Source organism: Syngnathus typhle, linkage group LG13 (assembly GCF_033458585.1).
Source record: "Syngnathus typhle isolate RoL2023-S1 ecotype Sweden linkage group LG13, RoL_Styp_1.0, whole genome shotgun sequence".
NCBI lineage: Eukaryota > Metazoa > Chordata > Actinopteri > Syngnathiformes > Syngnathidae > Syngnathus > Syngnathus typhle.
The window spans coordinates 2,714,932-3,001,868 of record NC_083750.1 but is presented as its reverse complement, the minus strand read 5'-3'; the positions used below and the strand labels follow the sequence as shown (position 1 = coordinate 3,001,868).

The 286,937-nt window shown below is 44.1% G+C and overlaps 12 protein-coding genes and 1 long non-coding RNA gene across 27 annotated transcripts in view; 7 read left to right on the top strand and 6 right to left on the bottom strand.

Moving 5' to 3' along the window:
• Positions 1-6,122, bottom strand: part of ednrba (endothelin receptor Ba) — an 8,737-nt gene extending 2,615 nt beyond the window's left edge. Inside the window, exons 1-6 of the mRNA XM_061295566.1 lie at positions 5,986-6,122; positions 5,536-5,810; positions 2,593-3,046; positions 1,927-2,039; positions 647-851; positions 1-119 (exon numbers count right to left, since the gene is read on the bottom strand). The exon at positions 1-119 is cut by the window's left edge and continues 31 nt beyond it. Coding sequence (XP_061151550.1) covers positions 1-119; positions 647-851; positions 1,927-2,039; positions 2,593-3,003 — 848 coding nt within the window. The 5' untranslated portion in view covers positions 3,004-3,046; positions 5,536-5,810; positions 5,986-6,122. The remainder of the gene's footprint in view (positions 120-646; positions 852-1,926; positions 2,040-2,592; positions 3,047-5,535; positions 5,811-5,985) is intronic.
• A 14,531-nt stretch (positions 6,123-20,653) lies between these two features.
• On the bottom strand, positions 20,654-32,403 carry LOC133165869 (kidney mitochondrial carrier protein 1-like). Of its 2 annotated transcripts, XM_061295761.1 has the most exons (9): positions 32,208-32,403; positions 31,953-32,100; positions 31,656-31,750; positions 31,452-31,537; positions 28,592-28,687; positions 27,295-27,419; positions 26,443-26,566; positions 22,503-22,583; positions 20,654-21,568 (listed from the first exon to the last, which is right to left on the bottom strand). In XM_061295761.1, the coding sequence occupies exons 1-9, from the start codon at positions 32,293-32,295 to the stop codon at positions 21,527-21,529; spliced, it is 885 nt and encodes a 294-aa protein (XP_061151745.1). In that variant the 5' UTR covers positions 32,296-32,403; the 3' UTR covers positions 20,654-21,526. The 2 variants fall into 2 exon arrangements, with proteins under 2 accessions (XP_061151745.1, XP_061151746.1); XM_061295762.1 differs by lacking the exon at positions 28,592-28,687.
• Positions 32,404-76,562: 44,159 nt separating this feature from the next.
• On the top strand, positions 76,563-83,152 carry LOC133165698 (uncharacterized). 2 transcript variants are annotated; one of them, XM_061295542.1, is made up of 2 exons: positions 76,563-82,688; positions 83,062-83,152. In XM_061295542.1, the coding sequence occupies exon 1, from the start codon at positions 76,563-76,565 to the stop codon at positions 82,407-82,409; it is 5,847 nt and encodes a 1,948-aa protein (XP_061151526.1). In that variant the 3' UTR covers positions 82,410-82,688; positions 83,062-83,152. The 2 variants fall into 2 exon arrangements, with proteins under 2 accessions (XP_061151526.1, XP_061151525.1); XM_061295541.1 differs by having other exon boundaries at positions 76,563-82,936.
• Positions 83,153-86,076: 2,924 nt separating this feature from the next.
• Positions 86,077-88,794, top strand: erich2 (glutamate-rich 2). The gene is made up of 6 exons (XM_061295797.1): positions 86,077-86,209; positions 87,048-87,122; positions 87,197-87,306; positions 87,382-87,439; positions 87,511-87,582; positions 87,643-88,794. Exons 2-6 carry the CDS (start codon positions 87,080-87,082, stop codon positions 87,771-87,773), a joined length of 414 nt encoding a protein of 137 aa, XP_061151781.1. The 5' UTR covers positions 86,077-86,209; positions 87,048-87,079; the 3' UTR covers positions 87,774-88,794.
• A 4,468-nt stretch (positions 88,795-93,262) lies between these two features.
• On the top strand, positions 93,263-118,093 carry LOC133166129 (glutamate decarboxylase 1-like). The gene is made up of 17 exons (XM_061296150.1): positions 93,263-93,400; positions 94,107-94,223; positions 95,690-95,746; positions 97,154-97,288; positions 97,880-98,122; positions 98,979-99,069; positions 110,923-111,035; positions 112,317-112,432; positions 112,999-113,078; positions 113,532-113,586; positions 113,685-113,801; positions 113,884-113,948; positions 114,024-114,102; positions 114,210-114,359; positions 114,472-114,579; positions 114,661-114,750; positions 116,592-118,093. Exons 2-17 carry the CDS (start codon positions 94,148-94,150, stop codon positions 116,763-116,765), a joined length of 1,749 nt encoding a protein of 582 aa, XP_061152134.1. The 5' UTR covers positions 93,263-93,400; positions 94,107-94,147; the 3' UTR covers positions 116,766-118,093.
• A 989-nt stretch (positions 118,094-119,082) lies between these two features.
• LOC133166048 (Golgi reassembly-stacking protein 2-like) lies at positions 119,083-132,180 on the top strand. Its single transcript, XM_061296030.1, has 10 exons — positions 119,083-119,245; positions 119,817-119,897; positions 120,030-120,233; positions 120,293-120,379; positions 120,455-120,585; positions 121,328-121,460; positions 121,532-121,655; positions 130,561-130,665; positions 130,781-130,906; positions 131,452-132,180. Exons 1-10 carry the CDS (start codon positions 119,183-119,185, stop codon positions 131,691-131,693), a joined length of 1,296 nt encoding a protein of 431 aa, XP_061152014.1. The 5' UTR covers positions 119,083-119,182; the 3' UTR covers positions 131,694-132,180.
• On the bottom strand, positions 124,562-130,354 carry LOC133166050 (uncharacterized). Its single transcript, XR_009717687.1, has 2 exons — positions 130,255-130,354; positions 124,562-125,541 (listed from the first exon to the last, which is right to left on the bottom strand). It is a non-coding gene; the product is annotated as an uncharacterized LOC133166050 (long non-coding RNA).
• Positions 132,181-133,840: 1,660 nt separating the features above from the next.
• On the bottom strand, positions 133,841-139,607 carry LOC133166049 (annexin A13-like). Of its 2 annotated transcripts, none has more exons than XM_061296032.1 (11): positions 139,430-139,607; positions 138,623-138,698; positions 138,152-138,246; positions 137,908-138,075; positions 137,421-137,454; positions 137,126-137,205; positions 136,645-136,713; positions 135,526-135,627; positions 135,370-135,445; positions 135,159-135,271; positions 133,841-134,960 (listed from the first exon to the last, which is right to left on the bottom strand). In XM_061296032.1, exons 1-11 carry the CDS (start codon positions 139,442-139,444, stop codon positions 134,841-134,843), a joined length of 948 nt encoding a protein of 315 aa, XP_061152016.1. In that variant the 5' UTR covers positions 139,445-139,607; the 3' UTR covers positions 133,841-134,840. The 2 variants fall into 2 exon arrangements, with proteins under 2 accessions (XP_061152016.1, XP_061152015.1); XM_061296031.1 differs by having other exon boundaries at positions 137,908-138,078; positions 139,430-139,605.
• Positions 139,608-139,739: 132 nt separating this feature from the next.
• LOC133166045 (metabotropic glycine receptor-like) lies at positions 139,740-193,226 on the bottom strand. The gene is made up of 13 exons (XM_061296025.1): positions 191,930-193,226; positions 188,339-188,444; positions 182,132-182,234; positions 180,240-180,451; positions 179,724-179,792; positions 177,828-177,937; positions 177,391-177,629; positions 158,856-158,994; positions 145,348-145,453; positions 143,140-143,286; positions 142,753-142,996; positions 142,080-142,636; positions 139,740-142,013 (listed from the first exon to the last, which is right to left on the bottom strand). The coding sequence occupies exons 1-13, from the start codon at positions 192,754-192,756 to the stop codon at positions 141,069-141,071; spliced, it is 3,804 nt and encodes a 1,267-aa protein (XP_061152009.1). The 5' UTR covers positions 192,757-193,226; the 3' UTR covers positions 139,740-141,068.
• Positions 193,227-194,978: 1,752 nt separating this feature from the next.
• On the top strand, positions 194,979-204,302 carry dis3l2 (DIS3 like 3'-5' exoribonuclease 2). 4 transcript variants are annotated; one of them, XM_061296029.1, is made up of 21 exons: positions 194,979-195,070; positions 195,437-196,147; positions 196,300-196,406; positions 196,989-197,042; positions 197,128-197,229; positions 197,368-197,458; positions 197,846-197,907; positions 197,995-198,224; positions 198,300-198,473; positions 198,604-198,683; positions 198,750-198,862; positions 198,994-199,101; positions 199,220-199,453; positions 199,557-199,636; positions 199,757-199,940; positions 200,052-200,138; positions 200,284-200,431; positions 200,523-200,653; positions 202,754-202,858; positions 203,168-203,272; positions 203,358-204,302. In XM_061296029.1, exons 2-21 carry the CDS (start codon positions 195,448-195,450, stop codon positions 203,457-203,459), a joined length of 2,997 nt encoding a protein of 998 aa, XP_061152013.1. In that variant the 5' UTR covers positions 194,979-195,070; positions 195,437-195,447; the 3' UTR covers positions 203,460-204,302. The 4 variants fall into 4 exon arrangements, with proteins under 4 accessions (XP_061152013.1, XP_061152012.1, XP_061152011.1 ...); XM_061296028.1 differs by having other exon boundaries at positions 196,276-196,406; XM_061296027.1 differs by having other exon boundaries at positions 195,437-196,186.
• A 1,981-nt stretch (positions 204,303-206,283) lies between these two features.
• LOC133165954 (unconventional myosin-VIIa-like) lies at positions 206,284-225,436 on the top strand. 3 transcript variants are annotated; one of them, XM_061295885.1, is made up of 52 exons: positions 207,835-209,027; positions 209,214-209,243; positions 209,372-209,473; positions 209,877-210,029; positions 210,551-210,619; positions 210,697-210,812; positions 210,882-211,009; positions 211,134-211,276; positions 211,440-211,553; positions 211,734-211,887; positions 212,121-212,197; positions 212,294-212,413; positions 212,682-212,824; positions 212,906-213,116; positions 213,188-213,323; positions 213,480-213,646; positions 213,718-213,858; positions 214,013-214,171; positions 214,624-214,716; positions 214,952-215,046; positions 215,231-215,315; positions 215,399-215,500; positions 215,586-215,702; positions 215,786-215,896; positions 215,964-216,074; positions 216,136-216,372; positions 216,453-216,674; positions 216,746-216,901; positions 217,137-217,199; positions 217,274-217,398; positions 217,582-217,708; positions 218,175-218,294; positions 218,412-218,585; positions 218,699-218,926; positions 219,089-219,256; positions 219,431-219,548; positions 221,197-221,323; positions 221,400-221,551; positions 221,630-221,808; positions 221,952-222,061; positions 222,730-222,845; positions 222,961-223,114; positions 223,180-223,335; positions 223,432-223,537; positions 223,652-223,765; positions 223,854-223,941; positions 224,014-224,114; positions 224,198-224,383; positions 224,510-224,626; positions 224,745-224,828; positions 224,970-225,089; positions 225,165-225,436. In XM_061295885.1, exons 2-52 carry the CDS (start codon positions 209,232-209,234, stop codon positions 225,255-225,257), a joined length of 6,600 nt encoding a protein of 2,199 aa, XP_061151869.1. In that variant the 5' UTR covers positions 207,835-209,027; positions 209,214-209,231; the 3' UTR covers positions 225,258-225,436. The 3 variants fall into 3 exon arrangements, 1 of the variants encoding a protein (XP_061151869.1); XR_009717679.1 differs by lacking the exons at positions 207,835-209,027; positions 223,432-223,537; positions 223,652-223,765; ... (5 more) ...; positions 224,970-225,089; positions 225,165-225,436 and adding an exon at positions 206,284-206,397 and having other exon boundaries at positions 222,730-223,114; positions 223,180-223,318; XR_009717678.1 differs by lacking the exons at positions 207,835-209,027; positions 209,214-209,243; positions 223,432-223,537; ... (6 more) ...; positions 224,970-225,089; positions 225,165-225,436 and adding an exon at positions 206,298-206,397 and having other exon boundaries at positions 222,730-223,114; positions 223,180-223,318.
• Positions 225,437-227,357: 1,921 nt separating this feature from the next.
• Positions 227,358-240,705, top strand: LOC133165531 (serine/threonine-protein kinase tousled-like 1-B). 7 transcript variants are annotated; one of them, XM_061295273.1, is made up of 22 exons: positions 227,358-227,783; positions 228,938-229,059; positions 229,222-229,290; positions 229,808-229,846; positions 229,950-230,025; positions 230,112-230,155; positions 230,658-230,741; positions 230,814-230,888; positions 231,097-231,189; positions 231,530-231,640; positions 231,853-231,989; positions 232,077-232,268; positions 232,357-232,423; positions 232,532-232,629; positions 232,705-232,804; positions 232,880-232,971; positions 233,049-233,138; positions 233,698-233,867; positions 236,382-236,517; positions 236,586-236,697; positions 238,437-238,544; positions 238,637-240,705. In XM_061295273.1, exons 1-22 carry the CDS (start codon positions 227,657-227,659, stop codon positions 238,784-238,786), a joined length of 2,292 nt encoding a protein of 763 aa, XP_061151257.1. In that variant the 5' UTR covers positions 227,358-227,656; the 3' UTR covers positions 238,787-240,705. The 7 variants fall into 7 exon arrangements, with proteins under 7 accessions (XP_061151257.1, XP_061151259.1, XP_061151256.1 ...); XM_061295275.1 differs by having other exon boundaries at positions 230,652-230,741; positions 232,723-232,804; XM_061295272.1 differs by having other exon boundaries at positions 230,652-230,741.
• A 2,977-nt stretch (positions 240,706-243,682) lies between these two features.
• LOC133166153 (uncharacterized) lies at positions 243,683-250,077 on the bottom strand. The gene is made up of 6 exons (XM_061296185.1): positions 248,803-250,077; positions 247,090-247,295; positions 246,859-247,020; positions 246,628-246,780; positions 246,444-246,510; positions 243,683-245,564 (listed from the first exon to the last, which is right to left on the bottom strand). The coding sequence occupies exons 1-6, from the start codon at positions 249,413-249,415 to the stop codon at positions 243,994-243,996; spliced, it is 2,772 nt and encodes a 923-aa protein (XP_061152169.1). The 5' UTR covers positions 249,416-250,077; the 3' UTR covers positions 243,683-243,993.
• Positions 250,078-286,937: the final 36,860 nt, after the last annotated feature.

Genomic DNA, 286,937 nt, shown 5'->3' with positions numbered 1-286,937 from the left:
ACTCCATTCTTCTTCCTCAGCATCTCACAGGTCATCAGAGTATAAAAAATGGCAGTGCAGGCCAATGGCAGACAGAAATATGCACTGAACAGCCACCAGTCCTTCACTGATTTGTAAAACTAGGAAGAATCAAATGAATAGTCAGAAATGCATTCTAAAACAGGACTGTCAAACTCATCTTTGTCACGGGCCGCATTGTAGTCATAGTCTCCTTCAGAAGCCTATTATAACTGTCAACGCAGTTAATGAAATCCGAGAGGAGTAAAAACTGTTCAAATATTTTAAAAAAATAATGGTAATAAAAATTGCTTGTAATATCTGTATTATTTAAAAGAGTTCAATTATTAATTCAGTCTTGACACAAAGTCACAATTTGTCTTCTCGGGCCACATAAAATGATGTGGTGGGCCGTATCTGGCCACCGGGCCTTGAGTTTGACACCTACGTTCAAAAAGAATAACTTGAACACGTGAACCTAAATTTGCATAGGAGAATATTTTGTGCCAGAAATCAGCGATACACGCTTCAGTAAACTCTTTTTGACCTCGTGCTAACCTAGAAGCTGTCACAGCGCTCTTGACTTAGGTGACATCAGACATATCTCCAGATCATGCACTGGTTGACTTCTCTGTGTGTATCAGCTTACCCTCATAAGGTCTGTTTTCTGCATGGGGTGCAATAAACAGATTCTCAAACGTTCGCCTTTGTAGTCCATAGTGATCATGTCAAAAGCAACTGCCTCGGGCACAGCCAGGATGATGGATAATATCCAGATGAGTGCAATCTCAATGGCCATCCACTTCGGAACACCGATCCCTTTGATTCGGCTCCATGAAGTCACAGCGCGATATCTGAAGGATCAATCACATGAGTTCACCAAAACAACTTGTGTAAGTGATGTTTGGATAAAGTCTCTAGACTCGCAATATATGCCATTACAGAGATCAGACGTGGCCCAGCGACAGCCCTGAAACCTGAAGGCTCTGGGGGAGATCTGTATGGAGGAGTGGGCCAAAATCCCTGCTGCAGTGTGTGCAAACTTGGTCAAGAACTACAGGAAACGTCTGATCTCTGTAATTGCAAACAAAGGTTTCTGCACCAAATATTATTAAGTTCTGTTTTCATACTTATTTCAGGCAATAAAATGGAAATTATTTATTTAAAAATCCTACAACGTGATTTTCTGGATTTTTGTTTTAGATTCCATCACTCACAGTTGAAGAGTACCTATGACAGAAATTACAAACTTCTACATGCTTTGCAAGTGGGAAAACCCGAAAAATCAGCAATCAAATACTTGTTCTTCCCACTGTAGATCTAGAGATTTGATGTTTATAAGCTTTAGTAGAACAAATATGCATGATTTTGGGCTCTCCTGAAAAGTGACTAGGCAGCACGAAATCTATATATCTACATCTATATCACTGTATCAATATCTATATGGATATATATCTTCTTTATCATTTGACCAGCTCAGTGGGCTAGTGGTAGAGTGTCCGCCCTGAGACTGGAAGGTTGTGGATTCAAGCCCCGGCCGGGTCATACCAAAGAGTATAAAAATGGGACCCGTTGCCTCCCTGCTTGGCACTTAGCATTAAGGGTTGGAATTGGTGGGTTAGATCACCAAATAATTCCCGAGCGCGGCACCGCTGCTGCTCACTACTCCCCTCTCCCCCAGGGGATGGATTAAAATCACACGGGGATGGGTTAAATGCAGAGGACAAATTTCACCACACCCAGATGTGTGTGTGATGATCATTGGGACTCTAATTAATATATTAATATGTATTATTCTGTAGCAGGTATCGTTCAAAAAATAAGCTAATCATTCAGTTCATCCACCTTATAATAACACAGAACACATGAGGAAATAAAAATATAGGCTTAGATGAGAAACAGGAGGCAGGGGCTAACAATAAAACTTGCCTGTCTATACTCAGCGCACACAGACTCAGCACTGTGATCCCCACCGAGGCTTTCTGGACAAATGGCACCACCTTACACAGAGCCACCCCAAAAGGCCAATCCTCTGCTAGGAGCTGGAGGGAGGGAGGGAGGGAGAGAGTTCAGCAGTCACAATCCAACCATGAAGCAAATTCTCTTTTGGTTTTTTTCCCAGCTTCAGGCATGCAGTTTACAATAGACATGCGTGAAGCTCAGTTTATTGGTTTCAGTGGACATGAAAGTAATAATCTCTTTATCCTGGTCAGGGTTAATGGCTTTAGAAAAATAAAACTCAGTCATGTTTTTGTCAGACAGCAAAGCCCTTCTGGCTGTAAAGGTACAGTAACCCTGTGACACGACTTGAGGTCAATTGGAGTCATATGGACCCGTCCCACCCGACATTGTTTTGACAACCTTTTCCCCCTCTCATTTCAATCATTTTTCGCTTGCATAATACACACGTTAAAAAATATTCCAAATATTCACATATTAACATGCCAAAGATAATGGGAACTCAAGGGGCTCAGGAACCAGTGGAAATAATAACATTAATAAAGTATGTACCTTTTGGGTAAGGGTGGGCTTGTCATGTGAGTCCAAAACTCAGCCAAAATATTAGTTTGAATTTCAGATGACCTTTAAACTGACCTTGTAAACGTTAATGGGAATGCCGATGATGATGTGTAGCAGGTCTCCGAGAGCCAGACTGGCTATTAGGATATTTGGCCCGTTCCGCATGCATTTGTTCTTATAGATGATCCTTAAGAGCGTGGAGTTTCCGATGATGCCCACAACAAACACCAAGCAGGACACCACCGTGTTGATGTACTTGAATGTGTCACGGATTTCTGTGGGCGCACTACACATGGGGGGCATTCGACGGCGCGGCATTGTATTGTTGGGCCTCACCGGACCCTGCACGTCCCGCTCAACGAGCCCACTTCTTTGAGTAGCAGTAAGAGGGTCAGGGGGCATTTGGTTTTTGGGTTCCAGCTGCCCGCTGACAGTCAGGAAATGAAGGCCCAGCAGGAGTAAGCCCAAATTGTAAAGAGGCTTCATCCTGGCGTTTGATGAATTTTGACCTGATCCTTTTTGCCTAAAACTGAGAAAGAACAAATGGTGCAGACTTTAGTTGCTAGTTTTATTTGACAGATTCACATAAAACGAACATTTCACCTTGTATACACAAACTGACAAACTGCAGTGCTGCAGTGGCTGTTCATAGACTATGTAAAAGGTGAAGTGGTATTTTTTCCCCCAAACAATCAACAGAGAAAGAGAGAAACAGTGGGCCCAGAAGACCACATCCATTGAGCCCTGTTAAAACAATGACAGTCAACAAATTCCCTGCAAATCAGACCAGCACCATATGGAAGTTTTGTTCCACAGCTGTACTAAATTACCATAATGGACAATTGCTAAAATAGTAGCATTTGTTTGTCAGGAAAGCAGTATGTGGAAGCTATTTAACAAAAATGTTTTTTATGGTAACGTTATTGAAACGTGATTTTTCAAAAATAATATATATATATATATTTTCTTTTTAAAGAAAACAGGTGAAAAATATACCGTTTTTTTCCGTGTATAGTGCGCCCCCATGTACAATACGCACCCTAAAAATGGCATGGTGATGCTGGAAAAAAGCCTGTACCCATGTATAATACGCACCCAATTTTTATGAATTTTTCTTTATGAATTTTTTTTTTTTTTTTTTTTTAAGTCCCAATGATCGTCACACACGCAGGGAGGCAATGGGTACCATTTTTATAGTCTTTGGTATGGTCTTAACTAGGCTGGATGTAATTTTTTTTGTTGGCGTTGATTTCTCCGACTGCCCATAAACGCACCACCGCGCTCCGTGCGCGCACGGGAAAGAGGCGTGCGGACGTGAAAAAGGCGGCTGAGAGACGTTGAAGAGGAATAAAAACACCCTTGGAAACCAAAACTTGGTGATTTCAAGTTTCATTTCGAGGGACATTTGTCACGTCTCGTCCCCAGTTTTGCTATGTGTCTAGGTTGCCATAGTTTCTGTTCGCGTCGCCCCTCTCTTCCTGTGTCACCTCAATCGATGTAACGTGTTTTGTATTTAAGTCCTGTCTGCCCCTCGCTCACCGTCGGATCATTGCATGTGTTACTGTCATGATGTCTGTTTGCTTTCTGTTCGTGTCTTTGGTAATGTCACCCTGTCTTTTTGTTCCACGACTTTGTCGGTCAGTCCTGTTGTTGGTTTTGTTTTCTAAAAAAAAAAAAAAAAAGTTAAAAATTTTTTGTACCCATGTATAATGCGCACCCCAGATTTTAGGACAATAAATTCGTTAAATTTTGCGCACTATACACGGAAAAAAACGGTACGATTAATTCTGATTTCAGTATAGTTATGTGATTACATTTCAACACAAAAAAGTTGTAGTCAACCGACTGAAATTTGGGTATAAGTCTAAATTTACTTTGAAACTTTCCACTCCTTTTCAAATTGATATTGTTGACAACTCTTAATAAAGAACAAGGCTGAATGACATGACACAGTGTAAACAAATAAAATACAAATTAAGCATTATGAATCACTCTAAACAATTGGACAGCATAGTAGTCAATTAATTGTCAGTTAGGCACATTATCTTTACAAGGCAGTCACAAGACGAATCCTAACTTCCACCCAAGCTCCTTAAGTAATCAATTTAGAGTCTCGCTCTCCTACAGCGGTGGGCTGGTGGAGCAGCTGGTTGGCAACATTTTTCTGGGCTCTGATTATTATTATTATTTATTGTTTGTGCCTTCTTGTTTTTTATATTGCGTCGTTTACTTGTATGTCTATCGTGTAATGTCTTGTCACCGTGGGATAGGGAAAACGTAATTTCGATCTCTTTGTGTGTCTCGGCATGTGAAGATGTTGACAATAAAGCAGACTTTGACTTTGACTTTGATTGGGAATCCTTCCCTCTCATACACCAGAACACTTCCACGCATGAGTCATGTGATCCGGTATGTAAACTGCCTGGACTGTCCTCTCATTTGTATTCAAGGTTCCCTATCCAAAAGTCTTGTAGCACCGCCTGGTTCACTCCACTGTCCTGTCCTGTCCCATCATATCCAATCCTGTCCTGTCCTGTCTTATCCCGTCATATCCAATCCTATCTTGTCCTATCCTATCCTGTCCTATCCTATATCCTATCCTATATTCTATATCCTATATCCTATATCCTATATCCTATATCCTATCCTATATCCTATATCCTATATCCTATATCTTATCCTATCCTATCCTATCCTATCCTATCCTATCCTATCCTATCCTATCCTATCCTATCCTAACCTAACCTAACCTAACCTAACCTAACCTAACCTAACCTAACCTAACCTATATCCTGTCCTGTCTTGGTTGCTACTAGTTCTGTTTATTGTATTAATCTACTTAATCTACCGTTGCTCTGTTTTATTTTTGCTCCATTCTCTCCATTCTCTCTGTCTGTCCACTCACAAACCTTGCACTGTTCAACTGGATCTTTAATGTCACAAACTATCCAATCCTCAATACAATAAGGAAGTATGTAAGATGTTCTAACCCTGCCCGTGATCAAAACTCTGACTTACTTGCTCTTTATTGAAGTAGAAATGATCCAGAATATGTAGTTCTTAGATCAGATGTCCCCTTGAGAGCCTCTCACAACAGAGATAAATTCCCAAATTGAAGGGAAGCTGTTCCTGAAGTGACAGTGTAGTCATCTCCCATGGCGTTTTGCCTCTTTGGGAATACGGTCCAGGTCAACCTCCACATCTGCTCCTGAGTCATCTCATCCTCTTCTGTCCAGTACTGGCTGCGTCTCTGTGAGTTCAGTCAGCTGCCCCTCGACCACTCCTTGTTTTATCTAGAGGCGTGGAGGAAGACAGAGGAAGGCCAACAGGATGTTCACAAGTTATTTTTTTCAAAGAAAAAGTCACAATTCACGTTTTCTACATTTCAACAGATAGATATTAAAAGGGCAAAAAAATACGGTATGGAATAATCTAGATAATCTAGCATTGTATTTGTAAGTAAGGTACCTTTCGACTTAATTTTCTTCCTGTTTCTTTGGCAGTTTGTGAGGGATTCTGTTGTTCTCAGTTTTCTTCAGAACACCCTGCAGAGATTTAATTGGAGCTTGCTCTGACCGGAAAACCCTTCTTTTGTACTTTTGAGTGTTTGTTATGCTGAAGGCGGTGCTGAAATGTAAACTTCCGTTTATTTTCAACTTCATAGCTAAATAGCTAATGTTTTTTTTTTTTTACCAAAATTGACTGCTATTTGGTCCAATTCACAAATCCCTATATTTTTTTTATAAAAGCACACGTTCCAGCTTCACTGTGGGTGGAGAATACTTAACATTCCAATGTGTGTGAAAACTCGGATTGGAAGCCAAATAAAGTTAATCCAAAAATATTCACTCTGTGTGATTTGAGGGTGCTTTGTTCCGTCTGCTGAATGTCAGAACCATTACAGATGATTCACATTACCTGTTAAAAGCCTTCAGTGAAATACGCATCACCATTCCAGCGTGAGGTCTAATGTTTCAGTTGATGAGCCTTGTGAGCTGGCCTTCAGCCCACCAGCCATTAGACACCCTCCAATAATTGAGACCTTTGTTCAATATAGTAAGTAGATTACTTTATTTCTCTGAGTGTCATTAAACAAAATAGAAGTCTAACATGCAAAAAACCCAATGTTGCTCAATCTCTTCTGTTGAGAAATTTCGAGGGCACATTGAGACGCCCAAAAATCTCACACTAATTTTCTATTTGTAAAGGGTGATTCCCTTATAATCCATGTTGGACAATTACCTTTATAATGTGCATTTATGTCCTGAAAGACATTTTACGGATTCCCACGTTACAAAGTTTGCTGTTGTTTTGGCTTTATTGCCGTCAGCGGCAAGACAACAACCTTAAATTAAATTACCCCCCCCAGCACTAATATGCAATACATGGAAGCAGTGTGTCTTCAAAGGGTCACAAGTGGGCAGTTGACCTTTGCCCTGCAGGAATAATGACTTGACACTTTATTACATCCATAAATGAAGCTTCATTGGGCGAGTGTCTCCATCCATTGATTTTAGTGCATTGATTAATCCAAGTCTATTTGACCTTTCATTTCGACAAGGTTGAAAAGGTGGACTATTTACACTTTGAAAAAATCAAAAGCTCTCATTATATTGAGTAAAAAAATAAAAGCATATAAATAAGTAAATATTTCATTATATTGAGTAAAAAAAAGTAAATAAATAAATAATTAGACAAATAAAATTAAAAAAAAATCCTGAGTCTTATATGATGTATTTTTCTTTGAGTGCACAAATTCCTTACACGTTTGCATTGAGAATGTTTTTGATAAAACACAAATGGAAGATTTTAAAGCAATTATCTATAAACAGCCTTTTTAATGATTCATAGGGATTGAGATCATTCTATCACTTGTTAAAAATGTATCATTCCACCTATGGAATGATTTTATTTGGTTGTTTCGCAGCATAATCAGCCAGGTTGAGCACGTTGAGTTGCTTTAAAACGCTTTTCACATCACTGCATTCTGCTTTCATTTAGACATTCCACAGCATCGGAACCTTTTCACAATCAGGGTATGTGTGTGATGCATATGTTCTCCAATTCTGTCTGGCCCTTATTATATCTCTTCCGTCCCTTAACCATCTCCATGTCTCTTTCTTTTTCTCATTTTCTGAGACAATAAGGACACCATTTGCCCCTACAGACTGCAGTCTAGAGACTAAATGCGCTTGTAGTATAAGTGATACAAATTGCTGCCTTTCGTGTATTTCACAGCCACAGCTGGTCCCAAGTCATGATACAAATCGGGTGAGGTGCATCAGGAAGGACATCTGGCGTCAAAACATTGGCAAGCAAATCATGCAAGTGACTCGCTGTGGGGATGGGACAACAACTCTCTATGCACTCCTGTTGGAATGCTAGATTATTCTCATGTGAAAACTGATGAGGATAAAAAACATGAACAATTAGATATGGATATTAGCTATTTGGTAAACAAACAAAAATGAACAGGAGAATGGAAAACTACAAACTCCGTCTATCTCACAAGTAGCCATGCGTCACTAAATAACAAAATAATTGGCACAGAGAATTTTCACAACAGTATTAGCTTTTACACAAACGTAATCATGTGCTTGTGTTTGATTCATTGAATAGAGAGGGATTCAAGACCCTGTGACGGGACCACAAAAAAGACTTGGACACAACACAAAGGCGATTATGGCTGCCAAATTTGAATGAATGAAAAAATAAATCACCAAGTAGATCAAATAAACAATGAAAACTAGAGCCTGCCTTCCAGCTGAAGGCATGGGAACACGCCCTGCTCCATCTGCTCTATCTTCACCTGCTTCCAAATTAGTTCATTTGGACACTATGTGCAAAAATGTCTGTAATCAACTGCAGCCTAAAAAACATGCGTGTCTGTTTAAAAAAAGTTACCGGTTTTTTTCCATGTATAATACGCCCCCATGTATAATACGCACCCTAAAAATGGCATGTCGATGCTGGAAAAAAGCCTGTACCCATGTATAATACGCACCCAAATTTTTACTCTTACTTAAGTCCGTAAATGTGATATTAATTCAGAAAAAAGATCATCTTTGGGAACAACCGGATGTTATTCTGCCGGTCAGTATCACTGCGCATGCAGTAGCAAACTCGATAGCGAAGAAATATATGAGACTCTCAACGGGATCACCAATATTTGAGTGGTGTTCCAGTTATTTATCACAATTACTTATTATTATAATAATAATATATATAATATATATAATAATTATTTATTTATTATTCACAATTGTCATGGTGATCTTCCTGGTGATTTCTTAACTAGGCTGGATGCATTTCTTTTGTTGGCGTTGATTTCTCCGACTGCCCAGAAAGGGACCACCGCGATCAGTTAGGTTAAAATGAAAAGAGAGGAAAGTGACATGCGGACATGTGAAAAAGAAGTGGGAGAGAAGTTGAAGAGGAATAAAAACACCCTTGGAAACCAAAACTTGCCCTTCGTCGTGACTCGGAGCCGCAACAAATGTTTCGGATTTGTGTAGGGTACATTGTGACAGCAAACGAGCAGGTGATCGAGCAAGCGTCTGATACAAGAGCATTGTGTTCGTATGGAGCGTGTTTGAAGTGAACAGCAGAGAAGAAAGGAACAAGGCAAAGTGTTGTGAAATAAAATATTACCTGTAATACGCATTTTGTTATTTGCTGATTGAAACTGCTAATTAATTCTGCGCATCTGTAATGGCGGCCTCCGTATGATATCCGGTTTGCGATGGAGATTAAAAAACAAACAATATTTGACAATAACACACCATCAAAGATTGCACCATCGCATCAAACGATGTGTCGTCAATTATGAATTTTACTGACTAAGTGTGTTGGGCAGGATGGCTGAATGTGATGCGCGATTGACAACAAACATAGGTAGAGAACTGAACTCTCGTTCTTTATATAGCTGATGTGTCTTGCGCATCCGTTCTGCGCATACTGTCATGGCGTCCTCCGTATGATATCCGGTCTGCGATGGAGATTAAAAAACAAACAATATTTGACAATAACACACCAAGGATTGCACCATCACATCAAACGACGTGTCGTCAATTATGAAACAAACAAGAAGAAACGTGATTTCAAGTTTTATTTTGAGGAAGCATAATGCGCACCCCAGAATTTAAGACAATTAGTTAAATTTTGCGCATTATACTGGAAAAAAACGGTAACTTTCCCTTTAGTGTCTGTTAGTCTGTTAGTGTCTGTACTCATCATTCTTCTTCCTCCAAACACGATGAAACCAAAAAGTTATATTTTTGTCTCATCAGACAACATGACCTTCTCCCATTCCTCTTCTGGATCGTCCAGAGGGTCATTTGCAAACTTCAGACGGGCCTACACATGCCTTGACTTGAGCAAGGGCACTTTGCGTGCACTGCAGGATTTTAATCCTTGACGGCCTCGTCTGTTACTGATGGTTTTCTTTGAGACTGTGGTCCCAGCTCTACTCAGGTCATTGACCAGGTCCTGCTGTGTAGTTCTGGGCTCATTCCTCACCTTCCTCATGATCATTGATGCCCCACGAGGTGAGATCTTGCATGGTGCCCCAGACCGAGGGAGACCGAGGGTCGTGGCTGGGTCTTCCAGCATGACAACGACCCAAAACACACAGCCATGGCAACTAAGGAGTGGCTCCGTAGGAAACATCTCAAGGTCCTGGAGTGGCCTAGCCAGTCTCCAGACCTGAATCCAATAGAGAATCTTTGGAGGGAGCTTAAAGTCCGTGTGGCCCAGCGACAGCCCCGAAACCTGAAGGCTCTGGAGATCTGTATGTAGGAGTGGGCCAAAATCCCTGCTGCAGTGTGTACAAACCTGGTCAAGAACTACAGGAAACGTCTGATCTCTGTAATTGAAAACAAAGGTCTCTGCACCAAATATTTAGTTATGTTTTTCTGATATATCAAATACTTATTTCCTGCAATAAAATGGAAATTAATTAATTATTTAAAAATCATACAATGCGATTTTCTGGATCTTTGTTTTAGATTCCATCACTCACAGTTGAAGAGTACCTATGATAGAAATTACAGACTTCTACATGCTTTTCAAGTGGGAAAACCTGAAAAATCAGCAGTGTATCAAATACTTGTTCTCCCCACTGTAGGGCATTTAGTGGGTGAATGAAATTTTGTTTGACTCCAAAACAGCATGTGATTGAATGTCAATTTTGCATTTACCTCATCAGACAGCTCAAATTTAAAATTTCAAGCAATATTTTTACTCTTCTTAATATATACATATGAAAAAACCCCAGATGACTTTGAACGCAGCATATCCCTTACTTCAGTGGTCCCCAATAGGGGTGTAACGATATATCGATACACATCGATTAATCGATATAATGCTCTACGATTTATTGGCATCGATGCTTAACGTAAACATCGATTTATATCGCCGTGTTTGACCTCGGACATTAGAGGCGACTTTATTTTGAAATCCAGTTCATTGTTGCTTGCTTCCTCTTTCCGGGAGCAGGGAGCAGTGCGCGGCGTTGTGTTGTGAGCAGAGCAGGCACGTGAAAGGGGAGTCGACAGCTAGTACGCGGCTCCTGGGCTGGTGCTATGGCTAGTGTCCAAAAAGACGAAGAAATTTGCTCCCCTTTAGGCTTCAAGTCATTCGTTTGGAAGCACTTTGGATTCCAAAGAAAATATGGCTCAACGGACAAGACACGTGCAGTTTGTAAATCCTGCCATGCGGTGATCAAATATTCAGGGAGCACAAATCTCGCCGCATATTTAAAGAAAAACACGACATCAAAGTTCAGTGTTAAAATAAGCACTTTGTATACTGCAATACTCTTGTAATTTCCTAAATAAAGAGTTTGCAGTACCTTGTTGATTTTGCGTATGAATTGTTATAAATCAGGATATTGTTTTTTTATTAAAAAAAAAAAAGATCGATCGTAGAGCACTATATCGCGATATATCGTGAATGAATCGCAGCAGGCTTTAAGATAACGGCAAATATCGTATCGTAGTTCTTTGTATCGATATTATATCGTCTCGTGACAAAACCCGCGATTTACACCCCTAGTCCCCAACCTTTTTTGCGCCACGAACCGGTTACATGTCAGAAATATTTTCGCGGACCGGCATTTAATAAATACAATTATAATAAATATATAAATACGATGAAATAAAATGATACGACTGACATAAAAACAAGTACAAATGACAAAAATAAAACTCACCATTACGTTGAATTAGTGGGAGCACTGAGTTTGTTTCTCAGAAACGAGCCGGTCCCATCCAGACGTAATCGGAGACAATGACACCCGTAGTAATTAAGGTTTGTCTTTTATTGCAGGATGCTTGGTCTCCATGTGTTGAAGCAGTTTTGAATGCTTCATTGCCTGGTTAGTTAGCCTGTCGCCACATATTAGCTTTGCGGGCTCGACTGGGGAAACATGTCACGTGACCGGGACGAGTGTCTTGACCTGAATTAATTGATCGTCGCTAATTTTTTTTTTTTTCTGTGCGGCTTGGCGGCCCGGTACCAAGTGACCCACGGACCGGTACCGGTGCGCGGCCCGGTGGTTGGGGACCACTGCCTTACTTAATTTTGCATTTCCCACATGATCGTCTTTCAAAACTTTTTCAAGTTAAGTGAATTGCTTCCAACATGCAGTTGCTGCTGAAATGTACCACAGATGACAAGCGATATTTATCACCTGTCATGTGAGCAGACAAAGTACAAGTGAAGATACTGCCAAGAGAGCGCGTGTTTGTCTGCAACGAGCCCTAGGGCTGTTTGTTCCACTTAAAAAGATTCAATTTTTGTCACGGCTGGGCAGGAAACCTGATACAGCATAAACTATATGCATCCACATTTTATATGTGCAATTTCAGCTGCACATCTTTTCTGGCTATGCTAAATAAATGCTTTGGCCAGAAGGTGAACCTTTGCCCAAGTTTGAGGTCCAGAGCACGATAGATGATTGGTCTATATTTATAAGGATCTGTTTACTACATTTGCAGCTTTTAAATCGTGGCTAGTCTCCTTGTTATTGTCGATGAAAAACATCCCGTGACGCTGCGGCTACTGTGCCACTATTTCCCTTCATACTGTGGTATCTGTGTGCTTCGCCAAATCACATGTCAATGTGTAGAAATATTGGGAGGGGAAATTTTGGCCTCAATGTTCATAATGTATTTGATTTAATTAATAATAATATTACAATAAATACTCATTATATAATGAAATAATATTTAATTATAATTTAATAATTTCATGAAGTTATTTTAGCGATATATCTACTGTGTTTCTTGGATGTTTTTGAGAGATGAAACTGGCTACGGCTGTATTAAATGGAAACCAAATGTGGATTCATGTTTTCCTGTTTCAAATAGCAAATTCCCGGAGCAGCGCCGCATCTCCGTCCAACAATTTCCTTAGGGCAAAACATCATGTCAGTTCTTTTAAAAAGGAGTAGTTCGCTTTGGAAGCTGTCTGGTTTTCAACACAGGAATTTCAAAAGATCTTTGCTATTTCTTTTATGTTGGTATAATCAAGTTTGTGTGTGTGACCCAGAAAATATTTTGTAAAGCAGAAAAATAAGACGCATACAACATGTTGGAGCTGAATGCATCTTGTACAAAGTATAGTTTAGACTGGACTTGTTTTTAGCACCTGTCACTAAGAAATAAAGCTGTACTGAGATATGATCGTGCTGATGACATAGAGACAGATGGGAGGGGATGGAAAAATAACAGTGGAAGAAGAATAAGCACTGGAATTGGGCCTTGGAACTTCTATTGGCAATCCATGCTTCTCATTACAAATTATCTCCTTAAGGACAAAAGTCCTCAAATGCCAGTACCGTAATTTCCCATGTATAATACGCCCCCATGTATAATACGCACCCTAAAAATGTTATTTCAATGCTGGAAAAAAGCCTGTACCCATGTATAATATGCACCCAAATTTTGACTCTTAAGTTCGTAAACGTAAAATTATTTCAGAAAAAAGATCATCTTTGGGAACAACCGAATGTTATTCTGCCGGTCAGTATCACTGCGCATGCACTAGCAAACTCGATAGCGAAGAAATGTTTTGGATTTGTGTAGGGTACACTGTGACAGCAAACGAGCAGGTGATCGAGCAAGCGTCTGATACGAGAGCATTGTGTTCGTATGGAGCGTGTTTGAAGTGAACAGCAGGGAAGAAAGGAACAAGGCAAAGTGTTGTGAAATAAAATATTACCTGTAATACGCATTTAGGTAGGGAACTGAACTCTCGCTCTTTATATAGCTGACGTGTCTTGCGCATCCATTCTGCGCATCTGTAATGGCGGCCTCCGTATGATATCCGGTTTGCGATGGAGATTAAAAAACAAACAATATTTGACAATAACACACCATCAAGGATTGCACCATCGCATCAAACGATGTATCGTCAATTATGAATTTTACTGACTAAGTGTGTTGGGCAGGATGGCTGAATGCGATGCGCGATTGACAACTAACATAGGTAGAGAACTGAACTCTCGCTCTTTATATAGCTGACGTGTCTTGCGCATCCGTTCTGCGCATACTGTCATGGCGGCCTCCGTAGGATATCCGGTCTGCGATGGAGATTAAAAAACAAACAATATTTGACAATAACACACCATCAAGGATTGCACCATCACATCAAACGATGTGTCGTCAATTATGAAGCTTACTGACTAAGTGTGTTGGGCAGGATGGCTGAATGTGTTGCGCGATTGACAACAAACATAGGTAGAGAACTGAACTGTCGCTCTTTATATAGCTGACGTGTCTTGCGCATCCGTTCTGCGCATACTGTCATGGCGTCCTCCGTATGATATCCGGTCTGCGATGGAGATTAAAAAACAAACAATATTTGACAATAACACACCATCAAGGATTGCACCATCACATCAAACGACGTGTCGTCAATTATGAATTTTACTGACTAAGTAAGTTAGGCAGGATGGCTGAATGCAATGCGCGATTGACAACAAACAAGAAGAAAGGTGATTGCAAGTTTTATTTCGAGGGAGATTTTGTTCAAAAATTGTTGTACCCATCCATGCATAATGCGCACCCCAGATTTTAGGACAATAAATTACCGTTTTTTCCCGTGTATAATGCGCCCCCATGTATAATACGCACCCTAAAAATGGCATGTTGATGCTGGAAAAAAGCCTGTACCCATGTATAATACGCACCCATTTTTTTTTAAATTTTATTTATTTTATTTTATTTCTTTTTTAAGACCCAATGATCGTCACACACGCAGGGAGGCAATGGGTCCCATTTTTATAGTCTTTGGTATGGTCTTAACTAGGCTGGATGTAATTTTTTTTGTTGGCGTTGATTTCTCCGACTGCCCGTAAAGGCACCACTGCGATCAGATGAAAAGAGAGGAAAGTGGCGTGCAGACATGTGAAAAAGGCGGCTCTGTATGGGAGAGACGTTGAAGAGGAATAAAACCACCCTTGGAAACCAAAACATGCCCCTCGTCGTGACTTGGAGCCGCAACAAATGTTTCGGATTTGTGTAGGGTACATTGTGACAGACAGCAAACGAGCAGGTGATCGAGCAAGCGTCTGATACGAGAGCATTGCGGTCGTATGGAGCGTGTTTGAAGTGAACAGCAGAGACGAAAGGAACAAGGCAAAGTGTTGTAAAATAAAATATTACCTGTAATACGCATTTTGTTATTTGCTGATTGAAACTGCTAATTACCGTTTTTTTCCGTGTATTGTGCGCCCCCATGTATAGTACGCACCCTAAAAATGGCATGCTGATGCTGGAAAAAAGCTTGTACCCATGTATAATACGCACCCAATTTTTATGAATTTTTTTTGATTTTTTTTTTAAGTCCCAAAGATCGTCACACACGCAGGGAGGCAATGGGTCCCATTTGTATAGTCTTTGGTATGGTCTTAACTAGGCTGGATGTCATTTTTTTTGTTGGCGTTGATTTCTCCGACTGCCCCTAAACGCACCACCGCGCTCCGTGCGCACACGGGAAAGAGGCGGCTCTGTATGGGAGAGACGTTGAAGAGGAATAAAAACACCCTTGGAAACCAAAACTTGCCCCTCGTCGTGACTCGGAGCCGCAACAAATGTTTCGGATTTGTGTAGGGTACATTGTGACAGACGGCAAACTAGCAGGTGATCGAGCGAGCGTCTGATACAAGAGCATTGCAGTCGTATGGAGCCTGTTTAAAATGAACAGCAGAGACGAAAGGAACAAGGCAAAGTGTTGTGAAATAAAATATTACCTGTAATACGCATTTTGTCATTTGCTGATTGAAACTGCTAATTAAACTGTGAATTGAAACTAATAGGTGGAGAACTGAACTCTCGCTCTTTATATAGCTGACGTGTCTTGCGCAACCGTTCTGCGCATCTGTAATGGCGGCCTCCGTATGACGTCCGGTCCGCGATGGAGATTAAAAAACAAACAATATTTGACAATAACACACCATCGAGGATTGCACCATCGCATCAAACGATGTGTCGTCAATTATGAATTTTACTAAGTGTGTTGGGCAGGATGGCTGAATGCGATGCGCGATTGACAACAAACAAGAAGAAAGGTGAGTTTTATTTCGGGGGAGATTTGTCATGTCTCGTCCCCAGTTTTGCTATGTGTCTAGGTTGCCATAGTTTCTGTTCGCGTCACCCCGCTCTTCCTGTGTCACCTCAATCGATGTAACGTGTTTTGTATTTAAGTCCTGTCTGCCCCTCGCTCACCGTTGGATCATTGCATGTGTTACTGTCATTCTGTTCCTGTCTTTGGTAATGTCACCCTGTCTTTTTGTTCCACGACTTTGTCGGTCAGTCCTGTTGTTGGTTTTGTTGTACCATGACTTTCTTTAAAAAAATAAAATAAAATAAAAGAAAATTAAAAAATTTTTTTTGTACCCATGTATAATACGCACCCCAGATTTTAGGACAATAAATTAGTTAAATATTGCGCACTATACACGGAAAAAAAACGGTAAACTGTGAATTGAAACTAATAGGAAGAAAACAACTCTCGCTCTTTATATAGCTGACGTGTCTTGCGCATCCGTTCTGCGCATCGGATCCATAGTGCGCATGCGCAGTCATACTGCCTCCGTATGACGTCTGGTCCGCGATGGAGATTTAAAAACAATATTTGACAATAACACACCATAAAGGATTGCACCATCGCATCAAACGATGTGTCGTCAATTATGAATTTTACTGACTAAGTGTGTTGGGCAGGATGGCTGAATGCAATGTGCGATTGACAACAAACAAGAACAAAGGTGATTTCAAGTTTTATTTCGAGGGAGATTTGTCATGTCTCGTCCCCAGTTTTGCTATGTGTCTAGGTTGCTATAGTTTCTGTTCGCGTCGCCCTTCCCTTCCTGTGTCACCTCAATCAATGTAACGGGTTTTGTATTTAAGTCCTGTCTGCCCCTCGCTCACCGTCGGATCATTGCATGTGTTACTGTCATGATGTCTGTTTGGTTTCTGTCGCCCTGTCTTTTTGTTCCACGTCTTTGTCGGTCAGTCCTGTTGTTTTGTTGCACCATGACTTTCTTAAAAAAAAAAAAAAAAAAAAAATTCTTTTTTAAATAATTAAAAAAAATTTGTACCCATGTATAATGCGCACCCCAGATTTTAGGACAATAAATTAGTTAAATTTTGCGCATTATACAAGGAAAAAAACAGTAGTTAAATTTTGCGCATTATACATGGAAAATCACGGTATGTATGTATGTTTCTAACAAAATGTAAATCAAAAGCAGCTCAGGCTAAAGATGTGTTTGCGGCACATCACTTTATTTGAAGCGCCTTTGATGGAAGACAAATAATTCAAAAATGACAGTTTAAATATCACGAACTTGTGACCAGCTGCTGGTGCATGTGTTTCAACATAGGCATCAAACAGCTCGGCTCTTTGTCAAATTGTGTGATCTGTTTGGAAAAAGTAAACAAGTCCATCACTCTCAAGAGTTTGTATGGGAATAAGCGGATTTTACGAGGAAGGCAGAGAGGAGGCTCTGTCATTTGTATCCTTGTAGTACACTTTTAGAAGATGCCCCCCTCCAACTTGTGTAAGATGGCACATGTAGGGAATAAAACAGCATGGGCAAACTACGGCCCGCGGGCCACATCCGGCCCACGGGGCCGTTTAATCCGGCCCGCCAAACCTGAATAAATTGTGTTGTTAATTTTTTTGGGGGTCATTTTCCCTGCAATTACTATGTTTCCCCAGTAGACGGGGAAGCGCCCGCCCGCGCATTTACTCCCGGGAGCCGTGTCAGAAAGCTCGGTGCACACTCACAAGTGCGTGTGCGTACTCAGTAGTACGTAGTAATTTCATCTATCAGTACCGAACTTCGAGAGTAGGCTGTGACGTCAATATTCTCGTAATTCGCGCGCTGAGTTTTCAGATACAGTTTTACGCCAATGCCACCCACAAACCTTCCCCTGGAATCCTTCCATTAAAATGAGTGGCCCGAATAAAGGAAAGGTGGACACTGAGTGCCGAATGTTAAAAAAGAGTAGACAATTTGGCTCGACCTACGTGTGTGAGAAGACATTCAGCCACATGAACGTCAACAAAGCCCGTCACAGATCTAGGTTAACGGACAGACACCTCGGCTCTATCCTAAGAATTACCACAACAAATTTTACTCCAGACTTTGATGCACTAGCAAAAAAGGGAAACCAACAATACTATTGATTTATTTATTACTTTATTTAGATGTATTCTTTCACGTATTCTTCAAAATGATGTATTTGGTCAGAATGTTTGCTTTTTTTAATATCCATGCTTTAGTATCTACTAAAAGTAAAAACCTTTTATGCAATGACCTTTACATGTCATTTATATAACGTCACACAAACACTACATCCATCTGCTCCTGGTTCGGCCCCCCGGTCAAAATTTAGAACCCAATTCAGCCCGCAAGTCAAAAGGTTTGCCCACCCCTGGAATAGAATATGGTTATTATTTCAAATAAAAACAGCGGCCTCTCACCTTTGCAGCTACAAGGCAAGAATTGTTCCCTCAGCAGTTTACTGTGACATTTGGAAGTCATACTTCCAGAAGACATGTGACTCTTATTTGGCTGAGGAAGAAGAGTTATATTGTGTGTCTTACCACTTGTTGTTTATACATACATGGACAAACATGGTGGCCCTCTGTATAGTGAAAGGAAAACCCACAGTGGTCATAGAAATAATTGAGTGTCAAAAAGTACATTTTGTGAAAATTAATAAATGAAAATCAGGCATTGTTTTTGAATTGTGGTTCAACAGGAAAAAAAATCATGCAGCAACGAAGCAACTTTCTTCGTTCAAAGTACCGTAATCTTCGGACTATAAATCGCACCGGAGTATAAGTCGCACCAGCCATAAAATGCCCAAAAAAGTGAAAAAAAACATATATATGTATATAAGTCGCTCCTGAGTATAAGTCGCCAAACTATGAAAAAGAACGCGACTTATAGTCCGAAAATTACGGTACAAAGCAAAAAAGTGATCCATTGGAAAGCAGCATGTGGCGTGAATCTCTTCTTACATGATCTCATTTAACATTCATTGTGTTGGCCCGTTTCCATCTTGATAGAACAATCGGAGCAGAATTACTAACGGCTCATCCTTGTGCTTGTGATCCTGCCTCCCGGGGGTCCACCTCTTTTTCTAGTTCTCTGTAAATGTAGGTCGACCACGAGTTAGTAGGCCACTTGTTTGTTTTTACCAAGACGAACTGTCGACTAGGGCACTAAAAGAACATGTGGTGTAAAAGTGCCAAAATGACATCGCTTTAACATATGCACACGCATGTTAGAATAATCTGTAATATTGGTGTACCACCTCTTCTTTTGGGATATTGTTGTTCCTAGGTTTCACTTTTTTTTTTTTTCCATATTTGTTCTGCTTGTACGTTATAGCACCAATTAGAGCTGTCAAAATGAATCAATTAATTGATGGAATAATTGATTTTAAAAGTATTTAATAGTGACAGCCCTGGTATAAATTGATTTGAAGAAAAAAAAAATTAACATTGTGTAATCATTGTGAATATTTTAAAAACTTGAATTTACTGGTTTAGTCTCAAGGTTTGGGCATCGGTCAGCTGTGATTTTTTTTGTTTGAGGAGCAGGCTGTGTTGAATAGTAATTTGCATTAATAATGAGTAGGAAAATTTTCCAGCTTGAAACGCTGCAGTGGTTCCAAATGGAGCAACAGAGCCCAGTCTGTCTCGTTGTGTAAACTCCCCCATTTGTTTGGCCGTATATTCCTGCGTGTGTTGGAGTGTGCTGTATTTTCATGTGAGCAACGGCTGAAAAAACAACAACAACAAAAAGGGTGTCAAGGGGTTGGAGTATAACGTTAGCCTCATGCCTCTGACAAAAGCTCACTCTGATCCTTGGAACACAATAGCGCCAACTCCCTCCACCCTTGGGCCAGGCAGCAAATAATACCCCATAATGCAAACATGTCTGGGGCTACCGAAATCCCTCACGGCCAAACTTGTTCAGCTTCTGCAAGTCTGTGTCTGCGCCTTGATGCCAAGCCATAGTGCCAAAATGTTGAAGGGACCAAATCTTGGCCACGGCACCGTACTTGTGTTCCATTGTTTTGTTCTAGCCTTTTTGGCGTGTGCTTATTTTGCTCCCTGATTGAATAAAGATGTGAGCTTGTTTTTTGGACTGCTACGGCTACAATTGGAAAAGAAAAAAGAGCTCTCTTTAAGTGAGGCAAACTAAGGAATCCAGAATACAGAAGTGCAACTTGTAGTGGCTTACTTGAAGTTTTCACAATAAGTCCCATGGTGACTCTCTCAAAATAAAGAAGCAAGGCACACAACACATCGTTCACTGCAATGTTTCCCACTGCGCTCCCTTGAGCTGTCAGCATCTAAACAGCTCTGATGGCGAGAAAACTGGGAATTTACCCAGAGAAACAAGAACAATTACATGTTCGGCTGTCCTGAATAATTCATGGGCTGATGTTTTGTGGTATGCCGCGTGTTTGATAGAAGCCGGGCAATCCCTCAGAAACATCTGAGGGCTTGAACAAGGTTCCGTAGAGGCTGCAATCATCTGGGTCAGAAGATGAATGTAGCTCCACAGCTCTACACTGTGGTGAAAGCATAGCAAACGACAGCTTGGTCTTTTTTTTTTCTTTTCATTTTATTTCACATTTATAGCAATACTAAAAAGATACACAATGGCATTTGTCAGTAACTTGGCTGTTTAGACAGAGAGCCAGGAAGTATAAAATATTCCCTCAATGGATGCATCGTGCACAGAAAGTTCAACTTAACTAACAGGCATCACGTGCAGCAGTCGTAGTGCAAATAAGCAGTAAACCGATGACATAATCCAAGCCAAGATGTCAAATGAAAATTTACAAGGTCCTCTTAGCTGCCTGATCGACTCATTCACATCTACAGATGGACGCTTAGTGCTTCAGGTTGCTTTTAAATAACTTCTTACCATACAAACCAATTTTTGGCTCTCAATTTAGACTATTTTCCCCCCAAGTACACAGAAGACCATTTGTGAACTCCGTTGACAAACTGCAACACTCTATTTAAGAAAGGAATGACTGCAGTGATTGTCAGCTGCTCTTCAACTTGTGCAACATTTTCTATTGGCAAACTTGAAGGCACTCGTTTTTGAAGTAGAAGAGGCCTGGAAATCAAGCCTCATACAATTATGAATGAACACAGAGGCCACTGTTACATAAATCTCTCAATCGAGTCAGAATGAAACGTTTGGCTTGACGAAGCATTTGGATGAGCTAAAATATCAGATTCAAGTACGTGCAAACGTCGCAGCAGTCTCCACAGGAGCAGGCCCGATACCCCCTAACCCACACAAACTCACACACACGTTCATAAATCTTTCCTACAGCAAACGAGGGTCTCCATGGAGCCCTGTTTACTCCTTCGGTCTTTCTATCATGGATCCATTCCAATCCTGACAGTCGAGACCCTTCCGCCCGTCTGTCTCAAGTAGTGCTCGCTCTGGTTCCGCCGCTCAAACGTTGATCTTCTTGAGCTGCTCGTATGTGAGGAAGAACTGGATGTGGAGTAAAGGAAATAGGCAAGTCTTTTTTTTTTCTTCTCCTAGTTGAGCACAAAGCCTCCCTTTTGTCACCGCTTGTGTAATCTCATTTCAGTTTAGGTTGGAGCTCAATGAGAAGAGGGGGATGTCTGTTCTTTTCTAGTGACTTTCAGACACAACCCTTGGTGGTCTTGAACAAAACTAACATTTGCACAAAGGATTTGAAAGAGATTATCAACTTTTTCCTTTTTCTATTTTGCCCACTTGCATCAGGCAGTCAGGTGCTGAGGTGATAGTCCAACAGGGTTTATGTGAACAGCCGGAGAATTAAATGCGACCACATGGCTGGGAATTAGCGCGTTACACCACAAGAGACAGTGGAACCTTCAAGTGTAAAAACAACCAAAAAAAACATTTGAGTCCCTTCCGTGTGTAGTGTTAGATAAAAAGGAAAGGATGTAGTACTGTTGTGCTAAATTAGACTGCCTCCTGATGGCCAAGGTGGGTACACCAAAAGGAGCAGCACAATGAACTAAATTGCAGCATAAAATGATGCATAAGCTATTTTTCCTTATTAAAAGTACACACAAAAATGTTTTTTGTAGGTTGCGGCCGGAACAGATTAATGGCATTTCCGATTATTTCAACAGGGATGGGTAATTTGAGTTATGAGGGTGGTCAAATTAAACTTGTCTTAAATCACAACGTACTTTAAAGGCAATTCCAGTACAGTTAATGGGAGTTTGGCCTTTGGACCAAATGATCCCAGACATAGATGGTCTCAATGCAAAATACATTGGGGAGGGGGGGGGGTAATGTTAGAAGAGAAAAATGAACGATTTAGTTTGAACTTCGAGAGCTTTTTCCAGACAATTTCTTCATCTCCAAAAGACATTGCATCACATACATAGTGTGCAAGTGCAGCACTAATGAGATGTTTAAAGGATACAATGATGTTCCACGGACCCAGACGAAGCCAGTTTGGGAAGAAGCCCTTGTAGAGTGCCATGAAACCCTCCGAGCGCCACGTCTGGAAAAACAGGTTTAATACACAAATGGGCTTGTTATCTCTTCATTATTATTCAACATTCCTCTGGGTGCTTTTTGAGACCCAAAATGGTGTCACAAAGGTTTGAGCTAAATATTAAAGATCACTGCAAGATATTTATCTTCACTCAGTACTGGAGGGAAAAAAAGTTTGGCTCGAAAGAGACATACTATCTTTTACAGTGGAGCCTCGGTTTTTTAACGTCCCGGTTCTCGAACAAATCGGTATTCGAACAAAAAATTAGAGAGTTGTTTGCTTGGGATGTCGGACAAAATTTGGTTGTCGAACCTCGCGAGATGAACCGAGAGGACCCGCATGCCAACTGACTCCGTTCGTTATTACATTCTCGTTACTCTGAGGATTGCCTCAACTCTAATCATGCCTCCAAAGGAAGCAAGTGGGAGCAGTAAAGCCATCCTAAAACACAAAGACGCTCCTAAAGCAATGCGACAGTGAGCGCCCGGCGCGCGGCGGTTTCGCGATCGGACCAAATTAAGCTCCCTGCGCACTGAGATCCACTTAAATTTTGGAAAGTCCATTAGGACTATTTTCTAAATATTTAAATTTTCTAAATTTTAGCGACCGCTCTGTCACAATAATGCGACCAGCGCGGTGCAGTTGCGCGGTCGGCGGCGCACTATGGTTGTGCGATCGGCGGTGTGAAAAAATGCTTAAAAAAAGTTTTTTTGCTTGGAACGAATTATAATTTTTTTCCATTATTTGTAATGGGAAAGCGTGATTCGGAATTCGAACGATTCACTTCTTGAACAACCTTCTGGAACGGATTGCGGCCGAAAACCAAGGCTCCACTGTATTACTAGTATTGATTTAACTCTAAAATGGCCAATTTCATGTGGTTGTATTCTTTTGTCACACTTCGCTTATTAGTGGACCATTGCTTTTTGAGCCAAATTGGGTGAGTAATAAAAAAAAAAAAAAGTACAGTTTTTTTCCGTGTATAATGCGCCCCCATGTATAATACGCACCCTAAAAATGGCATGCTGATGCTGGAAAAAAGCCTGTACCCATGTATAATACGCACCCAATTTTTATGATTTTTTTTTTTTTTTTTAAGTCCCAATGATCGTCACACACGCAGGGAGGCAATGGGTCCCATTTTTATAGTCTTTGGTATGGTCTTAACTAGGCTGGATGTAATTTTTTTTGTTGGCGTTGATTTCTCCGACTGCCCATAAACGCACCACCGCGCTCCGTGCGCGCATGTGAAAAAGGCGTGCGGACGTGAAAAAGGCGGCTCTGTATGGGAGAGACGTTGAAGAGGAATAAAAACACCCTTGGAAACCAAAACTTGCCCCTCGTCGTGACTCGGAGCCGCAACAAATGTTTCGGATTTGTGTAGGGTACATTGTGACAGACAGCAAACGAGCAGGTGATCGAGCAAGCGTCTGATACGAGAGCATTGCGATCGTATGGAGCGTGTTTGAAGTGAACAGCGGAGACGAAAGAAACAAGGCAAAGTGTTGTGAAATAAAATATTACATGTAATACGCATTTTGTTATTTGCTGATTGAAACTGCTAATTAAACAGTGAATTGAAACTAATAGGAAGAAAACAACTCTCGCTCTTTATATAGCTGACGTGTCTTGCGCATCCGTTCTGCGCATCTGTAATGGCGGCCTCCGTATGACGTACGGTCCGCGATGGAGATTAAAAAACAAACAATATTTGACAATAACACACGATCAAGGATTGCACCATCGCATCAAACGATGTGTCGTCAATTATGAATTTTACTAAGTGTGTTGGGCAGGATGGCTGAATGCGATGCGCGATTGACAACAAACAAGAAGAAAGGTGATTTCAAGTTTTATTTCGGGGGAGATTTGTCATGTCTCGTCCCCAGTTTTGCTATGTGTCTAGGTTGCCATAGTTTCTGTTCGCGTCGCCCCTCTCTTCCTGTGTCACCTCAATCGATGTAACGTGTTTTGTATTTAAGTCCTGTCTGCCCCTCGCTCACCGTCGGATCATTGCATGTGTTACAGTCATGATGTGGTTTCTGTTCCTGTCTTTGGTAATGTCATCCTGTCTTTTTGTTCCACGACTTTGTCGGTCAGTCCTGTTGTTGGTTTTGTTGTACCATGACTTTCTTTAAAAAAATAAAATAAAATAAAAAATAAAATTTAAATTAAAAAAAAATTGTACCCTTGTATAATGCGCACCCCAGATTTTAGGACAATAAATTAGTTAAATTTTGCGCACTATACACGGGAAAAACGGTAGTAATCCCTCATTTATCACGGTTAATTGGTTCCACGCCCACCCGCAATAGGTGAAAATCCGCAAAATAGAGAACATACATTATTCCAATATCCACACAAGGATTTTATTAACTTTTATTTCATTTTAAACACTTTTATGTACTTTTAAACGTTTTTCTTTTTTATTTTAAACACTTTTGTAAACATTTTAAAGTCAAATCGACTTTTACAAATATTCTTATTCATTTAAATGAAGAAAATAAAAGTAAATATATTGTTACAATATATCCACACAAGACTTAATCTTTATTGTAGTTTTAAACACTATTGTTTATTAATGACTTTTTTTTGCATTTTTAAACCCTTTTGCAAACATTTTAAAGGCAAGAAACATTCTTGTTTACCAACTATTTAGTAAACACTTTTGTGAACATCCTAAAGACAAGCTGACTCTTAGAGACACTTATTGAGTAACTACTTAAACACTTTTGTAAACATTCTCACAAAAGTCTCGAAGTAAAATAACTTCCGTGATGAAGGGCAAGTCTGGCATGTTGACATAGACAGTGCGGGAGGCTGAAATAAATCGTACTTAGAACTGCTAAGCGAATCAGTTGCAAGGACACAGCTCAACATGTTCCTATTGGCCATTAGGGTCATATGGTCAGACAAAGCCGTGACACCGCAAAAAGGTACGACGCATCGGGGAGCCCCTGATAGTGTAGGAGTGCACTCGTGTGCTTCGATTCGATAGAGCGATGCTGCGATAAGTGAAGCACAAAGTAGCAAGGGATTACTGTATGTGGTTAGCACACATCTTAATAATTGAGAGGTTCTGAGTTCAAATCTCCACTCAGGCCCTCCTGTCACAAGTCCACCCCCCATGCTTGTGTGTGGTTTTATTTCAGCTTCTTCCCTCATTACAAAAACTTGTAAGTCTTAAGTCGAGTCCGGGACAGCCTCCAGCTATCCATCGGTCCTAATGAGAACAAATGTTACAAACCACGAATAGATGGCTAGCTTTTATTCAATCCTTGTCAAAAGCACAGTCTATCAAGGTTCCATGTGCACTTCAATTTATCTATCTATCTTTCGCTTGTCGTAGTCGCCCTCACGTGCTGTAAAAGCACTCAGATAACAGAATATTGTCAGAATGTTGCACAGAAGAGGGGATTTGCACCAAATACTCATTCATCTTATGTGCAGCATATGATGTTAACACAATCCCTACGCATTCTTCCAAATCTAATTCTTAGACTTCTTGGCAAAAAATTCAAATAATAGATGTGTATTATTCTGAGTCTTTATATGGCATTAAGTCACCTATTTTTTTTGTAGAATTCAGGGTTAAATTACCAACAAGGTGTACAATCATCAGGGATTAATGGACGACTTGGAGGCATGACCCGGTACGCAGCGGAGGACAGTAGAAAGTAAAGTCCATTAATCACAGACAATTGCACACTTGGAAGGGCATTGGCATGCTTATGACGTCACTTGTTAGTGATGGGCAACTGTTGGACCCTGCTCTGGCCCACCAATATTCAACAACTTTAAATAGGCCCTTTGTGTACAAAAACAAAGTCTTGGACAGAAAGTTTATATTTTTGCTTAGACCTACCTGCAGTATACAGTCGAGTGTTCCCTGGTACAAAGCTCCTCCTTTCTGATTCATCATCCGCGTCCGGACAACATCTACCGGGTTGGAGGCCAACGCCCCTGCCAGGCCACATACGAAACTGGACCTGCATGCCACAAAGCCATATCGTATATTAAAATATAACACTTGCAAAAGAAGTCTATAAAGTGTTTTGCCACTATTCCCTGCAATTGCCCAAATGTGCCACAAAATGGCAACAAAGCCACTTTTCTATTGTACATGGCTTTGCCCTGACAAGAACAGTAATCATGCAAGCAAACATCAGTGGACAGATTGAGATAAATCTCACAATATGCGAACTCATGAGTGGCAAATCACATACATAGAGGAACACTGAACATATTGCTTTAAAAATGAACATTTTAAATGAAAGGAATTGTATTAAAATCTGTTCAAATAGTTGGCTTTGAAAAAAACGACTTACAGTAAAACATTTTCTATTGTCAATGGTAAGAACAATGATGACTCCGCTTTATTTCATTTGTAAATAACAGCTCCCATTGGCTTCTTTTACCATTCAAACAGCCCAATCATAAAACAGCATTTACTGGTCTAACTAGAATGTTAAGCAATGACACGCGTATGGAACGGGTGGGGGTGGGTCAAATAAGCACATCAAATAAAAACCACAAAGTTAGCTTTACAGTGCTTTACGCTGATGCAACAGCCACGAGACACATCTGCTCTTTATCTCGGTGCACCTTAAAAGAACCCGAGTATAAAGCTGCGCTTTCCAATTGTCTATTAGGAATAATATCAAGAGTGAGGCAGATGCATACTTTGTTGGGGGATCGATTTCAACTTTTCACTCACAAGAAATGCGTGTACACATTGTCGCCCATGTGACCAGACAGGATCAGATGCTTCTTGGTGATGTCATAGACTGGAAGCTCCACTCCGACCACAATGGCTGCTCGCTGAGCGGTTAGAGAGACACCCTGATAAACAGAGAGGCCAAGAGTGAAGATGACACCCAGAATATTGACAACGAAAACACAGACTAGCTCAGACATGGGCAAACTACGGCCCGCGGGCCACATCCGGCCCACGGGGCCGTTTAATCCGGCCCGCCAAACCTGAATAAATTGTATTATTAATTCTTTTGGGGGTCATTTTCCCTGCAATTACTATGTTTCCTCAGTAGATGGGGAAGCGCCCGCCCGCCCGCGCAGTTACTCCCGGGAGCCGTGTCAGAAAGCTCGGTGCACACTCACAAGTGTGTGTGCGTACTCAGTAGTACGTAGTCATTTCATCTATCAGTACCAAATTTTGAGTGTAGGCTGTGACGTCAATATTCTCGTAATTCGCGCGCTGAGTTTTCAGATACAGTTTTACGCTAATGCCACCCACAAACCTTCCCCTGGAATCCTTCCATTAAAATGAGTGGCCCGAAGAAAAGAAAGGTGGACACTGAGTGCCGAATGTTAAAAAAGAGTGGACGATTTGGCTCGATCTACGTGTGTGAGAAGACGTTCAGCCACATGAACGTCAACAAAGCCCGTAATAGATCTAGATTAACGGACCGACACCTCGGCTTTATTCTAAGAATTACCACAACAGATTTTACTCCAGACTATGATGAACTAGCAAAAAAGGGAAACCAACAATACTATTGATTTCTTTATTACTTTATTTAGATGTATTCTTTCACTGATTCTTCTAAATGATGTATTTGGTCAGAATGTTTGCCGTTGGATGTGATTTTGCCTCATTAGATAAACATAGTATTTCATAAATCTGACCTGCAGGCGCTGAAGTGATGGAAAATGTTATTCATCATAACAGTGTCGTATTTAAGAAGAATCACTGATAATAGTTTTTTGGTGAAATATTTTTTTAATGATGTTAATAAATGCATTTGTTTTCAAAAAGCTTTTTTTAATATCCATGCTTTAATATCTACTAAAAGTAAAAACCTTTTATGCAATGACCTTTACATGTCATTTATATTACTTCACACAAACACTACATCCATCTGCTCCTGGTTCGGCCCCCCGATCAAAATTTATAACCCAATTCGGCCCGCCCGCAAGTCAAAACGTTTGCCCACCCCTAGACTAGCTCAAAGGGAGGAATCATTCCGAACTAAGCCATTTGAAGTATGTTGTACCTTCCAAAGTCCCCTGGTCCCTTCCTGCTGATAGATGTTGATGAAGTTGCCCATCATACTTCCCTGGATCACCCTTCCTTGGGCTTGCATGCGGATCTGAGAAGTAATTGGAGTTCCTCATTATATTTTGGCTTTGAGGAAGCCGACTTAAGAGGAAAGCCTAAGCTTGGCTTGCTTTTTCTTGGTGCTGATTACGTACTTGCCTCCCGTCGCTCTCATGATCACTTAGCTCAATGTGCTGTGATGAAAAACTGTTGCTATGTGTAGCAACAATTAACCCATACTAAAGACATTCTGTGATAGTTTAGCGAGAGTATGCTAATCATTCATGCACCCGTATCATTTACAGGACACTAAATTAAGCCTTGGGAGGCCACAGTCTATTAATAAGACAGCCGTGAGGTCCCAGTGGGACTATGACACTCGTTACAGCAACGGAATAAGTCACACACAGGACATTTTCTAAGGCACATTTAGACACGAGATACAGTGCCTTGCGAAAGTATTCGCCCCCCTTGAACCTTTCAACATTTTGCGACATTTCAGGCTTCAAACATAAAGATATAAAAGTTTAATTTTTTGTCAAGAATCAACAAGTGGGACACAATCGTGAAGTGGAACAAAATTTATTGGATAATTTAAACTTTTTTAACAACTAAAAAACTGAAAAGTGGGGCATGCAATATTCTTCGGCCCCCTTGCGCTAATACTTTGTAGCGCCACCTTTTGCTGCAATTACAGCTGCAAGTCGCTTGGGGTATGTATCAGTTTTGCACATCGAGAGACTGGAATTCTTCCCCATTCTTCCTTGCAAAACAGCTCGAGCTCAGTGAGGTTGGATGTTAGAGCGTTTGTGCACAGCAGTTTTCAGCTCTTTCCACAGATCCTCGATTGGATTCAGGTCTGGACTTTGACTTGGCCATTCTAACACCTGGATATGTCTATTTGTGAACCATTCCATTGTAGATTTGGCTTTATGTTTTGGATCATTGTCCTGTTGGAAGATAAATCTCCGTCCCAGTCTCAGGTCTTTTGCAGACTCCAACAGGTTTTCTTTCAGAATGGTCCTGTATTTGGCTTTATCCATCTTCCCATCAATTTTAGCCATCTTCCCTGTCCCTGCTGAAGAAAAGCAGGCCCAAACCATGATGCTGCCACCATCATGTTTGACAGTGGGGATGGTGCTCGATTTGGGTTAGGGAGTAGGGGTGTTTATTCGCGGGTTTTGTCATGATACGATATAATATCGATACAAAGAACTACGATACGATATCTTAAAGCCTGCTGCAATGCATTCACGATATATCGCGATATAGTGCTCTACGATCGATTTTTTTTTTAATAAAAAATATAGAACAATATCCTGATTTATAACAATTCAAAATCAACAAGGTACTGCAAACTCTTTATTTAGGAAATTACAAGAGTATTGCAGTATACAAAGTGCTTATTTTAACACTGAACTTTGATGTCGTGTTTTTTCTTTAAATGTGCGGCGAGATTTGTGCTCCCTGAATATTTGATCACCGCATGGCAGGATTTACAAACTGCACGTGTCTTGTCGGTTGAGCCATCTTTTCTTTGGAATCCAAAGTACTTCCAAACGAATGACTTGAAGCCTAAAAGTGAGCAAATTTCCTCGTCTTTTTAGACACTAGCCATAGCACCAGCCCAGGAGCTGCGTACTAGCTGTCGACTCCCCTTTCACATGCCTGCTCTGCTCACAACACAACAACGCCGGGCGCACTGCTCCCGGAAAGAGGAAGCAAGCAACAATGAATTGGATTTCAAAATAACGTCGCGTCTAATGTCCGAGGTCAAACACGGCGATATAAATCGATGTTTACGTTTAGCATCGATGCCAATAAATCGTAGAGCATTATATCGATTAATCAATGTGTATCGATGTATTGTTACACCCGTATTAGGGAGCACCTTCTTCCACATGTTTGGTGTGTCTCCCAGGTGGCTTGTGGCAAACTTTAAACGAGACTTTTTATGGATATCTTTGAGAAATGGCTTTCTTCTTTCCACTCTCCCATAAAGGCCAGATTTGTGCAGTGCACGACTGATTGTTGTCCTATGGACAGACTCTCGCACCTCAGCTGTAGTTAGCATCTGCAGTTCATCCAGAGTGATCATGGGCCTCTTGGCTGCATCTCTGATCAGTCTTCTCCTTGTTTGAGATGAAAGTTTGGAGGGACGGCCGGGTCTTGGTAGATTTGCAGTGGTCTGATACTCCTTCCATTTCAATATAATTGCTTGCACAGTGCTCCTTGAGATGTTTAAAGCTTGGGAAATCTTTTTGTATCCAAATCCGGCTTTAAACTTCTCCACAACAGTATCTTGGACCTGCCTGGTGTGTTCCTTTGTCTTCATGGTTCTCTCTGCGCTTTAAACAGAACCCTGAGACTATCAAAGAGCAGGTGCATTTATACGGAGACTTGATTACACACAGGTGCATTCTATTTATCATCAGTCATTTAGGACAACATTGGCTCATTCAAAGATCCTCACTGAACTTCTGGAGTGACTTTGCTGCACTGAAAGTAAAGGGGCCGAATAATATTGCACGCCCCACTTTTCAGTTTTTTATTTGTTAAAAAGGTTTAAATTATCCAATAAATTTCATTCCACTTCACGATTGTGATTGTTGATTCTTGACAAAAAATTACAATTTTATCTTTATGTTTGAAGCCTGAAATGTGGCAAAATGTTGAAAGGTTCCAGGGGGCCGAATACTTTCGCAAGGCACTGTATGTACCAAAAAAAAAGAGGACTTAAACTGCGACCCTCCAAATGCAAAACCGAAGTCCTTCACAGATGATCGATTGCTGCTGCATATTCAGACTTTAGTTACCTTCAGCACATCAGTGGGGTTGGCGATGGATGAAGAGATGACTCCAGCAAGTATGCCACACAGTACGTTCGTCAGCATTGTCTCATCTGAATGAGAAGAGAGAAAGTAAATAGTCTGAGCAGGCTCTGGTAGTTCTTAGTAGTTCAACAATACAGCATGCATGTTTAAGTCAAGTGTGTACATGACAGACGAACCCAGCCTCACCCTCAGGCCTATCCACAAGTAATCTCTTTAAGCTCTGGTATGTGCCGATTTTGATGGTCCCATAGGATGCCTGGCGCAGGATGGCGGGGGCTATTCTATAAAAGTCACATGTGCATGAAGGTCTCATTGATACGAAAAGGGAACACGTGACCACAACGAATTTGACAGATGCATGCAGAGGAGAGGAAAGCGGTGCTCAGGGAAGTGCACATTAAGAGGAAGTGAGAACATTTACCGCAAACACGTTTCACAAAGAAAGATGGAAGAAATACGAACACGAAAGTAAAACGCACGTACCCTGAATACAGTGACCGTATCCCTTCCTCTCTTGCTATCCTGACAATAGCGTGCAACATGCCTCGGTACCGGATCTCTCGGTATTTACTGTCCCCCACCTGACCCTGAACCTGGAGACGCGTCTTGGCTAGATCGATTGGGAATGTTCCTGGAAAAGAGAGCGTGTCGCTCTAGTTATATTGTCCAAACATCACCAAACCCGGTGAGCCCCGCATCAGGGCCTCCGCGCGGCTTCCTCACACGTCACTCACTCACCACATTCCGCCGTCATAGAAGCCAGTCCCCCGTAAACAAAAGGCTTCCAGTTGACGCTGGACATCTTTTCCGATTCCCGGTTGAACATGAAGCAACAAGCTAAAGGACGGATTTGAGCGTTTGTTGGATTTTGTAGCGTGCTGCGCCTCCTACCCAGCGTCAGACACGCCTGCTTGTGTGCTCGAGTAATCGCATTGCCTCCTACTGGCAGATGTCTGTATAACAGGCCAAGTGTCTCCCCCCACTTGCGCTCCTACTTGCAACCGAACCTTTTTGTCGAGCGAAGATAAGTTCTATAAATCAAAACCAATATCATTCTACGTTTGCAAGAATATGCTTTTACTTCCAGATGCAAAATTAATCTCCTAAACATGAAGATACTAAACAAGATAAAGAAGAAGCCTTTAATAATAATAATAATAATAATAATAATAATAATTAGGGGTGTAAATCGCGGGTTTTGTCACGATGCGATATAATATCGATACAAAGAACTACGATACGAAATTTGCCGATATCTTAAAGCCTGCTGCGATTCATTCACGATATATCGCGATATAGTGCTCTACGATCGATTTTTTATTTTTTTTTAATAAAAAATATAGAACAATATCCTGATTTATAACAATTCATACGCAAAATCAACAAGGTACTGCAAACTCTTTATTTAGGAAATTACAAGAGTATTGTAGTATACAAAGTGCTTATTGTAACACTGAACTTTGATGTCGTGTTTTTTCTTTAAATGTGCGGCGAGATTTGTGCTCCCTGAATATTTGATCACCGCATGGCAGGATTTACAAACTGCACGTGTCTTGTCCGTTGAGCCATCTTTGGAATCCAAAGTGCTTCCAAACGAATGACTTGAAGCAGAGGCGTAGCCAGGAATCTTTCCAGTAGGGGCGCACGCCCACAGGAAAAAAAATCGAACATCACTAAAACAACATCCGGGTCCGGGAGGCAAACGGTGAATGGATAACATCGCGCACATAGAATAGCGCAAGCACATTCACGCAAGACCGAAAGAAAAAAACGGCATGAAAATGAAGAATCGAAAAAGCTCGATTTTTTTCAACCGGGGCGCAGGGAGTCCTAGCCGGGGCGCCGCCCCGGCTCGCCCCGGCTTGGCTACGCCTCTGACTTGAAGCCTAAAGGGGAGCAAATTTCCTCGTCTTTTTGGACACTAGCCATAGCACCAGCCCAGGAGCCGCGTACTAGTTGTCGACTCCCCTTTCACGTGCCTGCTCTGCTCACAACGCAACAACGCCGCGCACTGCTCCCGGAAAGAGGAAGCAAGCAACAAAGAACTGGATTTCAAAATAAAGTCGCGTCTAATGTCCGAGGTCAAACACGGCGATATAAATCAATGTTTACGTTTAGCATCGATGCCAATAAATCGTAGAGCATTATATCGTTTAATCAAAGTCAAAAGTCAAAGTCAAAGTCAGCTTTATTGTCAATCTCTCCACGTCACAACACACAAAGAGACCGAAATTACGTTTTTCTCTATCCCACGGTGACGAGACACATAACACGATAGACATACAAGTACGCGACACAATATAAAAACAAGAAGGCAAAAATTCAAACAATCAATAGTAAGAGTGATGAATAAATAATAAATAAACAGATAACACAATAAATAAGAGGAGCAAAACGGAGCCAGCAAGCATAGCGCAAAAGTAAAAAACATCATAAACAAAAAGGCACAAACAATAAATAATAAGAGTAATAATAAATAATACATAAACAGATAACACAACAAATAAGAGCCACTGTGCATACAGACAGTACAGACAGTAAAAGTACAGGACGCTACGCAGAACGGGGGAGCGAGTTCAGGATCCTAACAGCCTGGAGTATGAAGCTGTTTGAGAGTCTGGTGGTGCGGGAGCACAGGCTTCTGTACCTCTTACCAGAGGGCAGAAGCTCGAACAAAGAGTGAGCGGGGTGACTCACATCACTCACAATCGTGGTCGCCTTGCGGGTGAGATGGGAGGTGTAAATGTCCTTCAAGGAGGGGAGCGAAGCACCAGCAATCTTACCAGCCGTGTTCACTATGCGCTGCAGGGCCTTCAAGTTGTAGTCAGTGCAGCCGCCACCCCAAACAGCAATACAGCTGGAGAGGACGCTCTCAATGGTGCCGCGGTAAAATGCAGTCATGACGGTCGGAGGAGCGCTCGCTCGCCTGAGTTTCCGCAGGAAGTACAGGCGGCGCTGGGCTTTCTTTGCCAGTGATGCGGTGTTGGTGGACCAGGAGAGATCCTCACTGATGTGCACCCCCAGGAACTTGGCGCAGCTCACTCTCTCCACCACAGCACCGTCGATGGTCAGCGGCAGGTGTTGGGTGTGACCCTTCCGGAAGTCCACAACAATCTCCTTGGTCTTGTCGACGTTCAGCAGGAGGTTGTTGTCCCTGCACCACGTGGTCAGAAGGCCAACCTCCAGCCTGTATTGAGTCTCGTCTCCCTTGGTGATGAGACCCACCAGAGTCGTGTCGTCAGCAAACTTCACTATACGGTTGTCGCTGTAGGTTGCAGTGCAGTCATGCATCAGGAGGGTGAAGAGCAGCGGACTGAGCACGCAGCCTTGGGGGGCCCCCGTGCTCAGCGTGATGCTGGCGGAGATTTTGTCGCCAACACGTACTACCTGTGGCCTCTGACAGAGGAAGTCCAGTAGCCAGTTGCAGAGGTAGGTACTGAGGCCCAGCGCGTCAAGTTTGCTGATGAGGCGTTGTGGCACAATGGTGTTGAAGGTAGAACTGAAGTCCACAAACAGCAATCTCACATACGAGTCCCTCCTCTCCAGGTGGGTGAGGGCCGAGTGGAGGGCAGAGCAGATGGCATCCTCAGAAGACCGTTTGGCTCGGTACGCAAACTGGAAGGGGTCAATGGCGGGGGGGAGAACGGATCGGATGTGCTCCATGACAAGCCGCTCAAAGCACTTCATGATGATGGGCGTAAGTGCCACGGGGCGGTAGTCATTGAAGCAGGACGGAGCGGGTTTCTTCGGCACAGGTACGATGGTGGCAGCTTTGAAACACGACGGGACGATGGCCTGCTGCAGGGAAGTGTTAAAGATGTCCGTGAAGACATCCGTCAGCTCACCAGCGCAGTCCTTCAGCGCCCGACCCGGGATGTTGTCAGGGCCCGCCGCCTTACGGATGTTGATAGCGGCAAACGCCCTCCTCACGCTGTCGGCGGAGAGGCACAGGGGCAGCTCGTGTGAAGGGGGAGTGGCCTTCAGCAGGCAAGTGCTGTTCTGAGCGTCGAAGCGAGCAAAGAAGCGGTTGAGGTCATTGAGCAGACGGACGTCGCCTTCACAGCTCTGCAGCGCGGGCTTGTAATCCGTGATGGTCTGAATGCCCTGCCAAAGGCTCCGTGCGTCCCTGCTGTCCTTGAAGTGGGCGGTAATTTTGCACGAGAACGCCCTCTTTGCTTCTTTGATGCCCCGGGACAGGTCGGCCCTCGCAGTCCTCAAGCCAGCCTCATCCCCTGCTCTAAAGGCTTTGTCCCTGGCCCTCAGCAGCCTGAAGACAGCCCCTGTCAGCCATGGCTTCCGGTTAGCCCGAGTGACGATGGATTTTGAGAGAGTCACATCATCAATGCACTTCCTGATGTAGGAGGAAACAGAGTCAGTATACTCCTCAATGTCTGTCCGATCGTCGCAAGTGGCAGCCCTCCTAAACATGTCCCAGTCAGTAGAGCCAAAGCAGTCACGCAGTGCATCAGAGGCACCCTCAGGCAACACCCGTACTTGCTTGCGAACCGGCCTGGACGCTCTCACCATTTGTCTGTATGCGGGCAAAAGCATAACAGTGATATGGTCAGAAAGTCCAAGATGGGGGAGGGGGGCGGCTTTGAAAGCTCCTTTATGCGAAGAGTGTATTAATTAATCGATGTGTATCGATGAATCGTTACACCCCTAGTTGGTTCCGATGGTGGGGGAAGATGCCGGTCCGACCTGGCAGACCCAAACTGTGAGGGTCTGCTGGGAACGTCTGGCGGAATCCCCTGTCAGGAAGAGCTTTAACTCCCACCTCCGGCAGAGCTTTTCCCACGTCCCGGGGGAGGCGGGGGACATTGAGTCCGAGTGGACCTTGTTCCACGCCTCCATTGTTGAGGCGGCCGACCGGAGCTGTGGCCGTAAGGTCATTGGTGCCTGTCGTGGCGGCAATCCCCGAACCCGCTGGTGGACACCGGCGGAAAGGGATGCCGTCAAGCTGAAGAAGGAGTCCTATCGGGCCGTTTTGGCCTGCAGGACTCCGGCGGCAGCTGACAAGTACCAGATGGCCAAGCGGAACGCGTCTTCTACGGTTGCTGAGGCAAAAACCCGGACGTGGGAGGAGTTTGGCGAGGCCATGGAGAATGACTTCCGGACGGCTTCGAGGAAATTCTGGTCCACCATGCGGCGTCTCAGGAGGGGGAAGCAGTGCAACGTCAATACTGTTTACTAGGGGTGTAACGATACATCGATACACATCGATTAATCGATATAATGCTCTACGATTTATTGGCATCGATGCTAAACGTAAACATCGATTTATATCGCCGTGTTTGACCTCGGACATTAGACGCAACTTTATTTTGAAATCCAGTTCATTGTTGCTTGCTTCCTCTTTCCGGGAGCAGGGAGCAGTGGGCGGCATTGTGTTGTGAGCAGAGCAGGCACGTGAAAGGGGAGTCGACAACTAGTACGCGGCTCCTGGGCTGGTGCTATGGCTAGTGTCCAAAAAGAAGAAGAAATTTGCTCCCCTTTAGGCTTCAAGTCATTCGTTTGGAAGCACTTTGGATTCCAAAGAAAATATGGCTCAACGGACAAGACACGTGCAGTTTGTAAATCCTGCCATGCGGTGATCAAATATTCAGGGAGCACAAATCTCGCCGCATATTTAAATAAAAAACACGACATCAAAGTTCAGTGTTAAAATAAGCACTTTGTATACTGCAATACTCTTGTAATTTCCTAAATAAAGAGTTTGCAGTACCTTGTTGATTTTGCGTATGAATTGTTATAAATCAGGATATTGTTCTATATTTTTTTATAAATAAAAAAAAATCGATCGTAGAGCACTATATCGCGATATATCGCGATATATCGTGAATGAATCGCAGCAGGCTTTAAGATATCGGCAAATATCGTATCGTAGTTCTTTGTATCGATATTATATCGTATCGTGACAAAACCCGCGATTTACACCCCTACTGTTTACAGTGGAGATGGCGTGCTGCTGACCTCGACTCGGGACGTCGTGTGTCGGTGGGGAGAATACTTCGAAGACCTCCTCAATTCCACCGACACGCCTTCCATTGTGGAAGCAGGGCCTGGGGACTCTGAGGCGGACTCTCCAATCTCTGGGGTCGAAGTCACTGAGGTAGTTAAAAAACTCCTCGGTGGCAAGGCCCCGGGGGTGGATGAGATCCGCCCGGATTTCTTAAGGGCTCTGGATGTTGTGGGGCTGTCATGGCTGACATGTCTCTACAACATCGCGTGGACATCGAGGACACTGCCTCTGGATTGGCAGACTGGGGTGGTGGTTCCCCTCTTTAAGAAGGGGGACCGGAGGGTGTGTTCCAATTACAGGGGAATTACACTCCTCAGCCTCCCTGGTAAGGTCTATTCAGGGGTGCTGGAGAGGAGGGTCCGTCGGGAGGTCGAACCTCGGATTCAGGAGGAACAGTGTGGCTTTCGTCCTGGCCGTGGAACAGTGGACCAGCTCTTCACCCTCAGCAGGATCCTCGAGGGTGCATGGGAGTTTGCCCAACCAGTCCACATGTGTTTTGTGGACTTGGAGAAGGCGTTCGACCGTGTCCTTCGGGAGGTTCTGTGGGGGGTGCTTTGGGAGTACGGGGTACCGAGCCAACTGATAAGGGCGGTTTGGTCCCTGTATCACCGATGCCAGAGTTTGGTCCGCATTTCCGGCAGTGAGTCGGATTCGTTCCCAGTGAGGGTTGGACTCCGCCAAGGCTGCCCTTTGTCACCGATTCTGTTCATCATTTTTATGGACAGAATTTCTAGGCACAGCCGAGGCGTTGAGGGTGTCCGGTTTGGGGACCTCAGCATCGCGTCTCTGCTTTTTGCAGACGACGTGGTGTTGTTGGCTTCTTCAGGGCGTGATCTCCAGCGCTCACTGAAGGGGTTCGCAGCCGAGTGTGAAGCGGTCGGGATGAGGGTCAGCACCTCCAAATCCGAGTCCATGGTCCTCGATCGGAAAAGGGTGGAATGCCCTCTTCGGATCGGGGATGAGATCCTGCTCCAAGTGGAGGAGTTTAAGTATCTTGGGGTCTTGTTCACGAGTGAGGGGAGGATGGAGCGCGAGATCGACAGGCGGATCGGTGCAGCGTCGGCAGTAATGCGGACTCTGTACCGGTCTGTCGTGGTAAAGAGAGAGCTGAGCCAAAAGGCAAAGCTCTCAATTTACCGGTCGATTTACGCTCCTACCCTCACCTATGGTCACGAGCTATGGGTCGTGACCGAAAGAACGAGATCCCGGATACAAGCGGCCGAAATGAGTTTTCTTCTGAGGTAAATCTTGGATTCTATGCGTCACTGTATGTCACCTTAAATGGCGACCTTGCAGCAGTGAGAAGACCCTAAGCTATTTTTGCGGTGCAGAGAAGCACTAGTTTCAGTAATGTGTAGGTACTTAGAATATGGAAGGGCCATTCGTCCGTGACCAGGAAGACCTTTGTCCATGCCCTTTTACGGGCATCGGAAGTAACCAGTAGAGTGAGACTCGGACCGCAGCTGTTGTCTTAGGAGGTACAAATGATGGGGGAGAAGAGATAGAACAAGAGCGCGAAGAGCAAGGAGCGCGGAAGGCGCGCAGAGGCGCAAAGGACAAGAGCAGGTGCGCAAAGGCGCAAGGGGCAAGAGCAAGAAGCGCGAGGGCCTTTTTGGGGCGAACATCTGTGCTGTCAAGAGCTGAAACATCTTTGCTCTTGGGGCCACTCTAACTTTTGGAGAGACATCACTTTGACATCGGTTGAATAAATCTTTTCACAATCAGCCGTGTGTCACCGAAGTGCTTCCTTACCCGGACCAGCCATCGTCCACTGAGTGTTTTTTTCGAGACCAGCGAAACAACAAAGACCATTCACCACATTTTTGGCGTCACGAACAGGATTCGTGTTACCCCGGGGAATTCCTGCCCGCTTCCTGAGCGAGAATCCAGCGGTCGGCCAGCGGCTGTCATTAAGGTGAGATGCTTCGCCCACAGTCGCCGCGATATGCTGGATTCTTGGAAAGGTGGGGGGTTGGCCCCTTGAGGGGGGCAGTTACAACCGAATCTGATGTGGCCATGAGCTCTCCCGAGAGTAAGTTGTCTCTCCTAGTCAAAAGTCGTCAAAATTCGACTTTTGAAGGGGGAGTGGCCCCCAAATAGAAACAGCAAAGGAAAAATAAAATAAAAATAGAAAAATAAATAGAAAATAAAAAATAAAAAGTGAACAGTAACTTAAAACTTAATGGGGAATGTGCACAGCGGAGTGAGTGACATGTCTGGTGAGAATGATGAATGATGAAAAAGAAAGAAGCCCGAAGTAGTGTGGCTCGTGACGGGACAGGTTGTCAGGGACATCGCTGTTGACCGTCACAATAAAAGAATAGTAGAAAGTCCCATAAAACGTGGACTTGAGTTTGGCAACAGATCCGATGGAGGATAGAAATTTTAGCTGTGTGAATGAGGCGAAAACACAGATACGATTGAACACTATTGCGACAGGAAACGACCCGCCCCAGATGTAGTTCCTGGAAAAGCCGAGACACTGCAGTCGCACTCAGTGGCCGTACGGGCCAAGTGTGCACCTGTTGAGATTTTCGGTGGCCAGGTTAGTCTCCGTCAAAAGTCGAACAAAAAAGGGAGGCTTGCGCTGACCGCGTTTGGCAAATAGGAAAAGTGCGCAGCCTTGGCATCCCTTTTTTTTAAGGGTGCCGAAGTGGTCCGGCCAGACCCAGTTATGGGTGCCGAGATCCGGTCAGATTTTTAAGGGTACCGAGGAAGATAAAGCGCGCGTAAGCCACGTCGTTTGGAAACTGATCGAATTAGAAGTGTTTGTGGGTTACAAGGCTCCTCGATTTAAACGCTGGTGCAAGGAAATGATAGGTAAACCCGGTGGGCTGTCATTTTTGAATACCGAGGCAGCTGGTGCATTTTCGCGGCAACGGTCCGATCCCGATTTGTCGAGGCGTACTGTAATAGCATGCACGTCTGTCAAAGTTTGATAAATTTGAGCCTGCGACAAAACCGCTATTGGACGAAGGTTTTGTGCGGCTGCTGTGTGAAAATGGAAAACGTGGGAAAAAGGCCTCTGGGGGGTTTAACATTGATATAATTGGGAGAAAAGTAATTTGTGTGCACACTTAAGTTAAATTCTGCAGAAGAAAGGGGAAATATACAGCGCTATTAGGAACGAAACGAAACGACACAAAAGTTAAGTAAGACGTGCGTATTTGTCAGTGCATCTGCCCTGATGACAGTTAAAATGACCAAACTGCTAAGCAGCAGTTGGAAAGAAGCAAAATGTGGAATGGATTTGAATCCCGTTGTATGTCTTCTGTGTCCGTGTGTAATCTTTGTGAACTCTGTCAGCTTAATGTTGTCTGTTTGAGCTTGCGCGCGATGGGACGCTTGAAGTGTATGTGGGGGCCCCGTAAGTAAGTGTGTGTGTGTGCGTGCGTAAATGGGTGTGTGTGCGTGCGTGCTTGTGCGTGCGTGTGTGTGGTTATGCTCATGAGCGCGCATGGGTGTGAGCGCGTGCTTGTAGAAGCAGCAAAAGGAACGGATAAGGATGGTGTGCTCTCGTTGCTTCGGGCGCGTGCCCATCTGCGCTGCACGCGCAGGGAGGGGGATCCGGCCCCCTGGGCGGCAGGGCGGCCAACCTGTACCTGCCCACTGTGTTTCAGGCTGCCCCCTCCCCGCGCGGGTGACGTCGGGGCGGTGCGAACGGCTGGAGTTGTGCCCATGTTAGGGGCATGCGCGGCCAGCAGCGAAAGGAACTATGACAAAACGATGGAAGACGGAATGCTGAAGGAGCAAAAGAATGCCTGACCAACTGGAGAAATAGGAGCATGGGTGTGTTAACCAATACGACACCAATATAGATGTAGAAAAACATGCTGGGACGACAGCAAGCGGTGGCAGAAGAGTGTGGCCCCCTCGTAAATAATGGGGGACCCCTCTAAGGCCAGCTGAAGCTCCTTTTAGCACTCTGAGAGGAATAGGAAATTGGATCTGAAGAAAAGCTCAACTTATTAATTTAAATTGCTGAAAGGATGACAAGATTGAAAACAAATTATTGATATTCATTTCTTTGGGGCTCTCCTCAATACTTCTGATTTTCTCGTTACATAAAAAACCTGAGACGGCGGATACATCCGTTGTCTCCAGGAGGACATAGAGACACAGCATGAATTTAGAATTAATGTTTAACAGCCGTCTAACAGGTGGAGTAGGAGCATGCGAGGGCTAACCACTACAACACAAATATAGGTGAATTGAGTGTCTAAAGAAAACTCAACCGGTCAACACTAATTTATGAGAGCAAGAGCGGTATCAAGTCCTCACTTGCACAGCAGCAGCTGGAATTAAAGGAATTTTCTGGATTTAGACATAGGACTGAATTGTATGCATGGAGAGCCTGCTCGTAAATTGCGTTGGCCCGACAAGGCTGACCAGTGCCCACTGTAACAAGACGCACAGGTCAAAAGCAGCAAGTTCAAAATAGAGGAGGAGATGCCAACGAGGAGAGATTGGATTTGGTAGTAATCTGTTGGTTCTTTTAATACTCTTGTAAAAGTATGCTCGGTACAAATAAATTACCGTTTTTTTCCGTGTATAGTGCGCAATATTTTACTAATTTATTGTCCTAAAATCTGGGGTGCGTATTATACATGGGTACAAAGAAAAAAAGTTTTTAATTTTTTTTTTTTTTTTTTTTTTTTTTTTTTTAAATAAAGTCATGGTACAACAAAACCAACAACAGGACTGACCGACAAAGTCGTGGAACAAAAAGACAGGGTGACATTACCAAAGACAGGAACAGAATGACAGTAACACATGCAATGATCCAACGGTGAGCGAGGGGCAGACAGGACTTAAATACAAAACACGTTACATCGATTGAGGTGACACAGGAAGAGCGGGGTGACACGAACAGAAACTATGGCAACCTAGACACATAGCAAAACTGGGGACGAGACATGACAAATCTCCCCCGAAATAAAACTCACCTTTCTTCTTGTTTGTTGTCAATCGCGCATCGCATTCAGCCATCCTGCCCAACACACTTAGTAAAATTCATAATTGACGACACATCGTTTGATGCGATGGTGCAATCGATGGTGTGTTATTGTCAAATATTGTTTGTTTTTTAATCTCCATCGCGGACCGGACGTCATACGGAGGCCGCCATTACAGATGCGCAGAACGGTTGCGCAAGACACGTCAGCTATATAAAGAGCGAGAGTTCAGTTCTCCACCTATTAGTTTCAATTCACAGTTTAATTAGCAGTTTCAATCAGCAAATAACAAAATGCGTATTACAGGTAATATTTTATTTCACAACACTTTGCCTTGTTCCTTTCGTCTCTGCTGTTCATTTCAAACACGCTCCATACGACCGCAATGCTCTTGTATCAGACGCTCGCTCGATCACCTGCTAGTTTGCCGTCTGTCACAATGTACCCTACACAAATCCGAAACATTTGTTGCGGCTCCGAGTCACGACGAGGGGCAAGTTTTGGTTTCCAAGGGTGTTTTTATTCCTCTTCAACGTCTCTCCCATACAGAGCCGCCGTGTGCGCACGGAGCGCGGTGGTGCGTTTAGGGGCAGTCGGAGAAATCAACGCCAACAAAAAAATGACATCCAGCCTAGTTAAGACCATACCAAAGACTTTAAAAATGGGACCCATTGCCTCCCTGCGTGTGTGACGATCTTTGGGACTTAAAAAAAAAAAAAAAAAAATTAAAAAAAATTTTTTAAAAAATTCATAAAAATTGGGTGCGTATTATACATGGGTACAAGCTTTTTTCCAGCATCAGCATGCCATTGTTAGGGGTGCGTACTATACATGGGGGCGCACTATACATGGAAAAAAACGGTAGCGATAGGAGCATTTTAGAAGTCCAAAAGCAAGAAACTCAAATGAAAATCACATTCTAGATTTTAGTAATGGAGCCTAACTGGAGCATGGGAAAAGTGAACAGCTGAGAAATGGCCTTCGATGTAGTGGCGGAGAATTAAAAATTCAAGATAGTCCAGTAATATCGGTAAGTGAGCATAACACCAATAATACTGAGGTCAAACCAGAGATGATGCTATGTTTGGAACAGGACTTAATTATGAATAATGTACATTTTGTACGCAAAATTGGGAAACTTTATCTGAAATTGAAGGCTCAAATCAGCAAAGGTGAAAAGATGATAGAGAGGATTGCATAAAATCAAAGGCAGGAAAACAAACAATAGAATGTAGCCTGAAATTAGGATGAGCTTCTGGAAATCACAGTATAATTGAGAGAAATCACAGTTAAGACTTGAAATTTTAAGTTTGGGGTAATCTGCCACTTTAAAATTGTTCAAATAAGGTCCATCACAATACAGCCGAGAGCTCATGAAGGACAGGCAACGTTTTTCTCAAATATATTACTAAATTGTTGTTAATAGGAGGATTGGAAGTTTGATTAACAAAAGGTACTAGGTAATTAATGGCTAATTGGAAGACGATATTTAAGTTTGGTTTCCCAGTCTGTCTTTTCCAGTATCCAGCAGTGGCCCTGAAACTCGATCCCGAGACTCCACCGACAGCTGAGAACAACAAGAAAACGGTGCATGGCTCTGAGGCACCTTTGACCTTTTGGAAGAGCAAAGAAGGACTATATTTGTGCTTGGGGGGAGCACAACGCTCCGGAGGAAAACGACATCCTCTGAGGCGAGAGTGAAGAAACTTACAAGATGTGAATGGACTCAGTTGAAAATGGACTCATCCGAGAGTGAGGAATGAGTTGGCTCTGAGGCTACAACTAAAGACAACAACTTGAAAATGAGGTGCGGCGAAAGACCCAGGAGACCTGAAATGTGCAACAAGCAAACTGGACTCCTTGCTGAGGCGTAACCAAATTTGGTGGGCTTGGGTCAAAGTGAATGGAAGCTTGCTTGGGCACCGAACTTGACACAACCGAGGAGTCTTGATAAAAGATAAATAAATAAATCAGGAACAAAAGGTGTAGTGTTACAGAAAAAGTAAAAGCATCATAATCAGAGGATAAATTTGGATAAAACAGATAGGCTAAATTGTACGAAATAAAGAGTAGGATCACATTTAGTCCATCCAGCTTAACAATTAGACATAGAGTCATTGACAAATTGGAGATGAAAACAGGACATTAGGACCCAATAGGATGCAGTCAAGAGGTGGCTAGATTGTACAATGGACCTGATTATTATTAATTAATAAAATTAGAAGTTAATTACACCTCACGGGGAATTCTGGTGTCAGAAAGTCCGATAAGTTCAAGGAATAACAGCCATGGAAACTTTTGACAGTTAAGAATAATGCGGCATAAGAGTCACACAAAATGACAGTTAACGAGATGACAAACGTGATAGGACTCAAATAACAAATTCATTGACAAGGCAAAGTGAAAACACCATAGGGGAGTAGACTGTCGGAGGGACCCTTTTGAGTATCTTTACCCAGCGGTTCGATCAGAATGATTGATTAGGATGAAATTATTTAAGGACCATCTGAGGCTGCTTCTTTCCCCATGCTCACCCTTGGACAGGCTCAGTAGTAGAAATAACAGAATTTTTTAGGAATTTAATTGACAGTTTTACGGTAAAAGTGAGGTACGATTGTATGAAATATTTAATCGAGAAGAACATGTCATGCCTTGTTCCCAGTTTTGGTTATGTGTCTGTGTGCTCGCCCCTCCCTACCTGTGTGCCCTTGATTAATGTATCCACACGCACCTGCCTCTCGTTACCTGTGATGTATTTAAGTTCTGTTTGCGGGTCACTCCCTGTCGGAGCATTGTGCGTAAGATGTGGACAATCATGTCTCACGGTCACGGTTTGGTTGGTTCCTGTCTTTTGTTTCACGCTTTGGTCTGTTAGTCACGTCAGTTTGCCGAGTCTTTTGAGTTTGCTGCAATAAACCCTGGTCCAAGCTGCACTTGGTCGCCCTGCTCCATTTCTCTACTCCGCACCGTGACAGAACATCCAGAAATGAAGTGTTACCTTCAATATTCACTGATTGCCTACTCACTTACACATACTAAATTTGTTTGGTGTGGAATGAGAGCTGAGCGATGAAGGTGACTGAATTGGCACTTGTGTGGTTAAGAATGTGTATGTGTGTCTGGGACAGGGTGAAAGGCCAAAGTATTTTGGAGTTGGGTGAAAGGGTCACAGTTGAAGGTAAGATTCCTCTCACATGATACTGGAACACCCAAGTTTGATGAGTGATGAGTTGTAACCTTAACCAACAGCTGATGGTTAATCAGAGGCACCATGAACAACAAAATAGTTCATGGAGAAGGCTCATTTCAGCAACACGAATGGACAAGACAGGACTAATATCAAACACTAGGACAATGGACGATATGACATGACAGACTTGGACTCACCCGACGGGATGACTGACTATGTGGATGACAACCAAACATTTGAAACTTAAGCTTGCTTGTGGCAGGTGCAAGATTTGCTTTGTTTCTGTGCGTCACTTGACTTATTGCAGCATCAACCACCAGCCAAGGAGCAGATGGCTGACTGTTTTATAACGTGTGATAATTTTGCAGGTTGGCGATTGCAGTCTTGGAGAGTTTATATTGAATTCACGCTAAAATGTTAACCCTAACCCGTTTGATTTTTGTGATGATTGATGATTTTCAGGACAGAATCCCCGGGCGCCATGATTCGTTGTGTGTCTTTTTTTTATTTTGATACTCGATGCCTGTGTACTTTTTGTGAGCACAAGGGGTCCGCTGTCAGCAGGGCTGTATGCTCACTGGCAGGAGTGCGATGATTTTTGTTTGTGTTGCCGAGTGTGAGGTGAACAGTCAATTTTCAGGAACTTGGGGATGACGGTTCTGGATGAGTGAAAGGTTCAACAAACTGGCTGCAAGGCACATGATGATGCGGTAGGACGTTTTGCCGGTTCCTTTTTGAATGCCTGATGACACATTGAGTGAATGTGTCAGAGGGGGGGAGTTACATTTAAATGGGTAAGTAGATATAAAAGCTATTTGCGACATTCAATGTTTTTTCGGATTCAATTATTTTTGAGGCTTTAACAGGATGTGCCAGAATTCAACAGGCAGTGATGGAAGGAGCGGGAGAAGCAGCTCGAAAGGAAAGGAGTTACTGGGAGACAACAATCTGGAATGGATGCAAAGGGTGGTAACAATCTAGCGACAGTAACGGTTAAAGTGTTTCAACGGAAAAGCACGAATGATGACAACTCATACAGCTAATAGGGATTAGACTGCAGCGCAATAGACAACAAATGTTTGGAAGGTAATTAAATGAAATAGAAAACTGGACCAGAAACAAGGAATAGGGAAAAATTCTTAACATATGAATGCATTAAAGCTGCTAATGAAGGGAAAGTATTTAAGAACACATTTTAAGAGGGTTAATTTGCATAACAAATGTTGAAAAGAGTTGAATAGTTAAATCATTTTGGGAAGATTACAGGTTCATTCAAAAGGGCGACTGATTTGAACAGTAAGATGACTTGAAGGGGAGACAAAGATAATGTACATAAACAAATTGGGTGAACAAAACTGACAGGACTGATGCCCATTTGAGAATACTGAGAAAAATTGGAATCAAAGAGGAAAATTTGGAGTAAAAATTAAGATTTGGACTGGGAAAAAGCAATTGCAAAGACTGATTGACAGGACTTCAGACAGTGACAGCTGCAGCAGGAAAGACTAATTTGAACAGGCAGAAGTTACTCTGCTACAGGACGGATCTTGCGAGACTGACAACACGACGAGAAATAAGGGGGATTATTCATAACTCCTAGGGGGAGTGTTTGTTTGTTTGTTTGTTTGTTTGTTTGTTTTTCAGGGATCACGTGGGCCTCTGGGTCATAGGAGTAGATGCCGAGAACGCTCGGAGGTTCTACTGAGCACTTCGATGAGACGACGACCACCAGTCGTCCCCGTGCCCCAATCAACCCCAAAAGAGAAAATTTAGTTTGCAGACGACTGGTTATGGAGATGTCGTCCACTAGGGGTGACCAAAGGGGGCCGGGAGGACTTCCGGCCTACGCTGGGCATAGCTGCTTTTTTCATTGCAACTCAAGGTTTTGTGCTGTTGTCATCGTTAAATACTGGCAGTGGCTCCCGATTATTGCAGACCCCGTGGACGCTGACCTGGGCCTGGAAAGAGACTCTGAGGACGGGGAAGTGGACAAAGATTTTGGATGGACGGCAGGCCCTGAGCAAGGATCCCGGCGCAAATTCACTACTGAGCATTCAGTGGACTGGACTTTGCATCGACAGGCACTTACATATGCAAGGGGGGCAACACTGAGGGCGCTTCAACGTTTCAGTATGCTGTGATATTGCGTCAATATTTTATCAATCAGTACTTTATCTGATGACTACATGCTGCAATTACTTTATCTTATTCATTTAACTTTTCACATGTTAACATTGACAATGCAGTTTGACTGTTTACCGGTCGGTGAACTTGTCATTTCTTTTCTTTCTGTTTTGTGAGCTCATACTGTTTTGTGGATTGTGATATGTGCCAAGACTCCTTGTACCTGGCTGACGCCAGGTGGAAGGAATCACTGAGGATGTTAGAAAGGGCCTCCCTCTTTTTCCGTGTCATTAGACTGGCAGGGTTTTTTCTCGAGGGAGGGCCGGCAACTTTTCGAGGTTTCTAACGGACCACACCAAATTCATTGCTTCATTAATTATCGACGGTATTGAGATATTACCTAAGGGGGGTGGTTATTGTTATTTGAATAATGTGGACTTCAATTTTCTTTATTTGTGGTTCCTGAGAGGCCTCAGATTGCTGTCAGGGAGCAATTGAATACCAAAGTAGTTTGAGCTTTCCTAGTTAAAATAACCTTACGTAGCATGCCTCGAGCGTGATATAGGCTGTGCAGGTATAGGCCAAATTGTAGACGTGATCAGAAAATTTGGTTGGGTGGAGATTTTTGGATGTTTACCGATGTCATCTCTTTTTGGACTGTTTTCGGGACATTTATAAAGTCCCGGAGGGGGGAAATGAGGTAAATTTTGGATTCTATGCGTCACTGTATGTCACCTTAAATGGCGACCTTGCAGCAGTGAGAAGACCCTAAGCTATTTTTGCGGTACAGAGAAGCTCTAGTTTCAGTAATGTGTAGGTACTTAGAATATGGAAGGGCCATTTGTCCGTGACCAGGAAGACCTTTGTCCATGCCCTTTTACGGGCATCGGAAGTAACCAGTAGAGTGAGACTCGGACCGCAGCTGTTGTCTTAGGAGGTATAAATGATGGGGGAGAAGAGATAGAACAAGAGCGCGAAGAGCAAGGAGCGCGGAAGGCGCGCAGAGGCGCGAAGGACAAGAACAGGCGCGCAAGGGCGCAAGGGGCAAGAGCAAGAAGCGCGAGGGCCTTTTTGGGGCGAACATCTGTGCTGTCAAGAGCTGAAACATCTTTGCTCTTGGGGCCACTCTAACTTTTGGAGAGACATCACTTTGACATCGGTTGAATAAATCTTTTCACAATCAGCCGTGTGTCACCGAAGTGCTTCCTTACCCGGACCAGCCATCGTCCACTGAGTGTTTTTTTGGAGACCAGCGAAACAACAAAGACCATTCACAACACTCCGCAGGATGTCCGGGCACTCCCTTAGAGATAGGGTGAAAAGTTCGGTCATCCGGGAGAGACTCGGAGTAGAGTCGCTGCTCCTCCACGTTGAGAGGAGCAAGATGAGTTGGCTCGGGCATCTCATCAGGATACCTCCTGGACGCCTCCCTGGGGAGGTGTTCCGGGCATGTCCCACCGGTAGGAGACCCCCGGGACGACCCAGGACGCGCTGGAGAGACTATGTCTCTCAGCTGGCCTGGGAACGCCTTGGGATCCCCCGGGATGAGCTAGATGAAGTGGCTGGGGAGAAGGAAGTCTGGGAGTCCCTCCTGAAGCTGCTGATTCCCTGACCCGACCCCGGATAAGCGGAAGAAGATGGATGTATGGATGGATGGATGGATTGATGGATTGATGGATGGATGGATAATAATAATTAGGGGTGTAAATCGCGGGTTTTGTCACGATACGATATAATATCGATATGAAGAACTACGATACGATATTTGCCGATATCTTAAAGCCTGCTGCGATTCATTCACGATATATCGCGATATAGTGCTCTCCGATCGATTCTTTTTTTTTAATAAAAAATATAGAACAATATCCTGATTTATAACAATTCATACGCAAAATCAACAAGGTACTGCAAACTCTCTATTTAGGAAATTACAAGAGTATTGTAGTATACAAAGTGCTTATTTTAACACTGAACTTTGATGTCGTGTTTTTTCTTTAAATGTGCGGCGAGATTTGTGCTCCCTGAATATTTGATCACCGCATGGCAGGATTTACAAACTGCACGTGTCTTGTCCGTTGAGCCATCTTTTCTTTGGAATCCAAAGTGCTTCCAAACGAATGACTTGAAGCCTAAAGGGGAGCAAATTTCCTCGTCTTTTTGGACACTAGCCATAGCACCAGCCCAGGAGCCGCGTACTAGTTGTCGACTCCCCTTTCACGTTCCTGCTCTGCTCACAACTAGGGATGGGCGGATCGATATATCGATCCAGGCTGCTCATTTTTGAGTATTGATCTCCCTCGCTAAAATATCGATACTTACAATTATTTAATTATATTTTTCCTCATTTTTTTCTGCTCCAATTTGACGACTTGCACTCATGCTAGCACTACTTTTCTTTCCGCCTGCTGCACCGGCGTGTCCTGCTCTGCTCTGCTGCCGCGGCCTTTTCTCACAAGCCAAGCCCTCCTCCTCCGCCCCCCCCCCCCCCCCGTTCCAATCCAAACAAACACAAACAAGCATGGCCACGGCGGCGGCCCAGTCCGAACGCAAGAGAAGTCTGGTTTGGGGATATTATATTTTACTTAATAACAACGAGGCAAAATGTGAAATATGTCACAAAACAATTAAATATTGTGGCAACACCACAAACTTGACAAAACATTTAAGCAAAATTCACCCCACGGTTCATGAAGAGCTGCAGTTGAAACGTGCCGCAGACACTAAGGCAGCGACGGAAAACCCTGCAGCTACACCGAGGCTAAGGTACCAAAGTACCTTAGAAGCAGCGTTTCAGAAAGGCAAGACATATCCAGGTATCAGGTGCTAACCAAAAATCGTAAGCATTTGTGGTTGATGTGCTATTTGAAGCAATAATTACTACGCTTTAGTCAGTCATTTATAAATAAAGTTTTCCCCTTTTCAATTTGTGGTCGAACGCCATACGTTTTATTTGTAACTCCACTTCCTATAAACAACACTAAAGTATTACAATATTAAATGTAAGTATCCAGTGGCTTTACAAATTGATAGTTTTGCTGCTCATGACGATTAAGCGCTGCATCTCTGTTGGTACCATGTTTCTTTTTGGATTATACTAAAAGACAAAACTTTTTCCCAACAACAGAGAGAGAGAGAGAGAGAGAGAGAGAGAGAGAGAGAGAGAGAGAGAGAGAGAGAGAAAAGTAAAGAATAGCTCCTTTTTATTAAAGTTATACTATTAATATGCATCTTCCACTAATCCACTAATGTCTAAAAAGGTTAATAATTCATGTACATGACGTAATACTTTTTTCTACAAAATTCAATAGATGACTCTCCAAGAGCAAGAATGCCACTGCATTTAAATTGGTTTTTTGGCGGGAAATTACACTTCCGGTATCGATATCGGATCGAATATCGGGTATTTTGGGTAGGAAATACTTGGTATCGGATCGATTCCAAAATCATTGGTATCGCCCATCCCTACTCCCAACACAACGCCGCGCACTACTCCCTGCTCCCGGAAAGAGGAAGCAAGCAACAATGAACTGGATTTCAAAATAAAGTCGCTTCTAATGTCCGAGGTCAAACACGGCGATATAAATCGATGTTTACGTTTAGCATCGATGCCAATAAATTGTAGAGCGTTATATCGACTAATCGATGTGTATCGATGAATCGTTACACCCCTAGGTGTGAGTGTGTGTGTGTTCCATCAGCGCACAGGGCGTGTGATGCGTCAGTGCAGTAGTGTTGGAGTAGTAGTGCCTGTAGTTTGTGCATGCTGCATGCTGCCTCTGCTTGCCACTTTTCTGCTTTCAGCTACCGCCACCGGCTAGCCCTCTGTTTCCGGGGGTGAAAAGAGGAGCCGAGTGTGTAAGTCTCCTCAGCCGGTACACAGCCTCTCCATTGCCAAGACTTGCACACGCCTCCTCGTGGCCACACACGGTAACTGGCACCTTGCGGTCCCAGGCTAAGTTGTGCAGGATCTCGGAGCAGCAGTGGGCCCCAGAGATGTGGCATGTAGGCCCACCGGTGTGTGGACACGCCCTACTGCCCATCAACCACTGTCCCGGCTGTGGGTAAACAGCTCCAGCTATGGGTAAATAGTGAAGACCTCAACGGTGGACCAGGCGGAGTATGATGGCTGACCTGAGGGGTGGCGTCACAACGGCTGGGAAGGCGGATGAAGGCTGCAGCAGAAAAGGGTCACCAGTCGTCTTGGTCTCCTTGCCACTGGACTCTGACCCCGATCTGTCAAGGACAGTGTGGTGACTGTCTGTGCACCAGTCTCCCCACTTTAAACAAAGTCACGCACAGGCGTCTTTTTCAGGGAATCCACCTTACATCCCGGATTAAAGTCCTGTGGCGACCAGTAAGTGGCAACGGGGGCAGGATTGTGAAGTCTGGAAGCCCCTAGTCACAAGCTGGCACATCAGGCGGTGGATGTTAGATGATCGTTGGGCTCCTGGACCGAGGCAGATAGAGCTCTTCGGTAGCTGCATCCACGACTGAGCAGCCCTTTTTAGGATCCACTCTGCTCACCCCTGATGGGGAAGGGGCTAGAAAAGGTGCCCTAAACATAGCCTGCCTCAAACCTCCCGACTGGATTACCGCGTTCAGAGGGATCACCAATATGCGGTCGAAACCACAAAAACATGAATTTTGGAGCATGGAATGTGCGCACACTAATGGACAGTGTAACCAGTGATAGGCCGGAGAGGAGAACCGCCATCATTGCCAGGGAACTGAGAAGATGCCGGATTGACATAGCTGCTCTTTCAGAAACCCGGCGGGCAGAGGAAGGTCATCTGAAGGAGGAAAAGGGTGGATACACTTTCTTTTGGAAAGGAAAGGCCACAGATGAGCCTAGGATCCATGGGGTTGGTTTTGCCATCAAGAACCAACTGATCAGTCAGCTCTCTGAACTCCCTGTGGGAATCAGTGAGCGCCTGATGACCCTCCGTCTGGTGCTGGTCAACAACCAGACGGCAACAGTTCTTAGTGCTTATGCACCTACCCTTGCTTCCGATGAGGACAAAAAAGAGGCCTTCTATGCCTGTCTGGATGATGTATTGTCAAAAATCCCCAAAGAGGACAAGATTATTATACTGGGAGATTTCAATGCCAGAGTGGGCCGGGACCACCACCTCTGGAAGGGCACCATTGGAAAGGAAGGCATTGGAAACATCAACTCCAACGGGGTTTTGCTTCTTAGCAAATGTGCTCAATATGACCTTACCATCACGAATACCATCTTTCGCCAGAAGAACAAACTCAAGGGTTCATGGAGACACCCTCGCTCTAAACAATGGCATCTTATTGACTATGTCATTGTCAGAGCCAGGGATCAGCGCGACGTGACCATCACAAAAGCCATGATGGATTCAGAGGCCTGCTGGACAGATCACCGCCTGATACGATCCACGATGTCCATCAGACTCAAGAGGAAGAGGAGACTCCAAAAGAAGCTGAGCCGGCAGAGACTAAACCTCGAGGCCCTGAACAACACTGCCACCCTGCAGCTGTTTCAGGCCTCTCTTGGAGAAAGCCTCATTCAGGAATACCCTGAGGACATCGAAAAACACTGGAGCCTGCTCAAGTCTTCCATCCTCGACACCTGCCGTGCCACTCTCGGGTACAAGGCCAGAAAGCATCAGGACTGGTTTGATGAGAACGACACAGAGATAGAACAGCTCATCTCCAAGAAAAGGGAAACCTTTCGTGTCTGGCAAAAGGACATCACCTGCACAGCAAAGAGACAGGCCCACTCCAAAGCCAAGGCTGACGTCCAGAGCCGGGTGAGACAGATTAAAAACTCCTGGTGGACAGAAAGGGCACTGGAAATCCAGAGTTTGGCAGACTCTGGTGACACCAGAGGCTTTTTCAGCGCTACTAAGGCTGTCTACGGCCCAAGCCATCGCGGCCAAAACCCCCTACGCTCTAAAGACGGGCAGGAGCTGTTGAAGGACAATGAGTCCATAAACAACCGGTGGAGAGAGCACTTTCAGGAACTCCTCAACCGTGACAGCACAACTCAGTCAGATTTCCTCAGTCACATCCCTCAGAGTCCCATCAGGGAAGACATGGGTGAACCTCCCACTTTAGTAGAGGTCCAAGATGCCATCAGGAGCCTGAAGAACAACAAGGCCTCTGGGCCAGATGGGATCCCAGCTGAGGTCCTAAAGGAAGGTGGACTAGAGCTCCAGCGCCACCTCCATTCCCTCTTTCTGAAGGTCTGGGAAAAAGAAGTACTCCCCTCGGAGCACAGGGATGCTCTGATAGTGACCATTTTCAAGAAAGGGGACAAAGCGGATTGCGGAAACTATAGGGGCATCTCGCTCCTTTCAACAGTTGGCAAAGTACTTGCTCGTGTTCTTGCCAATCGCCTACTGCCACTGTCTGAGGAAATTCTCCCAGAATCGCAGTGCGGTTTTCGCCCATCTAGAGGCACTGCAGACATGATTTTTACAGCACGCCAACTCCAGGAGAAATGCCGTGAGCATAAACAGCCTTTGTTCATGGCTTTCATAGACCTTACAAAAGCCTTTGACACGGTGGATCGCCAGGCCCTATGGAGCATCCTTCTGAGGTATGGTTGCTCGGACAAATACGTCAGAATACTGCGTTTATTACATGACGGAATGACAGCCACAGTGCTCAATAACAGCTCCTTGACTGAGCCTTTCACTGTAGAGACAGGGGTCAAACAGGGATGCATTATTGCACCCACCCTGTTCTCTGTCTTCATTGCCGCCATACTCCACCTCATCAACAAAGAACTACCACACGGAATCCCAATATGGTACAGGACTGATGGCAGGCTCTTCAACCTTAACAGGTTCAAAGCCAAAACCAAGATCAGAACCACCACGGTCGTGGAGCTCCAGTATACAGACGATAATGTCATAGCAGCACACTCTGCAGAAGACCTCCAGGGCATCCTGAACTCCTTTGCTAAGGCATACAGAGCCCTGGGTCTGACCGTGAACATCAAGAAGACCCAGGTGCTACATCAACCCCCACCCAACCAGCCATCTACTCCGCCCATCATAAATGTGGACAACACTGCACTTGATTATGTTCACCATTTCCCCTACCTCGGCTGTTTTCTCTCCTCCAAAGCGGACATTGACTCCGAGGTCAACCATCGCCTGAGCTGTGCCAGTGGAGCGTATGCCAGACTCCGGAAAAGAGTCTTCGAAGACCGAGACCTCCGGGTTGACACCAAGCTCCTGGTTTACAAAGCTGTGGTTCTCCCCACCTTACTTTACGGGGCAGAGTCATGGACAACCTACAGCAGGCACCTAAGAGCTCTTGAACAACACCACCAGAGAACCTTGAGGAAAATACTCCGGATCAAATGGGAGGACAGACGCACAAACATCAGCGTTCTGGAGGAAGCCAGGATACCGAGCATCACCACCTTAATAATGCAGCACCAACTCCGATGGACAGGACATCTCATCCGCATGGCTGACACCCGCCTCCCCAAACAGATGTTATACTCCCAGCTGGAGAGAGGTCCGCGAGCCCCGGGCGGGCAAAAGAAACGTTTTAAGGACAACCTCAAGACCAATCTCAAGAAATTCCAAATAACATCTCGGGACTGGGAGCGCATCGCCTTGAACAGGAACTGCTGGAGGGCAGCGGTGCAAGAAGGTGCAGCACATCACGAAAAGGAACTCCGCCGTGTCGCAGAAACCAAACGACAACTCCGAAAGGAAAGACAAAAACTGGCTCCAGCACGACCACAACCCACCACCACTTTCCCCTGCCCACACTGCACAAAAATATGTGGATCCCGGATCGGCCTCTACGCCCACCTGCGGACCCACAAGTAGACGACCCTGAAAAGAAGACCGTCATACTCGTTCCGAGTGACCGCCGATGATGATGATGATGATGAGGTGTGAGTGCGAGTGCAAATGGTTGTTTGTCTCTGTGTGCCCTGCGATCGGCTGGCGACCGGTTCAGGGTGTCCCCCGCCTACTACCCGATGACCGCTGGGATAGGCTCCAGCACTCCCGCGACCCGCGTGGGGACTAAGCAGTTCAGAAAATGAATGAATGGATAATATAATATCGTCATCATTTCTATGGAGGCAAGGATTGTAATTGTATCTTTTAGCCACTAGAGAGCAGTATCACACTACTACAATAGACCGACTACAGCCTGTTATTAAAACTAAAACAAAAGCAACAAAAAAGGTCGATTTCGTGACCTTAATTTGACATTTATCTATACGCGCACATAGGAGGAGGTGTATATCCATCCAATTATAAATTATGTAATGTATGTACTATGGGGTATGTCGTATATCAGCTTTGTAGGTTTTGATGAGTTGCTTGACAGAATGTGTGTCCAATGCTTGGCTGCATAGATTTTCACAGAGAATATATTGGTGCTTTTATTACCACAATTCCATCTTATCTATTTTCCATCACATTCGTCCTCCCACTTTCAGCCTTTGGAAAGGAAAGTTTCCATTTCCATGACTAGGAGGTGTTTGTCTACAGCACAATTATTAATTTCATATGCTTGTTGTATGGTTTGATTAATGGTTTTGCAATGGGTCAGTAACCTCAGCATTGCTATCAGTACCATTATTAATGGCCAAGGAGAACCAGGAGGTTTGTATATCACTGTGCACTTCAATGTGATTGTGTGTGCCATGAGCACGAAAGACTGCATCATAGCACATCGACAAAACACAAAGAGATGGATGGAGATATAGCAGATTTATCTGAAACAATAAGCAGGGGTAGGTAGAGTGCTCACCAAATTGCCCACATTTCATGTGACAATTTGTCAACATCAGCCTGAGAACTGACTAGGAGGGGATATGTCTGTTTCCAGCAAAATAAAGAGAGGATTTTGTTGTTTTTAGCAGGTACAACGTTAATCTTTAAGGGCTGATTTGAGGCTATCTGAAAAGAAAAAACGATTTTTTCTTTTGTTCACAGTAATGATTGCTATGGAAATAAAATCAAGCCACAAGGTGATGAGTTTATCTCGGTTTTGTAAGGTTAGCTGGCTTCATTTATGAGCTTTGGAGTTGATGGTCAATAAATTGAAGATAGCCATCTCACCTGCGCATGATTTCTTGTTAACGGATGGATTATTAAGGTGTGACCAAAATGTGGAACTATTTCTTTAAGCGTACAAAGTGAGAGTGCTCAGTGTGATGGTTCTTATGGAAGCCATGGGTGTGCGTATTAATGCAGGCAGTGGCTTTTCATGCTGAAGGGTTTAACCACCTACTCATGTCCTAGTTAGGGTACATCACGACTCGTGCTTTGATTTTCTTCCTCCTTCTCCTGGATAATCAACTGTACAATACATTTTCCAATATTAGAATATATTGGAAATCCGCATTTAAAATGATTAATTATGCATGGCAAACAGATTACGTGAATAAATTAGGCAGCAGTTATGGGCAATATTTGTCGCTGCTCTTATTCTCCCCCTCCACCTCGTTTCATTTGGTGCCATACACATCGATGTTGTGTTGGCTCCCCTCTTTGCGGTGGAGTATTTTTACCCCATCCTCAGGGCAACAATGAACTTGATGGAAAGTGAAGGCTTGTCCACAATTGTTAAAGTGTGTCTTAGTGTGTGCCTGTCCTAGTTGTTTACCATGCTCACTCTGCTCTGCTCTGCCCTCACCCCCAACCTCTCAGCCCTTCCACAACTCTGAGAACATAGACTCATTGCTGTTGATGCAACATGCTGCATTCTCATTGGCTGCCTGTAAATGGTTGCCTGCTAGTTTTGCCTGTATTTGGACTGGATGATGATCATGACGTTGCTAAGGCACAGTTACACAAACACTGACAAACAGGTTTTTTTGCTTTGTGAGAAAGAATTAATTCTATCCCAAGAAGAAATTCTCATAAGATGTCAAAACATAGTCATGCGCCACTGGTGCACTTAAGCAGATCATTACTTTACTCAGAAAGACAAAAACACATGCTCGTGTGTGTGTGTGTGTGTGCGTGTGTGTGTGTTACTTTGAGAATTGGTCTTGTCCACTCAGCATCCAGCCCCTCAAGGTTGCTTTACTGTCAGCAACATTTTAAAATCAAGGAACTCTGCTGAATGTCTGAGAAAATGGTCTACATAAAGAAAATGTAAGACATCATAAACTTCACTCTAACAGAAGCTGACATGCTCCATTTCCTGTTTTTTTACCTTTATATATTATTGAATATTTTCATGATGATGATCTTTCTTATCAAATTATGAAAAATAGGTCATGTCAAATTGTATGAAATTCCTGTCTGACATGACACTTGATTAATGGGCAATCAAATGCGCACATCAAGCATTAAAAGACCAATTGCAGTTGTAAAATTCAAAATATTCTACATAATAATTAATATTGCCATTGTTGCCATTTTGGGCTAGGTCATCTTTTATTTATTTATTTATTTATTTATTTATTTATTTATTTATTTATTTATTTATTTATTTATTTATTTATTTATTTATTTATTTATTTATTTATTTATTTATTAGATAATAATAATAATATATTATATTATAATAATAATTATTATTTAATAAATGAATAAACAATATATTATTCTTATTATTATTGTATTATATTATTATTATTATTATTATTATTATTATTGTTATTATTATTATCATTATCATTATCATTATCATTATTATTATTATTATTATTATTATTATTATTATTATTATTATTATTGCTGTCAAATGGCTGAAATTTGAGCTGAACTACAGTATGTCATAGTTGGAAGAGCTTTGTTTTGCCTAAAGTGAAAGAAAGCGCATCTGAGTGTCTCATGTGAGTGGACTAGTGAAGTTGGCAGACAGGATGGGAAGTGTGAATCAGGAAAGTGACATCTGTTGGTGCTCAGCCAGGCACAATGATTCCCAGATAATGTGTGAAAAATCTAATATTTCGCCCTTGAGGTCTCATGTTATGTCATTGGCTTCATCCCTAACCAAGTTGTTTTTTGTTAGCTGTGCGCTGTAAATGTAAAGTCTCTAGCAAATGAGTTTTCTAATGATGAAAATGATTATTGCAATATTTGTAACCTGGTTGAAGGGGTCATGTGATGTATTTTTCCACTCGTTACAATCAACTGTGCAACATTTAATAGTTCACAGTGTATCAATTGGCTATAATATTTTATAGGCCTGCATATTTTTTTCCAACCCTTTGTCCATTTCCGTCTCTGTTTATAATATTTGTTATCACAATTAACCCAACACGTGTTCTCTCCGCTGCCCTTTACGTTACTCTCTAATGCTTTAATGGCTCCATCCATCCTCTATTTATGAATTTATTTTTTGGGTTTTTCTCTCCACTTTTTCCTCCTTCTCCTTCCATCTGTCTTGCTCATGGGCAATTACACAGACAAATGCAGTTTGTTTTCCACTCTGAATGAAAGAAAATGAATAGATTTATCAGGCCATTACATTTTTACTTTGAGGTCACTTGCTGGATTATATTATCCATGTGAAAAAGGGGGAAGTCACAGTGTCACTCCTGAAATTTGCACAGTACATTAGCCATGCAGATTTATGTAAATTCCTTCCATGCCAGTGTTTGGCTATGGAGGAGCGGAGCCTCTGAAGCTTGACGACAGATGGGGACGAGGGCGGGGCGAGAGCATTTGTATCGTCGGCTGACGTAGACCACTTGATAGTCGTCACGTCAGATGTACGTAAGACACCCACGTACTTTTCAGGCGGCCGGAAAAACGAGTCCCTTGCTTTCAGCTTCCTGAAGGGCAAACCAAGGACAATTCCAACATTGCTGTTATGTTATGTTAAAATAGCAGTATGGAATATTCAAATTGCACATCACAGTATGCGAATTATCCAGCAGGTGTTGTTTGAAACACAACATTGTGTTTTGTTCATAATTTAGCTACGTTCAATCATATCTAAATAAGATAACAAATTATGTTCATTTTCAATTATAATATGGAATGTGTGTGTGCGTGTGTGTGTGTGTATGTGCGTGTGCGTGTGAACATGCTGTTTACTGATTAACTGCCATTTCCCCAAACCTGCCTCCAGCACACACACACACACATGCACACACACACACACGCACACACACACACACACACACACACGCACGCGCACGCACGCACGCACACACACACACACGCACGCACGCACGCACACACACACACACACATGCACACACACGACACTCAACTTTTAATTCTCAGCCCCCACCCTAAAATAAATTCCTCTCCTGCCCTTATTCCACATTGCCTTCCATTGTGTTTTACTTGAACGCGATTTCCCTGTGGGCCAAAACTCTTATCAGCCCCAACCAGATGAACCCCCGTGTGTGTGCGTGTGTCCCCGTGTGTCTTTGTTAATCCTCTCTTCTTGGCTCAACAGCACGTTTTAGTGTAGGTGATGACTTGTGATTTTGTTATGTTGAAATAGCAGAATTTCATCCAGCATTTGAGCATGTTTTTTTTAAATGCCGCACCTCTAATGAGGCAAGACCCCAGCGCGCATTAAATTCCAAAATGATATGCTTGATGTAGTGCGCATCAACGTGTGTGTGTGTGTTTTATGTTAGACTGAGCTTGTCAAAGATTGTTCATGTCAGTTTAACTCAAATATAAAAAACACAGATCTCTTTTCATTGAATCTGCTTATATCATTATGCCGTTGTAATAGGGGTGTAAATCGCGGGTTTTGCACGATACGATATCATATCGATACAAAGAATCACAATACGATATTTGCTGATATCTTAAAGCCTGCTGTGATTCATTCACAATACATCACGATATAGTGCTCTACGATCGATTTTTTTTTTTTAAATAAAAAATATAGAACAATATCCTGATTTATAACAATTCATACGCAAAATCAACAAGGTACTGCAAACTCTTTATTTAGGAAATTACAAGAGTATTGTATAGGGGTGTAACGATACATCGATACTAGGGGTGTAACGATACATCGATACACATCGATTAATCGATATAATGCTCTACGATTTATTGACATCGATGCTAAAGGTAAACATCGATTTATATCGCCGTGTTTGACCTCGGACATTAGACGCGACTTTATTTTGAAATCCAGTTCATTGTTGCTTGCTTCCTCTTTCCGGGAGCAGTGCGCCCGGCGTTGTTGTGTTGTGAGCAGACCACGCACGTGAAAGGGGAGGCGACAACTAGTACGTGGCTCCTGGGCTGGTGCTATGGCTAGTGTCCAAAAAGGCTTCAAGTCATTCGTTTGGAAGCACTTTGGATTCCAAAGAAAAGATGGCTCAACGGACAAGACACATGCAGTTTGTAAATCCTGCCATGCGGTGATCAAATATTCAGGGAGCACAAATCTCGCCGCACATTTAAAGAAAAAACACGACATCAAAGTTCAGTGTTAAAGTAAGCAATTTGTATACTACAATACTCTTGTAATTTCCTAAATAAAGAGTTTGCAGTACCTTGTTGATTTTGCGTATGAATTGTTATAAATCAGGATATTGTTCCATATTTTTTATTAAAAAAAAAAAAAAAATCGATCGTAGAGCACTATATCGCAATATATCGTGAATGAATCGCAGCAGGCTTTAAGATATCGGCAAATATCGTATCGCAGTTCTTTATATCGATATTATATCGTATCGTGACAAAACTCGCGATTTACACCCCTAATCGATACATCATCATCGGCGGTCACTCGGGACGAGTATGACGGTCTTCTTCTCAGGGTCGTCTACTTGTGGGTCCGCAGGTGGGCGTAGAGGCCGATCCGGGATCCACATATTTTTGTGCAGTGTGGGCAGGGGAAAGTGGTGGTGGGTTGTGGTCGTGCTCGAGCCTGTTTTTGTCTTTCCTTTCGGAGTTGTCGTTTGGTTTCTGCGACACGGCAGAGTTCCTTTTCGTGATGTGCTGCACCTTCTTGCACCGCTGCCCTCCAGCAGTTCCTGTTCAAGGCGATGCGCTCCCAGTCCCGAGATGTTATTTGGAATTTCTTGAGATTGGTCTTGAGGTTGTCCTTAAAACGTTTCTTTTGCCCGCCCGGGGCTCGCGGACCTCTCTCCAGCTGGGAGTATAACATCTGTTTGGGGAGGCGGGTGTCAGCCATGCGGATGAGATGTCCTGTCCATCGGAGTTGGTGCTGCATTATTAAGGTGGTGATGCTCGGTATCCTGGCTTCCTCCAGAACGCTGATGTTTGTGAGTCTGTCCTCCCATTTGATACGGAGTATTTTCCTCAAGGTTCTCTGGTGGTGTTGTTCAAGAGCTCTTAGGTGCCTGCTGTAGGTTGTCCATGACTCTGCCCCGTAAAGTAAGGTGGGGAGAACCACAGCTTTGTAAACCAGGAGCTTGGTGTCAACCCGGAGGTCTCGGTCTTCAAAGACTCTTTTCCGGAGTCTGGCATACGCTCCACTGGCACAGCTCAGGCGATGGTTGACCTCGGAGTCAATGTCCGCTTTGGAGGAGAGAAAGCAGCCGAGGTAGGGGAAATGGTGAACATATTCAAGTGCAGTGTTGTCCACATTTATGATGGGCGGAGTAGATGGCTGGTTGGGTGGGGGTTGATGTAGCACCTGGGTCTTCTTGATGTTCACGGTCAGACCCAGGGCTCTGTATGCCTTAGCGAAGGAGTTCAGGATGCCCTGGAGGTCTTCTGCAGAGTGTGCTCCAATGGCATTATCGTCTGCATACTGGAGCTCCACGACCGTGGTGGTTCTGATCTTGGTTTTGGCTTTGAACCTGTTAAGGTTGAAGAGCCTGCCATCAGTCCTGTACCATATTGGGATTCCGTGTGGTAGTTCTTTGTTGATGAGGTGGAGTATGGCGGTAATGAAGACAGAGAACAGGGTGGGGGCAATAATGCATCCCTGTTTGACCCCTGTCTCTACAGTGAAAGGCTCAGTCAAGGAGCTGTTATTGAGCACTGTGGCTGTCATTCCGTCATGTAATAAACGCAGTATTCTGACGTATTTGTCCGGGCAACCATACCTCAGAAGGATGCTCCATAGGGCCTGGCGATCCACCGTGTCAAAGGCTTTTGTAAGGTCTATGAAAGCCATGAACAAAGGCTGTTTATGCTCACGGCATTTCTCCTGGAGTTGGCGTGCTGTAAAAATCATGTCTGCAGTGCCTCTAGATGGGCGAAAACCCCACTGCGATTCTGGGAGAATTTCCTCAGACAGTGGCAGTAGGCGATTGGCAAGAACACGAGCAAGTACTTTGCCAACTGTTGAAAGGAGCGAGATGCCCCTATAGTTTCCGCAATCCGCTTTGTCCCCTTTCTTGAAAATGGTCACTATCAGAGCATCCCTGTGCTCCGAGGGGAGTACTTCTTTTTCCCAGACCTTCAGAAAGAGGGAATGGAGGTGGCGCTGGAGCTCTAGTCCACCTTCCTTTAGGACCTCAGCTGGGATCCCATCTGGCCCAGAGGCCTTGTTGTTCTTCAGGCTCCTGATGGCATCTTGGACCTCTACTAAAGTGGGAGGTTCACCCATGTCTTCCCTGATGGGACTCTGAGGGATGTGACTGAGGAAATCTGACTGAGTTGTGCTGTCACGGTTGAGGAGTTCCTGAAAGTGCTCTCTCCACCGGTTGTTTATGGACTCATTGTCCTTCAACAGCTCCTGCCCGTCTTTAGAGCGTAGGGGTTTTTGGCCGCGATGGCTTGGGCCGTAGACAGCCTTAGTAGCGCTGAAAAAGCCTCTGGTGTCACCAGAGTCTGCCAAACTCTGGATTTCCAGTGCCCTTTCTGTCCACCAGGAGTTTTTAATCTGTCTCACCCGGCTCTGGACGTCAGCCTTGGCTTTGGAGTGGGCCTGTCTCTTTGCTGTGCAGGTGATGTCATTTTGCCAGACACGAAAGGTTTCCCTTTTCTTGGAGATGAGCTGTTCTATCTCTGTGTCGTTCTCATCAAACCAGTCCTGATGCTTTCTGGCCTTGTACCCGAGAGTGGCACGGCAGGTGTCGAGGATGGAAGACTTGAGCAGGCTCCAGTGTTCTTCGATGTCCTCAGGGTATTCCTGTATTGTATAGGGGTGTAACGATACATCAATACACATCGATTAATCGATATAATGCTCTACGATTTATTGGCATCGATGCTAAACGTAAACATCGATTTATATCGCTGTGTTTGACCTCGGACATTAGACGCGACTTTATTTTGAAATCCAGTTCATTGTTGCTTGCTTCCTTTTTCCGGGAGCAGTGCGCCCGGCATTGTTGTGTTGTGAGCAGAGCAGGCACGTGAAAGGGGAGTCGACAACTAGTACGCTGCTCCTGGGCTGGTGCTATGGCTAGTGTCCAAAAAGACGAGGAAGTTTGCTCCCCTTTAGACTTCAAGTCATTCGTTTGGAAGCACTTTGGATTCCAAAGAAAAGATGGCTCAACCGACAAGACACGTGCAGTTTGTAAATCCTGCCATGCGGTGATCAAATATTCAGGGAGCACAAATCTCGCCGCACATTTAAAGAAAAAACACAACATCAAAGTTCAGTGTTAAAATAAGCACTTTGTATACTGCAATACTCTTGTAATTTCCTAAATAAAGAGTTTGCAGTACCTTGTTGATTTTGCGTACGAATTCTTATAAATCAGGATATTGTTCTATGTTTTTTATTAAAAAAAAAAAATATCGATCGTAGAGCACTATATCGCGATATATCGTGAATAAATCGCAGCAGGCTTTAAGATATCGGCAAATATCGTATCGTAGTTCTTTGTATCGATATTATATCGTATCGTGACAAAACCCGCGGTTTACACCCCTACTGTTTACAGTGGAGATGGCGTGCTGCTGACCTCGACTCGGGACGTCGTGTGTCGGTGGGGAGAATACTTCGAAGACCTCCTCAATTCCACCGACACGCCTTCCAATGTGGAAGCAGGGCCTGGGGACTCTGAGGTGGACTCTCCAATCTCTGGGGTCGAAGTCACTGAGGTAGTTAAAAAACTCCTCGGTGGCAAGGCCCCGGGGGTGGATGAGATCCGCCCGGATTTCTTAAGGGCTCTGGATGTTGTGGAGCTGTCATGGCTGACATGTCTCTACAACATCGCGTGGACATCGAGGACAGTGCCTCTGGATTGGCAGACTGGGGTGGTGGTTCCCCTCTTTAAGAAGGGGGACCGGAGGGTGTGTTCCAATTACAGGGGAATTACACTCCTCAGCCTCCCTGGTAAGGTCTATTCAGGGGTGCTAGAGAGGAGGGTCCATCGGGAGGTCGAACCTCGGATTCAGGAGGAACAGTGTGGCTTTCGTCCTGGCCGTGGAACAGTGGACCAGCTCTTCACCCTCAGCAGGATCCTCGAGGGTGCATGGGAGTTTGCCCAACCAGTCCACATGTGTTTTGTGGACTTGGAGAAGGCGTTCGACCGTGTCCTTCGGGAGGTTCCTTGGGGGGTGCTTTGGGAGTACGGGGTACCGAGCCAATTGATAAGGGCGGTTTGGTCCCTGTATCACCGATGCCAGAGTTTGGTCCGCATTTCCGGCAGTGAGTCGGATTCGTTCCCAGTGAGGGTTGGACTCCGCCAAGGCTGCCCTTTGTCACCGATTCTGTTCATCATTTTTATGGACAGAATTTCGAGGCACAGCCGAGGCGTTGAGGGTGTCCGGTTTGGGGACCTCAGCATCGCGTCTCTGCTTTTTGCAGACGACGTGGTGCTGTTGGCTTCTTCAGGCCGTGATCTCCAGCGCTCACTGGAGGGGTTCGCAGCCGAGTGTGAAGCGGTCGGGATGAGGGTCAGCACCTCCAAATCCGAGTCCATGGTCCTCGATCGGAAAAGGGTGGAATGCCCTCTAAGGATCGGGGATGAGATCCTGCTCCAAGTGGAGGAGTTTAAGTATCTTGGGGTCTTGTTCACGAGTGAGGGGAGGATGGAGCGCAAGATCGACAGGCGGATCGGTGCAGCGTCGGCAGTAATGCGGACTCGAAACCCGCGATTTACACCCCTAGTATTGTAGTATACAAAGTGCTTATTTTAACACTGAACTTTGATGTCTTGTTTTTTCTTTAAATGTGCGGCGAGATTTGTGGTCCCTGAATATTTGATCACCGCATGGCAGGATTTACAAACTGCATGCGTCTTGTCCGTTGAGCCATCTTTTCTTTGGAATGACTTGAAGCCTAAAGGAGAGAAAATTTCCTCGTCTTTTTGGACACTAGCCAATAGCCATAGCACCAGCCCAGGGGCCGCGTACTACGTAGTTGTCGACTCCCCTTTCACGTGCCTGCTCTGCTCACAACACAACATGCCGTGCACTGCTCCCGGAAAGAGGAAGCAAGCAACAATAAACTGGATTTAATAATAAAGTCACGTCTAATGTCCGAGGTCAAACACGGCGATATAAATCGATGTTTATGTTTAGCATCGATGCAAATCGTAGAGCATTATATCGATTAATCGATGTGTATTGATGTATCGTTACACTCCTAGTATCGATGAATCGTTACACCCCTATGTTGTAATGATTCCGAATCGGAATTTCCGATTATTCCGGGCGCTCGCTTGCGCATGAGAGAGTCCGCGTGTGTGTGCGCGTTTATAAATGACCACCTGCACTTTAGAACGATTTCAAGTGACCGCTGATGGTTTCCCCTGCCAACATAAGTGAACAACCATTGACTGCAGCTCGAGACCAGCGAAACATTCACTGGTTCAGTGTGTGTGTTTTGTGTGCATGTGTGTCTTTGCAGCCATATGCCAAAATTGAGCAAAACGAAAAACTCTTCTCTATCTAGTTGCCATAGTAACTGGCAATTCACAGCATCTGGCAAATTATAGGGCCGCGTTGAAGGGCAAGAGAGTGTGTGTGCATGTGTGTGCGTGTGTGTGTGTATGAAGGAGACTGCAAACCCCTTCCGCATACAAAATGTGTTCTTCAGGTGCACGAGAAGCAGAAAAGAATTGTCCTTATTGTCATGTGTTACTGACATACACACACACACGCACACACGCACACAAACGCACACACACACGAATATTGAAGTACAGAAATACCCACTGAATTCGAACCATTCCGTTGAAACAAAAATAAAGCCGGCAGCGATGATGGGGCAAATTCTCTACATTTATGTTTTAACACCCTGAATTGGCGGACATCTTCAGTGACCTTGAATCAACCTCTGCTCATCTCAGATGTAGTTTATGTAGAGATGGAATGAGAATTTAGATTGACACAATCCATTCAATAGAAGACACTCGACGAACTACAAGTCAGTTTATATGATCTTGTATCTTGTCCTTCAGCAGCGTTTTATGTACACAAAGTCTGTATCAAAAAAACAAATGTAATTTCATTGACACAGCCAGAGTGGTCTACATTTAGCTAAGGTTGCTATTTCTAATATGATGCACCTGTCCTTCAGTTTTGTGTTGTACGGACGTTAAGGTAAATGGAATACAACATTTTTTGAAAATGTTGGCGGCATCAGGATGGCTCATTGGATGCCATTGTTTTCGCCTGCTTTGCCATTTCTGCCATGTTTATAGTGTAGGCCTGCGGTAGACTTGTCCGTACATGGTCTTCTTTTTAACTAGATTCCAAATGGTTTGTTTTGTGACTTTAGGCTGTTCCACTCATCCTGCAGAGTGCGTGCAGATGCATAATTTCTTGCATTAATCGTTGTTTTCTTTTTTTTTTTTTTTCTTTTAAGTTCACAAACTGGTTGTGATAAACTCACATTAATATAAATTATTGAAAACTTTCTGTGGACATTGTCCCAAACAGATTCACTCAAACCCCAATTTGATTTTCAAATTTCAGTTCTTGATTTTGATTCAATTCGATTTGAAAAAAAAAAATAAAATAAAATTTAAAAAAAAAAAAAAAATATATATATATATATATATATATATATATTAGGGGTGTAACGATTCATCGAGCACTTTGTATACTACAATACTCTTGTAATTTCCTAAATAAAGAGTTTGCAGTACCTTGTTGATTTTGTGTATGGATTGTTATAAATCAGGATATTGTTCTATATTTTTTATTTAAAAAAAAAATAGTAGAGCACTATATCGTGATGTATCGTGAATAGAGATGCACCGATCCGATATCTGGATCGGATATCGGCCCCGATATCAACAAAATAGATGGATCGGGTATCGGAAAATACAGCCGATCTGTGAGCCGATACTTTCCTTAATCTATTGGGACGCGGGCTACGTCATACGTCAGCAGCACGTGTGCCGCATGCCACGAGAGTTTTCTAAACAAACGCAAACATGGAGCGAACGTTCGCTTCTCTTCCCCGGGTTGCTAAGCGGACGTCAAACCCTGCGCGTTCGCTTCTCTTCGGGTTGCTAATGGGACGTCAAAGGCTGCGCGTTCGCTTCTCTCCCGAATGGGGGGGGGGGGGTGCGGAGGCTAATCGGATGTCAAACGCTGCGTGTTCGCTTCTCTTCCGGGGGGGTGTTAATGGGACGTCAAACGCTTTGTGTGGCGGGCTCCATCTAGTGTGGAAACTGAGAAGCTGAGCTCAAGCTTCTTGTGCGGGCCATATTCAATTATGTTTTCAGAATTTGCTGCGGGCCAATAAAAACTGGACCGTTAGTTTGGACACCCCTAATTTAGAGCAAAGAACTGTGTAGTCTGCCTGATGCCATTGCCTTTGGTCTTTTCTGTTCCACATGTAGAGTTATGTAGCTTGTTAAGTCAACCATAATATCGGATCGGTATCGGGTATCGACCGATACGCAAAGCCACGGCATCGGTATCGGTATCGGAACTGAAAAAGTCGGATCGGTGCATCTCTAATCGTGAATGAATCACAGCAGGCTTTAAGATATCGGCAAATATCGTATCGTGTGTTCTTTGTATCGATATGATATCGTATCGTGACATATATATGCAAATGTCTCAAGGACGCGATCGCCATGATGTATAAGCACTTTGACAACTTTCAGTAGCACTCTTTGAGGGCTTCTGGGCTGTTCGATGTAGATAGTGGGTGTTGGATTACTAACCAGCAGCACTGTCTGCGAAGACTCTTGGATGGCATCATGCAGAACTGTAAGGTGTCTCTCTTTGCATGTTTTACACGGCCGTTTAAGCGTGCAGGCTGTAGCTTCGTGTGCCCGGCCGCACCTCCAACATCGGTCACCTTCCTGGATCCACTTCTTAATCTCAGCAGGGGACAGTTTCTTGAAGTCGAGACATGAGTTGAGATAGTGCTCCTTATTGTTACAGAATGGGCAATAAGGGCTGAGTTTGAAGGCTTGAGGCTTCGGCTGAGGGGTCTCTTTGGTGGCTGTCTCCCTTGTACAGAGGAAGACTGATGCGGTCTTATCTCTGGGCTTTGAACGAAACTGTTCTCTCTTAGGTGTAGAAGGCCCGGTAGAGTTATAGAGAAGGGTAGCTCGACTGGCCAGACGCTTGGCTTGAGCCTTCATCTGGAGCCATGCGGAAAAGTCAGGCAGGGAGTAGGCGAGCTCTGAACCGGGCTGCAGGGTGCCGCGAACGAGGCAATATTCCACAAATCCATCTCTGTGGGATGGAGACAGTTTGCTTAACAGGCGGTCAACATGGGAACCGCACCGGAGCTCGTAACCTACAGGTCCCTCTAACGTGCGCAGCATACCGACCAGTGACTGGACCGAGAGGGCAAAGGAGTCGAATGCATAAGCATCTCCAGATTTGATGGCTGGGGAGTTGAGTATTGCCCCTAATTCGCTTTGGACCAGTTGTCTCGGTTGTCCGTATTTGTCTTGCAGAGCTCCCACTGCGGCTGTGTATGGTGCCGGGTCATACATGTATGATTTGGCTAACTGCAGAGCACTCGGGAGCTTGAGCTGACCCAGGAGCACTTGATATTTATAGTGTTCGCTGAGATGAGTGTGACTGTTCATCAAGTTGTCGAGTGCCATCTTCAAAAGTGCAAAGTCGCTTTCTTTACCACTCTCAAAGAAGGGAAGTGTTGGTTTGGGAATGCCATAGGATGTAGCAATCAAGGTCTCCATGCCTGGGTAGGTCCAAGGCGGTGCAGCGGGGACGGGTGTTGCAGTTGGTGTAATGGGTTGAGCAAATTGCATTGTAGGAGGTGGTGGCATCACTGAAGTTGCCAGTGGTGGTGTTGTGAAGCTTGTACTGGTAGCAGAAACACCTGGATATTGAGATGGGAGACTTGTAATCGGTAGCGTTCCAACTGCATGGCTTGTCACCGTGGGGAGGACGGGCGAGGATGATACACGTCCAGGTGGAAATGCAGCTACTGTTGCTGCAATGGGTGCTGCGCTGACAGGAACACTAGCTTGGGCACTTGTGATGAGATTAGCGGGTGGTGCTACTATCTGTCCAGGGACAGTAGCTGGAGGTGGTATTTGAACGGGCGCAGGAGGTGGCGGTTGTACAGGTGGATGCTGGATGAGAACGAAGGGACGGCTTGGAGAATGTAGCGGGAGCTGATGAAGTGGACAAGGCATCATCGTTCGTCTCTGATAGGTAGGTCTTCACAAGACTGGCAATTTGTACCTCTTTCTCCAGCTTCTTCAAGCGCCTGCGTCTCCCCATCTCTTTAGCTAGTCTCTCTTTAGCCAAATGTGCCTCTTCTTGTAGCCGTTGTCCTTCCCTGGCTTGGGCATCCAATGCTGCAGCCTCCAAGTCAGCCTTTCTTTCCTCTTCTATTTCCTGTTGTAGGTCTGCAAGCTCCAAACCCTTTATCTCCTCTTCTAACGCAGCTGCTTGTATATCTGATGTGCTTTGAAGCAGACTGAGACCGTTTGACATCTGAGAGGATCGTCGTGAATGTGCAGCTGACCGGTAACTTGTCAAACTCCTTGCTCTGGTTGACAGAACCTGGCCTAGTTGTCCTACAGGTGTAGAGGAGGCTTGGGCTACAGGTTGTTGAGAAGGCAAAAGAGTGACTTCATATAGGTCCAAATGTGCAGGTGGACGAGGATCTCTCTTGGGTCGGGCCGATGACTCCCGCTGCTGACTATCAGTTGTTGATTCCATAGTGTCGGGGGAACCCTAATCCGGCTCGAAGGACCATGTAAAGATGCGGATTAGTGGTTAGGGATGGAGCACTATGGACGAGTCCGGTCAGAGAATCTTGCATCAACTTTATTCTCAACAGCAGTGAGTATACAGGTTTCCAGGAGTGTATGTTAGTGGGTTTGAGTGTGTACTTGTGTGTGTGTGTGTGTGTGTGGCCTGGGGTTTCATAAACGCACACAAATGTCACGGGAAAAAGGGGTTTCGTAAGTCCGTTTTCCTCCCTAAGCGCGAGACGAAAAAAGGAGCGTGCAGCGTTCTCATAAGTGTCCCGCTTTCTGAGGAGGCGTTCAAGTGCACCTCGGAAAAGTCGGTGTCGGATCAATAGACTTTCGGACAGTTCTATATTTTTTATTATTTATTATTTATTAAGCTGGTGCTATGGCTAGTGTCCAAAAAGACGAGGAAATTTGCTCCCCTTTAGGCTTCAAGTCATTCGTTTGGAAGCACTTTGGATTCCAAAGAAAAGATGGCTCAACGGACAAGACACATGCAGTTTGTAAATCCTGCCATGCGGTGATCAAATATTCAGGGACCACAAATCTCGCCGCACATTTAAAGAAAAAACAAGACATCAAAGTTCAGTGTTAAAATAAGCACTTTGTATACTACAATACTCTTGTAATTTCCTAAATAAAGAGTTTGCAGTACCTTGTTGATTTTGCGTATGAATTGTTATAAATCAGGATATTGTTCTATATTTTCTATTTTAAAAAAGAAAATCGATCGTAGAGCACTATATCGCGATATATCGTGAATGAATTGCAGCAGGCTTTAAGATATCGGCAGATATCGTATCGTAGTTCTTTGTATCGATATGATATCGTATCGTGAAAAAACCCGCGATTTACACCCCTATGCGCTAACTTCACAAAAACAAACCCATTCAAAATAATTATGTTGACTACAATCAATTCCTATACTATTATTCATTTAATTTGATTATTTAACATTGATGCATATTTGAAGCAGTTTAAATGGATTTTTGATCAATTGTTACTAGGGGTGTAAATCGCGGGTTTTGTCACGATACGATATAATATCGATGCAAAGAACTACGATACGATATTTGCCGATATCTTAAAGCCTGCTGCGATTCATTCACGATATATCGCGATATAGTGCTCTACGATCGATATATATATTTTTTTAATAAAAAATATAGAACAATATCCTGATTTATAACAATTCATACGCAAAATCAACAAGGTACTGCAAACTCTTTATTTAGGAAATTACAAGAGTATTGCAGTATACAAAGTGCTTATTTTAACACTGAACTTTGATGTCGTGTTTTTTCTTTAAATGTGCGGCGAGATTTGTGCTCCCTGAATATTTGATCACCGCATGGCAGGATTTACAAACTACACGTGTCTTGTCCGTTGAGCCATCTTTTCTTTGGAATCCAAAGTGCTTCCAAACGAATGACTTGAAGCCTAAAGGGGAGCAAATTTCTTCGTCTTTTTGGACACTAGCCATAGCACCAGCCCAGGAGCCGCGTACTAGTTGTCGACTCCCCTTTCACATGCCTGCTCTGCTCACAACACAACGCCGTGCACTGCTCCCTGCTCCCAGAAAGAGGAAGCAAGCAACAATGAACTGGATTTCAAAATAAAGTCGCGTCTAATGTCCGAGGTCAAACACGGCGATATAAATCGATGTTTACGTTTAGCATCGATGCCAATAAATCGTAGAGCATTATATCGATTAATCGATGTGTATTGATGTATCGTTACACCCCTAATTGTTACATCCCCCTACTGCTCTATCAACCTGAACCTGAGCCTTAACAAGTGTCTCCATAAATCACAGTTAAATGGTTTGTGCTTAAAGTTTAACAACTTCCCATTAGAGTCTTGTATGGTTGTCAGCGAGTTCCTTGTTAGCGGCATGACACTATTTATATACAGTATGCATGTGACAACATAAATTGTCTTTCACCATTTTGAATAGTAGTCTGGCACACTAATTAACCCCTTGCATGAGACTTTGACTTGCATATCTGTTATTGTACTTTTAATTAAGCAAGCAAAAAGAAACAACAGGAGCTGTCTTGAAAGGAGACAAAAAGATGCTGGCCTATTTGAGAAATGGAAGGTATGAGGAAATGAAGTCACACAGAGAGAGGCAAGAGAAAGAGAGATAGGTGCTATACAAAAAGAGAGAGGGAGAGAGTGCATGTGAGGCCACGATTAAATTCCTGTACTATAAATCTCTGACAGTGCATGTGTGTGTGGAGATAACAGAGGGATGGATGTCTCTCTCCATTCTGGCTCTATCACAATGATGGATGCACTCCTTTCTTCTCGCCGGTGAAATATTAAAAGGCGTCATTGCCTGTGTGTGTGATCCCAGCCAACATGTTTGCTTTATTCCTCACCTCTTATCACTTCTTACATTTTCAAGGTGGTGACTTGCGGGCCGCCCAGGAAAAAAAGAGACTAAATGGCAAAGGGGCAATCACACAAATTCAGATGACCAAGCCAGAAGACAACATAGGACATCAAGTCAGAAATGAGGGAGAAAGTGTCAGGCGCTGGCTGCCAGCTTCTTTGATGGATGGCTGGCTACCTGCTGACGGCTTTGATTGATGACATAATGGCGAGCGTGTCGCCACACTGTGTTCTTCATTCAGCTGACAGCCTTTTCTTTATGGCATCTTGTGTTATGCTATCATAATCATAGTCATGCACCTGAGGAATAAATCTTGATCATTTGCTCCCTACGCACCACGTGACACACCGGAAGCTTGCTTTATAATGGCTGTTATGATCCAATGTATTTGAAAAGAAGAAAAAAAAGCTTATTTAGGGCCCAAATGGATCCATAAAGAATCTGCGTTAAAAATAGTTTGTAGTTAATATTGGTAAAAGCCTGTAACAATATTATCTGTCAGCCAAAGTAAAGATAAAAGCAATTGATGTGAGGATGTCAAATAAAATAAATAAAATAAAACAAAACGTCCTTTAGGCATGTATTACTTTGTAACAGTATTGTGTTTTTTTGGGGGGTTTTTTTTGCACAAGTGTTAAGACATTTCAACAGCTTCTACTATAAGGAACCAATTAATATAGATATTTAATTTAGACGAATATTCTATAATAGTGAATATAATGTATGCTCCTGTACAATTTGAAGGTAATGGGATAATTCTATATAATTACTCAACTAATGGGCCGAATGACCAATCACAAAAGCCTTCTTTAAATGTTCTCTTCTCTTGGGGGAGGGCTAGCTGAGAAGATGGAGGCATAAAAAGCAGCAAGCAAAAAGCCAGCTGCAAGCAAAGATCTTGAGGCAGATGGATGGGATGACTCAAAGAAATTAAATGAAAAAGCATCTAAGAAGGATGATCCGAGGGCGGGGGCACGGCTGGCGAGAGGACACTTGAAGAATGAAGAAATTCACTGATGATGAGTGAGGAAATGAGGAATGTGCTGAGAAGAAGACAAATGGACTCGCGCCCGCTATTTTCTGAGTTGCGTGGTAGAGAGTGAAAGGAGACTAAAAAACAGCCGAACATAACGTTTATAAAGAGTCCAGTGGCTAATATCTTCCTGTCAACCAGATTCAAACTGCAAGTAGCCATAAATCATGACAGTTAATGATGTGGTTGAGAGTAACCCTTTAAGTGATGCACATTTCTGCCAGCCTGGATTCACTTCCCAATCTGAGATTGTATGAATGAGACACTAAATCACATGTGTCAAAGTCAAGGGCCGGGGGCCAGATATGGCCCACCACATCATTTTAGGTGGCCAGCGAAGACAAATTGACCATCAAATTCATATCTTAATTTCAAAACTTCAAATCGTTTTCACTTTTAAAAAATAGAGATTTTGTTAGCAATTTTTTATCAACATTTGTTTTTTTTTAAAATCATTTTTATTTTTAAATACCGTTTTTTTCCGTGTATAGTGCGCCCCCATGTATAGTACGCACCCCTAAAAATGGCATGCTGATGCTGGAAAAAAGCTTGTACCCATGTATAATACGCACCCAATTTTTATGAATTTTTTAAATTTTTTTTTTTTTTTTTAAGTCCCAATGATCGTCACACACGCAGGGAGGCAATGGGTCCCATTTTTATAGTCTTTGGTATGGTCTTAACTAGGCTGGATGTAATTTTTTTGTTGGCGTTGATTTCTCCGACTGCCCGTAAACGCACCACCGCGCACGGGAAAGAGGCGGCTCTGTATGGGAGAGACGTTGAAGAGGAATAAAAACACCCTTGGAAACCAAAACTTGCCCCTCGTCGTGACTCGGAGCCGCAACAAATGTTTCGGATTTGTGTAGGGTACATTGTGAGACAGCAAACGAGCAGGTGATCGAGCAAGCCTTGTCTGATACGAGAGCATTGCGGTCGCATGGAGCGTGTTTGAAGTGAACAGCAGAGAAGAAAGGAACAAGGCAAAGTGTTGTGAAATAAAATGCACAGAACGGGTGCGCAAGACACGTCAGCTATATAAAGAGCGAGAGTTGTTTTCTTCCTATTAGTTTCAATTCACAGTTTAATTAGCAGTTTCAATCAGCAAATAACAAAATGCGTATTACAGGTAATATTTTATTTCACAACACTTTGCCTTGTTCCTTTGGTGTTAAGACTAAAACACAAAGGCGCTCTTTAAGCAATGCGACAGTGAGCGCCCGGCGCGCTGCGGTTGCGCGACCGCACCAAATTAAGCTCCCTGCGCAGTGCGCACTGAGGTCCACTTAAATTTTAGAAAGTACATCAGGACTTTAAAAATATCTTCTAAATTTCAGCGACGGCTCTGTCACACTAATCGACCAGCGCGGTGCAGTTGGGCGGTCGGCGGCGCGCTACGGTTGAGCGTTCTCTCTCGCGCTCTCTCCCTCGCTCTCTCTCGCTCTCGCACACACGCAAACCGGATATCATACGGAGGCCGCCATTACAGATGCGCAGAACGGATGCGCAAGACACGTCAGCTATACAAAGAGCGAGTGTACAACAGGCTGTGACATCGTTTGCATGTTGTGTTGTTCTATGTGCATGTCTGTGTTGGCAGCGGCTCTGCCTATTTTCCCGCTCCGCATGTCACGTGATTCCATGGGGTGACGCGGCGTTCTCTGCGCATGAGCAGGGCACTCCGGAAGAGAGCAGTTCGCGGTATGGTGGGGTAGAAGTTTTCTAGTTATAGTTGAAGCAAGTAAAAAAGCCGAGTTCATGACCAAAAGGTAAGCCCTAGATCGTTGTTGTCGTATAATAAGTATATTTGTTTGTATTTGTTGCCATCGTGTCAGTTCGGGTCCTTGTATGGCACTCTGAGCGGATTCGCGGACGAGAGACACTTTCCTGTTGCCGCCATTCCTGTTCCTCATTTCGATCACTAGAGGTCTCCCCAGACCATCCGATTGCCCACATTACGATGAGTGTCATTAAGATAAGTATAATGCGGCCACTCGTAGCGTTAGAATTCAACTATGTACGTTGGCAACGACGTTATTATACTGTATTTCCTTTAGGGTCATTTAAAGCATGTTTGCGCCATATTTGAAATATTTAGTTTGGGATTGTCTTTACCTTTATTCTTATTATTTGTTATTGCAGACTCCGCAATCATTCCGCAATTCTATCAATCTGCAATTCTATTATGACCTTCAATCCTGCTACTCAATAAACCTGTCCATCCCTCCATCTACCTTTTGGCCATTCCCTGTGTCCAAACGTCCTTTGCTGCCTCCTGTATTCTGACCGATACACCATCTTGTACACTATATACCCCCAGATCTAGCGTATTATCCTCCCCAACATTGGGCGCCAAATCCTCCTTTACATTGTGGTCCTTCGAGCCGGATATAGTGTTCAGGATGGAGCAAGATCAAGAAAGACACCTGGATGTGAGGCCAAAACGTCGGACGCACCCCCCAGCTTGGATGCAGGACTTCGAGGTGGACTACGTGGGATATGAGCACAGCGGCCAACCACGTTGGGACTCGTTTACACCGACCCCAACAGGCAGACCGTCATACCCACAGCAGGGACTAGTCCAGACGATCTCCTTGCGTGCACCTCAATTTCATCCGGAGAGCTTCGAGGATGCTGCTCAGTATAGAGCCCCTCAGCTAGCCTCAAGCTTCACCCGGAGGAGGAATGCGGATGATAGAACCTTATCTGCACCTGTCCAGTCATACCAACAACAGCCAAACCAGGACCAGTACCACCCGAACCGCCACACCGTACAAGATGGGAATGCGGTTCTGCGTGAGACTCACGAAGCCATCCATGCCGGACTGAAGGAGCTAAATAAAGCCCGTAGTGACCTTCAGCAGCTGATTGACGTGGCCCACTCTCTAAGAATAGGCATGAGTCAAGTGAACATCCCTCTACCAGCATGTTCCAGTCCCAAACCACCTGATGGGGCCGTCACCACGAGCAACAGCTCGAGATTCACTGAGTCAGAGGAAGAGGAGGATTGGCCTGATCCTCCGCCATGGCCTGAACCCGAGGAAGCCCTAAACGCCAACCTCAGTGCCTTGAATCTGGGAGCTCATCAGCTACCTCCTTACCCGACTCCACCGGAGACCAAGCCTCTACACTACAGGCCTCAGCCACAACCAGCCCAATTCCGTCATCCACAGTTCATTCCTTCTAGCCGTGAGTCCTCCCACGTTCCTCCTGTACCGCCACGTAACTTACCCTTACCTCTAGGAGCATCCCCAACTGGTCAACCACATCTTCAAGTGCCACACTCTCACAGAACCACCCCTTACATGCAACCTCCATACCCAGAGCCAGTGTACAGAGGACCCCAACCGACCATTCCCAAGTTCACTTTCCCGGACCCTAGTGAGTTCGCCCGGCTACGTATAGCATTAGAGAACCTCCTCCCCTCCAATGCTACAGAACTCTTCAAGTATCAGGTACTAGTAGACCATCTTAAGTTAGAAGAGGCCAAACTGATATCTGACGCCTATCTAAACTCTCCAACACCCTACACGGACACCATGACAGCTCTCTATGACAAATATGGTCAACCTCATCAGCTTGCCCTAAAGAAGATATCCAGCGTCCTGGACGGCCCAGAGGTCAGGCGGGGTGATCCAATGGCGTTCCAGAAATTTGCCCTTCAAATACAATCACTGGTGGGTCTCCTCCAGACCTTGGGCCACGAAGGAGAAGTTGAACTAAGCTGTGGCTCTCACGTAGCTCGCCTACTGAGTAAGCTTCCGCCTGAACAGCGAGCCGATTTCCGCCGTTCCCAGCCCACTCGATCTGGAGCCACATCCACCTTGCGGGACCTGTCAGAGTGGCTTCGCCACGAGTCATGGTGCCAGGACTTTGACGATCCTACCAGTAGCCGGAGCTCCAAGGAGAAGCAGAGCACTAAATGGAACATTCGTCCTGTGGCTAAGCAAACAGCAGTCCTGCATAGTAGCCAGGAGCCCTCAGTGAAACTAGTTAAAGAGAAACCTGTCAAAGGGAAAGACAAGTCCAAGGTATACTGTGCCTATTGTGAGAGTACAGACCACTACCTCAGCCAGTGTAGTGGTGTAGCCCAGCTCACCAAAGACGAGCTGAAGAGGTGGATCCAAGAGCACAAGCGGTGTTGGCGCTGTGCCCGTCGACACTTCGCCGCTCAGTGCGACCTCAAGAAACCCTGTAACCTTTGTCAAGGCAAGCACCTTCTCGCTCTCCACGAGATTAACATAAGACCTGAGAAAGTTAAGGATGACTCACCTCCAAAGGCTGAAAGCTGCCTGACTACCTGTGCCTCCGAGTCCTTCTACCTTGACCGACCACACGTGGGGAACCGAGTCATGTTGAAGGTGGTGCGAGTACACGTGCACTATGGTAGTCAGAAGTTAGACACCTACGCTATACTGGATGATGGGTCTGAGAGGACTATGCTGCTCCCCACCGCTGCTAAGTCCCTAGCCCTTAACGGCGCTCCCGAAGACCTCCCACTGCGCACAGTGCGCTCGGACATCCAAGTCTTGCATGGCCATACAGTGTCATTCCGGGTCTCCTCTCCCACCAACCCTAATATTATGTTTAAGATCACTGATGCCTTTACAGCCAGCCATCTTAATCTAGCCCCACATAGCTACCCAGTTAGCCACCTACAGAGGAAGTTCAAGCACCTGCGTGGAATCCCTATTCCTACCTTCCGAGAAGTAAAGCCCTTGCTTCTCATAGGTTCAGACCAGCCCCACCTCGTAACCCCCATCGAGCCTGTCAGGCTTGGTCCTCATGGTAGCCCAGCAGCTGTCCGCACTAGACTGGGGTGGACCTTGCAGGGCCCGTGTCAGTCGACGGGGCGGCCAGCTCACCCAGCTCAATGCCTGTTCACCTCTGTTCCACCACCCATGGATGATCTCTACAGGCATGTGGAGAGACTCTGGCAAGTGGATACAGTCCCCTACAGGCCAGAGAGGGAAGTGACACGATCCAAGCAGGATCAGCAAGCCATAGCCCTGCTGGAGACGAAGACAGGACGTACCGAGGTGAGTGACATCCTTAGATACGCTACTCCCCTGTTACGCCATGCGGCTATGCCACTATTGCAAGCACCGAAAGAATCAGTTATGGCCCTGCTGCGCAGCACTGAGAGACGCCTCCTTAAGAACCCTGAGCAGGGACAAGCATACCAAGCGGAGATGCGGAAACTCATCGAGTCAGGCGCAGTGCAGGAAATTAGCGAGGACACCTCATCAACGGAGAGCTGGTTTATCCCCCATCACCTCGTGACCCATAACGGGAAGAACCGCCTCGTCTTTAACTGTTCTCATCAATTTTTGGGCCAGTCCCTTAATCAGTTCCTCCTACCAGGCCCAACTCTAGGTGCCTCACTGCTAGCGGTCCTATTGAGGTTCCGAGAAGGTCCCATTGCAGTTAGTGGGGACATTAAAGGGATGTTCCACCAGGTCCGTCTCCTCCCTGAGGATCGCCCCCTTCTGAGATTTTTATGGAGAGACCTAGAGGTAGAACAACCACCCAAGATCTTTGAATGGCAGGTCCTCCCCTTTGGGACCACCTGTAGCCCATGTTGTGCGACATACGCCCTGCAAAGACATGTCAAGGATCCCAGTAAGTCAAACGATGACATGAGGTTCTCCGTGGAGCACTGTTTCTATGTCGACAACTACCTGCAGAGTGTGGCTACACCCAGCGAAGCAAAGGGTCGGGTGGACCGGCTCAGGAAACTCCTCGCCTCGGGCGGCTTCGAATTGCGACAGTGGGCTTGCAATGACCCAAATGTTCTCAGCCACCTACCTTCAGAGCTCAGATCCACCAGTCTAGACCTGTGGCTAGCCCAAGATAAGTCCAACCCGTTTGAGTCGACCCTGGGCCTCAGCTGGAACTGGCAGGCAGACTCCCTAGGCTACAAGCAGCGGTTAGTCCCTTACGATGTACCAACCTTGAGGAACATTTATAGAGTCCTAGCCTCACAGTACGATCCATTGGGATACCTGCTGCCATTCTCCATTCGCGCCAAGCTCATCCTAAGACAGCTGTGGGACAAGCAGCGAGGTTGGGACGATCCTAACCTCCCTCCTGACCTGCTACAGGCTTGGTCCTGTTGGGAGGCGGAGCTCAAGCATCTGCCGGACATTACCATGCCACGTCCGTATGCGCCTGCGGATAGCCACCGCGAAGGGACCACTCGGCAAGTGCACATCTTTGCTGACGCCTCAGAAAAGGCCTACGGGGCTGTAGCCTTCCTCCGAACCGAAGACAACCAGGGTAAGGTACATTTATCCTTTGTTCTGGCTCGCTCCCGCATAGCCCCTAAGCGTGTGCATTCTGTACCTCGCCTTGAGCTGTGTGCGGCTCTTGTAGCAGCGCAGTTGGCTTCCACCCTCAAGAAAGAGCTTGCTCTCCCAGTACACAGCACAGTATTGTGGTCTGACTCTACCACTGTACTCACCTGGCTACACTCGCAATCCTGTCGATACAAGGTGTTTGTAGGGTCAAGAGTAGCTGAGATCCAGGAGCTTACGGAAGGCTTTGTTTGGCGCTACGTAGACTCAGACAACAACCCTGCCGACGACCTGACAAGAGGGAAGACATTGATATCCCTGTTGGAGCCCAATCGATGGTCACAAGGACCCACCTTCCTTCTACAGGGTCCAACCACCTGGCCAGAAATGCCACACGGTATTCCACCTGATGATGCCGCTGAACTAAGGAAAGGTACGTTCTGTGGGTCCACCGTCACCTCACCTGACATTGCCATTCTACAAGACAAGACGTGCAACACCTGGCAGGAACTCATGGACGCTACTGCAAGGGAGCTTCATGGCCAGGCCCCTCCGATCTACTCACCTACCGCTGAAGAATACCGACAAGCTGAAGTACTCATCCTTCAACGAGCCCAGAAGCAATCCTTCCCAGACGATTGTGCTCAGCTGTCTGCAGGGAAGCCTGTTAAAACTTCGAGTCGACTTCTTACTCTAGCGCCAGTCATCGACACCTCCATCGACCTAATCAGAGTAGGAGGCCGGTTACGCCGTCTAGAGGGCCAGAACGAGGTCACCCCACACCCTATCGTCCTCGACGCCTCACACCCTGTGACCCGCCTGCTCATAAAGAAATATGACCAGGACCTTAAACACCCAGGGCCAGAGCGAGTCTTTGCAGAGTTGCGGAGGACCTATTGGATCATTCACGGCCGTGAAGCAGTTCGTCGCTATCAACGTTCCTGTGTAGATTGTCAGCGCTGGCGGGCCAAGCCTTCCATACCTAAAATGGCTGACCTCCCAACCGCACGCCTCCAGTTGCATAAACCTGCCTTCCACGCCACTGGCATGGACTGTTTCGGTCCCATGTTAGTAAAGGTTGGACGACGCCATGAGAAACGCTGGGGTCTCATCTTCAAGTGCTTGACCACCAGAGCGGTACATCTGGACCTCATACGAAATATGGACACCGATGCTTTCCTGATGGCTTTGAGGCGATTCATTGCCAGAAGAGGAACCCCCTCGGAACTGTGGTCAGACCACGGGACCAATTTCAAGGGGGGAGAGAAGGAGCTTCGGGAAGCCTTCACAAGTATGTGTCCAACCCTACAAAGTCAACTCGCTCCACGTAAAATCAAATTCAACTTCAACCCCCCAGCAGCCCCTCACTTTGGTGGAGTATGGGAGAGAGAAGTACGAGCAGTCAAGTCTGCACTCCGCACCTGTCTAGGTACTGAGCCTATCCATGAGGACGTCCTCTCCACCGTCCTGTTGGAAGTGGAGGCCATTCTCAACTCAAAACCTTTGGGCTATGTGTCTGCTGACCTGTCTGACGTCGACCCCGTGACCCCCAACAGCCTCCTACTGGGGCGGCCTGATGGATCACTCCCCCAGATCGTCTACCCGAAGAGCGAAATCCTGAGCCGAAGGCGCTGGCGGCACTCCCAAGTCCTTGCCGACCAGTTTTGGTCAAGATTCATCAGGGATTACCTACCGGGATTGCAAACAAGACAGAAATGGCAAGCCTCCCCCCCCGACCTCCTGGAGAAGTCAGTGGTCATGATCACCGAGCCACAGTTACCCCGTGCCATGTGGCCTATTGGTCATGTGACGAAGGTTCATCGCAGTGACGATGGCCACATAAGGTCAGCTGATGTCGACATTAAAGGGCGGCAGTACACCCGACCAGTAGCTCGACTGGTGGTGCTACCAGCCCTCCCAGCGGAAGTGACTCAGGACTCTCATAAAGACTGATGAGCCTTTGTTTGAAACAAATGTGCCCTGCACATTTGGGGGCGGCTGTACAACAGGCTGTGACATCGTTTGCATGTTGTGTTGTTCTATGTGCATGTCTGTGTTGGCAGCGGCTCTGCCTATTTTCCCGCTCCGCATGTCACGTGATTCCATGGGGTGACGCGGCGTTCTCTGCGCATGAGCAGGGCACTCCGGAAGAGAGCAGTTCGCGGTATGGTGGGGTAGAAGTTTTCTAGTTATAGTTGAAGCAAGTAAAAAAGCCGAGTTCATGACCAAAAGGTAAGCCCTAGATCGTTGTTGTCGTATAATAAGTATATTTGTTTGTATTTGTTGCCATCGTGTCAGTTCGGGTCCTTGTATGGCACTCTGAGCGGATTCGCGGACGAGAGACACTTTCCTGTTGCCGCCATTCCTGTTCCTCATTTCGATCACTAGAGGTCTCCCCAGACCATCCGATTGCCCACATTACGATGAGTGTCATTAAGATAAGTATAATGCGGCCACTCGTAGCGTTAGAATTCAACTATGTACGTTGGCAACGACGTTATTATACTGTATTTCCTTTAGGGTCATTTAAAGCATGTTTGCGCCATATTTGAAATATTTAGTTTGGGATTGTCTTTACCTTTATTCTTATTATTTGTTATTGCAGACTCCGCAATCATTCCGCAATTCTATCAATCTGCAATTCTATTATGACCTTCAATCCTGCTACTCAATAAACCTGTCCATCCCTCCATCTACCTTTTGGCCATTCCCTGTGTCCAAACGTCCTTTGCTGCCTCCTGTATTCTGACCGATACACCATCTTGTACACTATATACCCCCAGATCTAGCGTATTATCCTCCCCAACATTGGGCGCCAAATCCTCCTTTACAGCGAGAGTTCAGTTTTCTACCTAAATCCGTATTACAGGTAATATTTTATTTCACAACACTTTGCCTTGTTCCTTTCTTCTCTGCTGTTCACTTCAAACACGCTCCATGCGACCGCAATGCTCTCGTATCAGACAAGGCTTGCTCGATCACCTGCTCGTTTGCTGTCTCACAATGTACCCTACACAAATCCGAAACATTTGTTGCGGCTCCGAGTCACGACGAGGGGCAAGTTTTGGTTTCCAAGGGTGTTTTTATTCCTCTTCAACGTCTCTCCCATACAGAGCCGCCTCTTTCCCGTGCGCGGTGGTGCGTTTATGGGCAGTCGGAGAAATCAACGCCAACAAAAAAAATTACATCCAGCCTAGTTAAGACCATACCAAAGACTATAAAAATGGGACCCATTGCCTCCCTGCGTGTGTGACGATCATTGGGACTTAAAAAAAAAATTTTAAAAAAAAAATTAAAAATTTTTTGTACCCATGTATAATGCGCACCCCAGATTTTAGGACAATAAATTAGTTAAATTTTGCGCACTATACACGGAAAAAAACGGTATTTGATTTAATTTGATTTTCAATATTTCATTTTCAAATATTTGAGCAGTTTTTATTAGTCTCTGAAGTGTGTGGGAGAAGAAAATGAGATTTTTTTTATGGTCTCTTAATATTTTTCACCAATGGCATTTGGGTCATAAAGAAATAACACTTTGTCCCTCAGTTTTGGTATCCCAACCTAATTTGTGAGCTTGATTATATTGATTTGTGAATAGTAGTTACATCATAGACTTTAATTAGCCTCACTTCCCGCTCATACTGGAAATTAGGAACATTGTCCCACAATAGATCGATACTTGTAACATCTCACTTTGTTATGTAGCCTGAATGTGATGTAAGCAACATTGTGGCCAACCCACTCCTGTTTTCCCTTTCTGTACCACACACACACACACACACACGCACACACGCACACGCACACGCACACACACACACACACACACACACACACACACACACACACAAAGAGGAGACATAATTGAGCAATTATCCTCTCCAGGCTGTTCTGATTGTAATTTGCATTTATTATTACGAGCATGAGGATAACTTGTCAGCCTCACAGCCATATAGACCTGCACAGATGTTTCAGAAACATGTAAGTTTGAAAACACTGGAGAGTATTTCTGCACCACATATACGTACATGACGTGGCTTTGTTTTCCTATTAATGAAGCTACATGGCAAACAATATGTTCATTGGTCCTTCATCACAGAAACGCTTGTTTGACAAATCACACGGCAAGGTCATGCAAGACTGCGACGCATCAACCTGCCTTTGTTTCTGTGTTCTCTTTTACTGTCACGATGGCCTCTGGGTTCATCATATGGAAATGTCTGGGAAACGGTCTCTGAAGGCACATGCGGTACATAATATACCACTGGCACATTAATAGATTTGCAGGATGGAATGTGCGCCCGCACACACACACACAAAAATTGTAAAGGATCACTCAAGTGTGAAATGATTCTGTTACCGCGTCATCTGGGTAGAATGTATTTTCCCATCCAAATTTTATGGCGGGTGGCTCTGATAGATGTGCGTCACTGTGTATGTATGTGTTGCTGTGCAGTTTTAACCTTTTTTTGACCATGTTAACACCAAAGGAAATTAAAAGATAAGTTTTGGGTATTTGCCTTATTTGCATGTTCAGGACAGAAAAAAGTTTTGGTGTCTGTTGTCATTTGTATTGGGATTCAGACATTGGTATGTGTCTGACCTACACTGCCGCACAAAGACCTCAAAATCTGAATGTGTATCCAAAAATGCCAATGGAATGAAAAAGATGCCCATTTTAGAGAAGGAAGTCATGATAACAAATGAATTTTTATTATAAAAACGTATTGTCCCCCATATAAATAATAATAATAATGATAACATTAATGAAAATAAACAATGGTGCAATGGCAATATTTTTCTGGATCACAACATAATGACTTCAACGTTTTTCATAGTGAAATTATTTGACATACAAAGTCAAAGTCAAAGTCTGCTTTATTGTCAATTTCTTCACTTGCCAAGACACACAAAAAAATCGAAATTACGTTCCCACTATCCCACGGTGACAAGACATAGTACACAATATACATACAAGTAAAGAACACAAAAAATAAAAACAAGAAGGCACAAACAATGAATAAACAAGAGTGATGAATAAATAATAAATAAACAAATAACATAATAAATAAGAGGAGAAAAAATGGAGCAAGTGTGCATACAGCAGACAGTCAGAATAGAGCGCAAAAGTACAGGACGCTACGCAGAAGGGGGGAGAGAGTTCAGGATCCTCACAGCCTGGAGTATGAAGCTGTTGGTGAGTCTGGTATACGTAGGTTACAAAGTGCAGCTTCGTTGCTGCAATGAGTGCAAACAGCTTGTGTTTAATGATTTGGATCAGGACATCATAACTTCAGAAATGAAATTAGTAATTAGCTTAGTTAATGAACAGCTAACGGGGCAGGGATGAACTATTTTTGGGCAGCTTGAGGGTCTGGCTCATTTTCCCAATTTTCCTCTTCTGACATTGGACAACGTTAGAAAAAAACATCTCGTCTGATTCATGAGAATATCTGTATTTATTTGGTGCCAAATTAGAAATTTGATGACGTATATTGTTGTTCAAGAGCTTCCTCAATGTTTTTTTAGTTGCGGTATTTTCTTGAACGTAGGGGGCAGTATTTAGTCCCCCCCAAAAAAATCCAGCGTTGTTCTGTTGTTATGGCAACCGCCCTACGTCATTGCCTTGTTACGTGGCAACATTTCATGCAATAAACAAGCTTTTAGAAAGTTCAACTATGTCAACAAATTCTACCAACACTTAACTTTATTTGATCAGTTGGTGCATTGACTTCATTTCCAACCATTGACGGGTAAGCAAAACATCTTTTGTTTCAGAATTATATAACGAACTTCAAAACACAATGTTGACGTTGTCCAAATAATTAAATTATGCAAACAAAGGACATTAATGAATTACTTTACTTAGTCATGCAAATTATTTCCGATGCACAGAGAGGGCTTTAATGAAAGCATCCACCCTCCTTTTCCCAGAAACTATTTAGAGCAGTGGTCCCCAACCTTTTTTGCGCCACGGACCGGTTACATGTCAGAAATATTTTCGCGGACCGGCATTTAATAAATAATACAATTATAATAAATATATAAATACGCTGAAATAAAATGATACGACTGACATAAAAACAAGTTCAAATGACAAAAATAAAACTCACCATTACGTTGAATTCGTGGGAGCACTGAGTTTGTTTCTCAGAAACGAGCCGGTCCCATCTAGACGTAATCGGAGACAATGACACCCGAAGTCATTAAGGTTTGTCTTTTATTGCAGGATGCTTGGTCTCCATGTGTTGAAGCAGTTTTGAATGCTTCATTGCCTGGTTAGTTAGCCTGTCGCCACATATTAGCTTTGCGGGCTCGACTGGGGAAACATGTCACGTGACCGGGACGAGTGTCTTGACCTGAATTAATTGATCGTCGATAAAAAAAAAAAAAAGTGACCCACGGACCGGTACCGGTCCGCGGCCCGGTGGTTGGGGACCACTGATTTAGAGGATACATTTATTGGAGAAAGCTGTAATGACCGTGTTTGATTTTTACAGTTTTTAAACTGACTTGATGTCCCGTCAGCCGAGCAAGTATTTTAAAAGAAAATCATTTTTTTATCATTTCTAATTTCCAATCTGTTTTCAGGGTTGAAGAGTGAGCCTGGAAAGGACCTTAAAATGCAAAACGTCAGCTTTGCACACATCCCAGGCTCAGCAACAGGTTGCTATGAGGCAAATTCAAAGTCCAAAGTCATTGGGCAAGATAATAATGATGGTGATGATGATGGTTTCTAGAAGACGAGAGTCCACCAACAGAGGCCCCCGAGGAGAAATATGAATGTGGAAAAAACTCTGAGGACGATGCAGATGACCTCAGAGACGTTCCAGTGGAGCTGCTGATGGAGGTGAAGTCAGACTCTTCTTGTTGAGGTGGGGGTGGTGGTGGTGAACCTTCAACCTGAATGGATCTCTGCATTCAGTTCCTCAGAGCTCTGACGGACAAAGACTACCAGCAGGCTAAAAGACTGTGCAAAATCAGTAGGGAATACGGAGCATCACATTCATTCAATCATCTGGTGTGGTAATATCACGTGATGCTATCTTTTCAGTTCTCATCTATGACCCACTGCATCCAGAAGCTTCGGAGTTCCTCCCTCTGATCCAGGCCAAGCTATCAGAAGGTAAAAAACATACTCAAACCTCAAAGTGGAGACTCACTATGATCATTTTCTTTTTTTTAGAAGAGGAAAACGAGGACAGTGACGACAGTGACGACAGTGATAGCGATGACGATGACCATGAATATGATGAAGAACTATCCTCACCGTCAAATGAAGACAGTGGGAGTGGGGAAGAAAAGCAAACAAATTGACATATCCTGTCAGTTTGAGAATTACAGCTCAAGCAGGAAATCAGAAAATACATTCTGAGAAGTCAACATTTTTTACATTTAGGCGAATTGATGAAGTCAGCTATGTGAATCACTACGCCAACCATGGCCCTGCTGTCAGCTCACAGTTTGTGATTCATACAGCCTAGCGCAGGGGTGTCAAACTCTTTTTTTTTGCGGGCCGCTTTGTAGTCATTGTTTCTTTCGGAGGGTCATTATGACTGTCAGCCGAAATAAATGTATGAGCACTAGGGGTGTAACGATACATCGATACACATCGATTAATCGATATAATGCTCTACGATTTATTGGCATCGATGCTAAAGGTAAACATCGATTTATATCGCCGTGTTTGACCTCGGACATTAGACGCGACTTGATTTTGAAATCCAGTTCATTGTTGCTTGCTTCCTCTTTCCGGGAGCAGGGAGCAGTGCGCGGCTTGCTGCACGTAAAAGGGGAGTCGACAACTAGAACGCGGCTCCTGGGCTGGTGCTATGGCTAGTGTCCAAAAAGACGAGGAAATTTGCTCCCCTTTAGGCTTCAAGTCATTCGTTTGGAAGCACTTTGGATTCCAAAGAAAAGATGGCTCAACGGACAAGACACGTGCAGTTTGTAAATCCTGCCATGCGGTGATCAAATATTCAGGGAGCACAAATCTCGCCGCACATTTAAAGAAAAAACACCACATCAAAGTTCAGTGTTAAAGTAAGCAATTTGTATACTACAATACTCTTGTAATTTCCTAAATAAAGAGTTTGCAGTACCTTGTTGATTTTGCGTATGAATTGTTGTAAATCAGGATATTGTTCTATATTTTTTATTAAAAAAAAAAAAATCGATCGTAGAGCACTATATCGCGAATGCGATTCGCGATATATCGTGAATGAATCGCAGCAGGCTTTAAGATATCGGCAAATATCGTATCGTAGTTCTTTATATCGATATTATATCGTATCGTGACAAAACCCGCGATTTACACCCCTAATGAGCACCTCATATTATATACCGTAATTTTCGGACTATAAGTCGCGTTTTGTTTCATAGTTTGGGTGGGGGGGGGGCGACTTATAATAAGGAGCAACTTAAATGTGGGTTTTTTTCAAAAATTTTCAAAACAAAAAAAAAGAAAAGTGAAACCGCGATAAACGAACCGCAATGTAGCAAGGGATTACTGTAATTCGAATTTCAAGTGACGTCAGCAGCGTGACGCCGCGTCAGCAGCGCGACGTCGCGGCGGTTGTTTACATAAAGGACAAAGATTGACTCGACGGAGCTCTCTTTCACTTCCGTGGATTGAAGTCGGGGGCCGGCGCTCGGCCGGGTGGCTGTCCAGGGACGGTGGATGGGGCTCGGACATTGCTTTTACGCACGCCTGGTCCTACTCTACCGAGCTGTCTTTCACCTCCGTGGATGGAAGTTGAGGGCCGGCGCTCGGCCGGGTGGCTATCCAGGGACGGTGGATGGGGCTCGGTCATGGCTTTTACTCACGCCCGGTCCTATTCTATGGAGCTCTCTTCCACTTCCGTGGCTGGAAGTCCACGCCGCCACACGCCCAGAAGTTTGTTTTGTTAAATAAAGAGCCGTTTACCAAACCCACGTCTTTCCTTGAACTTTGTTAACGCTACAATATAGTTATATAGTAGATCTGTGGAATAACGACGAGGCTGACGTCAGGGCGCACGCGCGGCGTTGTTGACAAAGGACGAGGAATTTGATCGATGGATTTAATGATTTAGAGTGCACAGATGGTTTGATAACATTATTGCTTATATAATAGTTCTTGATATATAATTTATATATCGTTATATGGGCCTGTGGAATATTTTGAAGTGCAAGAGCCGTCAGCGGCACGCACGCATTGTTGACAAAGGACGATTGATGGATTTAATGAATGCGAGTGACACAGATGGTTTTATTAACGTGTTATTTATGTAATAGTTTTTTGAATAACTCTGAATTTTACATCAGGGCCGTTCTCAGCTCTTAGTTTGTGTTTATGTCAAGTTAGCATACCTATCGTTTAGCCTGTTGTTGCTTGTTCATGACTGTTCTTGGTGTTGGATTTTGCCGAATAAATTGCCCCCCAAAATGCGACTTATACTCCGGAGCGACTTATATATTTTTTTTTTTCACTTTTTTGGTCCTTTTATGGCTGATGCGACATACTCCGGAGCGACTTATAGTCCGAAAATTACGGTACAGTATAAGCTACAAAACAAACTGACAAATAACTCGTTTTCAAAACAGTAAGCACTGGTCAAATATTTTTTAAAAAGAATATATTTTTAAAAGTGAAGACAATTTGCAATTCTAGTTATGACATGAATTTGATGCACAATTTGTCTTTGCGGGTCACATAAAATGATGTGCCGGGCCGTATCTGGCCCCTGGGCCTTGAGTTTGACACCTGTGGCCTTGCGGGTGTGATTGAGCTCAACAGATTTTATCTGGCAACAGGTAAACGTGATATGGTCACAATCTGATGCCCCATGCTACTGCTGGAAATTAGATACAACTTTGGAACGGGTTCAGTTTCCCTTTCACAGTGGCCTTGTGAATGTTGCATCCGCTCCAGTGTGTCGCTACCATTAGATTTCTTTATTTTAAAAAAAAATATTTTAGCTTGAAAAATATTTGCAGTTTTATATGGAAGTCAACCCAAATGGTCCCAAATGATGGCAAATAATAATACTGTCTACTCCACCACTACATTGAATGAATATGCTGCTCCTTTTGACAACAATTTAAAAAACTTTGGAAATAATTTACCTAGTGTTGTAGAAGTGTGTTTTACAATACTGCTTACTAATATTTTTCCGACATTTGGATGGATCACATTAGATTGAGCAAGTTGTTGCAAAGTGGTCTGTTTTCATAATGTGGAAAGTTTCCTATTTTGAGCTCTCTTAGCATTGCAGTACTCATCTTTGAGTTGTCTGCAACATGTGATTAGAGAAAATATGAGGGCGACCTGATATAGGCTGTATCATTTGTGATGGCCGAATGAACATAATGGCCGCTCTCTGCCTATTCAGTGGACCAGTACACAAGCAGTGTAAGAACACTAAGTCATCCCTCGCTAGCTGCGAGCCACTGTGATATCTCAGTCTTATTGACCATGCATGTCAAGGTTATAAAGAGGAGTTTAGGTCACGCCCCCCCTCCCTCAAAAAAATATGCATCTAGTTTTGTCAACTTATGAAGGTGAAAATGATTGTCTGTATGGTCATAATAGCGGGAGAGGAGGTGAGAGCCATTAACTGTGCACAATGATGGTAAAGGAGAAGAAATTATATGTGTCACGGATCGGAATGAAGCAGGGCGACCAAATGCAGCATGGACCAATAAACATTGGAGAACACAAACAGACTCGGCAGACTGATGTAACTTACTAACAAAACCAACAACAGAAACTGAACAGAGACGTATGACAAAAGACATCAATGATCCGACAGGGGAGTGACACGCAGACAGGACTTAAATACGAGACAGGTAACGAGAGGCAGGTGACTGTGATTAGTAGATTGATTGTGAGTTGACGCAGGAAGGGAGATGTGAGAACAAAGGCGGACAGAAACCATGACAACCTACATATAAAACAACCCGGGACGAGTCCTGACAGTATCCCCCCCCACACACACACACACAATGGACGGCTCCCGACGTCCCAAAAAACCAACCTCCCACGGGGCACGCGAGGCTGGGTGGGGTGGAAGCGCACCAGTCCAGATGACCCCACTGGTCTGTGACAAAGTCTGAACGGCGCTCGGCGGCAACTCGGGGAAACAGAACCGCAATCGGCGGCAACTAGGGGAAACAGAACCGCAATCGGCGGCAACTCGGGGAAACAGAACCGCAATCGGCGGCAACTCGGGGAAACAGAACCACAATCGGTGGCAACTCGGGGAAACAGAACTGCAATCGGTGGCAACTCGGGGAAACAGAACCGCAATCGGCGGCTATTCGGGGACAGAACCCCGTTCAGCGGAAACTCGAGGACAGAACCGCAATCGGCGGAAACTCGGGGACAGAACCGCAATCGACGGCAACTCGGGGAAAGAACCGCACTCGGCGGAAACTCGATAAAACAGAACCGCAATCGGCGGCATACAAAAGTCAGCGCCGCAATAGGCAGCATTTGAAAGTGCGGACCGCGATCAGCGAGTGGGGCCAGGGACGATCGCAGGTCCGGCGCAGCTGGCTTGAAATCTGGCGATGCGCGCGGGTCCTGCAACGCTGGGGTGGAGCCCGATGGCGGCCGCGAGTCTGATGGTGGCGGGAGGCACTCCGATGGCGGCCGCGGGTCCGGCGTCGCGACAGTGAAGTCCGATCGCGGCCGCGAAGCCGCTGGCGCCAGAAGCACTCCGATGGCGGCCGAGGGTCCGGCGTCGCGGGAGCGAAGTCCGATGGCGGCTGCAAAGGCCATGGCAGTGGAACATGCTCGGACGACGGCCGTGGATCGGGCGTCGCAGCGGGAGCTGATGGAGGAAGGTCCAAGCGCTGGTCGCTGTGATGGTCGGATCATTCTGTCACGGATCGGAATGGAGCAGGGCGACCAAATGCATCTTGGACCACGGATTATTGGAGAACAAACTAACAGACTCGGCAGACTGACGTACAGAAACTGAACAGAGACGTGAGACAAAAGACATCAATGATCCGAAAGGGGAGTGACACGCAGACAGGACTTAAATACGAGACAGACGAGAGGCCGGTAACTGTGATTAGTACATTGATTGTGAGTTGACACAGGAAGGGAGGGGCGAGAACGCAGACGGACAGAAACCATGACACCCTACATATAAAACAACCCGGGACGAGTCCTGACAATATGGCGGCATAAGCTGATAGACCATGAAAAGCATCGCTCACAGTTGCAGAAAAACGCAAGCGGGGAATCCAACGTGACCTCAGTATACAAAGATATGAAGAGGTGTTTGCAGAGAAACGCAAGCAGAGAATCCAACGTGACCTCAATATACAAAGATATGAAGAGGTGTGTTGCAGTTAGAGAAACCAGGTAGGGACTCTGACTGCAAGATGCAGAAGAACTCAACAGAAAAATTGCCAGGATCTCCAAATTACCACTCTGGGTTTTACCTTGTTGCAAATAAAAATTCAAATTTACTAACCAGCTCAAAATCACAGAGCCAGATTGAAATGTAATGCCGAAGACAGGTGTGGTCCCAGAACTCGGAAAATTGTCCTTCCAAGGTCACACATATGCAAATAAAACCCTCACACTGTGCATACATTTGACAGTCTATGGGAGATTCACAATTTTATGATGTTTGCTTTTTTAGCTTCTTAATTGATTGTGCGTGTCCCCGATTGTGCGTGTCCCTTGACGAGCCTTGTGAGTCATCGGAGGGAAGTGAGGGTGTGACTCACGACTGTGTGTGTGAACAGACCAATGGGCAGCCGCAGCTCCTCATATAAATAAGGCATAAACATGTTCTTGAGGGAGACAGTGCTCACTTGCGCATGCACCGCGGGATTGGATGTTATTGGCGCGCTTTGCAATAGTCTCCAGACATCTGCACCTCTGAGTCTTTTCAGCGTCCACTTGTGTGGATTCCGCTACCTGTGGGCGCTCCTACGTGCCGGTAAGACGTCTTGCTTTCATTCCCATCTTGTGTGCGTTAAATCTATTCATGACGCCTTATTCCAAACAAGAAAAAAGCGTTTGGCACAGTGTTATTTTGGATAAATGCAAAATATAATTACAATTGACCTCAAACGAATATCATTGTCTCGTTTGGTTTTATTTTGTTGTTGCTGTTTTGCCTATAGAACTGTCCCCCCCCCCCCCCCCCCGTTTGAATATATATTCATATATATGGTAAATTTCTTCTTTTTTTTTTTTACAATCTATTCCGTTCGAAGCTCTTGTGGATGTACAAAAACAAACAAAAAACGATATTTTCTCTAGTGAGTTATTGTCATTTCCTTGATATCATATCTCTGTGTCACTATTCCATCAGCTGCGATATACTGCAGCTCTGACGTAATTTAATGGCTAATTGAGTTCAAGAAATATTGCAGCGCGTTTTCGACATGGATGTACGTGTTATCTCCATGAGCGTTTATCCTTATTTTGGCAGTTCTGTCAGACCGCAATTGTGTTTCCAATTTGCGCATATATATATATATATATATATACTATATATATTATTATTATTATTATTATTATTATTATTATTATTATTATTATTATTATTATTATTATTATTATTATTATTATTATTCAGATTGACATACATGCGACAAAATGGCTGATTTATCATTCTAATCGTTCTGCTTTGTTTGCAGTTAAAATAGCCTTCTCGGAGATCAGGTAAAGGAAGAGCGTGATGGCCACGTCAGAGCCGCGAGCCACCAGCGGGGAACAGGACCCCAACACCGCCAATTTAAGACCCTCATCCACAAGTATGTGATTATAACACCTTGAAGTATCGACTCCCGAGGGTCATTCACATTTAGGCCGCCCTTCACCGAGATGCTGTGCATGGCTGATAAAAGGCTGCCTTGCTCAAAGTGCTCATACGCCTTTACTCCCTCACTCCCTCGTTCCCTCCCCTCCGTCTGGCTCGTCTCTGCCGTCACCCCTCCTTCTTTGTCTGGGGGGGAAGCGGCCCGGGTCATTTGCTGTGTGGGCTCCGTCGTTAATCACTGCGGTTAAAAACAGAGCCATCACATCTGTCTGTCTCTCGGGTTGTCTGTCTGTCTGGGTGCAGCAGTGCGCAAAGCAGTCAGCCGGGCAAGGAAATGATGTGACGGACGTTGGATCATGCACTCATACTCTATCTTTACATCTATGCCATGCGCCATTTGTATTTCTGCTAATTACAGACATAAATCTGGTTGAGTCAATTACGCTGAACGTCCGCTTATTATTTTGGATGCACCCACGTACTGCTGCTGAACGATGCCATTCGCTCCATCTCACTCCCGACGGCCTGTGGCGTGTGGTCGCGCGTGGGCTTGTATGTGTGTGCGTGTGTGTGTGCGTGTGGGCGCACGCTATACGGCCTAAGCGCTTTTGAACAGCTTTGAGAAAAAAAATGTTGCTGTTGTGAAAGTTACTTGCATTCTCTTTTTTCCACGCCATGGCTCTGTCGCTTTGCATTCGGTCCAAATGGACGACATCTCCGCTCACGCATGTCCACGCTTTTGTGCGTCTGAGTGACACTCTGCGTGTCTCTAAGTGTCTGCTGCTATAGACTTCTACGACCATCACCAGCGGTGTTTTCCTCAATTAATTGCCACCCTCCTCCGTGAGCTCATTTCACGGGTGTTAATTCCCACCCGGCCGTTTCGGCTGCATGTGTGCGAGTGTGTGAGCCAGCGTGTCCCTATTGATTTGGCTTTATAGGTCAGAAATGTTATGATTTACCCCCCCAGGACAGGAATTCGTCGAATAAATAAATAAATAAATAAATAAATAAATAAATAAATAAATAAATAAATAAACATTGGAGAATATATATATATATATATATATATATATATATATATATATATATATATATATATATATATATATATATATATATATATATATATATATATATATATATATATATATATATATATATATATTAGCCTAAAAACATAGAAAATGGAAACTTGATACTTCAAGGTATACATGCAGTCTACCCATATCGGAATTTTCATGGACTAAATATAACGAAATTATGTTGCCAATTTGAAAAATACACGCATAACATTCGAATTGATTATTTCCCCATGCAATATTAAATCCACGCAGTCTGGTTGTCACACACCCGGCCAAGTCACCCACCTTAACGCTATCGCTTCCACCGTGCTTGGCCGCCTTTGCACCCATCTCCCATCGCCGCTCCTCCCAAACTTAAAGGTTTATTCTGTTTTAGCCAACGAATATGCGTGGATGCATGGCTGTACAAGGAAACTGGGCATGAGGATTTGTGGTAAGTTGTCTCCCGCATCCTGCAAATAAGCGTGGCCATTAGCGGTTGTCGTTTGCGACGGAGTTCCGAATTAGCGCTGCCATTTTTTTGTACAATTTAAAAAAAAAAAACTCTGCCCCAACATACAAATTAATTCACATGCGCATTCTTAAGTTGTTGGTCACAGTCGTAAACCCAATATTCATTGTAAAATAAATAAATGAACAAACCAAATAAAATCCAATAAGATGCAGTTTTGTGACAATTGCAATAATAAATAGTTCTGCAGTCAGAGCACTCCTTATAATGCAGTCGATGCAGGAACAGTTCAATAAACATTATGCAGAATATTTCACACAACTCTTGTATTGCTCATTGGTGTCAAGTGAATGTTCACAAACATTCCACCGCGTCAGCAGAGGGTCGCTGCATGTTATTCTTCGAATCGCAGCCATTTCCCTGCCTTCTAAAATAGGCCACTATGAGAACAAAACTGTCACAGTGTGTTACCATCTTGGAAAGGTCAGTGGACATTACCCTGTGGGTCTGATGATGAGCGCTCCTAACACCCACTCTGACCGCCCCCGGATCCGCCCGATGTCTTTTGCATTCAACAAACACTGGGACGAACGTACTTCAGACAGCATAGAAAAATATGCTAAAGCAGATTTTTTTTTTTAAGAAATGGCACGCATATTCTCGCAGCTATCAAATTAAAAATCTAATTTTTTGTTACTTTTCATTCCTTAACAATAACAAAAACAAAGAAACAACAAACAAAATGTAAGACCGAGCGATGGGAAATTGACAAATGAAGACAATAATTAATTCAATTACATTTAGAGTGTCATGGCTTTAGATATTGATTTTTGAATGTGTAATTTGGGAATTTCCTAAAAAAAAACGCACTATAAAATAATTCTAAATACAAAATCACATGAATTGAAGAGAATAAAAAATCAAAACGCGTTCCCTTTGTTTTTTTTGAGCAATTAGCGGGCCTTATATGGCCTTCACACGGGAGCGGATCAATCACCATGCAGGCAGGCCTATATGGTGGAAGCAGACATGCTGCGGCTCTGGCATCCTTCATTAACCCTCTTTGTGGGCGGGGGGGGGGGGGGGGGGTACTACTACTAGCGGTACGGAGCCATTGCCCAAAGCCGTCCGGATCACTGAGCCGATAACTGTGCGCGTGCGCGCGCGTGTTTATGCGTGTGTGTGTGGGTGTGGTTTATTCTATATATAGCCTAGATTTTGTTTGGTTTGGTTTGGTTTGATCTCAACCTTGATACATCATTTTAAATGATGCCGAAGCACAACTACAGTTTACATTAAAATCTTATTTTATTTTATTTTATAAATATAAATTTTTCGTTATGGAGATGTTTGGTGATAACTCGTGCACTTCCCCGTGCAAAACGCTAGGGTTCCTGCAGAAGAACAACAGCCTGGAGGAGAAAGGTAGACTGGGTCAGAAGAACCTGCTCTCCTGTGACAATAGTGACAGGGACGCCCGGTTCCGACGCACCGAGACCGACTTCTCAAACTTGTTTGCCCGAGGTGAGAATTGATCCTGAAGGGGAGAAAGGAAAGATTGTAAATCAACACAGCAATGTTTAATAAAAATTAAACCAAATCTAAGAAAATACATTAATCAATAAAAGTAAACAAATATAGACATAAATCTACTTGGAAAAATAACATTATTATCATGGTGGTATAGAAACGTGATTTCTACCAGCCATTCAGTGAACGTATCAAATAGAAAAAAAAAAATGGCAATCATTGGAGCTTAAGATCAGGGGATGCTTTGAGAATAATTGTCAATTTCTGTCTATGTGAAGCCCTTTGAGACTGCTTGTGATTTAGGGCTATACAAATAAACTTGACTTGATCATAAAAATCTCATAATTAATTAAAAGAAAAAAAACTCAGTCGGTATAGACTATATCACCTTCATTTTACAGTAAAAGCTAAAGTATTTGGTTGAGTTAAAGTGCTTAGTTTTTTTTGGGGGGGGCGGGGGCACTAATCATTATTTTATGCAGTGCAGATATTTTTTTGGGGGGGGCAATTAAGTAAAATGCACAATATTTTCACTCAAACAAGAGAGATATCCTTTAAAATAATTTGCCCCTGCGTATTCTATAGACTTGTTGCCCGCAAAGAATGGCGAGGAACCTACCATGCAGTTTTTACTGGAGTTGGTTGACATCTTAACCAACTATGTGAAGAAGACGTTCGACCGTTCCACCAAGGTGCTGGACTTCCACCACCCGCACCAGCTCCTGGAGGGCATGGAGGGCTTTAACCTGGAGTTGTCCGACCAGCCCGAGTCTCTGGAACAGATCTTGGTGGACTGCAGGGACACGCTCAAATATGGCGTTCGGACAGGTACGGCAAAGAAATGTATGAAGTGTACTGCATCCTGAACAAATTATAGGCTGTAAAGCACGGTAGACAGATTGGGGGTGCGTTTGTAGATAATCACTCCATGGTCAATACTTGGCTAATTAAAGGCGGAGGGAATGTGAGGCCAATATAGTACAAACTCAAATTCAGCAAGCCGCTTAAAAAAAAAAACGTTCGTCGTCTGCCCCCTTATTTATTGCCCCCAAGGTATTAATTGGCTTGAGGTCCCCGAGCTCTCCCGTCTCTCTTATTAAAGTAAGTGTGGCCTGAGGGCTTCCTAACGTGGCCTGTTTGCAGCTGTTAAAACGACAGCGCTCAAACTGTCCTTTGGGTTTTCCTACAGAATAACACTTCTTCTATATATGTCACTTCTGGCGCGGAGACTCGCGATTGATTGCTTTCTGGAGAAATACAATGGAGAGCTGTCCGTGGTGCTGAACACAGACTGTGCATCGTTACTATACTATGCATTTTTTATTCCTGGCTCTATGCAGTCCTACTCATCTATACATTCAACTACTACGCATACTTATTATATGGGCTTACTAACACATTTACATGCTATTTATATCCATGACTGCATTTAGGCTGTGGGCATTTTTTGAGCCTGACTGTGTGTGCGAGCACCTTGAGTCTAAATGGCTGTCACATTATCACCTTGTTACCAGAGTGGCGCAACAATCTATTTAGTTGCCTTGCAAAAGACACAAATTTGAGTTAAGCAGGCAACACAGGAGTCCCAGAATTGCCCGAGACAATTAAAATGCTTCTGTCCTCATGTCTTAACTACTGTTGGAATGACTTTATGTTATGGGTATATTGTATATTTCTCTCTTAGGTCACCCTCGCTTTTTCAACCAGTTGTCCTCAGGTTTAGACATTATTGGCCTGGCAGGAGAGTGGCTCACCTCCACCGCCAACACCAACATGTAAGTCATACATACATACTTGTCTTTATTGCCATGTTTGTGGTTGACCCCATTGGTGGAAACCCCCCCGCCTCTGCATGCCATGAAAGAATTTTCAGTTTGTTTCGGCCAGTCAATGTACACGCTTTTTTTTTTTTGGTCTGTAAAGACTTGTGACTTGATAGAATGTTGGCAGCTGTCGAGCTGCTCCGTGTATCACAGTCTGTTCTGCCCCAGGGGTGGTTAGATTGCATATTGATCTCGGGTCACAGTTACATTGAGGCCTAGTCTGATAGAGGGCATGAGCCACATCAACTTCACACTTTTCAGGCGCACCCAAAGACAAACTTAACTCCTAATAAAAATATTCATGCCGTTGTACTATGTCAGAATGATGAATTGCTCATACTTTGCTAAGGGAACAAACACAAATAAAAATTCTAAGAAGTTTGATATAGCATTTATCTGGATCAATATATCAATTAGCGTATATGATGAGTGATTACTTACAATTGAGTCTGTGTGTGTTCGTGTGTGTGTGTGTGCGTGCGTGTGTGTGTAGGTGTGTGTGTACATGTGCGTGTGTGTTACATTCTTGCACTTAATGGCATGCATCTTCCAGTGCAAAGTTTGATTTCTCGCCCCAGAACAGAAGTATAATGACCAAATGATACTTTAACAATAATGTAGCACAATATATTTCCGCTGTCATTTATTTTATACGCTTGTTTTAGGAATAAAAGCTCAATGCAGAGATAATGAACACAGATTGAGACACTTAATGTATCCAATTTTTCAAAACATTAGTCATGAAACCACCCTTTCCTCGCATGTGCACGCACACGCGCACGCACGCACACACTCACTCACACACGCACACACACACAAGCTCTGTCTGTCCCAGATACAGCAGCAAGGGTTTCCAGTCCATTGACTGCGGGCTCATTGTGAGCTGGTCTTAGCAGATAGGCCAGCTGGGCCCCACACTGTCACACAATGTCCTCAGGCACCACACAAAACCCTGTCACACTGTGGAAAGAGACTGCTGCGACTCCCCGCGGAGCGTTTGGTGCATTGTCCCCCGCGGACATGGTGAGACCCGGCGTTGCCACGTGTCGCAGAGAGGAAGAGGGAGCCTGCATGTCACGGGGTTACTCATATAAAAGACGCCCATTCAAAGAGACTCACACGCACAAGGAGCGCCCTTGATGATGGTAATGAGGGCATTTAGGGGCTTTCCCTGGAGACAGGCAGGTGACTGAGGGGTAATTTTCACCCTCAAAAGACCAATGATTGGCTCTGATTGTGATAATCATCACCATTATTGTCATTATGGCGTGAAATTACTCAAAGGGAAGAGAATTTTAAAGAGGTTTTGTTCCTTGTCTGCTGTGATTGAAATGCTGAAAACGGCGACACCGAAAGTCTATATTTGGGTATATATATGTATATGTATATACTACATATACATATATATACAGTGCGCAAAAAAAATTAAAGGAACAGTTTTTTATCAGGGTATGGCATGAATTCAATTAGACTTTTCTGATAAAGTTTTGGTCAGGTACGTGGCAGAGAGGGTTGCTAATCAGTTTCAGCTGCATTGGTGTTGATGGAATTAACAACAGGTGCACTAGAGGGGCAACAACGAGATGCTCCCCAAAACAGGACTGATTTTGCAGGTGGAGGCCATATCAAGTTCCTCCCTCTTGATCTTTTTTAACTGTTTTTCCACAAGTGTTGGCTTTAGCGAGAGTCATTATCATGACTGGGAGCATGAGGCGATTTCTTAACCCTCCTGAAGTTGCGCAGATTGTCCAACTCCTCCAGGATGGCACATCCATGCGTGTTGTTGCAAGAAGATTTGATGTGTCTCCCAATACAATCTCCAGAGCATGGAGGAGATTCCAGGAGACAGGCAGTTACTCTAGGAGAGCTGGACAGGGCCGTAGACGGTCCTTATTCCATCAGCAGGACCGATATCTGCTGCTTTGTGCAAGGAGGAACAGGTTGAGCACTGCCCAAGCCCTACAGAATGACCTCCAGCAGGCTACTGGTGTGAATGTCTCTGCCCAAACAGTCAGAAACAGACTTCACGAGGGTGGCCTCAGGGCACGACGTTCTGTAGTGTTTCCTGTGCTCATTGCTCACCACCGTGGAGCTCGATTGGCATTTGCCATAGAACACCAGAATTGGCAAGTCCGCCACTGGCGCCCTATGCTTTTCATGGATGAGAGCAGGTTTACCCTGAGCACCTGTGATAGACGTGAAAGGGTCTGAAGAAGCCAAGGAGAGCGCTATGCTGCCTGCAACATCATTCAGCATGACCGGTTCAGTGGCGGGTCAGTGATGGTCTGGGGAGGCATTTCCATGGAAGGACGAAAAGACCTCTACAGGCTATAGAACGGCAGTCTGACTGCCATTAGGTATCGGGACGAAATCCTTGCACCCATGGTCAGACCCTACGCTGGTACAGTAGGTCCTGGGTTCCTCCTGATCCACAACAATGCCCGGCCTATTGTGGCAAGAGTATGCAGACAGTATCTGGAGGATGAAGGAATTGACACAATTGAATGGCCCTCACGATCACCTGATCTAAACCCGATAGAACACCTCTGGGACATAATATTTCGGTCCATCATACCCCGCCAGGTTGCTCCTCAGACTTTACAGGAGGTCACTGATGCCCTTAGACCAGATAAGGTCAAACTACGGCCCGCGGGCCACATCCGGTCCACGGGGCCGTTTAATCCGGCCGGCCAAACCTGAATAAATTGTATTATTAATTCTTTTGAGGGTCATTTTCCCTGCAATTACTATGTTTCCCCAGTAGATGGGGAAGCGCCCGCCCGCGCATTTACTCCTGGGAGCCGTGTCAGAAAGCTCGGTGCACACTCAGAAGTGCGTGTGCGTACTCAGTAGTACGTAGTAATTTCATCTATCAGTACCGAATTTTGAGTGTAGGCTGTGATGTCAATATTCTCGTAATTCGCACGCTGAGTTTTCAGATACAGTTTTACGCTAATGCCACCCACAAACCTTCCCCTGGAATCCTTCCATTAAAATGAGTGGCCCGAAGAAAAGAAAGGTGGACACTGAGTGCCGAATGTTAAAAAAAGAGTGCACAATTTGGCTCGACCTACGTGTGTGAGAAGACGTTCAGCCACATGAACGTCAATAAAGCCCGTCACAGATCTAGGTTAACGGACCGACACCTCGGCTCTGTCCTAAGAATTACCACAACAAATTTTACTCCAGACTATGATGCACTAGCAAAAAAGGGAAACCAACAATACTATTGATTTCTTTATTACTTTATCTAGATGTATTCTTTCACTGATTCTTCAAAATGATGTATAATACGCACCCTACAAATGGCATGTTGATGCTGGAAAAAAGCCTGTACCCATGTATAATACGCACCCAAATTTTGACTTTTTTTTTTAAGTCCTAATGATCGTCACACACGCATCTGGGTGTGGTGAAATTTGTCCTCTGCATTTGACCCATCCCCGTGTGATTTTGATCCATCCCCTTGGGGAGAGGGGAGCAGTGAGCAGCAGCGGCGCCGCGCTCGGGAATCATTTGGTGATCTAACCCCCCAATTCCAACCCTTAATGCTGAGTGCCAAGCAGGGAGGCAATGGGTCCCATCTTTATAGTCTTTGGTATGACCCAGCCGGGTTACTTAAGTCCGTAAACGTAAAATTATTTCAGAAAAAATATCATCTTTGGGAACAACCGGATGTTATTCTGCCGGTCAGTATCACTGCGCATGCAGTAGCAAACTCGATAGCGAAGAACTATGTGAGACTCTCAACGGGATCACCAATATTTGAGTGATGTTCCAGTTATTTATCACAATTATTTATTACCGTTTTTTTCCGTGTATAGTGCGCCCCCATGTATAGTACGCACCCCTAAAAATGGCATGCTGATGCTGGAAAAAAGCTTGTACCCATGTATAATACGCACCCAATTTTTATGAATTTTTTTTTTTTTTTTTTTTTTTAAGTCCCAATGATCGTCACACACGCAGGGAGGCAATGGGTCCCATTTTTATAGTCTTTGGTATGGTCTTAACTAGGCTGGATGTAATTTTTTTTGTTGGCGTTGATTTCTCCGACTGCCCGTAAACGCACCACCGCGCACGGGAAAGAGGCGGCTCTGTATGGGAGAGACGTTGAAGAGGACTAAAAACACCCTTGGAAACCAAAACTTGCCCCTCGTCGTGACTCGGAGCCGCAACAAATGTTTCGGATTTGTGTAGGGTACATTGTGAGACAGCAAACGAGCAGGTGATCGAGCAAGCCTTGTCTGATACGAGAGCATTGCGGTCGCATGGAGCGTGTTTGAAGTGAACAGCAGAGAAGAAAGGAACAAGGCAAAGTGTTGTGAAATAAAATGCACAGAACGGATGCGCAAGACACGTCAGCTATATCGTTATTTATTGTGTTATCTGTTTATTTATTATTTATTCATCACTCTTCCTATTGATTGTTAGAATTTTTGCCTTCTTGTTTTTATATTGTGTCGCGTACATGTATGTCTATCGTGTTATGTGTCTCGTCACCGTGGGATAGAGAAAAACGTAATTTCGTGTTCTTTGTGTGTTGTGACATGTGGAGAGATTGACAATAAAGCTGACTTTGACTTTGACTTTGAAAAAAAAAAAATATAAAGAGCGAGAGTTGTTTTCTTCCTATTAGTTTCAATTCACAGTTTAATTAGCAGTTTCAATCAGCAAATAACAAAATGCATATTACAGGTAATATTTTATTTCACAACACTTTGCCTTGTTCCTTTGGTGTTAAGACTAAAACACAAAGGCGCTCTTTAAGCAATGCGACAGTGAGCGCCCGGCGCGCTGCGGTTGCGCGACCGCACCAAATTAAGCTCCCTGCGCAGTGCGCACTGAGGTCCACTTAAATTTTAGAAAGTACATCAGGACTTTAAAAATATCTTCTAAATTTCAGCGACGGCTCTGTCACACTAATCGACCAGCGCGGTGCAGTTGGGCGGTCGGCGGCGCGCTACGGTTGAGCGTTCTCTCTCGCGCTCTCTCCCTCGCTCTCTCTCGCTCTCGCACACACGCAAACCGGATATCATACGGAGGCCGCCATTACAGATGCGCAGAACGGATGCGCAAGACACGTCAGCTATATAAAGAGCGAGAGTTCAGTTTTCTACCTAAATCCGTATTACAGGTAATATTTTATTTCACAACACTTTGCCTTGTTCCTTTCTTCTCTGCTGTTCACTTCAAACACGCTCCATGCGACCGCAATGCTCTCGTATCAGACAAGGCTTGCTCGATCACCTGCTCGTTTGCTGTCTCACAATGTACCCTACACAAATCCGAAACATTTGTTGCGGCTCCGAGTCACGACGAGGGGCAAGTTTTGGTTTCCAAGGGTGTTTTTATTCCTCTTCAACGTCTCTCCCATACAGAGCCGCCTCTTTCCCGTGCGCGGTGGTGCGTTTATGGGCAGTCGGAGAAATCAACGCCAACAAAAAAAATTACATCCAGCTTAGTTAAGACCATACCAAAGACTATAAAAATGGGACCCATTGCCTCCCTGCGTGTGTGACGATCATTGGGACTTAAAAAAAAAATTAAAAAAATTTTTGTACCCATGTATAATGCGCACCCCAGATTTTAGGACAATAAATTAGTTAAATTTTGCGCACTATACACAGAAAAAAACGGTATTATAATAATAATATATATAATATATATAATATTTATTTATTTATTATTCACAATTGTCATGGTGATCTTTCTGGTGATTTCTTAACTAGGCTGGATGTATTTTTTTTGTTGGCGTTGATTTCTCCGACTGCCCAGAAAGGCACCACAGCGATCAGTTAGGTCAGGGGTGGGCAAACTTTTTGACTCGCGGGCCGAACTGGGTTCTAAATTTGGACCGGCGGGCCGGACAAGGAGCAGATGGACGTAGACGTTGTGTGAAGTCATATAAGCGACCTGTAAAGGTCATTGCATAAAAGATCTTGGCCTTTAGTAGGTAGTAAAGCATGGATATTCCAAACAATTTTTTTGAAAACAAATGCATTTATTAACAGCATTAAAAAAATAATAATTCACTAAAAAACTGCTATCAGTGATTCTCATAAAATACGACACTGTTATTATGAATAACAATCTCCATCACTTCAGTGCCTGCAGGTCAGATTAATGAAAGATGTTTATCTCACAGATCACATCAAACGGCAAACATTCTGACCAAATATATCATCTTGAAGAATCGGTGAAAGCATACATCCAAATAAAGTAATCAAAACAGCAACACGGTGAGGGGTATCTGAAAATCAGAGCAGAGTTTTAACTCGCAAACACCTGGTAACAGAGGTGAGGAAACGGGAAACACCTCCTTAAAGTAAGCCTTAAGAACTTTACAGGTTAAGATTAGTCGCAAATAGGTGGTGCATCAATGTCCTTGAGCATCCTGCATTGTTTGAAAATGAGAATGGTCGCTAGTTTCAATCCCTGCTATGTGTAAAAATCATATTCAAAATGCATTTTTTTACAATAAACTTGAGAGCCTCCCGTTCATTTTCAGTGGGAACAGTGTTGTTGGTCTCCCTTTTTTGCTAGTGCGTCATAGTCTGGAGTAAAATTTGTTGTGGCAATTCTTAGGCGAGATCCGAGGTGTTGGTCCGTTTACCTTGATCTGTGACGGGTTGATGTTGATGTGGCTGAACGTCACGTCGCGTACGTCGAGCCAAATTGTCCACTCTTTTTTAACATTCGGCACTCACTTCTTTTTTTCGGGCCACTCATTTTAATGGAAGGATTCCAGGGGAAGGTTTGTGGGTGGCTTTAGCGCAAAACTGCATCTGAAAGCTCAGCGCGCGAATTATAAGAATGCTGTCGTCAAAGCCCACGCTCTAAATTCGGGACTGATACGAATAGAGCGAGAGTGCGCCAAGTCCGTACTACGGAGTACGTACACGCACTTGTGAGTGTGCACCGAGCTTTCTGACACGGCTTCCGGTAGTAAATGCGCAGGCGAGCGCTTCGCCATCTACTGGGAAAACGCAGTCATTGCAGGCAAAATGACCAAAAAAAAAAAGTTTAATAATACAATTTGTTCAGGGTTGGCGGGCCGGATTAAACGGTCCCGTGGGCCGGATGTGGCCCGCGGGCCGTAGTTTGCCCACCGCTGAGTTAGGTTAAAATGAAAAGAGAGGAAAGTGACGTTGTAAAGAACCATCCGTGACAAGATTTTCTTCAAAAATTGTTGTACCATGATTTTCTTAAAAAAAAAAAAAAAAATGTTTTTTTATTGTACCCATGTATAATGCGCACCCCAGATTTTAGGACAATAAATTAGTTAAATTCTGCGCATTATACATGGAAAAAAACGGTATTTGGTCAGAATGTTTGCCGTTGGATGTGATTTTGCCTCATTAGATAAACATATTTCGTTAATCTGACCTGCAGGCGCTGAAGTGATGAAAAATGTTATTCATCATAACAGTGTCGTATTTAATAAGAATCACTGATAATAGTTTTTTGGTGGAATATTTTTTTAATGCTGTTAATAAATGCATTTGTTTTCAAAAAGCGCGGCGTTGTTGTGTTGTGAGCAGAGCAGGCACGTGAAAGGGGAGTCGACAACTAGTACGCGGCTCCTGGGCTGGTGCTATGGCTAGTGTCCAAAAAGACGAGGAAATTTGCTCCCCTTTAGGCTTCAAGTCATTCGTTTGGAAGCACTTTGGATTCCAAAGAAAAGATGGTTTAACGGACAAGACACGTGCAGTTTGTAAATCCTGCCATGCGGTGATCAAATATTCCGGGAGCACAAATCTCGCCGCACATTTAAAGAAAAAACACGACATCAAAGTTCAGTGTTAAAATACGCACTTTGTATACTACAATACTCTTGTATTTTCCTAAATAAAGAGTTTGCAGTACCTTGTTGATTTTGCGTATGGATTGTTATAAACCAGGATATTGTTCTATATTTTTTATTTAAAAAAAAAAATCGATCGTAGAGCACTATATCGTGATATATCGTGAATGAATCGCAGCAGGCTTTAAGATATCGGCAAATATCGTATCGTAGTTGTTTGTATCAATATGATATCGTATCGTGACAAAACCCGCGATTTACACCCCTAGCAATTAACACTTTAAAGCGCCATATCCTCTGGACATGTCTTCTGTCACCAGGATGCCATAAAGGACGAGAAATTTTATCGATGGATTTAATGATTTGGAGTGACACAAATGGTTTGATAATATTGTTGTTTATGTAATAGTTATTTAAAATATAGTTTATATATCGTTGTATGGGCCTGTGGAATAATTTGAACTGCGGCACGGCACACGGCATTGTTGACAAAGGACGATCGATGGATTCAATGAATTGGAGTGACTCAGATGGTTTATAAACGTGTTATTTATGTAATAGTTTTTTTTTAAATAACTGAATGTTACGTCAGGCCCGTTCTCAGCTCCTCATTTGTGTTTGTCACGTTAGCATACCGTATCGTTTAGCCTGTTATTGCTCGTTCATGTCTGTTCTTGGTGTTGGATTTTCCGGAGCGACTTACAATATATGTTTTTTTTCACATTTTTGGGCATTTTATGGCTGGTGCGATTTATACTCCGGAGCGACTTATAGTCCGAAAATTACGGTATATATACATACATATACGTATATATATACGTATATATTTACGTATATATATACGTATATGTGTATATATATAAAAAAAAAAAATGGTTTTTCCACTCCAAGCTCGGGTCCTCTACCAGAGGCCTGGGAGCTTGAGGGTTCTGCGCAGTATTTTGGCTGTTCCTAGCACTGCACTCTTCTGGACTGAGATGTCTGATGTTGTTCCTGGAATCTGCTGTAGCCACTCCTCCAGTTTGGGGGTCACTGCCCCAAGTGCCCCAATGACCACGGGCACCACCGAGGCCTTCACTTTCCAGGCCTTCTCAAGCTCTTCTTTGAGGCCCTGGTATTTCTCTAGCTTCTCAATTTCTTTTTTCCTGATGTTGCCATCGCTTGGTATTGCTATATCCACTACAACGGCCTTCTTCTGCTGTTTGTCCACCACCACAATGTCCGGTTGGTTCGCCATCACCATCTTGTCAGTCTGGATCTGGAAGTCCCACAGGATCTTGGCTCGCCCGTTCTCTGCCACCTTAGGGGGTGCTTCCCACTTTGAACTTGGGGCTTCCAGTCCATACTCTGCACAGATGTTCCTGTACACTATGCCAGCCACTTGGTCATGACGTTCCATGTATGCTTTCCCTGCTAGCATCTTACACCCTGCTGTTATGTGCTGGACTGTCTCAGAGGCCTCTTTGCACAGCCTACACCTTGGGTCTTGTCTGGTGTGGTAGATCTTGGCCTCTATTGCTCTGGTGTTCAGAGCCTGTTCCTGTGCTGCCATGATGAGTGCCTCTGTGCTGTCCTTCAGTCCAGCTTTTTCCAGCCATTGGTAGGATTTCTTGATGTCAGCCACTTCACTTATCTGCCGATGGTACATCCCATGTAGGGGTTTGTCCTCCCATGATGGTGTCTCTAGCCACTCTTCCTCTGTTTGCCATTGTCTGAGACATTCACTGAGCACGTCATCCGTTCGGGCCTTTTCCTTGATGTACTCATGGATCTTGGCTGTTTCATCCCGAACAGTGGCTCTCACACTCAGTAGTCCTCGGCCTCCTTCTTTACGGCTAGTGTACAGTCTCAGGGTGCTGGACTTAGGGTGGAACCCTCCGTGCATGGTTAGGAGCTTCCGTGTCTTGACATCTGTGGTCTGCGTCTCTTCCTTTGGCCAGCTTATTATTCCTGCAGGGTATCTGATGACTGGCAGGGCGTAGCTGTTTATTGCCCGGATCTTGTTCTTGCCATTTAGCTGACTTCTGAGGACTTGCCTTACTCGTTGTAAGTATTTGGCTGTGGCTCCTCTCCTTGTGGCTTCATCGAGGTTGCCATTTGCTTGTTGGATACCAAGGTACTTGTAGCTGTCCTCAATGTCTGTTATTGTTCCTTCTGGGAGTGAGACCCCTTCTGTATGGACTACCATCCCTCTCTTTGTCACCATGCGACCGCACTTCTCTAGTCCGAATGACATTCCAATGTCTGTGCTGTAGATCCTGGTTGTGTGGATCAGTGAATCGATGTCTCGCTCGCTCTTGGCATACAACTTTATGTCATCCATGTATAGGAGGTGACTGATGGTGGCCCCATTTTTGAGTCGGTATCCGTAGCCAGTCTTGTTGATTATTTGGCTGAGGGGGTTCAGACCTATGCAGAACAGCAGTGGGGACAGAGCATCTCCTTGGTATATGCCACATTTGATGGAGACTTGTGCAATTGGCTTGTAATTGGCCTCAAGGGTTGTTTTCCACAGTCCCATCGAGTTTGCAATGAAGGCTCTCAGGTTCCTGTTGATGTTGTACAGTTCCAAGCATTCAGTGATCCATGAGTGTGGCATGGAGTCGTAGGCTTTCTTGTAATCAATCCAGGCAGTGCACAGGTTGGTGTGTCGAGTCTTGCAGTCTCGGGCGACTGTTCCGTCAACCAGCAGCTGGTGTTTGGCTCCTCTGGTATTGTTGCCTATGCCTTTCTGTGTTGTGCTCATGTATTGAGCCATGTGTACACTTATCTTAGCCGCTATGATGCCTGACATGATCTTCGATGTTGTAGGGAGACAGGTTATTGGCTGATAGTTGGATGGGACTGTACCCTTTGTGGGATCCTTCAGGATCAGGACTGTGCGTCCTTCAGTTAACCATTCGGGGTGAGTTCCAACTTTTAGTAGCTGGTTCATTTGTTCTGCTAGGCGCTCATGGAGTGCAGTGAGCTTCTTAATCCAGTAGGCATGGATCATATCTGGCCCGGGTGCTGTCCAGTTCTTCATACCTGAGACTCTTTCTTGGATGTCTGCCACAGTGATGGTAACTGGGTTCTGCTCAGGGTGGTTGCTGTGGTCTTCTCTTAGAGAGACTAGCCATTGTGCCTCACACAATGCCTCCTATTCCTATTCCTTATTCCCATTCAGATTGACGAGGAATATATATATATATGTTTCCTCCTAGCGGTCTTTATCTTGATTCTTTTTGCACACAAAACACAAAGCTTTTCCTGTGCTGCAGAACATGCAGAGTAATTGCAAACAAGATGTTTCGATGGTAATGGTGGTGCCCTAAGTGGCCTCATTACAGAGAGGGATCAGTCAGTGTGGGAGGTGTGGAGTGGATGTAAGATTTATGTGGCAACTTTCCCTTCTCCTGGACTTCTTTTGTTGTGCAACACACCTTCATCCTGGTGATGTCCAATCTTTTGCTTTTATCTAACCACACTGTAATTAATTAAACCGTTTTTGATCAATTGTGGTCAAAACACACATACACGCGCACACGCATGCGCACGTGCACACACGCACGCATACACACACACACCCACACGCACACACACACACGTTACACACACACGCACACACATAGACATACTGTTATCTTTCCCAAACAGACACTGAAGCCCTCTCAGCTGTCAAATCAGCACCATTCAGAATTGTGACTGAGCTTGGCAGATTGACAGATAGCCATCACAGCATTGTGTGCTATAATTAAACTACTAAGAGATTTCACAAGGCATTTGAATATGAATGTTTTCTGCCTATAAGACTCCAACCATCACACACTTTAATTAGCTCAGTCAGCACAGGCTCTTGTGTTTTGAATTACGGAGGAGCAAATGGAAAATGAATCACTCTGTGTGTATGCATGCAAAATTCTGTCTTCTGCTGTAAAGGTGGTTGTTGATGACTCAGGTGGTGCTACGCTGCCCCCATGATGTGCTGATGTGAGCATTTTCAACTTTGTGATTGACAGGTTCACCTACGAGATCGCTCCAGTGTTTGTTTTAATGGAGCAGCTGACCTTAAAGAAGATGAGAGAGATGATTGGCTGGCCTGATGGCGAGGGAGATGGCCTCTTCTCGCCAGGTTAGTGACAAAAGAAAAATATATGGATAAAGTGGTGATTGGCAGTGACAAATATGAGCGTGAACAATGTTCACACGATGGGGGAGAAAGTTTGCCTTAGATCAGGGGTCACCAAACTACGGCCCGCGGGCCGGATACGGCCCGCGGGACCGTTTAATCCGGCCCGCCAACCCTGAATAAATTGTATTATTAAACTTTTTTTTTTTTTTGCTCATTTTGCCTGCAATGACTGCGTTTCCCCAGTAGAAGGGGGAGCGCTCGCTTGCGCATTTACTACCGGAAGCCGTGTCAGAAAGCTCGGTGCACACTCACAAGTGCGTGTACGGACATGGCGCACTCGCGCTCTATTTGTATCAGTCCCGAATTTAGAGCGTGGGCTGTGACGACAGCATTCTTGTAATTCGCGCGCTGAGCTTTCAGATGCAGTTTTGCGCTAAAGCCACCCACAAACCTTCCCCTGGAATCCTTCCGTTAAAATGTCGCCCAAGTAAAGCAGGGTGAACACAGTGCCGAGCGTTTAAAAGAGTTGCCAATTTGGCTCGACGTACGCGACGTGACGTTCAGCCACATGAACGTCAACATCTACCCGTCACAGATCGAGGTAAACGGACCAACACCTCGGATCTCGCCTAAGAATTGCCACAACAAATTTTACTCCAGACTATGACGCACTATCAAACTTTAACAAAAAAGACAGCGGTGTCTACAAGCCTACTGGAACCTACAAAAGGATTATAAGGAAGGAACACAAGAACTTTAAGAGACTGCTCATATGTGTCAGAGAGGTTCTGCTCTGACAACTGAGCTGAACTTTTGTCTGTTAAGATTGTGCATGGCACAACAGAAAGTTAATGTTCCATGGTTTTTTTTCTATGAAGAACCCAGAGAGAGTTATTTAGTTATTATTTATTTCTTGTTTTTTCTGTGAAGAACTCAGAGAGGGTTTAGTTATTATTTATTTCATTAATAGTGTTATTATTTGTTTCCTGACCTTTTTTCTGTAAAGAACCTGGAAAGGGTTATTAAATAACCGTTATTTGGTTATGTGTGGCTTTCTGGAAAACAATAATTTTTTTAAGCTCCCCTACGATCGTCACACTTTTTCTGTTACAAACTGCCACCGGCCCGCCATCAGAGAAGGGAAAGGTTATGTGGCCCTCACAGGAAAAAGTTTGGGGACCCCTGCCTTAGATACTGGGACGATCGTGAAGTGAAGCATACTTTGTGAATCGGACCAAATTATAAAAAACAAAAAACATTTATGTCTCTTGTGCTCAACAGGCGGCGCTATTTCCAACATGTACAGTGTGATGATCGCTCGTTACAAGTATTTCCCCGAGGTCAAGACAAAGGGCATGTCTGCTGCTCCTCGCCTGGTTCTGTTCACGTCCGAACATGTAAGTTGTATGAGACCACTGGACATGAAAACACACAGAAATTACTTTTATTACATGTCCTTAGAGCAGGGCTGGGGAAAAAAATGTAAAACATAGGCCAAATCATGGAGAGAATGCAAAAAACACGTACGGAAAATGCTTTGACAATAATCACAAGTATCGTAATTATGTCATTCAAAATGTATTCTCATATTTATTTTATTATTTATAATTATTGTTTTTTAATCAACCAATAGTTTAATAAAATAAGTAAAGGCATTTTAATTGAACATTTACTATGTTTTTAACATTTTAATTTAAACATGTTTTTTTATATAAAAAATGAATAACCTACAAGAAAAATTTGTGAAACCAATGCATTAAATCAATACTGTCCACGAGACAATTTAAGTGGATGCTCGGTGGGCTCGGTTGAAGAACAGAGCGGGTCCGAATACTTTGCCTGCGGCTGCTTTAGAGAATTGTGTAGCTGTGATTTGGCCACAAAAGCTCCATTGCCCTTGATGGCTTTTGAACATTTGTCAATAAGAGAGTCATTGTTTACCTGATGTGTGTTGTTCCTGTAGAGTCACTACTCCATAAAGAAGGCTGGTGCCGCTCTGGGTTTTGGCACCGAGAATGTGATTCTGCTGAGCACAGATGAGAGGTATTGTATTTATGTAACATGTAAATAAACAAACAAACAACATTACCGTCTCTAAAATTTCATTTCGGTTCATTTGGACAGTGAAACCCTTAGCATTTGACAGCTTAGCGATTGCCATTTTTACTAGTGTATCGTTCCCTTGCTCATGGCTCTCCAATTGACATTGGAGCAAAAGTGCTACCTGGCAAGATGTCTTGACTGCTCTTTAAGAAGCTTTATGGTTGTCACAGTACTCCAATGCTCAGTCCAAGTTGCGCTCTCTGTTGCAAGTCTCTCAAAACAGGATCTGTTCTTGACATACCATGCACTGAATATGTCACACCTGATCAAGCTTTACCTGTTTGAAAACTGTCAGATGCTAATTGCTAATGTCAAATGCTAATAGAAAAAAAGGGGAGTACATAATGGCTTTTGGACGCACCCCATATAAAGAGGTGTTTCTCACTCTTTTAGGGGGAGGGTCATTCCTGCTGATCTGGAGGCTAAGGTCATTGACGCTAAACAGAAGGTAAGGTCTTGATGTGCCTTCCCTCTTCCTTATTTGCTTTGTCACTGATGTTCATGATCCTCAAGTGCTACGTGTGTGTGCGTGTGTACATTTCACAGGGTTACGTGCCGTTATTTGTCAATGCCACAGGTGGCTCCACCGTCTATGGCGCCTTTGACCCTATCAATGAGATTGCTGACATTTGCGAGAAGTACAACCTGTGGCTGCACGTTGACGTGAGTGGTTATTTATGTCATGATTCCTATTCAGCTAATAGTAAGGAGAGGTCACCGTCGTGATGCCTTTTGTCTCCCGTAGGGTGCGTGGGGTGGTGGTCTGCTGATGTCAAGGAAACACCGCCATAAGCTCAATGGAATTGAGAGGTGATTTGCTAACACGACAGTATGTTACCTGTATTCCAAGTCAGTAGAAGAGAAAACGCTGTTTGAATTTTGCAGAGCCAACTCTGTCACATGGAACCCTCACAAGATGATGGGCGTGCCGCTGCAGTGTTCAGCCATCCTCGTTCGGGAAAAGGTAGGCTAGCAGCGGTTATTGTAACGTCAGCTCATTTATCTTGATATTTTCTGAGCCATGCCTCGAGCAGAGGATTTCTAGAAATTTGAATGTATGTGTGTTTACAGGGACTGATGGGGGGCTGTAACTCCATGTGTGCTGGCTATTTGTTCCAACAAGACAAGCAATACGACGTCACGTATGACACCGGAGACAAAGCCATCCAATGTGGCCGGCACGTGGATATATTTAAATTCTGGCTCATGTGGAAAGCCAAGGTAAAAGGACATATGCTATCCTCAAAATAATATTACAAATCACATACCATTATTCGAGCCTGGGCCCTTGAGTACTTAATTGTGATTTTTAATGCCGTGTTTCCCTTTACAGGGCACCACTGGGTTCGAGCAGCACATTGACAGGTGCTTGGATCTGTCTCAGTACCTGTATAACAAGATTAAGAACAGGGAGGGATATGAGATGGTGTTTGATGGAGAGGTAAGAAATCAGAATTTTGTGTTTGCTATGTGTCTCGTGTTTTTTTTTTTTCAACGAACTTGTGAATATTTTTGTCCACAGCCTCAGCACACCAACGTTTGCTTCTGGTACATTCCGCCCAATTTGAGGGGGATGCCGGACACTGAGGAGAGGCGGGAAAAGCTGCATAGGGTGAGAGAGCATCTGTCGAAGAGCATTTCGTAACGTTTGTAAACGATATGTGGCACAAATGAATCTGACGACCACTGACCTGAAGTTTAACCATGACAAAACGGATATATATTGGAGTCTCGGTTTTCAACCACAATCCGTTCCAGAAGGCTGTTCGAGAAGTGACTCGTTCGAATTCCGAATCATGTTTCCCTATTACAGGTAATGGGAAAAAAGTCAATTTCAAGCAAAACAAACAAACAAACAAAAAAAACGGCTTTTTTAAGCATTTTTTTCATTTGCGCGTTTTTGTCCGATCGCGCAACTGCAGCGCACCGCCGAACGCACAACCGTAGCGCGTCGCCAACCGCGCAACTGCACCGCGCTGGTCGCATTATTTTGACAGAGCCATCGCTGAAATTTAGAAAATATTTTTAATGTCCTGATGTACTTTCCAAAATTTAAGTGGACCTCAGTGCGCAAGGAGCTTAATTTGGTCCGATAGCGCAACCGCAGCGCGCCGGGCGCTCACTGTCAAAGTCAAAGTCAAAGTCTGCTTTATTGTCAACATCTTCACATGCCGAGACACACAAAGAGATCGAAATTACGTTTTCCCTATCCCCTATCGCATTGTTTTAAGAGCGTCTTTGTGTTTTAGGATGGCTTTACTGCTCCCACTTGATTCCTTTGGATGCATGATTAGTAGGGGTGTAAATCGCGGGTTTTGTCACGATACGATATCATATCGATACAAAGGACCTCGATACGATATTTGCAGATATCTTAAAGCCTGCTGTGATTCATTGACGATACATCACCATATAGTGCTCTACGATCGATTTTCTATTTTTTAAATAAAAAATATAGAACAATATCCTGATTTATAACAATTCATATGCAAAATCAACAAGGTACTGCAAACTCTTTATTTAGGAAATTACAAGAGTATTGTAGTATAAAAAGTGCTTATTTTAACACTGAACTTTGATGTCGTGTTTTTTCTTTAAATGTGCGGCGAGATTTGTGGTCCCTGAATATTTGATCACCGCATGGCAGGATTTACAAACTGCACGTGTCTTTTCCGTTGAGCCATCTTTTCTTTGGAATCCAAAGTGCTTCCAAACGAATGACTTGAAGCCCAAAGGGGAGCGAATTTCCTCGTCACTTTGGACACTAGCCCTAGCACCAGCCCAGGAGCCGCGTACTAGTTGTCAACTCCTCTTTCACGTGCCTGCTCTGCTCAGAACACAACACGCCGCGCACTGCTCCCGGAAAGAGGAAGCAAGCAACAATGAACTGGATTTCAAAATAAAGTCGCGTCTAATGTCCGAGGTCAAACACGGGGATATAAATCGATGTTTACGTTTAGCATCGATGCCAATAAATCGTAGAGCATTATATCGATTAATCGGTGTGTATCAATGAATCGTTACACCCCTAATGATTAGAGTTGATGCAATCCTCAGAGTAACAAGAATGTAATAACGAACGTAGTCAGTTGGCATGCGGGTCGTCTCGGCTCAACTCGCGAGGTTCGACAACCGAATTTGGTCCGACATCCGAAGCAAAAAAATCTCGAATTTTTTGTTCGAATACCAATTTGTTCGAGAACCGAGACGTTCGAAAACCTGTACCCCCAAAAAGTAATCAAAATCCTACCAACAGAAAATGTGGGTGAGAATAATAAATAGAGTGGATTTGATACAGTGAAGGTTTTGCACTAACACTGAATGCTATTTGGAACTGTTGTGCCAAATTGTGGAACCAAGGTTAGCGTTAGCCTAAGCCTTGAAACCAAGGCTAAACATTGGTGAAATATAGCTCTCCTTCCCAACTAACTTCCTAACTATCTTCATTGTCAGGTTGCACCAAAAATCAAGGCCATGATGATGGAGTCAGGGACCACCATGGTGGGCTACCAGCCTCAGGGCAATAAAGTCAACTTCTTCCGTATGGTGGTCTCCAACCATGCGGCCACCCAATCTGATATCGACTTCCTCATCGATGAGATAGAGAGGTTGGGTCATGACCTGTAGACCTCCGTTCACAGCGCTCCTGCGTTGTTCTACGGCACATCATCCAGACGAGAGAACCCAATAAGACGACTTCAAGACCCCCACCCCCGCTCCCTGCACACACATTTGTCCTCCTTTAGCTGCGTATATGCCGATATAGTATCAGGTAACTGATGGATGTGTGCTCGTGGGATGTCTTGTACTGCGTGTGTTCAATCTAGTGTCATTTAATGTAAATTGTTGTTCACTGTGAACATGTGTGTGTGTGTGTCTGTCTGTGTGTGTGTGTGCGCTCGCGAGGGTGTACTTGTGTGAGCAAATAGCAGAAAAGCACAGCTCCAAATTATTCTTGTCTACACAAGAGTGTGGTGGGCACACCGTGTGCATATATATAAAGTATTTCAGAGCTATTTATTAAAGATAAGCTAATGAACGTATAGGTACAGCATAGCTACAAAATGTCATTTTTTGAGAAGATCTGTCACATTCTTGAAGTTGGACAGGTCATGGCAATGAAAAAATGCAGTTGTGAAGATTTTAAAAATGCTGGCTCATTGTCGGTTTGATGCAATCTTGTGATACCTGTATGTGTTCTTAGAAAGTATTTCTTCATATTTTATTCTACAGAAAATATTGCATTTCACTGTATACAAATTCAGGTATTTTAATGTAAATGTATCTTCATGTGTGGTACATGGTGATAATTTGTACATTTAAAATGGAAATAATACTGGCCAAAGAAAGAATAGAGTGGAAATAGTGCAAGTCATTATTCCTCATATATAACTTCTAGATGTTTGTAACATGTGACCCTCAACTGCAATGCAATTTCTATCGTGCGTTTACTTTTGTGATTGTGAGTCTTTGGATGTCTGAGCTAAGTGACGAAAGAAATCTAAAGTATATGTTCCGCTGGCTAAGCGAGTCGCATAGGAATGTGAGAATGTATTCTCTTCTTGAGAATGGGTAGCAAGAGTTGTGGTATCTGCTGGAATTCCAATGCATTTACTGTAATATAATATATTTATTGTAATACATATTCATTGTATTTCCAGTATTATGGGAGCTCAACGGAATATCTTGTTTGAGTAGTTCGTCTTTGTGTCTTTGCACTAGGTTCACCTTTCTTTCCTCCATTGTAAATGGATGTGTACAATGAGATTTAATTTAATGAAACATTGATGGTAACCAGGGACCATTATGTGAATAGGATTATTGCAAAATCATATTGAAACAATTTGTTGTCAGGAAATCCTTTACGTGACCAGGATGGTTTTGAGATCAATATAGCTGTAAAGAATGTTAGCCAGGAGATTATCTGGAGGCACTTTAATAAAAAACACAGCGTCTCTATACGATGTTTAATAAAGTCTATGAAACTTATGAATCATTGTTGAATCTTCAATTTACGACTTAAATATAAAACACTACACCCGTACACAAACATAGACCACACGCTCCCACATATAATAATAATAATAATAATAATAATAATAATAATAATAATAATAATAATAATAATAATAATAATAATAATAATAATTGGTAAATAGACAGTGCTCGAAGAGCAGTTTCTTTTTTCTTTTTTTCCAGGAATATGCAGGGAAGCATAATTGATTTTAGTATTGAGAGATATGTGAGAATATAATAGGATTCGGCAGCTATGCGCCCCCTAAAATAGAAAGAGAACGGCTACAGAGTTTCATGTATTCCCAACGACCTCATTAAAATAAAAATAAAGTCAATGGAAATAAAGTCACCGTTGCGCTGAGGAAAGGAATGCTTGCGCTCTCTAGTGGTGGAGTTTATGTCTTGATATTCCAAAATAACTCCAAACATTTTTGATTCAGCAGTTTAAACGTAGTAAATGTCAAGGCATCACAGCCATAAACATTGGACTTCTATTTTGAAGTGAAAAGACAATAGTTGTAAACTTCAGTTAGTGACTCTAAGCTAAAACGTTCATAGATTTCTGTCAAATACCGAATCTCTTCAGAAAATTGTGATATTTAATATTTAGTGTTAATTAAAAATTCGTAAATATGCCATGTTGAGGAAACATTTATGAATATAAATAAAGTCGAATTTGTGTGGATTTCTCTCATTTGGTGTAACCAATAAATATGTGGTGTAACTGATGGTGCTTGCATCAGAGCCTAAAATGTCAGAATATATCTAAAACAAATCTCAAAATAAACTGTCAGAATATATCTAAAATAAATGTATACTATAGTAGAAACATATCTATTGAAATATCTTAAACCTAAATTCTATACAAATAATGTACATGCTTCTTCGGACGCAAATATTTCCTGCCACGTAACAGCGCATGCGTAGCGGATGACTACCCATTTGACGACGTGTACCCGGTCTGTACAAGTAGTCGGGTACCTATCGTTCCTCAGACTTAGCTTGCAAAACCCTAAGTAAGCGTTATCATGGGAGGATCGCAGAGTGTGGAGATACCTGGCGGTGGCTCAGAGGGCTACCACGTCCTCCGTGTGAGTTATTTGCATGCATATCCTGATTCCTTAGTGATATCCTGCTTCTAGCACGTAGCCTAGCATTGCTAATTTTCCAGTACTGTGTTGACTAGTAAGATGAGTGTCATGTCGGACCAATGTGGCGGAGAAAGACAAATCACACATGCAACGTTGTCGTGTGTATGGGATGCTTTCGGTTTGCGCCTACAAGTGGCAACCTGTAAAATAAAGCAATAAGTTGCTAAATGCTACATGCTATGCGGCTGCAGCGAATGGCACCTGCCACAATGGTTTGCAGAATGCTCTCGTTGTATGATGTGTGGACTCTTTATCTGTGCAGCGAGGGATATTTAAAACGTGTGTGCACCGCATTTGTTGTGAATTTTCCCATTCTCTTAATTTTAACATCGTGAGCTAAATGCAAATTTTGGCATTCCTATGCATTGACAGAAATAAAGCAATGCAAGCAATTAGATCCCACTCGATATCTTTATTATTCCCCGGAAGACTGAGATCATGTGTTTTGTACTTTCCACAAACAATCCAGAGATTGATAGTATATTGGGCATCCCTACTCTTTGTCTTGCAGGTTCAGGAGAATTCCCCAGGTCACCGAGCAGGACTGGAACCTTTTTTTGACTTCATTGTCTCCATCAACAACACCCGCCTGGTAAGTCAACTGTAGAATGTGCTCACAACTGGAAATTCAAACTAAAAAAAAAAAACAGTTGTCTGTAATTAGCTAATATAATAGGATGAACACTTACCTAATTGCTTCTTCTGTATGACTTTTGGTCCACAGAACAAAGACAATGACACCTTGAAGGACCTTCTGAAAGCCAGTGTGGAGAAACCAGCCAAGATGTTAGTTTACTCCTCAAAGACTTTGGAGCTGAGGGAGTCCACAGTCACACCCAGCAACCTGTGGGGTGGTCAGGGTTTGCTCGGGGTCTCCATTCGCTTCTGCAGCTTTGAAGGTGCCAATGAGAACGTCTGGCACGTGCTGGTATGTAAACCTCACTCTCGCAGCTGTCGCCCAACGCTCACTTGCTGCACACTTCCTAGGAAGTGGAGCCAAATTCACCCGCAGCTCTCGCTGGTTTGAGACCACACACTGACTACATCATTGGAGCCGACACTGTTATGAATGAGGTGGGCTATCAATGCATGAACCTGTGTTTGTCCTCTTTTACCCGGTCGTGTTAATTGATTGTCTTTCCTGCGCAGTCCGAGGACTTGTTCTCATTGATCGAGAGCCACGAGGGGAAGGGACTGAAGCTCTACGTGTACAACACAGATACTGACAACTGCAGAGAGGTGGTCATTACACCCAACAGTGTCTGGGGAGGAGAGGGAAGGTAATATTAAAGATATTCACCTTTCCTTGAAAAAGAACATAATGTCCATTTTTAGTCCTTAGCGATATTGTAAAATTTTCTGTGTATATTAAAAAAACTATAATGATCGCACAGATTCGTCAGCACGAAGCTGTGCAATGTTTTCTTTACTTGAAGTTAGTCTTGGGATCATGGTTCCAATTAGAAGAAACATCTTCAACTGGGCGAGTAACAAACAAACCAAGGAGGTAATTAGTCTGTTTATCGCTAATGTTAGTTAGAGCGAGCTTTCCAAGCAGGAATATACAACAATCCATCTCATTTATGGTTGTGTCCTTTGGGGATTTGTACTTCAAGACGATGCTTTGGGAAGCTATTATTAGTCATTTAATTAAAGTAGCAGCAGCAGTAAAATGCAATTGTTCTTTTTGCTTAAGGGCCTCACTCATGGTTGCTGTTAGAGTATAATTGGAGGAGAAATCATGGTGATAAAACCACATGGCCAAAGTCAAATGAATCCGGGAAATGCACATATTAGACACCAACAAATACTTGTGCGTTAGTTGTAGTAGTAGTAGTAATAATAATAACTTTTTATTTTTCCATCAGCGACTATTTCATGGTAGTAAAGATTTTTCTTGTCGACCAGATTTTTTTTTTTTCTATTGGTAGATTATTAGTGCTTGAGGTCTGTAGGCATCACTGACAGAATGTCAACATTTGACTTAAAATATCATCTTTGTTCATTTTCTCTCCACCACAGCCTTGGATGCGGGATTGGCTATGGATACCTGCACAGGATTCCAACACGACCTTTTGAGGAGGGAAAGAAGTTCAGCTTTCCAGGGAATGCTTCTGGAGGGCCCGTCAGTCCGTTGAAGGATGGATTCACTGAGGTTTATAATGTCAACATTCCACTTCTACAATATCTTTTAGCAGCTGTGAAAATGAAGAACTTTTTGCCCAGGTCCAGTTATCAGCAGTGACCCCGCCTCCTACTGCCCCCACTATCCCCTCTGGCCTCGAAGACTCGCTGTCAGGCCTGTCAATCAGTACAGCCCCGCCCACCATGCCGAGCGAACTGCAGACCGGTACGTCTTGTATTTCATGTGATCATAACACCAACATTGTAATCTATGTTATGTATCCTGCCCTCCGAATATGTTGAATATCCGAAGACGGTAAGGTCAACCACTAGGCCAGGTTGAAGGTTGACTCCTGGTTTAATAACAAGGGAAAGGGTGAAACTGGGAGAATTCAAACCACATTGCATAATCAGTCATATGAACTAAATGAATTAAATCGATATGAAATCTCAATCATGCTTTTATCCTATCGTCTAACATCACAGAAACTGTAATTTCAGAACTCAAAAATCTATTTTGATCCATAATAACTTAAAGATACATACCAACAATGCCTTGTATAACACAAAATGTAGGTAGTAGTTACATTACGAACTGCAGGAGAGAATAGAACAAGCAGCGGTCTCTTTCGACATTGTGCTGAAACATGCGCTTACTTCCTGATTCTATTCACGTGACCTACTCTATCTTAACACTGATCACAGACTACTGGCTGGCTCCTTGGTCTGCGATACTGGTCCAGGGTGAAGTGCAGAGTTATGTTTCCCACTCCCGTATTCAATACATGTGGCTGTATACTTGCAATCCTGGGCCATGTGCTTAGTAGATGTGCAACATTTAAAGCAGATTCTGTGCTCTTTCAGGAACGCTCTCCTCTCTTCTATGGGTTACTCCCAAAAACCCCGACATTTCCTTAACAGGTGGGGCTTTTTGTGAATAGGGCACTGGCGATCAGGGCTCTCGGCTCCAGCGCTGCGCTCCGCAGCACCGACGTCCGTCTTGTGGACTGAGATCTCCCTCTGTTAGATTCAAAAGTTAAAGTCCCAATGATCGTCTCACACACACACATCTGGGTGTGGTGAAATTTGTCCTCTGCATTTAACCCATCCCCATGTGATTTTGATCCATCCCCTGGGGGAGAGGGGAGCAGTGAGCAGCAGCGGTGCCGCGCTCGGGAATCATTTGGTGATCTAACGGTTAGATTCCAGATCTGGACATTTTTCCAACCCATAATGCTGAGTGCCAAGCAGGGAGGCAATGGGTCCCATTTTTATAGTCTTTGGTATGACCCGGCCGGGGTTGTCTGTGCATTTTCATGTTCTTGCCTGGTTCAGGAATGTCCGTTTGGCTAATGACCTTGAAGCTCTGGTCATTCATGATTTTAGCCTGATGAAAGATGAAGTCCACGAAAATTTCGAAGGGGGGGAATGAAACTCCATAATGTTGTTTGTAGCTGAATCTGTTAGTCCGCCACTTCTCTTGCAGGCTAAAGGGCAGCCTTTGAACCAGGGGACTTATTCCTCTGTGTCTAGGTACTGAAGGCCTGGAAGGGTTTCGTCTGCCTTGGCTGGTCTTAATTCCATCAAGAGGTCACTGAGCTCATGGAGCTTTGCACAGTGTTTGTTGGTGATTTTTGGGAAATTGTTGATGCGTTGGAAGAGAGCCTCTTTGACTACTTCAGGGGCTCCGTAGCATCCGTCCAGTCAGTCCCATGTCATCTGGAGTCCTCGTTGGGGGTGATTAGCATTGACATCCCTGATACGCTTTGCATGCTCTCCCGACTCTTTCCCGAGCCACTTGACTAGTAGATCCATCTCCTCGCTGGGAGTGAGATTGAGTCCTCTCACAGCGTTTTGGAAGAACAGTTGCCAAGCTCTGTAGCTTGCAGGCTTGTCGTTGAATTGAATCATACATGTAGTGACCAGCTCGCGACGTGCGAAATATCTGACAACGTCGTTGATACCTGATTGGTCGTGCTGGTTGCGCTGAGGTGTGTAGTTGGGCACGGTAGGACCTGATGGACCCCGGTATCTGGGTGTAGCTGTATTTGTGCCCTGTTGGCCCTGTGTATTTCTTGGAATAAGAGATGTGAGAGGGGCATGTTGTTGTGGCCAATGAGCTGGTAGTCTGTTCGCTGGTGTATAGGTGAGGTTGGCATCGGTCGGACCATTCTCTGATATGGGCCGTGGAGCTGTAATAGAGTTGCCTGGCACGGTATTTGCACGTAGATATGAATCGTCACCTTGCGGGGGAAGATAAGGTGCTGATGCAAACTCTACGTGTAGCCGTCTTGCCTCGTCGTGAGAGTGGAAATGTGGTGCCATTGTTGGCTCTGTGAATCGCTGTCCAGGCTCATCTTGAGAAAATGGTTGTGATGCCAAGGTTAGCCGAGTACGTAGCTGAACAGGCTCATCCTGGGAGAGTACATGTGGCGGCGCTGGGGGCTCTGTGTATAGCTGGTTAGTGTCATCCTGAGTGAGAAGGTGCAGAGGCGGGTTGGATAATATGTTTAGCGGGTCAGTTTCGGTAAGAGCATATACTTCCAGCGCAGTGGTTGAATGCTCCTTGGACTGCTGAGCGATATATTCACTGGTCCATTCCAGTGGGTTAAAGGGATTCTCATCGAGTTGAATCTTCCTGCTACCTCGCTCAGTACCGTTGATGCTAGCCGCTGCTTCTAGAGCCTCTGCTTTGGCCTCAGCCGCAGCCACTTCATCATGAGTGCCTCTAATTGTGCCTTTTCCTTTTTCAGAACCATTTCTTTATCTAGTTGTACTAGGTTCATCTTGTTTTTTCTTTTTCAATTACTTCTCTGGTTCTTCTATATCAAACAAATTTGTTTTAGGTTCATTTACCTGACATGTTTCGGCGGAATCTTCCGCCTTCATCATTTCTTTATCTGTGAAGGAAAGGAGTACTTTCGCTGCCTCGGCTTCGGCGCGGGCCATGGCAGCAGCATTGTCAGAGGACGTTTTTGTAGAACATGATTTGTAAGATTTAGACTTCAGTGACTGTTCTTTTTGTCCATCCATAGTCTGAGTTTGGCGTTTAACTTTGTTGCCTTCTGAGATGAAGATTGTTAGGGTGGTGCTCACTCTAACTTATTTTGCAAGAACCACACTGGAGTCAAGTTAGTCATTTTAGACACCTGCAGGCGGCGAGTTCACTCGTCGCTGTGCTTACAGCGATGGTCGAATGAAGTCTGACTCAGGCCTCGTCAGGTGCTTATTTATTGAGAGAAACAGAGTGGGGTTGAAAGTGGGGGTGTTGGAACACACAGGATAGGGTGGAGACGCTCCCCTGCTGATCAAAGCATAGCAGGTGGCCTTTTACGACTTTCTGTAAACAAAGCAACTTTGATTGCTTCCTCTGCGTCTAGTCAATCAGTTGAAAGGATCTTAGCACTTTGGTAAACTAATTTTGTCTAGACAGGACAAACTCGTTAAATTATTACAGGTTACATTCCAACATAATCATACGATGAAGATATTCTGCAAACCCTAACATATCCCTCCTGTTTTATCATATGATTATGTCAAACCCGAACAATCAAACATAAGTAAGAAAATACAATGAAAGCAATAACTTCCAGTGAGGTTTTTCCCTCAATACTCCAGTCCAAAGTATGTCCAATTTAAAAACCTGCGGCCAGATTAAATGCAGGAAAAGAGTTACACGGTCCCTCTGCCTTAGGCGACCAGACTGTTATCAATCAAGATAAAAATTGCTCGTGATTGTTCAGCCGTTGGGGGCTTGGCACGCCCACTGGTGGAGGGTGAGCACGATTCTCACCCCCTTCGCAGATCTGCTCCGTCCGGGGAGAACTTGGAAATATCTGCTGCGTGGTCGTTGTCTTCAGTGGCTCAGGGTGGACGACCTGGCCACCAAGGGGGAAGAGGATTATTCTGCCTCTGTTTGTACCGGGGGCGGGGACGCTGTTGATGGCGGATCTGGTTCCTGGCAGGAAACCTTCACCGGGGCGCACTGGGACAGATGATACCACGTATCTCCTTTGCCGGCCAGCCGGACGGCATGTGAGATGGGCTCATTCGAGATGTTTCTTCTGCTCCTCCCATCACTGTGTGTTGAATTCTTACGTGTCCTGTTAAGACTCCAAAAACAATCACATTTGACAAAACATTGAATCTTACAGTAGATTAAATCATTCTACTCCCCCACCGTTTTGACACATTCACGTAATGTGTCAATAGCGTCGTTGGGGAGCGAAAAGGACCAGCAAGGTGTCTCGGACACATTATCATACCCATCCCAGCTAGACTAGTTGGTCCTGTCTTGTCCAGCCACAGGAAACGGGCCTTCTCCATTGAACCATTTGACGTCAATGGTGCCCCTTCCAACATCCGTGGAGACAATGGAACAGAACGGTCCATGTGCAACACCACAGGAGCCGACTCCCACAGCCTTTTGACACCACAATACCACACTCCCCCTTCCACAGTCCAGTCTCAGTTGAGACAATGGAAGGCAGGAAGGCACAGGTGAGACACCGGAGGCGCAAACTCCCGCAATCCTTCCACAAACCAATTACAACAAAAGCCCAAATCATTTATTTCTGTTTGGGAGGACCACAACGGCCAAATTTTACAAATGACAAACCTCAAGACGCGACGCAGGTCTTGGAACCACATCGACGACCGCCAAACGCAAATGCCGGGTCAAGGACTGTTCTTCGCCTGTTCTTTGCAACTCTTGTAGTCAATTTTATTGCCCTTTTGAACTGGTCAGATAGGGGTGTTTGCGAGAAGAGTTTGAGCACTTCCTAATGATTCCCCCTAACCAAAGATCATTTATGACAGGGGCTATCCCATTTATTGCCTCCTGTCTTAGAGGAGATTCTCTGGTCTTTGTCGGATCTGGGCTGGGGGAATGGATGTTAAGTCCTGTAGCAAATGGTTCCTTTGATCAGTCAAACAAATGTTGATTAGCCTAAGCGCGTGCCCTTCCAAACACGTACAGCACTTCCTCATAGCTTCTTTAGTCATTTTTCAATCATCTTCCAATTGTTTACAGCACAAGTTTGAAAAGCTCGAGAAAATCTTAACTTAATAGCATGACGCCAAATGTGTTAGAGAATCCATATGTCGTAAAGTGTTGTATTTTTACTATCTTTCACTATCTGTCCTACTCACTCCCCCCTTTTGAGGCTTGGCATCGCCCATGCCTCACACCTTGACAAACCTTTTTGGGAGAATGTGTTCTTTACTACATATGAGTCCATCATTTAATTTGACTTCCTTTCCAAAACGCTTCTCAATTTCCCACTTCACACATCTTCTGCATGTGTTACTGGTTCTCCAGTTTTTTCTCTAGTTAATTATCACTCCAAAAGCAACCTTTACTTTTCTTTTGTCTGTTTTTTTTTCTTTTTTTTTTTCTTAGCATTTAACTTAAATTTCGTTGTACGTGTTACAATGACAAATAAAGATCTACCTATCTACTCAAAATCACTCTTCCTTCAAAGTCGCTCGACTAATTTTCCATGGTAGCCTCCAACAACTTCAACCACTTAAGCTGTATTTTCCTTTCAGTCAGGCATTCAGTCATCAATGCTCATTTGCATCTCACGCACAGCCTCCAAAAAGGAGTCTTTCCATCACATTGGTCCCAATTCATCCAAGCACTCCACACAACATTCACATACCATTTCCAACTCAAGGTTCCTGATAGAACAATCCACCAATCCAAAAAAAACTCAACACAAAAAAAACTGCTGGCAAACTAATCAAGATTTTTTCATTGTTTTTAAATTTGAAGAACTCAATCTCTCAGGTTCAGCTCGCATATAGAAGTTTGTATAATCTTATAACACAACCAGTCAACTATTTCTACTAAATGTCAATGTCTTAAATTCACAATTTTGATTCTTCCAATTCCTGAAAGCATGTTCTGTCGTTTCTTACTTAACATGCACTAGTGTGGATCAATTTTCTGCTCGCAAACAGAGTTCTCTCTTTTCCTCTCATTCTTATCTTTCAATTGTTTCTGGTCTGCGGTGCAAATTGGATAGACCACAGTCTAGCAAATTTCTTTATACTAAAAGTTTAGCCAATTTTCATCATTTTAACACACATGCACAGCTCTCGCGCGCGTAAGGTAGATCCCAGCACCAATGATTCGTCACAGGCTGGCCATTTCCTGTGGTTGATCATGAGCTAGTCCCTCCCACGCACGCGAGGACAGCACATTCTAATTTTTCATTTATCTTCTCGAAGCAAGTTGCATTTATTTACCACTTGATTTGCAAATTTTAACTTCAGTGTACACACACAATTTGATCTCTGGTCATTTGTCATTGGGCATACAACAGCATTGCCATACTTCTTGTATGGACAGGAGCTCTAATAATCTAGAAAACGTTCTAATAATCTGACAATGACATGTTCTGCTGTCATATGGACATCTGTTACTTCTTTCTCTGCATGAGCATGAGGGGTCAAAGTGGAGGAAGCTTGTCATGCTGTAAATGTGACTTTTCCTCTGCCCCTTCCCCCACCCCTTGATTGGTTTTGTCTTGCAAAACGACACGCTCTTGCCAAGTGTCCTCGTCTCCCACAGTTTCAACAGTTGTCAGAATCTGATGGGGGTTTCGAATTATATGGTGGCCTGCGACCTTGCTGGCCTCTACCTCTTCCTCTGGCCCGCTGGGACCCATGGAAGAACCCTGTTGTATCTTCATTTAGGTCATCATCATCATCATCATCATCATCATCATCATCATCGTTGCCTAGATTAAATACATCAGAACTTTTGACTCTTTTGATCACTTTTTCAGCATGTCTGGCCCATTGCATAGTTGTTGTCATACTTGCAACATCTACTTCCACCAAATGTTTCCTCACCCAGTTGCCGATTTCAGGGCGGAAATTCGTAAGGAGCGCATTTTTAAGCTGTTGCTGATAAGCACTCTCAGCTGCATCATTGAATGGGATGCCACTATGCACCCTGGATCCTTTTTCAAATCTTAAGCGAAAATCATCAGTATCTTCCCCAGGCTTCTGTTTAATTCCTGCCAAATGACCATAATTCGCTCGTCTTCGAAATATAGTTCTCACTCTTTGCACAAGATCATTCCATTGTGCTGCATACTCCCCTACCAATTGATTTCCCTCACAAGGGAAAGGGCCCTTGATTATTTCTACCTGTATAATGACCTCTAACCTTTGCCCTATCCCTGTTCTGTATCCCTGACAAAAGAAGCTCTGTTCTTTTTCTTAGCCCGTTCCTTCCACTGGGACTTGAACCCCAGCTGTTTCATAGCCCGGACAAACCAAAGCCGTAGCTCATAACTCGGACAAACCAAAGCTGTATCTCATAGCTAGGACAAACCAAAGCCGTATCTCATAGCTAGGACAAACCAAAGCCGTATCTCATAGCTTGGACAAACCAAAGCCGTATCTCATAGCTTGGACAAACCAAAGCCGTATCTCATAGCTAGGACAAACCAAAGCCGTATCTCATAGCTAGGACAAACCAAAGCCGTATCTCATAGCTTGGACAAACCAAAGCCGTATCTCATAGCTAGGACAAACCAAAGCCGTATCAGCGCTTTTTTCTATGACTTACTTGTCTCCTTGGTCCACTGTACTGCCGGGTCCCCGTCAATCCACCTCTGTCAGACGAAGTCAGACCTAAGATGCTGGCCCAGCGAAGAACTTCCTTCCCAGGTCTTTCGTTACCAGGTCCTCCTAATGGACGCTGGCCCGTCGACGGTATACAGCGCGTCGTCCTCCGTCAGCCAGATGGCGGGTATGAGGGTCCCGGGTTTCGGCACCAAAATGTTAGGGTGGTGCTCACTCTTACTTATTTTGCAAGAACCACACTGGAGTCAAGTTAGTCATTTTAGACACCTGCAGGCGGAGAGTTCACTCGTCGCTGTGCTTACAGCGATGGTCGAATGAAGTCTGACTCAGGCCTCGTCAGGTGCTTATTTATTGAGAGAAACAGAGTGGGGTTGAAAGTGGGGGTGTTGGAACACACAGGATAGGGTGGATACGCTCCCCTGCTGATCAAAGCATAGCAGGGGGCCTTTTACGACTTTCTGTAAACAAAGCAACTGTGATTGCTTCCTCTGCGTCTAGTCAATCAGTTGAAAGGATCTTAGCACTTTGGTAAACTAATTTTGTCTAGACAGGACAAACTAGTTAAATTATTACAGGTTACATTCCAACATAATCATACGATGAAGCTATTCTGCAAACCCTAACATATCCCTCCTTGCAATCCCTAACAAAGACGTTGTTTCACTATCCTGCCCTCCAAATATGTTGAATATCCAAAGACAGTAAGCTCAACCACTTTCACTCATCAAGACTCTGAAGGCCAAGTTGAAGGTTGACTCCAGGTTTAATAACAAGGGAAAGGGTGAAACTGGGAGAATACAAACCACATTGTATAATCAGTCATACGAACTAAATGAATTAAATCGATATGAAATCTCAATCATGCTTTTATCCTATCGTCTAACACAGTGCTTCTCAATTATTTTCTGTTACGCCCCCCCCTAGCAAGAAGAAATCTATTCGCGCCCCCCCCTCCCCACCGTGACTATCCTAACTTGTCTTGTAAGTCGTAAAATGTTGCACTGTCGCAAACGTGACAGAAGTAACAATGAGAGCGCCACTGCCCCCTGCTGTAGTAAACGCGCAATTACACTTTATTCTAGTACTGCCAAAAAAAAAGCCTGTTCCCCAGGGTCACACGCGCCCCGCTATTTGAGAAGCACTGGTCTAACATCACAGAAACTATAATTTCAGAACTCAAAAGATCTATTTCGAGCCATAATAACTTAAACAAAGATACATACCAACGATTCCTTGTATAACACAAAATGTAGGTAGTAGTTTTGCCGAACTGCAGGAGAGAATAGAACGGCGTTCTCTTTCAACACGGTGCTGAAACATGCGCTTACTTCCTGATTCTAGTCACGTGACCTACTCCATCTTAACACTGATCACAGACTACAAAACATGACATTAAGACTTATTGAAAATGCTGCAAGAAATAATTGGGCCGAGTCGGGTACATTTTTTATTTTATTTATTTTTTTATATTTGATGGGACACAAAACTGTCACAATACTCACAAACGTGGCTCTTGGCTCCCTCACCAGGTTTGCCCACAGTTCCCCTGCTGCCCTCCTCCAATCCGACCCTCAGCCCCTTCGCCCCCCTCAATCCTGCCACAGCCACCTTCAACCCCGCCACCACACTACCAGGTGGGTGGGTCAGTTTAACTGCGCCATGCCAGTTGACTGTTTGCAGTGATGACACAATTTTTTCTTCACAGACTATGTGAGGTGATTTAATATGCATGTTGTGTTTTCCTTTTAGGCTTGATGCCACTCCCAGCTGGTTTACCTCCATTGCCCAATCTTCCCAATCTCAACCTTACGCTCCCGGACCTTGGCACCATCTCACTAGCGAGCACTGGCACCTTAATGCCAGGCGGAACCAAGGGTACATGACTCCACCTGTCAGCATCCTGACACAACAGACTAATCAAAACCAAATCAGATAAAAATCAAAGCAATATTTCCCAATGCAAACAATCCAAATCCAATTGATCAACTCATGCCGCCTCAAAATACGAACCCACAAAATAAAAACTTTTTATATAAAATAGCTATAGTATAATATACAGAAAACAATGTGAAATAAGCACAACTGAATAATAAATAGATCCATCAATATTAAACATCTTTAATTATTTGAACAATGTACACATGTACACATTAAGGCCATGTTGGTATCCAAGCACCCTCCTTTGGTAAAAACGTAGAACTGCACCTAAGCAGTGAATTAAGTCAACGGTGGAGGTACAGAAACTGATGGATGGCGGGATAACTTGCTTGGCGCTACTTGAATTGGGCTGACAAAATATGACGTGAACAGAAACACAGACAAACCTTATAAGAAAATACATCTCTTATTAGATCTGTAAAAAAAAATTTGAAAAGTTGAATGACCATGTGACTCGACGTCCCCCTTTCTTTCCATTGCAGTTCCCCCGCTGACAGCGCCCCTGAACATACCTGGCCTGGCCCCTCTGCCCCCTTTGCCCACCATGCTGCCCTCCCAGCTGACTCCCCTCCTGCCTCAGGGCATGGCTCCCATGCTGCCCACTTCCACGACCGTCGCCCCTTCGGCCTCTGTCACCATGACGCCTGTCGTGGCGTCTGTCGGCGATGTCACTATCCCCACGGAACTGCCACTTCTTTCGGAGACAACACTAACGTCCTCGTAACCTAGGAATGTATCTCTCTCAACCCATCGAACCAAAACAAACACGCGGTTTCTCTTTCCTTTCCCGTCTGTTATTCTCAGTTTAGTTTTCTATTTATTTGGCCAAGAGGGACAGGCTAAAACCTGGTCAGATATTCCAGGTGTGCGGGAGGTATATGAAGAACGCGTCTTCATTAACAGATTGTTTTGTTGCAGTGGAGCAGGTCGCACTGCAGCTTGCCTTCAATAACACTTTGGCATGTTCCTTTATTCACCTTTCTGCTGTTACCTTTTTCTGTTTAAGAATGTTCCATTGTTCCAGAATTGACTGAAAGATTCATTCAAACACTTTTTTATATACCCTATAAGCAAACAAGGCTTTCATAATCATTAATCATACATCCGGCCTAACATAGAAAAGAGAACCTGCACTGTTGTACTAACCAATCTTGAATCTATAAAATGAATCTATAAAATGCTGAATAATAAATAACCTGTCTAGCCTTGTATTCCTGGCATATACCAGTGCATCACGAAGTGCAATATTGTTGGGGGGAATAAAAAATATCTGTAGCAAGGACGTGCGGTCAGGGAAGGCAGGCTCTGGCTCACCTGTCATGACAAGTAAAAAAAAAAAAAAGATTGTCCACTGATCTTTATTTTGAAAATGTTTGTAGTAAAAATGACTGAAATATCATATTTCCTGTTCAAATACAAAGGTGAAATGCTTTGTTTTGCTGATGGGACATAAAACCGCAGTAAAAAGGCACAGGTTGAGGCAGTACCGTATTTTTCGGACGAAAAGTCACTCCGGAATATACGTCGCATTAGCCATAAAATGCACAATAAAGTGAAAAAAAAACAAGTCGCTCCGGAGTATAAATCGCATTTTGGGTGAAATGTATTCGACAAAATCCAACACCAAGAGCAGTCATGAACGAGCAACAACAGGCTAAACAATACGGTATGCTAACGTGACAAACACAAACGAAGAGCTGAGAACGGGCCTGACTTAAAATTGACAGTTATCCAAATAACTATAACATAAATAACACCTTTATCAAACCATCTGTGTCACTCCAAATCATTAAATCTATCAATCGTCCTTTATGTCAACGGTGCGGGGCGCTGACGGCGGTTGCGCTTCAAAATATTCCACAGGCCCATAGAATTATAAACAATTTTATCAAAGAATCTCTGTCACGCCAAGTCATTAAATCCCGTGATCGAATCCTTTGTCTTTTATGTAAAACACTGCCGCCGCGTATATTCAGATTACAGTAATCCCTTGCTACATCGCGGTTCATTTATCGCGGTTTCACTACATCGCGGATTTTTGAATTTTGAAAATTTGTGAAATAATTCACATAAGTCGCTCCTGAGTATGTCTACCCCCCCCCCTAACCCAAACTATGGAAAAAACGTGATTTATAGTCCGAAAAATACGGTACCCTGCCGCACTGAAGGGCGGCGTACATGAGCAATGGTTGATTAATGCTGCCCCATTTGTTGCTTTTGCGGTAGACAAGACTACGGATGTTACAAACAAAGCACAGATCTGTTATTTGTTGGTACACACAGGATTTGATGATAGACGAGGCCCTGCTGTAGCTACCTATGTATGTTTTGGGAGTATTGGAGAAATACAACTGTTGTGAAAAATTAGTAGCTCAAACATATGACGGAGCTGTTGTGATAGCATGGACCAAAATAAAAAAATAGGTCACTAAAGTGAGGGAAAATAAGGTCTTTCACAACAAAGTAACAGCAATTTTTGTGACAAAGGATAGGCGCATGGACAGCATCTACAAATAAAGGTAAGACCACAAATAGTGTGTGTGCGTGCGTGTGTTGATGAGATGTGAAATATCCAGCAGCCAATTGAATAAGCTACCCTTTTGTGTTTATATATTTGTAAATCTGACTCTTAAGGAGTCATGAACCTCACCACTTGTCACTGTCTGTAGTTCAGTAAAAAGTGAAACTTATCGTGTATTTTCAGGAGTGTAAAAAATGTCATCCCAATTTAAGTAAATGAGAATATAGAATCATTAAAAGGTATTTAAATATATTAAGTTGGGATTTCCAATTTTTAAGAAAGGAATCTACATCTTAAATCTAATACGCAAGTTTCACGTTTTTAATTAAACTGAGACATTGTAAGCTATATCAATTTGAAATTCATTCTACATTTAATTTGTTCATCAATTCAAGGATTAGTCTGCTTGTTTTTTTTTTTAATATACAATATGCCACAAACTATAAAACAGAGGCAGGCTGAAAAGTAACAGTCATCAAGTTTCCAGTCATCAGAATACACCAACATACTTTTGATAGTCTAGTGAGTCAATTTACTACATGACAATGCAACAATCTATCACAATTGCCACTAAATTTAGATTTAAATAACGTAGAATTGCATACACAGTTCAGTGTTAACAGCAGTCTAACCATCCATTGTTAGTTCATTAAATGAAGACTACTATGTTTGTGAAAATTGTAATTGCTTACTATATCAAGTGAGAAGATTGCAATCTATTAACCGTGATTACGAGGGTTTTCAAAAAATCCCACAGGCATGAAGGTGTCCTAAACAACAGTGTGCAGTGTGTACCTAAACAGGTGAAGGGAAGTTACTGTACTGCTAATCGGCCATTCATCTATTGTGATCAGTCGGCACTTTTGTGGTGTGGCACAAAGTACCATGGCATACCTACAAAAGATACCTTTGCAGCAAATTGCACTACATTTGTAATGCAAGCAAAAAACGGTGTTTTTACACAGATGACACTGAAATGTGTTTAAAATGCAAATTGACACATTCACCGGCTGACAGAGTAAATACTGTAGTCATGTACTGGCTAATACATGTACTGTATGTCTCTCAGAGCTGGTAGTTCATGTTTATAGCATTTAGGCAGTATATATGAAACTTACCAATGAATGTTAATATTAGAGACACATTTAAATGGCAGTAAATGTGTCAACGTCTTGCCGCAAGGACGCAGGTGAGTGTATGTCAACAGACAGCGAGCTAATAAAGAACTACAAGTTCAAGAGGAATGTGGTGATGACACACAAGGAATGAGTGAACAATGGGGTTGCTTAGAGGAGGTAGAGAGGACGATATGACTGTTTAAATGTGGCCTTTTAGAAGAAGGATAGTGTTTCAGTGCAAGATCTCCAGGAGGAGACGTTTGAAATCTCCGCCGCACTCAGCATCCAGGGCATCTTTTAAGGTGACGTCATACTTTTCCAGGTACATGTCCTTCACCGTCTCCAGGTCAATCTGATGGATAATTGTGCCAACAACACACAGAAGTTAAAAAAAAAAAAAAAGGAAAAAATGTGCTGTCTTACTCCATGATGTCCAGAGGCATAAGCATTACTTTTTTTTTTTTGGAATCAAGTGATGGAGCAGATCAGCAACATCTTTGTACCTGATCACATGTAACGCAACCGTGGTTGCACACAAACACACACGCACCTCAGAGCGGCCCACGATCAAGCGGATGAGTGTGTCCTCATCGGTGCCGAGTCCCTTCATAGCAGCATTAAGGCGTCGCGCAAAGTACAGTTGAGGGTTCTTGCCGCACCGAACTATTCAACACACATCTTGGATTAGAAGACTACTTGAGACGTTTTCAAAGTATCGTGTTTGCAGATGTTCATCTGACCCAATACCGCATCTTTATTACCTAGAGTGACGTAACAGTCCTTTAAGGTTCCTGTGGCCTCAGAGTCAATCGTGTCCAAAATGTCTGTCCCTGATAGCTTAAAGACAAAAATTAGAGACTTTACTGACTCGCATTACAAACAGATTCTGCTCCAGAATGAGTGTGTGCCCGACTTACTGCTTCATAAGATTTAAAGGTGGCCTGGAGCTGCATGTAGTTTCTGTGTGTGAGGATGTAGCTGAAGGTGGACTCATCTGTCCCAAACATGCCTTCTCCTGCCTGGTGGTTACGATCAAATGACAGCAGGAAATCGTTCGCTTCAATCTGGAGCTCATTAAAACACATTTGGCTGACAGCACTTTCTGGGATTATTTGACGCCTTGGGAGTTAGATGAGAAACAATCAGGCCCTAAGACCCCAAATATGCTGTTGGTGGACATCTTCTACATGATCTCCTAAACTTTTAGATATATCTTGTACCTAATAACTGTATATACTGGTTAAAAAATGAATATATTGAAGCCACTGTAACATTATACACTAGGGGTGTAACGATTCATCGATACACATCGATATAATGCTCTACGATTTGTTGGCATCGATGCTAAACGTAAACATCGATCTATATCGCCGGTTTTTGACCTCGGACATTAGACGCGACTTTATTTTGAAATCCAGTTCATTGTTGCTTGCTTCCTCTTTCCGGGAGCATTGCGCGGCGTGTTGTGAGCTGAGCAGGCACGTGAAAGGGGAGCCGACAACTACGCGGCTCCTGGGCTGGTGCTATGGCTAGTGTCCAAGAAGATGAGGAAATTCGCTCCCCTTTGGGCTTCAAGTCATTCGTTTGGAAGCACTTTGTAATTTTCTAAATAAAGAGTTTGCAGTACTTTGTTGATTTTGCGTATGAATTGTTATAAATCAGGATATTGTTCTATATCGATCGTAGAGCACTATATCGTGATGTATCGTGAATGAATCACAGCAGGCTTTAGGATATCGGCAAATATATATTATTATATATATATATATATAATATATCTTTGTATCGATATAATATCATATCGTGACAAAACCCGCGATTTACACCCCTATTATACACGGTGTGACTATTTGAGTGATTCCTTCTTGTACCACTAGAGGAAGCTGTTGCACCATATCCCCGCCTCAGATAATTCAAAACCTCCAAAACTACCCAGGTGAACAGATGATATGTCACTAATAATTGTCCTGTCTGTCATTTCAAAATGTCAACACGAGCAGAAAAAAACTGTTCTGTTCAATCTTTTCAAAATGTACCTCAAACAAAGACGTGGCGTCCTGTTCGGCTAAGCCCTCATCCACCTCAAAGCCCTCGTCTCTGCTCGCCTGTAGACAGATTCAATGATGAAGATATAGAGATATAGTGAGAAGTGGAAAAGCCCAAGCGATGGCTTAAAACAAATAGACACGTATTATGTGGGCTCATAAATAATCATCTGCAAGGTATTTTTCGAAGACATATTTGGATGGCACATTTCTGTGGACATGAGTCATACTGTGCTTGTCATTTTTCACAAGGGGAAGGAAACGGGTGGGTGTGAAAGGGATGAAGTTGGTATGCAGGCGGAACAATGATGTGATGTGTCGCTGAATATCTCAGTAGGCGAAGAAAAGCGTGCAAAGCTATTTTGTGGAGGTTATCGCAAAGGGAGATGCAATTCCAATTTGTCCATTTTATTGACTCGTTTTGAAGCACGATTATTCTACAATTTGGTCAAGTTGAATCAAACGCGTTTACCTGCAGGAGTGAGATAAGGAGGTTCTTCACGTCTCCGCTGGTGTCATCGTCAATGTCAGCCTCCAGGTCACGTTCAAGCACTGCAAAGTTACAGTTCCTCCTTTTAGTCTTCTAATAAGTACATAAGGTAAGATGGTGTACAGATTTCCCCCCCCCCCCCCCCACACAGACATCCTCTAATTGTGATCTGTAACTTTTGCCTCTACTTTAAATCAGGATAGACTTAGTCAATGTTCTGCGTAGAAAAAAAAACTTGTCTACAGGCTCCAACATCATGCCTCAAAATAAAACTTACCCTGGGCATAGGCCTCTTTGTAACTGTTGATGTCCTGATAGTGAAAAAAAGACAAAGAAAATTGATGAACATTTAATTAGAACTATGAAAGCTGCCAAGAGTCCAAGTTGAGTCACCTTTTTTATATTCGACTATTCTTGTTGGGTTGTAGTGGGAATATTGTAACAAATTCAATTTATTGTCTTGAATTAGGATTGTGCTATGATTTCTGTATTCCGTGGCTCTTTTTAACAACATACACTTTACATCAACTGTATTCACAACTATAATAGTTGTTTGCTAAGATTTTTTTTTTTTTTTAATTCAAGAAACGCTATTTTGCGAACATTTAAATATTTAGTCAAGAGTTTTAGCATGTCCAAATATAGAAGAAAATAATCAGATCTTGGGTATGTTAAAATTAAGACTTAATACTTTGGATTGCTTTTACAAAATGCTAAACCACTTTGGTGCGCTGCCAAAGTGATTTTAGCAAATGTTGACAGACCTCATTAGTAGCCGTGCACAGGATCTCCACAAGCACGGCTTCATCTGTGCCTGCCCCCTTCATGGCCTTGCTCAGCTCCTTGGCAAAGAAGACATTTGGCGGGTCCAACATGGCCACAATAGCGTTCTCAAAGCTGCCAGTCAATTCCTTTTTCAGGACCTCTTCTAACTCCTGAAGGAATAGGCACACTGTAACACAATGTACTGATGATATGAAACAGAAGGCCAGATGAGGAGGTACTCACATCATCGTACTTTTCAAAGTAAGCTTGCTTGATTTCCAGACGTTGGACTGCCGAGCGATTGGCCAGGATTTGAATAATGGCTTCTTCATCCGTACCTGAAGGAGCACATTTCATAATGAGAAACATTGGTATGCACGCAAACAACTATTAATTTAATGGTAGTCTTCAACAAATCTAACATACAACGACAGATAAAGACTTTTGGGGATTTTCTGATTTTTACGAGAATTGTTTTGAACATTCTGACTCATCCCTTATGGGAGAATTTAATGAATCTTTGTCAGCTTTTTATGAAGGATTTTTTTTGCGTTTTTAGAAAATTATTGTATCTTTGCCTCAAACCTTGAGACATTCAACCCCCCTCAAGGAAAAAAAATCCTAGCTCCGCCACTGCAATGCGTTTAAAAACACGCCAAATACAGATGCGTCCACTGTGACCGATCGGGGAAAACTGTTATAAATGACACTCACCTACACCTTTGCACGCTTGTCGAATAGCCTTTATGTCAGCTGTAACATCAAAATCCTCAAATGGGACGATTGTGGGCTAAAAAGCAGAAATGTAGACAGGACCAGTGAAAATGTTTCACTTGCATGCCATGATGATAACTAAATAAATAAATAACGCTCCGTTCCCAACTTCCTAGTTTTCAAACCGCCTGTTATGAGAATCTATAATATGATCTGAAACCAGAAGAGGTCTGGTTGTTGGGCGTGACATCCCGGCCGCTTGCAGACTGGTGCAGCTTGAGTGTTGCTGAGTCATTGCCAGGAGCATCCACCTAAGTCCTCTCCTCATGCAATGCAGCATATTGATTAGCCCTTCTCATAAATTACTGCTCCTTATAGTGGGCAACTCTTTGCAAGAAATGTCCATATTTCGTCATTTTAAGAGATTATCTAACACTTGCTACAGTCATACTTTGTTCCACTGTAGCTTGTGATATAGTAAGAAAAAAAAAAAAGTTTCTCTTCTCCAAACGCCGATGAAACCGTGGTGCACAATTTGTCCCTTACTCAAAATAACTAGTTAAACAGGTTAAAAGTTTACAATACGGTACTGAGGGAAAAGTGCGTCATTTGAAGGGAACTGACGCGAAATTCCTCAGTAGCGCCCTCCTGAAAAGCCCACAATGTTTTGTACATTGAAGTGCACATTCATCTTGAGAAGATGCGCATTAAGGTACCAAAACCTGAAAAGGACGACGCCCTCATTCTGTAAGAACAAGCAGAACTCGCCCGGAACGACACTAAACGCCTAAGTTTGCAATTCCTTACCTGGACGTTGCCCATGATGGTCCGTAATCAAGTGCGTGTTGTTATAAAACCACAACAAGAAAGGTTGTAAGTGGGTTTGTTGTGTGTTCGTATAGCGAGTGTGGAGTTCGTGGAAGATCTAATGAAGAGTGCCAGGTGCTGCAGAGAGGATCTGCCCTGTCCGGTTCTGCAGGACCGACGTCACCACTTTGAGGGGGGGAGGGTGGCGGAAGGAGAGAGCGCACTTTTTGTGGGTTAAAAGTACAATGTAAAAAAAAAAAAGAATATCATGGATATGATCAACAGAAATATAATAAAAGACTTCTCAGGCTCGTTACGTCATTATTGTATTTATTGTCAAAGCTTCATAAACAGCTGCTGTATTACATTTGTCCACAGGATGGCAGTGTTGCACAGCACCCCCTTATAATGTGCCGGGGGTGAAAGAAAGCAACCTCCAAATGAAATTTGCTGAAGTTGCTTTTGAAAATTAAAGCAGGCTTTAATTGTCCCTGACTGGCTGTGACCCAAGATGGAGGCTACCTCACATCTCACCCAGTCAGCCAGAACGGGCTCCAGCCACCCTAATAAGGATAAAAGGTAAAGAGAATGCATGGATCGAAGAATGATAATATTCAATTATTAAGTGAAACAGAAGGGTGACCAGTGAGTTTTAATATAAATATTTAATTCTGAATTGACAACAGTGTATTCATTGTATATACATGCAACACAATATGAATAGTAACATAGAAATAAATTCCCACATGGATGATTTTCCTGATTCAAATGATCAGTTCATCCTCACGTTCTGCAGGAGCCTGATAATTGAATCAGGTGTGTTTAACGAGGGGAACTTGGAAAACATGTAGGAATGCGGCCCCCGAGGACTGGAGTTTGAGACCCCTGCTTTATGTCAAATGAAAGCTTTTTTTAAGGGATGCAGAGAGTAGAAAAAGATTGCAACTATTTCAAGGAAATACATAAAAAGAGAAAATCGAGCCTCATGGATGTGTCTGTAACTGATCTACAGTATTTGTGTAGAATTAATTAATGCACGTGCATTTCCTGTGGTGCATTAGAAGACAGATAGATATACAACAATAATTCCACAGTTGCAACAAGTAAACCAATATACAGTCAATAGTTACCACATGCGCTGGCTTTTCTAAGGTGCCGACAGAAAACTGGACAACAATGTTATTCTCAACTTCTTCTAAACATGCGCCATCGGCGTCATCGTCATGCTGTGAATAGGGTATTGGGTCCTGTTTCAAACAGCTTCTAATCGATATTTTTTGTGTGTGTGCATTAGTATTCCTACTGTAATAAGATCCCACTAGGATCATCAGCTCTTCATGGAACGCATATATCAATATCTGACAAAATGATTAGGTGAAGCATTCATTGTTTGCATGTGTCAAAAAAGATGAAAAAAGACTCACGTCAGCATATCATGATGGAATAAATGTGGCAGTGTGCAAGCAAAATATTTGCAAAAGATAAGATCCAGATCGAGTTATTTTGATATTACTTTGGATCTGGCGACAGCAACAAGCCCCAGAAGTGCTTCTTGCATTAAAACCAGTGAAATTAGTCAATTTTTGTTTGTGTCGAAAAGGATTTTAGTTACACTCAAACGGGAACAAGACAGCAGTCATCATGCCCTCTCTCCAGGGTCCTGAAAGTCCCAGGGACATACGTCAACCATTTTTGGCCCGCTACCAACTGCAGGTTTGTGATACTTTTCTTTTTTCTTGTCCGTGGAAGTTTCAGTCTGAGCAAAAGTGCTGTTTGAGGCCTCCTCGCTCTCTGCCCTCCTCAACTCCGCCCCCTCTGGGTCTTTGCTGGAGCTCCTCCGTCGCTCAGAGAGCGGCCCGCCGCACTCAGACGACTGGCTAACGCGCCTTCTCTCCGACGGCTGCTTGCCGGACGAGCTCCGTCTTTCTCTGTTTTTCTCCCTCCCTTTCTCCTTCTCGCCTTTGTGGCCGGATGAGCAGGAGCCTTTCCGTTTCTTCTTGTGTGCGGAAGGGCTGGTGCAGATCTTCTCCTGCTTAGGCGAAGGCGGGCTGTTGTAATCCCACGGGCAGATCTCTAGCATCAAGGAGGGAGGCTGCAATAGGCTTCCGGTGGACTTGGAGTGGTCCGAGCGGAGCGCCTTGGGTTTACCGTCAGTCGGCGTGACGCTCTTTTTGCGTCGGATTCTTTCTGGGGAAATGGACTCTGAAAGCTTACCAAGCATAGGCTGCTCCTCAAAATCCCAGGGGCTCACATCTGGCTTGAGCGGCAGAGGCGACTTGGGTCCGCGAGATTTCCGTGTTTCCCTGCTCTCCTCCCTTTCCCCTCCTTTATCCTTGGAGCGTCGTCTGTTTGAAGGAGACTGCCCAGATTTCAGTCTCTGCTGAGAGCGACTACATTTCCCAACGCCGGAGCTGCTACTTCCTCTTCGGCCTCCGCCGGTTTCCTCTGGGGCGATGGACACGTGTTTCTGTGTCTTGGCTTCAGAAGGCGTTTGAGGTTCTTCCATCTCCCACTGACAAACTTCGGACACATCGTACAAGTTCCTGCCAGTTTCAGAGCAAATGGACGGTTGGCTGCCACTCACCTAGAATCAAGGGAGAAAAGAAATTAGCGTGAAGGCCTCAACTATTTTGCAGCAATCCTAAAATACCTGCTGCTTCATGATGCCCATCTTCAGAGGTGTCTTGGAATACTCCACGGACTGGCTGACGATCATTTTGGGAAAATGTTCAGGAGTCTCATCCACTTCTGACAACATCCTCCCCTCCTGCCCTTTCAGCCCTTTTTTGCTGGAATCTTCCACACTTTCTGTTCTGTTGCTGAGCCCGGGCATCTTTTCCTTGGCGCTGGCAATCACACTGAGAGACTTCTGCATGATGGAGGTGCGCAGGTGCATGGGTTTCTTTTCGTGCGTTAGGTTGTGAACGCTCGCCGACTTCCAGAAGAGTGGAACCGACTCGGTGGACTCTGCTGCTTCCAGCTTTGATGGCGGGGCGACCGGTTCCTGCTGCTTTTTGTAATGTTTGCGACCGATGAGGGAACCGAGGAGAGAACACTCTCCGCCATTCCCCACCGGAGTCATTTTGTCCCCTGCCACAGAGCCGCTTTGACTTCCTGTTTCATCATCTTGCTCACAAACGTGATCATAGCTCAGCGACTTCTGCAGGCTTATGACTTTGCTCTTGAGGGAATCTTCTTGAGGTTTTCCTAAAGGGAGATTATTATGAGATTATTATTATTACGTGTGACTTTTTAAGATTATTAACACAATAATGCGGGTTAAGAAACATAGCTACAGTAAAGTCCCAGCACCAAGATCTCACCATGCTGACTGGTCTCCACGTGGTTCCTGTTCAAAGTGCTGCGGTTGCTACCGTGTTCACTGCCATCTTCTCGGCTACACTGGCGGTGTATGTGCATGGTCTCCGGAATCTCCGTGATTCTTTTCATCAGCGTACGACCGAGGCCCTTTTTGGAATTGCGTTTCTTTTGGAGATGCGGGTTGTTGGCCAGCATCTTTTTGCGTTTGTAGACTTCAAGCTGGGCATAGAGTTTTTTCAACTCCTCCTGAGAAAGGTCATCCATGTTTTTTTTAAATTTATTATTATTATTTTTTTATTTCTATTGTTTGTCTTGTCCTGTGACTTTCTTTAGCATTTTTGAAGCAGCAGAAAGAGCATGTGAAAGATCATGAATGTGTGTTTCCTCACCCGTATGTCCTCAGGGTCCAAACTGTGCTCGCTCCACGCTGAGGTAATGCTATTGTTGATGTAAGAAGCAGACCTTCCGATGTCCAGCGCCTCCTCGTACGCCTCAGTGGCAATATCATCCCGAGCATGAGTCTCCTTGGACAAAAACTAAGACAAAGAGTACCGTGAGATTGTAACCAAAAAGAAAACTATTTGTCGTTGTAATGATGATGTAAAAAATATCTGCAAAGGGAATCTGAGGCGTGACGGCGCCGAACAATAATTTCCTGCAGTAAATATGCTAGATGGATCGTCGGAAATGGAAAAGCTTTCTGGTCTGAAATTAAATTTATTCTATTTAGACAAATGAGCCATTTCTGATAATAAGATTAAGATTAAAGATTAAAGTCCCAATGATCGTCTCACACACACACCTGGGTGTGGTGAAATTTGTCCTCTTCACTTAACACATCCCCGTGTGATTTTAATCCATCCCCTGGGGGAGAGGGGAGCAGTGAGCAGCAGCGGTGCCGCGCTCGGGAATCAGTTGGTGATCTAACCCCCCAATTCCAACCCTTAATGCTGAGTGCCAAGCAGGGAGGCAATGGGTCCCATTTTTAAAGTTTTTGGTATGACCCGGCCGGGGTTTGAACCCACAACCTTCCAGTCTCAGAGCGGACACTCTACCACAAGGCCACTGAGCCCCAATAACATTGGGGGACAAGAGCACTGCAAATATTTTATTATTATTATTAGAAAAACAAAATGACTGAATACATTTTTCTAATCTTGTTACTTATTGACCGCGGAAACATTATGCCATCTAACCTTTTCACCGGAAATGCTTAACAGAGTTTGTGGTATGCTAATGTGAAACCAGTAAAAATGCACAGCCTTCAATAAGGTCCATTAGTCTGGTTGAAAGAGAATTTCTACTGGCATTTCACACATAATGTATTGTATGCACAGATTGGTGTCAAACATAAGGCTCAGGGGCCAGACATGGCCCACCAAATCATTTTATGTGGTTCGCGAAGAAAAACTGCATCAGCTTTGTCTCAATACTAATATTGCAAATTAACTTCACACAAGCTTGTTATTTATAAGTTTGTTGTGTAGATGATGTCCTAATAGCCTTCTCAAAAAAATTGTTTGTTGCCATCCCAGCATGCAAGTTTGAATAAATATTATTTTTCATACGTTTTTTTTGTTTTGTTTTTTTACAGTAATTTTGTACTGTACTGGATATTTTTTATACCGTGAAAAAAAAAGGATTGGGCAGTCGGATAACCTGTCCCTCCATTTAGTCAATTGTACTGATGTTCCACTGTACATAGAATTCAGTCACATGAAGGTAGTACGTAGATCAAGGTTGTCAAATTCATTTTTTGTTGCGGGCCACATCGTAGTTATGGTTTCCCTCATGGGGCTATTACTGATCTTATATTATCATACACACAACAGAATCCAGCATAAAAAAGTTTAACAATTTTCTAATTTATTTTCAAAGTGGGGTTTAAATTTTTGCAATATCTCACTGAAAGACAATTTACAATTTTGATATTTTAACAAGAAATACTGAGTTGACACACGAGTTGTCTTTGCGGGCCACATAAAAAGATGTGGTGGGCCGGAACAGGCCCCCAGGCCTTGAGTTTGACACGTGACATAGACGATGGTGTAATGAAAGTTCTTCTTGAGCAGTGAAAGCGATATTTAGGCCAGCCTGAGAAACAGATGCAGCGTGAGCTTCCCGTTGCGCTTCATTATCCCAGCCTACTCGACTGACTGCAATGTCTGAGCCTAATTGAGACCGAATGAAAGAAGTGGGAACGTTGATGGTGTACTGCTTTTATCACAAAGCGGGGCGATTAAATGTTTTCCATCAGACGTAAGAGATTGCATATAAATACTACCATGGGGGTGCTTAGCGAAATTACAATAATGACTAACGCCATTTGAATTGGTTTCCAGCGCAGGATGCAAGTATGCTTTTGTCAATGTATGCTTCAGATTACTTCCATCACACGAGCTACTGCTGTGATTAGAAGCTGCAATTCAGCATCAGCAATTATGGAAGCCCCCTGTGTTGATTATGAGAGTCATTACACTTCGCTTCACCTTTGGAACCTGAAATGATTAAAGTGCAATAAACGATGAGCCAAAACTATTCCAAAGAGCCTCCAAGACATACAATCTGCTGAATAATTACAGATAATGGAGTGATACCTTTGGAACAAGAAGCACTCCCACAGTCACGGTGACAGTTAGATGAGTGTGAGCGAAGATCAACATCAGCATCCAGTCAGGGTGAAAGCTGGGCACCACAGAGAACCTGCAGCGACACAAATTTTCTGTCAAAGTTAAAAGCCAGATCAGAAGAGTCTTTGCAGTCTTTGAATTCTGCTCTGTCAGACATCACTAGTGTTTCCACAACTATAAACACATTTGAAGGATTTAACCCTTCCATATTGTTTATTTTGTTATGGTAAAAGAATTGCATTTAGACTATTGTAAATAATATCTGGCTGGTGATGTTTACATTGTACTAAATACCGTTTTTTTCCGTGTATAGTGCGCCCCCATGTATAGTACGCACCCCTAAAAATGGCATGCTGATGCTGGAAAAAAGCTTGTACCCATGTATAATACGCACCCAATTTTTATGAATTTTTTTTAAAAAAAAATAATTTTTTTTTTTTTTTTTTTTTTAAGTCCCAATGATCGTCACACACGCAGGGAGGCAATGGGTCCCATTTTTATAGTCTTTGGTATGGTCTTAACTAGGCTGGATGTAATTTTTTTTGTTGGCGTTGATTTCTCCGACTGCCCATAAACGCACCACCGCGCTCCGTGCGCATGGAGCGTGTTTGAAGTGAACAGCAGAGAAGAAAGGAACAAGGCAAAGTGTTGTGAAATAAAATATTACCTGTAATACGGATTTAGGTAGAGAACTGAACTCTCGCTCTTTATATAGCTGACGTGTCTTGCTCATCCGTTCTGCGCATCTGTAATGGCGGCCTCCGTATGATATCCGGTTTGCGTGTGTGCGAGAGCGAGAGAGAGCGAGAGAGAAAGCGTGCGAGAGAACGCTCAACCGTAGCGCGCCGCCAACCGCCCAACTGCACCGGGCTGGTCGATTAGTGTGACAGAGCCGTCGCTGAAATTTAGAAGATATTTTTAAAGTCCTGATGTACTTTCTAAAATTTAAGTGGACCTCAGTGCGCACTGCGCAGGGAGCTTAATTTGGTGCGGTCGCGCAACCGCAGCGCGCCGGGCGCTCTGTCGCATTGCTTAAAGAGCGCCTTTGTGTTTTAGGATGAACAGCAGAGACCAAAGGAACAAGGCAAAGTGTTGTGAAATAAAATATTACCTGTAATACGCATTTTGTTATTTGCTGATTGAAACTGCTAATTAAACTGTGAATTGAAACTAATAGGAAGAAAACAACTCTCGCTCTTTATATAGCTGACGTGTCTTGCGCATCCGTTCTGTGCATTTTATTTCACAACACTTTGCCTTGTTCCTTTCTTCTCTGCTGTTCACTTCAAACACGCTCCATGCGACCGCAATGCTCTCGTATCAGACGCTTGCTCGATCACCTGCTCGTTTGCTGTCCCGTGCGCGCACGAAGCGCGGTGGTGCGTTTACGGGCAGTCGGAGAAATCAACGCCAACAAAAAAAATTACATCCAGCCTAGTTAAGACCATACCAAAGACTATAAAAATGGGACCCATTGCCTCCCTGCGTGTGTGACGATCATTGGGACTTAAAAAAAAAAAAATGTACCCATGTATAATGCGCACCCCAGATTTTAGGACAATAAATTAGTAAAATTTTGCGCACTATACACGGAAAAAAACGGTAGGTGACAAACCAAACAAGTACCGTAATTTTCGGACTATAAGTCGCTCCGGAGTATAAGTCGCACCAGCTATTAAATGCCCAAAAAAGTGAAAAAAAACATATATAAGTCGCTCCGGAGTATAAGTCGCATTTTGGGGGGCAATTTATTCGACAAAATCCAACACCAAGAACAGACATGAACGAGCAACAACAGGCTAAACGATACGGTATGCTAACGTGACAAACACAAACGAGGAGCTGAGAACGGGCCTGACGTAACATTCAGTTATTTTAAAAAACTATTACATAAATAACACGTTTATAAAACCATCTGTGTCACTCCAATTCATTAAATCCACGAATTCACAGTACATAGGTATTATATAGGTACCGTAATTTTCGGAGTATAAGTCGCTCCGGAGTATAAGTCGCACCAGCCATAAATTCCCCAAAAAGTGAAAAAAAACATATATAAATCGCTCCGGAGTATAAGTCGCATTTTGGGGGGCAATTTATTCGACAAAATCCAACACCAAGAACAGACATGAACGAGCAACAACAGGGTAAACGATACCGTATGCTAACGTGACAAACACCAACGAGGAGCTGAGAACGGGCCTGACGTAACATTCAGTTATTTAAAAGAAACTATTACATAAATAACACGTTTATAAAACCATCTGTGTCACTCCAATTCATTAAATCCACGAATTCACAGTACATAGATATTATATAGGTACCGTAATTTTCGGACTTTAAGTCGCTCCAGAGTATAAGTCGCACCAGCCATAAAATCCCCAAAAATGTGAAAAAAAACATATATAAGTCGCTCCGGAATATAAATCGCATTTTGGGGGGCAATCTATTCGACAAAATCCAACACCAAGAACAGACATGAACGAGCAACAACAGGCTAAATGATACGGTATGCTAACGTGACAAACACAAACGAGGAGTTGAGAACGGGCCTGACGTAACATTCAGTTCTTTAAAAAAAAACTATTACATAAAAAACACGTTTATAAAACCATCTGTGTCACTCAAATTCATTAAATGTATCGATTGTCTTTTGTCAACAATGTCGTGTGCAGCGCCGCAGTTCAAATTATTCCACAGGCCCATACAACAATATATGAACTATATTTTAAATAACTATCACATAAACAACAATATTATCAAACCATTTGTGTCACTCCAAACCATTACATCCATCGATCAAATTTCTCGTCTTTTATCGATGAGTGAATTGGTTTGAATGAATAATTGAGACAAAATTTCAGTTCTGAAGGCTCCTTTTATCCCAAGCAAAGTGACAGATGGTGGGGAGGGGGGATAAAAATTGTAAAATCAATTCACTCAAATCATTCTCGTTATGAAAGATTTGATCACAAAACGTGTGTGGCTTTTTCTTAAATGAACACGTTTGACATTGCTATCGTGTCAGCTTTTAATTATATTGCGCTGTCATGTTAAAGCAAATTAATAAATGCAACAATATTAATTTGCTTTGAAAATACCTGAGTAATAAAATAAAATGGATGGATGGATGGATGAATGATGATCACAATTAAGTATAAAGTCTCCTTTGTAATATATACTCCTTGTAGCCTGTACCCAAAAAGAGGAGTTTCTTTGCATCGAGGTTTATGCAAAGAGCTCACGTAATTATATTGTTGCGTTTTGGTGAAGTGAATGAGTGTTCCGTCTGTACGACTGGTCTTTGAATGCACCCCGCTTCAATGGCAGAACGCGGATGGCATCAAATGAGAATAATCCTTTATAAAAATTAAAATTGACTGACGCAAACGTGAGTTCATGTTTTTATTAAAAACAACATAGTGCTGACGCCGTACGACATGGGTTTTTCGCTTTCCAAATAAAGGGTCGTCACTAATGATTTGTGTTTAGATAAATGTCTGAGCTATAATGGTGTAATTAATGATTAAAACTTGAAAGTATCTGTTTATTGTATTTGTTTATATGTTTAATAAAGACAAAGCCATCACAAAACTATTGTAATTATTTAGATTCTGATCTAAATTAGCCTTGAATAAAGGCTAAGCAGTCAAATGAATTAACAGAAAAAATGGACAGCCGGACTCGGACTCGGACTCATGGCCAAGAGGCCGGACTCGGACTCGGTGCAAAAATCCGACCGAGTCCACAGCCCTGCTCCAAATCATTAAATCTATCGATCAAATTTCTCGTCCTTTATGTCATCCTGGTGACAGAGGACATGTCCAGAGGATATGGCGCTTTAAAGTGTTAAATTACTTTATTTGATTTTTTCTCTCTATTTTCCAATTTTTGAATATGTTCAAGATAAAGATATCAAAGCATGTGAAGTGATCAACTATACTAAAAATAACATGTGAAGTGGTCAACTATACTTGTAAGTAAGTGATGTGTTAATGATCAAGTAAAAATTTGTGAAAAAAAACATAAATAAGTCGCTCCTGAGTATAAGTCTCCCCCCCATCCAAACTATGAAAAAAAACGCGACTTATAGTCCGGAAATTACGGGATGTTGAATCAGAATCTAAATGTATGGCCAGTATATTGCTTATTGTAGACCAGAGTATTTTTTCCCCTTCATGTGAAGTTTGGATCTGTTAATATGCTTCAACTATTTGGGATGCTGCATATAAAACAGTTGACGCATTCATTGTCCTTTGTTATTCATGTTAGGAAAGCACATGAACTAGAGAGTGAACAAGTGGAAAATGCCACAAGCGCAGGTCTCGCCCCTTCCTTTGTGCTTTCGTCCAATGAGATGGCTTCCTTCTCTCTCCCACATCCATCTTGTTGTCTGATTAGTTCTGCTACATTTTGTCCCAAGGTTTCTGGCAGCGGCTGTCAGGGTATTCTTGTCCGTTGTCTTGTTTGGGCAGTGTGCTTGCACTTCTACTTTTGCAGCAAAGTTGTGCATGTTTTTTGTTTTTTGTCAGTAAACTTAAGGAGCTCTCCAGCTCCTTCTATGCTTTTTTTTTTGCACTCTTACGTGTCAACTAGCTAACACAAGAGTTTTCATACAGGTCATTTTGCTTGATAAATCAACAATTAATGTCATCCAATTGTCTGTGAAACTTGATGTATACATATATATATATATATATATATATATATATATATATATATATATATATATATATATATATATATATATATATATATATATATATATATATATATATATATATATATATATATATATATATATATATATATATATATATATATTAGGGGTGTAACGATTAATCGATACACATCGATTAATCGATATAATGTTCTACGATTTATTGGCATCGATGCTAAACGTAAACATCGATTTATATCGCCGTGTTTGACCTCGGACATTAGACGTGACTTTATTTTGAAATCCAGTTCATTGTTGCTTGCTTCCTTTTTCCGGGAGCAGGGAGCAGTGCGCGGCGTTGTGTTGTGAGCAGAGCAGGCACGTGAAAGGGGAGTCGACAACTAGTACGCGGCTCCTGGGCTGGTGCTATGGCTAGTGTCCAAAAAGACGAGGAAATTTGCTCCCCTTTTGGCTTCAAGTCATTCGTTTGGAAGCACTTTGGACTCCAAAGAAAAGATGGCTCAACAGACAAGACACGTGCAGTTTGTAAATCCTGCCATGCGGTGATCAAATATTCAGGGAGCAAAAATCTCGCCGCACATTTAAAGAAAAAACACGACATCAAAGTTCAGTGTTAAAATACGCACTTTGTATACTACAATACTCTTGTAATTTCCTAAATAAAGAGTTTGCAGTACCTTGTTGATTTTGCGTATGAATTGTTATAAATCAGGATATTGTTCTTTATTTTTTATTTAAAAAAAAATAATCGATCGTAGAGCACTATATCGTGATATATCGTGAATGAATCGCAGCAGGCTTTAAGATATCGGCAAATATCGTATCGTAGTTCTTTGTATCGATATGATATCGTATCGTGACAAAACCCGCGATTTACACCCCTAATATATATACATCAAAATATATAATCCAAGAAATATCAGGGCTGCACTGACATGTATATATATGTCCAGCTCAGTGACGTAGTGGTAGAGTGTCCGCCCTGAGACTGGAAGGTTGTGGGTTCAAACCCCGGCCGGGTCATACCAAAGACTATAAAAATGGGACCCATTGCCTCCCTGCTTGGCACTCAGCATTAAGGGTTGGAATTGGGGGGTTAGATCACCAACTGATTCTCGAGCGTGGCACCGCTGCTGCTCACTGCTCCCCTCTCCCCCAGGGGATGGATTACAATCACACGGGGATGGGTTAAATGCAGAGGACAAATTTCACTACACCCAGGTGTGTGTGTGACGATCATTGGGACTTTAATCTTTAATCTTAATATATATATATATACATGTATATATATATGTCAGTGCAGCCCTGATATTTCTTGGATTATGTAAAGATGTGGATTAGTGGTTAGGGATGGAGCACTATGGACGAGTCCGGTCAGAGAATCTTGCATCAACTTTATTCTCAACAGCAGTGAGTATACAGGTTTCCAGGAGTGTATGTTAGTGTGTTTGAGTGTGTACTTGTGTGTGCGTGTGTGTATGTGTGTGTGTGTTCTGGGGTTTCATAAACGCACACAAATGTCACGGGAAAAAGGGGTTTCGTAAATCCGTTTTCCTCCCTAAGCGCGAGACCAAAAAGGGAGCGTGCAGCGTTCTCATAAGTGTCCCGCTTTCTGAGGAGGCGTTCAAGCGCACCTCGGAAAAGTCGGTGTCGGATCAATAGACTTTCGGACAAAGCCGCCCCCAACTGTCCACGTGGCAGTTGAATGAATGGGAGAAAGTCTATTCGGTAGTCCCTTCTTCGTCCTTGTCGTCAACAGCTGGAAGAAGATTGAGTCTGGCGACAGGACGAACATAGATGCGGTCTTTTACCTGAACCGTGGCAGTCCGAATGCGTCCATCTGCTCCTGGATGCGTCAGGGTAATCCGAACAACGGGCCATGATGCGCGGGGGAGTTGAGGATCCACGATTAGGACAACGTCGCCTATGGAGAGTGCCTTACCATCTTTCCTCCACTTACTACGCTCTTGGAGCCCTGGAAGGTAGTGACTGATGAAGGATGCCCAGAAACAATCGGCGATGAATTGACTGTGCCTCCATCGTCTCCTTCCTAGGTCACTGGGGTCATAGACAGCTTGAGGAAGGGATGGATCGTGACGACCCATAAGGAGAAGGTTAGGTGTGACTGGATCAGGATCCGAGGCATCTGATGACAAATAGCCGAGTGGTTTTGCATTTAATATCCCTTCAACTTACACTAGAGTTGTCATAAGGACAGATTCAGGAACAGTCTGGTCTCTACGGACAACACGGAGCGCGGACTTGATTGATCTCACTTCCCTCTCCCATGTGCCACCAAAGTGCGGCGCACTAGGAGGATTGAATCGGAAGGATATTTGCTGTTCAGCAAGTTGGTCTTTCAACTCAGGTGCCATGGCAACGACGGCTTCACGCAACTCCCTCTCACCACCGACAAAGTTGGTGCCATTGTCCACGAGAAGCTCAAATGGTCTCCCACGTCGAGAAATGAATCTTCTCAAAGACAACAGGAAGCGTCCGTGTCCAGGCTGTCCAACAGATCCAGGTGTACCGAGCGAGTTGTCATGCACTTATACACTATACCCCACCTTTTCTCAGTGCGCCGACCGATCCTCACTTGAAAAGGTCCAAAGCAGTCAACTCCTGTTGAATAGAATGGTGGCTTATAGAGTCGTAGTCGAGCTGGTGGGTAATCAGCCATCTTCGGTACATCCGGTTTTGCTCTCCATCGTCGACACTCCAGGCATGAATATTGATGCTTTCTAATGGCCTCTCGACCACAAATTATCCAAAACCGGCACCTGAGCTCAGCAAGCACGCATTCTGGTCCCGGGTGCAGTAGAGAATCATCAGCATTCTTAATGATGAGTTTAGTCACATGATGACTTGGGTCCATGATGACTGGGTGGATGGTATCCAGTTCTAGTCCTTCAGCATACCTCAATCTACCACCGACTCTCAATAGCTCTGTGGTTTTGTCGTATTCTGGTGACAAGGATATAAGATGACTGTTTACAGGAAGAGCACGTCCAACTTTGAGGGCTCTCAATTCCTCAGCAAAGCAGTCTTCTTGGGCCTTTTGAAGCATAAGCTTCTCTGCTTGAAGAAAATCTGTTGCTGAACACTTTGCTGTGGTGTTAGTGTTGGCCGCCCCATGAAGGGAGCTAGCGGTTTCCTGAAGAAGCTCTTGCCAAGTGGAGAATTTACTCAGGTCAGGATGTCGTGTGGGCAAGGCGCTGGAGACTGCTCCCACGAAGGCTGACTTCCTTAACTCGGTAGTGTCTGGTTCTGCCTCCGATGAGGGCATGATGGGCCACTCTCTCTCTGGCAAAAGGAGGAAATGTGGACCTTTGTTCCAGCGGTGATCTTGCACCATCTCTTTCAAGGTGAGTCCTCGGGTTATGTCATCTGCGGGATTGTGTAGACTACCAACATACCGCCATTGAGATGGACTGGTAAGATTCTGAATTTCTGCTACACGTGTTCCAACAAATACTTTGTAGCGGCAAGATTCTGATTTAATCCAGTACAGCACTGTTGTGGAGTCAGACCAAAGAGTGATGTGCTCAGGTGTTACTGTGAGCTCAGTCTCGATCACTTTTGCCAGCTGTGCCCCTGTAAGTGCGGCGCTGAGCTCGAGACATGGGATGGACAGCTGCTTACGCGGCGCTACTCTCGATCTGGCAAACACAAAGGAAACGAAGACTTGTTGTCTGTCATCCGTTATTTGCATGTAAGCTACTGATCCGTAGGCGCGCTCTGAAGCATCACAGAAGATGTGAATATGACGGGCTGCATTGACGGTATTTCCACTGGCTGGTGAATAGGGACGAGGTAACTTGAGTTGCTGCAGAGTAGGAATTTCCTGCACCCAACTCAACCATTTTCCAAGAAGTTCAGATGGTTGAATCTTGTCGTCCCAGCCAATGTCAGCCTTCCACATGTCCTGGACAAGCACTTTACATCTTGTGGTAAATGGCACGATGTAGCCCAATGGGTCGTAAAGCTTGGCCAGGACGCTGTAGACGTTACATAGAGTGGCAGCTAGAGGCTCGTTAGAGCGATGCTTATAACTCAACGTGTCGCTCAAACAATCCCAGCACAGCCCAAGTGTGGGCTCTTGAAGGTTGTCACTGGCCTTGGACAGCCATAGCTCACTGCTCGTCGATTGTGCTTCAGGGGGTAGGTGTACGACAACTTCAGGCACATTACTGGCCCATTGTCTGATCTCGAAACCTCCCTTTCTCAGAAGTGCTCGCAAGTCATCGACCAAAGCCTTGGCATCTTCTGGTTTACTTACACTGTGAAGGCAATTGTCGACATAGAAGGACTGCTCGATCATATGCGTGAGGGGGGAATCTGGAGGTTCGTGGTCTCTGACGTGCTGCTGCAGGGCGAAGACGGCGCAACAGGGGCTACAAGTTGTTCCAAATGGTAACACCTCCCATTGGTATATCCGTGGTTCAGACGTTCTTTGCATGTCCCGCCACAGGAAACGTAGGAGAGGTTTGTCTTTTGGCATTAAGCGGATCTGATGGAACATTGACTTGATATCTCCGCTGATGGCGACAGCATGACATCAAAACCGCATCAGGACACCAATCATGGTTGGACCAAGCGTCGGTCCCGGGAGGAGTTGGTCATTCAATGAGAGGCCATTGAAGGAGAAGGAACAATTGAAGACAACTCTGTCCTTTCCATTGTGGTGCACCATATGGTGTGGTACATACCACGATTCGGTGACAGTTTCGGCCTCTTCCGTAGAGATCTCTGAAACGTAGCCGGCCTGAAGTAGTTTGTCCATCTCCGTACAGTATGAAGCTGCTTGAGCTGTGTCCTTGGCTAGCCGGCGTTCAGTGCAACGTAGGTTGGGCATCACAGCAGCCGGCGAAGCACAAAGTGGGATGGCTGGCTGACGCCTCAACAGTGGAGTAGCATAGCGCTGAGTACCGTCAATAGATACGCGTTCAGAGGCTGTCTGTAGGAGGGTGAGAGCCTGCTGGTCTTGCTTAGAACGGGTTGCAGTCTTCTCACTGATATAAGGAACTGTATCGATATGCCAAAGGCGTTCCACATTCCTGATAAGTTCTGTATATGGTGATTCAGTGGCGATGTGAAAACAGTAACGCTGGTGAGAAGCAACTGGAATGATGTCTGACGGACCTTGCAAGGACCGACCGAGCCTTGTACAGACTGCCGTGGGACTGCCAGATGGGCCTGATCGGACGGGCTGTGTTGGTGAGAGCAGATGGGCCATATCTGAGATGATGAGGAGTAGAGGTTGTGCTCTGTGAATAGGCGTCAAGGGAAGTCCTTTGAGGTGCTCATAGGGCTTCTGGAGAGCTGCTACTGGGTACGTGTGCTCAGACAAGCTAAGACTATCTGCGGTGAACGCATGTCGAATGCAAAACTTCTGGTTTTGCTTGAAGACAGGGGATACATGAACGCTGACGCAGGAACCTTTCAGCTCCTTCACCTCTTGCTGGACGGTCCTAAAATGGAGCGTCTCTGGGTGCTGTGAGAGTTGTAGTTGTTCTACAGCTTGAGGGAGGATAATCGTTCTCTCTGAACCATCATCAAGCACTGCAAATGTCTCAAGGACACGATCGCCATGATGTAGAAGCACTTTGACAACTTTCAGTAGCACTCTTTGAGGGCTTCTGGGCTGTTCGATGTAGATAGCGGGTGTTGGATTACTAACCAGCAGCACTGTCTGCGAAGACTCTTGGATGGCATCATGCAGAACTGTAAGGTGTTTCTCTTTGCATGTCTTACACGGCCGTTTAAGCGTGCAGGCTGTAGCTTTGTGTGCCCGGCCGCACCTCCAACATCGGTCACCTTCCTGGATCCACTTCTTAATCTCAGCATGGGACAGTTTCTTGAAGTCGAGACATGAGTTGAGATAGTGCTCCTTATTGTTACAGAATGGGCAATAAGGGCTGAGTTTGAAGGCTTGAGGCTTCGGCTGAGGGGTCTCTTTGGTGGCTGTCTCCCTTGTACAGAGGAAGACTGATGTGGTCTTATCTCTGGGCTTTGAACGAAACTGTTCTCTCTTAGGTGTAGAAGGCCCGGTAGAGTTATAGAGAAGGGTAGCTCGACTGGCCAGACGCTTTGCTTGAGCCTTCATCTGGAGCCATGCGGAAAAGTCAGGCAGGGAGTAGGTAAGCTCTAAACTGGGCTGCAGGATGCCGCGAACGAGGCAATATTCCACAAATCCATCTCTGTGGGATAGAGACAGTTTACTTAACAGGCGGTCAACATGGGAACCGCACCGGAGCTCGTAACCTACAGGTCCCTCTAACGTGCGCAGCATACCGACCAGTGACTGGACCGAGAGGGCAAAGGAGTCGAATGCATCAGCATCTCCAGATTTGATGGCTGGGGAGTTGAGTATTGCCCCTAATTCGCTTTGGACCAGTTGTCTCGGTTGTCCGTATTTGTCTTGCAGAGCTCCCACTGCGGCTGTGTATGGTGCCGGGTCATACATGTATGATTTGGCTAACTGCAGAGCACTCGGGAGCTTGAGCTGACCCAGGAGCACTTGATATTTATAGTGTTCGCTGAGATGAGTGTGACTGTTCATCAAGTTGTCGAGTGCCATCTTCAAAAGTGCAAAGTCGCTTTCTTTACCACTCTGAAAGAAGGGAAGTGTTGGTTTGGGAATGCCATAGGATGTAGCAATCAAGGTCTCCATGCCTGGGTAGGTCCAAGGCGGTGCAGCGGGGACGGGTGTTGCAGTTGGTGTAATGGGTTGAGCAAATTGCATTGTAGGAGGTGGTGGCATCACTGAAGTTGCCAGTGGTGGTGTTGTGAAGCTTGTACTGGTAGCAGAAACACCTGGATATTGAGATGGGAGACTTGTAATCGGTAGCGTTCCAACTGCATGGCTTGTCACCGTGGGGAGGACGGGCGAGGATGATACACGTCCAGGTGGAAATGCAGCTACTGTTGCTGCAATGGGTGCTGCGCTGACAGGAACACTAGCTTGGGCACTTGTGATGAGATTAGCGGGTGGTGCTACTATCTGTCCAGGGACAGTAGCTGGAGGTGGTATTTGAACGGGCGCTGGAGGTGGCGGTTGTACAGGTGGATGCTGGATGAGAACGAAGGGACGGCTTGGAGAATGTAGCGGGAGCTGATGAAGTGGACAAGGCATCATCGTTCGTCTCTGATAGGTAGGTCTTCACAAGACTGGCAATTTGTACCTCTTTCTCCAGCTTCTTCAAGCGCCTGCGTCTCCCCATCTCTTTAGCTAGTCTCTCTTTAGCCAAATGTGCCTCTTCTTGTAGCCGTTGTCCTACCCTGGCTTGGGCATCCAATGCTGCAGCCTCCAAGTCAGCCTTTCTTTCCTCTTCTATTTCCTGTTGTAGGTCTGCAAGCTCCAAACCCTTTATCTCCTCTTCTAACGCAGCTGCTTGTATATCTGATGTGCTTTGAAGCAGACTGAGACCGTTTGACATCTGAGAGGATCGTCGTGAATGTGCAGCTGACCGGTAAGTTGTCAAACTCCTTGCTCTGGTTGACAGAACCTGGCCTAGTTGTCCTACAGGTGTAGAGGAGGCTTGGGCTACAGGTTGTTGAGAGGGCAAAAGAGTGACTTCATATGGGTCCAAATGTGCAGGTGGACGAGGATCTCTCTTGGGTCGGGCCGATGACTCCCGCTGCTGACTATCAGTTGTTGATTCCATAGTGTCGGGAGAACCCTAATCCGGCTCGAAGGACCATGTAAAGATGTGGATTAGTGGTTAGGGATGGAGCGCTATGGACGAGTCCGGTCAGAGAATCTTGCATCAACTTTATTCTCAACAGCAGTGAGTATACAGGTTTCCAGGAGTGTATGTTAGTGGGTTTGAGTGTGTACCTGTATGTGTGTGTGTTCTGGGGTTTCATAAACGCACACAAATGTCACGGGAAAAAGGGGTTTCGTAAGTCCGTTTTCCTCCCTAAGCGCGAGACCAAATAGGGAGCGTGCAGCGTTCTCATAGGTGTCCCGCTTTCTGAGGAGGCGTTCAAGTGCACCTCGGAAAAGTCGGTGTCGGATCAATAGACTTTCGGACAGATTATATATTTTTATTACTTTTATTATATATTAACACTGAAGAAATGAGACCACCCTACAACGTAAAGTACAATATTGCAAATACTAGACATTTACACGTTCTAATTACGATTATTTCATGAGGGGTTCTCAACTTTAAAAAAAAAACCCAGTATTTTGCAGTATATGTTTATTCTCATTGGTTGGCTGTAAAATAATACTTGTATTTTTGTTTTGCATTGCCCGAGTTTTAACAATACTCTCACGGTTCACCTATGTGCCTATTTGTATAGAGTTTCATCCTTTTCAAAACATTTATTTCTTTCTTTCTTTTTCTTTCTTTCTTTCTTTCTTTCTTTCTTTCTTTCTTTCTTTCTTTCTTTCTTTCTTTCTTTCTTTCTTTCTTTCTTTCTTTCTTTCTTTCTTTCTTTCTTTCTTTCTTTCTTTCTTTCTTTCTTTCTTTCTTTCTTTCTTTATGCGGGCAGCCCGTTTTTAGTGGAAAGGTTATTAATTATTTTTTACAATTGAATGGATGGTTTTGCCTCAAGTTGAATAGTGCAATGGGATAAATACAGCAAACTTTTTTCTGAGACATGACGACTTTTAAGATGACCTCCAAGGCCTCACGCTGTAATTCTGTAAACACGACTGATTTGTTTCTGAGACCTTTCTCTTTCATTCCTGAAATTTGACTCAGAGCTCTGCATGTTCTTTAATGTGAAAACATAGGTAAATTGAGATATTGCTGTTTATTTCATGATAGCTTTGTGCGCCCACCTGATGATGTGGAAGACGGCCGATAAGAGGAGCTCATTGTAGATGGCCACCGCCATGTAGCGCGGTTCGTGGAAGGCTGAGTGAATCGTTCGCACGGCGTAGCACAGGTAAACACCCCACAGCAGAAAGAGCAACTCAGCTAGGAAACAAAACGAAGAAATGGAATTCCAATGACGTGGAAACACTGCCCAAATAATTTCAGTTATTTTAAAGTAACCCCTTACATACATATTTGAACTATAGTCAACATTCAATAACAGGAACATGCAAACTCCATTTTACTTGGGTCTATTTTAGCAACACATATAAAACTTGCTGCATTCTAATTTGTTTAATTTCTTGATTGATTATTTTATTCATATTTTCATCCATCCATCTTCTTCCGCTTATCCGGGGTCGGGTCGCGGGGGCAGCAGCTTCAGGAGGGACTCCCAGACTTCCCTCTCCCCAGGCACTTCATCTAGCTCATCCCGGGGGATCCCAAGGCGTTCCCAGGCCAGCTGAGAGACATAGTCTCTCCAGCGCGTCCTGGGTCGTCCTCGGGGTCTCCTACCGGTGGGACATGCCCCTAGGGAGGCGTCCAGGAGGCATCCTGATGAGATGCCCGAGCCAACTCATCTGGCTCCTCTCAACGTGGAGGAGCAGTGACTCTACTCCGACTCTCTCCCGGATGACCGAACTTCTTACCCTATCTCTAAGGGAGAGCCCGGACATCCTGCGGAGAAAACTCATTCCGGCCACTTGTATCCCGGATCTCGTTCTTTCGGTCACGAGCCATAGCATTACTGGCGACGCTGCACCGATCCGCCTGCCGATCTCGCGCTCCATCCTCCCCTCACTCGTGAACAAGACCCCAAGATACTTAAACTCCTCCACTTGGGGCAGGATCTCATCCCCGATCCGGAGAGGGCATTCCACCCTTTTCCGATCGAGGACCATGGACTCGGATTTGGAGGAGCTGACCCTCATCCCGACCACTTCACACTCGGCTGCGTACCGCTCCAGTGAGAGCTGGAGATCACGGCCTGAAGAAACCAACAGCACCACGTCGTCTGCAAAAAGCAGAGACGTGATGCTGAGGTCCCCAAACCGGACACCCTCAACGCCTCGGCTGCGCCTAGAAATTCTGTCCATAAAAATTATGAACAGAATCAGTGACAAAGGGCAGCCTTGGCGGAGTCCAACCCTCACTGGGAACGAATCCGACTTACTGCCGGAAATGCGGACCAAACTCTGGCATCGGTGATACAGGGACCGAACCGCCCTTATCAGTTGGCTCGGTACCCCGTACTCCCGAAGCACCCCCTACAGAACCTCCCGAGGGACACAGTCGAACGCCTTCTCCAAGTCCACAAAACACATGTGGACTGGTTGGGCGAACTCCCATGCACCCTCGTGGATCCTGCTGAGGGTGAAGAGCTGGTCCACTGTTCCACGGCCAGGACGAAAGCCACACTGTTCCTCCTGAATCCGAGGTTTGACCTCCCGACGGACCCTCCTCTCCAGCACCCCTGAATAGACCTTACCAGGGAGGCTGAGGAGTGTAAAGGAGTGTTCCTGTAATTGGAACACACCCTCCGGTCCCCTTTCTTAAAGAGGGGAACCACCACCCCAGTCTGCCAATCCAGAGGCACTGTCCCCGATGTCCATGCGATGTTGTAGAGACACGTCAGCCATGACAGCCCCACAACATCCAGAGCCCTTAAGAAATCCGGGCGGATCTCATCCACCCCCGGGGCCTTGCCACTGAGGAGTTTTTTAACTACCTCAGTGACTTCGACCCCAGAGATTGGAGAGTCCGCCTCAGAGTCCCCAGGCCCTGCTTCCACAATGGAAGGCGTGTCGGTGGAATTGAGGAGGTCTTCGAAGTATTCTCCCCACCGACAAACGACGTCCCGAGTCGAGGTCAGCAGCACGCCATCTCCACTGTAAACAGTGTTGACTTAGACTTAGACAGACTTTATTGTCATTTTGTAAACACTTGTTGCACACAAAACAACATTTCATTTGCATACGGCTCTCAGCATCCATCCATCCATCCATCCATCCATCTTCTGTACTGCTTAGTCCCCACGGGGGTCGCGGGCGTGCTGGAGCCTATCCCAGCCATCATCGGGCAGTAGGCGGGGGACACCCTGAACCAGTTGCCAGCCAATCGCAGGGCACACAGAGACAAACAACCATACGCACTCGCACTCACACCTAGGGACAATTTGGAGTGCTCAATCGGCCTACCAAGCATGTTTTTGGGATGTGGGAGGAAACCGGAGTGCCCGGAGAAAATCCACGCGGGCCCGGGAAGAACATGCAAACTCCACACAGGGAGGGCCGGAGGTGGAATCGAACCCAAACCCGCACCCTCCTAACTGTGAGGCGGACGTGCTACCCAGTGTTCCACCGAGCCGCCCTACGGCTCTCAGCAATGAAATGGTATTTCGGCTGAATAAAAAGTGACATTTCTATATAAATATGAATCAAGATAAGTATAAAGTACAGCAGTGATAAAGTATGTACACAGTGCAGGAAACAAAAACAGTATTTACAAAGTGCGCAGAGGAATGCTAAGTTGACTGTTCAACAGTCTGACGACAGTAGGGAAAAAGCTGTTGCAGAACCTGGTGGACCTGCAGCGGATGCTGCAAAACCTCTTCCCAGAGGGTAGCAGGGAGGACAGTCCTTGGTGGGGGTGTGATGGGTCACTGATAATATTACGGGCCCGGGCGTTGCACTGCTTCCCCCTCCTGAGACGCTGGATGGTAGACCAGAATTTCCTCGAAGCCGTCCGGAAGTCATTCTCCATGGCCTCGCCAAACTCCTCCCACGTCTGGATTTTTGCCGCGTTCCGCCTGGCCATCCGGTACCTGTCAGCTGCCTCCGGAGTCCCGCAGGCCAAAACGGCCCGATAGGACTCCTTCTTCAGCTTGACGGCATCCCTTACCGCCGGTGTCCACCAACGGGTTCGGGGATTGCCGCCACGACAGGCACCAATGACCTTACGACCACAGCTCCGGTCGGCCGCCTCAACAATGGAGGCGCGGAACAAGGTCCACTCGGACTCAATGTCCCCCGCCTCCCCCGGGACGTGGGAAAAGCTCTGCCGGATGTGGGAGTTGAAGCTCTTCCTGACAGGGGATTCCGCCAGACGTTCCCAGCAGACCCTCACAGAGCGTTTGGGTCTGCCAGGTCGGACCGGCATCTTCCCTCACCATCAGAGCCAACCCACCACCAGGTGGTGATCAGTTGACAGCTCCGCCCATCTCTTCGCCCGAGTGTCCAAAACATGCGGCCGCAAATCCGATGACACTGTTAGGGTTTGCAGAATATCTTCATCGTATGATTATGTTGGAATGTAACCTGTAATAATTTAACTAGCTTGTCTTGTCTAGACAAAAGTAGTTGACCAAAGTGCTAAGATCTTTTCAACTGATTGACTAGACACAGAGGAAGCAATCAAAGTTGATTTGTTTACAGAACGTCGTAAAAGGCCCCCTGCTATGCTTTGATCACCAGGGGAGCGGCTTCACCCCATCCTGTGTTCCCACACCCCCACTTTCAACCCCACTCTGTTTCTCTCAATAAATATGCACCTGAAAAGGCCTGGGCCGGACTTCATTCGACCATCGCTGTAACCACAGCGACGAGTGAACTCTCCGCCTGCAGGTGTCTGAAACGACTAACTTGTCTCCAGTGTGGTTCTTGCAAAATAAGTTAGAGTGAGCACCACCCTAACATTTTGGTGCCGAAACCCGGGACCCTCATACCCGCCATCTGGCTGACGGAGGACGACGCGCTGTACACCGTCGACGGGCCAGCGTCCATTAGGAGGACCTGGTAAAGAAAGACCTGGGAAGGAAATTCTTCGCTGGGCCAGCATCTTAGGTCTGGTTTCGTCTGTCAGTGGTGGATTGACGGGACCCGGCAGTGCAGCTGACCAAGGGGACAAGTAAGTCATAGAAAAAAGCACTGATACGACTTTGGTTTGTCCTAGCTATGAGATACGGCTTTGGTTTGTCCAAGCTATGAGATACGGCTTTGGTTTGTCCGAGCTATGAGATACAGGTTTGGTTTGTCCTAGCTATGATATACGGCTTTGGTTTGTCCTAGCTATGAGATACGGCTTTGGTTTGTCCGGGCTATGAGGTACGGCTTTGGGTTTTCCAAGCTATGAAACAGCTGGGATTCTAGTCCCAGTGGAAGGAACGGGCTAAGGAAAAAAAAAAACTGAGTTTCTTTCTCGTAATTGAGGAAGGGCGTAGATTCTTTTTTTTTTGTCCGTTTTTCCAAGCTGTTTGCATGAAGGTTGTGTGGTTGAGTGTGCGACTGGTAGGATAAATTGACTGCAAAGAGGATTTGGTGGAAGGTCGATTTAAACCTGCATTGAGGATCCTCAAAGAAAAGAAAAAAGAAATAAAAAATTGCATAAACTTAAAATACCAAATTAAGATGGGAAACCGGTAAATCCCTAGCTCTTGAAGGAGATGAGAAGTACATGGCAGGTAAATTTCTTAATTGTATGCAATACATGCCGAAGTCGAAGAAAAAGTATGGAGTAGAAGGGAAGTTGAAAGTTTAAGTGTGGAAGATAGTGGTTGATGTTTTGGAGGAGAGTGTAGATAGGACGACAAAGGGACAGAAAAAGAAAAGGGAAGGGAGAGAGTTGAATTGTGCTAGAATGTGGTTGAAAGCTTCACAAGAGAGAAGAGAACAAATTCAAGAGATAAAAAAATGGAAAGATAAAAAGTGATGAGACCACCATTCAACTAAGATTTGGAAAAGAATTCTGGGTGCACAGTGGCATCCCATTCGATGATGCAGCTGAGAGTGCTTATCTGCAACATCTTAGAAATGCGCTCCTCACTGTTTCACCCCCCGACTTAGGCAACTGGGTGAGAAAACACTTGGTGGAAGCAGACATTGCTTGCGTTGTGACGATTGAGAAAGGCAAATGTTCTGATGTATTTCATCTAGATGATGATAATGATCTGAATGAAGATGCAACGATCTTCTTCCAAAGTTCCCAAAGGGGCAGAGGAAGAGTTAGAGACCAACATGGTCGCAAGCCGCCATATAATTCAAGACCCCCATCAGATTCTGACAACTGTTGGAACTGTGGGAAACGAGGACACTTTGCAAGAGTGTGTCGTTTTGCAAGACAAAACCAATCAAGCAGAACATGTTGTTAGGGTTTGCAGAATATCTTCATCGTATGATTATGTTGGAATATAACCTGTAATAATTTAACTAGTTTGTCCTGTCTAGACAAAATTAGTTTACCAAAGTGCTAAGATCATTTCAACTTATTGACTAGCAGCAGAGGAAGCAATCAAAGTTGCTTTGTTTACAGAACGTCGTAAAAGGTCCCCTGCTATGCTTTGATCAGCAGGGGACCGTCTTCACCCAACCTGTGTGTTCCCAAACCCCCACTTTCAACCCCACTTTGTTTCTCTCAATAAATAAGCGCCTGACGAGGCCTGAGTCAGACTTCATTCGACCATCGCTGTGAGCACAGCGACGAGTGAACTCTCCGCCTGCAGGTGCCTAAAATGACTAACTTGACTCCAGTGTGGTTCCTGCAAAATAAGTTAGAGTGAGCAACACCCTAACATTTTGGTGCCGAAACCCGGGACCCTCATACCCGCCATCTGGCTGACGGAGGAGGACGTGCTGCATTGTCGACAAGCCAGCGCCCTTTAGGGGGACCTGGAAAAGAAAGTCCTGGGAAGAGAATTTCTTCGCTGGGCCAGCATCTTAGGTCTGCCTTCGTCTGCCAGTGGTGGATTGACGGGTTCCCGCAATGCAACGGACCAGGGGTCAGGTAAGTTAAGAATTGTGTGGTTGTGAAACGCGTAAAAGTAAAAGTGCACAGGAATAAAAATAGGCAAGAAAGAAGATAAGAAGTCTTGTGGAAGGAGGGGGTGTTGTAGAGTCCCCCTCCGGATGAAGTGGCTCTTCTGGAGCGGTGGTTTTCAAACTGTTTTATATATTTTTGTAAAATCTCACGTACCTCCGTGTACCCTCATTTGACAACCACTGTTCTAAGGGGACAACTTCGCGTTGGCAGGGCTGGGTAACTGGACAGTTGTCTTCAGTTCCCAGGGAAGGAAGGGGTGTTGTAGAGTCCCCCATCCGGATGAAGCAGCTCTTTTATTTTTAAAAGAGGACTTCGCGTAGGCAGGGATAAGAAATTTGTGTGGTTGAGTGTGCGACTGGTAGGATAAATTGACTGCAAAGATACGGCTTTGGTTTGTCCGAGTTATGAGATACGGCTTTGGTGTTTCCAAGCTATGAAACAGCTGGGGTTCAAGTCCCAGTGGAAGGAACGGGCTAAGAAAAAGCACAGAGCTTCTTTTCTTAAGTGAAGAAGGGCGTGGGTTCTTTTTTTTGTCCGTTGTTCCAAGCTGTTTGCATGAATGTTGTGTGGTTGAGAGAGTGCGACTGGTAGGATAAATTGACTGCAAAGAGAATTTGGCGGAAGGTCAATTTAAACCTACATCCTCAAAGAAAGGAAAGGGAGAGAGTTGAATTGTGCTAGAATGTGGTTGAAAGCTTCGCAAGAGAGAAGAGAACAAATTCAAGAGACAAAAAATGGAAAGATAAAAAGTGATGAGACCACCATTCAATTAAGATTAGGAAAAGAATTCTGGGTGCATAGTGGCACCCCATTTGATGATACAGCTGAGAGTGCGTATCAGCAACATCTTAGAAATGCGCTCCTTACTAATTTCCGCCCTGAAATCGGCAACTGGGTGAGGAAACATTTGGTGGAAGCAGGCACTGCTTGCGTTGTGACGATTGAGAAAGGCAAATGTTCTGATGTATTTCATCTAGATGATGGTAATGATCTAGATGAAGATACAACGATCTTCTTCCGAAGCTCCCAAAAGGGCAGAGGAAGAGTTAGAGACCAACAAGGCCGCAGGCCGCCATTCAATTCAAACTCCAGCTCAAATTTGGACTGTTGGAACTGTGGGAAACGGGGCCACTTGGCGAGAGCGTGTCGTCGTGCAAAACAATACCAATCAAAGGGTGGAGGAAGAGGCAGAGGAAAAGCCAAATTTTCAACATGTCAAGCTTCCCCCCCCCTTTTTGACCGCTCATGCTAATACAGAGACATTGTATGCTACATTTAATAGAAATTATTGATTGGTTGTGTTGTAAGATTATACGATCTTCTATATGCAAGCTGAATCTGGGAGATTGAGTTCTTTAAATTTGAAAACAAAGAAAAAACTTAATTTAATTAATTTGCCAGCCGTTTTTATTGTATTGAGTTTTTTTTGGGATTAGTGGATTGTTCTATCAGGAACCTTGAATTGAAAATGGTATGTGAATGTTGTGTGGAGTGCTTGGATGAATTGGGACCAATGTGATGGAAAGACTCCTTTTTGGAGACTGTGTGTGAGAGGCAAATGAGCATTGATGACTGAATGCCCGACTGAAGGGAAAATACAGGTTGAAGTTGTTGGAGACTGCTATGGGCAAGTAGTTGAGCGACTTTGGAGGAAGAATTATTTTGAGTAAGTTAGATGCTAGGAAGGGAAATAAAAAACCCGAGCAAATACAAACGAAAGAAAAATAAAGGTTGCTTTTGACAAGAGTTGCAAAGAACAGACGAAGAACAGTCCTTGACCCGGCATTTGCGTTTGGCGGTCGTTGATGTGGTTCCCACACCTGTGTCTTGTGGTTTGTCATTTGTAACGTTTGGCTGTTGTGATCCTCCCAAACAGACATAAGTGATTTGTGCTTTTGTTGTATGTTGTAATTGGTTAGTGGGAGGACTGCTGGAGCTTGCTCCTTCGGTGTCTCACCTGTGCCTTCCTGCCTTCCATTGTCTCCACTTAGACTGGACTGTGGAGGGGGGAGTGTGGTATTGTGGTGTGAAAAGGGTGTAGGAGCCGGCTCCTGTGGTGATTGATATTGTAATTTGATTGTGGGGGAGACTGATGTAGGTGTGGGGCTCTGGACTCTGCGGGTAGCTGTTTGCTGGGTTGGCGCGAGTGGGGGACGGCGGCATTGATTGTCCCAGTACTGGCCAGGCTGGGATAAATCAGTATGAAAATGCCGGGCCCCCCCCCTCTTGCTTCCCTTGCTGTGGCTGTGCGCGGAGTAGGGTCGTACCCACTCCAGGGGTGTGCTGAGTGCGTGGTGGCAAGTGATATTGAAGCAGGGTGATGCCTAGGGAAGGTGTGACAATAGTTGCACGAAGGATAAAAGGCACTGAGGAAAGAAAAAAGAAAAAGTATAACCAACACGTCAAAATAGAGGATGACGTCTGCGCAGCGTTGTTTGTTGGTGTTGTTTGTGAGCTGTGTCTCTGCTGTTTTTGTGTTGTCTGTGTGTTGTGTTATGTGTTAAAAGAATGAAATTCGCTAATATAGGTGCACTAAAGAATTTATTTATCTGTAGTCTATCTGATTTTCACCGCAAAACAAAACCGATTTTGTTAAGATAGGAAGGAAAAATAAAAAAGCGAGCAATTTGTTTATGGGCAGAAACTGGTCCACGCTCCTTTAGTGCCTAGCCTTGGTTAGACAAAATTTGAGAGATGGAAAGAACTTGCTTTCTGGAATTAGATGATGTACAATTATGAAATACCGACATTTCAAAGCTAAATTTAGAATTTGAGAATAAGAGAGGGATTGAGTTTGTTAAAGTTATGAAACTACAACGGTTAACTATTATATTGTTTTACCAGCAGTTATTTTGCTTATTTTTTTTATTTTTTTTTATTTGATTGGTGGATTGGGTTGTTACGTTGAGAAAGGAAACGATACAAATGGGCAGCTGTATTGAGCCATGGGGTTGTCACGTGCCGTTGACACCTGGCTCAACAGGGGGGATGGAAGGGCAGTTCAGTCAGCTTTATACAACATATGAATTTGATTCATATTCAAAACGTTTATGAAAAAATTTTTAGAGCTTGTTTAACATGTGCTTAACACAATCCACAGGGTTATAATGCCTGGTCATAATAGATGCATTCTCAAAATTGATTGAATTGGCTTCAAAATAAACACTGAATGCCTTAACAGTGGCAAAAACGTTATGTAAAGAAATAATAGTTTGTCAACAACTGCTGTAGATGTTAAAGAATGGAATCAATATCTCGAAAATGAATGTGGATAGTTTGTTTACTGATTGTGAAAATGTTTGACAAAGTGTCCTATATAATATCCGTTGAATGGAAGAAAAAGAAAAGAAACCATTGCTTTTAGAGACTGTAGTCAACCAAAATTATATATGTACCGACATGCCAAGATCTGAGAAAAAGCTGGAAAAAAAACAAAAACATAATGTCTTTAAATTTGAGAGGCGACGATGATCTGACTGAAATTGATGCAATTAGAGTCCCCAGAGGAGTTCCTGATTAATAAGAATTAATTGACCAAATTGAAGCGGGATGGGAGTCCTCCATTTGCTGCTGGTGGACGATGAACAAGAACGTTGACAGGATAAATTACATCCATTGCAACATGCAGAAATTGGGCAAACGGACACAAGTGGGACTTGAGGCAGTGCACGAACAGCTAGCCATGCCTTCCCTAATGTCAATCCAGAACCGCAATGCTCTTGTTATGTTGTTGTCTGGGAAAGGAAGGGTCTGCGCAATGTTCAGGGAACAATGCTGCACCTTCATCCAGAAGGACACCGCCCCTGATGGGAGCCTGACGAAGATGATTGCAAACTTGCAATCCCTCAACACGAGGATGAAAGAGCACAACAAGTGGATGACTGCTTTTGGGAAGTATGAAGCCCTTGTGTCCTAAATAACTGCTATACTCACCTTGTGTGGAGGTTGTTGTATTCCATGTCTCCGTGCTCTGTTTAATCGTCTTATCACTACAGCAATCTCGCCCATGGACGACGAGATGGCCCGGGTATGCCTAATGTCTGAACAGCAACATGTTGATGATAACGATGATGATGATGCAATTTTTGCACTTGAGTTTACAGACTTCTTCCCAGATCTGTGTGTTTCCGAATAATGATGTCGCAACATTTATCCTCTTTGGTGGAAATATTTGTGCGCATACTTGTGATAAACAGGGGGGAAATGTTGGAATAATTTAAATGAAGCCTTGGCCTGCCAGACCTGTAGGCCTTGTCTTTACGAGTTTATGCAGAGCTTATTTGCATAGGCGAAATGTTCTTATTTGGTTGGAAGAAACTTTATTCCTTTTAGTTAACTGTAGGTTTGGTTCATAGATTGTTGTTGATCAGAACTGTTTTTCTTTGTTAAGTGTTAAACACAGTTTGAAGTAGTTGCGTACAAGTTATCCTATATTTACTCAATGTTTGGTTAAGGAACTGCATACCTTACATTTACTTAACATTTGTTTTAGTGTTTAGGACGAGTTACTTATTGTTATTGTGTATTAATTTACTAAGTAGATAAAGTCTAGCCAAGGTCTAGTTGCATTGTTCCACAGGAAAGTGGCAATTGAAGTTATCTGATCTCACTCGCGGACAACTCGGCCAACAACTGGAGGAGAACAGATGGACAAACTCTGCGGGGGTCACGGGCCGACAATGAAGTGCTAGTTCACACCACACTACATTCCTTAGCTAATCAACGTTGCTACAGACACAATCTTCCCTCCCTTTGGTGTAGCAACGCCTCTGTAACCAGGGCAACCAAAACAGTGATGAGAGGAGCAGAAGAAACATCTCAAATGACTAATGCAAAGGTTGCAGAAAAGGTGCTGTTTTTTGCTGTTTTCCGGACGTGCTGCTGTCCTTTCGGTGGCGGATCCAGGTCCAGATCACCCCAACGTTCCCAAGAAGGAGGGGGACGGAGCCTGCGTCGACTGGACCCTATAAATTGGTGGAGCGCATCTCACGTGCCGTCCGGCTGGCCGGCAAAGGAGGATCGTGGTATCATCTGTCCCAGTGCGCCCCAGTGAAGGGTTCCTGCAAGGAACCAGACCACAGCCATCGACAGTCCCCGCCCCGGTTCATACAGAGGCAGAATAATCCTCTTCCCCCTTGGTGGCCAGGTAGTCCACCCTGATCCACTGAAGACAACGACCACGCAGCAGACATTCCCGAGTTCTCCCCGGACGGAGCAGATCTGCGAAGGGGGTGAGAATCGTGCTCACCCTCCACCAGTGGGCGTGCCAAGCCCCCAACGGCTGAACAATCACGAGCAATTTTTATCTTGATTGATAACAATCTGGTCGCCTAAGGCAGAGGGACCGTGTAACTCTTTTCCTGCACATAATCTGGCCGCAGGTTTTTTGAGTTGCACATACTTTGGAGTATTGTGGGAAAACCTCACGTTCACTGGAAGTTATTGCTTTCATTGTATTGCCTTACTTATGTTTGATTGATCGAGGTTGACATAATCATATGATAAAACAGGGGGGAGATGTTAGGGTTTGCAGAATATCTTCATCGTATGATTATGTTGGAATATAACCTGTAATAATTTAACTAGTTTGTCCTGTCTAGACAAAATTAGTTTACCAAAGTGCTAAGATCATTTCAACTTATTGACTAGCAGCAGAGGAAGCAATCAAAGTTGCTTTATTTACAGAACGTCGTAAAAGGTCCCCGCTATGCTTTGATCAGCAGGGGACCGTCTTCACCCAACCTGTGTGTTCCCAAACCCCCACTTTCAACCCCACTTTGTTTCTCTCAATAAATAAGCGCCTGACGAGGCCTGAGTCAGACTTCATTCGACCATCGCTGTGAGCACAGCGACGAGTGAACTCTCCGCCTGCAGGTGCCTAAAATGACTAACTTGACTCCAGTGTGGTTCCTGCAAAATAAGTTAGAGTGAGCAACACCCTAACACATGTCATTGTCAGATTATTAGATCATTTTTTAGATTAGAGCTCCTGTCCATACAAGAAGTATGAAAATGCTGTTGTATGCCCAATGACAAATGACCAGAGATCAAATTGTGTGCACACTAAAGTTAAAATTTGCAAATCAAGTGGTAAGTAAATGCAACTTGCTCCTAGAAGATGAATGAAAAATTAGAATGTGCTGTCCTCGCTTGCGTGGGAGGGACTAGCTCATGATCGACCACAGGAAATGGCCAGCCTGTGACGAATAATGGTGCTGGGATCTACCTTGCGCGCGAGAGCTGTGCATGTGTGTTAAAATGATGAAAATTGGCTAAACTTTTAGTATAAAGAAATTTGCTAGACTGTGGTCTATCCAATTTGCACCGCAGAACAGAAACAATTGAAAGATAAGAATGAGAGGAAAAGAGAGAAATCTGTTTGCGAGCAGAAACTGATCCACACTAGTGCATGTTAAGTAAGAAACGACAGAACATGCTTTCAGGAATTGGAAGAATCAAAATTGTGAATTTAAGACATTGACATTTAGTAGAAATAGTTGACTGGTTGTGTTATAAGATTATACAAACTTCTATATGCGAGCTGAACCTGAGAGATTGAGTTCTTCAAATTTAAAAACAAAGAAAAAATTCTGATTAATTTGCCAGCAGTTTTTTTGTGTGTGTTGAGGTTTTTTTGGATTGGTGGATTGTTCTATCAGGAAATGCTAAGAAAGAAAGAAAAAAAAAAACAGACAAAAGAAAAATAAAGGTTGCTTTTGGAGTGATAATTAACTAGAGAAAAAAACTGGAGAACCAGTAACACATGCAGAAGATGTGTGAACTGGGAAATTGAGAAGCGTTTTGGAAAGAAAGTCAAATTAAATGATGGACTCATATGTAGTAAAGAACACATTCTCCCAAAAAGGTTTGTCAAGGTGTGAGGCATGGGCGATGCCAAGCCTCAGAAGGGGGGAGTGAGTAGGACAGATAGTGAAAGATAGTAAAAATACAACACTTTACGACATATGGATTCTCTAACACATTTGGCGTCATGCTATTAAGTTAAAATTTTCTCAAGCTTTTCAAACTTTTGCTGTAAACAATTGGAAGATGATTGAAAAATGACTAAAAAAGCTATGAGGAAGTGGTGTACGTGTTTGGAAGGGCACGCGCTTAGGCTAATCAACATTTGTTTGACTGATCAAAGGAACCATTTGCTACAGGACTTAACATCCATTCCCCCAGCCCAGATCCGACAAAGACCAGAGAATCTCCACTAAAACAGGAGGCAATAAATGGGATAGCCCCTGCAGGGCTCGAAACTAACGATTGCCCGATTGCCCGGGGCAAGTAGCGATGGCAGACGGGCAAGTAGAATTTTTCCTCACTTGCCCGAACTTGCCCTGCCATAATACCATGTTTTCAAGCTGTAAAAAGACGATTTTGTGCATAATTTCTCGCAACATCTGCCGCTTTTGGTCCGACATTTTGTTTTCTAGGGAGCGGTTAGTTTCTCGTGTAAGTCTGCAATACATTGATAACGGCAAAGCGCTTCGTAATTAAATCCATGCTCCCTTACCCGTCCCTGGCTCTTCTGCGCCTGCGCACCAGCAGAGCTTGTTTCCGGTTGGCGGATACGAAGGCATATGAAGGCAAAACTTATAGTGTTGTCTTTTTTATTGCAAAAATGTGTCGGGCAAGTAAAAATCCACTCCAAAAAAATTCGGGCAAGTAAAATTTTGTTTCGGGCAAGTAAAATTTTCTCTAACTTGCCCGAGGGCAACTTGGGCAAAAAATAAGCTTCGAGCCCTGCCCTGTCATAAATGGTCTTTGGTTAGGGGGAATCATTAGGAAGTGCTCAAACTCTTCTCGCAAACACCCCTATCTGCCCAGTTCAAAAGGGCAATAAAATTGACTACAAGAGTTGCAAAGAACAGGTGAAGAACAGTCCTTGACCCGGCATTTGCGTTTGGCGGTCGTCGATGTGGTTCCAAGACCTGTGTCGCGTCTTGAGGTTTGTCATTTGTAATTGATCCTCCCAAACAGAAATAAATGATTTGGGCTTTTGTTGTAATTGGTTTGTGGAAGGATTGCAGGAGCTTGCGCCTCCAGTGTCTCACCTGTGCCTTCCTGCCTTCCATTGTCTCCACTGAGACTGGACTGTAGAAGGGGGAGTGTGGTATTGTGGTGTGAAAAGGCTGTGGGAGACGGCTCCTGTGGTGTTGCACATGGACCGTTCTGTTCCATTGTCTCCACGGATGTTGGAAGGTGAGTGGGGTGATTGATATTGTAATTTGATTGTGGGGTAGACTGATGTAGGTGTGGGGCTCTGGACTCTGCGGGTAGCTATTTGGTGGGTTGGCGCGGGTGGGGGACGACGGCATTGATTGTCCCAGTACTAGCCAGGCTGGGATAAATCAGTATGGAACTGCCGGGCGACCCCCTCTTACTTCCCTTGCTGTGGCTGCGCGCGGAGTGGAGTCGTACCCACTCCAGGTGTGTGCTGAGGGCGTGATAGCAAGTGAGATTACGGCAGGATGATGGAAGAATGAATGAGGACAGACAGGGAATGCATGTACGACATGGGATGTGCACGGCTGTAACTGAGGTCCTGTGGACTTCAATGTCTGCCTGCTCACGGCCATCATAAAGTTAAATGTTGTGGGACAGGGGTTGAGATGTGATGGTGAATGAATGGGTGCCTTTGTGTCTGTTAGTTTGTACATGTGTGCACGCATATGAATGGCCTAGGTAGGTTGATGTGGAGGCGACATGATCACAATTGAAGATAAGATCCCTCTCGCCTGTAAGTGTAGTACAAATTGAGATGAATAGGATTTGATGATTACTCAGGGGCACCATTGACGTCAAATGGTTCAATGGAGAAGGCCCGTTTCCTGTGGCTGGACAAGACAGGACCATCTAGTCCAGCTGGGATGGGTATGATAATGTGTCCGGGACACCTTGCTGGTCCTTTTCGCTCCCCAACGACGCTATTGACACATTACGTGAATGTGTCAAAACGGTGGGGGAGTAGAATCTACTGTAAGATTCAATGTTTTGTCAAATGTAATTGTTTTTGGAGTCTTAACAGGACACGTAAGAATTCAACACACAGTGATGAGAGGAGCAGAAGAAACATCTCGAATGAGCCCATCTCACGTGCAGTCCGGCTGGCCGGCAAAGGAGATACGTGGTATCATCTGTCCCAGTGCGCCCCAGTGAAGGTTTCCTGCAAGGAACCAGATCTGCCATCGACAGCGTCCCCGCCCCCAGTACAAACAGAGGCAGAATAATCCTCTTCCCCCTTGGTGGCCAGTTAGTCCACCCTGAGCCACTGAAGACAACGACCATGCAGCAGATATTTCCAAGTTCTCCCCGGACGGTGCAGATCTGCGAAGGGGGTGGGAATCGTGCTCCCCCTCCACCAGTGGGCATGCCAAGCCCCCAACGACTGAACAATCACGAGCAATTTTTATCTTGATTGATAACATTCTGGTCGCCTAAGGCAGAGGGACCGTGTAACTCTTTTTCTGCATTTAATCTGGCCGCAGGTTTTTAAGTTACACACAAACTTTGGACTGGAGTATTGAGGGAAAACCTCATCTTCACTGGAAGTTATTGCTTTCATTGTATTTTCTTACTTATGTTTGACTGATCGGGGTTGACATAATCATATGATAAAACAGGAGGGATATGTTAGGGTTTGCAGAATATCATCGTATGATTATGTTGGAATGTAACCTGTAATAATTTAACTAGCTTGTCCTGTCTAGACAAAAGTAGTTGACCAAAGTGCTAAGATCTTTTCAACTGATTGACTAGACGCAGAAGAAGCAATCAAAGTTGATTTGTTTACAGAACGTCGTAAAAGGCCCCTTGCTATGCTTTGATCACCAGGGGAGCGGCTTCACCCCATCCTGTGTTCCCACACCCCCACTTTCAACCCCACTCTGTTTCTCTCAATAAATATGCACCTGAAAAGGCCTGGGCCAGACTTCATTCGACCATCGCTGTAAGCACAGCGACGAGTGAACTCTCCGCCTGCAGGTCTCTGAAATGACTAACTTGTCTCTAGTGGGTTCTTGCAAAATAAGTTAGAGTGAGCACCACCCTAACAGTCACGACTACAAAGTCGATCATCGAACTGCGGCCTAGGGTGTCCTGGTGCCAAGTGCACACATGGACACCCTTATGTTTGAACATGATGTTCATTATAGAAAATCCGTGTTGAGCACAGAAGTCCAATAATAGAACACCACTCGGGTTCAGATCGGGGGGGCCGTTCCTCCCAATCACGCCCTTCCAGGTCTCACTGTCATTGCCCACGTGAGCATTGAAGTCACCCAGTAGATTGATGGAGTCCCCAGAAGGAGCGCTCTCCAGCACTTCCTCCAGGGACTCCAAGAAGGGTGGGTACTAGGGGTGTAACGATACATCGATACACATCGATTAATCGATATAATGCTCTACGATTTATTAGCATCGATGCTAAACGTAAACATCGATTTATATCGCCGTGTTTGACCTCGGACATTAGACGCGACTTTATTTTGAAATCCAGTTCATTGTTGCCTGCTTCCTCTTTTCGGGAGCAGGGAGCAGTGCGCGGTGTTGCTGCACGTGAAAGGGGAGTCGACAACTAGTACGCGGCTCCTGGGCTGGTGCTATGGCTAGTGTCCAAAAAGACGAGGAAATTTGCTCCCCTTTAGGCTTCAAGTCATTCGTTTGGAAGCACTTTGGATTCCAAAGAAAAGATGGCTCAACCGACAAGACACGTGCAGTTTGTAAATCCTGCCATGCGGTGATCAAATATTCAGGGAGCACAAATCTCGCCGCACATTTAAAGAAAAAACACGACATCAAAGTTCAGTGTTAAAATAAGCACTTTGTATACTGCAATACTCTTGTAATTTCCTAAATAAAGAGTTTGCAGTACCTTGTTGATTTTGCGTATGAATTGTTATAAATCAGGATATTGTTCTATATTTTTTATTAAAAAAAAAAAAAAAATCGATCGTAGAGCACTATATCGCGATATATCGTGAATGAATCGCAGCAGGCTTTAAGATATCGGCAAATATCGTATCGTAGTTCTTTATATCGATATTATATCGTATCGTGACAAAACCCGCGATTTACACCCCTAGTGGGTACTCTGAGCTGCCGTTTGGTGCATAGACACAAACAACAATCAGGACCCGTCCCCCCACCCGAAGGCGGAGGGAGGCTACCGTCTCGTTCACCGGGGTGAACCCCAATGTGCAGGCGCCCAGCCGGGGGGCAATAAGTATACCCACACCTGCTTGACGCCTCTCACCTTGGGCAACTCCAGAGTGGAAGAGAGTCCAGCCCCTCTCGAGAGGGCTTGTACCGGAACCCAAACTGTGCGTGGAGGCAAGTCCGACTATATCTAGTCTGAACTTTTCTGCCTCGCACACCAGCTCGGGCTCCTTTCCACAGCCAGAGAGGTGACATTCCATGTCCCAAGAGCCAGCTTCTGCAGCCGGGGATCAGACCGCCAAGGTCCCTGCCTTTGGCCGGCGCCCAGCTCGGACTGCACCCGACCCCTTTGGCCCCTCCCACAGGTGGTGAGCCCATGGGAAGGGGGACCCACGTTTCCTTTTCATGGGCAAAGGCCCGGCTACCAGACGCTCGCCTTCAAGCCCCGCCTCCAGGCCTGGCTCCAGAGGGGGGCCCCGGTGACCCGGGTCCGGGCGAGGGAAAACGAGATCCATTTATTTTGTTCGTCATAAGGGGCTCGTGTGAGCCGTGCTTTGTCTGGCCCCTCACCTAGGACCCGTTGGCCATGGGTGACCCTTCCAGGGGCATGAAGCCCCAGACAACATGGCTCCTAGGATCATAGGGGCACGCAAACCCCTCCACCACGATAAGGTGACGACTCACGGAGGGGTCTTCATATTTTATTTATTATAATTTATCGATTTATGCTTTCCAAATGGCACTATGAACTCTACTGTCAAATCTATAGAGTCCATCAATTTGAGTCTATTATTAATCCTGAAAGGAATCTGTCCAATAATCATCAAACTATACGCTACTTTGTCTCAGGGTGCATAGGGAGCTCCTTTTGTAGCGCAACAAATCAAACAGACGCTTGTTTACTGCTGATATTCTCGTGTCTATTGTTAGTCTGGGAAAAAAAAAAGTCTTTATAGACAGATGAGTGTTCCCTCGTCGCCAATATTACAACAAAGGCCAAGTCACAAAGGTAATTTTATGACTATGAGTTTTCAGAAACAGCTTAGCAGGGGACTTCCTGTTGGAAGCATAAGATCAACACATTAGTGTGTTCTCAATGGTTGCCATAGCAACTAGCTGCTCCCTCATTTCCTGTTCTGCTTACAATACATGCATACAGATATTGTCGTATTTAACGTCACTCCTTCTATTCAAAGTCCCTGCTGTGTGAGATTCTGACAGCTACTTCATTTTCATCTTCAGTATACGATTCTGCTCTTTCTCTCCTCCAGGATACAAGAACACTTTTTTTGCACTTAAATAAAGCTGTATTATCTGACATTATAGCAGAATTATCTAGAGGCCAAACAATTGAGAATTCTAGGAACGCTTAACACAATTTTTTTTCAGACAGAGTACTCAAATATTTACCAATACCGAGAATGACAGATAATTGGGGGGGTAATCTTTTTTTTTTTCTTTCAGATGCGGGATGCATTGCACACATTTTACACTCAACACATACGACATTGCTGAACTCACCGACAGCCATCATGTAGTCCCAGCGGTCAAGCAGACACATACTAAACTGCAACCCCTCCGATGAAAAGCCGGCTGTGATTAAGGCCGGACTCAGCTCCGGGTTCTGGCACACAGCAGAAGTCCAGGCCACCAGGAACCACAACACCACCAATAGGATTATTGCCAGCATCCTCAGAACTCGCCAACTTGTCATGTAGGGTGTCCTTTGTGCCGTCCGTGACAAGAACACTTTTAGCACTCTGGAAAAAAAAAAAAAAAATACAGCTCAAACGAGGAGATGGAGAACATTCTGACCAAGCTGACCTCATGAAGCACTCACACAGAAACAAGTGTGAGTCTGAGTAGAGACTTTGTATGATATAAAGTGAAAGTTCAAATTTGCTGTTTGGGACTCCAACAATATTTTCACTACAATATTTTTATATTTGATAGTTTACCTGTACAGCTTGAGGATGATGGTGCCATACATGATGGCGAACCCCAGCAGGCGAACCCATCTCAGGAGGATACAACGGAACACACTCGGGTGAAAGTACAGTATCATAACCTGCAACACACAGTCCACACCTTCAAAGAATAGAATTCAAATGAAATGACATGGATGGGATTTGGTTTGTTGACCACCAAACAAATTTATATGAATGATTGTATAAAAAAAAGAGTTTACCCCAAAACACCAAATAAATAAAATAAAACAAAAGAAGCACGACAACAAATTAAAACTGCATTTTGCTGCTTTTTAGCTTGTCAATTCAGATGACAAAATGTCTGTTTTTAATTATAACCCTGTTGTTTTCATTTGCATTTCCTTTTCTCGATCTGTCTGTCTTCATAGCAGCCATTGCAGCCACATGACAGAGCCACGACACCATCTCACTTTTACAAAAAGCAGGCAGAATTAAGGCACTCTACGTTGTACTCCTTACAAATTCTCAAATCTTTGCAGCCTCGTAAACACACTCATCGGCCATCCGTCTTTCTGTCTACTCTAAACACAAACATGCAGAGTCAAGCAGACAAACAGTGTCACGCCCTTTCCTTCATGCACTAAGTCACTGGAGATGTTTTATATCACCCACAGGGAACGGTGGCCCTCTTTGGTTTGCACTCAACCAACTATGCCTCCTCCATCAATTAATCAGCGGATGTACTGTATTTTTTAAAACAAGCAGTGCTAGAACTCGATGGACTGTTTAAAAATGCATTGAGCACCAGAATGGAGCAGCTGCTGAGGACGCTTGTGGCTGAGGACGCTTGTGACACAAACTGTATTTTCTCTGTGTACGGGCGAAGAGGCAAGACATCAAGGTGGGTTGAAGAGAACCCGGGGAAAAGTAGAGTCGTATTTAAAAGATAGCAAGTGGAGAAAAGAAGGAACACGGCTTTTCGAGTTGTGCACATAGGAGAGTGGAAGCATATTTGGGGAAAGCTATTTTTAGTATCTTTTATCCACCTGGGGAAACAGAATGGATGGATGCAAACTCACATTCATCACGTGAGGGTGAACTGCTGCAGCATCAAGAAATAACAGGTGCAAGATAATACTCCAGCCACATCAAAAGATTCACATGCCTTTGGTGCTCAAATGATTTTTCTGATTAGTATTTATTTACTTTCAGACAGACGGGAATTTTTTAACTTGTAATGAAAATTCGACGTAAAAACTATAAATACACACATCGGTGGTGGTGGTGGCTATGTTTACTTTTTAGTCTTTTATTTGGGTAGGGGGCATCACAAATTCTCACTTAGAATAATTAACATAGTCCACATTTGATTCTTGGTTTTGATTCCTTTAAAAATGTTGCCGTCAACTTTTCAACTCTATCTGGCCATTTAAAAAAGTGGCAATTATTTCAGATTGTCAGTGTGACAAATGCAGTCATTTATCAAAATTCTCAATTTTTCTTTCATGATGTAATTGTTGCTTTTGTTTTGGAGTGATCATTTGCTCTTATTTTCAGAAGCTTTATTTCCTCTCTTTCATATTCCCAAGTCCATGATTTTCTTTTTTTCTTGTGCTTCCTTAGTTAGATTTTGCTTGTCGTTTTATTTGTGATCTTTAGTTGCTTCTAGTGTCCCTTTTCCCATTTTTGTTTTTGTTTTTTTCTTCCATGCTGCTTTTGTTACAACTTCATTTGTTGCCCACTCCTTGAAGATTGTTTTTTTTTTTTGCTACTTTACAAATTGTGCATTTAGATCCTTCTTTTCCATCACAGTGTGAAAACTGTGTGAACCCTTCCGCACATACAAACCCACGCAAAACAGTATAGCTTTGGGCAAATAACAAGAAGTAGCCTGACAGATGAGTAGTGGAAATGACATCTACTTACAGGGAAGTACAGCAGTAAAGCCCCAAATAATATTGCTTCCAATAGAATTAATCCAGAAGTGCGGATACTCTGTACAGGAGGAAAGACGGGAGTCAGGAGCAGTAATTATAGCACAGTATTTTGAAAGTGCAAAGTGCTTAACATCAATATAATCACCCTATTTGGTTGGTGCGTAGATGGGGAGGTGTGTATGCAAGTATACAAAGATGAAAGTTCATTCATGTACATGTCAAATAAACAAATGTATAAAACAAAATGATAATGCTTAACTAAGCTACAATAGGTTGCTGGGTGGGCAGGATGGGAAGGAAAACCCGGAAAGATTCAGGTTGCTTTTTTTTGCAGTCTTCCATGAGTGTCGGTGTAAGAATTAAAACATCACAATTTTATCTTGTGAGGGTCATTCATGTCATCTGCTTATGATTAATATGTGCTGAATGAAACACAAAAGGACATGGTATGTTTATGTTCACATTGGTCATGTACTGTAGGCAGGTCCAGTTAAATGGACCTTACCTTATTTCTTCTGAAGTGGTAGACCGCCACCATGCTCGTCAAGTCCAGCACCATGCACAGAGCTTGGAAGGAGGCCACAGCCAGTCGTAGCCCGCTGTCCTCCTGGGCGAGGCAGGGTGTGTTGTCTCTGCAGTAGGGACAGCCCACCCGGCAAGGTAGGCACTTACTCGCAGCGTCAGAAATGTCTTCTCTGTGAGAGCCCTGTACCTTACCTGTGAACAGAAGAGGGCTTGGTCAGACATTGAAAGATTGATGACTTTATGAACACAACAAATATCCTTAAAAGTTGGGTTTTTTCTCCCTCATTGCTTTGATTTACTCACGTCAAACTGATTTTTGTTGCGAGCCGCATCGCAGTTATAGTTTCCTTCTGAGGGCCATTATGTCTGTCAACGCTTTATATTATATACAGTATCAGCTACACAACAAACTGGTGAATAACTAGTTTGGAAATCACAAACTGGTAAAAACTGTTCAAATATTTGAAAAAGATGAATGTGATAGAAATTGCGAGCAACTTCTCTATTTTTTTTAAAAGTGAAGACAATTTGGAATTTTAATATTTTCACATATGCAATTTGTCTTGGCGGGAAACATAAAATGATGTGGCGAGCTGTATCTGGCCCCCGGGCCTTGAGTTTGACATCGATGCTTGTCTCGAGCAATTTCTGTTTGTATTTGGAGTGACACTTGAACAGGTGGATTGGATTTAATTGATTTGTTTAATGGGTAGCAGTCACCAGTCCAATAAATGAAAATGTCACAGCAATTACAATAAGAAAAATGAAGCTTTAATTAGAAAATGATGAGAGAGAAGAGAATAGGGCATCGTGACCCTGCATTTTTAATCACTCATGTCTGAATTGATTGATCAAGTCTCTTCTCCAAGATTGCTTTTCCAATACATCGGTAGGTTACTCCAGTTGCTTCTAATGTAATTTGTTCCAGAAATACAAAACCGATTCCTTTGGCAACATGTCCGTTGAGGCCAGATTAAGAGTTAGTCTATTAAATCTGACATAAATCCTCCAATTCTTCCAATTCATTGACAATGTGCTACACCTCTGAAAAATAGTGCTTAATCAACTTAGTGTGAATCTTAGCACTCCTATCGTATGCAAGATCGCAAACTTTACGCTTTTCTGGATTTCCTACCTATTATGAGGTGAATTTCCACTGCGGTATTGAAATGATATCCATTGTTGTATAAATGTTGTTATTTTGCACAGTTTCTAACTAAGTCATGACATGCTGCATCTTTTCCTCACCCTTGTGCCCCTTTTGGCCCGTTGCTAGGAAACAATACCAAACGGTTTCTCGCCCAATCTTATTAGTGTGAACTCCAGGTGTTTACAAAGAACATACCAGACACTTTCCGAGACCTGTGAGTCTCTTCACACAATGGAGCTCACATCTTGCTGCATTACAATAAAGCTGCAGCTTAGCATATCATCGCCTCAGGCGTATTGCTGGAGTCAGGGAGGAGAATCCCTGCAGTCGCTTCATTATTTGGCTGATCCGAAGCAAGCTTCTTGCCTGAGGACGCTGCAGTGCTCTCAGTCAAATGAATGCACTCGTTTGAATCCGGCCCATGATCAGCAGAGGTCATGACACATTCATCAATTTGGTCTGATCCTTTTGCTTCAATACCTGTGCAAGTGCAAGGCTTAAAATTTCCGCAGCAGCAAGAACATGACTAACTGAGCCTGCATCCTGAAAGTTCCAACCCCCAGGATATCTCTTCAAAGTGAGCACAAAAATAATAGGCAAAAAATGCCTGAAAATGTCGTTTTCCCCTAAGTCTCAAAAGGCTTGTGTTCAAATATCAATATTTCGATGTGTCACGGAGCCGCAACATGTATTGTAAAGCTAAAGGAGGATTTCTAACCTACTTTTAAAGCCATTGTGCGCCACACGGCTTGGATGGTAAAATCCTTTCTTGCATTGGCACTTGTATTTGTCCAACACAAATCCGTGACCGGCGATTGGCGTGCACTGCGAGAAGAGAAAACAGATCAGAATGCAAAACGGTTATCTACGTTTTTTCAGCTGCAACACATTATAGTTTTTAAAAAAATATATGAATTTAAAAAAATAGAATAAACCACATATTTTCCATCGGCCTTTGTTGAGTACACAACCAGGGAAATAACACAGTTGTGCATAATGAGTGGAATCTGCCAGCTCCGTCAAAAATGATTTTGAGAATCGATACTTCCATCTATAAAGCATAAAATTGCTCATACTACAAACTGCGCTCTTGCCCAGTGCGCTTTGTTAAATGAACTTGCTAAAGTTGTGTTATTGAGTCTTCAATATTATCCGCATGCTCATCCGCTGCAGCAGCAAGCCCGGCTATAAACACGCCTGGCGTCCAGGGAAATCACACAGCTTTGCCAAGTAACCGGGACACTAATTCATATCTAAATTAAGAATTAAGGCTTGTTTGCACAATTCGAGCGTCCGCATTATTTCAGCTCAGTTCATGCCTCGACGAGCTTATATATTTATAATTTCATACGGAACACTCGCATCGGTTTGAATGCAAGTTGCAAACGTGCGCTGAAATTAAAGCCGCAATAAATTTGGCATGAATGCTCGTGAATACTGCAATAGGTCTCTGAGGGGGAGGATGATCTGGGCAACTAAATTGACACGTAATGTGTTGGCTACAAAAAACTGCTCAGCATCTCACTTGCTTGTGTGTCCAGATAAGTGTACTAGATGATGGATGAAAGGAAGTTTAATAAAGTTATCCAATTTATATTGAGGATACATACCAAGAGCCTATTGAAGAAAAATATTCAAAGCTTTTTATTGTGGATAATGACTGTTTTTGCCGAATTTCTTCATAATTCTATTTTACAACTGATTGACATGAATTCAATGATGAATTTTTTCTTATAAAGGTTTGAAAAAGCAAAAATAAAACTGTTATTTTGTTTTTCTGTATGTTTTACTTGGAAAAATAGTCCAGCACGTATTATTTGCTTTTACATTGATTCCTATGGGAAACGTTGCTCCGACTTACAAACCCAATGGCAGAACCAATTAAGTTCATAAGTAGAGGTACTAACTACTACTGTACAGCAAACGCACTCTGAAGATGCCGTAGCGGAAGCAATATTTATGTTGTCAAGCCTTTCAAGTGCCTCTCAAGTATAAAATGTTTGTCTTCTATCACAAGGCAAAGCCTTGAAAAACAATGCAGACATAGAAACATCTAAATGCAACTAAGTATTTCCAAGGCGCAATGAAAAAGCTATTAAGCGATGGTTTCAGGTGCTTCCATTTAACGGGTGGCACTCTAATAGTGAGCCGTTAGTTAATCATTGCACTTTGGATGCAGAGGGGCTTTCATCCTTTACTCTCCAAGGCTGTATTGTTATTCACAACTAGCCCCAAAGCCTTGAAAAAGAAACCTGGGAAATTTGTTGCTAGAAAGACAAATAGTAAAAATGACTTTTACAATGATTCTGAGGGTTCGCTGTTCATGACTAAAATCTGCCAGACATCCAGCACACATGTTGACGGAGCATAGAATTTGTCATCAGAATTTCTTGCATCTGTGCCACGGAGAGGTAGATATGTGCAAGTGATTAATATTTCAAATGCATGCAACGCACATCACTAAAAAATACTTGCTGAGCTGTTGCCAGAATTAATCGCGTGTTAGAATCTGCTGTACGGACAATGGAAGGAAGCTGAAAAGTGATGTTAGCCTCTCACTTTTTTGCCTTCAGAAATTCAAATATTTTACAAATTTTAATCTCCCAGAAAAATCCTGTTTTTAAATGACACCGTCCTCTTTTCTAAGGACATACTTGGCTTTAAGAAAATGGAGTAGGAGTATTCAAGAAGAGCACATGGAACGAAAGGAGAGTGTGAGGGAAATTGCTCCATAAATAGTCATGGAAAGAGAAAAATGAGGCAGGAAAATGAGGTAGTGTGGCCTTGAGTGGCAAACCCTTTTTGCCTGTCATTGCAGTTTACGCTCATTAGCAGAGCTCTGCTTTATCTCCGACACACACACATACATATACAAACACACTTTTGCACACTCTAGAAAACCCATCTTGATATCTTCATACGCATCCTGTCTCAATGGCTTGAAGGAATCATGTCGAAGATGTTGTATAATTACCCGAGTAATCGTGTAAGAGCCTACCCTTTATGACAACTCATCCATAAATGCATGAGCGTATTTAGAACATGATGACAGATCCCACTTCGTCCACAGCCTCTGCGGGAATGTATAAGAGAAAACAAGAAGACTTGAAAGAGCCTGACCAGGATGGTGGGGAAAGAAAATTAGAGCTGTATATCAGCATTTCCAGCTTTTAATGAGCCAATGCAAAGATCTTACAAGAGAGAAAAATGTCAAAGTATGGATTGTTTAACTCGGGGGTGTCAAATAGATTTTTGTTGCGGGCCGTATCATCGTTTTTGGAGCAAGTCTATTTGAAGTTTTGGGCAAGTTTAATTATTGGATCTTACTTGATGGCTTGTTCTGTTGCCCCTAACATTGTCAAGCAGAACAGTTCCCATTACTCTCAATTGACTGAGACACAAAGTTTGAAGGATGAGGCAACATCACATCGACGAGGTGTTAACATTGCTGAGATGCGCTCGAGCGACACGTCACAAAAATAACTTTTGCACGTTCTCCAGAGCAACATGATGCTCCATCACATTAACAAGGACTTGATTGTGAGAACTTGGGAGACTGAATCTCAGGGCTTGCTTGGATTCAATTGACTTCCCACAGGCCATTTCAATAAATAATGTGTTTTAGGAGAAAGATAAAAGCTGTTTCAATGTTTCACCTGCATTTTTCCCCAAAATGTCTTCTCAATGCCACACTTTTTTTTGGGACATCATCCACTTCAGGTGTAGCCGGCAGGCTGTTGAACTATAAAGATAATTTCACCATATCAAATAGGAATAGGAGGGAAAAGCAAGTTCAAGCAGCACACAAAGTGATAAAATAAGAGATGGGCAGCTAGCAGATAATGAGCTAATCCATACAGCCCTGCAAGCGTAAACTGGAGTCTTAAACTGAACATTTGATGAGGGTGAATTATTTTTAGTAGTTTGCCTACGGTGACCATTTCACAGTCTTTGTATTCTGACTGTGACTGGTAAATAAAAAAAATAATCACAGCTTTGCAAGAAGGAGGCTTGCGTCTCATTTTTTGTCTCTACAACTTTCTCCTTGCATTCACTTTTCATTCTGAACATAACTGAGATTTTTGTCGATTCCTTCTTTGTTGTAAAAAAAAGACGTTTCGATTAGACACTTTTGTAATTACTGGAATTTCATTCCCACCTCTGTACATAACTGAAAGATATTAGAACACAGAGTACAGTCCACATTAAGTGTTTAAAGATAATGAATGCATTAAAAAGGAAAATAGAATCTGATCTGCTTCAAGCTCTTCTGGGCTTCCCTGAAAGATGAGACTCCAAATACAGTTGACGCTTGCCATACATATCCGTTAAAAAAAAAAAAAAGAAAAATGCCTGTTATGGTTACATTACGTACTACCGTTTTTTTCCGTGTATAGTGCGCCCCCATGTATAATTAGCACCCTAAAAATGGCATGCTGATGCTGGAAAAAAGCTTGTACCCATGTATAATACGCACCCAATTTTTATGATTTTTTATTTTTTTTTTAAGTCCCAATGATTGTCACACATGCAGGGAGGCAATGGGTCCCATTTTTATAGTCTTTGGTATGGTCTTAACTAGGCTGGATGTCATTTTTTTTGTTGGCGTTGATTTCTCCGACTGCCCATAAACGCACCACCGCGCTCCGTGCGCGCACGGGAAAGACGCGTGCGGACGTGAAAAAGGCGGCTCTGTATGGGAGAGACGTTGAAGAGGAATAAGAACACCCTTGGAAACCAAAAATTGCCCCTCGTCGTGACTCGGAGCCGCAACAAATGTTTCGGATTTGTGTAGGGTACATTGTGACAGACAGCAAACGAGCAGGTGATCGAGCAAGCGTCTGATACGAGAGCATTGCGGTCGCATGGAGCGTGTTTGAAGTGAACAGCAGAGAAGAAAGGAACAAGGCAAAGTGTTGTGAAATAAAATATTACCTGTAATACGGATTTAGGTAGAGAACTGAACTCTCGCTCTTTATATAGCTGACGTGTCTTGCGCATCCGTTCTGCGCATCTGTAATGGCGGCCTCCGTATAATATCCGGTTTGCGTGTGTGCGAGAGCGAGAGAGAGCGAGAGAGAGAGCGCGAGAGAGAACGCTCAACCGTAGCGCGCCGCCGACCGCCCAACTGCACCGCGCTGGTCGCATTATTGTGACAGAGCCGTCGCTGAAATTTAGAAGATATTTTTAAAGTCCTGATGTACTTTCTAAAATTTAAGTGGACCTCAGTGCGCACTGCGCAGGGAGCTTAATTTGGTGCGGTCGCGCAACTGCAGCGCGCCGGGCGCTCACTGTCGCATTGCTTAAAGAGCGCCTTTGTGTTTTAGGATGAACAGCAGAGACCAAAGGAACAAGGCAGTGTTGTGAAATAAAATATTACCTGTAATACGCATTTTGTTATTTGCTGATTGAAACTGCTAATTAAACTGTGAATTGAAACTAATAGGAAGAAAACAACTCTCGCTCTTTATATAGCTGACGTGTCTTGCGCAGCCGTTCTGTGCATTTTATTTCACAACACTTTGCCTTGTTCCTTTCTTCTCTGCTGTTCACTTCAAACACTTTCCATGCGACCGCAATGCTCTCGTATCAGACGCTTGCTCGATCACCTGCTCGTTTGCTGTCTGTCACAATGTACCCTACACAACCATACCAAAGACTATAAAAATGGGACCCATTGCCTCCCTGCGTGTGTGACGATCATTGGGACTTGAAAAAAAAAAAAAAAAAAATAAATTAAAAAAAATTTTGTACCCATGTATAATGCGCACCCCAGATTTTAGGACAATAAATTAGTTAAATTTTGCGCACTATACACGGAAAAAAACGGTAATCAAATCATCTGGTCAAGTAGAATTCCTGATTTTGTCAATACAAGTTTTCTCTTTCAACACACGCAGTGTGTGGCCACATCTTGAATCTCACCTCCCACGCGCCTACTCAAAAAAGATGAATAACAGTGATGACTAAGTTGCCACTGAATCACCGAGAAATCTGCTGTGCGTTAGAAGACTCATCAGATGAGGAGAGAGAGTAAGCGGCTCTACAACGTGGAATGTCACGCCACCAAGATCCCAACAAACACAAAAATTCAAATACGTGATGTGTGGTCTAGTGCACGCTCCTAAGAGTGAGAACGAGATACCCAAAGACAAAATCTTCGAGGTGGGCTGCTGCTGTTGCAATTTGCTGACAAAACTATTACAAAAAATGAGTTTGACACCCTTAGTTTAGAGCAGAGGTGTCAAACTCACTTTTTGTTGTGGGCCGCATTGGAGTTATGTTTTCCCTCATGGGGCCATTGATGACTTAAATAGAAATGAATGGGTGTGGATATTATCACATACAACAGAAAAGTTAAAATATGTTCCAATTAATTTTGAAATTGGGATTATAAAATGAAATGTTGCAATATCTCCATTTAGAGTTTGGGCATTTTAGCAAGAAACATTGACTTGACACTCATGATTTTGATTTTGCAGGCCAGATAAAATGATGTGGCCGAATCTGGCCCCCGGCCTTGAGTTTGAGAGCAATAAAACAAACCAAAACAATGTGCGGGCGGGCACATAGACAAAGAGCATAGTCAATTATTCAAAGAATCTTGATGCAATCCATTACACAACATTTATTATAAATCATATGGGCGGCGACATGCCATGTACACATGAGCAGCTCCAAAGCTCCTCCCCCACTGGGGTCAAGGAGGTTTGTCAGATCAAACTCCTCGGCACTGACATGAAGTTGGAAGCTGATGCGCAAAAAAAAGAGATCCTCACACACTGACAAAACATGGATCATCGCGCTATAAAAAGTGACAAAACTCGATGGATGACGTCCATCCACGGGTACCTCGGCGTTTGGATTAAAAAGAAAAGAATGCAAAAGTGTTTGAAAGAGGGAAAAGATGAAAATGATGCAGCACTTACTTCCATGCTGGTAAGATTGCAGCGATGTGTCCCGGCAAACCAGCCACTGTCAGAACACTGGTCAATATCCACATTCTGCAAGTTCACGTCCAAACGAACAACACCTCTGGAGAGGGGAAAGAGCAGACAAAAGGTTAGGAGAAAAAAAAATGGCTTGTGTAAATGAATCAAGGCAGTACTAGTGTGACAAAACAATTTAAAGAATCAAGTATTGAGGTGAAAAAAAAGAATTATGATTTTGTCATTGTTTACAAACTGCTATGAGATTATATTCCATGTTTGTGCAGCAAGCAATATGTAATGTTCTTAGTTTTAAAAAGGTATAAAAGGACCAAAGACATCAAACTCAAACCTATCATAACAGATATGTGACTTTTTTAATACACGGCTGTGGCAACACTTGCCTCAAAACACATGTTGCGGTCACATTGTCGATAACATGAACCAAATTATTGCAACCAAATTATTGATTTCAAGAAATGCTGGAATAAACAATTTTAAACCATTTCTAGTTAATCATAGAAAATAGGCATCACTATAGATCAGTGCTTCTCAAATAGTGGGGCGCGCCCCCCTTGGGGGGGCGCCGTGCTATACCTGGGGGGGCGCGTGTGACCCTGGGGAACAGGCTTTTTTTTTTGCAGTACTAGAATAAAGTATAATTGCGCATCTTCCCAGCAGGGGGCAGTGGCGCTCTCATTGTTACTTCTGTGACGTTTGCGACAGTGCAACATTTTACGACTTACAAGACAAGTTAGGATAGTCACGGTGGGGAGGGGGGGGGCGCGAATAGTTTTCTTCTTGCTAAGGGGGGGCGTAACAGAAAATAATTGAGAAGCACTGCTATAGATCCTTCAAAAAGCCAACTGTCCTGAATCTAAACCGGAGTTTTAAGCATTACTCATAATGTGATTTTGTGTTCAAGGTAAGTCCCCAGTGTCACACTTTGAAATGTCCCCTTCTCCTTTTCTCTTTTGTGTTTCCGTGGATGAGCCTGACACCCGCTGTCTCCATCTGCCTGCAGGGAAGTGGAACAAACAAGCATGGAGAGAGGATTTTACCGCCACCTCCACTCCATCGTGCACAAGGAGAGGAAAGCAGTCAGTGTATGCGTGAGGCAGTCTTTGTTTGACTGAGACACAAAGCAATGACTTATGACAGCTACTGCTCCATCTTTCGCTGTCACAATGTCTTAATGTATTGTGAATTTTTCCATTGCATTAGAAGCAAGGGGAAATTACACCAGATGAAGAACGGCTTAAGCTTTTCTGTCCAGACATTCTATTTTTAGAAACGTCATCACTGAGACGGAAGCAGAGAAGCATTTCCAGCTCTCACAAACATGAGGAGGAAATGCACATTCTCTATGCTGTGTGACTTTAACCGACACTCGACACCAGTTTTGCAATTCGGGGATTGATGTAATTACGTATGTATGTATCATTATTGTTATGCAAGTAAGCACCATTTTAAGTGGATAACTCAGGGGTGGGAAACTCACAGCTCCAGACCCTTATGCAGCTCTTTAATCAACCAACCTCTCTGTGACATTAGTGTATAAATACTGAGTTTTTAATTTCAATTTGCTCTTAGGTTGGGTTGTTTTTTAAAAAATTTAAAAATGATGGCTTTTTTGCAACATTAATTGGAAACATTTATTTAGATTAATTATTGATTTGATTATTTATTTACAGTAATTTTGTCAGTGTCACTCAAAATATGCGTCACAGACGCCGCATTCTAACTACCGTTTTTTTCCGTGTATAGTGCGCCCCCATGTATAGTACGCACCCCTAAAAATGGCATGCTGATGCTGGAAAAAAGCTTGTACCCATGTATAATACGCACCCAATTTTTATGAATTTCTTTTAATTTTTTTTTTTATTTATTTATTTTTATTTTTTTTTTTAAGTCCCAAAGATCGTCACACACGCAGGGAGGCAATGGGTCCCATTTTTAAAGTCTTTGGTATGGTCTTAACCAGGCTGGATGTCATTTTTTTTGTTGGCGTTGATTTCTCCGACTGCCCCTAAACGCACCACCGCGCTCCGTGCGCGCATGGGCTGCGGACGTGAAAAAGGCGGCTCTGTATGGGAGAGACGTTGAAGAGGAATAAAAACAATCTTGGAAACCAAAACTTGCCCCTCGTCGTGACTCGGAGCCGCAACAAATGTTTCGGATTTGTGTAGGGTACATTGTGACAGACGGCAAACTAGCAGGTGATCGAGCGAGCGTCTGATACAAGAGCATTGCGGTCGTATGGAGCGTGTTTGAAATGAACAGCAGAGACGAAAGGAACAAGGCAAAGTGTTGTGAAATAAAATATTACCTGTAATACGCATTTTGTTATTTGCTGATTGAAACTGCTAATTAAACTGTGAATTGAAACTAATAGGTGGAGAACTGAACTCTCGCTCTTTATATAGCTGACGTGTCTTGCGCAACCGTTCTGCGCATCTGTAATGGCGGCCTCCGTATGACGTCCGGTCCGCGATGGAGATTAAAAAACAAACAATATTTGACAATAACACACCATCGAGGATTGCACCATCGCATCAAACGATGTGTCGTCAATTATGAATTTTACTAAGTGTGTTGGGCAGGATGGCTGAATGCGATGCGCGATTGACAACAAACAAGAAGAAAGGTGAGTTTTATTTCGGGGGAGATTTGTCATGTCTCGTCCCCAGTTTTGCTATGTGTCTAGGTTGCCATAGTTTCTGTTCGTGTCACCCCGCTCTTCCTGTGTCACCTCAATCGATGTAACGTGTTTTGTATTTAAGTCCTGTCTGCCCCTCGCTCACCGTTGGATCATTGCATGTGTTACTGTCATTCTGTTCCTGTCTTTGGTAATGTCACCCTGTCTTTTTGTTCCACGACTTTGTCGGTCAGTCCTGTTGTTGGTTTTGTTGTACCATGACTTTATTTAAAAAAAAAAAAAAAAAAAAATTAAAAAAAAAAAAAATTAAATTTTTTTTTCTTTGTACCCATGTATAATACGCACCCCAGATTTTAGGACAATAAATTAGTAAAATATTGCGCACTATACACGGAAAAAAACGGTAGTAGATGTAACAGCTCGCACAGCTTATGACAGTAATTGGCCATGACAATAACGCGTAGCAAAATATTACGAAACACCTTTCCTGCAGGCTTTCTTTAGTATCATACTCGACCTGTCTGATTGAGATGCCTCAACCCTTGATCTATTCATTATTGTTTACTTATAGTATTATCGATTGCTTCACATCTCTTGAGTGTTTAAACATGCACAATTGCAACCCACTCATACAAACGGCACTCTTGGGGGGGGGGGACGCATAAAGCTTGCATCACTCCTTTCAAAGTGTATGCATGAAGAAGACAAGCCCAGCTGTTCCTTGACAGGAACATTTAAATTCTCTATAGGCTCTTCATTAACAACTGTTTTAAAGAGTCTCTCTTTAGAATGGAACACTGACTGTGGATGGTATGATAAACAAAGACAGAGGGGGTTGCAAGCATCTGTAAGTGTGCGCTTGTGGCTACAAGTGCATATATCCGCCTAATGAGTGCTCTCTGTTGCCTGATCCCCTAACATATTTCTCTCACCTGAATTCAAGTGCAGAGTCTCTCTTGAGTCCATAGAAGCCGGCTGACAAAGTGAGTAGCCAGTAGGGCACGAAAGCCCCATGTTCGCACTCCAGGTAAGGTGCAGACCACTTGATCTGATTCTTCTCCAGAAGGTAAACTCCAGTCTTGGGGTCCGACCCCCTTCTATGCGTGTGTGCTCTCTTTCCATCCCTAAACTCCTTCAACCACTCGTACTCGGGGCTCCTGCTCGTCAGCAACCGTTCCTGCAGCATTACTTCCTTCTGGCTCCTGGTCGCCTGCAGAAAGACGTGCGGAGTCGGTGCCGGTGCGTCTCTGTGGAAGCTTACCACGGCTCTGTGGATTTTGGGATCCCCCTCGAGCATGCTCCGAACCAGCGCGTGATACCAGTAAATGTCCTGTTGCAAGGTGTCCTCCCGAGACCTGTTGGCTTGCAAGATCATGTTCAAAAAGTTGGTGGCGTGCGTCATGGTATCCAGGATGCCGTGCAGCGAGTAGTGGGAGGCGACGTGCAGGCCGCCTCGCAGGCTGCTCAGCTCGTACCTTCGTGAGCAGTTGACCTGCCTCAGCGCGGAAGAGTCGCCGCTGTGGAGGAAAGCAGTCACTACCCTCGGCAAGTCCTCCTCGATTTTGTGCGCCACGACCGTGCGCTCGGTACCCGACGGCGAGTGAAAATAAGTCGGGTGGTAATGGGGCGGCTCCCTGTTGATGCCTTGGGTGCTGAAGATTGAAGGGCTTTCGTCTCGGTCGTTTTCCGACCAGTCCACATATCCGTAATTGGAGCCCAAAACAAGCCCCGTTTGCAGAAGCACGACCAGGAGAGCCATCTTCCTTCGTCTTCTTCTTCTTCTTCTTCTTCTTCTTCTTCTTCTTCTTCTTCTTCTTCTTCTTCTTCTTCTTCTTCAGGGACACCGAAGAGAAAACGCTGGGAAAAGTGCTGCAAGCATAACCAACAGCCTCCCCGATTTAAGGAGCACCGACAAAAGGACGTGTCCTGCACGATGGAGATACAGCCGACATTAATTGCCCACTTTTCATTGCACACAGGATCCCCTCAAACAGGATCCCCTCAAACCTCGCATGCACGTCAAGCGTCGTAACTCAATGAAAATCGTGATTCCTCCACAAACTGGAAACAGCCACCCATTGTTACAGGTGAAGGATGAAAAGTGGCAAGGAACAAATTGTTCTTGAAGTTCAGCGCCACAAGAAAAAATTGGTGCTGGCTCAGACCACCTGAGGTGTCGCCCAGAGCCACGGTAGTGTGTGCTGTCTTTTCTCCTTTTCTCACCGCCAGTCTGACGGAGATGGGCGGGGCGTGTGAACGGACTGGAGCTGTCCGGTTCTGAAAGTGGCGCCCGTGGGAAAAGAATGACAGAAATATAATTTGATTGTATTGCTCAAACTGGCACTGATGATGATGATGATGATGATGATGATGATGATGATGATGATGATGATGATGATGATGATGATGATGATGATGATGATGATGATGATGATGATGAAATATAGGCTCCATCGCACCAATCAATGGTTATTGGTGCAACATGGTGTTTAAAAACGTCTCCATCATTAGGTTTTTAAGCAGACACATTCGGAACTCAACATTGTGGCTTCAATAACAATTCTAAAAACTTTATTTAAACAGCATGTTTGGAACAATTACAAAGGTGTTTCAAATTAAAACAGTCAAAAAATACAAAAACACGATTATAGTTCTTTTCTTGATCTTGAGCCAGTTTTTAAAGATAGATTAAAACTAATGTAGGCTGTTCCATCCATCCATGTTCTATAATGATTGTCCATATAGAGAGAGTAGGCGAGGAGTGGGCCCGTATTTTATTTTGTTTTATCGTCATCTGTACTGCCATCTGTTGACAAGAACACCATTGCTGGCGGTGTTGTAAAACACGTCTGGTCTTCTTTGATACTTTGCAGCAATGGTCACGACTGAAGATGGGGGTTGCAATGCCTGGGGTGACTCAGAGGCCGTTGTCATGGCAGTAGAAAGTGCAGATTGCAGAGCCCCCTCTATCTTACATGATGCCCACTACAACCGATAATGAAGACGGCATCCTGTTTGGCCCAGCTGCACTGGCAGTTACAGAAAATCTTAGATTTATGATGCCATAAGACCAATGTAAAGATACATGCATTCAAAAAGCAGAGAGATGATGCTGCATAGGAGAGAAAAAGATGACACTCTGCGTGAGATGAGTGCTCCTGACCCTTCTGTTTCATCCTCTTTTACAAGTGCACTACCTCTCCTAACTCAATGAATATTTCATAGTCATTTGCTTCTTCATCTGCATGCATTACAACTTGGGTTTGTTCAACCATAACCGTGGGAGAGACTGCACCAGTCATCTTTTATACAAACGTTCTGCTTACTCAGAGGTTTCTTAGGGTTTGAGTCAAGTAAAAATCATGTTGGCAAGCAAAAAAGGTTTTACAATTAAGATACACAATTATGCATACTGCATATGAGGTGAAAATAGTTGTAAGGCTTTGAAGGATTAAACAAAAAATGACTACAGTTTTGACGTGTGCTTCGGAACATTTTGTTTGCCTCTAACATTTACACCCAAGCATTATATTCTATCTTTTCTGGATAAACCACGTTTTTTTTAAACGTTAGGCCATGTATACTTTGCATACAGTTTCAGAATGAAGTCAAATACCATACCAGCTATACTGAATGGTTAAAAATGAACTCTGAACTATCATAATAATCACCAATACTTTCTGCAAAATTAATCATAGACATGTACATTGATTATTCACTACATTAATTTGATTCTGTTTAACTATGAGGTTGAAAAACAATAAGCGACTATTTCCATCACCGAGTGCATATGCGTATTTTAATCTTTGCTGCCCTCTAGAGTTTCTTTCCTGTTTAAAAAGTCAAGCTTGTTCATTTGTATATCTATCCCACAAAATTCTAAAAGAAAACTCGAATAACAGTTTTTGATACATATATGATTAAATCTAAGGGAATATTACACTTTGATTTACTCTAGGACTTTTTGTGGAATAAAGTGTGTGAATTTAGTATTTTCCACAATTTTCATGAACGCGTCAATTTGACGACAGCGGAAGTCAATGGGTCAAGCTTGTGGTTCGTGTTCATAAGCGGTATGTAATTGATTGTAATTAAATTATTGCTCAAATGTTTTGGTGTCCTTGATTAGCGGTCACGATTAAAAGTGCATAGCGCGTTGAACGTTGAATAATTCATGTGCGGTAAAACTAATGCTCAAACGAACACTAGCACCCGAGTTAGCGGCTAAAGTTAGCTGGTAATGTTCACTAACAATAATTGTCACCTTGAGTTTTCTTGCACAGTCATCCTTATGCTTGTTTGGAACTGAAGAATTCCGATCGCTATAACCTGGCTGTAGAGCAGTGTATATGTGGCGTTTACTTAACGTTCGGAGAACTGTTATGCCATGAGGTGACTCATCGTTTATTTGTCGCATTCGCTTTCACGTTTATCCTTAGAGGCTTTTATAATGCACATGGATTCTTCTCGGCAACCCAAGAGGGTCAACCCAAAATGGGAGGCGAAAGGCAGTCAAAGTGAGTCTAAAGCTCCCTGTCGCAAAGATGCCTATGCCAGACTTCTGAGCCAGCACCGCAGCAGCACCTTCACAAAATTCCTGGAGCAATATGCCAAGGAGTCATCTCTCCCTAAAGAAGACAATGGACCTACCAGACTTCTTCAAGCTCAGAGTGACAAGATGAGCATACCCCAAGGAAAAAGGGATCTAATGCCAAATCATTTATCTGATTCCAGTGACTTTTCCCCTTCTTCCTCAAAAGATAAAGGCGACGATAGCTCCTTGTCAATGTATATGGTGAAATTGAGCATTCAAAATGCACAGAATGACAACGAGAAGAACCCAGGTGTGTCTGAAAAGCACAGGAAGGCACAGAGAAGGGATACTGCCACTAGCCAAGATGGTGACATTGAGTCGGGAGAGGAGCTAAGTTCTTCAGACCCAAATGATTCCAAGAGGCAGCAGCGTCAGCGGAAGAAAAATAAAGACACCAGCAAAGAAAACCTCTCCAAAGACAGCAGCCACTTTGCTGAGAATGCCCAAAGTAAAGCCAATGTAACTGAACTAGAACACGAGGAGACAAGGAACAAAAAGAATCCGTCCAAGCAGATGGAGGAGGGGAAGCAAAAAGCTCTAACATCTAAATGTTCAGGTGACAGTCATGATTTCAACAAAGTACAAAAACCTACAGGTATATTAGAACAAAATTCAGATTATGCTAATCAATATATTTGGGGTGTAATTTTTAACAAATTGAAATTGCATTTAAATTGGTTTCAGCATCCAATGCCAATTTGCCTGCAGACAAGAATAAGAACAAAGGAGGCCGAGGATCAAGGAAACAAGTGTTCGAACCCTATATGACTGCTGAAGAGGTTTCGCGGGGCCTTCAAAGGGGGCAATTTATTCAGGTACGCTCATTGTTTAGATTGTAGCAACATTTGGGAGCAGGGATTAACCTAAAAGTATATTGTGCATAAAGATGTGAATTTCTGTCATAAAGATGTACTGGCATTCATATAGAGCAGTGCTTCTCAATTATTTTCTGTTACGCCCCCCCTTAGCAAGAAGAAAACTATTCGCGCCCCCCCCTCCCCACCGTGACTATCCTAACTTGTCTTGTAAGTCGTAAAATGTTGCACTGTCTCAAACGTCACAGAAGTAACAATGAGAGCGCCACTGCCCCCTGCTGGGAAGATGCGCAATTACACTTTATTCTAGTACTGCAAAAAAAAAGCCTGTTCCCCAGGGTCACACGCGCCCCCCCCAGGTATAGCACGGCGCCCCCCAAGGGGGGCGCGCCCCACTATTTGAGAAGCACTGATATAGAGCAATTTTTTTATTATTTAAATTTATTTGAATTTGTATTTGAACCCAATGTACTGTATTTGCCTGATTTGCCCTTCTGTTACCACAATAGGAGTAAGTGTGTAAACCATGTAGCTTCTCTTGCAAGATTATTACATAATCCAAATTGTTTTTTAATTTCTCAGGGACAATTGCGAATAAACCCCAAGAAGTACCATGATGCTTTCATCCTGTCTCCTGTAAGTGAATCTTGGCAATATTTGCTGCTAATGCGGTTTTCCCAAAATCATTGGATAAAATATTTTTTTTTTTTTTTTTAAACAGGATGATACACGAGATATATTTTTGGATGGCATAATTGCTCGTAATAGGGCATTAAATGGAGACATTGTCGTGGTGCAAATCTTACCTCAGGAACAATGGAAGGTATTCTTTACTTTCTTATTGATCCATCCACGTAAATGTTTTCAATCCCTGCATACAGTATAAACTGTGACAGTAATTTCCAAAAGCCGACGTTATATTATTGACTGTTTCAACTGATTGAAATGTTTATCCACATAGGTGGTGAAGTCTGATTGTGAGGGAATCAGTGAGGCAGAAGCCCATAAGAAAAACCTGATCCAAACAGCCCAAAAGAAGATTGTACAAGCAGGTTGGTTGGTTGGTTGGTTGGTTGACATTGGTTGGTTGACGGTTGGTTGACGTTGGTTGGTTGACGTTGGTTGGTTGGTTGGTTGGTTGGTTGGTTGGTTGGTTGGTTGGTTGGTTGACCATGGTTGGTTGGTTGACCATGGTTGGTTGGTTGGTTGACCATGGTTGGCTGGTTGGTTGACTATGGTTGGTTGGTTGGTTGGTTGACCATGGTTGGTTGGTTGGTTGACCATGGTTGGCTGATTGGTTGACTATGGTTGGTTGGTTGGTTGACTATGGTTGGTTGGTTGGGTTGGCTGGGTGGTTGGGTGTAATATGCTGGGGATTACCGTATACTACAATTTAATTTAAAATGAAATAAAGGATCTTTTTTTTTTTCACTTCTCAGACCATCTGGAAAACACCTTCACACCACAGTCCACTAGTGAAGTCTTTCAAATGACTGCTAAAGTAAGCCTTCTACATACATGATTATTTTTTTGAACGGATCTCAACTCTCACTTCATTATGACACCTTTCTCATGGTCAACATATCAGGTGGTGTACATTGTTGAAAAGAAGCACTCAAGGGCTGTGACAGGCTCTCTGAAATTTCTACCCGACAAGCCATTTGCAATGTTCTCTCCTGTGGACCACCGCGTGCCCAGGATTAACATTCCCCTGTCCGATTGTCCAGAAGATTTTATCTCCCGCCCTGATGATTACACCAACACGCTCTTCATCTGCCGCATCACCAATTGTCCGGCTGACAGCAACTTTGCAGAAGGGTGAATATTGCCGTGTCTGTGCTGCACATTTATTTTCATGTTAATAAACTCTCCCGCTGCTCTTTGTTCCATCAGTCGACTGGCGAAAACTTTGGGCCAGGCTGGGGAAATCGAGCCGGAAACAGAGGGCATTCTTATAGAGTACGATGTGGATTTTTCAGAATTCTCTGATAAAGTCATAGATTGCTTACCCAAGAATTTGCCTTGGAACATCCCACCCGAGGAGCTGGCCAAGAGAAAAGACTTAAGGTGGGACTTGTACTGTCAGTCCTTTTGTGCTGAAATAAACTTAGTGAATAATGGAAGCCCTGAGATTGACTGGCGGTCGCGCCAAGCTTGCATTTAATTACTACATTTATTTATCGTCCGTCATGTTTAGGAAAGAGTGCATCTTCACAATCGACCCAGCGACCGCCAGAGATTTGGATGATGCCTTGTCCTGTAAACAGCTTCCAGATGGTAATTTGCACTTAAACTCTATTGGGTTTTTTTTTTATTCTCAAAGTATATTTGTGTTCAATACAGGCAACTATGAGTTGGGGGTCCACATTGCTGATGTCAGTTATTTTGTGGAGGAGGGCAATGATTTGGATCAAATCGCCAGCCGGCGAGCCACAACTGTATATCTTGTCCAAAAAGTGAGTAACGTAAATTATGTGTCATTTAAATGGTCTCCATAATCACCATCATTTGGTATCTACAAAATTGGAACGGATCACTTGAATCAGACATGTTGCCTCTAACATAAGCTTGTTTTTTGTCACTCCAGGTCATCCCTATGTTGCCAAGGCTGCTTTGTGAGGAGCTATGCAGTTTGAACCCTCTCGCTGACAGGCTGACCTTCTCCGTCATTTGGAAAATCACACCAGAAGGAAAGGTATGTTCGTAAGAGAATCGCAAGGTGAGTTTATTGGTGCTGATGAGAAGCCATGAAAACTCGCACGGTATTTTCATCCCCGTAGTCTTCTAATTTTCATTCCTCTTCCCATGGCCAGATTCTGAATGAGTGGTTTGGGCGCTCTGTGATTCGCTCGTGTGTCCAGTTGAGTTATGATCATGCTCAGAGTATGATTGAGGCCCCTGAAAAGAAGTTTTCTGCCCAAGAGCTGCCTCCTGTGGACCCAGAGCACGACATTGACGTGATCCACCAAGCAGTGCTCAACCTGCATTCCGTTGCAAAGAAGCTCAGAGCTCAGCGTTTGTCTGGAGGAGCGCTCCGATTGGACCAGGTTAGTTCTGCTGGGCAGTCCTTTTAAAGGTGATGTATTTTGTGGGTTTGGATTCATTTAGTTTTCTTCCATTTAACTTAACCACATTTTGTCCTTGTTTCAGCTGAAACTCTCTTTCCAATTGGACAAAGAGACAATGATGCCCCAAGGCTGCTACATTTACGAGTACAAAGACAGTAACAAGTTAGTATTGGTGCTACTTGACTGTATCTCTGAATGTCAAAGTGTGATTTTGATATTGATTGTATTGCATTGTTACTTGATCTAAATGTCAGTTGTCGCCCCCCACCCCCCATTTTCTAGGTTGGTTGAAGAGTTTATGCTACTGGCTAACATTGCCACAGCTCACCATATATACAAATGCTTCCCTAAGCTTGCATTGCTCAGACGCCACCCTCCACCCAAGACTAAGAAGGTGGAGGAGCTACAAGAGCTGTGTGATGAGCTGGGCTTAGACATTGACATTTCTTCTGCCGGCGCATTGAATGTTGGTATCCACAGCAATTGATGGTTATCTTTCCAAAACTAACAACTGCTAGAATCAAATTAGGTAACTGACTTCTTTTCACTGTGTTTGTTTTTTTCCAAAAACATGCAGAAGAGTCTACTTTCCATTCTTGGTAAAGATCAATATTCCATTGCCCGGAAGGAAGTGCTCACCCACATGTGCTCCAGAACAATGCAGGTTAGCTAGATTGTGTGGTTTGTCAAAGTGGGCAAAAGGAAACCTCATGAAAACTTGCTGCTTGCTGCCACCAGCCATGTGTGTACTGTATCGATGCATAAGTAATGATAATTTTTCTTTAGCTCTGGACTATTTTGTTTTCTAGATGGCAGTATACTTTTGTGCGGGGGTATTTGAGGAGGAAAAGCTTTTTAAGCATTACGCCTTGAATGTTCCTCTTTACACTCACTTCACATCACCCATCAGACGATACGCTGACATCTTGGTGCACAGACTGCTGGCATCTTCACTGAGTACAGTATATTGTTTCAACACAATGCACCTATAAATTTCATTTTTACCTTATTATTTTTTTCATGTTTTCGACTTTGTTTGCTCCTTCAGACTGCGGTCCCAACTTAGCACTGTCAACAGAGGAAATCAAAAAACAGGCTTCACGCTGCAATGACAAAAAAACTGCATCCAAGAGAGTGCAAGAGCTGAGCTCTGAGCTCTTTTTCGGAGTTTTTGTAAAGGTAAGAAACAGCATTTTGTCAAATCTGATGGCATCCAGTATTTGTACGTTGCGAAGCTTAGTTTTTACACGGGTATCCAGCAGTATTGTTGTGCTTGTAGTTTGCTGCAATCCTGAGAGTGTGTATGTCATGCAGAAATTTTATTTCTTTTTATTTTCTTTTTATTGGCACGCTTAAAGCAAATGATTAGAGACGGAATTAAGAAACAAAGAAGTATTGTCTCACGGTATCTAACGTTAAGATTGTGTTTTGCTGATAATTGCTCCATTTTCTGCCTTCATTTCCCACACATGAGAAGTTGGATATTTTGCATTGCTGTTTTCAGATATTATTTTAAGCAGGGCTGTGGACTCGGTTCGGACTCGGACTCGGTCGGACTCGGTCATTTTTGCCGGACTCGGACTCGGTGCTGATTTTGACCGAGTCCACCGAGTCCGACAATAAAAAAAAAGAGGCAAGACGCAGTCAGAGAGTGTCAGGTTACAGTCAGCGCGGTAGGAGTTGGAAGAAGCAGTAAAAACTAGGGGTGTAACGATACATCGATACACATCGATTAATCGATATAATGCTCTACGATTTATTGGCATCGATGCTAAACGTAAACATCGATTTATATCGCCGTGTTTGACCTCGGACATTAGACGCGACTTTATTTTGAAATCCAGTTCATTGTTGCTTGCTTCCTCTTTCCGGGAGCGCACTGTGCGTGTTGTGTTGTGAGCAGAGCACGCACGTGAAAGGGGAGTCGACAACTAGTACGCGGCTCCTGGGTTGGTGCTATGGCTAGTGTCCAAATAGACGAGGAAATTTGCTCCCCTTTAGGCTTCAAGTCATTCGTTTGGAAGCACTTTGGATTCCAAAGAAAAGATGGCTCAACGGACAAGACACGTGCAGTTTGTAAATCCTGCCATGCGGTGATCAAATCTCGCCGCACATTTAAAGAAAAAACACGACATCAAAGTTCAGTGTTAAAATAAGCACTTTGTATACTACAATACTCTTGTAATTTCCTAAATAAAGAGTTTGCAGTACCTTGTTGATTTTGCGTATGAATTGTTATAAATCAGGTTATTGTTCTATATTTCTTATTTAAAAAAAAAATCGATCGTAGAGCACTATATCGTGAATGAATCGCAGCAGGCTTTAAGATATCGGCAAATATCGTATCGTAGTTCCTTGTATCGATATTATATCGTATCGTGACAAAACCCGCATTTACACCCCTAGTAAAAACTCCACCAAACTCGTCGTAATGACCCGTGATATATGTTATATCCTTACTATTTTCCAGGTTCTTAGATAGCAAGAATAGGTCGGACAACGACGTGAATGGTAACTGCTTTATTCCTTACTCACAGTGCGTTCACAGGGCGTACCACAACAACACAGAATGCCCATCCCACTTGCGGGGTTTTTCTACTACGGAATTTGAGTTAGCCCAAAATACACAACATCTCTTCCCCTCTTACAATGAACGTGCTATATGCATGAACAACATAGTCTTATGCATCTATAACTTGACATCTTCAAGATCTATCAATAACTATGCAATGCAACAATATTAATTTGCTTTGAAAATACCTGAGTAATAAAATAAAATGGATGGATGGATGAATGATGATCACAATTAAGTATAAAGTCTCCTTTGTAATATATACTCCTTATAGCCTGTACCCAAAAAGAGGAGTTTCTTTGCATCGAGGTTTATGCAAAGAGCTCACGTAATTATATTGTTGCGTTTTGGTGAAGTGAATGAGTGTTCCGTCTGTACGGTTTTTCGTTTTCCAAATAAGGGGTCGTCACTAATTATTTGTGTTTAGATAAATGTCTGAGCTATAATAGTGTAATTAATGACTAAAACTTAAAAGTATCTGGTTATTGTATTCGTTTATATGTTTAATAAAGACAAAGCCATCACAAAACTGTTGTAATTATTTAGATTTTGATCTAAATTAGCCTTGAATAAAGACTAAGCAGTCACATGAATTAACAGAAAAAATGGACCTCCGGACTCGGACTCATGGTCAAGAGGCCGGACTCGGACTCGGTGCAAAAATCCGACCGAGTCCACAGCCCTGATTTTAAGGCTTTGTTCAACAGGACTGTGGCCCCCTGGACTCCGAGGCCATGGTGATGGCCGTGTTGGATCAGTCCTTCGATGTGCTGGTTCTGCGCTATGGAGTGCAAAAACGCATCTACTGCAAGGTTATCCCTTATATACTCTCCATACCACCATGCTGTGCATCAATTGTTCTATCTTTCATCTTTAACAAGGGCAGGCAATGTCAATGTCCTGCCAGCTGCTCAGAGGAGCTCCTCTGTGACCTACTGGTTCTTCTCATCCACCATACTTTTAGGAAACAAAGATGTGGCAGCTGAGATTGGCTACCAGATACACCAGGCGTTTGATTAAAAAAAAAAAAAAAAAAAAAAAACGGGGAGAAGAGCGTGGCAAAACACCTCTGCGGCTTGATTTATTTCAACAGAATATTTTTTTTTTTCTGTGATCATCAGTCTGTCACCGGCCTGGCCTCGTTCCATCATCGCAAGGTCAGGAAACAATCTGAGCTGACCCTCCTGTGGAAACCAGAGGACCCACAAGCACCTCCATTTGAGCAGGTGAGATTCTGACTGATTTGAGTGGCTATTCACAACATGTGTTCATTTAATGGGGAGGGTTGATGAGTTGTTGATTTCCTCACAGGTCATTTCCATCTTCACACTAGTAGAGGTGCAACTCAAAGCCGACAGCGTGCCCACAAAGTGCAGCGCGTTACTCAAGAGGCCCAATGCGATACCCCACTGAGTATTTGACACGTCATGGAAGCAGTGTTATTGTTTTACACATGGACACTATAATGCATCGGACATTGTAACTTGAAGAAAGAAAGGCTAAAAAAAAACTTTGAACTTGCTAATTAATGCTAGTATGCCGATGTATAGTGTAAAAGGTAGAAAAGACAGATTACAGACACTGTATTTTTAATTTAATATAATATATTTTATAGTCTTAGGATACAGGAAGTTCTTTTGGTAAAATCTAAATGATTGTAATGAGTTTTATAGGTTGCGTGGCTTTAGCCCCAAGTACATGAGAGCTTTTACTAATTTAGGTTAATACCGCAAACAGCATTTCCAGAAAATGGCTTGTACACAAAGCTGAAAGCAAACTCTTGCTACTCATTTGTCCGCTAACAGGCTCAATAAGTTGAATCCCTGCCTAGTTTTTATTTTAAGATTTGGGGTAAACTTGAATATAAATTGCTGCTGAACATGGTTACCGTTTTACGCTGTCTTATAGCTAGTTTTCTTTTTTTTATTTTAAATCTTTTAGACATTTTGACCTTTTACTTTTGAATAAGTCTCCGTTATACCTTACAAGTACCTAAAATACTAGTAAAATAGTACATGTAGAGTTTAACTGAACTGTGCCATTTTATTTTAAACAGTGTTTTCTTATTTCTTCTCTTTATGATGCATGCATTGTTTTTGTTTTGCTCAGTCTGAGCTTTAAATGTACCGTCTTTTTCCATGTATAATGCGCAAAATTTAACTAATTTATTGTCCTAAAATCTGGGGTGCGCATTATACATGGGTAGGTACAACAATTTTTGAAGAGAATCTCCCTCAAAATAAAACTTGAAATCACCTTTCTTCTTGTTTGTTGTCAATCGCGCATCGCGTTTGTTTTTTAATCTCCATCGCAGACCGGATATCATACGGAGGCCGCCATGACAGTATGCGCAGAACGGATGCGCAAGACACGTCAGCTATATAAAGAGCGAGAATTCAATTCTCTACCTAATGTTTGTTGTCAATCGCGCATCGCATTTAGCCATCCTGCCCAACACACTTAGTAAGTAAAATTCATAATTGACTGCACATCATTTGATGCGATGGTGCAATCCTTGATGGTGTGTTATTGTCAAATATTGTTTGTTTTTTTAATCTCCATCGCAGACCGGATATCATACGGAGGCCGCCATGACAGTATGCGCAGAATGGATGCGCAAGACGTGTCAGCTATATACTAAAGAGCGAGAGTTCAGTTCTAAACCTAAATGCGTATTACAGGTAATATTTTATTTCACAACACTTTGCCTTGTTCCTTTCGTCTCTGCTGTTCACTTCAAACACGCTCCATACGAACACAATGCTCTCGTATCAGACGCTTGCTCGATCACCTGCTCGTTTGCTGTCACAATGTACCCTAAACAAATCCGAAACATTTGTTGCGGCTCCGAGTCACGACGAGGGGCAAGTTTTGGTTTCCAAGGGTGGTTTTATTCCTCTTCAACTTCTCTCCCATACAGAGCCGCCTTTTTCACGTGTCCGCACATCACTTTCCTCTCTTTTCATTTTAACCTAACTGATCGCGGTGGTGCCTTTCTGGGCAGTCGGCGAAATCAACGCCAACAAAGAAAATACATCCAGCCTAGTTAAGAAATCACCAGAAAGATCACCATGACAACTGTGAACACACAGAAAGATAATAAATAACTGGAACATCACTCAAATATTGGTGATCCAGTTGAGAGTCTCACATATTTCTTTGCTATCGAGTTTGCTAGCACATGCGCAGTGATACTGACCGACAGAATAACATCCGGTTCTTCCCAAAGATAATCTTTTTTCTGAAATAATTTTACGTTTACGGACTTAAGAGTCAAAATTTAGGTGCGTACCGTAATTTTCGGACAGTCACGTTTTTTTTTATAGTTTCGGTGGGGGGCGGGGCGACTTATAATGAGGAGCGACTTATGTGTTTTTTTTTCAAAAATTCTCAAAAAAAAAAAGTGAAACCGCGATAAACGAACCGCAATGTAGCAAGGGATTACTGTAATTTGAATTTCGAGCGACGTCGCGGCAGCAGCGCGGCGGTTGTTTACATAAAGGACAAAGATTGACTCGACAGAGCTCTTACACTTCCGTGGATTGAAGTCGGGGGCCGGCGCTCGGCCGGGTGGCTGTCCAGGGATGGTGGATGGGGCTCGGACAATGCTTTTACGCACGCCCGGTCCTACTCTACCGAGCTGTCTTTCACCTCCGTGGATGGAAGTCGAGGGTCGGCGCTCGGCCGGGTGGCTGTCCGGGGACGGTGGATGGGGCTCGGTCATGTCTTTTACGCACGCCCGGTCCTATTCTAAGGAGCTCTCTTCCACTTCCGTGGCTGGAAGTCCATGCCGCCACACGCCTGGAAGTTTGTTTTGTTAAATAAAGAGCCGTTTACCAAACCCACATCTTTCCTTGAACTTTGTTAACGCTACAATATAGTTATATAGTAGATCTGTGGAATAACGACGAGGCTGACGTCAGGGCGCACACGCGGCGTTGTTGACAAAGGACGAGGAATTTGATGGATGGATTTAATGATTTAGAGTGCACAGATGGTTTGATAACATTATTGCTTGTATAGTAGTTATTTGATATATAATTTACAGGGCTGTGGACTCGGACTCGGTCGGACTCGGTAATTTTTGGACTCGGACTCTGTGCTGATTTTGACCGAGTCCACGAGTCCGACAATAAAAAAAATACTTTCAATTTTATTTTCATTATGCTGTTGAGAATGCGTGTAGGAATACTGTCCACAGCCCTGCTTGCTTGTTATGAAGACAAATTTAGTTGTTGCCTGCGTGCATGCACGTACAAGACCCACAATGCCCCGGGCGCAGCCAAGATGGAAGAATCCGGGAGCAGCGAGAGAACAATGTTTGCCTCTAGATTTGGAGGGGAGACGGAGCGTAAGTTACGATCAATGCGGCCACGTTGAGTTGCACTTAGGCTAATGTTTACATTATGTACCAATGTCAAGGACGATTATGTCACCCAGCTTATATCATTGATGTGTTTCGATAGTTGTGGGGTCGTCACTAATTATTTGCGTTTAGATAAATGTCTGAGCTATAATGGTGTAATTCATGATTAAAACTTGAAAGTATCTGCTTATTGTATTCGTTTATATGTTTAATAAAGACAAAGCCATCACAAAACTGTTGTAATTATTTAGATTTTGATAAAAATTAGCCTTGAATAAAGACTAACCAGTCACATGAATTAACAGAAAAAATGGACACTCGGACTCGTGGTCAAGAGGCCGGACTCGGACTCGGTGCAAAAATCCGACCGAGTCCACAGCCCTGATAATTTATGTATCGTTATATGGGCCTGTGGAATATTTTGAAGTGCAAGAGCCGTCAGCGGCGCGCAAGCATTGTTGACAAAGGACGATTGATGGATTTAATGAATTGGAGTGACACAGATGGTTTTATTAACGTGTTATTTATGTAATAGTTTTTTGAATAACTCTGAATTTTATGTCAGGGTCGTTCTCAGCTCTTAGTTTGTGTTTATGTCACGTTAGCATACCTATCGTTTAGCCTGTTGTTGCTCGTTCATGACTGTTCTTGGTGTTGGATTTTGTCGAATAAATTGCCCCCCAAAATGCAATTTATACTCCGGAGCGACTTATATATGTTTTTTTTTTTCACTTTTTTGGGCGTTTTATGGCTGATGCGACTTATAGTCCGAAAATTACGGTATTATACATGGGTACAGGCTTTTTTCCAGCATCGACATGCCATTTTTAGGGTGCATATTATACATGGGGGCGTATTATACATGGAAAATTACGGTATTTGGAAGGTCCCATGCTATCAAAATATTGGGAGTCGAGGCACTTCCTGAACATTAAAGAAGAATTATAGAGCAGAATAATTCGTTGCAAAAATATAAGCAATGTTGCTGCGCTAGCTGCTCGAGCCCTCACAATTTGGCGTGGGACCATTAGATAAAAAAACAAACATGTTTACTTTGCATATAGCTGTTTTTTATGATTTGTGTCATATTGATCAAATGGAATTACTCTCTTCTGAAATGTCACCGTCTTATCTGATTTAATTCTTACCAGTATTCAAAGTATACAGGACTGTCTCAGAAAATGTGAACATTCTGATAAAGTTCTTTTTTTTCCTGAAATGCATTTAAAAAAAACAAAAATGTCATATATTCTGGACTCATTACAAATCAACTGAAATATTACAAGCCTTTTATTATTTTAATATTGCTGATTATGGCTTACAGCTAAAGAAAACTCAAAAATGCCATAATCAGCAGTATTAAAATAATAAAAGGCTTGCAATATTTCAGTTGATTTGTAATGAATCCAGAATGTATGACATTTTTTTTTTTTATTGCATTTCAGAAAATGAAGAACTTTATCACAATATTCTAATTTTCTGAGACAGTCCTGTAGTTGTCTTACCCTGCCTTCACATCAGCCATTTTTAACATGCATATTTATTTTATTGTCAAATATGACATGAGGAAAAGAAATCGCAATAAAGAAATAAGAACAGAGAACTTTTCCCATTGCAGCAAACAATCTTTGTATCACACGTCAACATGATTCATGCTATCATGACCACACCTATGTTGTACAAGCTGTGATAAATCCTTCATTCTTTTGTTTGCCAATTGCCATTTTACATTAGTAGTTTTGCTTTGATTTTTTGATTATCTTTTGTCAAATTCAATTGTCTTTCTATTGTGTGTAGTGCTAAGAACTGATCATGTCTACACTTGAACCCCAAGAGCAACATTTGCTTTGCTTTAACCTAACAGTAGCGTGTAGTGAAGTATACATTCAACGGATTGGCTTCTGGAAACTAACTGCAACAGTAAAACAAAATAAAATCAATCTCTAGGTGTTACCAAACAGAAATGACCTCACTGATAACCAGCCCATGGATGCTCCCAGAAGACAACAGTAGATTCCCTCTCTGTTGATTAGTTTTATCTCCTATTTACATCTTTATTGCCTTGACAATCTGAGAGATTCTAGACAGTCACACCTCATATGTCACCAGGGTCCAAAGTCTGCATATAAATTCATTACAACACTCAGTTTGAACCCAGTAAATACACAATTCCATAAGGTTGTTTAATAAGTTCTAGTAACATAGAAATTGCATGTGATGATGCCACTGGCTTTGTACGACTGACTCCAAATTTGAGTTGATTAGATAAATGCCAGTATTTATTTGAATATTGACGGACATGGGTGCACTACAGTAATTCAGCACATAGAAGCAGTAAGCCTAAATGTTTTCATTTGGATCATCAAATGAATTTGGCTTGTTCTATAAGCCCCCTCCCTTTTATGAAATGAATGATAGGACAGGTCTATTGCAAGCAGCCACCTTCTACCCTACTTCCTTCTGGGCCTGTCAGTACAAAGTCAAAGTGCCATAAAATCTATTTGCCTGAGTGTTTCCTCCCACTCCGCAGTAGGACAACCGGGACATAGAAAGCAACTCTGCAGGAGGCTCAAATAAGGTTTTTTTATGAAGAACTAACTAACAAGAATTGAAAGGTACATTTTAATTTATTTTGTGAGTGTTAGCAGACTGATTGGAACTCAACTGCTGATTATCTCAGGGTATCAATTTTTAAGTGGTACTGTAAACTGTCGGCTGCATTTTGTTATACGTTTTGGGTTGAAGCTTTGCTCTTTAAATGAAACAAGCTGATTATTAATCATGTTTGTTTTAAATGCTAGGAACATTGAAAATCGGTGATGCTGAGAAAGGTGAGGCTGAAAGACAAGTCAAGTTTATTTAATTACAAGACCTGAACTTTTATCATTTTTTTCCAAGAAATTAAACAAAATTTACATTGTGAATTGATGATACAGTGTCTGAATCTTGTTGTTTTCAGGGGGAGTGGGTTTGGCTGGACTCGGGCAGTGGAGTGCCAATCGGAGCTAAGGTCAAAGAAACACCAAGCGGTCGGCGTTTATTGGTGGATGATGCAGGAAAGGTGAACCATTCTCAATCAACTTGAAACTGTGACATGAGGAGAGATGGTCGGGTATTGATACCAGGTATCGGTGCCGATATCAGCATTATGTCATGGTATCGGTACTCGCCACGTTGACTAGTATCAGCTACCCTAATGTGGCTGTGTTACAATACAACCAGAAATTAGAGTAGAATAATTGAAAATTAGTTTCATGCTTATTTAATTTAAGCATTTTTAAAAAATTAGCTGTCATTGTTTTTGAGGGAAATTTGATGTATCAAAATTAATACTGGTATCAATGCTTGTTATCAGTATCGACGACTACTCAAGAATTGACAAGACATCAGGTTGCCATTCCAAAGTACGTTTGTCCACAGCGCCACTGCATTCCCTGACTTCCTTTTCTATTTCTTCTACCCAGGAACACAGTTTGTCCCCAGAGCAGGAAGCCTCCCTCAAGATCATGCATCCGACATCAGTGGAGGGGGTGGATGACATGATCAAATTGGGTGACATGACAGAGGCTGGCCTACTACGAAACCTGATGATGCGCCACAAGCAAGGAACCATCTATGTAAGTTACAAAAGTACTTCTTAGAAGAACAAAGCAAGATTTTTTGGATGGGGGTGTACAAGTTATAAAGTTGATTGGAATATTTATATAGCTTGGAATATTTTCCCACTACCTCTTAAATGTAGCTCTGCTATCTTGACTGGAATGGTCTTAAATTCTTATACTAGGCTACAGATATGACTCCTGAATAAGGAAGGGCATTTAAGGTGTGCATTTCCTGCAGCACACCTTTGGGACTTTCCCTCACGAGGTTAACATTAGGAATGGGCAACTATTGATACCAGTTATTGGTGCAGATACCATTTGTATTTCACGTTCTCGGTACTCACAACCCAGGTCGATACCAATATCGGACGCTCTATTGTAGCTATTTTACCATCATAAACTAGAACGCATGTAGGTATTTTTATTGTACTTAAAATTCAGCACAAGCCAATTTCAACACTAACTGAAAAAAAGAATGTGAAAAAATAGAAATAACAATCATTGAATGTGTTAAGGTCTTTTGATTTATTTCCCAGACTTACACAGGCTCGGTTCTGGTGGCAGTGAACCCATACCAAGTTTTCCCCATATATTCAAATGACCAGGTGAGCTGTCAGTACCTTAATATTCAATTTGATTTTGAATTTTAATGTCATATATTACATCTCTTCCTTTCGTTCAGGTAAAACTGTACCGTGGTAAAAAGCTTGGGGAACTCTCTCCACACATCTTTGCCATCGCTGAATCCTGCTACTTCAACATGAAACGCCATCTTAGGAACCAGTGCTGCATCATCAGGTTGCATTAGTATTATTTCACTTTGGATCAAGGTCAATGATCATTTCAAGCTTTGTTTCTCTTTCAAAGTGGCGAGTCTGGAGCGGGCAAGACTGAAAGCACAAAGTTGATCTTGCAGTACTTAGCAGCAGTCAGCGGTGAGCTCTCTGAACATCACATTGCAAAACAGATCTTGGAGTCCAACCCGATCTTGGAAGGTACTACAATACTTAATAGGACGAATCTCATTCTTAATGAATAAATTCTATTACAATTTAAATAAATAAAAATAAAAAAAGGCCTATTCTAAAACCTGTTCTGTGAAATCTAAACTTTGCCAAGCTTTTGGAAATGCCAAGACCATCAGGAATGACAACTCCAGTCGTTTTGGAAAATATTTGGAGATCTTCTTCAAGGAGAGTGGGGTCATTGAAGGCGCACGCGTGGAGCAATACCTTTTGGAGAAATCTCGTGTCTGCCATCAGGTGAGGCAACTAACAAAGCCGCTTATCTCTGTTCATCTCTCGTGGACACTAAGATATGACTGTAAACGCACTCTCACTGCTATAAGACATGTTGCTGCAGAAGACGATCGCTTCTGATAATGTGACGCTTTGTACACACATCTAATTATTTTCTCCACCTCAGGCCCAGGAGGAGCGAAACTATCACATCTTCTATTGCATGCTGGCAGGAATCACAGCAGAGGAGAGGAAAAGTTTGCGTCTAAAAAATGCACAAGATTACATATTCCTCACTAAGGTACAAATATGAAAAAAAAAAAATAATTTTGTCTATTTTTAAAAATTACTTATTCATTGAGAATCATATTTGGATTTATTTATTGCCCTGTCTGGGTCTTGATTAACTTCACAGGCATTGTGCAAGCTCCATTTGAACATGGTTAACTGTTCTGCAAGTAGATCTAACACTGTTTTACAGGGCGAGTGTATCACATGCGAAGGGAGGCAAGATGCGGAGGACTTCAGGCGTATTCGATCTGCCATGAAAATTCTAACCTTCTCCGATCAGCAGTGTTTTGAAATTCTCAAGCTACTTGCAGCTATATTACACCTGGGAAACGTCTTCTTTGAAGGCAAGTGCTGTTTTAGAAATTGACCAACAACGAAATATATGAGATTATGTCATTCAAATATTTTCTGTGCCATTTTGATCCCAAATTACTTTGACTTCTAAATTTGACCCAGCAGTGCTTCTAGTGATGTACACAGACTGACAAATGTATCCCGCCCACATTTCTTGATCAATTTAGCCATCAATTGAGTAAATTGAACTACAGTTGTTTTCATTGTGTTTTGTTTTCTGCAGGAAATACACAAAATAACTTGGAAACCAGCGACGTCAGCAACTCGGAACATTTTAGCATTGCAGCATCTCTGCTAGAGGTTTGTCTAAATTGTCACCCTCTGCAGGTGTGAACATAAGTATTGTACCAAAAAAAAATGTTTTAATTTCAATTTTTTTGTGCATGTTTCCTACAGGTTGAGAATTGTGTGCTGGCCAACAGTTTGACCAATCGTTCCTTTATGACCAATAGAGAGATGGTGACGAAACCTCTTGACTGTGAGCAGGCATCTGCATGTAGAGACGCCTTTGTCAAGGTCTGAACCACCAACCCTGACTCGCATCTTTTTTTTTCCTCTTTGACTTTTTATAGAACCGTTGCATATCTTGTAGCATCTTGTAGCCAATGCCTCTCATCCAGGATTAATGTCCTCAGGCAGTCAATGATCCTCCCGATGAACAAATTGACTCATAATAATTTTTTTTATTTAAGAGCAGCAACTATTTGCCTTTCATTTGTTCACATTTTGCATTACTATTAACTCGGACCTAATTGAACGGTGGTGTGTGTGTATTGTCTCATAGGCAATCTACAACAAACTCTTCATATGGATCGTTGGAAAAATCAATGGTGTCATCCACAAAAGAATCACTCACCAACCCAAATCATCCTATCTGTCAATTGGCCTGCTTGATATATTTGGTTTTGAGAACTTCGAGATCAACAGGTCATAAGACTTCCAGCACTACTTCTAGCATTATTTCATCAAACTCACCTGCAGAATTGAACAAATGTCACCTTTCTCTAGTTTTGAACAGCTGTGCATAAACTTTGCAAACGAGAAGCTGCAGCAGTTCTTTGTGGGTCACATCTTCAAGCTGGAGGAGAAGGAATATCTGAAAGAAAACATTGTGTGGAATAACATCAACTTTGGTGACAATCAGAAGATTCTGGATCTTCTGGCCGGGAAACCCTGTAACCTTCTAGCGCTGATTGATGAAGAGAGCAATTTTCCAAAGGTGCTCTTGTACTGCATCAGCTGGATGCTTTTACTGTACTGTCATACTTACGATGGTGTTTTACATGACAGGGCTCAGATCTGACGATGCTTATCAAAATGAATCAGCAGCATCATGGAAACAAGACCTTTATTTCTTCAAAGAGTGAACATGACACTGATTTTGGAATTCACCATTTTGCAGGCATTGTTTTTTATGACTCCAAAGGTAGGCAAACACATTTCCAATTTAAAACCAAAGAAAGGACTACAAGTACTGGATTTATTTTGAAGATTTTTGTCAAAGAGTAGAAAATTAATGGATGTACATTACATTATCATTATATTTTAGCTTAAAATATGTTTTATTTTTTTATTTTTTAAGGGTTCCTTGAGAAGAATAGAGACGCTGTAAGCTCTGACATATTCAAGATGGTTGACATGTCCACCAACAAGTTGCTTCAGCAGATTTTCATGCCAGAGCTTTCAATCAATGGAATGAAGTTGACCAAAAACCAGCGGATTATGATCACACCCAAGAATTCTATGCGGGTATGGAAGCATCGTTGCTTTGGAATGAAAAAGTTGATCGTCCCATTTGTGCCGCCTTTTTGTTCGTGCAGTCCCTTCAGGACAACCGCAAGCAAGTGCCGACCCTCAGCGGTCAGTTCCGGCAATCTCTGGACGCCCTCATGAAGGCTCTCTCTGTCTGCCAACCGTACTTCATCCGCTGCTTCAAACCAAACAACAACAAGCAGTCTGGGGTGCATAGAAACATTACTCTTTTGTACCAAAACACATTTCAGTTAACTTCTTTTTAACTACCTGCTTCTCCAAAAATAATTTTGCAGTTACTAATCCCAACTAAAATGCTAATTGCTAAAATGCTAATTTGCTAATTTGTTTTTCCACTCAAAGGACTTCGACCGAGAACTTTGTATGCGTCAGCTGCGATACTCTGGCATGATGGACACCATCCGCATCAGGAAACTGGGCTATCCCATTCGCCACAGTTTTGTGGAATTCTTGACTCGCTACAGAGTGCTCCTGAAGACAACCGTGTGTGACCCAAAAACTGTTAGTCACCAATTTTGAGGATGGGCATCAGCTTTGAACTTACACTTAGCTAGTATATGTACCTTCATTCGGCACACCTGCTCAGATCCACTTCCCAAAAATGCTGATGATAATTCTCATTTTTCAATGACATCGTCTGATAAGGACCATTGTAGTTTTTATTTGCAGTGGTTGAGAAAACTGCACTCCATCATCCTGTACTGAGATTCAAAACTGCAAACTACTCTCACAGTATATTCATATTGATCATTCAATTTAAAATCAAATCCAAACTTGGAATTATTACATTTTTAAAGGCTTCTTTAGTTTTGGCTGTAATTCGATTGAGCAAGTTTACCTAATGGAGTGGCCAGTGAGTGTATGTTTCTTTCTGCTTCATGTTACGTTCGCCACGGATGAACGGAGGCATCGGCTTCTTGTCAGTATTCATCATTTAAATGTTCTCTCCAAAGAACACAGCTGCTGCCTGTTGTGACGCCATCTGCCAGACGGCGTTTAAAACACCTGACGAGTGGAGAATCGGAAAGACCAAGATTTTCCTGAAGGTTCTGAAACCAATTTTACAAGTTTTTAATATGATAATTTGAATGACAGTATTTTCTCACACTGGTAGTCTTCAAAAATGTCTCCAGACTAAAGTCTCCAGTATCTGAGGCATTTTTTATTTCTGCTTTTCACTTATTCTGAATCTCCTTGAAATATTTTTATAATACCTGGCAATCTATTGCTGAGATATCCTGGACAAATTTAGACTTTGGAAATTGTTTTATTTTTCTCCAGGATGCTCATGATGCTGTGCTGGAACGCCTGAGGGAAGAAGAACTCAGCAGGAAAGCTCTTGTGATCCAGCGATTCATGCTGGGATGCAAGGACAGGTGCAATTTTAATTCTAAATATTACTCATATACTGTAAAAGATCATTTGAGACATTTTGGATAATACCAAATACAAACAATGCTTTTTTTCATGTAAATAATAATAATAATGATAATCTTGTTTTCCTAAACGTTATGGTCGATGAGGTTAAATCACAGCTACAGCTCTCTGCCTTCTCTGTAGAAAGTCTTTTCTAAAGAAGAGGAGGGCGGCTGTGGTGTTGCAAAAACACTGGAGAACTTACAGGGAAAACAAAACAAGACTAAAGGTATGATTTTGAGCATAGTCTCTGACATTCTACTGTTATTTTGGCACCAGCAGTAACAAAAATTTCTCCCACTCTTGCTCTAGATCCTACAAGGTTTTGAACGCCTGGTGTCAAAAACCCGTGGTCGGAAACTTCAGTATCAATTTGGAAGGCAACGATCAGCAACACTCATCTTACAGACTCGTGTATGTTGTCTAAATGATGCTTGCACATAGTATGTAGCAACAATGTATTTATAAAGTGCTGAGTCATCACTGACACAATGCGCAGCTACGGGGTTACTGGGCCAGGAAGACTTGGAAGCATAAGAGAGAAGCAGTCATACTTCTGCAGGCTTACACCAGAAGATTCCTGGCAAGACAATTATTTACCAGCATGAGGATTAAGGTAATGCTGCACCTTGTGAAAATAGAAAGATTTTATTATTATATATATATATATTTTTAAGTTATACTTGATTTTCCACTTAGGGCCTGTCTGATCCACCTCCATGTGGTCGGCTTTTACCAGAGGAGCATGGGACTGAAGATGACATTGCCGAGGAGCTGAAGCGCAGACAAGATGCCAGCATGAGGTTTAAGGTAATGCTGCACCTTTTCAAAATAGAAAGAAGCATTGTATGTTTTTTATATTTGATTCTCCATCTAGGGCCTCTCTGACCCACCTCCGTGTGGTCCGCTTACACCAGAGGAGGATGGGACTGAAGACGACATTGCCCGGGAGCTGAAGCGCAGACAAGATGCCAGCATGAGGATTAATGTAATGCTGCACCTTTTGAAAGAAGCATTGTACGTTTTTTTATACTTGATTCTCTATTTAGGGCCTCTCTGACCCACTTTTGTGTGGTCCGCTTACACCAGAAGAAGATGGGACTGAAGATGACATTGCCCAGGAGCTGAAGCGCAGACTAGAAGAAGTCGTCATACAGGCTCAGCAAGCTGATGAGGAGCTTGAGTTCGTCACTCCGATAGATTTGGTGGAAGAGGAAAGAAATATTATGCCCATACCTCTTGTGACAATTACAAAGTATGAAGAATTGGAATCAGAGGAAATGGAGGTTTGATAAGATGTCAAGTGACTTAAGCAAAACAAGTTTAAAACTATACAGCCTGACATGTGTTTATTTGAATTTTATAGAAAGCAGAGACCAGGTCTGAGATGAGCATTGCAGGCTCAGACACAACAACACCGACTCCATCATTCGACGAAGAGGAAGACGAATTTGAAGATCTCACAGACGAGTATTCATTCTACAAGTTTAGCATTCTTCACTTCCAGGGTGATGCCAGCCACACACACATCCTAAATCAGAGACTCAGGAAGCCTCTTCTGCAACACGACGATGAGAGTGACACGCTGGTGAGTAGTCAAAGTATGTGCACTTTGTTTGCTTCATTTGGACATCATCCTTCCCACCCGCCACCTCAAAGGCCTGTCTGACCATATGGTGGATTATACTCCGATTCATGGGGGACATTCCCGAGCCCAGGTCTCAGGATGCCACATCTCAGGCCTCTTTCAGCATTTCTCGCCATCTGCCTAACAGGCAAGGCAGGAGGCTGAGCAGCTTGGTGGGACTCGACCAGGTAAGAAAGGAACAACGGGAAGCCTTTCATTTTGAAAATGTAACAATTCTGGGGTGTTCAATTCAAAAAATGTCCTTTTAAGTCTGAGCATAATTAATTATATTTCAGACTAAATGTGAAAGCCTCTGACTGGAAAATACATTTCTAAAAAGGAGCAAATGATATTATTGTATTACAAATAGACCTCTTTACTGCATAAATTACAGTTTGGTCTTGACATTTCCATATCTTTTAGAAAATACTAAGGAAGAACAAGAAAAAGCACGGAAACAGGAAGGCCTCGACTATTCTTGAGGAGGTCAGTCTGCGTACCCCCAACCTTATTTATGGTTTTGACTAGAAATGAATAATTCCCATTTTGTCACAAACCAGCCGGAGAGATTCGCGGAGGATGAGGAGGTTTTGATTGGAGAAGGTCCTACTTTGGACAGGCCACTTTCCCTTCTGGAAAAACTGCACATTATTGTTGGATATGCACTAGCCAAACAAGGAATAAGGTGTGAATACAGCTTATCTTTATAATAGCTAGTCAACAAGACACAAGATGTGGAGTAGATCCATTCTTTTTTTTGTATTATTATTTATGCATTATTTGTTTAGTTATTATATTATTACATGTATTCCTATTATGTATTTCCTATTGTTTATCTTGTTTTCTTCTGTTTTTTGTTCCCCCACAGAGATGAGATTTACTGTCAGATCTGTAAGCAGCTGACGAACAATAAAAACCGAGCGAGCCGTACGCAAGGATGGGTCCTTCTGTCCATCTGTCTGGGGATCTTTCCCCCGACAGACCTCTTTAACAAGGTCTGTTTCTGCCACGTTAGAAACTACTACAAATAGAATGACTCCACGACTGATGGTTAAATTCTGAGGAAGAATAGCAAAAGACATTTGTGGCACAATAGTGTGTCTCTGTCACATATTTAAAGATAAAAACAATAAGACACCCAATTGTGTGCTAAACATGAGTACATTTTTGATTCAAGCACTTGACTAGGTTCCCAAGAGGATTAGGGCCAGTGAAGAAAAAAAACGAGGGGAGACAGGATTCTGACTTTTTTCTCAGAATTCTGACTTTAAAGTCAGAAGGTGGGAATTCTGACTTTACTCTCAGAATTCTGACTTTAAAGTCAGAATAAAGCCAGTCAGAATTCTCAGAATAAAGTCAGAATTCTTTTCTGACTTTAAAGTCAGAATTTGGAGAATAAAGTCAGAATTTTCTTTATTTTTTATTTTTTTAAATGATTACTTTAATTGTGTCTGATTTCAGTATTTGGAGACCTTTATCCGCAAGGGGCCAAGTGGTTATGCTGAATATTGTAGTAAGCGTCTGCATCGCATCAAAGCCAACGGAGAAAGAAAAGAGCTGCCCTGTTGGCTGGAATTACAGGTACATCATGTCTTGTCTTGAGCTGTTTAATTGTAGAGTTGCAAATAAATTTGGTGGTGGCAAGAGTCTTCATTAATGAACAAAAATACTCACTTTTTCTTTTTCCCCTGTTGACAGGCTGTGAAAGCCTTGGAGCCTATAGAAATGACCGTGACTCTGATAGATGGCAGTAATGTCAGCTTGCAGTTGGACTCGGCCTCCACCTCTGCCGAGGTCTGTCAAGCTGTGGCTGACAAGATTAATATGCGAGACACCTATGGATTCTCCCTCTACATTCGTTTTTTTGACAAAGTGAGCTTTACTCCTTCTGGTAAATAGGAGAGGGATTTGATTCAAGCCCGACTTTGCTAAATCTCACATCAACCTTAAGAGGGACTCTAATCTTTTTGACCTTTGGACTCCAGATGTGGTCTCTGGGCAGCTGCGGGAAACATGTGTTGGACGCTGTATCACAGTGTGAGCAGGAGATGAGGCGACAGGGAAAGCATGAGAAGGACACCCCTGTGCAGTTCACAGTCCGCAAAGAGCTGTTCACGCCGTGGCACAACTGCTCTCAAGACTCCATCAGCACCGATCTCATTTACAAGCAGGTCATTCAGGGCATCAAGTCAGGAGAGTACACGTGTGAGAAGGTGAGCACATGTCAATTATAGTGGCGCATTATATGACAAGTATAAATGTATGCAAACAAATATACATTTGGGTTTGTTTCCTGTGTATGCTCCATATTCTGACCCCCAAACCAAAAGGTGCTTTGTGTACAGTAGTCACTAAAACAACATTGCTCCCCTCAGGATGATGAATATATCCAGCTGGCTACAATGCACTATTATATCCAGTTTGGCTCGATATACAGCAAAGAGAATGTCCAGAGGGTGGTTGAGGACTGCATTGCTATACATCTGATCGAGAGCAAATCCATGGCAAAATGGATCCAACTCATCAGCTCAGTGTACTTGCAGGTAAGATGGACAAAATGTATGACCTGTCCCTGCTTTAATGCCAGGTATGTTGTGCTCACTTACACTAATCAGTATGTGTGCAGACATCACATACAAACATAAATAAGATGCATTCTGCATATTTCATAAATTTTGTTGTGTAAGTCTTAAGTATTTTCTATCCCTTTTCCACAGGGTGCTTACACAAAGGGGACCATGAGCAAAGAGGTTGTAAAAGGAGAACTTGTCGACTGTGCTCGAGTGGATTGGCCAGTCTACTTCTCCAAGTTTTATGACGTTACAATGACGTCAGGTTAGTCAACATGCACACACTTATATAGTATGCTATCTTAATGCTAAAACACAATGCAAATTAGCTAACAAACAATATAAACGCAGCAGTGTTATAACCTTTTAAGCAACAGGTATTTGAACACAAACGGTGCAGCAACACGTGTAGACGGAAAGTGTAACAATACTCAGAGGTATGCAGTTTATCCTGTACAAACAGAAAAAACAAAAATACTCATGCTTCCTAAATTGGAAAACTCTTCCTCATGTATGCCTGTATTATTATGCCCCTGGTGGCCAACGTATGCACAGCAAGATTACGACGTGGGGCTGCAACAGATTACGTAATGGCATTTTCATTCATTTTTAATTGGGAATGATGATTTGAGATACTAATGTTTATACTTGTAAGTGAGGTCACATTAACAAATTAAATTAGTGCCGTAATTTTCGGACTAAAAGTTGCTCCGGAATATAGGTCGCATTAGCCATAAAACGCACAATAACGTGAAAGAACACATATCAGTCACTCCGGCGTATAAGTCGCATTTTGGGGAGAATTTATTCGACAAAATTCGACACCAAGAACAGACATGAACGAGCAACAACAGGCTAAACGATGGGTATGCTAACGTGACATAAACACAAACAAAGAGCTGAGAACGGGCCTGACGTAACATTCAGAGTTATTCAAATAACTATTACATAAATAACACGTTTATAAAACCATTTGTGTCACTCCAATTCATTAAATCCATCGATCGTCCTTTGTCAACAATGGGTGCACGCCGCTGACGGCGCCTGCACTTCAAAATATTCCACAGGCCCATATAACGATAAATAAATTATATATCAAATAACTATTACATAAGCAATAATATTATCAAACCATCTGTGTCACTCCAAATCATTAAATTCCTCGTCTTTTGTCAACAACGCCGCACGTGCGCCCTGACGTCAGCATCATCGTTATTCCACAAATCTGGCATATAACTACATTGTAGCGTTACCAAAGTACAAGGAAAGACGTAGGTTTGGTAAACTATTCTTTATTTAACAAAACAAACTTCCAGGCGTGTGGCGGCATGGACTTCCATCCCCGGAGGTGGCACTTCCAGCCACGGAAGTGGAAGAGAGCTCCATAGAATAGGACCGGGCGTTCGTAAAAGCCATGTCCGAGCCCCATCCACCGTCCCCGGGCAGCCACCCGGCCGAGCGCTGGCCCCCGACTTTCATCCACGGAGATGAACGAGAGCTCCGTAGAGTAGGACCGGGCGTGCGTAAAAGCCACAATAGTTTTTCAAACCTTCTGTGTCACTCCAAATCCTTAAATCCTTCAAACTCTTCATTCTCCGTGTCACTTAGAAACAAAGCCGCTAATGATGCCGGTAGTACGTGGGGCCCTTCGTCATTTGTGTCATCCCGTGATCGAATCTTTGTCCTTTATGTAAACAACTGCCGCGCCGCGCTGCTGATGTCACTTGAAATTCAAATTACAGTAATCCCTTGCTACATCGCGGTTTCACTTTTTCTTTTTTGATAATTTGTGAAAAAATTTACATATAAATCACTCCTCTGTATAAGTCGCCCCCCCACCCAAACTATGAAAAAAAAACGCGACTTATAGTCCGAAAATTACGGTAAGTCAAGGCGCCGCTGTATGTCCACAGGACCAACTTTACCCAAAAGCAGGTTTGTTGTGGCTGTAAACTGGAATGGCATTTTCTTCATGGATGGAAGAGACAAGAAACTCCTTGAGTTGCCTTATGTGGAGATAAAAGAAGTCAGAATGTTGAGGTATGGTTCATATTTGCTTTTTTGCTTACAAGCATTATCTTTTTTGGTAAAACACGCTTAATGTTGGGCTTTTTAGTAACCAGTCGGTGAGTGTAGTGACAATTCGAGGTGAATTTGTCCTAATGTGTGGCGAAGCTGATGACATGGCCGCACTTGTTGAGCAAAACTTGAGTGGACTACGAGCTCGATCGGTGTTTGCACTCGCCCAGCAGGATTCCAATAAATCAGGTAGGAGTTTGTAGCATTTTTAGTAAACTAACAGACACAAACATGAAGAAACGCTTACCTCTGTGCCCACCCCAACAGATGATCCCTTATTCTTGGTCTGTAAACAAGGAGACCTCTTGTTGGTAGAAAATGATAAAAAATCCTCCAACAAGAATGTGGTCAAAGCTACAAATCAGAAGACAAATATCAGTGGTCTTGTCTATAAGAATGCATTGCAGTTTCTTCCAACACTCAGCAGACCCACTGATGACATGATGGTACTGTATATAAAATAAGGTTTTATTTGGCCAAGAAGTATTGCAACTTTTGGGCCAAATTCCAAATGATAATATCTACTGATAATGATTGAAAGTAGTCTACAACAAATGAAGCTTCATTTTCGTTTCATTGACACTATCAGGAGCTGCTCAGTCCACATCAGAGGGAATCATCCATGACACAAATTGGGCCCCAAAGAGAAGAAACGGTTGCTCCTATCTCTCTAAGAGAGTTTGCACTTGACCATTTTAGGTGATTTTTTTTTTTTTAAAGTACTGTACTTAACTTAATGTTGTTCAATTGCTGGACGTATGCGCAATTTACGTTAAAATGCAGTCGTTCACAAGAAGGATGTCAGTTGATTTTGCAAATTTGTATGGCTTTCCTGTTAATCATTGAATAGATATTCTGTTGCATAATCAGTCTTTCTAAGAACTGCTTTGCATTTCTTGTGCTTGCAGTTGATCAACTTATAGCACCTGATACAATGCATAGTCAGAAACAGCATTTTTATTTTTACAATAATGACCTTTTCAGATTTTCTGTTTCAAAGTGATCCACCATCCCTGTATCATGATACATGGCCACCATGTTTTACTGTCGACTTCTTGCGGACAGCTTGGCGTCACACGTTTGGTTTTTTTTCCCAAAAACTCCAGAACTTGGTCAACTCCATTCAACATGACTGTAAAGGAGTTCTCAGAATCAGTGGTGACATCACCAAAATTTGCAGTTATAGAGTAAATGGATTTAATTAGAAAAAAATCTGACAATGCGTTAAATATATATATATATATATATATATATATATATTTTTTTTTTATAACAGCAGTGTTTCCAATGCATTTGTCTGTTTTAAAATAACAGCTCTTATGAGTACCCAAAATATTTCTATCAATGTCTTTCATACACTTTTACAGACCTCTAGGTAAAGAAAGGCTGTGGGTGTGTTCAAGAGAACTGCTGAGGCAGCCACTCATGAAGAGTCTGGTCCGCAACTCTGAGCTGAACTCCATCGCCTGCAATTCCTTCACTGATATCCTCATAAACAACTGTCGTTGCAACATCTGCTTTAATAACAGCGTTGGCGTTAAACAATGCAGATTTTGTTCTGATGACTGTCTGAGTGAGTCCTTGACGTTGGTCGCTACCTATTTTGAAGTACATGGGCGACTACCCCATCAAACAGGTTCGCAGTCCATTAGAGTTGACTGACCAGATCTTCGGCCCTGCTACGCAACATGAGCTTCTGCAGGATGAGATCTACTGCCAGATCATGAGACAAATGACCAATAACGACAACAGGTAGTTTGTATTTTGCTTTGTATTGCAATAGCGTCTGCACATTGATGAATATTTGCTCCCCGCAGGTTGAGCATGGAGCGCGGATGGCAGCTGTTGTGGTTGTGTTCAGGCTTGTTTCCTCCCAGTCACGATTTGATGAGACACGCTCAGCGCTTCCTGGAGTCACGACCCAGAGAACCACTGGCTGCAGGATGTCTCCAGAGGCTCCAGCACATGTGCAGGTCGGGCAGCACTTGATTTACGTTTGGTTATTTCCACTTTCACAAATTGTCATATAAGCTTTGAACTTTTTGTCTCGTCATGTTTGATATGCTCAGTAAGGAACCCAGGAAACATCCTCCACCTCTGGTCGAAGTCGATGCCATCCAGCAGAACAGCACTCACATTTTCCATAAAATTCACTTCCCGAATGACACAAACGATGTAAGTCCTAAACCTCTTCTGGATTTAAACATACAATTTATATCGTTCAAATGGATTCCATATCCATCTTGGCAATTGAAAGAAGAAAACAAAATGTTCTTTTTTTTTTTACAGTTATTCGAGGTGACATCGACGACCACAATCCAAGATTTGTGCTACAGTATTGCTTCTCAGCTAAAACTGACCTCACCAGATGGCTACGGCCTCTATTTGAAAACAACAAATAAGGTTTGCAAGTTTAGCCTTAAGTGGTAAACAAGGACAAGGTGGTAGAAAGTGCTTTCTAAAATGTTCCGTAATTTCCTTCTAACATCAGATACTGAGCTTGACTGAGCAGGAATATTTATTTGACAGTTTACGAGAGGCGACTAATATTTCAAAGAAAGGGAAGAAAGTGAAAGAAAGTAAGGCATTGTGACGACACACTCTTTTGACTCTGTCTATCTTAGCTTGTTTCTAATCGACTTTTTCCTTAGCGGTCAACTTAGCCTACGCTCTAATTTTTAAGAGGAAGCTCTGGTTCAATGTGCTGCCAGGTAAAGACTTGGTTGCAGACCTCACCTTCCATTTCCCGCAGGTATCAAAACTCACACTCTCTTGCGCTCCAGGTTGTAATGAATCATTTTCGACTTATACATTTTATCAAATGCCACCATAAAGGAGATGCCCAAATACCTCACGGGGTATCACAAATGCAGCAAAGAGGATATCATCAACCTTGGTGGGCTGCTTTTCAGAGCCAAAGTGGATTCTGACAGGTCACAGTTTGTCATGATCCCCAAAATGCTGAAAAACATGCTCCCTGCTGACCAGATCCAAAGTGCATCTCCGGAGGAATGGAAGAAGGTAACTAAGGATGGATGGGAAGGGAGCGTTCCAAAGGGGACGGGCCCAAGTGGATGCATATGCTCAACCTGACTGTTTTAAATCCCAGTGAAAATAAATTGCGTGTCATTTTGCTTGCTCTTGCAGCACATCATGTCATCCTACAACAAGCAGAGTGGCATCACAGTGGAGGAATGCAAAATTGCCTTCCTGCAAGCCATAGCCAGCTGGCCAACCTTTGGCTGTACCTTCTTTGAAGTTAAAGTAAGTTGTGAGGATGAAAGACACATTAGTCGCCCGCCTGCAGGCAATTCTAGCGTGAATGCAAATTGTGTAGATGATTCATGATGACATTTCCATGATGACATTTCCATTTTTGCAGCAAACATGTGAGTCAAGCTACCCAAGTACAGTTTGGATTGCTATCAGCAAACAAGGTGTAAGCTTAATCGACCCAAAGTCAAAGGTATGCACATTCGCGTTGGCAAGTGGGACCCGGCTAATTTTTTTTTTCTTTTTTTTTTTCTTTTTTTTTTTTTTTTAAACATGCAGTTTTACTACATTGCCACACTTTTTGATTAAAAATGACTTATTATGAACCTCGCAGGAGTTGCTGGTCATGCATCCATTCAGTCGCATCACAGAGTGCCACAGCAAAGGCGACTACTTCCAGATGACCATCGGCACCGTGGTCCGAGGGAACGTCTTTGTCTGTGAAACATCGCAGGTAAGCATCCCAATAATTTCTGCCATGTTAATATCATGTTTTTCAATTTCTCATAACTGGTCTACCATGTTTCAGGGTCACACGATGGAGGACCTTCTCAGATCGTATGTCAGGATGTATGAAAGGCAAAGGCAGGCCTTCCGATCCAAAAACCACATTTTTACTTGAGCTTCTGTGATTAACAAAAACTCATTTGACCTCATAACAAGGCAAGAACATTCCAGGTTTTCTTTTGTCTTTCTCATAATTCCAATTCATACTGTCATTTTGAATATATGAATATTTTCCTGTATTGTTTGACCAAGCTCATAAATTATGAACACAATAAATGTCTGGCTCAAATCGTCTATCGTAAGCAATTTTTTTATTACTCATTTATTTGCGTGAATTATTAAAACTTTTTAAGTTTACAGCTACTGCTTAAATTGATTTTATATAACACTTAAGACTCACTACTTACCACTTTATATGACAAATCTTTCCCATTTCATTTAGCTAAATAACATAGCTTACCAATATATTAGAAACATCTTTCAGTAGTTTAAACTGCACTACAAACTAAACTACCAACATCATTAACGTTATAACTCTCTGGCAGTGTCCATCCTTTTAAGACACATTGATATATTGAATCTTAACTTTGTGGTCACATATTCTATCGTTTAATGAAAATGGCAGTTTTAGAGGCAATTTATGACATGTCAGACCGAATGTCCTGAAATGCCCTGCCTGCAGTTTAGGAGGACATCCAAAAGTGTGTGTGTTGTTGTGGATTATAGAGCAACATAGTTCTGGAGTCAGTTTATAGATTACTCCTTATACAGTTTTAAGACTATTGGTCCGTTACCATGGAAACCATGTGGCCCCCCCAAAATAATCAGGTTATCATAGGCAGGTACATATGAGGTGCAGCATGAATGAGCCTCTGTCTCTTTCCGAATGCTGAATGTGTGTGACAAGTGTGACTGTAAAATGACCATTATGATCATTACATAATTAGCAACAATGCTAAAAATATATTTTGAAATACTGGGTTAGTTATTGTACCAAGTGCATTTGCACAATGTAGACTATGGTAAACACCTGACTGCTGAAACATGTTTTGGATTTCGTGTGTACTGCGCTACAAGGAGGCAACGGCATATTGATTCACTGCACCAAATTTGGAACAAAAGATCTTAGGCTGCCCAAGACTTATTACTACCAGCATCCCACCTGCACAGCCACAACCACAAACCTAACAAATGCAGACATGCACATATTCTGGCTCACACTAAAAGAAATACAATGCACAGTAGAAGATATTCAGTAGTTCAAACCCAAACTACAAGTTTTCTCCCATTCAGTGTAATCACCCTGGAGCGTATGATTGTGACAAATACTCTCTGCAGCCATTGAGAAAAAAAAAAAAACTTTTACCCAGTGACCCAAATGTGATTCAAGAATCGAACCGCTGACCTCAGAGAAGTGAGGCAAGCTGTGATAACCGCTTGCTGCACCATGCCTTTGTAATGCTGGACAAAATAAATATTTTTATCTCGGGTTTTGCACTTAATCCTTCCTTCCTTCCTTCCTTCCTTCCTTCCTTCCTTCCTTCCTTCCTTCCTTCCTTCCTTCCTTCCTTCCTTCCTTCCTTCCTTCCTTCCTTCCTTCCTTCCCCTGTCTGCCTGCCTGCCTATCTATCTATCTATCTATCTATCTATCTATCTATCTATCTATCTATCTATCTATCTATCTATCTATCTATCTATCTATCTATCTATCTATCTATCTATCTATCTATCTATCTATCTATCTATCTATCTATCTATCTATCTATCTATCTATCTATCTATCTATCTATCTATCTATCTATCTATCTATCTATCTATCTATCTATCTAGATAGCTATCTAGATAGCTATCTATCTATCTAGATAGCTATCTATCTATCTAGCTATCTTTTTGTCTGTCTGTCTGATTTCTTTGCGCGCGCCCTCGTGTACCGTACTGCACAGTACAGTATCTGTTTGCTGTCTCGTGCGCGCGCCAGTTTCACCTTTAATCCTCCAGAAATTTCAGCCATTTTTTGAGAGGGGGGGCTATTTGTTTTCACCAAAGCGAGAGGCTGTTCTCGAGTCAATGTGGAGCGGCACCTTCCGGCGAACATACGGTTGGTGTCAAGCGGAAAGAAACGATCCCAGATCAGTGTCTCACTAGTGTCACGCCCCCCCACCCCCCACCCCGTCCTCATTCTCGCTCATCTCGCTGCTAGGTGAGCGCTGGTCTCGCGATAGCCGCCCACTGGTATCAAAGCCCCGTTCGAGAAGTGGATGCTGACAGCCAGGCGCGCGGTGCAGTCTGTCGGTCATCATGCAAAGGTTATTACGCTGGATCCGCTCCATCGAGCCTCTGAGGAAGCCGCTCCTCTACGACTGCAACGTTAAAGACGTGTAGCAAACACACGCAAGCCAACACCGGGCATTTTTTGGAGAGGAATAGAAACAGGTGTGAACCAATGGAAGTCAGCTCGGCGTTTCTTCGACCCACAGTGTGGGGGCTGGCTCCTCTCGGCGGAAAAGTGGCTTGATGAGTGTCCAAAGTAACAGTGGAAGTGGTGGTGGAAGTTTGGAGGCGACGCCATCTTGGTCGCAGCTCTCCTCCTCCCCAACGATTTCTCAACAACATATAACGGCAACCACAAAGCTCAAAGAAGGTACACGAAGCTCGACAAGTGCTTGGACGGGTGTCTTTCTCCAACAAATATGTGCTTTCGGGAGTGAGGCGACGTGTGTTACGCTAACATTTGTTGAAGTAAAAATGGATGTCAAGTTCACTGATGTTCCGCGTATTGGAAGCCAAACGTCAGCTGTCACTTGTGTTGACGGCTAGTCGAAGTAGCTTCGAGCTATCATGTCTGCACAAAGGCAGCGCTATCTTGCATTTGGCCTTTTGTGTTTGACTTTCGAGCGTCTTCATTGCCATATTTATTGTCATTCCTGGCATAGTTGTCGACGTTAGTTGGTATTCATATCGAAACTACTTGGCGTGTGCGCTGCAACAACCGTATAGGTAGGACATTTGTCTAATGACTGAATTATAATTTTCGACATGCCTGTCAGTGGCATGAACTGTGTAGTTTTAGAGTGGCGTAATGGATTTGTCGGTCCCATTTTCTCAATATTTCAAATATAACATTCCTATTTTTTAATATAGCTATGAGCTTTGGAATTAACAGTCGTTTAAATTGCATTATCGGGAAACGCTTAAATATTTGGATTTAATGTATATACTGCAAATATGTGTCATCTGAAGTAGCCCTTCTGCCGTCCTTTGTCCTCAAATAACCTCGCACAGGCCATGTATGCCTGGTGGTTCGTTGCTTGAGGGTTTTAGAATGTCCATTATTCCTTTTAGAGCATGCCCCTGTGCCAAAAGCTATGTAATGATGACAGCCAGATAGTATCCAGTAAAGAAGCTTGCAGCCTGCAGCACCAATAGGCAGTTAGGTGCAAAAAAAACCCTTAGATTCCCTCCCCGGTAAGAGAAATGTCACAGATCAAGGAAGGCTGTTTACATACTGTAGTGGTTGTGCAGCCTATGTGACAGGTTCATTCTATTTGGTTGAAATTAGCCTCTTGCTGATTTATGGTGTCTACTGTCTTTTAAAAGAGCAGTGTCACATCCCAATGTCATTGGTCTACAGTGCATATTTTAATTAGCCACCTTTAGCCTTGCCTTTATTTCATCCTTCAGTTTGCAGGCATATTGTCGCTCTATTCCGTTTAGCCCACTTTCTCTCCTTTAGAGCCTTCTATAAGTCGTGCACTGTCGTTTTGTTTTGACACATGTGACTTTGCTTGCACCTAGGCCCCATGGAGGAGCTGCATAGCTTGGACCCCCGGAGACAGGAGCTTCTAGAGGCCAGATTTACGGGAGCTGTCAGTGGCAACACAGTAGGCAGCACTGGGAGCATGAGTGGAGGTGCCAAGGTAACCACAGAAAGTTTTGTTTTTCTACATCACACAGTAGACACAAGGGCAGACATATGTATCAGCCATATTGAGGATGATCTTTGTTTTGCTGTTGTTTACCCCCCCATGTGGTCACATGTCCGCTTCTTTTTCTGAATGGATCTTTGTGCTTGTGTGCAGGGTCTGGCTAACGAGTCGTCCAACCACAGTTACGGAAGTCTTGGCTCGTCCAGCGACAAGGAGTCTGAGGTAGCTTAGATGCATTGTCACTATGTTTCGAGTACCGTTTAGATTTCAGATAGCACCGGTCCCGACGTACGAGGACGAGATTAAATCAATAAATGATCATTTTATTTGGCAGCGGTTATATTTTTCAATTGCATCCACATTTGCAGTTTTAATCAAATCCAAAATAAATTTGGTTGCGCAGCTTCTGCCCTTCCACATGCACTGTGCTGTACATTACGAATAATTACAGATTGTAATGTAGTATATGCACATCTGAAGGTCAATACTTTTTCCACCTCCCCTTTGTTGGTCATCAATGTGCGCCTTCAGACAGTAGTTAAACATAAACTAACAAACAAGTGGACCCATAAAGTAAAAAAAAGGAACTAAGTCTTACCTGAGATGATTAGCTACAGAAGTAAAAAAATCAGTGGGGCTGATTATAGGGAACTTCACGGTCTCGGTTATTTTTGTCTTCGACCCACTTGTTTCTCTGTCTCTCCCACTACCTGCACATTTTCCTCTCTTCTCCATGTAGAATTCTGATATGAAAAGAGGGAGCTCCCCTGCCTACTCAGTATGTACTCTCTTTTCCTGTTGAAAGCCACCACAGGAGCTTTGTTAGGTAAAACTCAGGGGACCTAAGCGTTTTCTCTCCCCTGTTCTGTGTCGACTTACAGACCCCAGAGAAGAAGCACTCTGAATCATCCAGAGGGAGGAAAAGGAAAGCTGACACCTATTCAGAGAGCAGTCAAGGTTAGGAAACATGCGCAAGTCACAGGATTTTCTTTTCTAAGCCTTTTTATATTTGTGATGGTCTTTTTTTCCAATTCATCATCCAGGGAAGTCTTCTACTCGTGCACCCAAGATAAGCGACTACTTTGACGTGAGGCTTGCTTTAGCGTTCGTCACTCTAAAAGATGATCTAGAGCAGGGGTGTCCAAACTACGGCCCGCGGGCCAACTGCAGCCCACGGTCCAGTTTTTATTGGCCCGCAGCAAATTCTGAAAACATAATTGAATATGGCCCGCACAAGAAGCTTGAGCTCACTTCTCAGTTTCAACACTAGATGGGGCCCGCCACACAAATGAAATCAAGCGAAGAAAAACTTTTACCGCGAGTCCCCAGAAATGACCCCCCCCCCCTCGGAAGAGAAGCGAACACGCAGCGTTTGACGTCCCATTAGCACAAGGAAGAGAAGCGAACACGCAGCGTTTGACGTCCCAATTTGCATGAAATGTTTGTAGTTAAAAAATGTCTGAAAAAACTATTGGCACCCGGGCCCCTTCACGATACTAAATCTGGCCCTCCTTGCAAAAAGTTTGGACACCCCTGATCTAGAGTTTCAATCGCAATTCATTATTTCCCCTATTCCTGCAAAGTTCCAGGGTGGAAATGGCTCCAGTCCTGTTCGAGGCCTGCCATCAGCTCGCCGCTCTCCACAGAGCTCACACTCGGCGCCTGGCTCAATTGTAAGTCGTATACAAAAGCCGAGGCTATATGTCATTTACACAGTTTAATTACAACCGTGCTTGTCTTTGCAGATCCGCCAGAACAGCTCCTCCCCCACCAGTTTGTGTTTTGGGGAACACAATAGCAGATCCTGTAAATTTGTCCAGGTATTCTGAAGCATTGTCATCTCACAAGACACACACGCACATTACTTTCTAAGCTTTGCATAATATTTGAACTAGGTAGTGATTCAACCAAATTGGTAGCTAGTCAGTCAGTTTGATTTATTGTCCACAACGGGAAAATGTGCCAAATACGGAAAGAGAAGAGAAGAGAAGAGATCAGCAACAATCCTTTTTTTTCTGTCCATTCTAGACGGAGTTAACAGGACTGAAACTTGCAGCTCTTGAGAGCAACAAGAGTCTGGACCTGGAGAAAAAAGAGGGACGAATAGATGATCTTCTCAGGGTGGGTGGAAGAGCAACACCCACAGTTACCTACATACATAATATGTTTTTTTTTTTTTTTACACAGTTCCTTTAATAGTGATTGGAACCCCGCATTCTTCAGCGTGCCAAGACATTTTAGACTGTTCTAGGTACTTTGCGAGAATGAGTTAGAGAATTTCCTATCCCAGCACGAGAAGATTATACAAGGTCTTCCCAGACGAGCGGAAGAAGCTGTTCAATTTCATCTTTTTCACTTTCTATTGGATTGGTTTTCTCAACACTGACAGTGTTTTATGTCTGTATAATCAAACATGCAGAAACTTTGTCAAGCTTGTCACCATCCTCTTATTCCCACACAGGCTAACTGCGACCTGCGGAGGCAGATCGATGAACAGCAAAAACTCCTTGAGAAACACAAGGAAAGGCTCAACAAGTGCATCACTATGAGCAAGAAACTTCTCATCGAGAAGGTAAATTTATTTGCATGCGTTCACAGCCACAGCCTCTGCTAGCCCGGCTAGCTCAGTCGGTAGAGCAGGAGACTCTTCATCTCAGGTTCGCGGATAATGAAATCTCGTGTGGAAGTAAATCATCTTCCTCATGGGTGACCACACCTATGCACCAAAATATGATATAGTTGCTGTCAAGCTCACCATTTTTATTTCCATTTCTTTTTGGACAGAGCACCCAGGAGAAGCAGTCATGCCGTGAGAAGAGCATGCAGGACCGCCTACGTCTCGGCCATTTCACCACAGTGAGACACGGAGCCTCCTACACGGAGCAGTGGACTGACGGATATGCATTCCAAAACTTGATCAAGTGAGACCCTGTCGACACTTGCATAAAGATGATCATTTACCTGCATTGACAAACACAAAACAAAACAAATGCATGGCTGTGCTGCAGGCAACAAGAAGGTATCAACCAGCAGAGAGAGGATATAGAACGACAGCGAAAGCTGCTCGCCAAGAGGAAGCCTCCCAACCCCGCCTCTCCCTCCCTCTCTGTGGCTTCAGCCTCCGAACCCAAGCAGAGAAAAAACAAGGTGGTCAACGGCAATGATTCAGACCCTTTCCTCAAGCCATCCCTGCCCCAGCTGTAAGTTAAGCGGGAAGCAACATTGACCCTCGTCTACCATGGCCATGTTACATTCTCGCTCGCTCTCGCTCTCTTTCTCTTCTTTCAGATTGACCCTTGCTGAGTACCATGAGCAGGAAGAAATATTCAAGCTCCGCCTTGGACATCTGAAGAAGGCCAGTAGCAAAGCACATCATGCACTTTCCCCCAAATGTCTTGCTAAATTTAACAAATTAGGGACACAACAAAGGCCGTATTGGTTAGAAGTTATGTGTTCTTTGCAGGAGGAGGCCGAGATACAAGCGGAGCTTGAGCGGTTGGAGCGTGTAAGGAACCTCCATATCAGAGAGCTGAAAAGGATAAACAATGAAGACAGCTCAGCGTAAGTCCAAACTCCTCCAATCGGTGCTGAAGGCTGTCGAAAGAAATTTGAAATGATAATGTAGTTGGCTTACAGTCTGCCTCACGCATGCAGGTTTAAAGACCATCCCACTCTTAATGAAAGGTACCTGTTGCTGCACTTGCTGGGCAGGGGCGGCTTCAGTGAAGTCTACAAGGTGAAGTCTTAATGTGTCTCTTTGCTAAGCATACATATTGCCATACAAATGTGTGTTTTCCTTGTTGCCCGACAGGCTTTTGACTTGTTTGAGCAGCGCTACGCAGCTGTTAAAATCCACCAGCTCAACAAGAACTGGAGGGAGGAGAAAAAAGAGAACTACCACAAGTAGGCTACTTCTGAATGCAACCACACGCACACTTGAATACAAAACAAAATGCTCTTTGTCATTTTTGCCCCTCCAGGCATGCATGCAGAGAGTACCGGATACACAAACAGCTGGACCATCCCAGAATAGTCAAACTATATGACTATTTCTCCCTGGATACTGACACGTGAGTCATTTTTCTCAGCAGTTTGGCAACTGACTTCACCCCACCTTGAGGTTGTTCAATGATTTTATTACTATTTGTAAATAAATATAAACAGTGACACCTTGACTATCTTTCAGTAGTTGTTCAAATTCATTTGTGTAAATGTAATGTGGGAAACACTGCACCTGTAATGTTTTGTTCCACAGAGATGATGAATGATGTCATTGAATTAATAACATCACGGCCAATCACAAAATGTGCATAGAATGCAAAATATCAGTCAATCAGGTCTGGTAAGAAGCCATTATTAGGACAACAACATCAGATGTTTAGGTGTTTTGCCTCAAGTTTGAGGACACACAGTGGTACTCCTCATCAGAGCAAACATTACATACATGCGTGTTATCTCTTTTGGAATGAGTAAATAGTGACAATATTCACAAAGGTCTGACTCGTATCTATAAGTACAATGTCAAATCTCAATGCCAAGAGTCCCTCGTACTGATTTCTGTATATGACTTATTGCTTGCGTTCTTTTTGACAGATAGTTTTGTCTTTTCCTCTGTTCTCTTGCCATCAGGTTCTGTACAGTTCTGGAGTTCTGCGAAGGCAACGACTTGGACTTCTACCTGAAGCAAAACAAACTGATGTCAGAGAAGGAGGCTCGCTCCATTGTCATGCAGATTGTCAGCGCTCTGCGCTACCTTAATGAGATTAAACCTCCCATCATTCACTACGACCTTAAACCTGGTGAGTTTACTTGGGAGTAAGATGACTTAAAGGAGACTGATAACCTTTTCTTCACCGTAATTTTCTCACTATAAGTCGCGTTTTTTTTTCATAGTTTGGGTGGGGGGGGCGACTTATACTCAGGAGCGACTTATATGTATTTTTTTCACAAATTTTTACTTGATCATTAACACATCACTTACTTACAAGTATAGTTGACCACTTCACATGTTATTTTTAGTATAGTTGATCACTTCACATGCTTTGATATCTTTATCTTGAACATATTCAAAACATAAAAAATAGAGAGAAGAAATCAAATAAAGTAATTAACACTTTAAAGCGACATATCCTCTGGACATGTCCTCTGTCACCAGGATGACAAAGGACGAGAAATTTGATCGATGGATTTAATGATTTGGAGTGACACAAATGGTTTGATAATATTGTTGTTTATGTGATAGTTATTTAAAATATAGTTTATATATCGTTGTATGGGCCTGTGGAATAATTTGAACTGCGGCGTGGCACACGGCATTGTTGACAAAGGACGATCGATAAAAGACGAGAAATTTGATCGATGGATGTAATGGTTTGGACTCAGTCCAAACTTTGGAGTGACACAAATGGTTTGATAATATTGTTGTTTATGTGATAGTTATTTAAAATATAGTTTATATATCGTTGTATGGGCCTGTGGAATAATTTGAACTGCGGCGCGGCACACAACATTGTTGACAAAGGACAATCGATAGATTTAATGAATTTGAGTGACACAGATGGTTTTATAAACGTGTTATTTATTTAATACCGTTTTTTTCCGTGTATAGTGCGCCCCCATGTATAATACGCACCCTAAAAATGGCATGCTGATGCTGGAAAAAAGCCTGTACCCATGTATAATACGCACCCAATTTTTATGAATTTTTAAAAAAAAAAAAAAAATTTTTTTTTTTTTTTTTTTTAAAGTCCCAATGATCGTCACACACGCAGGGAGGCAATGGGTCCCATTTTTATAGTCTTTGGTATGGTCTTAACTAGGCTGGATGTAATTTTTTTTGTTGGCGTTGATTTCTCCGACTGCCCGTAAACGCACCACCGCGCTCCGTGCGCGCACGGGACAGCAAACGAGCAGGTGATCGAGCAAGCGTCTGATACGAGAGCATTGCGGTCGCATGGAGCGTGTTTGAAGTGAACAGCAGAGAAGAAAGGAACAAGGCAAAGTGTTGTGAAATAAAATATTACCTGTAATACGGATTTAGGTAGAGAACTGAACTCTCGCTCTTTATATAGCTGACGTGTCTTGCGCATCCGTTCTGCGCATCTGTAATGGCGGCCTCCGTATGATATCCGGTTTGCGTGTGTGCGTGTGTGCGCGTGTGTGCGAGAGCGAGAGAGAGCGAGAGAGAGAGTGCGAGAGAGAACGCTCAACCGTAGCGCGCCGCCGACCGCCCAACTGCACCGCGCTGGTCGATTATTGTGACAGAGCCGTCGCTGAAATTTAGAAGATATTTTTAAAGTCCTGATGTACTTTCTAAAATTTAAGTGGACCTCAGTGCGCACTGCGCAGGGAGCTTAATTTGGTGCGGTCGCGCAACCGCAGCGCGCCGGGCGCTCACTGTCGCATTGCTTAAAGAGCGCCTTTGTGTTTTAGGATGAACAGCAGAGACCAAAGGAACAAGGCAAAGTGTTGTGAAATAAAATATTACCTGTAATACGCATTTTGTTATTTGCTGATTGAAACTGCTAATTAAACTGTGAATTGAAACTAATAGGAAGAAAACAACTCTCGCTCTTTATATAGCTGACGTGTCTTGCGCATCCGTTCTGTGCATTTTATTTCACAACACTTTGCCTTGTTCCTTTCTTCTCTGCTGTTCACTTCAAACACGCTCCATGCGACCGCAATGCTCTCGTATCAGACGCTTGCTCGATCACCTGCTCGTTTGCTGTCCCGTGCGCGCACGGAGCGCGGTGGTGCGTTTACGGGCAGTCGGAGAAATCAACGCCAACAAAAAAAAATTACATCCAGCCTAGTTAAGACCATACCAAAGACTATAAAAATGGGACCCATTGCCTCCCTGCGTGTGTGACGATCATTGGGACTTAAAAAAAAAAAAAAAAAAAAATTAAAAAATTTTTTGTACCCATGTATAATGCGCACCCCAGATTTTAGGACAATAAATTAGTTAAATTTTGCGCACTATACACGGAAAAAAACGGTAGTTTTTTTTTAAACAACTGAATGTTACGTCAGGCCCGTTCTCAGCTCCTCGTTTGTGTTTGTCACGTTAGCATACCGTATCGTTTAGCCTGTTGTTGCTCGTTCATGTCTGTTCTTGGTGTTGGATTTTGTCGAATAAATTGCCCCCCAAAATGCGACTTATACTCGTATATGTTTTTTTTCACATTTTTGGGGATTTTATGGCTGGTGCAATTTATACTCCGGAGCGACTTATAGTCCAAAAATTACGGTACCTATATAATACCTATGTACTGTGAATTCGTTTTTCATTCCAACTCCATTGTTTGCAGGTAACATATTATTAGTGGATGGAACTGCTTGTGGTGAAATCAAAATCACAGACTTTGGTCTGTCAAAGATTATGGATGACGATAATTACGGCGTGGACGGGATGGACCTCACATCTCAGGGAGCGGGCACCTACTGGTACAACCCACAAACTCTGCTTCTCTTGCATCAAGGTCGTTCCAATCGTGATAATAATGTTTGTCCAGGTACCTCCCTCCGGAATGTTTTGTGGTGGGGAAGGAGCCACCCAAAATTTCCAACAAGGTGGATGTATGGTCTGTGGGAGTCATCTTCTTCCAGTGCCTCTATGGGCGCAAGGTAAAGTTTAAATGGACAGAGCCATTTCTGTATATACAGTGCCTTGCGAAAGTATTCGGCCCCCTTGAACCTTTCAGCATTTCGCGACATTGCAGGCTTCAAACATAAAGATATAAAAGTTTAATTTTTTGTCAAGAATCAACAAGTGGAAGACAATCGTGAAGTGGAACAAAATTGAATAATTTAAACTTTTTTAACAAATAAAAAACTGAAAAGTGGGGCGTGCATTATTATTCGACCCCCTTGCGCTAATACTTTGTAGCGCCACCTTTTGCTGCAATTACAGCTGCAAGTCGCTTGGGGTATGTCTCTATCAGTTTTGCACATCGAGAGACTGGAATTCTTGTCCATTCTTCCTTGCAAAACAGCTCGAGCTCAGTGAGGTTGGATGGAGAGCGTTTGTGAACAGCAGTCTTAAGCTCTTTCCACAGATTCTCGATTGGATTCAGGTCTGGACTTTGACTTGGCCATTCTAACACTTGGATATGTCTATTTGTGAACCATTCCATTGTAGATTTGGCTTTATGTTTTGGATCATTGTCCTGTTGGAAGATAACTCTCCGTCCCAGTCTCAGGTCTTTTGCAGACTCCAACAGGTTTTCTTCCAGAATGGTCCTGTATTTGGCTCCATCCATCTTCCCATCAATTTTAGCCATCTTCCCTGTCCCTGCTGAAGAAAAGCAGGCCCAAACCATGATGCTGCCACCACCATGTTTGACAATGGGGATGGTGTGTTCAGGGTGATGAGCTGTGTTGCTTTTACGCCAAACATATCGTTTTGCATTGTGGCCAAAAAGTTCGATTTTGGTTTTATCTGACCAGAGCACCTTCTTCCACATGTTTGGTGTGTCTCCCAGGTGGCTTGTGGCAAACTTTAAACGAGACTTTTTATGGATATCTTTGAGAAATGGCTTTCTTCTTGCCAGTCTTCCATAAAGGCCAGATTTGTGCAGTGCACGACTGATTGTTGTCCTATGGACAGACTCTCCCACCTCAGCTGTAGTAGTTATCTGCAGTTCATCCAGAGTGATCATGGGCCTCTTGGCTGCATCTCTGATCAGTCTTCTCCTTGTTTGAGATGAAAGTTTGGAGGGAGGGCCAGGTCTTGGTAGATTTGCAGTGGATTATTTCAATATAATTGCTTGCACAGTGCTCCTTGAGATGTTTAAAGCTTGGGAAATCTTTTTGTATCCAAATCCGGCTTTAAACTTCTCCACAACAGTATCTCCGACATGCCTGGTGTGTTCCTTTGTCTTCATGGTTCTCTCTGCGCTTTACACAGAACCCTGAGACTATCAAAGAGCAGGTGCATTTATACGGAGACTTGATTACACACACGTGCATTCTATTGATCATCATCAGTCATTTAGGACAACATTGGATCATTCAAAGATCCTCACTGAACTTCTGGAGTGAGTTTGCTGCAATGAAAGTAAAGGGGCCGAATAATATTGCACGCCCCACTTTTCGTTTTTTTATTTGTTAAAAAAGTTTAAATTATCCAATAGATTTTGTTCCACTTCACGATTGTGTCCCACTTGTTGTTGATTCTTGACAAAAAAATAAAAAATGTATATCTTTATGTTTGAAGCCTGAAATGTGGCGAAATGTTGAAAGGTTCAAGGGGGCCGAATACTTTCGCAAGGCACTGTAAAACAAGGACAACTGGGGTTAATTAGCACTGAATGTTCTTGAGACCTGATATATCTATATAGAATATTTTGATTTTCTTCTACCAGCCATTTGGTCACAACCAATCTCAGCAGGACATCCTCCAGGAAAACACCATCCTCAAAGCCACTGAGGTCCAGTTCCCTGCTAAACCACAGGCCAGCACAGAGGCCAAGGTACGAGACACTCACTGGCCACTGCAGTCCAATGAAAGAACTGAATCAGAAAAATATTAATATTATAAATGTGTTCAATTTTGACTCGGCAGGCATTTATCCGCCGCTGTCTGGCCTACCGCAAAGAGGACAGGTTCGACGTGCACCAGCTGTGCGCCGATTCCTACCTTCTTCCTCACATGAGACGCTCCAACTCCTCCGGCTCGCTGCAGCCCGCCGCCTCTTCGCTCGCCACCTACTGATTGGCTCTCGTTGGGATCGATGGCATCATCTGGCCACTTCCAGGACAGAATTGAAGGCAATAGATCATTGTTTGTGGATATTTGTTCTTTAACCAGACATCTTCCCGAATGGATCAATTAACAAAAGAGCCTAATTAAAGGGAAATCATAGCAAGATAACAAGGACACAATGGGCTGTTGTGCGCTGGCTTTAACTATGAAAGAGGAGAATCAAGTCAAACGGCGGAAGAAGATCCAGATGGGGCTTTCAACAGGCTATATTTAATAACCCCTTATGAGACTTTCGAACAGCTTGTAGATGCTCTGTTTATCCACGACGCTCAACATGGGGTTGAGGGTAACTTCATCAGAAAGACTACTGCCGCCAAGGACAATGACTTGGAGATGTTCATCATTCGTTGACATAAAGGATGATCCATTTAATTGTCAGGGGGGGGGGGGGGCATAATCCAGATAACTCCAAAAAAAAATCTGGTGTTCATTTGCACTTCCTATCCAGATTGGGTTCCTCTGGTGCCGCAGGTTTGCAGCAATGCCCAGATTAGAACAGAAATGTCGAAATCCATTGTTGCTGTCTCAGAAAAATCACGCACCAGCCTGGTCTTAGCTGGAGCGAACTGAGAACTGGCGCTGCCGGCCCCACTCGCAAGTACACACGGAGGCTTCCTATCGTCTCACATCGTTTTCCTTCAGGAAGCTCAACTCTTTGCTGCTACAACTGTTGCTTTTAGTTAGTAATGCGTGAATGGCTTTGGCCTCTATTAAGTACAAACTCGAACCGTTTTCCCATTTTTGGTCATGTGTATTATTGTTTAGCTTCCAGCTGACATGTTAGGAGCAGGAGAGGACACATCAAAGCAACTGGCATAGCACTATCGCGATTGAATAACCAGATTTTCTTGTAGTTAATATACAGGTGATGATAGTCCAGAAAACGGCCATTGCGAGAACGCAAGACGTCAAATAATTTTCGTTGTCAGTATGGCCCCAAGTGATGTCTACTTACTCAACCAAACACATTCAAACACCTAAGCAGCCGTGCAAACAGTCGTATTGTAGAAGTCTTAGCAACATGTCACAGAACACAACTGCAGGGTTTCTTCTCACTAACTACAGTGCTATCAAAAAAAAAAAAAAGTAAAGGTGAGTTTAATTTGTGATTGGATGAGTAAGTCATGGCATATTTCTGCAGGTGCAAAATAAAATGTTAAGAAAAATGCTAGAGTAGATTTTTTGGGGGCATGTTACATTCAAGCTGGGTAAACACTTACTCTTTATTTTTACGGTAAAAAAAAAAAAATGGCTGGTGACTAACCACTGCTTGTTCTCATTTCATCAACAGTAAGTTATCTCTATTTTTGTTACGTTTGAGGATACACTTGCCTATTTTGTATTTCCACATACTTGAAACTAATAGTTTGAGTAGTCCCATCACCTGTTGCTTTTTAGTAAAGCGTATGTGTTGTAAACACGTGATGGGCGAGTTAATAGGACTTCAAGCTCTTAACGGTCATTGCGGCGGGCTAACAACTTTTGATTAGAATGTTCAACCCGTATTGTGTTAACTTTAATTGTGTGATATTTTAAATTTTCAACCATGACTAATCAAAGCTATGGCCTGAAAGAAAGTCTTATTTTTTAAAAAAAAGTATGACTGATTGAAAGTAATTCATTCAATTAGTGACCCCCCCCCCCCCCCCCCCCCCCCACCCCCCGGTAATGTCTGCCTCTTGGGATTTGAGAGGAAGAAAACATGCATCTCTCGTTCATTTTGAAGCATGATGTGCATACCTTGTTTGATGATACGTGTCGTGTGTAGACGGACGTCAAGCACAGCCGTTAGTAAGCAACATGCCGGACGATATTAGCAGAAAGGGGTCAATGCTTGGCCATGCAATAAAGATTGCCTTCAATGTCTACATTCCAGCTGTCTTTTCTCTGTGGGCTCCTGCAACCTCACTCACTGTACAGATACAGGAAATCATAAATTCATTAGCTCACCCAATGTACGTGAAATTCACTAAACTATTACATTCATCCTTCCATCATCTGTACCGCTTGACCGCTTTAGTTCGCGGGCATCCCATCAGCCTATCCCGCAGTTTGAAAAAAGGCTCAGGTTGATACGGAAGAGGATTAGTTTAAAGTGAGAATTCTGACTTTAAAGTCTTTAAAGTCAGAATTCTGTTACCCCCTTTTATTTTTTTCTTCACTGGCCCCAATCCTCTTCTGTAGGTTGAGGCAGATTGTACTCTGCTGCAATAAAGGGCCAGCGGGTAATTAATGCTGCCTCATTTGTTGCTGTAGAGCAGGGGTGGGCAATTCCGGTCCTCGAAAGCCGGTGTCCTGCATGTTTTATAGGTCTCCCTGCTGGAACACACCTGGTTCAAATGATCAGGATTGTTATCCAGCTTCTGCAGACCTTGCTAATAATCTGACCATTTGAATCAGGTGTGTTGCAACAGGGTGACGTAGAAAACATGCAGGACACCGGCCCTCGAGGACCGGAATTGCCCACCCCTGCTGTAGAGATAAACGAGACAACGGACGTCACAAACTAAGCACAAATCTGTTATTTTGCGATATGTAGCTAAAAGTGAAGTTGACTGTGAAGTGAAGTAGGTGTTATGAGGATTTGATGACATGAATGATGATAGACGAGCCACCTATGACGAGCTACGGATGTCCGGCCTCTCCGTTAGAGACAGGGTGAGAAGTTCGGTCATCCGGGAGAGACTCGAAGTAGAGTCGCTACTCCTCTACGTTGAGAGGAGCCAGATGAGGTGTCTCGGGCATCTCATCAGGATGCCTCCTGGACGCCTCCCTGGGGAGGTGTTCCGGGCATGTCCCATCGGTAGGAGACCCCGGGACGACCCAGGACGCGCTGGAGAGACTATGTCTCTCAGCTGGCCTGGGAACGCCTTGGGATCCCCCGGGATGAGCTAGATGAAGTGGCTGGGGAGAGGGAAGTCTGGGAGTCCCTCCTGAAGCTGCTGCCCCCGCGACCCGACCCCGGATAAGCGAAAGAAGATGGATGGTTGGATGGATGGACTCTCAAGGAGTTAGTGCCTCACCACGCATGAACCTCACCGCACGTCACTGTGAAAAGTCTGATACAGATGAAGGAAATAAAAACAACTAAAATATTAAAAGTCTTCTGTGCACATTATAGATGGCAGTATCGCGACATTGTTGAAATGGATTGCGCTACTGTACATTATTTATTTATTTTCTGGAAATGCACGATATGAGATACAGTGCATTTTACAACCAGATAACATTTCATCAAATGTGGATTCCATATGTTGTATTGAGATTTTAAGAACAATAAAAGGCCCCTTGCAGTGCTGAGCCACAATGGCTGAGGTTCTTTAACAAGTACATCAAATGCTCAACAAGTGGTTTTCATGAACCTGCTCTTCACATTATGTCGAAGTGATTTAGCACCGGGGGGGATGAGAAAGTTAGTCAGAGAGCCAGTGGGGGTTGATAAATTTCATTTTTGTCATTTCATCTGATGAAAAATGTGCTCTTTGCTTTTCTGTCTAATCGGAACCACCTGGAATGTTTTGACAAGAATACAGTAGTGGAAAACAGGTAAAGGTAAAGCAGATCTATATTTTATTTTCATCACTATTAAATATAAATGTAATACTTTTTCATTGTGATAAATGATACATCTTAACATAATGTATTACAATATGTTGTATCCTGATGAATCTGTTTAAGAAGCAGAACACAGCCATCAACCAAGGCATGCAGCAGATATTCACATTATAAAATGGTGACTAACATGAAACACGTTCACTACTTTCTTCCACAGGGCTGACAGTAGGAGATGATAGAAAGGTTCTCTGTCCATATAACCAGCTCAGTGGCCTAGTGGTAGAGTGTCTGCCCTGAGACTGGAAGGTTGTGGGTTCAAACCCCGGGCGGGTCATACCAAAGACTATAAAAATGGGGCCCATTACCTCCCTGCTTGGCACTCAGCATTAAGGATTGGGGGATTAGATCACCAAATGCTTCCTCAGCGTGGCACCGCTGCTGCTCACTGCTCCCCTCTGGCTCAAAATCACTTGCGGATCGGGTAAATGCAGAGGACGAATTTCACCACCCCCCGATATGTGTGTGATGATCATTGGGACTTTAACTTTATATTACTTAAATAAAAGACCACATGTCCACCATTCCTGGGGGTGCACATAAGTGGGGACCTCTCCTGGTCCACCAACACCGCATCACTGGCAAAGAAAGTACTTCCTGCGGAAACTCAGGCGAGCAAGTGCTCCTTCGGCCGTCATGACTACCGTGGCACCATTGAGAGCGTCCTCTCCAGTTGTATTGTTGTTTGGGGTGGTAGCTGCACTGAATATAACATGAAGGCCCTGCAGCGCATAGTGAACACGATTGGTAAGATTATTGGTGCTTCACTCGGATCACGCCCCTCCCTGAAGGACATTTACACCTCCTATCTCACCCGCAAGGCGACCACGATTGTGAATGATGTGTGTCACCCCGCTCACTCTTTGTTTGCTCTTCTGCCCTCTGGGACGAGGAACAGGAGCCTGCACCACCAGACTCACCAACAGCTTCATACTCCAGGCTGTTAGGATCCTGAACTCTCTCCCCCCTTCTGCGTAGCGTCCTGTACTTTTGCGCTCTATTCTGACTGTCTACTGTATGCACACTTGCTCCATTTCTGCTCCTCTTATTTATTATTTTTTTATTATTTATTCATCACACTTATTTATTCATTGTTTGTGCCTTGTTTTTATTTTTTGTATTATTTACTTGTATGTGTATTGTGTACTATGTCTTGTCAGTGGGATAGTGGGGATTTAATTAATTTTGATCTCTTTGTGTGTCTTGGCATGTGAAGAAATTGACAATAAAGCAGACTTTGACTTTGTGCTTTTATTACACAATGGTACAGCATGACTTTCTGTAGCGTAACACTAAGTAACACTACATGTTAAATTAGAAGCGACAAGATTCTGAAGCAGGGTATTGGTAGATGGATAACAAATGATATAGATGGCTTAAACAAAATAAGAAACATACCTCGGACTAAAAGCAACAAAAGACATTCATCATACTGTATCTCATATTGTTTTCTTAACAGGTAAAACAAATTTATACTATATATATATATATTACAGTCCACTGAAATAGAATTCATGTGGTGAAATAAGGAACGAGATCTAGTGTTATGCTGCCACCCAGAGGACTGACACTCCACTTTCTGCATGGTGGCTGACCTGGTTGACTCGTCCTCGTACACAGTCCAGTGTGAAGAACACAGTTGTGCCATTATGTACCTGGAAGGATGCCCTCAGGCTTAAACCGGCCCACTGACTACCATCAGGCATTTGTCCTCCTACCTGTTGGGCCAGGGGGATGGGTCGTGCACCCTTTGCCTCCAAGCCTGCTCCAGGCCTCTCCAGGTAATTTAGTCTGAGTAGAGTCACCTTCAGCAGGCTGCAAGAGTGAATCAGTTTCAGGTCCAGAGCGACACTAGCAGTACCGCTCTCCCTGAAGACAAAATCTTGGCTGGGTTTAGCGGACCCCTCCCCTGACAGTCCCATCTGGAACACCTGCGAACTAGTCTGAAGGAATAACAGAGGCTTGTTTCGGACGGCACCCGAGCGAAGGCCGCTTTGAGCTACGGAGGCATAGATAGAGGCAGAGATCGCAGCAGGAACCCAAACCAAGCTGAGGCCACTAATGCCTGTGTCGTCACTAAAGAAGCGGACATTGCACTGAGCAGTAGACAGAATCTCAAAGGCCAGTGTGTCTCCAAAGCCAACTTTAGTCGCTCCAGAGAGAGATATGGATGTGTCGCGATAGTTAACCCCGGATTTGAAGGTCCGGCAAAGCTCCACAACGGTACCGTTCCGACTGAGGTATGCCAACATTTGGAAACCCTCGCTCACACATGCCTGTCCCATAGAGTACAACGCCTGCTGAAAGACAAAGCGGACAGTCCCGGTTTCAGCAAAACGTATCCCACGCCCGTCATGAGTCAGAACCACCACATAGGGGTCCGAAGTAGTGCTGATACGAAAGACGGGACGATGGTTTGTGTTGTAGTGAGCCGACAGCGTGGCGTCCGCCGTCATGGCGACGGCGCCGGTGTCGTGGGACAGCCACATGAGGCTTAGAGAAGAAGCTAAGCGGTCATAAAGCCGCAAACCTTCATTGCTCTGGTTGCAATTGCGGTTAGCAATCCAAAGAGAAGCGGAGATCATGTGACCCGGTGCGACCTCCGCTACCGAGCTGATGCTGACACCCTGGAAAGACCTCACTTCCTGTTGCTCGATTCTGACGCCGCTGAGGTATTGACTTTGAGAACCATCGCTGGTGATCACACGCAAAGACACCTGAAGAAAACTACGGCAGCCGTGATTCACAGAGAGACTCTGCTCCACCCATATCAGCCCGTGCTTCTTCATCACCAGCCGTCCGTCCTCGGCCGATGCAAGGCTTGAATGCTGCCCCGCCTGGATGGCAAGTTGGACACCTGGCGAGGTGAGGTTCACCCTGTGGCCTTTGGTATCAGGGAGACTCGCATCTCCGGTCCAGGACAGGGAGAGGACACTGTCACCGACAGAAGGTCCAGAGCAGACGGTGTCTGTTCTAAATGTACACGGTGATCTAACTGGTTGGCCTTCGCACTCGGCGCAGGCCCGACACTCATCCATCTCCAAGTTGTAGAAATAGTTGTGGCCACACATGCCCCTGGCATCTTGCTCTGTCATTCCCTGACATCTAAATCCACCTGGGAATAAGAAATTTAGCAAATTAGATAAATCAGGATATCTTCCTTTTATAAAACTAATACAATTTTTGCTTTACACGGTTTCATGTATATTGTACAATTATTTATTGCAAAACTATCTCAACTGGGAATTAAAGTACCTCTCTCTTGACATCTTTTTCTGTTAAGAAAAAGTAAAAAGATATGTATTGTGGAATTCCTACTTCCTACACCATCAATTTAGTTGCCCTAGCACATAGGTCGGCAACCCATGGCTCCGGAGCCACATGTGGCACTTTCATCCTTCTGTTGTGGCTCCCTGTGACTTTGGAAAATAATGAGTATTTTAGTTTGTTCATTTTAAAATACAATTCTGAATTTGAAGATTATGGTAAACTTGTAACATTAAAATGAAACGTTTTTAATATTTTACCGCCCAAAATATGCGTCACATCCGCCGATGTGCGACATTCGAATTCCTGGCGTCCCTCACGTCTGGCAGCCAGCGTTTTTCCAGCACACTACCAGCGTGATAACTATATATCAAGTGAAGTAGTCCTTTTTTTCTTAAATACGAGGACTCAAATATTTTATTTGAAATTAAGCATCAACCAAGTGTGAAATGCTTTTTGTTACATGCAGAAATAAAATTCTGTGTTCTCTGCAGCAGTTTGTTGATTTCATTTTCATAAATCCAATAGTTTTTTGTCCATAGCATAACATATACATGCATAATATATATAATGATGTCAAAATGGGTTGTGGCTCCGGGGGCTTTCTTTTCATTGGGGGGCAGTCCCAAATGGCTCTTTGAGTAAAAAAGGTTGCCGACCCCTGCCCTAGCAGTACTTCTATCCAGTTATTGCATTGAACTTTCTGCCTGACATTAGTCAGCCTTACCTGGTGTGTTGACACATTTATGTTCATCCGCACAAAGGTCAGTGAGTTCAAGGCATTCATCTCTGTCCTGCAACCACAATTGTACACTTAGCTGTTGAACTTTTTTTTTGCACATTCTTTTCTTTCTGTTCTGACCCACTGAACAGTTTCTAAACAGACAAAATGACGACTGCTTCAATCTAACCTGACAGATTCTGTCGGTGTGGACTGAACACTGGGCAACCAGGAAGAAGCCGGCTGGACAAACGGTACATTTTTCACAGTGTGGATGACCGCTCCTGAAGTCACAGTATTCCTCAGGGTCACATCTCCCACAGGTCACAAGGGAATGGCCCACCTGGTGGGCATTGGTCCAAACTAAGCCATACTGTGCATTACGAGAACATTGCCGTTTATTTGAATGATTCTTCAGTACCTCCATGACACTGGCTTCCATGTCCACCTTATGCAAAGAGAGAGCCTGTTGAACTCGATGTGGCTCACTCAAAATTTCCCTGTGGCTGTCCAGCTCTTCCTGCAGGTTCTGCATGGACATTTGCTTGATGGTGTCCAATAGCATGCTGTACTGCGCCTTGACCTTGAACACAGACACAAATCAAGCCAGGAGAACTAATGTCATTCAGATGTGCCTCCATGAACATCTCACTTGCTCGATGTAGTCCTGCATTTTCCTTTGTTGCGCCAGTATGTCTCTCTGCTGGTGGAGCAGCTCCCCCTGTTGCTCGCCGAGGAGCCGATGCATCACTTTGACCTCTTCTTGCTGACCCTTTAAGGCTTCAACGAGCTTCTCTTGGTCCTTGGACATCTGCAGCTGCAGGATGACAGCATCGTCGGAAGGAACGTCATTGCTCCCTGTGGCAGAGGAGGGACAAGTCCATGTTAAATCACCAGCCACAGCAAGACCACTTCAGATTCTCACAAAGCCTTTCGAGATGCTTTCTCAACTTATTTGTCCATTCCTTACTGTGCTAGAATGCATACACTGGATTGTTTTTCTGTATGAGCATGTTCACTTTTAGGGATTTACCGGCATTTGTCTCAAGGTGTGACCAGGTTTGATGCGTACTGGATTTTTGCGTTGGAACATATAAAAGGCTAATGGTTTTATTTCATCTTTATCCTTATCCATGCTCTTGTTCTTCCTTTAAGCTACCTAACCTGAGTAAAAAGAAAAAAAAAAAGGAAAAAAAATTAAATAAAGGAAAATAAAAATCAATCCATTTAATATTCTATTAGTAATTGTTGCACCCCAATAAACACATCGTGCCAATACAAAGATCACAACCTTGTTGTTATACAGTCAAACCTCGGTTTTCGACCACAACCCGTTCCAGAAGGCGGTTCGAGAAGCGAATCGGTCGAATTCCGAATCTATTTGTCCCACTATAAATAATGGAAAAAAATTGAATCCGTTCCGAGAGCATTTTTTAAGCATTTTTTCATTTGCGCATTTTTGTCCGATCGCACCGCCGAACGCGCAACCGTAGCGCGCCTCCGACCGCGCAACTGCACCGCGCTGGTCGCATTATTGTGACAGAGCCGTCGGTGAAATTTAGAAAATATTTTCAAAGGCCTGATGTACTTTCCAAAATGTAAGTGGACCTCAGTGCGCAGGGAGCTTAATTTGGTCCGATCGCGCAACCGCAGCGCGCCGGGCGCTCACTGTCGCATTGCTTTAAGAGCGTCTTTGTGTTTTAGGATGGCTTTACTGTTCCCACTTGCTTTCTTTGGAGGCATGCTTAAAGGTTAATACAATCCTCAAAGTAACGAAAATACAATAACAACGGAGTCAGAGGCGTAGCCAGGAATTTTTCCAGTAGGGGCGTGCGCCCACAGGAAAAAAAATCGAACATCACCCACGCCGTTCGCTGATCGCTAAAACAACATCCGGGTCCGGGAGGCAAACGGTGAATGGATAACATTGCGCACATTCGCGTAAGACCGAAAGAAAAAAACTGCATGAAAATGAAGAATCGAAAAAGCTCGATTTTTTTCAACCGGGGCACAGGGAGTCCTAACCGGGGCGCCGCCCCGGCTCGCCCCGGCTTGGCTACGCTTCTGAACGGAGTCAGTCGGCATCCGGGCCGCGCGGTCGGGTTTTCTCGGGTCCTTTCGGCTCATCTTGCGAGGTTCCACCTCCAAAATTTGTTCGACAACCGAAGCAAACAAATCTAAATTTTTTAGTTTGAATTCCAATTTGTTCGACAACCGGGACGTTCAAAAACCGAGGTTTGACTGTACTCTGAAACTGCCAAACAAACATAAGCCTATTTTTTTTGTAAAGGAATGATTTTTTTTTTCAGCTTCTGTTCTTCACACCATTATATTTAATGACATTAATAATTGCTTTGATACCAACCTGATTTTATGTCACATGTCAACTGTATCCATGCATCGCCTTCTGAGCGCTCCTCCATAAATTGTGCTGCTCTGTCTCTTACATGTAATGGTGAAGAATTCCCTCTGGCGTCTTCTCCCTTTTGTGTATTGCAGCCAACGCACGCTTTTGGTTTCTGGCGCATCTGGAGGTCCAGCTTGCACATGTTCCCTTTGCATTCCCGGGTGTCAGCGGACGTCGCTTGACGATTGACAGTGGTCGGGCAGGTTCCGCCCGCACAACCAGGATGATACACCTCAGCAGTGATTGTTCTCGGGTTGGTCCTTCTCGTAGCATCAGTACCAGTTTGTTGCTCAAAGCCTTGATGGCGAGTGTCGGTATGGTGATGACCGTAACGAGCATCCCGTTGGTTGTAGGCTTCTCCTTGCCTGGGTTGAGTTGAGAGGTGAAGCTGTCGTCTGGAAACTTGAGTGTCTGTTGGCCCTTGTGCTGGGCTCCAGTCCTGGTTAGAGAGACATCCAGGCCCCTGGCACATTTGGGAAGCACATAAAGTTGTGCTCAGTAAAAAAGTGAGACTAGGTAAAAACATAGCAGAGATACGTGCCATGTTGCTAACAGTGTGAAGGGAAATCATCTTCCTTCAAGTTCTTTTATCTTCACGGACAGTATGTAAGAAGCAACTGATTTGGCGCTCAAGTGCTCTGAATGGTCTCTGCACGCTTTTGCTCCTTGTGGAGCGAGTTGCATGCGTGGCCCACATGTGGGGGTTCAATGCATCTAATTGGCAACAGCTTTTGCTTCCAGTCTGAAATTAACCCGTAGGTTTCCCGGACGTGCCACTCAGCCACAAAACATACTGTATGCTTTGGGGCTGTTCTGCTCCAAATTAGCTGGCTATCTGACCAAAAAAAACAGTCACTTTTTTTTTGCTTTTAGAAGAGGTGTGCATTGGATTTGCCAAAGGTGAAAAACACAAGTCTCTCTGTTTGAAAAGCTAGGGTTTTTAATCAATCTTGTGGTGAAATGTACGCTGCAAGCGTATCAAAATGAGAGTGAGAGTGGTTGAGAAATGCACTCCGTGTTTTTTGTCTTCAGGGTTAGAGCAACGCTGGCGTCTGGATTGTTGACTGCCGCTTCTACCCCGAACCGTGTCCACTATTTGTTTGTCCCCTATCTGTTTTGTGTTTCCCGTTTTAAGTGTGCCCGTTTTTTCTTTTATCTTTCATCTCTGCAGCTCTGCTCGCACCCCTCTGCGTCGGACTACGATAGCCAGCTAGCCAACCCACCACCGGAACCTCCTACTTCCCGGTGTTGTGCTTGATTTGGTTCCCCCGTGAGATTTTATTTCCCCTACCGCGGGAGCGCGCACACCTTATTTGGAAAGCGAAAAACTGATGTCGTACGGCGTCGTACGGCGTCAGCACTACGTTGTTTTCAATAAAAACATGAAGAACTCACGTTTGCGTCAGTCAATTTTAATTTTTATAAAGGATTATTCTCATTTGATGTCTTTAAATTCATCCGCGTTCTGCCATTGAAGTGGGGGGCATTCAAAGACCAGTCGTACAGGCGGAATACTCAATCACTTCACCAAAACGCAACAATATAATTACGTGAGCTCTTTGCATAAACCTCGATGCAAAGAAACTCCTCTTTTTGGGTACAGGCTACAAGGAGTATATATTACAAAGGAGACTTTATACTTAATTGTGATCATCATTCATCCATCCATCCATTTTATTTTATTACTCAGGTATTTTCAAAGCAAATTAATATTGTTGCATTTATTAATTTGCTTTAACATGACAGCGCAATATAATTAAATGCTGACACGACTACAGCAATGTCAAACGTGTTCATTTAAGAAAAAGCCACACACGTTTTGTGATCAAATCTTTCATAACGAGAATGATTTGAGTGAATTGATCTGAATGAATAATTGAGAAGAAATTTCAGTTCTGAAGGCTCCTTTTGTCCCAAGCAAAGTGACAGATGGTGGGGAGGGGGGATAAAAATTGTAACAAGAACTCTAGAAAAAATGTCAAGCCGTGAGGATATGTTTACCCCCCCACCCCGCCTAATTTTGAGAACGGTGAGTGCTGGACTTCCTGGGGGTCCTTTCAGGTTGTGTGGAAAATTTGAACAGGTTCCTTCATTCCTAGGCCAAATTACAGGGGGGGAACAAATCCTCACAGCTGCCCCGTGAGAATATGTTCCCCCCCCCCTTATTTTGAGAACGGTGAGTGCTGGACTCCAGCAGTTTTTTATTCTGTCTTCCTGGGGGTCCTTTCAGGTTGTGTGGAAAATTTGAACAGGTTCCTTCATTCCTAGGCCAAATTACAGGGGGGGAACAAATCCTCACAGCTGCCCTGTGAGAATATGTCCCCCCCCCCCCCCTTATTTTGAGAACGGTGAGTGCTGGACTCCAGCAGTTTTTTTTCTGTCTCCCTGGGGGTCTGTTCAGGTTGTGTGCCAAATTTGAACAGGTTCCCTCATTCCTAGGCCAAATTACAGGGGGGGAACAAATCCTCACAGCTGCCCCGTGAGAATATGTTCCCCCCCCCTTATTTTGAGAACGGTGAGTGCTGGACTCCAGCAATTTTTTTTCTGTCTTCCTGGGGGTCCTTTCAGGTTGTGTGGAAAATCTGAACAGGTTCCCTCATTCCTAGGCCAAATTACAAGGGGGGAACAAATCCTCACAGCTGCCCCGTGAGAATATGTCCCCCCCCCCCCCTTATTTTGAGAACCGTGAGTGCTGGACTGCAGCAGTTTTTTTTGGTCTTCCTGGGGGTCCTTTCAGGTTGTGTGGAAAATTTTAACAGGTTCCCTCATTCCTAGGCCAAATTACAGGGGGGGGGAACAAATCCTCACAGCTGCCCCGTGAGAATATGTTCCCCCCCCCCTTATTTTGAGAATGGTGAGTGCTGGAGTCCAGCAGTTTTTTTTCTGTCTTCCTGGGGTTATCAGCAAAGGCACATGATGTAAATAGGTACAGGCTGCAAATTGCCACCACACTTCTATTAGAGACTGGTAAGTAATATGCACCCAAGAGATGTTATTGCCACCCAAAGAATGGTCCTGACTGTCCTATCAATGCTATATACAACTCAGTTAAGTTTTACACAGGGAAGTACTATAGCAATTCTTCTGTCTTTGTTTTCACAGATGATTTATCTAACTTGTGCTGTGTTTGTGGGGAAGCTACACATGACACAGACAACAGATGGGTAATTATGTCAGGTCTTGTTAACTAATGCATGTGATGATTAAGAAATATATTGAATTACCCATTCGTTGTAAATTATTGTAAATGTGCTGCATTGTATGATCTTGCTTTTTTCTTTGTTTACCAGATTCAGTGTGACGAGTGTTGCATGTGGTTCCATCTTGTATGTGTCGGGGAGCCTCCAACCAAAGGCTCTTTTTTGTGTACAGCATGTACAGAAATTAAATGCTAAATATTTGAAGCTTGCTTGAAGACCATTTTGCTTTTTTTTTTTAATTAAAATTGGTATTTTTTCATTTTATTTTATTATTTAAAAAAAAAAAACTTTTTTTTTTTCTTAATAAAGTTCAAAGTTATAATTTTTGATGTATGATAATGGCAACAGTCTCTCACCCGGTCGTGAACGGGAAATTGCGTCACTGACTCGAAGATTCACGAGTGAGTGACAGACAGCATTGCCGCTATGCCATTGCCAGCCGACACACTTTATGCCGACATTGATGTTTTAATTTTGTTTTTGTTGGTTTGTAGTTGATGGTGTTATTATATATCGAATGTGTTTGTGTTTGAATAAAAGGTTGAAAAAAAACCCGTTATGCCGACATTTGTTAATTTTGGGGACACCAACTCATATAACAACGTAAAACACATATACATATTGTCATATAAAGCAGTTAACCAAATGTCTGATTTTTATGTTTTGATTGGCGAATATAAAAACAAGGAATAAAACACCAGACAAATTATAACTTAAATGTTTATTAAAATAAAATAATAATAATAATAATAATAATTAAAGTACATCTCAAACCAGCAATCTAATGTGAAACTTCAGTTGATATATTGGATAACAATATTTAGGCATATATATGCATACATGTTATTTAAAACTTACTGTAAGTAAATCGTAAATCTACATTCTGGTTTACATAGTTCACACGTCCACTTGACTGATCCGTTGATGCACAGGAAGGCAGTTCACTCATTGACTCGTTAGCGAATGGGAAAGCCAGGATTCGTTCCCTCACTGATCCGTTCTCACGGTGAACTGGAAATGCGAATCACTCACTCACTGATTCATCCACTCATAGATTCGTTCGTTGGTGAACGGGAAATGCAATTCACGACTCGTTCGTGAACGGGAAGTTACGTCACTGACTCGTAAAGTCCCTGCTCCATCTAACGCTCGTTGGCGCTGCTGATTGGCTGATGTTCTTCTTAGTTTTGTTTTACGGCGAGTAGCACCAGTTTCAATGGGCATTACTGACATCTACTGGTTGAAATTATATATTAAAAGAAAAAAAAGAACGAATCACTTTAGAAAGTGATTCGTTCACTCTCGTTCACTGAAAAGATACGTTCATTTAGAACGAATCGTTCACTCACTCACGAGCCAACACTACTTTCTGGCCACTTGGCCGGCGTCCTCGTGGGGGGGGGGAGCACCTGCTCGCTGCGAGCTCGCCGGTCGTGGCTCGGCTGTGTGACGTCATAACACACTGTGGCTTGCCGTTTGCGCGGGTACAGTCTGGATCGACCAACACCACCACCCACCCCACCAACATCACTAGTCGGTCCACTGCTGCTTCCATGCATTTCACTGCCTACCAACTTTTAGCTAACCAGCTACTAGCCACTTCTAGCATTTTATCTACCAACTTCTCGCCCAATTGTCTACACTGCTGCTGATCTTCATCACCTCAACAATAGTCAAGTCAAGTCAAGTTTATTTGTATAGCCCTAAATCACAAGCAGTCTCAAAGGGCTTCACATAGACAGAAATTGACAATTATTCTCAAAGCATCCCCTGATCTTAAGCTCCCAAAAGGGCAAGGAAAAACTTAAAAAACCCTACTGGGGGAAAATAAGAAACCTTGAGAAGGGACCACAGATGGAAGGATCCCCCTTTCAGGATCACCAGGTTGGAATGGATGCAGAGAGGGCACAAATGATACAACATGAACATCAATGAAATAAAAAGTGGATGTCCATGTCAGAGCAGAGGGCTGCCGAAGGAGCCCTCAATTTTCCTGGCAGTGTCTACGAGGAGGTTGAGCTGCAGTTCCCCCATCCTGAATTAACCCACGAGAATCCAGATAGCCGCTGTCAGCATGGGTGCCACCTAACCACCTCCCCGGCCGGGGAGGGAGAGAGTGGAGAGGGAGAGAAAACAAGCTCCAGCCGAATCGGCCACTACAGGTTAGTTAAAGGCCATGTCATAGAAATGTGTCTTTAGACGTGTCTTAAATGTTTCTACTGAGGTAGCAGTTCTAATATCCATTGGTAGGGCATTCCAAAGCTCTGGAGCCCGAATAGAAAATGCTCTAGAGCCTGCAGACATTTTCTTGGCCCTCGGTGCCACTAAAAGGGTAGCGTTTTGCGAACGAAGGTTACGAGACGGAACATAAGGAACAACTAGGTCGACGAGATATGAAGGCGCTAAGCCATGCAGTGATTTATAGGTTAATAGAAGAACCTTGAAATCACATCTTAAATGGACCGGGAGCCAATTTAAGTTGGCTAGTATTGGGGTAATGTGATCACATTTTCTTGCCCGAGAGAGCAGCCTTGCAGCAGCATTTTGTACTAACTGTAGACTTTTGATGCGGGACTTAGGAAGACCCGATAATAGTACATTACAGTAGTCCAGGCGCGACGTGACGAACGCATGAATAATAGTTTCTGCATCACCGGTCGAGAGGATCGGACGAATCTTTGCAATATTACGAAGGTGAAAAAACACAATTCTGGTTATATTCTTAATGTGCTTTTGAAAGGAGAGAGTTTGGTCAAATAGTACCCCGAGATTAGTTACAGTATCGCTTTGAGTGATAGTACGGTTATCTATAGTTATAGCGGTTTCCTTGAATAAGTGTTGATAACGAGTTGGCCCAATTATCAACATCTCAGTTTTATCTGGGTTAAGACGAAGGAAGTTGAAAGACATCCATTGCTTGATCTCCGCAAGGCACGCCTCAAGATTACAACAATCCCGCGGATCTGTCATCGATAACGGCATATATAATTGGGTGTCATCCGCATAGCATTGAAAACTAATATTATATTTACGTATTATGTCGCCAAGCGGAATCATATAAATATTAAAAAGAATTGGTCCGAGAACCGATCCCTGTGGGACACCACACGTAACATTATAGAGCTCCGAGGACGCATTGCCATGGACCACTCGGTGCGTCCTGTTTGATAGATAGGAATGGAACCAGCCTAGTGCTGACCCTGAAATACCAACACAACTTTTAAGACGCCCTAATAAAATACCTAAGTCTACAGTGTCGAAGGCAGCACTAAGATCGAGTAGTAACAGTACAGACGAAGTGTTTGAATCCATAGCTATGAGGAGATCGTTAGTCACTTTAGCAAGTGCTGTCTCAGTGGAATGATTAGCTCTAAAACCAGACTGAAAAGTGTCATATCGATTATTGGCGACCATGTAATCAATAAGCTGCTGCGCTACTACTTTTTCAAGAAGTTTTGCTATGAATGGGAGGTTTGAAACTGGCCTATAATTACTGAGACAGTCCGGGTCAAGATTTGGTCGCTTAAGTAACGGTTTAATGATAGCGGTTTTAAAGGCTGTTGGCACTATCCCAGAGGAGACAGACAGATTGATTATACTTAAGACGGACGGTCCTAAAATTTGAAATAATTCTTTAAGTAGTTTGGCTGGAAGAGGGTCGAGTAAACATGTTTGTTTAGCCGCACTAACCAATTGTGTAAGCCTTTCAAGAGACACGCTTTTAAAAGTTGAGAGGGTTGTTGCATGATCATCAGCGTTGGTAAACGGCGAGCTCGACCGAGCGATTGGAATGGTATTCTTGATCTCATCCCTAATGGATTCAATCTTTTGAGCAAAAAATTTCATGAACTCGTCAGCTGAGTGGAAGGAACTATCGGTGGTCGGCTGGCGCAGAGTCAGCTTTGCCACTGTATCAAATAGGTGTTTCAGATTATTTTTATTGAGATTAATAACTTGCAAAAAATACCGAGTTTTTGCTAAAATAAGCGCATCTTTATATTTCAGGAGGCTATCCTCAATAACCAACGTCTCCCTGCTGCTGCTGCCTCAGCAAGGCTGGGATCCTCCGCCGTCGCCGCTACATCCACCATAGCACTGGACTATCTTTTAACCGAGATTTCCCTGATGGCTCACACATCCCTTCTTTCTGGACCACCTCTCGCCCCCACGTCACCCCCACCTCCCGTACTGCCAACTTCAACAATCTCCGCTCCCCCCCACTTCATCCATTTCCCTCGCGCTGCTGAACTGTCGCTCCCTCTCCAACAAATCACTAGTTATTCTTTAACTACTATTGGACAATAACTTAGATCTGCTCCTTCTCTGTGAAACATGGCAACAGCCCCTGGATCTTTTTACTCTCAACCAAGCCACTCCGTCCAACTACAGCTACATCACCAAACCCCGCCTCTCTGGGCGAGGAGGTGGTATTGCTGTCCTCCATAAGCAGTCGCTACCCATCACTGAATTGGACCCCAACCTCCCATCTATTTCATCCTTTGAATATCTCACTTTTTCTCTCCCCAACTGTACTACTGCTGTTCTCATCTACCGCCTCCCAAAGTCACATCCGTCTTTTCTTTCTGAACTCTCTGAACTCCTCACCATCGTATCCTCAGTCTCCTATCGCCTCCTACTTATCGGTGACTTCAACATCCACATCGACCAGCCAACTGCTCCACTGACATCTGACTTCATTTCCCTTCTGGACTGCTTCCATCTCACCCAGCACATCAACTTCCCCACCCACACCAAAGGCCACAACCTGGATATAGTATGCTCCTCCTTTCCACTCACATCCAACCCCCGTCCTCTCACCTTTCCACTGTCAGATCCTCTCTGTATCTTCTCCGCCCCTGTACCCTCGCCTCATAATTCCACAAAACGCACCATCTCCTACCGCAACATCAAGACTGTAAACCCACTCACGATTTGCAAGCTCTTATCCTCTGCCCTTCCCTCCGACCCCACTTCTTCCTTCCCTGATGACCTCGCCACCATGCTCAACAACATCCTTTCTGACTCCTTGATTACCTAGCCCCCTGGAAAACTTCCTCTGTTACATTCACTAACTCTGCCCCTTGGTACACCCCGGAACTCCGCTCCATGAAACAAACCGGCTGTCAACTCGAACGCCTCCACAAAAGAACCCGCCTCACCGTCCATGCTGAGATCTTCAAAGAACACATCTCCTCCTATCGTGATGCTCTTCTTGCTGCCAAATCTGCTTACTTCTCATCTCTCATTAATAACACCAACCGGAACCCCCGCATACTGTTCTCCACCGTCAACAAATTGCTCCAGCCACCAAGCCACCCTCCTCACCCGCCCTCTGTAACTCCTTCCTTGTCAACTTTAACTACAAAATCGCCCAAATCAACAGTTCTCTGACCGACACCATCAATAACTCCTCCCCTGCCCCCCTTCCTGACCTCCCGCCCTTCCCCTCTCTCACTGCCTTCTCCCTTGTCGACTCCTCCACCATCCTAGACATCATCACCGCATCCAAGACAACCACCTGCTCTCTCGACCCCCTTCCAACGACCTTAACTAAGATCTGCCTCCCTGTCCTCCTCCCTCACCTCACCACCCTTTTTAATCAGTCTCTATCCCTTGGCCACTTTCTCACTGTCTATAAGCTTGGAGCCATCACCCCCGTCCTCAAAAGGCCCACCTTGGACCCAATCAACCTCTCCAACTACCGTCCCATCTCCAACCTTTCATTCCTTTCCAAAACTCTTGAACGCATTGTCTCCGCCCAATTCCACACCCATCTCCAGTCCAACAACCTCTATGAACCCTTCCAGTCCGGATTCCGCCCACTTCACAGCACCGAAACAGCTCTTGTTAAAGTGACTAATGATCTCCTCATTTCTGCAGACTCTGGTGCCCTCAACATCCTACTACTACTCGATCTTAGCGCAGCCTTTGACACTGTGAACCATTCCATCCTCCTTCAAAGGCTGCGCCAACTAGGTGTTGAGGGCACTGCACTCGACTGGCTCATCTCCTATCTCGCCAACAGAAACCAGTTCGACTCTCTCTCCGGCCACACATCCATCCTCTCCCCAGTTACACAGGGGGTCCCCCAAGGCTCAGTTCTTGGCCCCCTCCTATTGATCTGTTACCGCTTTCCCCTTGGTAATGTCATCCGCAAACTCAATCTGGACTTCCACTGCTACGCTGATGACACCCAGATCTATGTACGCACCACACCAACCCAAAACCCTCCCCTCAGCCACTTTGAAACCTGCATCTCTACAATAAAAACATGGCTGACCCACAACTTTCTCAAACTCAACAGTGACAAAACAGAGCTCGTCCTCATAGGCACTAAATCCTCCCTTAATAAAACTGGATCCATCACACTCACCACTGACTCACTTCCTCCCCTCTGGCACGCAACCTTGGCCTTATTTTTGATCCTACTGTCAGGCTTGGAGCAGGGAGAGGACTCGAATGCAGAGTTCCAACAAAAGGTGTTTTATTCTCTCAGGCGGAAGACAGCACAAAAAAGCAAAAGGCGCCTCAAAATGAGGGACAAAAGGCAAAACCAAAAGCGCCTCAAAACGAGAGAAAAAAGGCTGGAGACAGCAAACAAAAAGCGCCTCAAAATGAGGGAAATACTATGCCAAAAACCTAACTAAACAAAACCACAGAGCTCAAGCTGGGCAAAAGGTATCTTCTAACTATGATCTCTCAGGTGATTTCTGTGACTTACGTGATCGCTAGTGTTCATGACGGGACAAGACGCACTGGCACAAGACAAGGGGAAGGCGCAGGCTATATACACACACAGAACGAGGAGGACACAGGTGCAGACAATTAGGGCCAACGACACAGGTGCACACAATTGGGATCAGGGAAGTCAAGTGGCCTGACGCGCAGAGGAAGGACCCACAAACTGAAACGAGAGGAGAGTTACCAAAATAAAACAGGAAGTGACAATACGAAGAACAGGACAAGACAAAAGCAACCCACATAACACGACAGCATGACATTACCCCCCCTCTAGGGGCGGATCCCAGACGGTCAGCAAACAGTCCGGGATCCAAAATATAGCTCTGCGGCACCCATTGCCGCTCCTCTGGCCCATAACCCTCCCAGTCCACCAGGAACTGCCAGCCCCGCCCCCACCTGCGCACCGCCAACAGCTCCTTGACTGTGTAAGCCGGCCCACCCCCCACTGTCCGCGGAGGCGGCGCGGGACCCGGCACCATCCCACTGTCCTTGGCTGGTTTAACCCTCTCGACGTGGAAGGTGGGATGCACGGCAGGGGACCGGGGCAGGCGGAGTCGCACAGCGGCTGGGCTAACGACCTTGGAGATGGGGAACGGACCCACAAAACGGGGGGCCAGCTTCCTGGAGCCCACCTGGAGGGGAAGGTCCCGTGTGGACAGCCAGACCCGTTGGCCCCGCCGGTGTTGTGGCTCCCTGTGACTTTGGAAAATAATGAGTATTTTATAAAAATTAAATTTTATTTTAGTTTGTTCATTTTAAAATATAAGTCTGAATTTGAAGATTATGGTAAACTTGTAACATTTAAATTAAACGTTTTTAATATTTTTACCGCCCAAATTATGCGTCACATCCGCCGATGTGCGACATTCAAATTCCTGGCGTTCCTCACGTCTGGCAGCCGGCGTTTTTCCAGCACACTACCAGCGTGATAACTATATATTAAGTGAAGTAGGTAGTCCTTTTTTTTAATTCAGGAGGACAACTGGCTGCACGCTCCAGTACACGAGATGGGACAGAAACAGACTGCGCACAGGAACGCGCACGGATGAAGCTTGTTGTCGGCCTGGGCCCTTTGTGACAAGATGGTGCCGATTCCCCGACTGGAGGCGTCAACCTCCACCACAAACTGACGAGCTGGGTTGGGGAGCGTGAGGATCGGGGCAGAGCTGAATCGCCTCTTCAACTCCTGGAAGGACGTTTCTGCCTTCGCCGTCCAACAGAACGGAACCTTTGGGGAAGTTAGAGCATACAGTGGAGCCGCTGTGGCGCTGAAGCCTCTGATAAACCGCCTATAAAAGTTAGCAAAGCCAAGAAATTGCTGCACTTTTTTGCGGCTATCAGGTATAGGCCATTGTGTCACCATGCTTACTTTTGCCGGGTCCATCTGCACTTTGCCAGGGGCTATGATGAAGCCAAGGAAAGATACAGTATTGGCGTGGAACTCGCTCTTTTCGGCTTTTACGTAAAACCAATACCGTCTTAACATGAGACTCATGGGTCTCCAAATCCGGTGAATAGATCAGGATGTCGTCCAAATACACACAAACAAAACGATCTAAAAAGTCTCTCAGTACGTCATTAATCATGGCCTGGAAAACAGCGGGTGCATTGGTGAGGCCAAACGGCATTACGAAGTACTCAAAGTGTCCCCTGGGAGTGTTAAATCCCGTCTTCCATTCATCGCCGAAAGATACAGTATTGGCGTGGAACTCGCTCTTTTCGGCTTTTACGTAAAGCCAATACCGTCTTAACATGAGACTCATGGGTCTCCAAATCCGGTGAATAGATCAGGATGTCATCCAAATACACATAAACAAAACGATCTAAAAAGTCTCTCAGTAAGTCATTAATCATGGCCTGGAAAACAGCGGGTGCATTGGTGAGGTCAAACGGCATTACGAGGTACTCAAAGTGTCCCCTGGGAGTGTTAAATCCTGTCTTCCATTCATCGCCCTCCCGAATGCGCACGAGGTGGTACGCGTTGCGCAAATCTAACTTGGTGAACACCTGAGCTTGCTGCAATTGATCGAATACGGCTGACATGAGTGGAAGGGGATACCGATTCTTAATTGTGATCTGATTGAGGGGACTGTAGTCTATGCAGGGACGTAGGGTACCGTCTTTTTTGCCCTTTTTTGGGGAGCTTAAGATCAGGGGATGCTTTGAGAATAATTGTCAATTTCTGTCTATGTGAAGCCCTTTGAGACTGCTTGTGATTTAGGGCTATACAAATAAACTTGACTTGACTGGCCCACAAAGAAGAAACCGGCCCCGGCAGGGGATGACGGTGGTCTGATCAAACACGCTTTAAGTGACGCGTCAATATAGTCATTTAGAGCCTGCTTTTCGGGAGCCGAAAGGGAATAAAGCCTCCCCTTGGGTATTGTAGCACCGGGCAAAAGATCTACGGCGCCGTCGTACGGACGGTGGGGCGGTAGAGAGGTAGCCTTGACTTTGCTGAATACCTCCACGGGTTGATGATAACATACGGGAACTCTGGTCAGATCTGGGGTTTCTGGGTCTGGGACAGGAGAAACAGAGACGGGGTTGAACCACGTGTAGGGTTTATCGGGGGGTTAGGTTCAATACATGACACTTGGCAATGGGGTCCCCATCCCCTTATCTCCCCGGACTCCCAGTCCTTGGTTGGGTTGTGGCGTTTTAGCCACGGATACCCGAGGATAAGCGGATTCATGGGGGAGGTTACTACATCCAATCTTACTTTCTCATGATGATTACCGAAAGACAGCGAGAGGGGTTTGGTTACATGGGTTATATCAAAAAGTGCTTGTCCATTGAGCGCCTTGGCCTTCACTGTCGTATCTAGCAGTTCGGTCTTTACCCCTAATCTCCGAGCAAACGCCCAGTCAATCCAACTCTCATCAGCTCCGGACTCTATTAACACCCCAAGTTTAGTGACCTTTCCTAGGCAGGTAATTGTGCCGGTGGGTAGGACCGGACCCTTCTGCTGGGCAACGGAAAAGGTGCTCACCGTCAGGTTCTTCCTCACCGGGCAGGAGGATATGTCCTTGCGCACCGCAATAGTAGCATGTACCTTCCTGGCGTCGGCGCTACCTTTCCTCCTCGCTCAATTTGGCCCTGCCCAGCTGCATAGGTTCAGTCCCAGGCGGTAGCAGAGCCGTGTTCGGCCTTTGGCGGTGCGTCTCGAGGGGTGACGGCCCAACCACTGACACGGGGGGGGAAGGCGGTTGCGCTACTGCTTCTTCCAGTCCTGCAATCGGTTGTCCGTGCGGATAGCCAGCGCGATGAGAGCGTCAAGGTCAGTGGGGAGGTCGAGGGGGATGAGTCGGTCATGTATGGGTCCGGAAAGGCCCCTGAGAAAAACATCATACAGGGCCGTCGAGTTCCACCCGCATTCCGCGGCCAGAGTGCGGAAGCGGATCGCGTAGTCGCTGACAGTCTCTCGACCCTGGGTCAGCTGGCACAGCTCCCGCGCCTTCTCTCGGTCTGAGGAAACCGGATCGAACACCATGCGCAGGGCCTCGATGAAGGCGGAGGGGGAATCACAGGTGGCGGCATCCCTCGCCCATTCTGCGGACGCCCACGCCCGGGCCCTTCCCGTCAGGTACGAGACCATACAAGCTACCCGGGAGTGTTCCGTGGGGAAGTCGCCTGGGGACCGCTCAAACTGCATCTCACATTCGGTGATAAAGGCTCTGCTAAGCCCGGGTTCACCGGAGTATCGTTCCGGGGGGGCCAGTCTGACGCCCATCGCCATTGGAGCGGGAGCAAGGCGATCCACAGGGGAAGGTGGACTGGGCGTCGCTGCTGGTACCGCGGTCAGAAGCGTGAGGACTTCTTGCATCTGCCTGCTCAGTGTTCCCACCTGGGCGGCCACCACCTCTCGGAAGTCTTGAGTCTTCACGATCCCTTGGACTCCAACAACCAGAGCCTCCACTTGCTTCTGGTCTTGGGCGAGCTGCGACGCCTGGGACCGTTCTGTGGTGACCAGCTTCTCCGACTCTGCCGAGTCCATGACTGGCCAGTGCGTACTGTCAGGCTTGGAGCAGGGAGAGGACTCGAATGCAGAGTTCCAACAAAAGGTGTTTTATTCTCTCAGGCGGAAGACAGCACAAAAATCAAAAGGCGCCTCAAAATGAGGGACAAAAGGCAAAACCAAAAGCACCTCAAAACGAGGGAAAAAAGGCTGGAGACAGCAAACAAAAAGCGCCTCAAAATGAGGGAAATACTATGGCAAAAACCTAACTAAACAAAAACACAGAGCTCAGGCTGGGCAAAAGGTATCTTCTAACTTCTGTGACTTACGTGATTGCTAGTGTTCATGACGAAACAAGACGCACTGGCACAAGACAAGGGGAAGACGCAGGCTATATACACACAGAGAAGGAGGAGGACACAGGTGCAGACAATTAGGGCCAACAACACAGGTGCACACAATTTGGATCAGGGAAGTCAAGTGGCCTGACGCGCAGAGGAAGGACCCACGAACTGAAACGAGAGGTGTTGGGTTCACAACATTTATCTGAACAGAATCTCACAGAGGCGGGATATGTCTTTGATGGCCAGCGACTTCTGTAGAAGGGCGCACCCCAGCCACACAGCGAGTGTGGTTGAGATCCGCGCCTTCCCTCAGTTTGGTCGTGCCTTTTATTGAGGAACAAATAATGGGGCAAGTGTACATGAATGCATAGCTTCTTTAGACAGGAAGGACATTCCACAGCACAACAGGATACTATCTCGGACAGTAGCGGTATGGTCGGCTCGTGACTTTAGCTAGACAAATGGGACGGATACCCCTGTGGCGATCTAATGATCTCCACTTAAATAGGACGTTTGTCTGCTTCAGCTTATCGCATGACAACCTCATGTCCTGTGTATGGATAGCTAACAATGGGGCTTATTGTATAGCGCGACTCGTGACTCCAGACATGAGTTCCTTAGCCAGCCATATGCTCCAAAGTCATTATCACGAGGCCAAACTGTCACATACTACGGAAAATCTTGCACACATAAGTAGATACATAGAATCCAATGATAAAAAGTATATTTTTCCCAACAAGAGGAGAGTTACCAAAATAAAACAGGAAGTGACAATACGAAGAACAGGACAAGACAAAACCAACCCACAAAATTTGACAGCATGACACCTACACTGTCCTTCCACCCTCATGTTAGGTCAGTTGTTAAGACCTCCTACTTCCACCTCCAACGCATCGCCGAAATCCGGCACTGTCTCTCTCTCCCTGCCGCTGAATCCCTCATCCACGCTTTCATCTCACCCCGGCTTGACTACTGCAACTCCCTTCTCACTGGAATCACTGCTCACTCACTCCATAGACTTCAGTTAGTCCAAAACTCTGCTGCCCGCCTCCTTACCCACACCTGGTCCCCTGAACACATCACTCCTGTTCTCCACTCAATTCACTGGCTCCCCATTAAGGAGCCCATCATCTTCAAGATACTCCTCCTCACCTTCAAACCCCTTCACCACCTAGCTCCCACTTGCCTATCCGACTTCCTTGTCCCCTACTGCCCCAACCGTCCCCTCCGATCCTCCAATACTTCACGTCTGACAGTCCCAAAATCTAAACTCAAATCCTTCTGTGACAGAGCCTTCTCCTGCACATCACCCCGACTCTGGAACTTGCTCCCTCAGTCTGTCTGTGACTCACCCACACTCCCCATATTTAAGTCTCGTCTAAAAACTGACCTCTTCTCTCAAGCCTATGACCTCCCCTACCCATAACTGGTTTCCTCTTCTTAATTTTTGTCATGTCTCGTCCCCAGTTTTGTTAGGTGTCTAGGTTGCCATGGTTTCTGTTCGGGTTCTGTCATGTCTCATCCCCAGTTTTGTTAGGTGTCTAGGTTGCCATGGTTTCTGTTCGGGTTCTTTCATGTCTCGTCCCCCGTTTTGCTATGTGTCCCTGATCATGTCCAAAGTTTCTGTCAGTGTGTCTGTGTGCTCGACCTTCCCATCCTGTGTGATCATGTCCATAGTTTGTCAGTGTGTCTGTGTGCTCGCCCCACCCCTCCTGTGTGCCCATGATTAGTTTGATTATTCTCACCTGCCTCTTGTTACCTGTCGTGTATATAGGTCCTGTCTGCCCCTCACTCCCCGTCGGATCATTGCATGCAATTGCGGCTGTCATGGTAATGCCACCCTGTCTGTTTTGTCTCACGTCTCTGTTCGGTTCCTGTTGTTGATTTTGTCAGTAAGTTATGTCAGTTTGCTGAGTATGTCTTTTGAGTTCGTCAATAAACCCTGGTCCACGCTGCACTTGGTCGCCCTGCTCCATCTCCACACTCCGAACCGTGACAATTTTATCCCATTGTCTCTTCCCCGTCCCCCTCCCCTCCTGTATGTCTTTGCCATGTACCCTGTAAGCGTCTTTGGGTTTTTGAAAAGCGCTATACAAATTTAATTAATTATTATTATTATTATTATGTCACAACAAGTGCCTTTCTTGTAAACGACCACACATCACAGAAAACTCAATCTACCGTTTTTTTCCGTGTATAGTGCGCAAAATTTAACGAATTTATTGTCCTAAAATCTGGGGTGACATTATACATGGGTACAAAAAAAATTTAATTTTTTTTTTTTTTTTATTATTATTTTTTTTTTTTAGAAAACAAAGCCAACAACAGGACTGACCGACAAAGTCGTGGAACAAAAAGACAGGGTGACATTACCAAAGACAGGAACAGAAAGCAAACAGACATCATGACAGTAACACATGCAATGATCCGACGGTGAGTGAGGGGCAGACAGGACTTAAATACAAAACACGTTACATCGATTGAGGTGACACAGGAAGAGAGCGGCGACGCGAACAGAAACCATGGCAACCTAGACACATAGCAAAACTGGGGACGAGACGTGACAAATGTCCCTCGAAATGAAACTTGAAATCACCAAGTTTTGGTTTCCAAGGGTGTTTTTATTCCTCTTCAACGTCTCTCCCATACAGAGCCGCCTTTTTCACGTCCGCACGCCTCTTTCCCGTGCGCGCACGGAGCGCGGTGGTGCGTTTATGGGCAGTCGGAGAAATCAACGCCAACAAAAAAAATTACATCCAGCCTAGTTAAGACCATACCAAAGACAATAATAAAGGGAACCCATTGCCTCCCTGCGTGTGTGATGATCATTGGGACTCAAAAAAAAAAAAAAAAAAAAAATTCATAAAAAAAAATTCATAAAAATTGGGTGCGTATTATACATGGGTACAGGCTTTTTTCCAGCATCAGCATGCCATTTTTAGGGTGCGTATTATACATGGGGGCGCACTATACACGGAAAAAAACGGTACAAGTTATTTCGTCTCCAATAGACCTCACACAAAACATTTTTGAATGTTTCTCCCTCCTCTCCTGCTCTCTGAAAAACAACAGAACAATGGCATATAGTGGGTTTGCAAAAATAACAAGTACCGTGTTTTTCCATGCAAAATGCGCCCCGTGCATAATACGCACCCTAAAAATGGCATGTCGATACTGGAAAAAAGCCTGTACTAATGCATAATACGCACCCAAATTTCGACTCTAACTTAAATCCGTAAATGTAAAATCATTTCAGAAAAAAGATCATCTTTGGGAACAACCGGATGTTATTCTGCCGGTCAATATCACTGCGGATGCGCTAGCAAACTCGATAGCGAAGAAATGTTTCGGATTTGTGTAGGGTACATTGTGACAGCAAACGAGCAGGTGATCGAGCAAGCGTCTGATACGAGAGCATTGTGTTCGTATGGAGCGTGTTTGAAGTGAACAGCAGAGAAGAAAGGAACAACCCTGTAATACGCATTTTGTTATTTGCTGATTGAAACTGCTAACTAAACTGTGAAGTGAAACTAATAGGTAGAGAACTGAACTTTCGTTCTTTATATAGCTGACGTGTCCGCATCCGTTCTGCGCATACTGTCATGGCGGCCTCCATGTGATATCCGGTCTGCGATGGAGATTAAAAAACAAACAATATTTGACAATAACACACCATCAAGGATTGCACCATCGCATCAAACGATGTGTCGTCAATTACGAATTTTACTGACTAAGTGCGTTAGGCAGGATGGCTGGATGCGATGCGCGATTGACAACAAACAAGAAGAAAGGTGTGATTTCAAGTTTTATTTCGAGGGAGATTTTCTTCAAAAATGGTTGTACCCATGCATAATGCTGTCAGGTTTATTTCAATAACTGAATAACTATTAAGAGAAGAGCAACAGCAAACAAACCACAAGTGAGACAGAATGTTAAGTCTTTTCTCGCGAGGAGAACGATAGAGAGAGGAAACTCGGTTACAATCTCCATCAATTCTGAGTTCTCCCTCCACGTGCTCCTCTATTTAATGTTTTGGTTGCCCTGGTTACAGAGGCGTTGCTACACTAAAGGGAGGGGAGATAGTGTCTGTAGCAACGCTGATTAGCTAAGGAATGTAGTGTGGTGTGAATTAGCACTTCATTGTCGGCCCATGACCCGCGCAGGGTTTGTCCATCTGTTCTTCTCCAGTTGTTTGGCCGAGTCGTTCGCGAGTGAGATCAGATAACTTTAATTGCCGCTTTCCTGTGGAACAATGCAACTAGACCTTTGCTAGACTTTATCTACTTAGTAAATTAACACTCAACAACAATAAGTAACTTGTCTTAAACACTAAAACAAATGTTAAGTAAATGTAAGGTAACTGGTATGCAGTTCCTTAAACAAACATTGAGTAAATATAGGATAACTTGCACGCAACTACTTCAAACTGTGTTTAACACTTAACAAAGAAAAACAGTTCTGATCAACAACAATCTATGAACCAAACCTACAGTTAACTAAAAGGAATGAAGTTTCTTTCAACCAAATAAGAACATTTTGCCTATGCAAATAAGCTCTGCTCATTGGTAGTGAAGGCCTCTTACAGGAACATAAACACACAGATAACATAAGGACAGGAAGGATACATATGGCTGACAGGGATCAAAAGATCCCTGTCACTAAAGAGAAAGAGCCTAGATAAAAGGAAAGCCATAAACTCGTAAATGACAAGGCTTTACTTAAATTATTCCAACAGTGACCCAGCTGTAATCTCTCTTCTGTGGTACATCATAAAAACAGAAAGGCCAAACAGCAAGCATCTCTTGCAGTTCTATTGGGGTAAAGCATTGATTAGAGAACGCATGATAATATATATATACATTTTTCTAACAATTCCCCCCTGTTTATCATAAGTTCTCAGAGACCATCTCATCACCTAAAATCGGCCACTTCAAAAAGATTTTCAGCCGTAGGATCATAATTCATAAGAACACATTTACACCTGGGAGGAGATTGAGCCTTAATAATCAACGTCAGAGTCGGGAAACAAATCGGACAGGTTTACCACAGGAGCTTCAAAGATGGAGCCATCGCCAGAGCGACAACCCTCGTCAGTCGCAAAGTCTTCAAGATTCAAGATTCAAGATTCAAGAGTTTTTTATTCGCCATGTTTGAGCGTGCCAAACAAGGAATTTGACTTCGGTAGAAACACACCCTCTGTTCAACATTTAGGTGACTAACAACATTCGTTTGGAGCAACGGAAAAGTCTCAGCCGCTGGAGAGATAGCAGTTGTAATTAACCTGTTAATTAGAGACCGGAGACACGGAATACAACAACATCCACACAAGGTCAAAACAGCAGAAAAAACGGCAAGGGAGACTAGGACCGAGGACACCAGGGTACGGTACTTTCCGAACACGTTTAGCCAGTCGTTCCAAACCTCCGTGTTCAGTCCACTGTGTTCCTTCATTTTCCCATTCAAGGTCCTCAGGCCCTCAAGGGCCTGGGACAGGCTTCCATCAGCGGCAGTATTATTTGGAATAAATGTGCAGCATTGCTCACCAAACATGGCGCAGACACCACCCTCTTTTGAGAGCAGCATGTCAAGGGCCATTCGGTTCTGGAAAGCCATGAGGGAAGTCGCAGCCAGTTGGGAGTGGACCGCCCTGAAACCCGCCTCGGTCCAATTTCCAAGCCTCTGCACGTTGTAATGGATGTAGTTGATCCTGTCGACATTTTTGTTAAGAGTACACCACCAACACAGGGCGGATTCAAAACCAGCTGCTATCTGATTCACCAGCTTATACTCATCCGGTACTCCCCTGGGAACACCAATGGCATCTATGTATGTTGGATCTGTTGCGCCCAGCCATTCAGCGCTTCGCTTCGTTCTTAACCAGAATTTGGGTACCATAGATTTAACAAAAGATCCCAGATCATAAGGAGTCATGGGAATCAGTTGAACAGGAAGGAAAAGGGTCACCAAAGCGCAAATCCCAGAGCTATTGAAAGGCAACCTATCATAAAGTTCGTTACTATTACACCAAAACCAAATATCACTACGAGCAATGGGTAAAAAAGGGGCAGTAACATTTATCAGGGAAGCACACATTGGTGCGGCTAGAGCACCCAGCTTCACACCGGTACCAGGCAGCTTGATGCACGTGAAATTACCCTTAGCTACAGTGGAAGAAAAAAGGGGTTTATTTTTTGTTATGGGGGAAACGGGATAAATCCTATCCCATATAAAACAATCATGAGCAGGTGGTATGGATGAGTTCAACATTAAAACAACAGCACACTTTGGAACAACGTTTGCAGGTATAATTCTTAAAAGGGGTCTTGGTCCCATACACACAACGCAACTGGTGTTAGCCATCTTAGCGGCTTGTTCAGTCATAAGGAGCCAGTTGTTAGTCTGACCACTTATTCCTGTGGAGGCCATGAAATAGCTGTCTATATCAGTGAGGCGCACACTCGTGATCTTCACCCCAACTGTTTCAGTATAATTATTTATACCGGGACGGTCGGCCACCGACATAGTTTTGTTAATGCAGATTACGACAGGGAAATGAGGATCAACACCGGAGGACCAAGCCCACAACTGAAACCCCCAACAGGAAGTGTTAAACAAAGTGGCATTTGGAGGCCGAATTTGGCCATCAGGGAGTGCAAAGGTCAAAAGGAGGCTTGTGCCTTGGTTTTTTAAAGTTACTCGCCTAGCAAAAAACACAGCCTCTTCACTGGATCCAGAGGGCCCATATTCTAACGCTTGTGTGGTGACAAGGGTGCTCCAGTCAGTGCTAACTGGATGACCAGTTAAATACCACCAATATCCGAGCCATTTGTCCCCAGTAGTGGGGTGGCCATTTTGAAAACCCTTTAAACTCTTCATAGGTAAGGTAATAGTGGAAGATGTGTTAGGAGCCACAGTGAACATTAATGAGTTATTGTAAGTCCAAGACAAAAGCCATGGTACGCAAGTCGGAGCGTGGATAATGTGAGGCGTGCAGACAACATGATCAAAAGGGGGTTGGGTGTCACGCTTACGTCTAGCAGTCTCATCCCATGAACCATACTGGTTAGTATGAGCGCTAGCCAGGATAATGTTTTTCTGATGAAAAGAGGCTAGAGGCTCATAGCACACAACCCATGCTACTACAGCAACACACGTGAGAACAGTCATCCAGAAGGCGCAGGCCCGCACTCTCTCAAAGGATTTATACAGTAACATCCTAATTCTAATTTTTAATCCTAACCTTTATTTTTAGATCTCCCCAGAGTCAACGCCCTGAGCTTCAGGTTGGTTTCTTGGAATTCTTCTGCTAGCTTTCGTGTCAACCCTGGATCTTGACACCAGGATCAGGCACTATTACCAGACTTTGCTCACCTTCCGTACTTAGGTTGGATCTGTGGAGATCACCTTTTTACAATGAGATAAATGAATCCACGTGTTGCGTTCAGCTATTTTCAAGGCATGAGGCGTTGTGAGCAATACCAAAAAGGGACCTTCCCACTTGGGTGAATGCCAATTCTTCTTCTTGATACTCTTGATCAAGACCCAGTCTCCCGGTACCACTTTGGGGTCTTCCTGCGGAGAAATGGGGTCATTATCAGTGTTAATGGTCTGGTTCTTGTGACGTTCTAGCATTTTCCTCATGTAATCGGCTAATGTGGCTTCTTCAGGGATGTCCCATGTGTTTTTAAACTGAGGAAGCCTATAAGGTTTTCCAAAAACGATTTCGTAGGGAGTTAGCCCCGTTGTACTTGTTATATTAATGTACATTTTGACCAAGTCTAAACACTGAGTCCATGGCCGTTTGGTTTCTTCCATACATTTCTTTAGCCTGTTTTTTATAGTTCCATTAAATCTCTCAACCAGGCCTGCAGATTGTGGTCGGTATGAGCAATGATTTTTTATATTTATGTGGAACATTCTCCCAATGTTTTGTACTACCTGATTAACAAAATGTTGACCATTGTCACTATAAATTGTTTCTGGAATACCATATCTCGGAATGATATCTTTGCATAAGGCTTTTGCCACTGTGAGTGCATCAGCATGTCTGGTAGGAGAAATTTCTACCCATTTAGAAAACGCATCTATTATGACCAGACAATATTCTTTTCCTTTGCTTTTATTTAATTGGATATAATCCATGTGTATTGTCTGAAACGGATATAATGGAGTCGGGAACTTCCCTCTCTGAGGTCTTAAATTACCTTGTGGATTATGTTTAGCACAGATCAAACATGCTCTACAAAATTGCTGTGAAAAACCCGCAAATCCATATGCTGTGTAAATAGCTTCAACTTGTTTTACCATACCCCCCGTCGAGACATGGGTGACTCCATGACTCGAAATAGCAGCCCACTTAAACAAGTTCCGAGGCAAAACCGGCTTGCCCAGAGGTCACACAAAAAGGCCATCGTTGTTTTTTATTGCCCCTCGCCTCTCCCAAGAGAGCCGCTCCTGAGAGGGGCTCTGAGACTGCATGTCAAGCAGCACATCATAGGAGACGTGTGACATCGAACCACAATCAGTGGAAGACGAGAGGACATGGAGCAGGCCCTCTGCGGCAGCCTTGGCAGATTTATCAGCAAAAGCATTACCAAGTGAAACAGGATCAGTCCTGGTAGTGTGAGCAGCACATTTGCAGACCGCCACCCTAGCGGGCAATTACACAGCGTCCAAAAGTTGAGGCAGCAATGTAGAATGGGTAACGGGCTTGCCCGTAGAAGTTATCATGCCACGGTTGCTCCATTGTTGAGCAAAAACGTGCACCGTAGCAAAGGCATACTGGCTATCAGTCCAAATAGTGACAGACTTGTTAGCAAACATTTTGCAAGCCTCAGTGAGAGCAATGAGTTCAGCGGCCTGTGCCGACATATGGGATGGCAGTTTGACAGCTCTTAAAACCTCAGTAGCAGAGACAACGGCATACCCAGAGAGGGTCACGCCAAGTTCACTTTTCTTTGACGACCCATCAACGAAAACCACATGACTGTCAGGTAAAGGTGTGTCTTCCAGATCGGGTCGAGCCTTCGCAACTTGCTGAGCAGCATCAACACAATCATGGAATTCGCCATCGTCAGGAAGGGGAATAAGAGTAGCAGGATTGAGTGTCGTGCACCTTTCAACAGTCAAATGCGGCTGAGAAAGCAACGTAGCCATGCACGACAGATGACGTGCAGGCGACAAGAAGGTCATATTTGTTTGCAGCAAAAGAGCCGAGACCGCATGGGGAACCTTCAGAGTCAAAGGATGAAATAACACAACACTAGCACTGCTTTCCACAGCCATGGAGGCCGCCACCACGGCCCTCACACATGGCGGGAGAGCACAAGCAACACTATCCAATTTCGAAGAATAAAAGGCAATAGGTCGAAACTTTGAGCCATGCGATTGAAGCAAAACAGAGGTCATATAATGACCTTTGCAATCAACAGTTTGGACAAACGCTTTATCATAGTTAGGTAGGGCCAGAGTGGAGCTGGAAACCAGAGCCTGCTTGATTAGCACAAAAGCATCCTCAGCTTCGGGAGTCCATTTTAATTGAGTGGACATTGAGATGTTCTCTTCATACATCAATTTGGACAGAGGAGCAACAATTTGTGCATAGTCAGGTATCCAGCGTCTACAATAACCTGTGAGCCCCAAAAAAGACATCATTTGTTTCTTTGTGAGTGGTTTAGGAGCTAGCAAAATAGAGGTCTTCCTACTTTCAACTATAGTCCGACCTTGGGAACTCAGATTGTGACCTAAATATTTAATTTCAGTGGACCACAACTGGAGTTTATTTTTGCTGACTTTGTGGCCTTCTTTTGCCAAGTGATGCAGCACTGCAAGCGTGTCTGTCTGACAAGAGGCATAATCAGGGGACGCCACCAAAATGTCATCAACATAGAGCAAAATCTGACTCCCCATTGGTGGGACAAATTTTGCCATGCTGGCTGCCATCACCTGCGAGTAAATTGTAGGGCTTTCACAGTACCCCTGAGGCAGTCGGGTAAAGGTGTACCTCAAACCAGCATATGTGAAAGCAAACCAAAACTGACTTTCTTCAGCAATAGGGACAGAGAAAAAGGCATTGCTAATGTCAATTACTGAAAATATCTTCGCATCAGGTGTTAACGAATTCAACAGGGTATGCGGGTCAGGGACACAAGGTGCTCTTTGAATGACAGCATTGTTCACTGCTTGCAAATCTTGCACCAATCTCCACCCGACAGAAGGTAGTGCCTTTTTCACAGGGACAATTGGAGTATTGCAAGGAGAATCAGGGCAAGGAATGATGACACCTGCCCTTAATAAATCTGAAATAACAGGTGCAATACCCTGCAAGGCATCGGGTTTCAATGGGTACTGTCTCACACAAGGGCGGTATTCATTTTTAGGTCTAATAACAACAGGAAGTGCTCCTTTCACCAAACCTACGTCAGAGGGACCTGTCGACCAAAGTTCACTTGGAATCCCAGCGAGGATTTGCTCGTCATCTGACGACAGCACAAAATGTCAAAATGAGGATGCTTTCTCAGAACAGGAGTCAACGTGAACTCCACTAACGAATGACAGGACCTGGTTCATGTTTTGTTTAAAAAACTTAGTAGAAGGACTATAAAAGGAATCAGGCCCAACTTGAGTCCAATCAGAAGCCACCAGTGCATCTCTGGCCATAAATCCCAAACTCTGCCATGTGGCCGTAAAAGGCCGAAACAATGAGATGTGGAGCGGAGTGGGAGACATGTGCAATTTCTGCACCTCAGAGGGAGCCGGCCCTATGACAACACAGGCACGGCTTTCACCATCATGCAGGAGGAAAGATGTCTTCAAGGAGGCAGGCGTAACAGCCTCAAGCATGTTCTCGTAGTTGTGATCAGGACCAGGCGTGTCTTTATGCCACATGGTTACGTGCAGGTTGGTTGGGTCCATCGCCTGTTCAGGGCAGCGCAACAGGGTGCCTGCCTGGGCTAAAAGAGGGGTTCCAAACTGCACAACTTCTGCATCAGTCAAATCCAACGAATAGAAATAATAGCAATGAAACTGACCAAAAATCTGTAATTGATGTCGCCTTTTGACAACGATTTTGTCATTAATGGGCACAAGGGAAAGACTAAGTGCAGTGAGAGCATCTCTTCCTAGCAAATTAACAGGGCAATTGGGCATCAGCAAAATGGGAATGCAACAACTTCCCCCTTCTGGGTCCCGTATCCAGACTGGACGAGACTGGGGTACTGGGGTTGTCACACCATTTGCCGCTCTCACCCAGAAAGTCTTTCCTCCTTCTCGCACATCAGCAGGTATGTCGCGACATGTGGTCACACACGCGCCTGAGTCACACAAATCCCTTATTGGGATTTGGGCAGTATTTTGCTATATGGCCCTCTTTGCCACATGACCAACAAAGGGGAGGTCGGGAGTCATATCGCTTTGACTGACCCTGGGCGGGCTGGCCGTTTGGGTCATAATCGAGCGCACCACGATTATACCCTCCTCTGCCTCTGCCACGGAAATTCTCACGACCGCGCCCTCTCTGGCGTGGTTCGAAGGTTCTGTTTTGATAAAACACCTCAGATGAATCATCATTTGCAAAAAAGATGGCAGCCACTTTTCCTTTTTCTTTTCCCTTTTTTAAATTGACAACCTTTTCAGCGTGTATAGCATGATCAATAAATTGTGGCAATGTAGAGGTTGGGAAAGTAATCATGTGTTTAGCGACCCAGCTTTGGATTGCCGGTCGTGAATTTGCATGTAGAGCATTTTTGAGTTGTTGGTTATAGACATCAGTACCAGGCTCCAAACCACTATTGGCTTTGAACACCTTCTCCAATCTGTGTCTATAATCTTCAAACAACTCATCTTCTTTTTGTTTGGTTCGGCCAATATCTGTATAATTTGCTCTACGTTGAAATTTTATTTTGATCCTACCTAATAGTTGGTCAATTTGAGTTTTCAATGCCACCCCATTATATTCTAATGGACGGCCTTGGTCATCAAAAGGATTCCACCCGCCCTTGACACTGGCCCAATCTTTGGTCAAGGTTGCCATAAAAACTTGCTGCACCTCATCACCTCTCAAATTATAGGAAGCAATGAGTTGTATTATGTCGGTGCAGTATTGTTCAACGTCTTCAGAAGGCAATGCCATTCCTTCTGTAGCTGATTTTACATCGGCTTGCGTCCATGTTCTGTATACTAAAATCGTGGGGCCCCCGTCATCATGAGGATTTGCTACTTGAATCATTGGGTAAGCGTCAGCTACTTCCGCTCCCATGTAGCCTGGGCCGCAGCTTGCCGCGGGGGCTGAGGGAGAGGGAGCTTCTGACTTCACGCGGCTCCGCGTCACCATGGCATGAGCAGAATCACTATTTTTTGGAGGATCATCTGCGCTTGACAATTTGGGGTACAAAGTCGGAAAGGATGGTGTCCCACAACGCCTTTCTTTGTAATTTGATCATCCTTTTCATCTTCATTTATCACACCCTCAGCTACGGCCCTCAAGCGAGGCCGCGCTGATGTTGTTTCATCATCTTCCTGCCTATGCAACAACAAGCTCTCTTTGGATTTTTCTTCACTCCCCTTATTCTTCAATTTTTCTTTCAATTGTCCACATTTTCTTTTCTCAGCTTCCAATTCCCATTGTACTATTAAATGATACCCGTCTTTATTCTTTTTATTCGCGCCACACTTGGCTTTAATTGATTGCTTTAGGTCGTTTAATGATTTTGAGCTCAGCTGGCCATCAAAGTTGTAATCGGTTATCCATTTGTCAAGATATTTTACATTTTCTGGGTCGACCCATTCCATTAATTTCCAATCCTTGCATTTTAGTTCATGTCGGGGTAGGGACTTTCGCTTACTATTTAAGTTTCCCATGGTTTATTTTTCTAAATTTTGGAGTTGGTAGTTTGAATGGCACCTACAGTGTCCTAAAACCAACTTTATTCACAGGACAGTGGTTAAAAATTCAATGTGTGGTAAGTCTCCTTTCATCTCCCCCGAAAGAGTTGATGCCTCTGCTGTCATGATGTCAGGGTTTTGTAGATCGTTTTGTTTTGTCATGTCCCTTGTGTGTTCACTTCCTGTTTTATTTTGTACAGAGTATGGCTCCTTCCCCTGCACAACCGTCCGCTTGACCTCCCCGGGATGACAACTACATACACCTGTGTCATCAGCCCTGATTGTCTGCACCTGTGTTCACCCTTCCCCCGTAGGTCTATTTAGTCCGCGTCGTCCCATCGCCTTGTGCCAGTGCGTCTTGTTTGCCATGACCACCAGCGAATCCATAGCCACAGCTATCTCCCGAACCTTGCCTGTGTGTTCTTGCCTTGTTTTTTCCCTCCGTGTGAGGCGCCTTTTGTTTGCTGTTCCCGGCCCGTTTTTTCCCTCAAGTAGAGGCGCTTTTGGTTATCCCCTTTTTCCTCGTGTTGAGGCACTTTTTGTTGGCACTTTTTCCCTCCTTGCGAGGCGCCTTTGGTTCGGAGCGGCCATCCACAGAGACAATAAAGCCAGTGAGTTTTCCAACTCTGCGTTCGAGTCCTCTCCCTGCTCTGTCCGTGACAGTACGCACTGGCCAGACATGGACTCGGCAGAGTCAGAACGGCTGGCCTCCGCGGTGCGCTCCCAGGCATCGACGCTAGCCCAACACCAGCAGCAGGTCGAGGCCCTGGGAGTAGATGTCCAGGAGATCCGGAGGAACCAAGACGACTTTAGAGCGGCGGTGGCGGCTCAGGTGGGATCACTGAGCCAGCAGATGCAGGACATTGTCAGATTACTGACCGCTGGACCAACAGCGAACCCCAGCCCCCCAGTGTCCCCCCCGATCGATCGGCCGGCGCCCGCGCTCATGGCAATGGGTGTCAGGATGGCCCCTCCAGAACGGTACGCTGGAGAACCTGGGGGCAGCAAAGCCTTCGTAACGGAGTGCCAGATGCATTTTGAGCGGTCCCCAGGCGATTTCCCCACCGAGCGCTCCCGGGTAGCCTACATGGTCTCCTACTTGACTGGAAGAGCCCGGGCATGGGCAACGGCAGAATGGGCCCGGGATTCCCCCACGTGCCACACTCTTTCCACGTTCGTCGAGGCTCTGCGCACGGTGTTCGATCCAGTTTCCTCGGACCGGGAAAAGGCGCGCGAGCTCTTCCAGCTGTCCCAGGGTCGGGAGTCCGTCAGCGACTATGCGATCCGCTTCCGCACTCTGGCCGCGGAATGCGGGTGGAACCAGACGGCCCTGTACGACCTCTTCCTCAAAGGCCTTTCGGGAACCATCCAGGACCTACTCGTTCCTCTCAACCTCCCCTCGGACCTCGACGCGCTCATCGCCCTGGCAGTCCGCACCGACAATCGCCTGCAGGACCGGAAGAAACAGCGCGCAAGCCGGAGCGCGACCGTCTTCCCCCCCGTGGCCAGGTGGGCATCACCGCACCGCGAGACACACCGCCAAGGGTCGAGCACGGCACTACTACCGCCCGGGGCTGAACCCATGCAACTCGGCCGAGCCAACGTGAGCGCCGAAGAGAAGCAACGCCGATACCGGGAAGGTCGTTGCTACTACTGCGGCGCTCGGGGACATCTTGTCGTCTCCTGCCCCGAAAGAAAGACTATGAAGGTAAGCGCCTTCTCCGGTAGCCAGCAGAAGGGTCGAAGCCTACCCATCGGTACCCTTACCTGTTCCGGGAAAAGCCTCCAACTCGGAGTGTTAATTGACTCCGGGGCGGACGAGAGCTTGATCGACTGGGCTTTCGCCCGGCAGTTAGGAGTAAGAACCGAACCCCTAGCCAAGACTGTGAAGGCCAAGGCACTCAATGGGCATGCGCTCTTTGACATATCTCAAATCACGGAACCCCTTTCTCTGTCATTCGGTAACCATCATGAAAAGATCAGGCTACACGTGGTTACCTCTCCCATGAGCCCGATCATCCTCGGATACCCGTGGCTATCGCGGCATAACCCCATCGTGGACTGGGGGTCCGGTGAGATAAGGGAATGGGGATCCCGTTGCCACGGGTCGTGCCTTACCCCTCATTCCCCGATCAACCTTACCCCCAACCCTAGTTCAGACTCCAAAACCCCGGACCTGTTAGGGGTCCCCGCATGTTACCACCATCTCGCGGAGGTCTTTAGTAAAGCTAAAGCCAGCTCGCTACAACCCCACCGTCCATACGATTGCGCTATAGAACTCCTGCCTGGGGCTACAATACCCAAGGGGAGGCTTTATTCCCTTTCCGAACCCGAAAAACGAGCCCTGAATGACTATTTAGACACCTCGCTCAAGGCCGGATTAATCCGACCCTCGTCCTCCCCTGCAGGGGCGGGGTTTTTCTTCGTGGGCAAAAAGGACGGTACCCTACGCCCCTGCATAGATTATAGCCCCCTCAACCAAATCACTATAAAGAATCGATACCCCCTTCCACTCATGGCGACGGTCTTCGACCAGTTGCAGCAAGCCCGAGTTTTTACCAAGCTCGACTTGCGTAATGCTTACCACCTCATGCGCATCAGGGAGGGAGATGAGTGGAAGACGGGGTTCAACACCCCCCGAGGACACTTCGAGTACCTAGTGATGCCATTTGGGCTCACCAATGCCCCTGCTGTGTTCCAAGCGATGATTAATGATGTTCTGGGAGACTTTATAGATCATTTTGTTTATGTCTACCTGGATGACATTCTAATTTATTCGCCGGATATGGAGACCCATGAACACCATGTTAAGTCTGTCCTACAACGCCTCCTGGACCATCGCCTGTACGTGAAGGCGGAGAAGAGCGAGTTCCATGTCGACACCATATCCTTCCTTGGCTTCATCATCGCACCCGGTAAAGTCCAAATGGACCCAGCCAAAGTAAGTGCCGTGACCCAATGGCCCAGACCCGATAGCCGTAAGAAAGTGCAGCAGTTTCTGGGTTTCGCGAACTTCTACAGACGGTTCATCCGAGGCTTCAGCGCCACAGCGACCCCGCTGCACGCTCTGACTTCTCCGACGACCCCCTTCTGTTGGACCACGGAGGCAGAGGCCGCCTTCCAGGAGCTTAAGAGGCGATTCAGCACCGCCCCGATCCTCACACTACCCGACCCCACTCGCCAGTTCGTGGTGGAGGTAGACGCCTCCAGTCGAGGAATCGGCGCCGTCCTCTCCCAAAGGTCACCCGAGGACAACAAGCTTCACCCGTGCGCCTACCTGTCCCGACGGATGACCCCCGCCGAACAGAATTATGATGTAGGTGATCGGGAGCTGTTGGCGGTGAAGCAGGCGCTGGAGGAGTGGAGACATTGGCTGGAGGGAGCCCAACAACCCTTCCTAGTGTGGACGGATCATAAGAATCTGCAGTACATCAAAAATGCCAAACGGCTGAACTCACGCCAGGCACGGTGGTCGCTTTTTTTTAACCGTTTTAATTTCACCTTGTCGTACAGACCAGGGTCCAAGAATGCCAAACCCGATGCCCTATCACGTGTCTACAGCCCGGACCCGGAGACCAAGGAGCCCGAACCCATTCTTCACCCTCGCTGTGTGGTGGGGGCCGTGACCTGGCCCATTGAAGAGCAAGTAAAGCAGGCCAATGGCGACGCACCACCCCCTGACGGCTGCCCAACGAATCGCCTTTTTGTGCCACCCCCGTTGCGGCCCCAAGTCATCCACTGGGGGCACACCTCCCGGCTCGCCTGCCATCCCGGCGTGCAACGAACCCTGTACGTGGTACAGCAGCGCTTCTGGTGGTCCTCCATGGCGGCCGACGTCCGGGAGTACGTCGCAGCCTGCTCGGTTTGTGCGCGCAACAAGAACACCCCCGGCGCCCGGGTAGGTCTGCTACAACCTCTCCCCATTCCCTCTCGCCCCTGGGCCGACATCTCAGTGGACTTTGTCACGGGACTTCCCGAATCCAAGGGAAAAACGACTATACTCACAGTGGTGGACCGATTTTCCAAGATGGCCCACTTCATTGCCTTGCCCAAGCTGCCCTCGGCCAAACGGACGGCCGAAGTCCTCATGGACCAGGTTTTTCGAATACACGGGTTCCCAAGGGACGTGGTCTCAGATAGGGGCCCCCAGTTCGTGTCCAGGTTCTGGAAAGAATTTTGCAAGCTCATAGGGGCCACTGTAAGTCTCACTTCAGGCTACCACCCAGAGGCAAACGGCCAGGCCGAACGAATAAATCAGCAACTGGAAACCGGCCTCCGCTGCCTGGTAACCCAGAACCCCTCCACGTGGAGTAAAAACTTGATATGGGTAGAGTACGCCCACAACTCCCTCCCGACCACGGCGACTGGTATGTCCCCTTTCATGTGTGTTTTCGGCTATCAGCCCCCGGTCTTCCCCGCCAACGAGCCGGAGGTGTCGGTGACCTCAGCGCGCGCCGTGGTGAGGAGATGTCGTCGCATCTGGGCAGCCGCACGAGCCACGCTGGTCCGCCAGGGGGACCGAGTTAAGAAGATGGCCGACCGGAGACGACGGCCGGCGCCCGCCTACCAGCGGGGTCAACGGGTCTGGCTGTCCGCCCGGGACCTTCCCCTCCAGGTGGGCTCCAGGAAGTTGGCCCCCCGTTTTGTGGGGCCGTTCCCGATTGCTAAGGTCGTGAACCCAGCGGCTGTACGTCTTCGCCTGCCCCGGTCCCTCGCCGTGCATCCCACCTTCCACGTGGGGAAGGTCAAGCCGGTCAAGGAAAGTGGGATGGTGCCGGCTCCCGAGCCGCCTCCGCCTCCACGTACTGTAGGGGGTGGGCCGGCGTACGCGGTCAAAGAGCTGCTGGACGTACGCAGGAGGGGTAGGGGCTGGCAGTACCTGGTAGACTGGGAGGGTTATGGGCCAGAAGAGAGGCAATGGGTTCCTCGCAGCTACATCTTGGATCCCGGCCTGCTGGAGGCCTTCTACGCTGCTCACCCCGATGCTCCTGGTCCGTCTGGGATCCGGCCCTAGTGGGGGGGGTTATGTCATGATGTCAGGGTTTTGTAGATCGTTTTGTTTTGTCATGTCCCTTGTGTGTTCACTTCCTGTTTTATTTTGTACAGAGTATGGCTCCTTCCCCTGCACAACCGTCCGCTTGACCTCCCCGGGATGACAACTACATACACCTGTGTCATCAGCCCTGATTGTCTGCACCTGTGTTCACCCTTCCCCCGTAGGTCTATTTAGTCCGCGTCGTCCCATCGCCTTGTGCCAGTGCGTCTTGTTTGCCATGACCACCAGCGAATCCATAGCCACAGCTATCTCCCGAACCTTGCCTGTGTGTTCTTGCCTTGTTTTTTCCCTCCGTGTGAGGCGCCTTTTGTTTGCTGTTCCCGGCCCGTTTTTTCCCTCAAGTACAGGCGCTTTTGGTTATCCCCTTTTTCCTCGTGTTGAGGCACTTTTTGTTGGCACTTTTTCCCTCCTTGCGAGGCGCCTTTGGTTCGGAGCGGCCATCCACAGAGACAATAAAGCCAGTGAGTTTTCCAACTCTGCGTTCGAGTCCTCTCCCTGCTCTGTCCGTGACATCTGCACCTACACAAAGCCACCGTTTACAATCCTGTGTGTTTATATAGAGGAGCGCTCAAATGAGATCACTCTCAGTCAAACCGTACACAAGCATACCACGCGCGTTTTTTTTTTTAAGAACAGAGGAGTCTGCCCCTCCTGCTGCGGAATTTAACTAACATAAAACGTTAGGGGGCTCCACATCCGCCCCTGCAGAATTTAACTGTTTCTAGTTGTACTTGATAGGTCTAGAATTCTCAAGTTTTTTTTTTTTGTTTTGTTTTAATAACAGAGGAGTCCGCCCCTCCTGCTGCAGAATTTAACTAGCTTGAAAGCTAGGGGGCTCCACATCCGCCCCTGCGGAATTTAACTGTTTCTATTTAGTAGAATTAATATTCCTACTCACGGTCTGCTGATTCTCTTCCTCGGAAGATCTCGTCAACCCTCCCGGTGTCCAGCCGGACTGATCGAGACAGTCCCGTCAAAGGGTTTTTGTTTACCTCGGCCGAGGATTTTCGCCTGTGTCGAAGAGCCCGCTGGAACCGTTCAGGGCGTGTTGAGATCCCGCACGAGCCCCCAAATTCTGTCAGGTTTATTTCAATAACTGAATAACTATTAAGTGTCAGGAGTGAGGTGAGCCAGGGCGACCAAATGCAGTTTGGACTAGGATTTATTGAAGGGAAAGGGAGTGGGAAGGGAGTCAGGTGGGGAAACGAAGACACAAACGGGATAGAGACTCACGGCCAGCAAACAGACAGAAGTCTTCTTGGACACTTGGACACGGATAAAATTCTGACCGTGAGCCTCCAGACAGACCGTGGAAAACCAAACGACAGGAACACTGGGCGCGGACAGGGACGGATCACAACAGTAGACACCGACAGGGAGAAATACACGGGCAGGGCTTAAATACACAGGGTAACAAGAGGAACCAGGTGACAGACATTACGGTAACGAAAGGGGTGTGGCCGAGGGAAGTGCAGGCAGCCCGTGCTCTGGCACGGTTGTGACAGTACCCCACCCACAAGGGACGGCTCCCGACGTCCCAAAATCCAATCCCTCACGACGGCACACGGGGGGGCGGGTGGGCAGAGAGCCGCACTCGGGCGGCGACTAGGGGCAGAGAGCCGCACTCGGGGGGCGGCGACTAGGGGCAGAGAGCCGCACTCGGGGGCGACTTGGGGGACAGAACTGCACTCAGCGGAGGTCAGGGGCCCAGGGCCACACTCGCGGCACACACTGGGGCCTGACGCGCAATCGGCAGGAACTTGGGGAACAGAACTGCACTCAGCGGAGGTCAGGGGCCCAGGGCCACACTCGCGGCACACACTGGGGGCCTGACGCGCAATCGGCAGGAACTTGGGGAACAGAACTGCACTCAGCGGGAGGTCAGGGGCCCAGGGCCACACTCGCGGCACACACTGGGGGCCTGACGCGCAATCGGCAGCGACTTTGGGGAACATGAACCGCACTCGAGCGGCGACTTGGGGGACATGAACCGCACTCGGGCGGCGACTTGGGGAACCGATGGCGTCGCAGATGGGGCTCGGCTTGGCTCGGCTTGGCTCGGCTTGGCTCGGCTTGGCTCGGCTTGGCTCGGCTTGGCTCGGCTCGGCTTGGCTCGGCTTGGCTCGGCTTGGCTCGGCTTGGCTCGGCTGTGGCTCGGCTGTGGCTCGGCTGTGGCTCGGCTGTGGCTCGGCTGTGGCTTCGCTCGGCTGTGGCTTCGCTCGGCTGTGGCTTGGGCTGTGGCTTGGGCTGTGGCTTGGGCTGTGGCTTGGGCTGTGGCTTGGGCTGTGGCTTGGGCTGTGGCTTGGGCTGTGGCTTGGGCTGTGGCTTGGGCTGTGGCTTGGGCTGTGGCTTGGGCTGTGGCTTGGGCTGTGGCTTGGGCTGTGGCTTGGGCTGTGGCTTGGGCTGTGGCTTGGGCTGTGGCTTGGCTGTGGCTTGGCTGTGGCCCGGCTGTGGCTTGGCATGGCTTCGGCTTGACTTTGACTTTGGCTTTGGCAACGGAAGCTGGTGGTAGAGGGGGGTCCAAGCGCTGGTCGCTGTGTTGGTCGGTGTCTTCTGTCAGGAATGAGGTGAGCCAGGGCGACCAAATGCAGCTTGGACTAGGATTTATTGAAGGGAAAGGGAGTTGGAAGGGAGTCAGGTGGGGAAACGAAGACACAAACGGGATAGAGCAGGGGTGGGCAAACTTTTTGACTCGCGGGCCGGACTGGGTTCTAAATTTGGACCGGAGGGCCGAACCAGGAGCAGATGGACGTAGGCTTTGTGTGAAGTCATATAAGCGACCTGTAAAGGTCATTGCATAAAAGATTTTGGCCTTTAGTAGGTAGTAAAGCATGGATATTCCAAACAAGTTTTTTGAAAACAAATGCATTTATTAACAGCATTAAATTTTTTTTAATAATAATTCACTAAAAAACTGCTGATTCTCATAAAATACGACACTGTTATTATGAATAACAGTCTCCATCACTTCAGTGCCTGCAGGTCAGATTAATGAAAGATGTTTATCTTATGAGATCACATCAAACGGCAAACATTCTGACCAAATATATCATCTTGAAGAATCGGTGAAAGCATACATCCAAATAAAGTCATCAAAACAGCAACACGGTGAGGGGTATCTGAAAATCAGAGCAGAGTTTTAACTCACAAACACTTGGTAACAGAGGTGAGGAAACGGGAAACACTTCCTTAAAGTAAGCCTTAAGAACTTTACAGGTTAAGATTAGTCGCAAATAGGTGGTGCATCAATGTCCTTGAGCATCCTGCATTGTTTGAAAATGAGAATGGTCGCTAGTTTCAATCCCTGCTATGTGTACAAATCATATTCAAAATGCATTTTTTTACAATAAACTTGAGAGCCTCCCGTTCATTTTCAGTGGGAACAGTGTTGTTGGTCTCCCTTTTTTGCTAGTGCGTCATAGTCTGGAGTAAAATTTGTTGTGGCAATTCTTAGGAGAGATCCGAGGTGTTGGTCCGTTTACCTCGATCTGTGATGGGTTGATGTTGATGTGGCTGAACGTCACGTCGCGTACGTCGAGCCAAATTGGCCACTCTCTTTTAAACGCTCGGCACTGCTTTTCCTTGGGCGACTCATTTTAATGGAAGGATTCCAGGGGAAGGTTTGTGGGCGGCTTTAGCGCAAAACTGCATCTGAAAGCTCAGCGCGCGAATTACAAGAATGCAGATGTCACAGCCCACGATCTAAATTCGGGACTGATACGAATAGAGCGAGAGTGCGCCATGTCCGTACTACTGAGTACGTACACGCACTTGTGAGTGTGCGCCAAGCTTTCTGACACGGCTTCCGGTAGTGAATGCGCAGGCGAGCGCTTCGCCATCTACTGGGGAAACGCAGTCATTGCAGGCAAAATGACCAAAAAAAAAAAAAGTTTAATAATACAATTTGTTCAGGGTCGGCGGGCCGGATTAAACGGTCCCGTGGGCCGGATGTGGCCCGCGGGCCGTAGTTTGCCCACCCCTGGGATAGAGACTCACGGCCAGAAAACAGACAGAAGTCTTCTTGGAAACTTGGATACATGGACACTTGGACAAGGATAAAATTCTGACCGTGAGCCTCCAGACAGACCGAGGAAAACCAAACGACAGGAACACTGGGCGCGGACAGGGACGGATCACAGCAGTAGACACCGACAGGGAGAAATACACGGGCAGGGCTTAAATACACAGGGTAACAAGAGGAACCAGGTGACAGACATTACGGTAACGAAAGGGGTGTGGCCGAGGGAAGTGCAGGCAGCCCGTGCTCTGGCACGGTTGTGACATTAAGAGAAGAGCAACAGCAAACAAACCACAAGTGAGACAGAATGTTACCGTTTTTTTCCGTGTATAGTGCGCAAAATTTAACTAATTTATTGTCCTAAAATCTGGGGTGCGCATTATACATGGGTACAAAAAAAAAAAAAAAAATTCTTTTTTTTTTAATTTTCTTTTTTTTTTTTTTAAGTCCCAATGATCGTCACACACGCAGGGAGGCAATGGGTCCCATTTTTATAGTCTTTGGTATGGTCTTAACTAGGCTGGATGTAATTTTTTTTGTTGGCGTTGATTTCTCCGACTGCCCGTAAACGCACCACCGCGCTTCGTGCGCGCACGGGACAGCAAACGACCAGGTGATCGAGCAAGCGTCTGATACGAGAGCATTGCGGTCGCATGGAGCGTGTTTGAAGTGAACAGCAGAGAAGAAAGGCAAAGTGTTGTGAAATAAAATGCACAGAACGGATGCGCAAGACACGTCAGCTATATAAAGAGCGAGAGTTGTTTTCTTCCTATTAGTTTCAATTCACAGTTTAATTAGCAGTTTCAATCAGCAAATAACAAAATGCGTATTACAGGTAATATTTTATTTCACAACACTTTGCCTTGTTCCTTTGGTCTCTGCTGTTCATCCTAAAACACAAAGGCGCTCTTTAAGCAATGCGACAGTGAGCGCCCGGCGCGCTGCGGTTGCGCGACCGCACCAAATTAAGCTCCCTGCGCAGTGCGCACTGAGGTCCACTTAAATTTTAGAAAGTACATCAGGACTTTAAAAATATCTTCTAAATTTCAGCGACGGCTCTGTCACAATAATCGACCAGCCCGGTGCAGTTGGGCGGTCGGCGGCGCGCTACGGTTGAGCGTTCTCTCGCGCTCTCTCTCTCTCGCACACACGCAAACCGGATATCATACGGAGGCCGCCATTACAGATGCGCAGAACGGATGAGCAAGACACGTCAGCTATATAAAGAGCGAGAGTTCAGTTCTCTACCTAAATCCGTATTACAGGTAATATTTTATTTCACAACACTTTGCCTTGTTCCTTTCTTCTCTGCTGTTCACTTCAAACACGCTCCATGCGCACGGAGCGCGGTGGTGCGTTTATGGGCAGTCGGAGAAATCAACGCCAACAAAAAAATTACATCCAGCCTAGTTAAGACCATACCAAAGACTATAAAAATGGGACCCATTGCCTCCCTGCGTGTGTGACGATCATTGGGACTTAAAAAAAAAAAAATAATAATAATTAAATTTTTTTTTTTTAAATTCATAAAAATTGGGTGCGTATTATACATGGGTGCAAGCTTTTTTCCAGCATCAGCATGCCATTTTTAGGGGTGCGTACTATACATGGGGGCGCACTATACATGGAAAAAAACGGTAAGTCTTTTCTCGCGAGGAGAACGATAGAGAGAGGAAACTCGGTTACAATCTCCATCAATTCTGAGTTCTCCCTCCACGTGCTCCTCTATTTAATGTTTTGGTTGCCCTGGTCACAGAGGCGTTGCTACACTAAAGGGAGGGGAGATTGTGTCTGTAGCAACGCTGATTAGCTAAGGAATGTAGTGTGGTGTGAATTAGCACTTCATTGTCGGCCCATGACCCGCGCAGGGTTTGTCCATCTGTTCTTCTCCAGT

Excerpts from the sequence above, each read along its gene's own strand:
- LOC133165954 (XM_061295885.1), top strand. Across the intron at positions 217,200-217,273 it reads CCTCGACTATTCTTGAGGAG|CCGGAGAGATTCGCGGAGGA; the intron begins GTCAGTCTGCGT and ends GTCACAAACCAG. Across the intron at positions 224,627-224,744 it reads GTACCTTCTTTGAAGTTAAA|CAAACATGTGAGTCAAGCTA; the intron begins GTAAGTTGTGAG and ends CCATTTTTGCAG.
- erich2 (XM_061295797.1), top strand. The coding sequence starts at position 87,080 with ATGCAAAACGTCAGCTTTGCACACATCCCAGGCTCAGCAACAG. Across the intron at positions 87,307-87,381 it reads CAGTGGAGCTGCTGATGGAG|TTCCTCAGAGCTCTGACGGA; the intron begins GTGAAGTCAGAC and ends CTCTGCATTCAG. Across the intron at positions 87,440-87,510 it reads TAAAAGACTGTGCAAAATCA|TTCTCATCTATGACCCACTG; the intron begins GTAGGGAATACG and ends CTATCTTTTCAG.
- LOC133165869 (XM_061295761.1), bottom strand. The coding sequence starts at position 32,295 with ATGTTCAACCGGGAATCGGAAAAGATGTCCAGCGTCAACTGGAAGCCT. Across the intron at positions 26,567-27,294 it reads AATGTGTACACGCATTTCTT|GTCCAGTTTCGTATGTGGCC; the intron begins GTGAGTGAAAAG and ends TGTGGCATGCAG. Across the intron at positions 22,584-26,442 it reads CACTCGACTGTATACTGCAG|ACGTGGCGCTCGGAGGGTTT; the intron begins GTAGGTCTAAGC and ends CTGTTTTTCCAG.
- LOC133166129 (XM_061296150.1), top strand. The coding sequence starts at position 94,148 with ATGGCCACGTCAGAGCCGCGAGCCACCAGCGGGGAACAGGACCCCAAC. Across the intron at positions 111,036-112,316 it reads AGATGGCCTCTTCTCGCCAG|GCGGCGCTATTTCCAACATG; the intron begins GTTAGTGACAAA and ends TGTGCTCAACAG. Across the intron at positions 113,802-113,883 it reads ACCTGTGGCTGCACGTTGAC|GGTGCGTGGGGTGGTGGTCT; the intron begins GTGAGTGGTTAT and ends TGTCTCCCGTAG.
- LOC133166045 (XM_061296025.1), bottom strand. The coding sequence starts at position 192,756 with ATGGCTCTCCTGGTCGTGCTTCTGCAAACGGGGCTTGTTTTGGGCTCC. Across the intron at positions 188,445-191,929 it reads GACTCTGCACTTGAATTCAG|AGGTGTTGTTCGTTTGGACG; the intron begins GTGAGAGAAATA and ends TCCCCTCTCCAG. Across the intron at positions 158,995-177,390 it reads GGACTACATGATGGCTGTCG|CTGAGTTGCTCTTTCTGCTG; the intron begins GTGAGTTCAGCA and ends TTTGTTTCCTAG.
- dis3l2 (XM_061296026.1), top strand. The coding sequence starts at position 195,448 with ATGCACATGGATTCTTCTCGGCAACCCAAGAGGGTCAACCCAAAATGG. Across the intron at positions 197,459-197,845 it reads AAAGAAGATTGTACAAGCAG|ACCATCTGGAAAACACCTTC; the intron begins GTTGGTTGGTTG and ends TTCACTTCTCAG. Across the intron at positions 198,225-198,299 it reads GACAGCAACTTTGCAGAAGG|TCGACTGGCGAAAACTTTGG; the intron begins GTGAATATTGCC and ends TTGTTCCATCAG.
- LOC133166049 (XM_061296031.1), bottom strand. Across the intron at positions 136,714-137,125 it reads TCCTTATCTCACTCCTGCAG|GCGAGCAGAGACGAGGGCTT; the intron begins GTAAACGCGTTT and ends ATCTGTCTACAG. Across the intron at positions 135,446-135,525 it reads CCTTTAAATCTTATGAAGCA|CTATCAGGGACAGACATTTT; the intron begins GTAAGTCGGGCA and ends TTTGTCTTTAAG.
- LOC133166153 (XM_061296185.1), bottom strand. The coding sequence starts at position 249,415 with ATGATTTCCCTTCACACTGTTAGCAACATGGCACGTATCTCTGCTATG. Across the intron at positions 247,021-247,089 it reads TGCAGGACTACATCGAGCAA|GTCAAGGCGCAGTACAGCAT; the intron begins GTGAGATGTTCA and ends TCTGTGTTCAAG. Across the intron at positions 246,511-246,627 it reads ACACCGACAGAATCTGTCAG|GACAGAGATGAATGCCTTGA; the intron begins GTTAGATTGAAG and ends TTGTGGTTGCAG.
- LOC133165698 (XM_061295542.1), top strand. The coding sequence starts at position 76,563 with ATGGAGCAAGATCAAGAAAGACACCTGGATGTGAGGCCAAAACGTCGG.
- LOC133166048 (XM_061296030.1), top strand. The coding sequence starts at position 119,183 with ATGGGAGGATCGCAGAGTGTGGAGATACCTGGCGGTGGCTCAGAGGGC. Across the intron at positions 119,246-119,816 it reads AGGGCTACCACGTCCTCCGT|GTTCAGGAGAATTCCCCAGG; the intron begins GTGAGTTATTTG and ends TTTGTCTTGCAG. Across the intron at positions 120,380-120,454 it reads CCGACACTGTTATGAATGAG|TCCGAGGACTTGTTCTCATT; the intron begins GTGGGCTATCAA and ends TTTCCTGCGCAG.
- LOC133165531 (XM_061295272.1), top strand. The coding sequence starts at position 227,657 with ATGAGTGTCCAAAGTAACAGTGGAAGTGGTGGTGGAAGTTTGGAGGCG. Across the intron at positions 229,060-229,221 it reads GCATGAGTGGAGGTGCCAAG|GGTCTGGCTAACGAGTCGTC; the intron begins GTAACCACAGAA and ends GCTTGTGTGCAG. Across the intron at positions 230,889-231,096 it reads GATCCTGTAAATTTGTCCAG|ACGGAGTTAACAGGACTGAA; the intron begins GTATTCTGAAGC and ends TGTCCATTCTAG.